The sequence below is a fragment of the Castor canadensis genome, chromosome 6 (assembly GCF_047511655.1).
Source record: "Castor canadensis chromosome 6, mCasCan1.hap1v2, whole genome shotgun sequence".
In the NCBI taxonomy this organism is placed as follows: domain Eukaryota; kingdom Metazoa; phylum Chordata; class Mammalia; order Rodentia; family Castoridae; genus Castor; species Castor canadensis.
Genome location: NC_133391.1, coordinates 155,887,687 through 156,176,044, shown reverse-complemented (window position 1 = coordinate 156,176,044; position 288,358 = coordinate 155,887,687). Strand labels below are relative to the sequence as shown.

The window sequence follows — 288,358 nt, the reverse complement described above, 5'->3', positions numbered from 1 at the left end:
AGGCCATCTTTAATAAAAGAGAATGCATTTGACCTCTAGTGTAAAGTACAATTGTACAAAGAAGGACCATTTATATCCTTAATTAGTGATCTGTAATTACTTGTAAAGCTATTAATACCATATAAGCTGTTACTATTCAAAATTTAAACATCATAAACACATGAATAACAATGAAATTTGCTTCCTTTGTGGGGAATTATCTCAAGAATTGATATATATATAATTTTTGTAATACATTTTAGATATATAAAAATGTCTACAATGTTAGGACAGAAAGAAAATAGGAAAATAAGCCAAATTTATTAGTTTTTTTCATGATTAATGATTATGAAGTTCCTAGGAATACTGCTAAAAAAAAAAAACAGACAAGAGAAAACAAATGTGAAATTAATAGTACTTTATCTCATCTAATCTTAACTTTTGGAGCCTCCACAATGGATTTCTATGTAAGATTTATCTAATTACCTTACCATCTGTGAACAAGAATTGCTCTTTACATTTTTGCCTTCCTTAACACACATCAATATTCACTGGATCCTCAGAGCAAGTGTGCTGAACTAAATTGAAATGGAATTATCACTATATATGACAATTAATCCTCTGATGCCTTGTGTTTTTTCTAAAGACTTAAATGAAGGAAGAGGATAGCATGCCTAATTCTTCCTCTTAAACTGTCACTATTCAATTTGGCAGTTCCTTCCTGATAGAGTAGTAATGTCGCCATTTTGTGAATCAGCAGCCATTTTACCCTCAGGCCTCACTTCTTAAAAAATGGAGCCTCCCCCAGGCAACCACAACCCCAACAGCAGCTCCACCCCTAACAAAAACTCCCCTGCTCTAAGACAGCTCCACCACTAATGGAAACTCCCAGGTGTGCACTAACTTCCTGAAGCTCCTTCTTCCATAAAAGCCACGCCTCGCCCAGAGTCAGGGCTGCACCATCTTTTGCCGGTCAGCCTGACAGTTAAGTCTGTCATTAAACCTTGCTCTTGAACATGAGACTTTTCTCATGAGCTTTCTTTTTGAGCAGCATTTTTCCTAACACATCCCAGATTTTAATAAAGATAGTTTAGAAATCTAGTTAGATGGTATGGATTTAAAAGATGATACTTTATTTTTGATATTCCAATATAAATGAGAATTGATTGTCTAGATTTCATGAGTTCAGATGTGTATTTTAACAAATGTTCATTCTTCTTTTCATGTGGGTGTGTTTAATTTCTGTTATACCTTTCTTTCTTTTATTGGTACTGGGGATTTGAACTCATGAACTTGTATTGGCAAGGTAGGTGCCTTACCACTTTAGCGACACACCCAGCTCTTTTCTGCTTTAGTTATTCTTGGATAGGGTTTCATGTTTTTGCCTAGAGCTGGCCTTAGACCATCATCCTTTTATCTATGCTTCATGTGTAACTGGGATTACAGGCATGTACCTCCATGCCCAGCCTAATTTTTTTTAATGAGACTGACCAACTTCTGATTGCCCAGTGTTAATCTGAAGATGGATGATTCTACTTTCAGTCTAATTCAGCCTTCTCACTAGTCATATTCAACTCCAAAGGATTGATTTCTTTTTATCTTGAATAACCAAAAATAAATTATCTTTGATCATATCAGTTAGACATTAGTGGTGGCCACAAGAGGAAGAAAGGAAGAAATCATTGTAATTCACCTTCCCAGCTCCACTAATCTCTATTTATGATCAAGTATGTAGAGCCTAGCGATTACCATAGGATGCTTTGAAGTTAGCCACTACCCTGAAGTTTAATCCACTCAACCCAAGATTTATCCACATCCTAAACATCAACTTAATCTGGTGCAAGGAGATTTTCACAAGTAAATTTAACAAAACAAAAGACCCAAACCTAAGAGCTAGATACAGCAAAGGAATTAAAGCAGGAACGAGTAAATTACACAATGTCTCCCCTAAGAAGACAATTACCAAATCTCAGTAAATCAACCCAGGGGCCAAAAGGACACAAAGCTAAGAGTTTCTCAATAAATATTCCAACTTAAAACCTAACCTCATTGTTCTCACTCTAGAGACACACTTTCAGTGCATTTCTTTCCTAATAAAATTTACTATTACTTTTACTACATCCTATGCATCTTGCTTGAATTCTTCTCCTGCCAGCCGCAAGAATCAAAGTAATCATTGATGCTATTTTTCTGGTAACATTTTCCTATGAAATTTTCACAAACTTAACATTCTGCCTATTATAATATTGTCTTCTCTAAAAATGTATTAGATAAAGTTGGGCTATTTAAAATGATAACATAGATAACATAATACTGTATTATTTGTCATTTGAAAGGAATTCAGTTCTTAAAATCCTCAAGATTGTCATCAAAAAGTTCTACATTATGAATGGATAATATACAGTTTATATTACCATAATTATGTGTTATCAAATGCCTGTTGATAGAGAACTCTACATATTATTTTTAATGAATATATCTTCACAAATATATGCTTCAAGTGTTACACAAGACCCTTAGAGGGTAGTCAAAACCTTACTTTAAAAAGTGAATTAAATACTCACCAAAGAACAGAAAAGCTTTGACAGTTCATAGGAAGAAAAGAATGTACTCTGAATGCTTTTTGTACTTCAATTTGTGTGTGTAAGAGTAGCATTCTTATTAGTAATCAGTATATAAGTGGTTGATAGGTTTTTGAAGTATGGTTAAATTTTGAGAAGTTTTCCTTTACTTAGACAGCTCTAGATCTAGCAGAAAGAAATCTAAAAATAACCCTGCAGAAGAAACTCTTTGCTTAAATAAATAATTTGTTCTGAAGAGGTAAAGATTAAGAAAATAGCTAAATATTTCTTAACTATTCAGAGCATTTTACTGCTTTTATTTACTGTTTTTATTGCTCCTTCTGTACTGATAAATTATTGTGTTCTTAATCCCCAGTTGTTTGATACATTATTTAGTATTCCACACAGATAAAAACATCTCAATTTAATGAATTATATTTTATTTTTATATGAATATTTTTATACTTGTAAACACTTTTCAGTCTTATGAGGACACTATAGAACTGAAGCCAATTACTAAATAATCTGAGTATGAGTGACATCCCCTGACAGATATGCACTGGTTTAGTTCCTGACCTGCTGGTGAAATTTTTTCCAGAGTATCCTTTGGGTACTCATCAACCATACTTTTTCCAAACTATGTGACTAAAATTAAAGACTTTTCAAGGACCTGTCTGCCTACTTGAACTGATTGCACTTACACTCTTTAAACCACTTTGCTTTTGTGATCTACAAGTAACCCCGAAATATTGAGGATAGTTAGGTTCTTCAAAGGTAAGGTGTCTGCGTGGTATCCATTCAAATGCATTGTTTCACAGGGGATGTATTTTAAGAAAGGGCAGATGGTAGCATTTCCCAGAACATCTGTTACCCATCATTCTTTCACAGAGCAACCCAGATGCTGTTGACAACTTGTATGTAAATCATGCTGACAATTTGTTCAGTGTCTTTCCTGCTGAGACTGAGGTTGTCCTGGTCAGACCATTTATCAGATACAGGAGGTACTGAGTCCCCCAAGAACAACTCTGTGTTTTGACCAGGGAACAATAGCAGCCATTAAATCAAAGGAACAATTTATCTACCTTGAAGTTACCTCCATATTACTTCAAGGATTTCCTAACCTCACATTTCCTAGTCTTACTTGAAGGTGTACATTAGATATTAAATGCTCCACAAAGTAAGAAAATGCTAAATGGCTTCCTGATACTTGTCCTTAAGTTCTTTTATTGTTATTTGTTGGGGGTAATCATTTCTTTGACCTTGCATTTTAAAATTACTTTCATCTCAGCGAAATGACATATAACAGGGAAATTATGCATGCACTGCAGTATAAATGTCAGATTTTTTTAGTTCATAAATGCCTGCTATCAAATATTCACAGTGCCTAAAGTTGATTTACAATCCATTTTAACCTGTAATCTATCTCATTCTAACTTTGTATCTTGTATCAGAGTGCATTTTTTACAATTGCAGAAAGAAAGCAAAAAAGAATAGAAACATTATTTCTTTAATTAACCTACCTATACACGTGACAAACTAAAACCATAGGCATTTATTAGGTGATTATAGCTTTTCTAAACAAACTTAATTAGACCATAACACTGGTTATAAAAAGGGAAAATGCATAATTAAATTTGAAAATATCTTAGTTTATGAAGGCATTACATGTAACTAATCTTCCTATTAAAAATTATGAAGTTAAAACATAAAAAGTAGATTTTAATGCAAATTTTGCACATCAAACATCCACTTAATTTGCAAAGTAAATGATTTTTACTTTGAGATGTTGATCCATTTACATTTCATAGTAACTTAATTTTTTCTCACCTGTAAAACAGGTTTAGTAATCTTGACATCATAGAACTATCTTGTAGTCAGTACTAAAGTACTATGACCAAACACCTAGACTAATGCCTGGCTTTTTTTGTTTTTTCTTAGAATATATTAATCATACAAAACAGTTGCATTATGATGTTTCCATGAATACATACAATATCCTTGAATATTTACTTCTATCCTTCCCCCTCATTCTTCTTCACACCTTTTTAAAACAATTTCAACAGATTTCCTAATTCTATTTTCATACATGGTTATACAGTACTTTTGATCATATGCGCCTCTTCTTCACCCTTTCCTTTTACCCTACCTCCACAACTGGTACCCACCCCAAAACATGACCTGTTTTACGTTCCTGTTATTCATTTTTAGATTCTGCATATGAGAGAGAAAAAGCAATATTTGTCATTCACACTTGCTTACTTTGCTTAACCTGATGATTTCAGAGCTACCATGTGATCCTGTTATATCAGTCCTGGGTATATATTGAAGGAATGTAAGTCTACATACAGTTTATAGCAACAAGTTTATAGCAGCACTATTTACAATAGACAAAATTCATCTTGAGTGTTTATGTTTCACTACTACAGGTTAACTTAGATCACTGAAAAAAAACATAATGGGCTTGAAAATATTGCAGATTTGTAATATGTGCAGATTTTACTTGCAAAAAATGTTATATACAGGTAGATATGTAGAAAACACACAATTGCAAAATAAAAATTAGTGATTAGATTGACCCCTCACTTTATGATAGTGGACCCTGAAAATCAATAATAATTCTTCAATGAAAACGAAATTAAAGGTAGTTTATTGTGCTTTTTTAAAAGACAGTCTATTAAATTATAATTGCTTCCCACTATTAACAATGCTACATATCAGTTGTAACTAAGATTGGACCTCTGAGCCCCATAATTCAGGTATACTTTTCCTGTGTAAAATGTCATATTTGGACCAGCTTCTTAAGAAAAGTTTATAGCAATAGGTCATAAGAGCAAAAGATGGAATCATGTACAGTTTGTACCTTATATTTGAATGTGCAACCTCTGAAAAGAATAATTATAATATATTATCTCTCACTAAAATATGAATAATTATACAATAAAATCAAACTTAATAAACCACTGTTTAATTTTGTTTTTATGTTAGTAAATAATATACTCAATACCAATGTTGATTTTTGAACAAAATCTCCAATATCAAAGTACCATAATCAAGCAACTCTGAAATGTATACTCACATTACAGGTCAATTCATTAAGTTAGTTAGATTAGAGAGATAAGGAGCCAAACAAGTCTGTGTGTTATTTTCATATTATACAAATAACTTCAAAACAATAAAACCTCTGTATTATTGAATGCATATATATATATTTTTTACTAACATACATATTGTGTCAGCATAAATACATAGACTTTTTTCATTATTGGATCAAATCAAATAGATAGGTAAAAGCAAAAATTAAGTGGTAGCACTTGACATGCATGTTTTTAGTAACCAATTTTGTCCAGCTTAATCTACATTGAACAGCTCCTACAACTGGAGAAGAAGTTTATACCATGCAAAATAACTAATCTGAAACTGTTGATCTAAGGTGTATTTTTTCAAGACCTTGCAGCTCTATCTGTTAAAATACAAAACTCACCAGAAACTATTGTTATTGAAGAATTCATGATATGACATGTTGGGAGATGATACATTCTAGTTTCACCAAGACATTTCAGTACTGGCTATTTTCCTGCACAATTAACAGTGTGCACATTCACTATTAAGGCGTGCAGGTTTGCATGATGTATTTTATAACCATACTACTTACTAACCACCCAAGTGCATGATGGTGCTAGAACAAATCTCAGTTTCAATTCATATCCAGGAAACTTTTGAAACATTTTAGCTTCTGTTTAATGAATTATGCATTTAGAATGTTTGGGTCAATTCCCCCACAACAGATTTTAGTGGCTCCATGTTACACAGGTTTAAAAAGAATTACAGTAAAGCCCATTTAGTATTATCTTTTGCACTGTGATTCTAAAACAGAACTGTAGATGTCTCCTCACATACTAGCAAATGGAAAGCTTTACTATATTTAGGACCATAGAAAGCATTATATAAAGGAAGTCTGTTTGCAGTTGTGGCTGACAACTTGACTAGTCTAAAACACACAGAAAGATAATAAATGTGGAAAGTGTTTAAATGCAAGATATTCTTTGCTTCCCAATTTGCCAGAAAGCTTCACTAGCAAAAGTGCAAGATTCCAGGAACTGGGGGAAACAAGTTTGACCTGCAAATTTATTAAAGTATGAATACCAGATCATCTTATTAAAATTTGATCAATTGCACATTCTTTGCCTTAGGTGCATGTCAGGGCAACTAATCTCATTGCATTAGGTACAGAAAATATTTTTTCTTGTTTGTTCAAAAACACATTTTCATTGGTTATAAAAAAATTTAAGATTCCTTGAAAAGTATTTACATCAGTAATTAAATGAACTAGTTATAAAAAATAACAAACTATTTTGGGACTGTGGTTTGAACTCAGGGCTTCATGCTTGTAAAGCAGGCATTCTACCATTTGAACCACACCAGTAACCCAATAAACTCTTCTTAATCATTAACTTTTCTTTCTGGCCCAAGATTAAATCCATGGACATTACATGCTATATAAAATTCAAATACCTCAAACATATATGTATTTCAAACATGTCTCCTATTTGAAATATGACAGACAGGGAGATATATGAAGATAGACAGATAGATACATACATACACACATACATACATAGATACATAGATAGATACATAGATAGACAGATACATAGATACATAAATAGATAGACACAAAAAATTATCTAAATGATAAGGTCAGGGAATAGATAGAAAGTAAATTTAACACCTATTAACTCCAGTCTAGGCATTCAGATTGTAGCATTTATCACAAGCTGAGTTGAAATTGCTCCAGTGTCATTAGCTTCAAAACAGTAAGCAAAATACATAGCATTTCTTTTTGTTCATCACAATGTATTTCCTAAATCATATTAGAAAATAATCAATACATATATATATTAAAGTGAGAAAAAAGTTTGGTTAGTTAGAATCTATGAAAAGATCAGAATTATAGTTTGAGAAGAATGAAAGACTATCTAAGGGTGCTACACAAAATGGTCCCCAGTTAGCAGAGTGGTCATGTGGCTAGGTGTTAGCAGAGTGGTCACATGGCACAACATTCCATCAATGGTGACAGGTTAAATTAATTCAAACATTTAAAAAATAAAATTTTGTGTTTTTTTTTATTTTCATTCTGGTGGTTATTCCTGACCTGAAAGTATTTTCCTTTTCAGTAGTTTAATAGCTTGGGGCTTTAAGTTTTTAATCTATTTTGAGTTGATATTTTATGTATCAATTCAGTCTGTAATTTATCTGTATTCTCACATTTTATAGTTAGCTGAAAGGTAAAATAGAAGAAAAAAACAGGTTGTGATTTCGACATTTCATTTAGAAATTTCCTCTGGTAAAATACAGCTTACAAGTTTTATTTTTCTATCAATGGGAGAATATAATTCAGCCATGATCTGTTCCACTTTATACAAGGACAGTCTTTCCCCCAGTTTCTAATTTTTTCCTCATTCACATCTGAAACCTCAAAATAAGCATGTTTAATATTCATATTTTGGCAATATTCTGAGCAAGAAAATTACTGATATTTTTAAGAGGATAAATGATATGATTAGTTTTCCTTAAATTGATTTTGCCAAAGGAAGTGACATAGAATATAGTATTTCATGCAAGTATTTGCTTACATTTATGGGTATGCAAAATCTATTCTAGAAATCTATTAAATCTACTATTAAAGAAAATTCTGGTGAACTGTGGAATTTTTCTCAGGAATGAAGACCCTTTAAATGAAAGCAAGCACTAGATTCCTTCTGTAAACTTCAAAATACAGTGTTTTAATTCATTCCTGAAGTAACTCAGTGATCTCTATCACATGACCATAAAATGACATTATTGCACATAATTGCATTAAATATAAATTCTCCCTATATGATAAAGAAAATTATGCCAACAGTTGATCCGAGGAAAAACTTGTTAAACATACCAGTACTAACTTTTTGCACTCTCAGAAGAGGGGATTCCATACAATTCAGGCCACTGTTATTCAGCAGGATATAAACACTAGTCAAATTTGTCAGAATTATTTAAAATATTCAATAAATATTTGAGCAGAGGTACGGTGTAATTAAAAGAGATACTACCTTTAAAGTCTTGTATATCTATAATAACAGAGGCCAGCTGGAAGTCTCCCTAAGGTCACACTAGTACTGGTGAGATTGTTATTTCCATGAATTAAAATGCAACTTTTCTCTAATATGTATTCCTTGATGGATTACTAAGGAAACACACTTAATATTATCTTAAACTTTTAATATAGATAAATTATTTGGAATTCCTTTTAAAATGTTCTGTATTCATATTATTTGATGATTTCAATTTGTTTGAAGTTTCATGACATGTTAAAATAGAAACTGTAAGACATAAGCAAAATTATAAACATTTGAACCTATCTATTAGACTTTTCAAAAATAAGAATGTTAAGATATTGTTCTAAGTTATTTGTATGCTGATATATCCAATGGCATTTGCATTATCTTCAATTTACATATTGAAGTATTAAAAGAACTTGCTCTATTGTACTTTAAGTGACAAATTAAACTGCAGTTTTCCACATTAGTTTATGATTATTTGAGTTAGTGTTAGGGTTTGGATATGAAATGTCCCCTACGGGTTCATGTTTTAAAGGCTTCAACGCCAGCTGGTGGACTATTTTGGGAGATGGTGGAAAGTATAAGGTTGGGCCAGTTGGAGGAAGTAGGTTAGTGGAGGTCCTGAGAACATAATTTTTGTCCCATGCCCAATCCTCCCCCACCCTCCCAGTGCGGCTGCCATTACTGCTCTGCTATGCTCTTCTGCTCCTATGTTGTCTCATCATAGTCCTGAAACAAGTGAGCCAGAAGGTCATGAACTACACCTATGAAAGCATGAGCCAAAGTAATTTTTTCCTTCATTAACTTGTTTTTTTTTAGGTATTTGTATTTGTCACAGTGCCATAAAACTAATACAGCTAATTTTTTTTTTTTTTTGAGACAGGGTCTTGCTATGTAGTCCATGCTGCCCTCAAACTCTCCATCTTTCTGTCACACTTTCCCCCATGCTGAAATTATAGGCAACAGCCACCATGCCCAGTAAAACAATTAATCTTAGTAAGCTCATTAAATATCTCAAATAGAAGATGTTAGCAACAAAGTTTAGGAATAGACAATATTTTTTCTTAAGTAAATAAAGGAAAAAATTTCCTCATTCTTTGTCCTGTGCTTTCCATATATGAATATCATGCAAGAATGAAAAGACATAAATGTCATTGTCTGATCTAAAATCCATTTTATGAGTTTCTAGAACAGAAAAATAGAGATGCTTTTTCCTGTGAGTACAGCTGTTCATTGGCCCATCTAATCAGTTTACCCTTTTATGTCAAATTGCACCACCTTTAGTAATATATCTAAAAAACCCTTGAGTGCTTCTATCATGAACTGATGAAAACATTTTGTTACTGTCGTTGAAGGGAGAAACACAGTGGATATGTCAAGAAATCTCCAATCTTATTTATTTATTTATTTATTTATTCATTTATTCACATGTGCATACATTGTTTGGTCATTTCTCCTCTCATCCCCGGCCCCCACCCCCTCCCCCCACCCCATCTTGCTTCCAGGCAGAACCTGTTCTGCCCTTATCTCTAATTTTGTTGAAAAGAAGACATAAGCATAATAAGAAAGACAAAGCATTTTTGCTAGTTAAGGATGGCTATACAGAGAGATTCCTAGCATTGCTTCCATGTACAGATGTGTTATAACCCAAGTTGATTCATTTCTAACTGATCTTTACACTGGTTCCTTATCCTCTCCAATCTTATTTATAAGACAAAGAAGGAATATCTGTTTTTCAAATTTGTCCTCATGAATTACTGTTTGCTGAAGTGTTTTGAGGACTATGCTAGTACAATTTAGAGCAGTTACAAAGTTCCCAAGTTATTCCAGTAAATAGTTAATACACAAAATTTTAAATATAATTAGTTTATGAAGCTCTATTCTACCATAGCAAGAAATATGAGATTTGTGCAAATATTTGTAGAATATATATTTATTAAGTAATCTTAACAGAAGTGTTTTCTTGTCTTTCTGCTCCTATCATTATTGGTACTATTCCAGAAAGCTTTTCACCAACTGTCACCCCTTAAAGTCAAAGGTAGCCAGTTCATAGGAGGCTTCATTTCATCCATCCAATGTGAGCAGTTCAGTTCTATGTTCCTCCTTTCATCTCTGAGCATTTCATGCCTGCAGAGATGGATTTAAAGAAGACCATAAACTTTTTTCTGTATGGATTTTTAAAAATATTTTGGCATATATTGATGTGTTTGAAAATTTGTTGGCTAGTGAAAATTTATTATGCCAAAGATTCTATGGTATTTTATTATTATCATTATTATTTAACTTAGTAGGTTACTAAGAAGAAACATAAGTAAACTGACTACCATTGCTATAGATAACACCTCTGACTGAAGGCACCTAACAGGTTTAAACCTGTTCTCCAAGAATATAATCTCCTCCTGTCTTCAGAGAGAAAATTGTTTTGCCTTTTCTTCTCTGGTTCCTCCATAGACTTTTTCTATCTTCTTTTGTTCTTCAAAGATGTCTTTTGTATCCCAATAATTAGCTGCAGAATTAGCTATTGCTGTGAAAAACAAACTGAAAAGAGATGACTTATAAAACTTACAACCAGTAAGTAACTTTTCTATAGATTTACAGAGCCCCCACATGATAACAGTGTCAGTCTGTGTTTCAGAAAAGCAGAATACAAGAAATTTGTAATTATCCTGGTGCCTGCCTATCTAATATGCCTCCCACAACTCTCTATGTAAGCATTGTGCCTACAAACTCTAGGGGAGATGGTGGCCTTTGATAGAATATCTTCTATCTTCTTTGGTTGCCTAGCTTTCCTAGTTTACAGTTTACCTTCACCCAACAACTTGTCCTTGTATTATTGGTTTATTCAAGTAGCAAATGTAGGCTCACAGTTACAACCATGTGTATAATTAAGTTGCCTCTTCCTAAATTAAAATTTAAAAAGCATGAAGAAATATTCTTTTGTTTCCAAAGGACAGTTTCATGTAGTTTGCCATGTTCTTTCCATGGAATAATGAACAAAATTGATTGTTTCACTTGAGTCTAATGATCAGTTTTTAAATGTTTTAAGATAAGGAATGACCCTAAAATGAGCCTGCCTGGGAATCCCAATGTAACAAAGTGCTAAGAAGACTGACATTATCTCAAAACAAAAATTCTTTCAACATCTCTGCCACCTGTCTTTGTGTCTTGTTATCCAATTTACCCTTATACCATCTGTCTTACCACCTAAGTGACCTGTAATTAAGAACTCTGAAGAAAATCTTTCTACATTTATGATTGGACACAGTCTTTCATGGACTTCAAAATAGAGCATTGTGTCTCTTCTTGTTATTAGCCAAAAAATCCCCTGCATGGGGGCATAGAGAAAGAAGACTGTCATGTGTAGAGTAACCTTACCTGCTTAATGACTGCTAATTATACATTTTGTTTTTCAAAAGCCACAGTTAAATGACAGCCACACAGCTGCTTCACTAAGAAAGAAGAAACCAGTTTTTATCAAGTGATTAATCTGCCAGAGAGTAGATGTTTTGGTTATTATATTTGCCTGCTAGGAAAGTGATTCAACTTTGAGTTTTCTTCACAAGATTGCTTTATACTATCAAGTTACTTTTTACTTTATTTAAAAATGTATATCATTCTCTTATTAGAATATTTTAATATATTATAAATGTTCAGGTTGTATAAACTATGTTTTGAAAGGAAAACAAAAGAGGTTAACTTGAAAAATTTGCTAAAAATGATCAATTATACATGGTGAATAATATTGTAAAATTTCATGAACTTTATTTTAATATCTGTATTCCAAATGCCAGATGTTCCATAATGATAAATCTTGTGAGAGGAAGAACTTTTCTCACTTTATTTTTAATGATTTCAAAATTTATTCAACTCACAGATTTGTTAAAAACACTGCAGATAGCTTCTTGAATTTCCATATTTTTTTGCTTCTTAAGACAACACATTGCCATTTGGAGTACATTTATGGCAAATTATACTGTATCATTTGGAAGTATAAAGTCAAATATCACTAAGTAAAAGGGAGATCAGGGAAAAAAATGCTCTAATTTATTCTAAATTTTTGAGAGAACTCTCACATTATAAAGTATTGCCATTAAATATGTCCTTTTTTGTTTTAATAAGGAAAGAACCCTTGGGGGGGTTAGTATGATTATTGAACCAGGACTTTGTGCAGGCTATGCAAGCAGTCTACCAAGGTCATGCTATTTTTAATAGACTATCACCTGAAGGATGGTAAATACTTCCAAGTACTTAGGTGCTGTTTGGAGCTTCAGCAGTCCCTAGCTGTCTTTGAACACCTGTGTGGATAGGAAACGACCTACATTGAAAGCCTTCTAATTCACTTTTGGATAGCTATCTTTGTTAGAATGAACTTTCCTGGCAGCGAGTCAAAACCTCTCTCAACTCCCACTATAATGCAAAGGTTTTAACAGCTTGGGAGGGAGACAGCTCTCAAAGCAAACCCTCCTTACTATTTCCATCCATCAGCAATGTGAATGCCAATGCTACTCCTAAATTTAACTTTCTTACTTTTCCTACAAGTCCTTAAATGACAAGAAATTTTTAATCCCTTTAACACCTGGTGGTACTTTAAGACATTTATTTTTATTACAAAAATTGACTGTCATATGATATAAAACACCATGAGCCATTACTGCTGAACATCTGAGTAAGTGAGTAGAATTTTCAGGTGACTAAGATATGCAGAGTATGGATAGATAACCTTAATGGATGAACCTAATTATTCATTTTTTTAAACATTAAGATATTAAAATAAAGTTGATAGGCAGATATATAATCTTATACATATTCCAGAGGGTGGTTAATTGTACAAGTCAAGTGATTTTTGACATTTTGTGGTATATGTGTGTGACACATGCATACCTTGCACACATGAATATATGTATATCACACACGCAGACACCTACACATACAGAGAACCATCTCATACACGGTGTATACAGTCTCTTCCCTGAAGAATTTTCTGAGATATGGCACCAAAACATTAACTACTACATTTAAACTGATCCTTTAAGGGCAAAAACAATTAAATTTATTTCAATAGAGTGGAAGCAATACAAAGATACTTGCATCTTCCTTCTTTTATTGTTTATTCTCTCTCATTCGCATTGGGCAAATCAGTGAACAGAAATGAAAAGAGCACATGAGGCTTTAAAGGCAAGCTGATGGTGTTGTATAGAGGCTAACAGTTCATCTTCAACTACAGTACAAATTTTGCTTAAGTCTAAATCCTAGTTTATCCCCACAGCCTAAGTTTCTGAGCCAAAAATCCTGGTACGACTCTTAGATTCCTGAATCTCTTAATTTGAGAGCAGCGTTGGATAAACTGATACAGTATAGGATAGAAAGAAAATGTCACTTATCCTCAGTCAGTTCTAAATGATATTTTACTATAAGTTCATGTTATCATTTTAAATGAAAAATATGGATAGAGATATGCTCTATGTCAGGATTTGTTTTACTTTCATTATTTTTTTCAGAAAACAAATATTTGAAATTAAATATACTGCAACATTGCTTTAAAGCATTTCATTGAGATGTGTATAATGTTTGCTTGCGGATGTGATTTGTCATTGGTGCATTTTACTTTTTTATATTTGTGCTGTTTTCTACTAACTTCTAGATGGCGCAGCTCGAAACCTGTAATGCAGAGCTTTATCAGAGAATAGTGAAAAAGCATTTTACCAGTAATAACGAATATGTTGAATTTTAGTCAAAATGTTAATTAGACTTTGGTTTGCAATTTTTCTGAATTTTAGAAACATACATTTTTCAGCGTCCAAATGAAACAAACAAATTAGACAATTTAGTGACAATTTAGTGAAATAAACTGTTCAAACTAATGGTTTTTGGAATTAAACAGAAATCTGGTGAATTATGTTACACTATTTCAGTCCACCTGCCATTTTCCTTCTCTTGAAGATGGACATCAGTTGCCAAAGGAGATTAAGAAATGCAGGCTGTATATTATGATCATTGTGTATGTATGTGCTCATGTATGTATTATAGATGTCTGCATATATGCACATGTTTATGTTCACTTTAGTTTTCTATACATGCACATGTAAACATGTCTATTGATGTAATTCTTCCAAATGTAAGTACAGTTTGACTATGTTGGAGTAGAGAGGATGACCTTATGGAGAGGGAGAAAACCAGAACATGAGGGTGGACTGAAGTCTCAATAGGACATAAAATATCTATGCCTATTACATATATACACATATTTTATTTTTTAGAATGGTGATCAAATTTATACTCATTTAGAAAATTAATATTTCAATGTATCCTATTATATATCTTTACCGAATTTTTGTTTCTTATATAGTAATACATAAATCAGTTTAAGTAAATCTGAATAAATTTCCTCCCTATTCAAAATAAACATAAAGTAGTTGAAGTGAAGCATAGGCTTCCTGAAACATTATGGTCAACATAATTATTTTAGGAACATAAAGTAATTACAGGTGAGCACCCCTTATCCTGAGCATTTTGCTCAGGACTCAAATTGGTTCAGATTTCAGATTTTATTTGTAAAGCCTTTACCAATAGATAATCACTAATCTGAACATCAGAAACCTGAAATCTGATACTTTTTCAGTGTCATTTCTGTTGTACATATTGAAAATATTTCACCTAATATTTCTAACCTCTTATTTTTAGTTTCTCTTACCCATATATTTATCAAGTCTCAACCTCAGAGCTATCATTAACCAACTGAATTGAAGTAATGCAGTAATTCTGGAAGAATAGAAAAATGGAGAAAAATTCCATGTATTATAAAGGAAATATCAAACTGGGGATATACAGGATTTATGTTAGACAATTGTAAAATTGAGGTGGGTATAACCTTTGGATCAAAACTCAAGCAAGACTTACCAAAAGTTGACCTTAACCCAAATAAGATATTTATAGGCTCTATTAAGAAAAACATAACCACTTAGAAAAGTGAATGTAAATATTGAATACACATTGTTCCTGCATGGAAATAGCTGGAAATGCAAAAATCACTAATGCTTGTTCTTTCATCTACAAATTCTGTGCAATACCATCTAAGGACTAATTATATTTTTATGAAACTTGACATGTAAATTCCATACTGTATTTGTTTAGGAAATTTGAAAAATGCTGAATAGACTGAAGGGATGTGGACTCTAGAAAGTAAAATTTTAGACAACGGATATATAGGAGGTGAATACAATGGAAATATTATGTACTCATGTATGAAAATGGAAAAATAAGACCTGCTGAAGTTAATCTAAGAATAAGGGGGGCAAAGGACAATGATGGAGGGGGTGGATTTAACTAAGACATACTGCAAGCACTTTTGTAAACAATAATTTGATAATAAAAAATTAAAAAAATAAAAGTATTATATGCTTCAAAAAATGTTAATGATGCAAGATTGAATCAAATATTAATAAGAGAATCCAGAATTCAGAGACATTCATGCCTGCATCCATTTACATTCTCATGCAGCATGCACTTACTGTCTCCTTATTAGCAGAATTTTATCATCACTGGGAAAAAAATGGATGATTTCTTTCTTTGTTCTTGTTCAGTTTCTCTCTAGACCACAATATTATTACTGTGACACAGTAGATGTCATATTCCAAAAATTCATACAATGTTCTTAATGATGAACATAAAATTTTAGTTATATTTTATAACCTGTGCATGCATGCTCAATTGTTATGCCAGGTACCTTCTTTGCTCCTCATTTTTCTCACTCATTGAGATTGTTTACTTCAATCCATGTTGCTGCAGAAACACCTAGCTTGATGCACAATTTCTGAAATATTAGTCTGATATTCCCCTGGAATATGATTTTAAGTGGTATCTAAATCCTCATTACTACCCAAAGTAGTAATACTTAGATTAAGAATACATGAAGTACAGGAAAGGTTACATCAAGAATTAACCTAGAAGGTAACACATATGCACAGGAAATCAATGTGAGTCAACTCCCTTTATAGCTATCCTTATCTCAACTAGCAAAAACCCTTGGTCCTTCCTATTATTGCTTATACTCTTTCTTCAACAAAATTAGAGATAAGGGCAAAATAGTTTCTGCTGGGTATCGAGGGGGTGGGGGGAGAGGAAGGAGGCACTGTGGGTAAGGGAGAAGGTGTGAGAAGGGGAGAGAAATGACCCAAACATTGTATGCACATATAAATAAAAAAAAATAAAATAAATAAAGTATATGGCCTAAAAAAAGTAAATAAAAATAAAACAAAAAAAAGAAAACATGAAACATGAAAATATATATTTGAAAATGTATACCAAGATACATACATTGTATACATATCATACATATATACCTGATATAGGCAGATGATTGATAGATAGATAGATATCTTGAGGTTTGTGGTACTCACATAACTACTTTAACTAGTGACAAGCAGCTTCTGGGTTCATTGATAAATTTGCAATCCCACCAAAGTTGCAGGATGCTTTCTGCTCTCCAAAATCCTCATCACAATTTGGTGTTATTTAGCTTTTTAAATGTTCAGCCAATATGGTAAGCATAAAATTTCCTTTTTAAAAAGTGTGTTTCTCTGTTTACTTAACTTTGAATAGCTTTATAAATGATGTGATCCAATCCATTTATAATGTATTTATGTTTCAATTATGATCAATGTTGTACAATTCAAAGAGTTCCCTAATGAAACCATATCATACAGGAAATGTAAGCTACATCAGCCCAAGCATGACAAAATACAAAAATAATAATTCCCACTATTTAATGAATGAAGTGTCATAATTATTAATCATTTGTTTCTTCACCTATGAATTTCCTAATTATGTTTTCTTGTGTTCTTTTTGAGTTCTAAATGTTACTCTGACAATCTAAACCACATGCTTTTGCTAGGAATACAACATTTGTAAAAGTACTAATCACAAAAATTAACTATAATATAATAAAACTATTAAAATGTCCCTTGTGTACTGCATTACAGTTATTCTAGAGCATTCTACAGAAGCTACCAGTATTATATAGAGTGGGATATCTTCTATTAATGAATTTATTCTTTAGAATTACTCATTCAATAAAATCATTAAATTCAAAGCACACAAATCAATATATTTTTCCTCCTCATGGATTATGCTTTTAGTCTTTCTAAAGAACTATATACTTGCCTCAAAATAACACAGTTGTCAGTCATCCCTGATGTTTTCTGTACTTAGCTTCAGGATGTTAATGTATTTTGTTATGTTTTATAACAACGTATGGTCTGTGTCTATGTGAACATATGTGCATTCCAGTATGTTTGTGTGTGAGTAGCTAAAGGCACTTGATCCTAGCCCATCTACACCATGTCCCACACATTCTTCAAATTATTTCGTATGCCACCTTTGGCCTATTCACTTATGTAAATTGTTTCTGAGCTTTCCAGTATGGTCCATTAGTACTTTAATTTCCTGTTGTTCTGATCCTTTGGCACACTTTTCAAAAATATCTATATATTGTATTAGATATTATACAAACACTGCATATATTATATGTGCTAACTTGATTTTTATTTCTTTACATTTATAAAATTAATCAGTGCTGGGCTTTTTAAAATTACAAAGTGCAGAGTTTCTCAAAATGCATTTTTGAATTTTTTCTAGAAATTAAACATATTTTTGTATCATTAGGTTGAGGAATTAGTGAATTTAAAAATATTAAGACACCTAATGCACAAATTGATTTGTTACTCCCTTTTATTAAGATTTTTACATCATTTAGTGACATAAGTTTTTACTATTTTTTGCTTATTTTATATATTAAACTTTAGATAATTTACAGTTTTCATTTCAGGAACGGTTTTCTTGTGTTCACTTTCCATAAGTGCTATTCTACATGAAAATTGTTAAATTTCTTGAGTTGATGTTACATTGGTAATTACATTCAGATTCTGATGGATTTTTAAAAATGTGCTCGATGTAGTATCCAAAAATAAAATTTAAATTTTATTAAAATCTCTTTCTTACAGACAATGCTCTTTTTGTCTTATAACATTTTCTATTGTTTTAAAACATTAACAAGATTCAGCACATCAATAATGGAGACATGGCTTTAAATTTTTTTTTAATTTAAAAGAAATGTATTTTAGTTAATCCACAAATTTTCATTCTTTTATAAAGAATAATAAAAGGTCTAAAAAGTAAAATATTTCTTCTCCTACTTATATGGAATATACTTTTAAAAAATCATACATATGAATTGAAGTCTATCAAACTGTTATTGTGAATTTATGAGTTTACTATCAACTTAATGTTATATTCGTGCTCCAAAGTACATAATATTCTACTAGTGTGGGTGTCAGTGGGACAGCACGAAATAAAACACACTGAGTGCATAAAGACTTCCATTGATCAGCTTCCAACATACACAGCTGTGTCTTGGGATGACATTTTCTCTTAAATGCCTTCTACTTCTACACAACTTTTAAAATACATTTTATGGCTGTTTTCTAAATCCAAAAATTTCCTCTCTTTGGTACCATTCCTATTTCAGGAAAGAGATCAGCAGTTCATGGGAGTTATCCATTTCCCCTCAAATGAAAATTTGTAATATTTTAAATGTATAGGGTAAATTTTGGATACCCTTTAATCACTTTTAACAAAATTGATTCTTAATAGGGAAAATTTAACTACATTCATATTTTGCCTTTACAAAAATTAATACAAATTTAAAAAAAGCTACTGATAAATAATGAAACTCATAAAGTACTAGAAATTAGTAAGATGTGCTGTGACTAAGAAAGCTATATATATAATGTCTTCAAATGACTGTGCCAATATTAAAATAACATTACAGAACAAAGAATAGGCATAACAATTTAAAAAATTATTGGAAGAAATAATTTTCAATATATTTCATATTAACAAGATTTAATACCTGGACCACAGAGAAAAAAATAGAAAACATACAGAAGGTGATAAGTTAGTAAAGACACAATAATAATAGAATTACAGTACACAAAACTACAGATTATAGAAATATTGGATAGACTTTGAAATTGATTCAAAATTAAGAAATTATTCAAGCTCATAAAGAGGTCTAAATATATAAGCATCAAAGAATGAAAAATAATTTTAAATTGTTTAAATGTGATCTCTAAGGTAATTGAATTTAAAGCTTAGAAGCTTTTCTGTTTTCTTTTTTTTTTTTTTTTTGATAGCACTGTGGTTTGAGCTCATGCTTGCTTGCTAGGAAGTTCTTATACTCCTTGAGCCATTTCATCAGCCCATTTTTTTTGGGGGGGGGTTGTTTTATTTTAAACAGCTAGTACATCAAGCTGAAAAGTAAAAAAAAAAAAAAAAAAAACCAGTCTGAAGTTCAGGTGTATATTACAGTGTACATAGAACAAAAATAAAAAAGGTTTATTAAGAGCTAAAGGATAGTCTACCATATCTAATTAAACATTGGAATTGCGAAAATAATTCAAATAGTGTAAGTCTTCAATAAGATTAATCTGTATGTGTGTATACTTTTGCTAAATTGTAAGTTCATAAAAATAATGAAAAGTTGTCCATAGCAATTAGATTCTATCATCAATATGTGGAGTAAGTTACTGAAATGTTAATATAGTATCTAAGGAATTGTGAAGAAGAGAAATTCATCACAAATTGTACTACATTCAGATCGATGCTACCCATGCCAGTTTATTTTTTAATTGGACATATTATTGCTTATAATATGAGGTCTGGGATCCATCAAAATATTTCAAAATCATTGAAAGTTTTTTTCTTTAAAACTTATCCTGTTAAGGAAAATAATAAGAAAGCATAAAATATAAACAATATGGGAATGGCTGGAAATATCAGGAAAAAAAACACAAGCATAAAAAAGACTAGGTAAAATGTAGTCAAAATAAAATAATAGAAGTGATCCTAACATATTGAAAATTATAACCAATTCGAAGGTCTGATGCCAAATACAAGACAGTTATTTTTAAATGTTACATAATAATAATCCATATGCAATATTATTATAATATGTAAGTATATAATACAGTATGTATAGTAAATCTAATAATATATTATTATATAGGATATTATATAAAATTTCCATTACTTAGGTAAATTCTAAATAATGGAAACAATTATATATTAGACAAAAAGAGTTTATGGCACAAATCATTACTAAGCATAAAGAATGTCACTACAAATAATCCAAATAAAAGGATAACTGGGGAAAAATGATGATTTGCACTTAATTATGAATATTCTGTATAGGTTTGAAATAAGCTAGCAATAGTTTAAAAATTAAAAAAAAAAAAAAACCAGCACCCAGTGTGATAGTACACATCTGCGATTCCAGCTCTTTGGAAACTGAGGTAGGAAGATTGTGACTTCTAATGCAACCTGGGCCACATAAAAATTCCACGTAGCCTGGGCTAGCTACACAGCTCTGTCTCAAAGGCAAATAAATAACTACATGAGTAAACAAACAAGCAAACAAGTATGGTCTAATTGTGTTTATCTCAGAAATGCAAGAAAAATTTAATGCTAAAAAATCTAGTCAGAAAAGCTATCACATTAAAAGATCACTACAAAAATATTTTAGGATTATCTCACCATATCTAAAGAACCACTGAAATGCTGATGTCATGATTGGCATTAAAAGATCTTATTAACCAGTAGTAGAGAGATGATTCACTACCTGAATATAGAACATCCATCAAACTTACAATAGAGTTAAAGGTGAACATTTATAGAATCTCTCTGTATAGCTATCTTTGCCTCAAACAAGCAAAAACTCTATGTCTTTCTTATTATCTCTTACGCTTCCTCTTCAACAAAATCAGAGAACAAGTGGGCAGAACCTGCCTGCATGTGGGGAAAGGTGAACATTTATAAGCATTCTACAACAGTGTAGAGAATCCACAACAGTACACAGTTGCCCTCTTTATCACTCTTAGTGACCATTATCCCGGACATCCCGACAGTGCTATTACATGTCACCTGCTTTGTGCCAAAACTTCCTCACAAGCATTGCTCTACCTTCTGCAAACAAGACACTTGAAAAGCAAAGACCTAGCACTAACCATAGCTGACTTGTACACAGACTGCATTCCAGCAGGCTGGGTACAATGTACAGACTGCAAAAAATAATCAAAATATTTTGCATAGCAGAAAAGCATTGTGTTCCTGTGTATAAACCCTACACAATTGACATGTGTACTAAAGACACCACTAAAAACTTACTTATATCTAACATAAGTTTACTGAAGTGGTAACATAGAAAGAAGTGTGTTTACATGTTAAATAATCAGAATAAGTTGAAGGAAATTTTTATGTAATTATCGAGGAGAAGAAATAACGTGTATCCATAGTTCCTGCAGCAAGGAAATGAATTGGAACAAATCATAGGGATAGAAAGTAAAAATTCAGATGAGAATCAAGTTGAGTGGCTTGTTATATCAGGCTACAGAAATAAACTTTGTTATGTCAATGCTGAATTAATGAAACTTGGAAAACTGATTTAACACAACCAAAGCTATATTTTAGGAAGAAATACATTCTAATAGAGGGACAGAATCAAGGAGAGCCTAAAGACAGGGAGACCAGCCAAGCATATCTTCACTATATCATTTTAAGTTAAAATTTAATAGACATTAAAACTTTCCAGTAAAATTACTTTTGCAATCCATAACCATCTAAGTAATGCTGTTTTTAGAATATGCATCATGACAGTGTTTTCCTTTACCATATTTATTATTATGGTAGCTTATAAACTTCTTCATACATCTTCTTAACATGGCAATCACCACTACAAAAATTCTCTCCATATCTTATTAATATTGCAATAACCATTAAAGCTATGAAACATATATCTGAATAATATGGCAATAACCATTAGCTTATTTTAATGCTAATAAAATATATAAACATGTCTCTATAATATATGCTACCAAGTTCATGTGCATTCATTCCTTGCTTACTTTACTAATGTAATGAAAAAAGAGATGAGTCAGACAGTAGAAAGGCAGGGTCTTTGGAGTCAGACAGACCTGTACTTAATTCCTGGGTCTAATTGGGAAGTTTCTCTTGGGAATCTGAGTGACTTGTTTCTCCACCTTAGGATTTAGTTTTTATATCTTTACAAATAGAGATAGTAGTGCCAATCACACACTGTGTTCTAGTGGAGGATAAATGAGATGGTTTATTTGAGATTCCTGGCCCAGTTACTGGCATATCATAGGTCCCAAATAATATGTAGCCATCTACTTTCTCTTCACAACATATAATACAGTAAAAGGAGCTAAAAATATAAGATAGAAAGGGATTTGTTTTTGTTTATTGGTATAGGAGGAATTCTACATGCTGAATAAAGGAAAATACTAAAATGAGAACTGAAAAAATTCACTATTTATGCCCAATATAGTCAAATAACTGAAGTATGCCAATGATTCACTAAAGGTTTTAGCAGTTATTATAAGTCATAACTACTATATGACAGATTACATGAAGTCTCTAAAAATAAAATCAGCAAAATGATATGAATATTGAAAGAAATTATAATTATTCCTGCCTATATTACTCACAATGGTAATATGCAATCAACAAAGTATAAATTTAGCTTTATATAACTTTTGCTTTCTATGGGTAATACAATCTTTATAATTAGGATCACCTGTGTTTAAATCTCACAAAATTATAAGGGCATAGGATACTGTCGCTTTTAAAAGCAGATATTTTGTTTTTAAGTCAATTTAGGATTCTTTTTGTAGTACCTATAATGAATTGCCAAATGTGTGTGTGTCTATGTATTTGTGTTAATATGCACTTGTTTTATTCCAAAGGTAGAAAGAAGGCAGCTAGAGGACAAGAAAACCACTGCCATTGATGAGGTAAGAGCAGCACTAAGTAGAAACAATGACAGTAATGGTAACTTACTAAACACTGATTTGTACTCTATCCAAAGACTCCAGAACAAGGGGACCAATGGGAAATCCAGTGCATTATGTTCACCAAGCTGTTGCAGTCTGAGCAAGTTTATGTTTTCACAGACATTATGTACCAAAAAGTCCTCTGATTCTCTCACTGAATGCACACCAGACATGATTTTAAGTAAGCTACATAGTCTCATGAGATAAGATAGATATGTGTATATTGTGTTAATTGGAAGGGATGTGGAATGCAGGAGATTTGTCAGTGGAGGAGTTCAAAGGAGATGGTTGTAGCAATGTACAAACCTAATTTCTTGTTAGTACCTTGTCCTAAGTTATAAAATAACTTCTTGCCAAGAAAATAGGAGAAGTTTTACTTTTACGTTGGATAAGATGAATTAAACAAAGTTGGTATATGATCCCTTGCCAAGGTTGTCCATAGGAGGAATCCTATTTCTCACTGTTACTGGCCAAACTTGCACTCTTACAAGTAACAGGTGGCCTACAGGAAGTGTAGGATAGGATAGTCAATCATTACAGGATAACAGGTTAGAGGAATTGAACAAAGCATTTTCATCATCTCCATACCTTTTACTTCTCCAGTCATCTTCAAGGAGTAATGTGTGCATGAGTCCATGCTTTTCGTGGATATTTTTATCCCGTATTGGAGACTGTGGGTCTTTCTTTTGGAAGACAAGCTTAGAAGAGGAGGAAAAATTGCATAGAGTTTTTACCCAATTTCTGCAATTTGTCTCAACTGTAATTGTTATGTATTTTCACCTTCTTTTACTATACATTCAAAATCCTTCCTGGAGAACACTTGTAATCCCTCCTCAGGAGGTAAAATGAGTGAGGATTGCAGTTCTAGTCCAGCCTAGGCAAAAAGTTAGAGAAAACTCATCTTGACCAATGGCTGAGCTCAGTGGCACAAAACTATCATACCATCAATGTTGGGAAGCAAAAATAGGAGGACCACAGTGCAGGCTGGCCTGGGCATAAATGGACACCCTTTATCAAAAATAACCAAAGGACTGGCAGCATAATTCACCTAGTAGAGTGCCTGTCTAGCAACTGTGAGGCCCAGTAATGGCAGTAAATAAATAATAAAATAAAACTTGATAAGCCTGGCATGGTGCCACACACCTGTGGTATCAGCCGTGTGGAAGGCTGAACATAGAAGGCTCACTGCCTAAGTCTGGACCTTGGCAAAAACAGAAGACCCTACCTGAAAAAAATAAAAAATAAAGCATAAAAGGGCTGAAGTGTGGTTCAAGTGGTGGAATGCATGCTTAGCAAGCTTGAAGCCCTGAGTTCAAGCCTCAAACCCTAGTGCTCACACACACACACACACACACACACACACACACACAAGGGCATGCACAAATCCCCACCTGCAGCTGTAATATCCTCTGGTGGTGGAATCCAGAGTTTGAAGCCTTAGCAATCTTACCCTTCTCCTCGGCTCATGTCAATTAATCCTTACAGTGACATGTGGAAGCACCGGGAGGCACCCAGGTGGAGGCACCCAGGTCAGTCATCTGGATGCTGCAACTGTTGCCTCTTGTCCTATCTTATAAGTGCAGCTGGGTGCTCTTTTTGGATCTTGCCATGAAATCTATTTTTTCATATGCTAGTTACAGGAATGCAAAGGGCAATAGATTAGTCAGATTTCCCATCACACTTTCCATCACTGTGACAAATACCTCAGAAAGAATATTTAAAAAGAATAAGTTACTTTGGTTCATAGTTTCAAAGGTTTCACTTCATGGTTCGCTAGATCCATTGGTTTTATGTTGTGGAGAGAAAAAGAATGATCTGGTGACAGGAGCATATGTTGGAGGCTGGATACCTCCCAGCTATGGACAAACTGAAGAGACCCAGAGAGAGAAATGGAGAGACAGGCTGGAGACAATGTATGATCTTCAAAGGCATCCTCCCAAGTGACCTACTTCCTCCAAAGGCCCTTCTCCATAATTTCCATCACCTCACAATAATGTCATCAAAATATGAGTCTATTGGTCATTGGCCAGTCATCTGTCAATAGTACCATCAGCTAGAGACCAACCCTTCAATCCGAGTCTGTCACTGTTTATAATCTGCTGCAATTCTTGCTGAATCCTTTGCTGACATTATAGCCAATTTGGACACAAGGTTTCCAGTCTTATAGAGACCCCAATTGCTAATACAGAAAACTCAAAATACCCTGCGAGTCATTTACATTTATGGTTAATAGAACCACTTTTGTTTCTATCATTTATTTCCAGACTCTCATGTAATCTTATTTGTGTTACAGTGGCATGATAAAATCTTTAATTTAGTAATTCTATTCTATTGCATCCTAAAGGATCATATCACTGCTCAGAGCGTGGGGCTTCAACTGAGCCTTTAGAAGGTTGCCTAAGTGCCCAGGAGGCAGGCTGCTTTTCACAGTGCTACATGTCCACTGGCCAATACTTATTACTCCTTAGCTCCTTTGCTGGGAAATGATTCCTCAGGTGCTATAAAATGTGGAGATAGAAGAGTGCAGATCAGGCATTTCTTAAGTTTGCTGCTATCTTAGGCTCTTCTAGAAAGATATGCAAAAGCTATCATAGTTAGAACAAAGCCATAGCTTGTTCAGGTCAAAGGAGAGCAATGTAGTCATCTTGTCAACAAGTGACTCATTGGACTTGGAAGAGACAGTACCATGCCAGGGTCTCAGTATTAGTCTCTGTTGATCTAAAGAAATATAACATTCATTTTTGAAGTGCTTACTCATCTTACATTGCTTATATGACATGCATATACCTCCTAATAAACATTTCACTAAATTAATACTTAAGCATGTTAAATTCATGCTTAGTAAAATGTTTGATGTTAGGTACTCATCTCAACACTGCAAGATGAATAAAGATTCCAAAAATAAAAGTGCTGTCTCCTTGAAATGATCTGTTTTTAAAGTATTAACCATTACTTTGCTCAATATTTTATCTAAACCAAACTAGCTATTACACATATTTTGGAGTAAAGATACTCCAGTGTTTATCTAATGAAGAGCTGTGTTCTACATATGGAATCATGCCAGTATCTTTGTATTGTGCTAGCCAAATATCCTGTTACTTTTGCTTCTAAAACCAACACCTCTAACTTGAAAAGATCAAATAGCATATTCATACGTGTTAACTATGTGGATCTTAACTGGATGCAAATGATGTCATATGATTCACAGTGAAATATGTATATATTTGGGTGTTTTGTTTAATTAAACTAGAATTAATATGATTTTTACTCACATGCTTATTAAAGTTACTGAATTATAAAATAGGTTCAGAAGAGTGCACTTACCTCATTCTCACAACTTTCAGAAAATGAATCCACCCTTGGTAATCAATGGTGCATTAAGGACAACCCTTGCCAGGCTTCCAAGGGCTCACCTGGTAGTTCATCATGGTCAGTTTGTCTCCTCCAAAAAGCAGACCATTACTCTGCTTTAGATAAAATAGAGTAGCTGTGAATGTTTTATGAACTTCAGAAAATTAATAATGCACAATATGTATGATTATTCTCTCAATAATGTCTGTGAGATAATATTTGTTTTACATAGTTTTATACAGTTTTTGTTATATTCTCATCTATGGAAGATTTTCAGTTATATAAATATGCAATTTATCTATTCTGTCATTGATAAACATTTATTAATTTTTAGTTTTGAGCTATTAAGAACAGGCTACTATGAACATTTATGCACAAGCCTACTGGTGAGTATATGTTTGCTTGAGGGGAGGAGGATTATGGCATAGAATTGGAATTGTTGAATTGGTATGCTCAGATTTAGGAGATACTATCTACAGCTGCATATGGGATTTATTAAATTTATTAATCTTTTCAAAAATGAATTTTTGTTCTGAAAGTTTGTCTTCTGAATATCTGATTTTTTTCCTTATTTGATTTAGACTTTTATCTTTAATTTTGTATTTCTACTGTCTTTGGTCTAGATTTACTTTTTTCTTCCTACTTTTATGAGAAAAAATATTAGCTCATTGATTTTAAGTCTTTCTTTCTCCTATTTAAATATATTCATTGGTAGCTATAATCTTTCAGTTAACACTACTTCACTTGAATCCTCAAATACTTTTATTCCATATATTTATAATCATGCAGTTCAAATTATTTTTAAATTTCTTTTATTGTTTGTTATTTGACCTAACAGTCTTTTATGATTTTATTACTTTATTTTCAAGCAAAAATCAAGTAATTAATAAATTTACATTAATTAGAAAACATCACTAAGTGATTTTCCACCTCTAAAATACATAGGATCTCTAATAATAATGTATAATGACCTATCATATAATAAACATTGTTAAATATTTCATTTTTACAAGAAAATAACGTATGTTATATCAATGTTGGTATCAGTGTTTTGTATCTGAAATGCTGCTCAAATTCACTAATTGTGTCATGCAAATATTCTAACTGCTTCATCAATTAGTTAATGATGATTAATATCATCCACAAGCATTATAGATTAGATTATTGTCCACTGAATTATGCCATTAATAATTTTTATACTTTGCAATATTATTATTGTGTGAATTTGAATTTAAAATCCATGTATTTCTTTTATTGACTCATTTATCATTTTTGAGGGGAAATGAAGGCTTATTTTGTTCATATGGAAGAAAAATATAATTTTATATATGATTTATTTACATAAGATGAAATACTATTGTTATGTATTCTAAAGGTTTATTTATAGAAATATAGTCATATCTAGTATGTCATTATTGTGATTTGTACTAACAGAGCAAACTCTGGGCATAGACTGCTCTAGCATTTGAGTTTTTAATCTGGCATGTGTGGGGACTCCCCAGCACCACAAGAAAACCCATTCGTTATGACATAGTTACAGGATTTTTTTTAAAGAAAATAAATTAGAAAACCAAATGTGCTTGAGCTAAATCATCAATAAACAGTTTTTCAAATCTCTAATTGTCATTCCATTGACATACTGGCATATGTCCCAAGCTTAAATAATAATCATTTTGATGACTAGGTTTATACAAGTTACCATCAGAATTCTATGGATATGGCCTGTGGACCTGCTCTACATTGTAAAAGAATGATTACATAGAAATTAAAATATTGCTTAAGAAATATTTATATGTTTAACAAAGACATTAGTGCCAGCATATGGCTTGAAAATAGTTTGGTAATACATCAAATTTGGAAGTTCCTAACATGTAACACCACAGTAAATGACACTTTGCTTGGATAGATTTATGGGAAGATTTAGTGATATCTGTCTACACTGAATTCATTCACACGAAAATAATTTCAAAGTAGGGAACTTATTGAAGTGAAACTTCCAACTTTGAAATTAACTAGCATTTTGCAACTAATATAACAAATGACAGTCATATTTTATAAACACAACAATAGTTTGTGTAGTCTTTTTAGACAATCAAGCAATCTTTTCATAGCAGAGCACAAAAATTTGTTAAGGAAAATAAATAAAGAAAAAAATTTTAAGTAACCTATTTGCCTTATTTCTAGTTTGAATAAAAATTTACAATTCTATTACAGACCAGTGAAAGTTTCTGTGAACAATGTCCTGTGCAGGTAGGAAATTGAAAAGTTTAACTTTGATATGGTTACCTTAGGCAGGAACAATGTCAGAATGTTGTGAAACATCAATCCCCACTATTGTGAAAGTGAAGACTAGTTTTGATATTCATATTTGGGTTTCACCTAAATATTAACCTAAATGTGATTATTGAAAGTAAATAGTAGAGTTGAGAATGATGTGTTATTCCTAGAGAATTTTGATTGTTATTTCTTTTGTTCGTTCTCTCCTTCTTATATTTTCATAGGTGAAAATTAAATACATAATCTGTATTAGGTCAGCTGTGAAGAAAAGAAAAAGATAATTAGTGAACAAAGAAAATGTTTCAATATTATATCAAATAAACTACTCAAATATCTTTGAAAGTGCATATTAGCTTTATTAATACAAAAACTCTTTCTATTTCATTACTTACTATTTAAACTCTGAAAATTTTGACACAGGACTATAATTTCTTCATTCATTTTTGAGAGGCAAGGGCAGCAAGGTTAGGTTAATAAAGTGATTCAAGATACATGTCAACTATATGTCTGATGTGACTTATATTCTCCATCCAGAGAATCTCAAAAGCATTGGGCATAGTGAGGCACCAAAGTCCTAAAGATGGATATAGAAATATTGAGTCAGGCATTTAAAGCAATTGCTTTCAGTCATCTCAGGGATAAGCAGTCATGTATGAGAAGTGTGCATTTGAAATGGAAGAGCTTGGTGTAGATTTAAATCAAATCCTACGTCTGACATTTTACCTCATTTTGTATGAACAGAAAAAAAAAACATAAAGATTGAGAAGCAAATTTAAATACTCCAGATGAGTTTAAGAGATTTAGAAATTCTGTCACATAATTCTCACTTAGGTTCATAGTAGAAAATGAGCTGATGACTGTGTTACCTGCCAGTGTCAAGGGTCCTAGCCTTCACAGGGCAGAGAACTGGCTTGTGACGGATTTATTAGATAGAAAGGAAAGGCTACAGCTAAGATACTGTGGCAGAGCTGGTGGCTCACTGCACAGGTGAAGGCTGTGGTTTTTATGGATGTTTTAACTCTGAGTTCGGTGGGGTTTCTCATTGGCCATGGACTCCAGGCTTTCTCAGGTGAACTGGTTTGGTTTACACCTTTATTGGGGGAAGGGAACAATCTTCAGAGCATTTTGCTCATCAGCCCTTTGACAGATCTGTATCTCTCTTCTTTAGGATGCAGGAATTGCAGGCTTCCATTTCCTAGGATGTAGTATTGATATTGCCCTCCACGGGGGATGGGATACTCACTCATCTGCCTAACAACTATTTCATTTATTTGCATTTATGGTAATAGAAAGTTTGATCACGGAATCGAATAAGGTTAGTGGGCTAAAATAAATTATAGGACAATCATTTATTTAATTACAGAGGGAAATCAAGAAGGAGGATCATGATCGAAAAGGAATGTACTTGTACCACAATGAGGTCTAATAGGCATGAATTACATTGCAGATTGAATGCACAGAAAAGACAAAAAAAGTTGATGTATTAAAAAATAGAAAATCACTGAGCCCTATTGTGTACAACTTACAAGACAGAAACTGCTGCTCATAAACCACTGTGAATTTAGCCTTTGGAAACGGGCTTATTGTCTTTAAATTATACATGTGTCCCTTTCAGTATCTTTGACCAGTAATTCAAAACAAAAAGCACAATGAGACAAAAGAAGTAGAATTAATGATGGAACACTTCAGTTGGCCACTGAACATTTTTGAGGAATTTTGTGCATGAAAAATTTCCCATAACCCTGAAAATATGCCAGAAGGGATAATAGCTCAGTCCCACAAACTGAAAAAGTAAAAGAAGTTGTTTTTTATCATGTGCATTGTCTAAAGTAGGAATGGCAGGTCACATCCAACAAAAACATCCTTTTCTGCAGGGAAGAATGCTTTCATGAACTGGGCATTCACCTTAATGATGAAAATGGTAGGCACAGAACAAATGGCAATGACAAACACTCAAGAGTTTTCTTGTAATTAACACTTAATTGATTTGATCAACAATTTGATCACTTCTTTGGTTACTTGATCAAAATGTGCAAATAAGGAGGAATATTTTATTTTAATCTAAAAGCAGTAAGATCTGTAGCAACCTGTGTAAATGACCACAACACAGTTTACTCTCTCTTAAGCTTTTATATGTGTATACACACACACACACACACACACACACACACACACACACACACACACACACATATGGCTATGATGCACAGACGAAATGCAGGAATTTTCAGGTGTTCAGGGTTCTTGGGTCCACTCTGAGAATGAAAGCACAGGAGGATTCCAGCAGTAGAGTTCATGTAGAGAAGAGAAGAGAAAGGCTGCGTGGGGGATGCAGAGGGTCCCCGAAACTGGGTCAAGTTGGAAATTGGGTTTTTATAGCCTTTTTTATTGCCCAAGGGCAAAGATGTCTCTCTGGTGCAAACAGAAGTTTCCTGTGAAAAAGAAGTGTCTCCTTGGCCAATTATCACCTTTTGGGACCTCTTGCAGTCCATCCTTCAATTATATGTATACATATACATATAAAAGGTTTTATATATATATGTTTACTGTATGTAAATATATATGTAGTAAATAACATACCTGACTTATTACAAAATTAGAGGTCTCTTCATTTTGGGCCTTTGACAAATATTGCCAGGCATGGCAGTACCAGAACTGTCCAAGGCCAGTCTGAGCTTCATAGTCAGATCCTGCCTTAAAAAATCAAGGAGTGGGATGTAGCTCAGTGATTGAGCACTTGCCTAATATGCACAAGGCCCCAGGGATGATTCCCAACACTGTTGTAAAGGAGCCGGTCACCAGTGGTTTATACCTACAATCCTACTACTTGAGAGACTAAAATCAGGAGGATCCTCGTTTAAGGCTAGCCCAAACAAAAATTTTGCAAAACCCAATCTCAACTAAGAGCTGTCATCTTAAACTACCTGGGAGGCTGAGATAGGGAAGATCCAAGTTCCAGGCCTACCCAGGCAAAAAATTCCCAAGACCTCTTGAATGGAAAGTGGAGAGCTGAAAAGAGACATACTGAGAAAGAATCTGCGACATTCATAAGCAGCAGACCTTTATTAGGGAAAGGAGACACGAGAGGGACCCTCGGCCATCAGAGTAACCCTCTGAGAGGGGCTAGAGCACACCTTCCTTACAGGCTTGGATTTTAAACAACCTGTAGTGGGAGGTGGGGGGGAGATGGGCATTAGGTAAAATGGGTTGGGAAGAAGGATGGGGGAGGTGCTGAACATTAGAGGGGAGGTCACTGGGATTGGGCAGGTATGTGTGTTGCTGTCTCCACATTCCAGCTCTTCCAGCACTTGCATTGTTTTAGTGTTTCCTGACATTCCAGCACCTCTTCTCAATAGAAGAAAATTGAGTGTGATGGCACTTGCCCATCTTCCCAACCACACCAGGAAGAATAAAATAGGAGGATCATGTTCCAGGCTGACTTAGGCAAAAGGGAGATCCTATCTCCAAAATAACCAGAGCAAGTAGGACTGGAGACATGGGTCAAGTGATAGAGTGCCTGTCTAGCAACCAGAGAAGCTGTGAGTTCAAACCCCAATATCACCTCCCCAAAAAAGAAAAAAACATACCTAGGCAGTTCCTCTAGATTACCTCATTTACCCTAAATGACTGCTTATGAAAAGTAAGGAACTTTCTTATCCTAAAAGGAAATTTGAAGTATTTACATGAACTTATTCTCTTATTCACATTTAAAAGGCTTTGCTTCTGCTTTCTATCAGTGGATTTGAAGGTCATTGATATACTCTATATTGTCCTTTGTGATTCTTCAAAATGAGTAGTAAAAACGAGTTACCATTACAAATGTGAAGACCTGTAAAAGTAATCTTTCACACTTTCACAGATTCTGGGCCACAGATAAAAGACTTTGTTATTTACAGAACAAAGGCAGCTTACAGTGGCTTCTGCTTGCCCTCTAGTTTTCCTGGGAGAATGTATATCCCTCACACTCAGAGGATTTGCATAATAAAAGCTCTAAACTTGGGGAAAAAAAAAACCATCTTATGAGGGGGTTGCATGCAAACCTGTCCATACTTTGCCCCAGAGGAAAAGATTATCTTCATTACACTCATCAGGAAACATGTCTGCTCTCCCTTGTCCACTATTTCTGTTTTCCAAGGCTCTTTGCTATACAAAAGGTATCACAAGACATGTAAAAATATGAAGAAGAGATCCATACTGAAAACACACAAATGTCAAATTATTAGAGAAGCAACTAAAATAGAAAAAATGAGAAGCAAAGGAGATATTCTGAATAAAAATATGAAATAAAATAGACTAGGAAAGGAAATCCCTTTTTAGCATTGAATGTCCCAATGACTACATATGGTAATAAATACCTTCTGCATAGCTTGTATCTTATTATCATGTACCTTTAACTTAAAAGTGCTCTTGCCCCTTCACCACTGGCCGAACATATGAGGAGATTTCTTCTGCTGTAGTAACCACTTAATTCATGCATTAGTCATATTTTTCCCTAGGCAGAAGTTATTACCACTGAATGAAATATTTTGTGACTACTCATGCAACCTAAAAGTGCAGCTATTATAGTCTAAAAAAAATATCGTTTGCTTTTCAAAGGGCTTTTGTTTTCCTTAAGGAGACAAAAACAGGCTTATAAATAGATAAACATTAAATAAAATAAAGAAAATAAAATGATGGCAGACACAATAAATGCTACAGAAAGTAGTTCTTATCAAGTCACAAATTTCATCACCTTTCAAAACAACTTTACCTTTGCAAAAATCCAAAGCAAGCCTTTGTTTGTTTTATAGTCTCAGATGTTACCTGATTTTATTGGATTGAGCTTACTATAGATTTGTAGTCTCCACCAAAATATATGTTCTATTTAACCTTCATCAGTCTTATTGTAACTTTTCCCCATGGTGTCCAAAATAGATTTCCTACAATTTACAACCACTCTGCTTTTGGTATATTGGAACTGGCACAGTATACCATATCTCAAACAGTAATTCCCATCACCTAACAGTACAGACCTAAAGTGAAACAAATCCATTGTTCCAATCAAGCAAATTCTCAGCCAGCTCATGACTAACTGAAAGTTCCTATTGCTTAGTGCTTCCTCCCTTTTCATGGTCAACATTTCAAAACAATATTCCGTTCAAGATAAAGTTAGTATATTTGCTTATATTCCTTAATAGGTTTTGATGGAGAAGTTATAGCATTTCATTTATTTTAACCTTTGGTCCAAGTATATTTTGGCCTTAAATAGAAATACATCACATTCAATATGTTCAATTGACCACTAACACTACTGCAAATATGCTTATTTATTTTTTCTGTTAGTATTTAATTAATTCTTATTTTGTTCTCCTTTTTGCTGTCTTGAGTCTCATCAAGGGAGTTGAGTGTCTTCTGAACGTATGTTGTGCTCTGATTGTTATCTATGATGCCCTTCCCGTACATAGCCTCCTGTTCCTACCTAACTGTAGTATACCCATTAATCAACCTTTCCCTGTCTCACCCTGTTCACCACACTCCATATCCTCTGATAACCAGTGTTCTAAACTCAACTTCTATGATATCAACTGCTTCCCCCTCATATAGTAAGAGCATGCAGTACTTGTTTTTTTTAATGCCTAGATTATTTCACTTAAAATATTGATTTCAGGTTCCACCCATCTTGTCACAAATGACATGGTTTCATTATTTTTGTAGCTAAATAGTATTCCATTTTGTTTATATGCCACATTTTTTATCAGCTGATTATTATTTGGGTTGTTTCCATTTCTTGGCTATTGAAAGTATTGCTATAACAAACATGGGACTGAAGATGTCTTTTCGACACTGATTTTGTTTCCTTTGTCTATACACTGAGTAATAGGAACATAGGGACATATCATAATTATGTTAAGTTTTTTGAGGCTTTCCATAATGACTCTACTAATTCATAGTCTCACCAATACTCACATCTTTGCCAACACTTGTTATCTTTATTTCCTTGATAATAGCCATTCTTTCTAGAGAAAGGTAATAGGTGATAAATATATTTTTTAACATGTCTTTCTTTCATTTGGTTATGTATATTTCCACATTACTGAAAGCAGTAGAAAACAACTGAGACTTTTAATACAATAGCCAAAGTTTTAATTTTAAACATTCTACTTTTGTTCTTTTTTTTTTTACTGTTTTTGCTTACTTGCCCAAATATTTAAATGAAGACTAAGAATCATTTTTCTGATAATGTAGAATTAATTGTAGCTGAATAAGCTAATTAAGCGTGATGATGTCACGATTACTATACAGTAACCTCGGTGAGAGACCCTACTGATGATAAGATCTTCAGTTGTGTTTTGGAGGATTTTTGTGTGTGTGTTTGTGGTACTAGGATTAAACTCATGCATGTTACACAAGTGTTTTACCACTATGCTTTGCCCTTAGCCCCAAATCCTCAGTTTTGATGGCAGAAACAGGACTTTGAAGATTCTGAATCTTAGGTCTGGTCTACTACAACTTCACTGCAAGTTTTGCTTCTTTAAATTATCCAGCTGGTAAGCGAGTGTTTCTTGTCCTAGATGTGCATAGTGTTTCAAGTGGCCACTGCCAATACACATATCATCAGCCACAAACTTCTCAAAGTGGATCATTTTACTTTTCTCAGAACTTCTTCCTTGAGAAACAAGTCTCGGAAATGGTCAGAAGTTTACTTGAAAGTGCTACTTATTCCCTTGCCTTCTATAAGCAAGCCTCTGTTCTAAGAATCTGATTCAAAGGATTAGGAAAAGTTGTTTCTCTATTTCTTTTTTCTTCAGTGGTATTCAGGAATCATCTTTGACTGGAAACCATAAGGCCCTGGGTTCAAACTCCAGGACAGATAAACTAAAATTTGTCTTAGATGTCAAATTTAGTTCCATCTTTTGTCTCTGAAGTTGGAAATAAGGCTCAAATTCAGAGTTTGTCATGCTCTAACAGAAATGACTGTGTGCTCCTACTGTGAGTTTTGCTATCTCATCTTGAGTCCTTTAAAATTTACTGCTTGAGCATCAACATTCCAAACAGTCACTCAACAGTGTTTTCATTTACTGAGCCAATCTGAGGAATCTGTGATTTGTTCTTCCAACAACCTTCTGTCCTCCAAGGTATTCTTCATTATGCTCTTCTCCAAACAGCGTGTTAAAGACTTCCAAGCCCAAGTTAAGACTCTTTTTCTGGGAATGTTTACCAAATGCTACTTTTTTCTGAGTTTTCATTTTTGATATTTTATTTTGTAATCTAGGATAATATAACATTTAAAAAACATATAAATGTCAACAAACATCAATAACAATAACACTAGCAATATGAATATAGCATTTTACCATTATTCAGAGGATTAATATATTTGAAACTCATGTCAGTTTTGTGAGTACAAAACGAATTATTGCAGAGAATAAAGACACAGAAAACTTGTGTCCTTAAACCCAATAATTCTAAATAATTTAAAATAATTCCAGTCAGAGACTGGACTGCAGATTTTTTTTATTAACACTTAAAAGCATTCTTCTTCCAGTGTGCCACAGATCTTCCCATTCTTATCTGTTCCTTTCCTTTATTTGTCTACAGATCTTAAAATCACCATACATTCATGCCAAAGTGCCTATTTTTCACATATCAAAAAGCTTTTAATTTGCATTTTATAAATAAATAAGCAAAGCTGCCAACTCTACATGCTGATATTCTACTTGGCAACAACCTGTGTTTCAAACTTTCTTTTACAGCTCATAGAGTCTTTAGTTTTGCAAAACTCTACTTCCTTTTTTTTTTTTTTGGAATAATTAAGAATACCTAAAGTAGTTTATTAGCATCAGAATTTCATGCTCATGTAATATAATCGAGTCAGGGTAATTAGTAGGCTGGTTATTTGTGCCTGAAGTTAGAAATTTTCATTTTTCTTTCTTTTTTGACTCTTGAGTCAAAGATTTAAAGCTAAGTAGAAATTTGTATAATTATCCAGTGGAGTTCAAAGGTTCTAAAATAACTATTGAATTTAAAACATGAAACAGGTTTTATATCTTTTTTTTGGAAAATATAAATCATTTCAGGGCCGTGATTAATCCAATCAAGATATTATGTTTTATAGTGTTTTTCTTAATCTACATCTTATTATCAATATCCTTAACTTATATTCTGAGAATAATGTTGTTTTATTCACTATATTGCTGGCATTTAAAAAATAAAATTGCAAAAACAATTTATGCCATGTGTACCCAAACACTTTATTTATGCATTCATTGATCAAATATTCATTTTGTATGTCAGATATTCAGCTAGAAAATTAAATAGAAAGGTAAACAAGACATGTCCTTGTTTTAATTTTATTTAATATTGATTCTGAAGGAAAGAAAAAAGTAGTCAAAGTTAATATAATAAATGCTATCATCCATGTGTGCATGTCTTAATTTAATAATGCAGAAAACGATGACACACTCTGTCTTCGGGTGGACTGGTTGTTGGGAACTTCCACAGACATTGTTGCCTTTCAGCAGAATCCCACAGTGCTGGAGTGAATTTATCAGATATTCCAGGTAGTAGAGAAAATATTATGGGACAAAGGATGAGCCACTCGCACAAATGGATTTGAAGGAGTGTGGATTATTCAAGAAAATATAGTAGGTTAAGTCTTAATGGAAAAGAGAGAAAGCAAAGAATAAAGTCAAAGAATATACCTGCTGAAAAAATTTTAAATGCTGAATTTGAAAGTGTCATTTAAGTGGATGGAGTAAGATGAAACTTGGTTTGAATCCTCCTTCTGCTCCATAATAACTATTTGAGCTTAGACAGATTACCTAATAGTCATAAAACTTCGATTTTGTATTTGAAATACTGGGATAAATATACATACACACATATGTACACAAATATATATATATATATATGTAAATATACATACTATATATATCTTGTGTGAGTTTCTTAGGTTTAACTAAAACAAAGAAAAGTATGTGATGACCAGACTGCTTAATTCTCCTTAAATTTCAGCAGTTGCTGCTGTCACTGCAATTGTTCCTATTTGGGCTTTATTCCTACAGAGTTTATTCTAGCAGCTGTGTGGATGACCAATTGAAAAGGTAAGACCTGGAAGTCCAGAGAATATCTTAATTGGGCCTTATGCCTATTCAGTCTGTCTACAAAGATTGTAGAATAATATTAATACTGAACAATGAAATATCAATATAGTTAGTGTCTTGCACATGCTAAGAGCTCTGCATGAATTGATGAATTGTTTATATGCCTTACTCAAAGCAACCCCAAAAGATAGCTCTCTTTCTCTCTCTCTCTCTTCCTTTTTCCTTTCTTTTGTCTCTCCAACCACCCTTAGAGAAAGATATCTAAATAATACATTTATGGCAACATCTAAGGTTTCACCAAACAAGTAGGTATTCTAAGTTGAATTGAGACATAAACTAACCATCACAGCAGAGCTAATGAAAACAGATTTGGTATGATATATGATAGCATGTAAAATTCCTGAGATGGACTAAACAGTGGAGATGGCATTCAAGCACTTAGATTTCTGACTGCATAATTAAGTTGTGTCACCACGCATGTTTTACCAACCCTTACTAGAAGCAGGAAACAGATGTAGAGAAAAGAAAACCCATGAGAGTCAAGCCTGTATGTTGAAAATGAGAAAGAAGAGGATACACAAACTTGCTTGTTACAATTAAATGACAAAGTAACTAATAGAAGAAAAAATGCTGTACTTTTAATCAGTTTAGTTTTAGCTCTAGAGGACATTAGGCAAAAATCAACATACTACTACTTCCTTAAGTAAAAATCTTTGAGGAGAAACAAAAGCCTCACTGTTTCTTGTTTCCTTGCTTTCTGAATGTCCTACTTGCTGCCTGAAATATCTTTCCACATTTAAGCACTCATAGCACCCAACTCTTCTTTCAAGTTTTAGATGTACTAATATCTTCTTTGAAGCCAGATTCTGTGATTTTCAGTTACTTAGCTATATTTCTCTAGTAAAGCTCACACTGCATGTGGATCATATTACCCAACCTTGTGCACTCAACAGCTAACAAATTTCCTGGTCCCCAGCAATAAACAACTTATTCTATAAATAAAAAATTAGTCTTCTTGTTTTATTAATACAGATAACATGCATATTGTTGCTTAAAAGTAAAAATATTATGACAAATTTATGGATCCTTTGAAATAACCAGATTGAGGATGAAATAATTACATAGATTTTTTTTTCAGTCTGTCCTATTAAGTACAGTTGTCTTTATAAAATACTGCTATTCCGGTCTCAGTCACATCCTTTTCTATTTGACTTTTCTTAATGTTGACTCCAAAATGTATATCATTGTTATACTTTTACGTTGATGTGATTAAATACACTAAAAGAAAAAGCCATCAACACCTGCCAATATTGGTTATCTGTAACCTGAACCAAGTTCAAATTAAAGAACAAAGGAAGAAAGAACAATCGCTATGTATTATATTACTACATAAATTAATCTTTCCTGAAAAGCTCTATTTTTCTGTTTCATAGGCAAACAATTTAGCCTTTTTAATTTTCCTTTTCTTGGCATCTAATCCATATGTTCTTTCTGTTTATTTCTTTAATCAAGGAAAAACAAGTGACTCTCTAAAATCATTTTGATACAATTTTATATATGATAACTGAAAATTTGATAATAATTCCAATCACTAAAATTTAATGCTGGCAACTTTAGAAGTATATACTCTTATTAGCCTATAATGTACATGAACTTATGTTTTATTTTGAAGGGAATCAATTTCACATAAAACCTAATTTATATATTCACTTTCAAGGATCTAAAGTTCCATCTGCGTAAGTGACATTGGATCACATTAGAAGTAGGGCAGATTTCTTTCAAAAGCAAAAGGGTATCTGGCAAAAATGCACTTGTCAGCGTGCACACCTTGCACTCATCCCAGTGCTGAGCGCAAGGTCTGCTCTCTGCTTTAGAGTCCCCTTCCTGTTAGTGCTTTCATCTGTTTATCATCCTGTCTATAAAAGTGTGGATGAACAGAGTTTGAGTAATGAACACACATTGGTATATTTACAGGTTTGAATTCCGTAAAGAAATTTCAATAATTTTGATATGGCAAATTCAAGAAAGAGGAATACTCAATAACTGCCATTAAAAAACAATTTCATGATGAAGAATAAAAATACACTTTTATGTTAATTTACAATGATCATATTTAAAGATCATTTGAAGTAGAAATACTTCTTTTAGGTACCAAGGAGGTTTCATTTAAAATAACGTGCAGCATTCTAATGTTAAAACTTTTGCTGACCTAATTACACATGACCTGCTTTAGGTAAAATGTATTTTTCTTTATTAATCTCTACCTTTACTGATTCCCTATACTTTTTGAGTATTTGTGTTTTCAAATTTAAATAATGAATTAACTCAGTAACATCCATGAAATATAAAATAACTTCTGTTCAAATCAAAACCTCATCTTCTGTTTTATATTTTCATTAAACTAAGTGCATATTTTACAAATTGTAAGTTTGGTCATTTAGTCACTTAATCATAATTATAGTATCTTTCATTAAATTTTCTTATTCTTAAAATATGTGTGGATATTTGGAATACCATTTCATTCTGAATCCATTCTTATTTTTAAAAATTCAGGAGACTTGTATTAGCCTCTAGGGGAATTTTTTCAGAGTGCCCCAGGCAACAACTAAGATGTCCACCCCCTTCCATCTCTCCTAGGTGCAGTTTTAGACAATTTAAGTATTGTACACGATTCTAAGATGCTGCACTCATTTCCTTCTCTTGCCCTTTTGTAACATAATTCAACAAGCCCACTAGATGTCAGACGATCTCTTAACAATTTCAAAAGAACAGTCTTTCCTGAATCTCCACATATGTGGGTGAAACTGGAGAAGAAAGAATTTAGGGTGAGAAGTAAAATTTTCTACTGTACACATTAAAAATTTGAAGTAACCAAGTTTTTGTAAACATCTTAGTTGGAACAGATTTTACCATTAAGTTTGATTATAATACTGTCTATTTTTTTAAATCACTTCAAATAATAGATCAAGAGCACAGCAAGGTAATTTTTTTCCTTTTTCCATTGCTATGGCTCCAACCTACTGCTTCATGTTCATGAGGCAAGCACTTTACCAGAGACCTCACCTCAACCCCCTAGGTAATTGTTGTTTTAAAGTCTCCCATCTAAAAGATGTTGAATCCTCAACACAATAAAATAAACAACTTTGCAAATAATCATTCTTTCATTTATTCTAAAAATATTTTCTGAATGTCTATTCTATGACAGGGCTCATGTACCACTTTTTGTGAAATGAAAATGGTGGCTAGCCTCAAGTATATTACACTTGCTTGTCAAGAGAGAGAAATTACTTTTATAAATGCATGCTGAAATGTGAACACTACCTACTCAGTCAGAAAAGACAAATGCAAGTTTGAATATAAAAACTTAAACTTCCTTTCCTAACATCTGGACAGTTTTCACAAAAAAATAGACTATCAGGTTTTGCTTGTTTTGACTAAGCTATATAGTCTTAAAGGTAAATGTAAGTTTACATTCAAGAAAAATTTGTTGCAAGTCTTTATATTTTATGACAAAAAGGCCTATTTCTTTCACTTATATAAGTAACTTTTTATTATTATTATTATTCATTTATTCACATGTGTATACATTGTTTAGGTCATTTCTCCCTCCTGCCCCCCCTTCCAGGCAGAACTTGTTCTGTGCTTTTCTCCAGTTCCATTAAAGAGTAGAAATAAGCAATAATAAGAAAGACAAAGCATTTTTGCTAGTTGAGATAAGGATAGCTATACAGAGAGATTCCTAGCATTGCTTTCATGTACAAATGTGTTACAACCCATGTTGATTCACCTCTAACTGATCTTTATACTGGTTCCTGATCCCCTTCTCATGTTGACCTCTGTCACTTTAAGGTTTCTGTATTAGTTCCTCTGGAGTGGGGACATCAAATGCTTTCATGTTTTGGGTTTTCTACCTAATCCGTACCTCCCATATGTGTTCCCCCTTTGTCATGTAACCCAAGTCCCACAACATTGCTGTATTTGCTCTAGATCTAAAGACCACATATGAGTAACTTTTTAAAAAATACAAAGATATGTTTTTTACTGAAAATATGTAACTTAGAAGAAATTATGATGGGGACTGAAACTAAGCTGCTCAGTGCTACAGTAGTTGCTTAGCTAGCGTGCATGAGGTCCTGGTTTTGATCCCTAGCATCAAAGGAAAGGGAAAAAAAAAAAAGAAGAAAATCACTATATAAAATGATTCATAAATTTTCTTCATAAAAAGAGGCAATTGTTTTAAATATGCTACATGTAAGAAAACTTATAGAATGTTGGAAATAAAATTTAGTCTCAAAATTGTTTCATTCTTTTCACACATATAATACTTAAATACAACTTTCAGATTTTATTATATTTATTTGAGGGTCTTCTGTTTGCCTACTGCATTCAGTTTGACTCAATTGATTTAATTTCTGGGTGATTTTTCTTTAATTTATTATTATTATTTGAAAATCTTATTCCACTTCCAATTTGCCTTGTGTGGTCTCTTCCTAGATTGTGTAAAATAGACAGATGGCGTTGCTGAGATTTATGGGTCAGCATCATTTCTTCTGGGTGTGAGAGACGTTCCTTCCCTTCTGAAAATAATCAGCTCCCGAGATCACACTTCTGCTAAGATCAAGTGCCACCATTGTCCATTCTTAGCAGAAATGAGAGAACCTGTAATGGCCTAGCTGTTCCCACATTAGTCACCTTGACAACAAATGTTTTCAAGTTTATTGCTACATCTGGCATCCCTTGAGATGCACTCACTCAGCATGGTGCTGTTCCTCCTTTTGTAGCAATGGTCTCTACATGTTCTCTGAGCTAGTTTTGTCCTGGCATTTCTGCCTTCCGAATTTTAGGGTTCTGTTTAGTATTTCTGAATTTTTTGTCCAGGGACATCAGTTTTACTGGGGCTTGAACTCAGAACCTACACATTGAGCCACTCCGCTAGTCCTTTTTGTGTTAGGTATCTTCGAAACAGGGTCTCACAAACTTTTGCCCAGGCTACCTTTAAACCGCCATTCTCCTGATCTCTGCCTCCTGAGAAGCTAGGATTACAGGCGTGAGCCACAAGTGCCAGGCACATTTATTCCATTTGTTTATTTGTTGTTTCTTTCTTTCTTTGTTTCTGAGATTGAGTCTCATTATGTAGCCCAAGCTGACCTGACCTTGTGCTATTTAGCAGAGACGGGCCTCAAACTTGCAATTCTCCTGCCTCAGCCTCCTGAGAGTTGGGACTCCTGGCATGTACCATCAAGCCCAGCTATTCTTATTTTTCAAACCCTTTGTGTTCCATTCAAGGAATGTTCAATGAAAAGATGAGAGTATGTATTTCTCAATTTATTAGTTTATTCTAATTCTTACACAGTCACTAATTTACAACTATCTGTGTCGTAAAATTGCATAAATCTTTGAACACCCTGAGTATTGCAGGTAAAAATAATATATTAATTTGTTTCTTTCCTTTGAGTTTTTCCTCAAGGAAAAGCAACAATATCCCCACAATGTTCTTATGTAAAACTTTATGGTCTTCTTTCTCCTTTTTTCCCTAACTTCTTACATTTAAACTATTTGTTTGGTTTTGATCATTATTCAGAGAATACTTTATTAGTTTCTGTAATCAAATCCATGTAGGTAGGACCTTACATAGTTAAAATAGTGTTACTTATTTATGCACAAATGGGAAAAAATAAGTTAAACATTTCTTCTGTTGGATTTTTAAAATCTGTTTTTATAAACTTGATGAATTTTATTTTTTAATACTTTTTATTAAAACTTCTGAAAATTCCCTTACTTTTGGATTCTTACAACTGTTTGCTTTGACATTCATCATTTCTTAATTCTCAATTAAGTTTGTTACACAGCAGACAAAATTACTTCTAAAATATAAAAATGGTCTTATTTTTCATGAATTTTTAAAACCCCTGGAGAATGGACTATCTTCCTAAACATTATACAAGATTCTATATATTTAGCTAATCTCTGTCCAATTTGTAGAATCCATCAATTTTACAGTTCTTTCTCTGTTTTCCCAGGTTATTTCTAGTATTTGTGACTGTAATGTCTCTGTTGAGACATCTAGTCACCCAGTGTATAAATGAGTATCTGTCCTGAAAAATAGTCTCTAAATACTTCATTAAATGATATTTATGGCAGAATCCAAATGCTGAAAAGGTGGAATTCATGTACCATTGTCTAATATCTCCTTCTTTTTTTTGCTTTCCAAGAATCTTACTTCTGTCTCTCAGTCTTCTTTACCGTCTCAATAAACAAACAGTCCAAAGGAATCATCCTCCTTGAATATTTTATTGATCATTGACTTAGGAAAATTATTACATTGATGTTTCCCTTTTCCAAAGAAATCACAAGTCAACATTCACTTTACAAAATTAGGTTAAGCCACATAATTTTAACAGTTTTTTTGTTAAATCTTAGTTTTGGGCAATTTTGTGTGTTTTAATCTAGCATGTGCAGTATTAAATTCTAAAAAATATGTGATAAAAATTATTTTCTTTACCTTGGTTAACTTGCAGTAATGGTACTTCTCATAGTTTGGTATATCAGAGATGACATTATAGTTTACCCTTTAATGTGTATTTGGTTCAGATATTTTCCTTGGCTGAAATGGTTTGTCATCTTTTACAATAGAATCTACTTTTTTAGAAAGGTTTTAGTTCACAGCAAACTGGAGTGGAAAGTACAAATAACCTTTACATACTGCTTGCCCCATATGTAATGTCCTTCCCCGTGATCAGTATCCATATCAGAGTGGCACATTTGCTACAAATGATGAAGTTTACATGGGCACATCATCACCAACCAAAGTTTATAATCACCATCAGTATTTACCTTTGGCATTGTTCATTCTAGGGATTTTGACAAAGGTACAGTGGCATGTGTTCACCATTACAATATCATACAGGACAGATTCACTGAACTAAGAATCCTCTGTGTTAATCATCCCTTCTCCCACACCTGCATGTGAAAGCTGTGCTCTTTTTATTGTCTGTAAATTCTTTTTATTTTCCAGAATGCCATATAGTTGAAATAATGTATTATACAGAACCTTTTATATTGGCTTCTTTCACTTAGTAATATGTGTTTAAGGTATCCAGGGACCTTTTCACTAGTTGATAATATTCTGAATATATTGAATAATATTCCATTGCCTGTTTTATGCAAAAACCATTTGGTTACTTCCAAGTATTGGCAACTGTAAACAAAATTGCCACAAATATTTTTGTGTGGGCTTTTATATGTATCTACATTTTTGATTTGTTTGGCTAAATAACAGCATTTTTGTAAAAAATTGTCAAACTTTATTCCAAAATCTTGTATTATAACCATGAGACAAATTGAGATTCAACCTTCCCCCAGGGGATATTTTTTCTATAAGGGCATTGACTAGGGGTTAAGTACAAGAGAGAGTTTACTGGAGAATTATGTCAACTTCATGTTGGACCTTGGTTACAAGAAGTTCTTCATGTTTTAGTCTTTATTTTAAAAGACCAAATCTATCAGGCTGTGCCACAACAGCTTCAGATGATCTCTCCCCTCTCCTCAGAGTAGCTGCTCAGGTGTCTCTGCCCTCCTGGCAGTTGCCCACACTTTAGGTGGGGAAGAGAGCCTTTCCCACCCATGATAGACAGGAGAAGTAGAACATTATGCCTGAGGTCACTGGTATGACTAAGCAAAATGTTTGTGATTAACAGACAGGAAACTGCACAAATGACAGACTATATACACGGGCTCCTCTCATTACATCAGGCTGGGATACCTCCTTCCCCTTTGCTGCAGCATAGTCCCCAATAAAACCTCCTTCGGGTGGCTTTATTACCTAGTTATGATTTTTATCTTGAGTAGAATGGGCTGAGCTGGTTGCATAGAGAGCAGATATCACCAGAGACTGTTAACCCCAAGCCCACACAGCAGTTAGTAAGCAGCGAAGATTTCCTTACAGAAGCCTGGAGCAGAGAATAGTGAGCAGAGAACAGTAGAAGGCAAGGGAGTACACAGAACCAAGACGGTAGAAGGCAGAGGGCTTCAGAGAGCTGAGAACTGCTTAAGGTGAAGGGCTGTGAAGAGCAAAAGGAATATGGAAGAGCTGCAAGGAATACCTGGTCCCGGATCCTGGAAGAGTTCTAGAGAGCTGCTGAGAACTACCAGCTTCGGCTGCTTGGGAGCCACCAAGAATGGATGGAGCTATTGGCACTCAGGACATAGGATAACAGCAGGAGCTGTGGGCCACCAAGAGAAGTAGCTCATTTTTCTAATCCCAGCTATTCAGGAGGCAGAGGTTTGAGAGGTGATGTCATTCAAGGCCATCCCAGGCAAGAAGTTAAGGAGACTCCCACCTCAATCAGTAGGTTCGGCATGGTGGCACACACCTGTGATCCTAGCTGCATGGGAAGCCTTATGTAGGAGATAACTAAAGAAAGAAGGAACCAGGAGTGGCTCAAGTGGTAGAGTACCTGCTTATCAAGCACAAGTCCTTGATTTCAAACCCTAGTAGTGCCAAACATAAATAAACAAACAAATAAATACACAGCTGAGAGCCACTGATACTCTCAGCTCAGAGCTGCTAACCCTAAAGGAACTGCACTCTGTCTATTTGTAAATTACTCAGATAGAGTTGAGCGCGGAAGGTATGGCTCAAGTGGGACAGCGCTGACTTTGTAAACATGCAGCCTTGAGTTCCAACCCCAGTGCGTGCACACACATACACACACCACACACACTATCCAATAGGGTTGAGTTCTTGTTTTCTCTGTGAAACCCTAAGCAGTATTTTAAATAAAGTTAAACATTTTGTCCTCCATGCTACCAAAAGTCTTACAAAATTTTTAAACAAGTGTGAAGTAGACCCTAAATAAAGCCAAACCTAGCAATGATAGTCAAGTGTCCTCCCAATGTTAACTCACCTCAGGAAAGATTATGGTATAACCGTAACCTTGGCACATAGATATGGATATTTCTGGTATCTCTCTATATCAGTCACACTAATCTATGCCTGAATACTGAGGAATCAGAATTTCAGGTCCCTTATAACTACTGTTATAGGAGCAATGGTATGAATCTTTTGTGTGAACATCATGCTAAAAAGGGTGCTTCTTCCCCTCATTATTAAATGTTATTTGGCAACTTAACACTAGTAGAGTTCTCTCATGACATGGTTGCTGCTGGTTGTGAATGGGACCAAAGCTGTTGTAGAAATGATCAAGGAGTAGCTGGGGTGGTAGTGCACACTCATAATCCCTGCACTTGAGAGGCTGAGGCAAATAATCATAAATTCCCAGCTAAAATGAGCAATATAACAAGATTATCTAAAACAAAAACAAAAAAAAGAAAAGAAAATTGTGTTCGTGTGCTGCTGTTGGTACATGCCCTTAGGAAATGGAGAACTCAGTGAAAATCCCTGAGGACTGACCTGATACAATTTCTAACTTTCCACATTGGAAAAAAAATCATTAGGTTTAAAAATCTATGCACATGTTTAAGTGCTTGACAAGTCGACGTTGAAATTTAAATATTATGTTTTTCTCATCATTAAACAAAATGAAATTGACAGGAAAGAGGTTCTCTGCCAAGAAGGCACATTTATTTCCTGCTTAAGAAAGGAACATAATTTAGACACCCTAGTCTTTCAAATAGTCAAAGTAAGAGGAAATTATTTAAGTGTTTGACATTTATTATACTGTGACGTAACTTTAGAGTGTCAAAATCCTTATATAATGTTATTTGTAATGTAAATTTTTATTTCATTTATTTACCATTACTTACATAATTATACATATGTAACTGGTTTTAAAAGATTGTCATTAAAAATAGAGAACACAAATTTCGGTGCCAAATCCTATTTTGACAGATTATTGTCTGCATGACCTGAGATAAATTAGTCATCCATCTCTCACTAATGTGCTATGTGAATTGAATGAGCTCAGATCTGTAATTACTTGGACTAGTCCATTCAACTTTTAAAATGTAAGCACAATTCACTCTTGTAATAGGTTATGAAATAAAGCATGCATGATCATCTTAATATATGTGGAGATAACGTTTTACAAATTTCAAAACCAAGTTGTGAGCTAAGTATAAAAAGTAATATCATCAATATTACAAAGGAATTCATTAAAACATCTGTGGTTAACATTACATTTGGTGGATCACAAACTCATAAGTAAGGAAACAAAGCAAGGATGCATGCTGTCACTATGTCCATTCAACATTTTTCCAGACTTCCAAGGTAATGTAAATGGAAAAGAAAAAAATTCACTCAGATCAGAATGAGAGAGAAAAATTATCCTTTTTGGAGAAAATTTTTATTTGCGTATTTGTAAAATACAAGTTCATCAGAAAACAGAACTAAAAATACTAATAAATAAATTCAAAAATGGCACTGAGTCTGGGTCACTGGGTCTGAGGCAAAGTTTTTTGATTCTTGTTCATGTTGAAGAAAGAATTCAAGGATAGATGCAAAAGAGACATAGATGGAACAGTTTTATTAAGGAAAAGCAAAGTGAAAGTATACTCAAGATGAGAGAATGAACAGATGGAGATGAGTGGCTGCCCTATGAGTCTTAAGACTAATTTACTTATGTTATTTAGTTTATTTTTCATGGCAGTGGGGTTTGAACTCAGGGCCTCATTCATGCTAGGTGGGCCCTCTACCACTTAAGCCACTTCACCACCCCTTTACCAGGTTGGGTATTTTTGCCCAGGCTGGCCTCAAACTGTGATATTCCTGATCTGCCTTTCTTCAGTAGCTAGAATTAGTCATGAGTTCTGGTATGGGCTCCCAGAACCCAGCCTAACTTTTAGGCTTTTATTAGAGCTTAGAGATATAGGGACAGTCATTCCTAGAAACTGGGTTATGTAGCATTAACTCCTCCCCACACATGTGGCAGAGCAGGGAAGATTTTGACCTTAGATGGTCAGACTAGGACTGTCATGGCACTTGATTGTATAGAGATTTTGTATAACTGCAGTGCTAATGATATATTAACTAGCCATAAGGTCACCTACTTATCATCAGTGCCACCAGGATGTTCCACTTTCCATAGGTTTCATGGGCTGTGGGGCAACAGGATGTAGATGCTTGTCATGAGCAGTTCCCTTAATGTCAAAACACCATTGTTCTAAGTCATTAGGTTTTCTGAGTCCCTGCCTAACCCCTATGTCATTCTCAACTCAAGAGACCATAAAGACCATAAAGGGCACAGGTCTTAGATCTCTTCTTCTGAAACTACTTCCTGCTTAACAGGGCTATTGGCCCTAAATGTGGGTCCATCTTTTCTTTTTGCTGGCTATTAAGGATGATGGCAAAGACTGAGAGGGTGGAATAGAACAATGTGACTGCGTGATCCAGAGGTACCAGTTGTTGAAGGTTCTCATCATGAGGAAGTAGATGAAAGCCTTGGTATACCATAAATTTCAGGTGAAACTTTTGAAAGCTGGATGAGAAAAACTGAATAAGTAAATTAAAAAGACATAGTCTGAAAATCATGGCAGAATTATTAATAATATTGGTACTAGGGAAGGATATACCTACTTAGCTATATGGAGCTAGTTATTAAGGTAACAACATCATCTGCTCCCTTCAAGTTGTACCAAGTGATGTCTTCAATTTAGTGTGCATTTTGTTGTATCTTAAAGTTATTCACCTCAATGAGGCAAGTGGTGCTGATGCAGAAGCAGTGAGAAAAATTGAGCACAGCATGAACTCTACCATGTAAAACCAAGATGTAATCCTAAACAAATTGATGGTCAAAGATCAATTGGGCAAATGATTCAAGGGCCATAGTGAAGACAGATATATTTTTGTCAATTTCTATTCCTATTTGGCCATGTTGGTCATGTTCCAAGATTCTTCAGGAATCTTTTCTGCAAAATATGGTTTAAGTCAAGACAGGTAAACCCAACTGGCAAGATGTCTTAATTTTATAGCAGTTCATAACATGACCTGGTGAGGCCCCTTCAAGATCAGATGAATCTGGTTCTCAAAGTGATTATCTTTGTAAGTTTTAATAAGCACAATGTCTGATTGTACAGAAGAGATATGTGTTTCAGAGTCTCAGGCTGACAAAATCTTATTACCAAATTGCTGGAGGGCTTTTCGGACCTGTCCCAGATTTACTATGTCTAAGGTTTCATTCTCTGGGTCTGTGAGGAGGGCTGAGATCAATAATAATTTCTTGTAGATCATCTCAAAAGCACTGAGAAGATCAGCTTTGAAATCATCCAGACTCTCAAAAGGGCAATGGTAACACTTTAGTTCAGGATTCTGACAACTCCTGGCATAATTTAGCCAGCTTTCTATTTATTTATTTATTTACCTACTTATTTATTTATTATTGTTGTGCTGGATGAGGGTACATTGGAGTATTTACAAAGGTTCTTACAATATATCAATTATATCGTACTTGAATTCGCCCCCTTTACTGCTCTCTTTCATCCCCTCTCCCCTGATTCTTGGGACAGTTTCAATAGATATCATTTTTGCATTTACATACATATATACTTTATTTCCACCATATTCATCCTCTTATCCCTTTCTCCTCCACCTCCCCCCTCCCCCACTACTTTCCCAGAGGAAAGCAGTCTCCATATTTTTCCAACAGAATTGGTCAGGCCATTGCCACTTTGTTAAATTTTCTGTAGGCCAACACTTTAAAACAGAGCTTTTCAGTATATTTGGAAAGACCTTCATCCTTTCAGGAAAAGTGTCAATAAATACCAGCAAGTATTATGACCTTGATATGCAGACAACTGAGTAAAATCAATTTGCCAGTCTTCACCCAGGAAGGTGCCTCTGACATTCCTGAGAAGAAACCATTTGTCTGGGTGGGCTATAATAGAGGAGAAAGTTTCACAGATTTACCAGCTGTATCATAGGGTACACACCATAGTCATCTGTTTTTAATAAACTGCATCCTTTCACCTAAAAATAGTACATGTATAGGAAAAGGCATCTCTTTCTAAGTGGCAAGAAGCATGAAGCCTTTGGATTGGTTGTGGGAACCAGAGAATCTTTTCCCTCTCTAACCATCCCTCACAGTTGATAGTGAATCCCTACTGCATGGCTCATCCCTGCTTCTGAGGAAAATAAAAGTACAGCAAAGTAAGCTTGGAAGAGATGAGTACCAGCTCCTAAAACAGGGTGCTAGGTAGGAGAGTAGCCTCTTCCAGTTGGAAATGGCACCTCATAGGGGAATTGGCCATGACTGACAGGGGACCTCCCGTGGTCTGTAGTTTGGATCTAATTTCTAGGAAGAAAAAGAAACAAGCAATAGCAGAACAGGGATGGAGAGACTGGATTACCAGAATCTAAGAAGGATAAAGTCTCCTGCTCCCACGTGGGGAACATGAACTCTTGTCTGGCTTGCCAGGTGGTGTCACTGAACAGGGGCATGAAAGTAACTGAATTACACGTCTGGATTTTCAAATCAATACTCATCAGGAAAATGCAAATTAAAACGAAACTAGTAAGAAAAATTACTTCGTGCTTCCTTTAATAACTAAAATTCAATTATGTTAGCATGACATAATAGCAAGTATATAATGTAACTGCATCTCATATAGAGTCCTACTGCAAGCATGAAATGTTACAATCACTTTAGGACACAGATTGTCCATTTTGTACAAAACTAAGCAAAACCTGTGCAATGACCCATCAATTCCAATCCAAAGAACTATGGCCCACTAGTTTCTCCCACAGGAATATTGACAGAAGTTTCATGCATAGTTTGAAAATGGGAAAATGCCAGTCATGTACATTAACAAATACAGGATAAAGTTTTGGCATTCACATAACATATTCAACAATGAAAGGAACAAACATCTGGCACTTGCAGTGACATAGATGAACTGCAAAGTCCTTTGGTGACTAAAAGAAGCCAGTTATAAGACAGTGTCAACAGCATGTTACATTTATATTAAAAGCGAGGCAGGCAGAACTGACTGATGGTGATAGAAACCATAAATGTGCTCCACGTTGGGGGTCACAGAGTATGAGATTGCTGAGATGGAATGTGAGATGCCTGCACGGATGGAAGTTTTCTACAGATAACTGCGGTCAGCATTATGTATGCCACAAATTTCTCAAAACCCGTAAATCCTGTACTCAACGTTCTCCTTATTAAAAAATAGTCTACTCTAAAGCAAAATAATGAATTTAATCTATAAATGCTAAACTATACCAAAATAACTACTGAAGAAGTATTATGTGTACATAATACCTATATAAATATATAGATATAGAACTACATGTATACATGTAATAGTTTCAGATGCATGTATAACAGCATCATAAAAGTTTTTGTGTACATACAAATTTGAATGAATGTTATTTATATTATATATGTGTATATGTATATAGATACACAGTTTTATGTGATTTGTGGGTATGACAAACTGATGATCATTCTTTCAGGATAAAAGGCCTATTAAAAATGTTTAAGATAAAATGAATTACAATACAAATTTAAATACATTTTAAAGCCTTGATATTGTGTTGTATAATCATGATGAAATATTTATTTGAATATTAATACTTTCAATAACAACTTGAAAGGTTTACTTACATATCTAAAAATTACAAGTAGGTCAGACATTTCAAATTATACAACAAAGCATAATTTTAATATGTTAATATTTTGTTTTATATAGATTATTTGAAGGAAAAGATTTGGTTTATTAAACTTAAAATGTTATTTTTTATAAAGCAGGGAGATGTTTTTGCTTTTTATTGCAATAATAGTACAATGAAGGTTTTTTTCGTTCCTTTTATAACCATCTTAAGCCATTCTTTTTTTTTTTTTTTCTTTTTTTCAGTGAGGAAATAGGCTAGATAAGACTCACTCAGGAGGCATGAGTTACAGTACTGCTGGCCAGGAGTTCAATGCTAAGTAACCAATAGTATATACTAAATAAAGCAAGCTTATATAAGGATCAATTGACAGAAATGTTGGAACCTGAGGCTCACAGGAATATAACCATGCATTTCTCCTGGGAGCAGTGGCTCTGCATTTGCTTATTCAATGTTCACAGTGACTTCTAGAACATACTATGAATAATGAAAACTGACTGTGCTTAACACATGCTAATCCTTCTGACTCAAGTTACAATGAAGTTATTGACTAGGAAGATAATATTTGTTACCCCATATTGAAGTGAGCAGGAAATTGAGGTACAAGATAGTTCATTGCTTATGTCTTCTCTTCAACAAAATTAGAGATAAGGGTGGAACAGGTTCTGCCTGGAAGCGAGGGTGGCAGTGGGAGAGAGGGTGGGGGTAAGGGTAGCGGGGAGAAAAGACCCCCCAAAAAAACAGTTCATTGACTTTTCTAAGGCCACATAGCCAGTATGCGATGAAGCCAGGGTTTTTGCTCAGGCAGTCTGAGCAGTCTGGTCCATCTAGCTGCTTTTTTCTCATTTCCAAGTATGTTCCTGAGAACATTTGAGAGAAATTGAAGGCAAAAAGCCATTCTTAATATTTCAATTTACTCCTAAAATCTTGTTAAGTAGATATGTCTTTACTTCTTGCTTATCTTCTTTTATGAAACAAGTATGACTTAGTTTTTCTTTTAATCATGTTATTTTCCTATCATTTCAAGTTGGTTTTTCGCAAATAATCAAGACGTCATGAACCAAGATAAGGTGATAGAGTTTTAAAGTTGAAGATTTGAATCAGTATTTAAGCTTTTAACAAAATGGAAATCTCTCATCATCTGCAGAGTCTACCCTCAACCCACAAGAAAAAGAGTGAGTTGAAAGACTTGGCAATGCCTGCTGAGTCCTCACATGCATGTGGGGATACACCTCATGGGGACATCTTGTTGGTGGAAAAGGAGGAATGGAAGTTCACGTTGGGAGTCAATGCCTTGGTACAAGACGTCACATATTAATGATGAAAAAATAAGATGGAGAAATTATACTCTTTATGCCTTTGTTCTTTTGAAAATTGACCATGAGTATTCTTTGCCAGCTTGTTCACTGAGCACAGTACGCAGCAATGTGCACCCACTGTGTTCCTCCGGTTAGTTCTCACCCAGCTCCCAGCATCATTCATAAGGTGATTGACAATTTTGATTGCCTGCTGAGTATTTTGTAGCGTTCATAACTGAGATGATGAAAATTATTTCACATTGTAGGAAAATATGTTCAAGGCAAATGAAAGAGGTCATACCCTTCCTCCTTCATCAATAAATGAATAAAATAAAAAGTGTTTTTCATATGATACATACAACTTATTTGTGGGCCACAAAACATTGGGATATAATGAGCAAGTTTAAATGAAATGAAAATATATTGTATCACATGAGTGATGGTAAATACTTTTAATTAAAATCTTTGCAAGTTAAACTTTTCAGATAAATAGGTAATGCAAAATATTAGCCCTACACAGATAAATATATATATACATATATATACATATATTCATGTATTTTCCTCTGTCCCGATGCCCAAAGAATCAGATTGTAGCTGATATTTTATAGGCAATCAATATTTTTTAAAATCAAAATATGGATGTGTTACTGTATTAAAATGCATTATGAAGTATATATTTTCCATGCTAGGTTAAAACATAACCTATTTTCCATGGCTGGTTTAAATTGCTTTCAAAACTTTGAAAGCAATGTTGTAATTTTAGCAATCAGGAAACAAGATAAGTCTTTAAACTTCATCCTTCCATTAGACCCGTTATTATCAGAAATCACAAGCAAAGCCCATGAGCATTAAAAAGAACACTTGGTGGCCACACACGATCGCTTAAGCCTATAATGCTGATTACTCTGGTGGCAGAGATGAAGAAGATTGTGGTTCGAGGCCAGCCTAGGCAAAATGTTAGCAAGATTTCATCTCAATAAGTGAGCTGGGCATGGTGGGGTACATCTATAATTCCATCTATGTGGGGTGCACCGAAAGGAGGATTATTGTCTGAGTCCAGCCCACAAGCAAAAGCATGAGACCGTATATGAAATATAACTAAAGTAAACAGGGCTGGGAGCGTGCTTTAAATGGTAAAGTGTCTTCCTAGCAAGTGCAAGGTCCTGAGCTTAAACCACAGGATTTCTGCGATAAAAAGGAAAAAGAAAAGACTCATATGACATGAGGAAGTCAAGACAGCTAATCACAAATGAAAGACCAGTAAGGAACGTATACTGCCTATAGGAGAGGTTCGAAACTAATGTCCGTGGATCTGTGTGTGTTGGTGTCCTTGTGTGTATGCAGCACATTGGAAGCAAAAAGTAAATACCAGGAACACAAAGCCAGAGTAAGAAGCAGATTTGAAAATAGAAATGAGTTAGAGATATTAGATATAACGCTAAAGTGGCTGAAGTAGAAATCACTTACTTTAAAGCTCTTTTATTTATGGAAGAAATTCCCACAGGAAACTGAAAAAGAAAATAATTGCTTCGGGTCTCTGAAAAATTTTTTTATTAATAAATGAAAATATGGGTTAGAGTATGACATATTTTGCTTTGCCTTCTTTTAATTTCTGATAGGTTTTGAGACAAATTTTACTTAAGTCTAAAGAAGTATTCCGTTTTCCTAAATGAGTTTAATTTATTTCAATTATTCTTCTGCCTTACTTAAAAGTTGAAGAAACATAAAGTTATTGTATAGTAAGGCTTGTCATGTAGAAAACGTTAAATACTACATCAAAATCCATCATTACTAGTGTTTTATACTATGAAGCAGAGAGAATTCTGGTATGTACATTTATTGGAAAGACAGTTAGATCTTTAATTGTCAAGTGTGATAAACAAGAAACCTTTAACTGTGAAAGGTACTTTTTTGTTGCTTGAATCTGATTTTCTCCATGTATTTTTTACCCTGAAATTTATAAAACCAATAAATAGTAAAACACATATGCAAAAACACAAATTTCATTCTTCACCATTACTTGGAAACATAGAACACTACAAAAATGTTAGTAACTACTACAAATAGACATCTAAACAAGTTTTAGTGGTGCTCAAGAGTGCTAGAAGCCCGTGGGTACAAAGAGCAAAGTTGGAGACATGGGAAGACATTATTTACAATAGCCCTTGGAGAAGCAGAAGAGAACAGAATTTTAATGTTATAAGCAAGTCATCCTCATTACTTTCAGCATGGAGGATTTCTGAACATTTATCTAGGATTTGGTATTTCACAGAACCAAATACAGGAATGTAACTTTAAAAAGAATGTGACCACAACAGATAGACATGGAGAAACAGTTTAAAAAAAAAGATAAAAAACAAAGAGAAAAATAAATAAAAAATAAATGCTTAAATATCCCTCACAAATTAACAAAATGCATGAAGCCCTCAGCTTCACCAACTATATCCAGCATCAACTGACCAGTTAAGTATTACACTATCAACTCTTCTGACAAAAGTGGATGCTTTTGAACTTGAAGCCCTATGAAGGTAGAATAACAACCCTGAAAACTGTGCATATGTTTCTTACATGACAGAGTAGAATTAAGGCACATAGAATTAAGATTGCAAATTAACTGACTGTAACAGAAAGAAATTATTCTGTATTTTCCACATGAGTTCAATGTGGGCAAAAAAACAAACAAAAAAGGGTCCTTACTAATGAAATAAAGAAGCAGAAAAAAGTGTTTGAAGTGAGACATGGAAAAGACTCAACAGTGGTAGATTTAAAGCTATAGGAAGGGGACCAAGATTAAATAATGAAAGTGGTGTCTACAGGCTGAAAAAGACAAGAGCACAGATTCTGTCCAAGAGATGCCAATCAACTCAGCCTGGTGGGCACCTTGATTTAGCCCTGTGAGACTTGTGACCGACTTCTGAACTACTAAACTATAAGAAAGAAAACTTTGACTCTTTTGTTTGTTTGTTTTTTCTTTGCAGTACTGGAGTTTTTAAGTCAGGACCTTGCACTTTCCAGACAGATGCTCTACTACTTGAGCCAAGCCCCCAGCTCTTTTTGCTTTCATTATTTTTTAAATAGGTTTAAGCTTTTATGCCTTAACTTTTATGCTTTGAGCTGTGATCCTCCTGAGTAGCTGGGATTTACAGGTCTGAGCCACAGAGTCAGGAAAATTTTGTTGTTTTAAGCCATTATATTTGTGAAAAATTTTGACATCAGCAAGAAAAAACTTATAGGAATACCTCTCTTGAAATGTAGGAGGTTAGAAAATATACCAAACTCTATACAAGTCTCTGACTAAAAAAGAAATGAAAGCCAAAATAAAACAACAATGATTATTATATACCCCAAACTCAAACATAAAGCAGAAAATTTTATTACCATGAATTGAAATAAATATCCTTAGCAACAATTCTTAAACTTAAAAAAAAGTCCCCTAGAGTGAACTAACCAAAAATTAAGACAAATAGAAAAATATATAAACAAGTACATAAAGATTTCTTTGGATTCAGGAAAGAAAAAGAAAACAAATACCATAAATAAGAAAAAAATTTACAAAGTTGTAAAGTTAAAATAAATGGGAACAAAACTGATAAGACACATTTATTAAAGACAACAAAACAATAAAAGAAAAATAAAGAAAAAGGAAGGATGAGAGATAAACCATGTCTGAACAAAACATGGGCTGCAAAAGTCCAAAATCCACACAGTAGGAGACTGTGAAGAAGAAAATGAACAGATCACACATGGTTCTCGTGCCAGATATTTGTTAGAAATAATTTTTAAAAACCTAAGTAAACTTATTTTCCATCATTCATCATGGACAAATTGGGTTACCTGAGATGAATTTCAAAGCTATATATATTTTATTTTTTATTTATTTATTTTTTGATGGTGAGCTTACTTACTTTTATTAAAAATCATTTCTTTTTTTTTTTTCATTTTTCTTTTATTATTCATATGTGCATACAAGGCTTGGTTTATTTCTCCCCCCTGCCCCCACCCCCTCCCTTACCACCCACTTCACCCCCTTCTTTTCTCCCCCCTCAATACCCAGCAGAAACTATTTTGCCCTTATTTCTAATTTTGTTGTAGAGAGAGTATAAGCAATAATAGGAAGGAACAAGGGTTTTTGCTGGTTGAGATAAGGATAGCTATACAGGGCATTGACTCACATTGATTTCCTGTGCGTGGGTGTTACCTTCTAGGTTAATTCTTTTTGATCTAACCTTTTCTCTAGTACCTGTTCCCCTTTTCCTATTGGCCTCAGTTGCTTTTTTATTTTAAAAGACAGAAAAAGAATGTTAGAAACTATAAACAAAAATAGGAAATTATTTAAGAATGAACAAAAATGAATTTAACATTAGATTTGTCAGATGGTAACACATAACTAAGCAATGAGTCTTATAATTTTTTAAAGACTCAGAAAATAAGTGCATGCCAAGGTTTTATATTTGACCATATTGTCTATAAAGTATGATGGTTTCAAATGAAACATTCTGAAAAGGCAAAAATTCAGATATTGCCTATCAGTGTTTCTTCAGGAGCACAGAAGTTATTAGCTTCTAAACAAGAGCCCCAAAGCATGAGAGCAGGAGAAGACTGGTGTCCCTGTTCAAAAAGAAGCGAAACTACTGCTTCTCTATTTTTAGTTCCATTCAGGCCATCAGTAAGTGGATGATGTTCACCAAGAGGTGAGCCAGATATTCTTCATTCAGTCTACCATTAAAATGTGTATTTCCTTCAGACACACTTCACAGGCATGGCTTTCGCAGTATTCCTCATCACAGTCAAGCTGACACATAAAATTCACCATTACTGTATATAAACATGATATGTTGTGACAAAATAGGAGAGCTGCCACTAATACATGGGGAAAGTGGGAAAGAAAGGGGAAGTCTATACTTTTGTATACATAATATGTAAGAGTCCAAGGAAACTAATAAGTTAATATGCCAGAAAGTAAATAATGAGGAGAGGAAAACTTCTTAATACAATGTACAGAGATTCACTAAAATAAAATAAGAAATATTTCTAACTAATTAATATTTTAAATGAAAAATAATACATAAAATGTATATTTTTAAGCAGATATTAATTACAAGCATAGTAACACAATGTGCACACACACACACACATACACACTTACATACATTATAATGTCCATAGCCTGGATGTAGTAGGACAGGAAAGTAGGATGCCAACAGATCAAAGAAAATACCTGAAGATGCCATGTGAAACATAAGGTTTACTGAAACTTACTTGCAGAGAGGAAGGAGAGAGAGGGGAGAGAGAGAGAGGGAAAAAGGAAAGAGGAGAGGGCTGGAGGAAGTGGAGAGAGACATGTAGTCCAGTGGGGTGGGCTAGAATATGCAGCTCGCCTGAGGGTCTAGTGGTGCAGGCTGAACCAAGTGCACTTGCTCCTTTTTTACCACACTGCTTACCACAGTGAGAGAGGTTTTTATGGGTTAGGCTACATAAACCATGACATCATTAGCTTGCTAACTTGCTTTGTCTTTGAATAAGCACCATTCCAAGGAATAGCTGACCTGGTATTTGTGCAGGAAGCACCGTCTGTAGAGGTAAAAGCAGCCTGCTTAGCTCCCAGGGTACTCAGGGGAAGCTAACCTTACCTGGATATTCTGGTCCTGGATTTTTCTCATTGTTTCTTACTTTGCAAGAGAAAAGATGTGTTTCAGGAACATGCCAGTTGATGATGCCCTATTTTTCTCGGAGATCACACATACATTGATTATGAATAAAATAATGTGAGCAGGGAAAAAAGGATGATTCACATTATTAAACAAGAGTAGATTTAACTCACCACTCCAAAATAATCTCATGGTCTCCTATCACAAAACTCAATTATTTTATTAAACAATTGTCTGCTATTTGCTTGAATGCTGAAAGAATTGAAAAACTCAGAGTTTAACATCATAAAATTATTTTATTGTAGTCAAAGGATATAGAAAAGTAACAACATAATTCTTAGGCATAAGCTTTTTTTTTTGCCCTCTCAGCTTTGGAAAACTCATTGTATTCTTATCATAAATAATCACCAGCATGCATGTAAAGACCCTGAGTAGCAGGGAGCCTAATTTTCAGTGATTGAGATGGCTCGTGGTGAACTTATTATGTAGGTTCAATCTATGATGTGGATATGCTTCCATTAAATTCTCCCCTAGGTACACAGCCTCCACTGAACCCAGGTACAAACTATGAGTCTAATTTACTTTTCTTGAAAAATGCTTCAGCTAACATATTTTTCTATAAAAAAAATCTTCCCAACTATTATAAGAATATTGTGTATTTTCAGGCCTGGTATGGTGGTACGTGTCTGTAATCCCAGATATTTGGGAAGCCAACACAGGACCATCAAGGTTCAAAGCCAGCCCTTGCAAAGTTAGGTGGAGATGCTAACTAAACAAAACAAAAACCTAAAGCAAAACAAAAGGACTGGGGATGTGGGGATATGGATCAAGCTGCAAAGAGCATTTGTCTAGCAAGCACAAGGCCCTGAGTTCAACTCCCAGTACCAAAAAAAAGTTTAAAAATATATATATACTGTCTTTTTTTTACTTAAGAAATTGGAAGCATTGGCCATTAAGACATTTGCTCTAGGGATAGCATCTCATCAGTTTAGATCAGCTAATATCAGACCACACTACATAATTCTGTATATTAAAAGACCTACTAAAACAAGATAATTAAGGCTAATATCAAAAGAGTAAGGGAAAAAAATAAAAATAATAAAAGAATATAAGTTGCCATCTTGATATCATTTAGGTAAGTTTTATTCAAAAAATAAATGAAGTAAAGAAATATTTATGATGCTAAAAGAATGTATAATGTAGATATAGTAGATATTAATGTCTGTTTACCAAGCGATAGAGTAATTGTTTAAATAATGCAGAAAGCACAGGAAGAGGCAAGGAAAAATAGATAAATATCACTTATAGGGGACTTTAATATTTCTTACACAAGTAAGAAATATTACTAAGTAATATTACTAAGTAAGAAATAAGACTGTAAATGATAATAGGTGAGAGAGATAGATAGATGATAGAGAAATGGATGATAGATGATAAATAGATGATAGAATAAGATTTGAAAAAAATCATAAAAGTCAGGTGTAATTATGAAGGACATGCAGGAATAAAATATTGTTCTTCTAGTTTATTTTAAATTTGACTTATTTCAAAATAAATACTGACAAAACTTTTTACATGCCATTAAAAAGTTATGAATCATCTACTTTTCAAATGTAACAGTTCAGTATCTTATAGGAAATATCTAATGTGACCCAAGCCAAATTTATTTAAAGAATATTATTCTACAAATTAAGAATAAATGACATAGCAAACTATACCTCAGAATAAGAAACAAATTTAAAATCCATAACACTGAGAAGTGCTTGAGTTATGGCAGATGTGTGATAAAAGAAAAAATACATCTTCATCTCTTTCAGATATTTTTCTTTAGTTACCTCCAATATAGGTAGGTATTTATGCTAAATAAATGCTTAGAGTTTTTTTTCATGCCCATGGTTAAATCTCATTTCCTTAAATTTACAGAGCTAATAAGTCACATTCTTCAATCATAGATAAGAATCTCTCTTCCTCACTTTTTCTGTATGGAACTTCAGTGCATACAACTCAGAGTACAGGTAGGTATGGTCAGCATTCTCAAATAAAATTATTCCATTTCCTGTATGCATCCAAATCTCTCAAAGGCAAGTCTATTTTGATTTCCCAAATTTCATATAGGAATAGGAAGTCCAACTTACAAAAAAAAAGCAACTCAACATAGATTTCTCTTAACCCATCCATAAACATGGACAATTGGGCAATTAAGCAACTGGAAACTAAAGAAAAAATGGGTATATATATATATATATATATACATTGGCCCAGTAGGCACAAAGTATATTTCTTAAATGGCAAAAAATGACCACTGATCTAATTCCAAAGTCTTCTCAAGTTTGTGGCTACATTGATGTAGTTATTATTGTACCTCAAAAACCATCATCTCACTAATATCAGATTCCCATCGTAAATTTCTTGATCTTAAATGGAATAAGCTGAGGTTGAGTTAATAACCATAGTTTCATTCCAAAGATGAAATATTATTCCCAATGGGTCATGGTAGAGTTTAGGGATCTTTACCTCCTGTCCATCATCCCCCAATTTGTCCTTGAAATAAGGTCTGCTCATCAATAATCATCTTCTCAAAGACTCTTACAGAAGACTGAATTTTCATGAACAAGATAGTAGTGACAAAAAGTCTAGTCTCTAGAAACACATACCATGTGTTTAAATTCAGTTCTAATATTTATACTTATGATTTGGGGGAAGTTATTTAAACTCTTAATATTTTAATTTCCTTATTGTAAATTAAAAATTTAATATTATTTCCTTGTTTCCTCTTGTTTCTTATATCTGGCACTAGTAGGCAATTATTACTACTAATCAAAAACCACATATCTAGCAAAAAAATTACTCCAGTCTAGTGAAATAAGCTGAATTCACACTACTTTGTTCAAATTCTAATTAAAGTGAACTTTAACTTGGATGGTCTCACTTAACAATGATTTCAACTCACAATGGAGGTAGATCTAAATCTAAGACATGCTTAATACTGTACACAAAATGTGGAATCAAGAGGACTATAAAGTACTATTAGGTAAAAGTGGCACAGCGCTTGTTTTCTTACTTACTTAAGCAAAAGATTGCCTGAAGGAAACTATGACCTTGAGATATGCAGACCACAAATAAGCAGGTAGTCATGTTTGGGTAGCAATAGCCAGAGATCACACTCACATGAATTAACATCTAGTAATTGAATAATCTGGGGAGATCAAAAAGTCTCAAGTCTTAATTAATTAAGTTCAGTGGCCTTATTTTATCGACAATATTAAATGCAAGGAAGAAGTAAATGGAGAAATGTATTTTCCTTCTAAAACTCAAGGTATTCTTACAAATATTCTTTTGAGGACAAAAACCAAACCCAAACTTCAGTTGAAATAGGCCTGTAAGTTCATAAGAGAGTAATTTCTATATTTATCACAAGCTGCTGAGACATGGCGGTTGTTTGTTAACACAGCATTATTTTAGGTAAAATATGATTAAATTATCCACTAAACCTTGACACACAGTAAGAGGAAGCAAGAAACACCAAATATGGACAAAAAGTCCATCATAATCTTAAGAAAATATGAGTACGGCACAGCAGATATTGCCTATATGAAGAAAATAAATGGGAAACCACTCATCACACTCTCTGGCCTAAGAACGAAATTTTCCACATTGTCTTTGCTACAATTATGACTTTTACAGTTCTAAGATATACTCTAGTAAATGCACACTTAATTAGGTTAACTATTTAAATGAAATAAATGTCCTTAGTGGTACATAATAACTTCTAATTCATCAGCCAATGGGAAAAATTCTAAATGTGTTCATATTCCTAATGACTTTGACCTTTCCCAATGTGAGGCAATCTAAAAATATACTAGAATAAATTCATTTGTTTTCTAATTATCCCTAACAGTGGTGTTTATCAATATTCATTCTTAGTGAAAACATAAACTGCATTCATTAGAAATCTTAGAAAGTCAGCTGTGATTGCTATAATTATAGGGACATTAGTTATACACAATGTTCAAATGATATCTTTCTTTAATAAAAGAAGTCATTCTTCATAACAACATGGTTGATAGGAATCTTTTCACTATCATGAGATATAAGAGTGATTGTTTAAAAGCGTTCTTCTCAATAATAATTGTGAATGTAAGGGTTTTAGACTTAGAGTCACTTTGTTGTCACAGCTCCACTATCCAATAGAAGTGTAACTTTGGGAAAATTTTTAAACCTCTTTGAATATCTTTACATGTGAAAGCGAGATAATAATAGTGTTACCTCACAGAGTCATTATGACAGGTAACCCATTTAGCTTATGTAAAATGACGAATAATCCTAGTACATAAAGCCAAATAAATGATAATTACTATCACTATCTTCACTCTCTATATTCCTTTTTTTTTTTTTTGCAATACTTGGCTTGAACTCAGGGCCTTCACCTTGAGCCATTCTACCAGGCCTATTTTTGCGAAGAGTTTTTTGAGATAGGGTCTCACAGACAATTTTCCCAGGCTGGCTTCGAACTGCAATCCTCCTGATCTTTGCCTCCTGAGTAGCTGGGATTACAGGTGTGAGCCATCAGTGCCTGGCTCTATATTCTTAATCATTTGTGCCATCATGAATTAGATAGTCAAAAAACATTGTATATAAGTTTTTCAAAAGTACACATTAAAGATACTGCTAATCTTTGACAATTTGTGAATTTATGTCTCCTACTAAAAGGATACATTATTGTGTTTTAAGTGATTTGGAAAACAAACTTTGCGTTTGTCTTTATTTTTCTTGCTTTTTTCAACAAAATTGAAAAACATACTATGGAATATAGAAAGATACAAAATTAATTATGTTAACTATTCTATGCTATAAATTATATAAATTGACAAAGATTTCAATTTCATATGTAGCAGAGTTAAGACATAAAAAGGTTATCTTTAAAAATTTAAGTCATTCACTTTGCTAGCAAAAACAACTAAAAAACTAGTTTCCACCTTTTCTATTCCTGTCTAAAAAATAACAATTGTAAAAGTGCATTGAATTTTTGCTTCCTTCCATCCAATCATCTGAAAGCTGTCTGCTCAAACTCTCACTTTTAGGAAGATGATGTAAGGAAGTTTCAATATATAGCTGGCATAATCGTGTATAGTTGCTGTCAAAAATTCCTAGGCAGAGACTGTCATCTTAAAAGGTTACTGTGACATTTCTAGAATATGCTTTTTCAAATATGAATGAAACATGTTGCTTTTTTGGTTGAGGGAGGGGAAGGTATGGAACCTGACATTTTCTACACTGCCAAAATTAGAAAACAAAGTATTGCAATGCCAAGATTAATCAATCACTCAACACGTATTTATGTAATACCTACTTAGATGCCCAATACACTGTTGGAACTAGCATTCTTATGAAGTTTAAGCGTTTAAACAAATGCAAACTCAAAATCAAAGAGTTGGTTCCATCTAAATTATATAGACCTGTCAACAGATGTAACAGTCATACATTGTAACTAGCAATGCACCTACACTCATTTGAATGCTCACAGTAATTACAAAGGCAGTCAAATTCTGACTATAATGGTTTTAACTATTTGAGGAAACAGAAACATGAAATTTCGTTATGTATTTAAGTGATAATAATTTCATACAAATGTCTTTGCAATGCTAGAGTTCTATTCTTCTAAAATAAATTGGAAGAACATGCTAAAAGCAGAAACAGTCAGTGGATTTGGCTGACTTTTTTTTTAACAAAGATGTGCTAATGGTAACCAAATCGCTTAGAGAGACTTATTTAAGCTATATTAAGTGGTGAACATAATGGAAATAAAGGTAACTGAAACACAGAGGCACACACTATGAACATCACAAAGAAATAACACTTAAAACCCTTTTGATTGTGGAAGGAGAGAGGAAAAGATCACAGCAAGAGTCTGAGGCCTGCTTCTAAATATTTCACATCGTGTAGGAGGTTTGTTCAGATAAATTTGGGAACAAAGTTTCTGTGCTATCCTTCCTGTGGAGTTGTAAATGTTGTGTTCCAAATTCAGGATAATTCCACAGCTGGAAAATACTTTCACAAGTGGTCTACCAGTTTTCCATTGTGCTCTTGCTAATCTTTATTCCTTTCCTATATAAGTCCTTCAATTTAATAAGGAATATCCATTGTACTCATGTATGCATCCTCTAAAATACTCCCATTAAAAGTAAGAGTAGAAAATAAGATTGTGAAAATGATTTTTATTTTCCTGTTTTGTTTTTCTTACTAATTAGATTTAGGAAAAGTGACTTTTCCCCTCATCTTTTCTCTTCTCCTCTTTTTCTTTGTTAGTCATCAACTCTGAAAATGAAATAGATAGTTTAGCATGGAGGTAAGTAATATAGGCAGCCTTAAAGAATTAATAAAATTTGAGTATATGTCATGACACATTTTTGTAATCCCATCTATTTGGGAGGCAGAAATCAGCAATGTAGGGCAAAAAGTTAGTGACACACCATCTCAATGAACAAGCTGGCATGGTGGCACTTACCTGCAATCCCATCTATGAGGTAGATAAAAGTAGGAGGATGATGACCCAAAGCGCTGGAAAAAAACACAAGACCTTATCTAAAAAATTCTTTATAAAGCAAAGTAGGTGTGACTCAAGGGGCAAGAGTCTGAGTTCAAGCCCAGTATCACAAGAAGGAAAAAACCCAAAAGAATTGATGAGATTTTCAGGAAATCTAGATGCAAATTGCAAAGTTTTATGGATGTTTAAATACAGTGAAATAAATAAATCTAGTTTCGTTGGTATTTGGTGGTCTAATAATGCTAGCTTCTGGAAAGCAAATGGTTACCAGAAAATGAAGAAGGAATTAGCTAAAGCACCTCCTAAAAGTGTGAGTGGTTCACTATCACAGGAAAAGACAAATATTTATAAACATATAATATGTACATTCTATATTCAAAATTAAGTATAATCAGTCATAAATTCAACAAATATTTCCCGGGGACCTAGACAGGTGCCCATAATGAAAAAAACTGACAAAATCCACCTCTTGTGAACTTTCACATTCCATTTGAGTAAGACAAAAAAAAAAAAATCACAGTAAATAAGTACATCTTAAAAAGTTAAAAATCTGGAAATGTTTGGAAAAGAACAAGTGCACCATAAGGAGAATCCACAATTTTAAATATAAGGGACAGTGCAGAACTTCAATTAAAAAAAAAGTATTTTTAGCAACTTAAAACAGGGTAAAGAAACAGTATGGAGGAAGAGGGAATGGCCAGTGTAAACACATGAAGGTAAGAAAGAATAATTGTGAATGCTGAAGTAGCAAAAGAAGGGATGAAAGGGGTACCCAGAGGCTTTCAACTCATTATTAGAATTTTGTTTCTACTCTTAGCAAAATTAGTAATCAAACAATTTAGAAGAACAGAATAAACTCATAGGAAATTCATTGTGAAATTCTTCTGACCTTCATAGAGTTCATAGCAAGATGGATTAAAGAGTCCAGTTAGGAAGATAATTCTAATAATCAGGGAACGAATTGCCTGGGGTCATGGAATGGAAATGGTGAAATGTTGCAGGATTCTCTTTGTTTTAAAAATCAAACAAGCTAAGTGTAGTGGCATGTGCCTGCCATCCCAAGCTACATGGGAAGCTGAGATTCAGAGGATTATGGCTCCAGGCCAGCCTGGGCAAAAGAAAAATTGGGGGAGAACACATCTTAACTGAAAAACACTGGGTGTGGTATCATGCAACTGTCCTCTCAGCAATGGTTGGAAGCTTAAAAGAGGAGGCTGACATCCAGGCTGGTCTGGGTAAAAAGTAAGATTTCCATCTCCAAAAATAATCAGAGCATAAAGGCAGGAGGCTGGCTCAAGCAGTAGAATGCCTGCCTCCCAAGTGCAAAGTCCTGAGTTCAAACCACAATGCTGCCAAAAAGAAAAAAAAGAAAGAAAGAAAAAATAAATATAAACTGCTTGAAAGTACAAATTACAAAACAAAAGAAACAAAGAAAGTAGACCCAATATGTCTCCAAGGACTTGGATTGAACATCTCACTGGAGAAGCAACAATGCAAATTTCAGATGATGAAGGTGGAAAGTGAACAGGTTTTTTGTGTGTTTGGTGGGGAAATAGTTGTCTCTCCTCTGAATTTGTTATATATAAGGTGTTCCTGTTAAGAACTTGTAGTCTTTGGAACTTTCAGAGAAAGTCAGACATAAATCGAGTAAGCACAAACATTAAATTATAATTCTGATAGAAATTAGAAGAAAAAGCTCAATTAATTTTAAGCTAAGATTTAAAGTACTCTGGTTGCATATAGATATTAATCCTTAGAATTAAAATTAATTTAAAATTAAATTTCTAGGTAAGGAGAATTCAGTGTAATCTTTGAGAATAGAACAATATGACATTTGCATTTTTTTTTTTTTTTGCTTTAGAATGAACACTTTTTTTTCCTTATTAGAATAGATGGGATGGTAGGAAATTGCATATTTGAGGAAGGTAGAGAAGTTTGAAGATGGTTAACACTGACAGTTGTCCAAGTGGAAAATAAAAGGGGCTAAACACAAGGAGGGCACTTCCATATATGGCAGTGTTTAACAACTCTACTAGTCATTTCTAATGTCTACTCTGGTGATATTTAAACAATAGGTAACTTCATGTAACAGCTACAGATAATCTCTTTAAAGTGTGACAAACACCTACAAGAGTGGGGTTGAATGATGAAAAACTGGAAGGAGAAACAGTGGCAGAATTCAACATTTTTACTGTGGAAGTTTCTGTAGTAAAAGGAAATTGATAAAGATGAGGAAGACAATAGAATTAAATAAGTAAGTTCTCAATTCTAGCTTAAACAATCATGATTGATTCTGAGGGAACTTAGTAATGAGTAAACATAATATATATCATTATACTAATGGCTGCCATGTATACCAAATACTATGTACTAAAGGAATAGTGGAGGGAAAGACAGGTACCATCCTTGAATTAAAGAAGTAAACAAAATTTTTATTAGTTTCATTTCTTAGTTTCCATCTTGTATACTGTTTGTTCTTTGAGGATATAGTAGCATAATTACCTATGGGAAAGGCCAATAATTTACTCATCTGTTTTGCTTCTTTGGTTCTATCAAAAATTTGAATATTCATGAGCTTTAATTTAATTTTGTTCTTCAAAAACTTGTATTATAAAAACTTATAAGCTATTAATCATAACTAACAAAGAGTTCTGAATGATTTCAGTGTGTCACTTCTATCCTTTTACCAGTTTATCCATATCTTTGAATACAAAGCCAGGCATGGTGGTGCAAGAGTGTAATTCTAGCACTCCAGGGGACTGAGGCAGGAGAGATGAAGTTCAGTGACACTCTGGGATACATAGTGAAACTCTGTCTCAAAAAAAAAAACAAAACCCTAAATTCTGATACCCAAGCATGGTCAAAGAAGCTAGTAAAACTTGGGCTGGGTCTCCTGCAGTGTACCATGTGTTATGAAAAGTGGTTCATTTTCTTGCTGAATACATGTTTAGATGAAACTATTTAATGAGCAGACAAATATGTGTATGTTTATTTGTAAACTGGAAAACATATGGAAGATTTCCTTTAATGTTTTATAGAATTAATCTATTATAGTCATAGTTACATGTGCACACATGTTCGTTTAATGCAGATATAAATTACACATAGAAACTTCAGTAGATATATTGATAAATGAGCAGGGATATGAGGATAATCTTAAATACTAGGTTGTTTTATTTTAGAAGAACCTATTCATGGATAATGTGTAAAACTCTACCAATACATGTCTGTGATCCTTGCAGTTATGTAACAGTATCTACTTGATGCTTGTGTATGTGTGTATATGCATATACATGTGTGTATATATATATATATATATATATATATGAGATAGTCAAAGACAGAGAAGAGAGAGACAGAGAAAGAGAAATCTCAACCTAAAACTCTGAGGTTTATAATTGCATATGATTTTGAATTTCACTGAACGGAGAACTAATGAGAACGTGGTCATAATTTCTAATGACCCATAAATTTACACATCATTTTCTCACTTATCTGAACATCTAAATCATGAAAAAGTAGGACATATATTTAAATTTTATGTTTATAAAATTTAATATCAGGAAAATCTAGGTATTTTGTATAAATTCAAACCTTTTTGATAATTATTTTACAGAATTTTCATTTTCATTAATAGATTGCACACTTATATAGAAGAATTATATATGATTTATTATTACATCTCTCAGAGTTAGAACATTCCTTGATTTTTATAATAAGTGCTTAATAAGCAGTTGATGAAAAAGGCATAAATTAATGAATAAATGAAAGGCCCAAATTGGATCAGTAAAACTAATATGATATTGACAGCAAGTAGCCCCAATCCCCACTTAAAACAATTTCGGACATAGAATAACCTGTATCTTGTACATTCCTTTGTGATAGCATAATTCCAAGGGGAATATTAACAGAATTAAATAGGCTATTATAGGCATACATTCTGAATTTCAGGGTTATCAATAAATCAAAGTTAACCTATGACCTTCATTGTCCACGAATAATAGGATATTTGTTACTGAATAATTCTGTACAAAAATAGGCCCTAAAAGAAGCCTACTTAGCACTATTTTAAAGGAAATTTTTGGGAATTTAGTTTAGATTACACTAAAAATCGCTGTCACAATCCTTGAAGTTTTTTTTTTTTTTTTTTAAAGGATGACAAATAAAAGAGAGTTAATGCTACTTTGGAAATCTTTTTTTTTTTTTTTTTTTGCATTACTGGGGCTTGAACTCAGGGCCTACACCTTGAGCCACCCCACCAGTCCTTTTTGTGTTTGGATTTTTTGAGATAGGGTCTCACAAACTATTTGCCCAGGCTGACTTCAAACTGTGATCCTCTTGATTTCTGCCTTCTGAGTAGCTAAGATTACAGGCTTGAGCCACCAGCATCTGGCTTGGAAATATCTTGATATGAATAATTAAAGAATAATTAAAAATCTTTAAGAATTTAATGACTGATAGATCATTAATATTGATAAAAATAGTGCTACAAAATGTAAAACTAATTTTAATCAAAGTTATGTTTTGAATCATAAATAGTGTGAAATGCTCATATGATAGCCATTCTTTTATATTTTCCATTGTTTAACAACTTAGTATTTAATGGGTAACATTTCCAGGACTTTCAGGATTTTTCCTTCCTTGCAATTCAACATAAATAGAATAGAATTTTTTTGTTAAACTTTGTCTTTTTGACTTTTTTCATAATACATTAATTCATTGTTGGTCTAGAGTAGGTCTTAATAGATAACCTACTGTGTCCTTAACCTTACAATATAACTATTATTTTAATTGGGCCAAACTGTTTCTTTTTTTTTCTTCAGAATCAGACTACTGTACAAATTAAAGTTTCTGTGAGCAGAAGGATGTGTACCCTCTCAGACTGGAATTTAGAAAAAAATATCTTTTAAGAAGATTGATGTGAGACTCTGAGTTCAAACACCAATACTGCACTCCCTAACCACCAAGTGAAATAATTAACTTTCATTAAGATCATGTCCTTACTGCCACCCTGACTTATACCAGTACCACAGCATTTCACATAAATCTTTGGTATCTGACAATTCACTTAGCAGAGAATGTGTCTTCTGCCTCTACCTCCGGTAAAGCATTCCACCTGTGAATGCCGCAGTGGTGTGGCTGACAAGCAGGCACTCAGTGCAGCTGACTTCATGATTCTCAGTAACTGGATGATTAATTGCCAGTGTTTTCATTTTTGTTTTCTTTTGCTTTCTGTTTAATAATTCATTGACAGAAAAAAAACCCAGACTTTGTTACACATAAATGTGTAATGTATTTTGAGGAAGCTGACATAATTATAATGCTGTGTCTTAATGGAGTCCTCAGTAGTATTACTGTCATTATGAGGCATTCTCAAAGTCACCATGGGAGGTAAACACATTTTTTCATTAAAATATTATTTCAGTCACATATGTCTGAACTATTATTGCTTATAAAACATAATAGCAGAAATGTCATACAAAACGAAGTGGACATCTTATTCTTTAGATATTATTTTAGTGAATATGAACAAAATTAGATCCTGTGTTACTGGTATCTTTAGCACAGGACTGGGAATGTTTTAAATTTGACTGATAAATCTTAAGTACTTTGTAGAGGACTAATAATTTTAATATGAAGAGTTTTTCATCTATCACTGCAGAACTCTGGAAAAAAATTTCTCATACCTGTTGTATTAACTTGGTTAGTTTTCAATATTAAGTATAATTGCTTTAACTGTCTTCTTACCTGTACTTAATTCAATTTTGTACCAAGATATTTAGTTCATGTAGAAAGTGTTTCTTCCTAAGGAAAAAAAGAAGCTGGAAACAAAAGTAGTTGTAAAAACTGGTTTATTTTTTTTTAAAAAATAAATACAAAAATATAAATATAAAACATTAGCAGATAGAATTTGATGAAATGAAATTGCACAAACGTTTGTATACCAGGTTGCATATCACACCTACTAACACCACGTGTACATTTTTAGAAATTTAATGTGCAGAACAGGATATACCATAATTTTCTTTTTTTCCTTTGCCTTTTTAAAAACTTCATTTGCAAGAGCAGAACCTGTAGCTAACAGAGCGGCTTGTTTACTTAAGGGAGATCGATCCTGTTCATGTTTGTGAAATTATCTTTTATTTACTAAGATGGACAACACTGAATTTCCATAGCTTTGGCTCTTGGAAGTGATTAAATAAAATGTCATATATATTCCATGAGACATCCCACAGGAAAAGAATTAATGTAATTAATGAACAAATTAAGAAATAAATGGGAAGAATTGTGCTGAGTGGCAGGAAACTGCTCCTGGATATCAAATATTGAGAAGTGGAGACAGTGTCCATGGCGTTTATCTTGGGGAGCAGAGGCTGGAGACCAGGTCAGGTGTCTTTGTCACTGTCGCCCCCGCCGTACATCTCGGCGAGCTTGCTGAAGCGCGGGCCCCAGTCCCGCAGGTAGTCGTAGCTCTGGTCCCCGTCGGTGGTGCCCGAGTCCAGCGAACTCAGGGACTCGGCGATGGAGTCGCTGCCCTCGTAGGCGTAGGTGGCCAGGGAGTCGTAGGGCGGCGCCGTGGGGTCCAGGTCGTGCTCTTTGAGCCTGTCGTGGATGAAGTCCCGCACGTCCGTGTTGTCCGGGGCCGTGGGAGTCCTCCGCGGGATGAACAGCGCTTCTGGGACAATGTCGCGCCGCAGCTTCTGGTCCTCCATGGCCGCGGGGTTGCGCAGCGTGCCGATGTCAAAGGCCTGTGTGTCCTCCTCCCCGCCACCCTCGTCGTTGTAGCTCACGATGTTGTCCCTGATGTCCTCTTTGGATAAGATCAGAGGCTCTTTTTTCCTCTGCCTCTTTAGAGCTGCAAATAGCACTACTATAACTTCAAAAAAAAAAAAAAAAAGAAAAGAAAAAAAGACCGGAAGACATATTAGCAGTCTGTTCCAAACACTGTAAACAAGGAGGGGAAGTGCAATAAATTTAAGTTGTAGACATTGTAAGAACCTTTGTAAGTGCTACAATGTATCCTCACCCAGCACAACAATTTAAAAAAAAAGTTTCAGTTATTTAGCTTTTCCACCACATGTTAGCGTTTAAATTTAATTTTGCGCTGCATTGTGGGGGCAGGGGCCAAGGAAGGATTAAGCCAGAGTGGGTGGTGTTTTTCAAGCAGTGTTTCTGATATATTTATTTATTTGCATTCTGGAGCTTGAACTCAAGGCCTACACCTTAAGCCAGTCCACCTGCCCTTTTTTGTGATGAGGTTTTTGGAGATAAGATCTTGTGAACTGTTTGTCCAGACTGGTTTAGAACTGCAATCCTTCTGATCTCTGCCTCCTGAGTAGCTAGGATTACAGGCATGACTCACTGGTGCCCAGCTCTGGTTTATTTTTAAAGCAATGTGGAATGCTCCTCATGCACAGCAGCTTATATTTAACCAATTTTTTCCAAGAACTGTATAAAGCTACTTCCTAATTGTATAGAAAATATTGATCTTTTACAATAAATAGTGAAATAAGATATTACATGAAAATTAGAAAATTGAATTTGGCTTCAAAGAGAAGGGCTAAAATATGCCCACATTTTCACTTCATTATACACTATACAAAAGCAACGTTTTGCACAAGATATGTAGTATTGATTTCTGTTAAATAGCTTTGCTGATGGATTTCCATAGCTTTTTTATTGTTACTTTATTAAAAGAAGGCCTTTATTCTGGGGAAAAAAATGTACCAAGTTATTTAGATTAGATAGGGTTAGAAATTTATGTTTTCTTTGGAAATATACACCTTGTAAAATAACTTCCTGAAAATTTTCGGATCAGATGACAGCAAGGAGTAAATCCAAATTACAATACTGATTTAATTCCAAAGAACAGGTATAAACTATGGGTACATGCCTAATGAGCAAGTATAGAGGCACAGGTAGAACTACATTATTTCTCAAAAAAGACCTTTCTCCACTTCCATGAGAAAGAATAAATAGAATAGAGGGATCCAAAACGGCAGTTAAGGTAGAGAATCAGATCTTCTAAGCTCTGAGACTCCAGAAACCTCCTTGAGATGCTGGAGCCACACTTGGATAATTCTGATTGCTCCTAGCCAAAATAATAATCATCACATTAGTTGCAGATAAAACTCAAAGACTGACCCTTAAATCAGCCTTTAACTGCATGTAACAGATGTGAAAACCCCACCTGGCACAGCCAGAAGGTGTGTCTGGCCTCCAGCCCTGGGAAAAGCCCCAGCCACTTCTCTCTCTTTCTCTCTGTCTTTTTTTTTCTCTTTTCTTTCTTCTCCCAACAAGCAGAAAACAGATCATCAATCAGAATCAAAACGTGTGACATCCTGGCATCCTGAAACTCTAGCTCATGCAAAGCTTCCCTGCACCTCACCACACTGAAAATAACAGCGCCATTTCTCCGTGACAACTGGCAACAAAGATGCCTGTGTGAAACTGCAGAAGAAACAGGTGAGCATCACACACCATGTGCAGCTCTCTTACCCCCCCCCCCCCCGGGGGAAAAGAATCCAGTGCAGCCCCTGGGCAAACTGAACCACCCCCCCACCCCCAGCAAAACTGAAAGCCATAAACAGCAAACTGTAATCTAACACTGACTAGAGGTGGGGGGGTGGAAGGCTGAACCACCCCTGAGAATGGGGGTAGGGCAAAGAGTGGATCTTTGACTGCTGAACTGTCAGGGTTGTGGCAGGAAACCAAGATCTCAGCACCTAGCTCTCAGTGACTCACCATGAGGCACAAAGGCTGATCGGGCATGAGCTGACAAGCCAACCACCTAGAGGTGCTGCAGGCACTCACTCAGCAGAGATCAGGAGAGGCATAAAGACAGAGGGAGTAGAGTGTCAAACTAACCTCCCATAGCAGGGCAGGAGGGGATCCCAGAGCTGATCTCTGGAACAGAAGGCAGGATTCAGAACTAAATTGTCCCACCTTGCTGGGGTAGGAGATGACCAAAGGGAGCTGCAACTGAAGAACACCACCTGCTGAAAACAACAGCTTGGACCAACCTGCATGAGGTGGCAATCTTACCTCATCTCACAACTCCAACTAATCTTCTGGACAGAAGGCCCAAGTACCACTCACAAGCCAGTCACCTGGTGAGACCACATCAGAGCTTCCTCCTGAACACCAGTACAGGATTGCACACCTAAGTAGTAACTCCAGAACTTTTATTAATAGACTGAACTTTCTGTGGTTCCTGATCCTGGTGTTTTTTATTGTGTTCCTGTTGCTTCTTTCTTTTTCATTTTTTATTCCTGCATTATTAACTCCATCACCACTATTCTCTTATCCCTATTCTCACCCTCTTCATTCTCACTCCTTCTTCCATATTATAATCTATTGTTCTCCCACTCAACTATTCTGCCTCTTACCATTTACTCTTTCCCGTTTTTACCTCCCTTTCCCATCCTCCCAAACCTATCACCATACAACCCCTCCCTCCGACACACTCATCACCTTCTGACTAGCCTACTGTAAAAACTGCACACAACTCCAAACCCTTGCAATCTCTGACACAAGTACTCTCCACTACAACAACAGAAATACACCCAAACACACATAAAGGCCACAAAACTGAGCAGCCCCCATACCTCTTAACCCACCTACCCACCCCTTTCCCCATGCCCCCTTTTTTAGTGCCACCTTATCAATTCACCAAAATCTATAACAAGTCTAATAACCATTACTCCCCCCAACTCCAACTGTTAATAGCTCTTATCATGAAGGGGTTGTCTACAGAATACATTAACAACTGGTCTGGCATTGAACCTATGAACTTGTTAATGCTAAATTACACCCCCCAAACCAGATAAAGCACTTCAACCTAGCTAAAAACCAGGTCAGACACAACACAAAATTAAAACAGGGAAAGAAATCAGGCAATCAAGCCCACCAAGCACGCTACTAAAAATACAGCAGCACAGCACCAAATACAGTGATGGGAAGAAGAAGGGATGGAAACCACTTTCCTCAAAAACATAATTCAATACAGGATTCAATGGGAAATGAAGACAATGGATACCTAGTTCCTGACCTCAACGAAACAATGATAAATGTCACCAAAGGGCCCGGTGACACCCACATAAAAATGCACAAAGAAGAAATGTGGGAAGAAATCTCTGATAAAACTCAGAGAAAATATTAGACATGGTTAACTAGAATGTACAAGATGAGCTCAAAAAATTTCAAGACACCAAAAATAAAGAACATAAGATGATACAAAAAAAAAAGAGGACTTCAACAAACATTGAAATGAAACAAAGAACACTATAAAAAGAGAGACTTATGAATTAAAGAGGACAAAAAATATTATAAAAGAGGAGCTGAACAAAGATATGGTAAACCTCAGAACAAAGAATTAAACAGAAAACCTGGAAATAAAAAGTCCCTATACTCAAATAAAACACAGTGCAGGCAACTCCAGCAGACTAGAACAGGTGGAAGACAGAATCTCAGAGCTCAAAGATAAAACAGAAATTAAAGAAAAAACAAAAGAAATCTTAGTCAAATAACTCAAGAACTGTGAAAAGAATATGTAAGAACTCAACAACTCCATCAAAAGAACAAAGCTAAGAATCATGGGCACTGAAGAAGGAGAAAAGGTCCAAATCAAAGGGATTCATAATATATTCAATAAAATAATAACTGAAAATTTCCCAAATCTCACTAAAGTTTTGCCCATTCAGGTACAGGAAGCCTCTAGGACACCAAACAGACTTGACCAGAATAGAACCTCCCACAGCTTAATATCATTAAAACAACAAGCATAGAGAACAGAAAAAGAATATTGAAGGCTGTAAAAGAGAAAAAACAAATAACATATAAAGGTAAAGCCATCAAAATAACAGCAGATTTCTCAATGGAAACTTTAAAAGCAACAAGGCCATGAAGTGAGGTATTTCAGGCACTGAATAAAAATAATTTCAATCCTAGTATACTCTATCCAGCAAAACTATCATTCAAAATTGACAGACCAATAAAAATCTTCCATGATAAACAGAAAATAAAACAGTATATAGCCATCAAGCCACCATTACAGAAGATTCTCCAAGGAATTCTGCACACCGAAGATGAAAGCAAGCAAAACCACAAGAGGATGGAAAGGATCAAACTGCAGGAGAAGAAAAGAAAAGCAATCAGAGAGTAGCATTGATTCATCTGCACACAATCAAATCCTTAAACAACAAAAACAACTAAATGGCAGGAATCACCACATACCTATCAGTATTAACCCTGAATGTTAATGGACTCAACTTCCCCATCAAAAGACACCATTTGCCAAACTGGATTAAAAAGGAAGACATAACAATCTGTTATTTACAAGATACCCACCTCATTGATAGAAATAAACAATGGTTTAGGGTGAATTCCTGGAAGAAGATTTACCAAGCCACTATCCCCTGTAAACAGGCAGGAGTAGCAATACTTATATCAGAAAAAGTAGACTTCAAACATACATTGGTCAAATGAGATAAAGAAGGACACTTCATATTAATAAAAGGTGTAACATCAAAAAGAAATAACAATTATCAACCTATATGCACCCAATGTCAGTGCACCGAATTTCAGCAAACACACACTAAAGGACTTAAAAGCACATATAAACTCCAACACAGTGGTAGTGGGAGACTGTAATACCCCTCTGTCATGAATAAATAGGTCATCCAAACAAAAAACTGACCAAGAAATCTTCTTAATGAACATCAATGCAAAAATCCTCAATAAAATAATGGCAAACGAAAACCATCAACATATCAGAGAGATCTTTCACCGAGACCAAGTCGGCCTCATCTCAGGGATGCAGGGATGGATCAACATATGCAAATCAATGAATGTAATACAGCACATTAATAGAAGCAAAGACAAACACCACATGATCATCTCAATAAATCCAGAAAAGGCCTTGGATAAGATTCAACACCACTTCATGACAAAAGCTCTAAGAAAACTAGGAACAGAAGGACTGTATAAAGGCTATATATGGCAAACCTATATCCAACATCATACTTAATGGGGAAAAACTGAATCCATTCCCCCTAAAGTCAGACAAGGGTGATCACTCTCCACACTCCTATTCAACATAATCTTGGAATTCCTAGACAGAGCAATAAGGCAAGAAGAAGTAATAAGAGGAATACAAACTGGTAAAGAAACAGTCAAAATATCCTTATTTGCAGATGACATGATCCTATAACTCAAAGACCCAATAAACTATACTCAGAAACTCCTAGACACCATAAACAACTTCAGCAATGTAGTAGGATACAAAATCAACTTACAAAATCAGTGGCCTTTCTATACACCAACAATGACCAAATTGTGAAAGAATATAAGAAAATAATTTCATTTACAATAGCCTCAAAAAAAAAATCAAATACCTAGAAGTAAACTCAACAAAGGACATAAATGACCTCTACAAGGAGAACTACAAACCATTGAAGAAAGAGATCAAGGAAGACTACAGAAGATGGAAAGATCTCCCATGCTCATAGATTTGCAGAATCAACATAGTAAAAATGGCTATACTACTAAAAGCAATCTACATGTTCAATGCAATTCCCTTCAAAATTCCTATGGGATTCATCACAGAGATTGAAAAATCTACTCTAAAGTTTATTTGCAAACACAAAGACCAGGAATATCCAAGGCAATACTCAGCAAAAAGAGTAATGCTGGTGATATCACAATACCCGACTTCAAATTATCTACACAGCCATAGCAATAATGACAGCATGGTACTGGCACAAAAACAGATATGAAGACCAGTGTAACAGAGTAGAGAACCCGGATAGGAATTCGCACAGCTAGGCTCACCTTATTTTTGACAAAGTCACCAAAAACATGTCATGGAGAAAAGACTGCATCTTCCACAAATGTTGATGGGAATAGTGGCTATCTGGCTGTAGAAAACTGAAACTAGATCCATGCCTCTCACCCTGTACTAGTACCAACTCAAAGTGGATTAAGGACCTTAATGTCAGACTCAAAACCTTCCAGTTAGTACACTAAAGAGCAGGGAGGTAACCTGCAAACAATATGTACAGGCAAGGACTTCCTTAGTAGAACTCCAGCAGCCCAGCAACTAAGAGAAAGGATTGACAAATGGAACTACATGAAATTAAAAAGCTTCTGCACAAGAAAAGAAATTGTTTCTAAATCAAAGAGACCACCCACAGAGTGGTAGAAACTATTTTCCAGCTGTGCATCAGGCAAAGGACAGATAACCAGAATGTACAGGGAGCTCAAAAAACTAAACTCCCCAAAAATCAATGAATGAACCAATGAAGAAGTGGGCAACTGAATTAAACAAATTTTTTTTTAAGGAAGAAATCCAAATGGCCAAAAAGCACATGAAAAAATGCTTACCACCCCTGGCCAGAAAGGAAATGCAAATCAAAATCACACTAAGATTCCACCTTCTCCCTGTTAGAATGGCTGTCATCAAGACCACCACCACCAACAAATGCTGGTGAGGATGTGGGAGAAAGGAACCCTCATACACTGCTGGTGGGAATGTAAGCTAGTACAACCACTTTGGAAAACAATATGGAAGCTTCTTAAAAACTTAACATAGATCTGTCATGTGATCCAGCAATTCCACTCTTAGGGAAATACCCGAAGAAATAAGATTCAAGTTATTACAAAGGCACCTGCACACCTATTTACAATAGCCAAGCTATGGTAACAACCAAGATGCCCAATAACTGACGGATGGATCACAAAAATGTGGAATTCACATAATGGAATTTTACTCAGCCACAAAGAAGAATGAAATTTTGTCATTCACAAGTACATGGATGGAAGTACAGAACATCATCTTAACTGAAGTTAGCCAGGCTCAGAAGGCCAAAATCACATGTCCTCCCTCATATGTGGATTGTAGACCCAAAACAAATACAGTCATATTATTGGACTTGGGTCACACACTAAGAGGAGAATGCATACAGGAGGAATAGAGAAAGGAAAGGAAACCTAAAACTTGAAAGTGGTTGATGTGCTCACTGTAGAGGAGCTAATAAAGTAATCTTGGAGAGACCTCTATGGGAAGGTGACTGGGAAGTAGTGAAAAGGTCTGGTAGAAATATGCCAACCTGGGTTTGCAATTCACAAGTGCATGGAAGCAGCACTAGGATTCTCTCTGTATAGTTGTCTTTATTTCAAACTAGCAAAAATGATATGTCTTTCTTATTATCTCTTATGTTTTCTCTTCAACATAATTGGAGAAGAAGAAAGCAGAACAGGTTACGCCTGGAAATGGGGGTGAGGGGGGTGGGGTAGTGTGTGGGAAAGAGGAGGTGGCACAAAGAATGTATACACATCTAAGTAAATGTACAAATGACAAAATAAAAGAAAAGAAAAAAAAGAAGTACATATGAAAAAAATTAATATAATAGTAAACACAATTTATAATAACAGTAATACCCTAAACTGTAAGAGCAAGAGCAAGTTAATATGGAGCTTCTGTGATTGCATTAGAATTTCTCACCTTTACTATCTCCAAACATATCTGTCTCAATCATTCAAGATGACTTGGGGAAACAGGTATGGTTTCAATTAGAAGGGAAAGGAAGGAAGAAAATCTTACTTTCTTAAATATTTTATTTAGAAAAAATGTTTAAGGGACATGGGAAATTATTATAGTATTACACCAAGGTATACTGAGCTGTATTTTCTTTTTTATTAACTTTGAATGCTCATATTACTTGTCTTCAAATTTGTGTAATGGGACTAAGCAGGAGCTTTTCTAACGCTACAAAAAAGGAACATTTTAATCTGCTGATAAGTGTTCTTGGCCCTAAAGTGATTATAAAAATAAACAGGGCACGACAAAACAGAAAACTGTTCATTCAAGTTTTAAGAAAATCTTATTGCATTTTGCCTAAATTTGCTCAATGATGTGTGATGTAAAGGTGTTAAATCTCAGATTGTTTATTATCAGAAAGGGTCTTACTCAGTAAAAAGTGACTCTAATAATGAAGATAATGAAAACGAACTGAGATTGGATCCAAGTCTCAGTTCATTTCCCTGCTCCTTGGAATGTCAGAGACAATGTTTTTCAGTTAGAGTTAGAGGGATGCCCACAACAATACTTTTAAGCTAATGCATCTGGAGAATAAATATCTGTTTTTTAATTCGGAAGCAGTTAAGAAGCAATATACCCTAGGTTATAAAATCAATTATCATTATTTGGGGGCAAGTAAATCAGGTAAATGTCTATTTTAGCATTATTTCAATGAAAATGTGAGATCATGAGGCCTCCGGCCAGCCATGATGGAAAAAAAGATGGAAGTAATCCATAGATCCCGTTGGAAAACTGTATACAGTGGCTAACAGCAAGGTGCTTTGGCTCAACCTCAGTTCAAATTGTGTGGGCTTGGAAATTTTGCAGATATTTCTAATTTTCAGTTTCACAGTAATGAAGTGACGACAACTCTCTCTAATGCAAACATTGTTTTGTCAAAATGGGAAAAATCTGTTTGGGGTAAATAGTTGTTAATTGCTAATTATAGTGTTCTACAAACTGCAAACATTTTATAAAAGCTTGCTACTATTAATATTTCCTACACTATATTTTTATTTTTTATACATATTTCAGCAGAAGGACTTCATCTATATAATTCAAAATATAAACTCCCAAAGGTAATATATAATTTGAATTTGTACTTGACTTAAATGCTGTAAAGTATGTTTATTACCTTCCCTTAATGGGTTTATTTTAGTCATAACAAGTAGAATTATTTTTTATTTTGTTTTGTTTTTTTTCTTGAGATGTGGAGTCACACTTGAGATCATCCATGCTTAGCCTCCCAAGTTTCAAGAATTACAGGCCTGAGCCACTATGCATGGCAGCAAATTATAAAAGTGGACCTTTGGACTGGAGAAGTGGTTCAAGTGGTAGAGCACCTGCTTTGCAAGTGCAAAGCCCTGAGTTCAAACCCCAGTGCCACTATAAATAAATAAATGAATAATAAAAATAACTTTTTACCACTTCTCACATATTCTATTAAATAAAATTAAGTTTATTCTTTGTTACACATGGAAAAGTCGCATTCTGCCTCATTCTTCATAGTAACAGAATATATACTGTATATTTTTAAATTTCATCTAATCACTTCCAGAACAACACAAAATTCTAACCTAGTATTGATCACTTAATCCATTTAATGGTTTGTCTTGTATGAGTAATTTAGCATGCATATATTTAAACAGAACTAGAGTGTGTGTAAGCCATGATGAAATTAGAAAACTTTGATCTTCTATAGAGGTGTAGCCATTTTTATTATTTCAGTTACTAAATTTATATAAAAAATTTCTGTCTTTATAACCACAAAATATTGCAAAATTTATTCTTATAAGGATTATTTTAAAATTTGGAAAGAAGCATAAATTATTTTATTTAACTTCATTCTGTAACTATGAAGAACTGATGATAACTGAGTACAGCCTCGTTGTTGGAAAGTCCTGCTACACTAGGCCAAGTTTTTAAATTGCCTCTTTAGAAAAATTATCAATTTATACCTTGTTTGTTTAATCTTACTGAAGTCTGCCAATGTCTAACTTTCGTTGTTGAGTCCTTAACATAACTGCCAACTCCTCCAGCTGCAACTCTACTCCTGAAAAAATTTTGGCAGACGATCCAAAAAGAAATGTATCTTAGAATCTGCACTACACCACTTGGGACAGCAACAATGGGCTAGCTATAAAATAACTGGAGTACTGCCATTGACATTTCTTCCTTCATTTGTTCACTGGACATGGGCTTCAGAGAATCCCTTACAACTTTCAGCATAGCTAGCAAGAATTGCAACTCTCACCTTTGCAAGCTCTTGCAAAAACCATTCTGTCACCCTTCTCCCTTTCAGTGCTTATCTCTTACCTCCAATGTTACAATCCTCATCCTTCTTGCTTTTACCTTTATTTAATACATGGAAGTGAAAGATACATAGCTTTTTTTTTTTTTTGCATTTTGATTTTTATTTGAATGAGTTCTAGTTCCATAGGTAAAGAAGCCCCTACAACTATTACAGATTATAAAAGTGGACTATACTATTACAAAAATTCCTATATATATATTCATATATATATATATCTCATTATACAGTCTGATCAGATAAGTATTTTAATATAAGTGATATTCCATTGTTAAATTACATCCGCTTTAAAACTTTGACATTAATTTCAGGGAGGTATTTTAATAGCAATCTTTCCTATTTAATAACAGATCATTCTGTTTCCTTTATGGTTTCTTACCCAGGAGAATAATGATGCAGAGGAGAATAGCAATCAAGGCTCCGGTGCTGAGGCCGGCAGGGAGGAGCAGGGCCTCGGCGCTGCAGGACTGCATGTTGCCTTGACTGTCACAGGCGCACACTCGGATGGTCAGTGTGCCCGTGCTGCTCTGGATTGGGTAGTCATTGTCTGATATCACCACAGGCAAGAGATAGGTACTTATTTCATGTCTATTGAAGCCATTTTTTCTGGTTAAAATTCTGGCAGTGTTATCTAAAGTAAAATTTTAAAATTACAAATAGTTTAGAACAGTTAATCTGTCTCATGTGAGTATCCATATTTTGACATATAAATAAACATTGGTTTATGTAAAATCTAAAATTGTTATAAGTTTTCCTATCCAGTATGAACACTGTAATTAAAATCACATAAGATACATTAGATAATTCAAAGACTATCATACTATAGATTGCTTGTTTATTAGATTTTTCAAATAATTACCCAATAAGTTTTCCAAATTGGTGAATTTGTTCAAATGAACCATTTGCAAAGTCTACATAGATGAGAAGAATGTTGGAAAAACATGTATGCAAAGGGAAAAATCATACTTTTATTTACTCATGTGTGAGTGTGTGCCTGTGCACACCACGAAATAACTTAATCCAATATCCAGGAAGAAAACATGATCGAGTACAGAGTACACTGGAAGCATTGTTAGATGTTTAAATTAATAAAGCATCAAGAATTCCAGTACATAACTAACAATGAACATGTTTAATGTTTCCAATCATTGATTTATGCCAATGAGAAGAATGTACAGCTCAAATTATACTTGTAGCAAAAGAATTGATGGAAGACTTGGGCTGACTTTGTAAAATGCCTAGTAAAGTTCCAGAAACAAGAATGGACTTATGATGGCTACCACCCAACTTCCTACTAAACTCCTACTGACTTTTTCCTTAACCCAACAACTAACCCAGTATTCTTAAATGGGAGTCATGATGCAAATAAACAAGCAGAGAAATTTCTTCTAGCCCAAGTAACCAATATTAAAAAACAAAATACTGACATGACAGTTTCTATTTTGTTTACCTAATTAAATTATTCTTGTTTTTCTAAGTCCAAAGGTTTGTTTAAAATGTCAAAACAGGACAGAAAAAAAAAGTTACAATCTTTTGCTGGTATAGTAGTTAAATAAAAAAATCAGTTAAATTATAAGTGAAAAGCTAATTACATTATTTTACATCATGAGCTAGAGGAACATGAGTAAAATTTAAAACTTTTTTTTCAAGAAGTATACTTTTAAGATATTATCATGCATGTGGGTATTTTTAGAATCTTACTTTTTTTAACATTTTACAAATTTCAAAATCTTAATTTTGTAATAGTTTTGATAAATTGAGGAGCCAAATGAAGTTTTACTCTAAAGTAACCACTATATTTCAAATTATTTGATTAAGCATTTAGATTAGGTCATCATACCATCTTTGAACTATCATAGATTCAATAAATTGATTTTAAAAAGGAACAATATCATAGACTTCAAGATATTTTAAGATGAGCATGTAGATAAAAAAGGAAATTTTCTCAAGCGTTAACATTACATTTATGTCTATGTCATTATAATTCCTTTAAAACTTCATGCAATAACAGAAAGTATTTTATATCTTTAATTGTATGCTATCTTGAGATATTCAGGTTTATATAAATATGGGTTTATTCCTGGTTTGAGCAATTTGTGTAGAATCAAGCATTCTTCCTACTATAACAAAATAGTAATATTTGTCAAAAATGAATTAAGGTTTGTCTTGAGTGGTTTCCTCTAGTAACTTTGAAATGCTGCACAGAGACAACAGTATTTCAGGTCTACATCACTTTTTCATATCAAGTGTTCAGTTTCACAGGAACAGAAAGTAAATTAAAATGCAGCTAGAAACAGGTATTGTCAATTCTGTACTCTTGGTTCAATATTACAAACTCTGTACTAACAGACAGCTTCTATCTAAATTTTATGTTTAAGTTGCCAGGTTCAGCAAACCAAAATGTTAGAGGTCATTTATCTCAAATTCAGATTTAATTAGGCATTCTTTATGTTGACTACCATGTTTATGTTAATTTTCCCAACACCAATAAGTTTAGTTATCTACTTTCTATGGAAAACCTGGATATTTCAGAAGTTCAGGTTTAGTAAAAAAAGATATCATCAATGGGTACCTATTTTTGATTGATTTAAGCAAAATTTCTACTAGATAAAAATCTCTAAATAATAGTTGCCAGTGTAAATGATGCCCTGTCTTACACTAATTATTGTCTGGCACTTTGAAACTTACCTAAAGGTGACATAGTAGCCTGGCTCTGCCAACAAGTCATACATTGTGAAGAAAGTATTGCATATAAGCCAACGTGGTTACTAGGTTTATTTAAAAGCACATGCATCTCCAGTCATTCTAAAACAAACAAACCTTTTAACAAGCATAAGCTTAGTTTAATGTAAAATGTTTAACTATAGAAGAGTTCTAATAACATACTTTTGATTACACTAGAATGATTCCAATGATGCATATTTCTCAAAGAACACCAATATTTCATATATTTTCCTTTAAAATATGTTCCTGCCTTTATGAGGACATAAAAAACAATTTCATTGACATAAAATTTATATATTATGAGGGACCAAAACATACCTTGCTTTTGCAAAAATGGCTTTGCACTGAATTATCTCAGTGACTAGCGTGCTTCTTTCTCGTTCTCTTTGCTGTTCTTTTATTGTCTACTTGGTTTAGTGAATCTGCTGCCATTAAATCCCACTGAGGTTTGCATAAGAGTTTCACTTAATTATTCATTTATTAACGTGTTTTACATTTTTGTTATATAAACTGAAATTGTTTCTAATTATTTCAAAATCCAATCTTTTCCTAAGCACCCATTGAGTCTTCTAATACATTTTATTATTTCAAATTCAAGACAGCAAGCATTGTACAAGATATTAAACAACATGTTAATAAACATCTGTTGGGAACAAAATTTTGTTCCTCAGATCAATAAATTGATATATTGCATATATTGCAATGGTTAATTTGGGGGAAACTTCCTGTTAAATGTCATTTTGAACTACAATAAATAAGTTCTAAAAATTACCTTCATTATCCTGTACTGTGAAGTTCGGATTGACAGCAGCTAAGCTGAAGAAAAATTTCTGCCCTCCTAAAGGGTCATCTTTGTCTATTGCACTTATCGTCTGGATCAGCTGCAGGAAAGAGAACATTACACAATCACTAGACATCCAACAGTATAATAACATACACAATAGGTACTTTTCTGACACTTTATTTTTTTTTAGAATTTTTTAAAAAAGACAATTGATTTTGTTCCTTGTGCATGTATCTTTCAGTTAATTCATCTTATTAACGAATACTTTTGATTCTTTCTCCTCTCTCTCTGCTGAATGTCGTCTTTTTATCCAAAATGATAAATGATAATATTACATCCACTGAGGACTTTATAAACTTAAATATAACATTTGATGTAAGTAGGTTATTTCATATAAATTTAAACACTGATATGGAAAAGTTAATCTAATGTGGGAAAACTTTAGGAAATTATTGTGAATATAGCTTTGCCCCTCTCCAAAAGTAAAGTGAAAAGTATTAAGATAATTTATAAATAATATTATTATATATTACTTTAAAAAGATACTTTAAGTATTATCTACTTTATTTGCACTTTTAATACAATTTTATGTATTTTGAAGTCCAACATATGCATCAAATGAGGGAATGGTTATTTTATAAGTTTCAATTCTCGTTTTTAGGTAATAGATAACATAAGAAGCTATCTGGTAACAATGTAGACAATTTAATATTTTATTCATAATCACATCACTGGACATTTTATATGATAGGTATTATACAAATATGTATTATCTATGCAATAATATATATGTATTTGGGATATATATTATTTATTCTTTAGCTTATCTAAAAATAAAAATAAGTTTTTCTTTTTAAAAATGTGCTAATTTTTACATGGGTTTCATTCAGTTGACACATGCTGACTGCTGCCTGTATAATATTCAGACTTGCTTAGCTCATTAAGAATTAACTCAGCTCATCACCGTATGCATATTAGGTGGAAACATTTCTTGCTGAGGTATTGTTGGTCTAACGAGGAGCTTCAAGATTAGACATTATGTAAAATCATTAGAAAAAATGGAGTAATAATTGTAACCACTGTGTATAAAATTACTTTTCTTTCAAAGTGTGTTTTAACAATAAAAATGATAAATTTGAGATGTTAGCCAGTTTATTAAATTTCTAATCATTTATTTTAGTTATACAAGAAATTTAAACCATACAAGATACTTGTTTATTGCCTAGAAATAAGCAAGAAAAAAAATCTAAAACTTCAAGGTATTTTAAGTTTTATGAATATACTTGACTCAATTTTAATTATAGTAAGATTAAATAAAATCAAGAAATACAGAAGGACGTATTAACCTATGACTGAATTAAAGAAAAATAATAGAAAAAATTTAAAATGTCAACTAAACTATTGCCAAACATTTCTCTTATTCTTTGGCAGGACTGCCGTTTGAACTCAGGACTGTGTTTGCTAGACGGAATGTCTACAACTTGAACCACGTCCACAGCCCTTTTGGCTTTTGGTTATTTTGTTTTGAGATAGCGTCTCACATTTATGCTGGGGCAGGCCTAGCCCAGTCCCCCTATTTATACTCTACAGGAGAAAACCCCCATGCCCAGATTTAATCGGTTGAGATGGTTTCTCACAGACTTTTTGTCAAGGTGGCTAAGAACCTAGACCCTCCCAATCTCCAACACTTTGTAGCTAGGATTATAGCCCTGAGTCACCACACCCAGCTATTTCGAAGTATTTCTTGAATGACTCTCCACTCAAGCATCCGCTACAGCATTTTTTAAATTACATTGTGATTTATAAGAGTATATTGAAGAGAAAAAAGATGCCATAAGTGAAATAATATCAAGAAAGCATAGTATAAATTTTTATATTTAAACTAAAAATTTTTATGTAAAGATTAGTATGTTAATACAGGTCCAGGTATAAAAGTGGTAGAAATATAAAAATAGAGGTAATGGTCTTTTAAAACAAAAGTTTCAAGGTCCAAAATGCCAGTTGCTACTGTGACTTCAATCACTCCATTTTTATAAGCCAAAATAATATATTTCTTAGGACAAATGTCCATATCTTTACATACATGTATAAGAAACTAAAACTTTTACATAAAATTCTCAATAAAATGTATTTTTCTTTGCATTCAAAGATTGTTGCACCTTTGAGTTAAAGATCAGCAGTTAATTCATATTTTTCTTTTTTTCTGGCAGTACTGGGGTTTGAACTCAGGGCTTCAAAATTGCTAGACAGGAGCTCTACCCCATGAGCTACTCCACTAGTCTTTTTCTGTGTTGGATATTTTTGAGTTAGGGTCTTGCTTTTTGCCTGAGCTGGCTTCAAACTGCCTTCCTCCTGATCTGTGCCTCCTGAGTAGCTAGGATTATAGGTATGAGCCATTGGTACCAAACATTGATAAACTTTTGCAAATGAAGGTATGCACTTTACAAGAAGAGATTCATTTTTCTTTGACACCTAATTCATTTTTAATGTCTAACTCCTTATTCTCTAAAATATACTTCTAGTTTTCCTTCTATTTTCAGTGATACATTTAAAATCACAGTACTCTTGTTTTGATAAATGTTCCATAAGTAGTTGCAAAGGAAACAAAATTGGGCAACCACCCAACTCTCTGCATAAGTGCTCATTATTTTATTTCTACTGAGAAAAATTCATTTTAATGCACTTAAAAAATTGCTACAACTAAAAGGCCAGGTGTGGTGCTCACACCTGTATCCCAGCTACTCAGGAGGCAGAGATGAGGAGGATGTATGTTTGTAGCCAGACCAGGCAAACAGCTAGCAAGAACCCATCTCATTCACTAGGCTGGATGGTGGCACATTCCTGTGGTCTCTTGACAAAACCTTAGTAGCCATTTGGTTTCATGCATGTCATTCATTGATATTTGCTTTGATAATCTGCATTTCTACAAAAAGGGAAGTATCAACAGTATCCGTCATTAGGAGATCTTTGAAAAATGTTCCTAGAGATTAAAAATGCTATTTCCTTTCCCTGTATATGAAAAATTATTAAAATATATTTTATTGACTGAAAGAGTGAATACAGGTGAGAGAAATGGAAAGAAAGAAAAAGAGCCAGGTCTCTCTTCTCTTTTCCAAGGTCTCCTGTCTCTGTGAGATGAAGAAGGTGAGGAGTTAAGTCATCCAAAGTAGGCACAAGAGAGGACAATTAATGACTTGGGTGGCAAGCTGCATCCTTCCTAAGGGAAGAAAGTCTTCCATTCTTAAACCGACTATCAATTTGTCTACACAACAAACAAGTGGAAATATTCCCCATGTTGTTCTAAGTGCTACTTAAAGAGCACTTAATTTAAAAAAAAAAAAAAAGAACAACTTAATTTGCAGGAGTATTGGGTGGACTGAGACACTCTATAAATAACTAAAACAGACTTCCTAGGAGAACACAAAACCAAGCTAGCAAGTGACTGTAATAAAGGACTCAGTGAAGAAGCTTATCAAATACCACTTTGATTTTGCCTGTTTGGATGTCATAGCATAAAAGTTCACCATGTCACATAACAATCATGTTTATGCAAATGAATTTTTTAGCCAATGAGACCAAAAGGACTTTGAAATGCTCTGATTAAAAACAGCAAAGCACAAACAGCTAATTGGAAGACTTCTTAATCATGTCTTTCCTATCAAGGTGGTCAAGATAGGCTAACTGCTTTTCTGTTTTTCTTTTTACTAAATTCATTGTTTTTCTTCAATATTCCAATAGATTTAAATGTCCTGAAAGTCTGGAGAGATTATTGAGCCAGTTATAGTTAAAAAGAGAAGAGGCATGGGAAATAAACAAACACAATTCTTTATCTTGTATATTTTGAATGCATCTGTAGATCAGTACTTGTGACTTAAATGGTTTGAAAAGATATCTCTTGAAAATCCAATAGAACAATCATAGAGGGAGCAACACAAGCAGTAGTGGCAAAGTAGATAATTTATCTCTTAGAGAAAAGAATTTAACTTATATCATGCTGAGCCTACCAGGAAAAGGACTATTTTGAATTATATTTTTAGGGTAGACGGTTTCATTAAGAAGAAAGTTGGAAGCAGTGAAGTCATTTAAATAATCTGAATTAAACATTTCCATAACATTTTCCACTAAAAAAAAAATCCAGTTGTGACAATTTTACCATTTCAAACAATGAACCGGCTATTGAAATCCTGTTAGAATCTTTAAAAGGAAGAATTGAGTTATTCCACAATATAATTTGCATAGAAATATAACAGTAACATTGATGTTCATAAAAGTATCAAATGATGTCAAAATACAATGCAGTTTCTTGATGGCTTCCCTTCTTTAATAGAACACATTGGATTCACAATTATTATTTATAACATGCAGCTTCCTCTGTGAAGATAGCACTCAAGCCAGCTAAGAGCATTTCCTTCAGCCATGTATGCTGCAGCTCTTTAAACAACAAATGAGTCCACTGAGGAAAAGATTTAAATAATTATAAACAAAGCTGGTGCAGGCAGAATGCTTTAAAGAGCTAAAACTGAGTCATTAAGCTTCTTTATCTGTTGCTCTCATGATGAAAAGCAATGTATAAGACCATGCAGAGCACACAGTGCAGTCCCATTTCAACACACATTTGCATATATTCACAAGTTGAGTGTGTCAGTGCTCCCCAGCATTTGCCTCTGGTTTTTCCCCAGCTCTTAGGTCCCATTTCACTAGCAGTTATCAATATTTATCTAATGGCACAGCAGGGGCATTTGGTATTTGTTCTTGTTTTTAAACATTTTAAAAGTTAAGAGTTATTTCTCATACCACAACTTTTGTGGCAGGAATGATCTTTGCATTAGAAAGTTACAAAGGAAATAAGAAAACTGGAAAATTGCTATTTATAATAGCTTCAATTTAAAAAATATCTGGTCCTTTTAAAAAATATTGTTAGGGGCATATGTTGGGATTATCCCTGTTTATTCATTCCTCTCAAGATTGTGAAAAGAAAATACTTAACACACAGCTAAAATTGTCCCATGTTATCAAGTCTATAGTTGTTTACCTGTCCTGGTCTGGCATTTTCACATACAAAGGTGTCGTAGAACACAGCAAATTGTGGGGCGTTGTCATTAACATCCAAAATTCTCACAAAAACAGCCACACGAGTTGTCTCTTTGGGATTATCTAAAAAGTGGGAAGGAAATTTTTGTTAAGGAAGACATATTTCTGTACCAGATTTAATTTATATAGGCATCTTGTGGTATATTAACTGCTTCACATACAAATACATATATTGCTTTCATTCTCCTAACATAATGAGCAAATGCAATAAAGAAAATTACTGCAGAGTCTAATTAAGTAAACACAAAGTCAGTTATTATTGGGCACAAGAGTACTAGTATTATTTTGGAAAATCTTTTAAAAAATTTAACCCAATGTAATTGAGTTCATATTATATTGTGTCCCTACTCTCCAAATATATAAGATGGGAACAAATCACATTAAATCCCTGACATATATCACCATATTATTTTTTGAAACTATCTTTAGAGGAAACAGTTTAAAATAAATTAGGAATTTATCAAAGGTCGCTAGCTCATAAGTGGTAATAGTTGTACACTTCTTTGATTGTTTTCATCACTAAATTATATTTTAACAGCTATTTTCAAATCTCCTTTTGGAAACTGTACTAGCAAATTTAAAAACTGACTGGAAAATATACAATGAATTATAGATTCAAGTATTTTTTTAATATATTTATTACTGGTACCATTTCAACAGTCCAGGTTTGGTTTTGCATAATAATTTGTTTCCAGGTTAGCTCAAACAAATTTTGTTGTGTTTTCTTTTTGCTAAAATCATGTGCATCACAGTTTTCACATAAACATGCACTTTATAAATTGTTTTGATTTATGAATGAAAATTAAAAATACAGATGCCTTTTTATTTAAATTAGCACTGGGCAACACCTTGCATTTGTCATAATTGCACCATCTCTATTATTGGTTCTCCAAACAGTTGCACTGATATTGGAGAGCGTTTTGACACCTTAAGTTCAAGATAAGTTAGTTCCGACTTCAGAATATTAATAACTTCACTCTGGATATACTTCAGTGATGAGACCTCTGCCAAAGTCAAGCTGAAGAGTCACATGAAAGAAGACAGGAATGCAGAGGGGTATTATAGATAACAATGATGTACTGCGCATTCCAAAAAAAGAAGAAAGCAGCTATGAAAAGTTTCACCATGACGATATGATAAGTAGCTATGAAAAGTTTCACCATGACGATATGATAAGTATCTGGGGATATACACATGTTTGACTTGAATTATTCCATGAACACATGTTCAAAACATCACATGCTACCCCATTAGGACTTGCAATTTTTATGTTTAGCTAACAATAAGACAAATAGACTTAGCGATCATCCTGAATGGTCTAAACCGATATGAATGTGGATATCATTCATTCTTGGGAAATTTATCTTTTAAAGTTTTTTCTAAATATTTTCCAAATGCAAAGGTAAAAATACTGCCACATGCAAATAGGATGTATATGGCTGACAAAAGAATTTTTCTTCCCACCATGTAATTGCATTGTTACTAAATTAAGGAAATCAGTAGGCTTTAAAACAATGTATAAGAACTCATTTCTCAGCAGCCACATTTACAAGGTTGAAGTACAAAGGAAGGCAAACAAAATTCTCAAGTTATTTGAAATATTTTTACCTCTCCTTCAGATTTTCAAGAGGAAATTTTAAAATGCACCTGTCTTCAACACACCTTTTATGTCTTACTTTTGTCTTCCTAACACACATGTATTTTGTTCACAGGTTCTAATTTTGTTTTTGTCAATATGGTGCTGCATATTATCTATCTTGTTACTGGTGGTTAAGAAGTGTTCAAAGAAAAACTGCTTTGATTCCAAAGTCTACCAGTTACTGTGACTTGGCCACTCTATTCCACTTCTCCAATGACTCAGTTTATTCAAAATGTATAAAAGAAAAACTTCCAGCTTCATAAAGTTATTCTGAAAATTAGGTAGGATGAGGCACGAGAAGTTCTTATCAAAGTGTCAATTGGTGATTATTGTTCCATATGTGTTAAATGTGACCATTAACATCATCTTTAATATTGTTATCATGTCCTCTTCACTTTCTTATTAGTTCTTAAGAGCTTATGCTATCTTTTTCCACATAAAGAAAAGTAGTAACCAGTTTTCTCACAATTCACATGGGTCTGAAGATGGGGGCACAAAGAGAGAAAGAGAGAGGAGAAAAAAAAGAGAGAGAGAAATGCTATTCCATTATTTTCCTACCTCCCTTATTCCTAGATCATTTGCTAATACTGGGAGTCATCATATTCAGCTATAAATGGCTTCTTGAGAACCTCATTGCTTGTTATGGAGAAGAGAGGAAAGGTGTGTCTCTTCATATGTTCCAGAATGCGATATTTATCCTAGTGATGTAGTGTGTGAACATAGGCAAAATATTTATTTTCAAAACTAAGTCTGAAATAAAAACCAACTCTTGTTTGAAGCCATTCGCTTTCTCACTATGCCACAGAATTCCAAAGGAAAAGTTTCATATCTTAAAAAACTGAGTTCTCAACCTCTTCCCTAATACTATATATGAAGGCTCTCCAGCCTCTTTCCAAATAACTCTAAGGCTTTCAAATCAAAAGCTAAATCCACAGGGATGAATGTGCTTTGTAAAGCATCAGGCTAGTGTAAGCATTAGTGCTTACACTAATCTTTTCTGCTGGCAGATGCTGCAGCTTAAGTATAAATAAAAATATAAAGCATTCCAAGGAAGAATCACGCTGAATAGCAGCTGGCTTATATTTACCACCTGAGTCTCCCTCAGAGTCCTTCAGGGAAACTGTACTGTAGCAAGAATGTATCTGCAATAAAGGATCTTAACCTGTATGTCCTCAGGTGAGGCCATACCTCTTGCCTCCACAGGCTCTTTTCTATACCTTTAAAAAGAGGAAAGATTAAATGATTCTCTTGAAACTACAGGCTTTCAAAAGACTTAACTTTTTTATAGGCTTAGGGCAAGAATTTTCACTAATATAGAACTTGCTATAGATAATGTGTTCCTTCATCCATTGCTTTACTGTACTCAGAATGTATTGCAATGGTTATGAATTCTCAGATTTAAAAGAACTCTTTGTTTTCTACCACAAATGTGTGCTAAAAGCCAACACTTATTAGTAAGTCACTGGTTGTAACCTTAATTTTAGATTTTTTTATTCTCCGCATGGCATTTTAAAATATGTTTAAAGAAGGGGAGGATTGTGCCATGGTATAATGCACTAAATAATCACCTGCAGTAGACAGTGCTTGCCACACGATGAGACATACTGCTGTGATATGTAGAATGAAACTGTTGCAGGCAGGGCCGGGAAACACATTGGTAAGGAGTACATTTATTCATTATTCTGTCCTGCTCCGGGCTTGGTGTGTGACAGACACACTTTCCTTAAACCCAGTGTTTAAAGTCTAGTAAAAGCAACGCACTGTGTTCTGCTTCCTTTTCACTCTTTTTGCATTTAATACCCAGAACAGCATAATAGGACCCTGACTGCTTGTGGTTTGGCAGGTAGGCATTTCTGGTAGTTGCTGCAAGGACTGATGTCATTCAAGGGCAAAAATAGGTTTAGTTCTTAAGAAGTAATTGGCTTAGCTTTTTACAGAATCATAATTACTTCAACTAGCTTTAGCAGTTAAATTTCTCAAAGTCTCTGAAATAGAAAATACGATTCCAAGTTCACTGGACTCAAATAAGAAACTTGAATTGAGCAGATTACACAAAAATTTCTGACTCTGGAATGTACAGATTGGATCGCATTGGATATAGAGACAGATAAATAATGGTTTTCCTTTTTTGGGAAAACTTTAAAAATTCACTAGTTAGCTTTAAAAGGCACCGGCATTGTATCTCTGTAAGGGAAAACTGGATCTTTTTGTGTTAATCTGTACTTTCAACACCAACTGGAATGAAATAGCTAAATCTACCTTTTGAGTTTGAAGGTTTGAATGGATTGATAATGATTGGCCTCCACTGTTTCCATGTTTCTGAGACACTTGGAGGTTAAGACCTGGTCTAAATCTGGAATGGATACTTCAAATACCATAACCTTGAAACCTGTTTGGGGATTAGTTTAGTATTTCAGTTACAGAATTTACGGGCTTGGTTTTTCACCAGGTGTCAGTCCCAAATGGATGCTTCTTTTCTCTACTCCATGGATCCTTCAGTACAGGATCAGAAACTATGAACAAATTTAATGACTATAGGCATGTGCTCTGACCTATTGCCCAGGGCCTCACATCTTACAGGACCCTAAATTTCATCTAAGATTCTGCTGATGCCATCATAAATTTTGTAATGATTTTGTTTGTTTGTTTATGAGATTTTTGTTATTAGTGTTGTCATTTGTTTTCTTTTCTTAATGTAAAAAATATTATTTTACACAGGTCTCTCTATGCAGTTCAGCCTGGCCTTAAACTTGTAATTCTCTTGACTCAGCCTCCCAAACATAGGAATTACAATCATGTATAACCATACACAGTTTATTAATAATCTTTTTAAGAATGCACTTCATATATCACTTTGACAATGGGCTCCACAAATCATGCAGCCATCCCATGCATGGACAATATTTTTGAAATAAAAAAAAAAAAAAGATGTAGTTCAAGTCAGATGTCTTGAAAAGCCAGATTCAGTCTGCCGGCTTTCCCAAGATGGCATCTTGCCATAGCTCTCTGAGGTATGAGAAATGTGGAGTTGTCCTGTTTGCTGTTGGCCTCCTGCACAAGGGAAAATTACTGTCTCTTGATAGCCCTTCTCTTGGTTAGGATTTGTAGGTGGCATAAACATCATAGAGCTAGTTTTGCTAGCCTGTTGTGGCTGTCTCTTGCTTTAATTTCAGGTAGTCTTTCCCTTCCCCAGGGGGAGCAGAGATGGTGGGCACTGCAAACTGAATTCTTCAAAACAAACCAGTTAACCTTCCTGGCAGAGAGCTCAGACATCTGAAGCAGTTTGCAGACAGACCAGTTTGGAGACTGAGCAGTTGGGAAGATATGCAAAATCACAGAGCATAGATTTCTGGGTCTCCCAGCCCCATTGTCCAGAACATGCTAGTCAGGAAACACCCAGAGGTCAGCACCATGGTCCAACTTTGCCACAAAAGCCCCATTGAATAAGTTGATTTTAAAAACAAAACACTCAGACCCCACTGACTGAGAACTGTAGTTAGAGCACCTGCTTAGACAAGTAACAGGCTTCTAACTGAGCAAAACTGTGATTTAACAGATCACTCCAGATCTCCAAATCATGGTATCAGCTTAGAAGTCCATCACCAGAGGCAGATATAGAGAGGGCAAAGTTTGGACCTGGTCCAAGTGGGAAAAGCAATAGGTGGAACTGCCCTCCTAAGCCACCTGTCACCATTGCATGGAAAGTGCCCCCCACCCCCAGATCCAAGCTCTCCACATCTCAGAAGGAATTCTCAACCACATATCTACGGAGGCCACCAGACCCAAAACAACTCAGAGGGCAAAGCTCTTTAAGATAACTGACTGTCTAAGCTGCACCTTCCTGAGGACCAGGCTAGATGCACAACTCCACCTTTCTTAAGCTGTTTCCATAACAAGCAGGGCAAGAAGGACAGAGAGATGTGCTTCTCACAGAAAAGAAACAGAAGTTTGTTTTTTTTCCTATTTTTGTTATGTTTTGTTTCTTGCTGTTGTTGACCTTACTTTGTTTTTGTTTTGGTTCTTTATTTCTTTTCAGCCATTTTGGCCTTATTTGCCTGTTTCTCTCTTTTTCTTTCATTCTCTATACCCTAGTTTTTAGTATCTAGAGCCCTTTCATGCTGCTATGTCCTACACCTTCTTCCCCTTCTTCCCATCAGACCCCCATCTTTTCCACATGCAACCCCCACAATACTCAATTTCCAATCCTCAGACCCTTCAATCAGTGTTAAGCTCCCAGATCATCTATCTAGAAATCTGAATTTTGCTTCCATACAATCTTTCTCTGGACAGATTAGGGCTTCAATTTTTCCTTATACATTCAAGTTCTTGATTTATTGCTGAATTGTTTGTCCTGCTTCTGCAATAGGTTTTTCACTCATGCAAGGAAGCAAATGGAGTATTAGACCAACAAATGTGAAAAATGCAGAGTAGAGATTTAAATATGAAACACCATGGCAATGTATTACCTACAAACTCCCACCAAAACAACTCAACATCTAAATCCAACGATAATGAATTGGTCAAAATGTCAGAGAAAGAATTCAGAAGTCTACCATTAAAAATGATTAGAGACCTTAAAGAAGACACAAATATACAGATAAATGATGTTAGGAAATTAATCCAAGACCTAGACAAAAAGTCAACATTACAAAGAGAAATTTAGAAAGGAAAGGGAAATTGTGAAAAATAAAAGTGGAAATGTTAGAAATGAACACCTCAATAAATCAAATACAACTACAATGGATAGTATTATATACAGACAAGATCAATCAGAAGAATACAAGAGATGGAGGACAAGACTGAGGAGCTATTGCATACAAACAATCAAGAACTCTGGTACACAATCAAAAGAACAAGCCTAAGAATTCACAGGATAGAAGAAAGAGCTGAAGTACAAACTAAAGGCATAAGAAATATATTCAATGAACTCATAGCAAAAAATGTCCCAAATCTATATAACAATATATACACAAATTTACAGGAGCCATAATCAGAAAAGAACTATACCATGGCACATCTTAATTAAAATGTCAAATCTAGAAAAGAAAGAAAGGATATTGAAAATTTCAAGAGAAAATGGCAGCCCAAATAAAAGATAAATACATAAGAATTACCTCAGACCTCTCAGCACAAACCCTAAAAGCCAGGAAAGTATGAAGCAATATAATTCAAACTCTGAGAGTAACTGTCAACCAAGAATATTTTATCCAGCAAAGTTGTCCTTGATGGAGAAATACAGACCTTCCAGATAAGGACAAGCTAAAGTAGTTCATGTCTACCAAGACTGCATTACAAAGAATGCTCAAAGGAGTAACACCCATGGAAGAAAATAAAAAACAATCACAACTCTAGAGGCTACGAAAGAATAAAATTCAAGGGAAATTGATGAATCGACAAGAGCTGAGAAAACAGCAAGCATGATCAACTCAGAAACCCAGCAAAATCTGATGTTAAGCAAAGCCAAAAAGTAAAGAACAACCAACAGATGACTCAATCTGGAAAAAAAGCAATAGAAACACAGGAATCAGTAAACACCTCTCAATCATAACCTAGATGTAAATGGACTTAACCCTCCAACCAAAAATCACATATTTTCAGAGTGGATCAAAAAGCAAGATACAACAATCTGTTATCCATAAGAAACACACTTCACAACCAATGATACACACAAACTAAAAAGAAAAGGCTGGAGAAAAATTTACCAGGTATGTGGCATGTGTAAATCAAAAGCAAGCAGGAGTAGTTATTTTCATAGCAGACAAAGCATATTTTTTTGCAAAAATCAGTCAAAAGAGATAAAGAAGGTCACTACACATTAATAAAGGGAACAATAGGGCAAGAAGATATAACAGTTCTAAGTGTATATGCACCCATCATCTGAGTCCCCATGCTCAGAATACAATCACTTCTCGGCTTAAAGGAACAGAAAAGACCAGGTACAATAACTGTGGGAGATCTCAACATCCAACAGTTCAAAACACAAAACATTCATACAAAAGGTCAAACAAAGATATCCTAGAACTATATAATACCATGGATGATCACACCTGTAATCCTAGTTACTTAGGAGACAGAGATCAGGAGAATCACAGTTTGAATCCAGCTTAGGCAAATAGTTTGTAAGACACTATCTTGAAAAAACCCATCACAAAAATAGGGTTGGTGGAGTGGCTCAAGGTGTAGGCCCTGAGTTCAAAACCCAGTGTCACATTAAAAAAAAATACCATGGACAAAATGGATTTAACAGACATTTATAGATTATTTCATAGTATGACAGCAGATTACATATTTTTCTCAGCAGCAAATGGAACTTTTTCCCAAATAAACCACATCCTAGGTCATGAAGCAAACCTCAACAAACAGAAAAAATAAAAAATAAAATAATCACTTGTATTTGACCAGACCACAATGGAACAAAACTAGAAATCAATAGAAAGGAAAACCAACATTCAACACACTTTTGAACAATCAATGGGTCATTCAAGAAATTACAAAATGCCTAGATTAAATAAAAGATGAAGACATAAGTCTTCAGAAAACTAGAACGATCTCAGATAAATATCTGATGATACATCTCAGACTCATAAAAAACCAAGAGCATGCCAACCTCCAAAGTAAGAGATAGAAAGAGACTATAAAAATCAGAGCAGAAATCAATGAATTAGAGATCAAAAAAGAAAAATTACAACGAATCAATGAAACAAAAAGCTGGTTCCTTGAAAAAAATAAATAAAATCAACAAACCTCAAGCCAATTTAACTAAAAGAAGAAACATTTTGTTAGTTTAAACTAACAAAATCAGAGATGAGGAAAGGAGTATTACAACAGTCACCAATGAAATTCAAATGATCATACAGGAATACTTTAAATAACTATACTTCTGCAAACTACAAAATGAGAAAGAAACACATAAATTTCTTGACACAAATTACTCACCAAAATTGAACCAAGGTGGTCATTAAAAACACACCGATCTATAATAAGCAATGAGATGGAGACAGTTAAAAAGACCCTCCCAACAAAAAAAAGTCCAGGTTCTGATGGATTCACTGCTGAAATCTACCAGACATTTAAAGAATATCTAACACTACTATTTCTCAAATTCCTCTATAAAGTACAAAAGGAAGGAATACTACCAAACACATTCTACAAAGCTAGTTTTATGCTAATACCAAAGTCAGGTAAAGGCAAATCTAAAAAAGAAAGTTTTAGGTCAATATCCCTGATGAACATAGATTTGAAAATCATAATAAAATATTTGCTAACAGCATCCAATAAAATATTAAAAAGCTCATGCACCATGATCAAGTATGTTTCATTCTAGGGATGCAAGAATGGTACAATATTGGTCAATCAGTAAATATAATACAACACATAAACAGAATCAAGGTCAAAAGCTACATCATCATATAATACATGCAGAAAAAGCCTTCAACAAAATTCAATATCCTTTCCTGACAAAGCTTGGGAAAACGAAATAAAAGGCACATTCCTCATCATTATAAAAGCTGCATATGACAAGCCTATAGCCAACATCATACTAAATAGAGAAAAACAGAAACCATTTCCTCTAGAATCAGGAATGAGGAAAGGGTGTCCACAACTTTCCAGTCTTATTCAACAAAGTGTTGGAATTCCTAGTGAAAGCAGTAAGATAGGAAAAAGAAATACCAGGGATTCAAATAGGGAAGGAATTAATTGTCCCTATTTGCAGACAATATGATCCTATAATTAAAAGACCCAAAACCTCAACCCTAAACTGTTAGAGCTCATAAACACTTTCAGCAAAGTAGCAGGATACAAAATATATACACAGAAATCAGTAGCATTTCTATTCACAAACAATGAACAGGCGGAGAAAGAAATCAGAAAAACAATATCACTCACAATAGCTTCAAAAAACCTATGCAATGAAAATTACAAATAACTAAAGAAAGAAATCAATGAGGACATCAGAGGTGGAAGGAAAAAAAGAAAGAAGGTGGAAGGACATCCCATGGTCGTGGATCGGTAGGTGCAATATTGTGAAAATGGCTATTCTACTGAAAGCAATGTATATGTTCAATGCAATCTGTACCAAAATTCTAATGACATTCTTCATCAAAATGGAAAACTCAATCTTAAAGTTCAAATGGAAGCACAATAGACCACAAATATCCAAAGCAATCCTGAGGCAAAACAACAATGCTGGAGGTAACACAATACTGGACTTTAAACTATCATACAGAGACATAGTAATAAAAACAGCATGATACTGGCATAAAAACAGATAAGAAGACCAATGGAACAGACTAAAAGGCCCAGATACAAACCCATGCAACTACAGCCATCTGATTTTCAACAAAGGTGCCTGAAAGGTGTTGGAGAAAATATGGCCTCTTCAACAAATGGCGCTGGGAAAATTGGATTTCTACCTGTGAAAGACTGAAACTACACTTAGATTCCATCCCAGTCAAAATGGCTCTCATCAAGAACACAAACAACAACAAATGCTGACAAGGATGTGGGGAAAAAGGAACCCTTCAACACTGTTGGTGGGAATATAAATTAATGCAACCACTATGGAAAGTCATATGGAGGTTCCTCAAAAAACTAAGCGTAGAACTAGTGTAAGATCCAGCAATGCTACTTCCAGGAGTGGTATTTACGAGGAGTGTGCTGCAGGATATGATAGAGGCACCTGCACACCCATGTTCATTGCAGTGCTACTTACAATAGCCAAGCTTTGGAAGCATACAGATGCCCCATGACTGACGAATGGATTAAGAAAATGTCGTATATATGCACAGTGGAGTTTTATTCCACTTTAAAGAATACACTTATGTTGTTTGCAGGGAAGTGGATGGAATGGGAGAACTTTATGTTAAGCGAAGTAAACCAAGCTCAAAAAGTTAAAGGGCACAAGTTTTCCCTCGTACGTGGAAGCTAGAACTGTAAGTTAAATGCATATATAATTACATAAATAATCTCATGTAATATGCATATAATTTGTATGGGCAATAGGAATTATTTTAATAACACCTCTGCTAAAATACATTAAACAAAAATATACATAAAATATAAGCATGTAAATGTACATATTATATATATATATATAATTCATCTTACTGATTTCAGCAGCTATAACAGTAAGATTGTGCCACTGAGATAGTTCACGGTCAAGTGGTTTTGATGTATAAAGCGATCCATTTCCAGAATGTATGTTAAAGATCCTGTCAAGGTCAGTATGGCGATCCAAAGAAAATCTGAACATAGAAGGCAAAGAAAAATACATGACAATATTAATGGTGGTTTTCAGGAGAAAATAGTAAAAGGCAAAGACACACACTTTACTAACAAGTACAAGAAAGAGCACAATACTGATCTTGAATGTAGATGGTTCATGGTTTGTCACAAACACCCTCACCCTCTCCAAAGTATGAACAGGCACTGTGTTCTGAATGCAAATAAACGCTAGTCTTCCAAATGTCTGTGTTATTTGAATCATTGCCTATTGCTATATGCAGTGAGCTAACTATGATGTATTTTGTTCCAAAATAGTATGTATATCATGAAGTTAAATTATTTTGCAATTAAGGGTTTTGAGGAACTACTAGTAACTATTGCAAAACATCAAAATCAGGAGCTCAGGGTTTTTCTTAATGAAAAAACTGGGGACAATGTTGGTTTTAAGTAGTGAGGTCATCAGCTTACCAGGCTTTGCAGTTTCAAGTATAATATCCATGCAGCTTCAGTTTCCTAACCACATATGTCATTATAATATCTACAACTTTTACTAGATATCTTTTAAAAAGAATATGCTTCAGGATAAGAACCTTTTGTACATCTGTATCAACAATCCATTTATTTAAAAAAACTGATAATTGATTGCTGGCAATGTGCTGTATATCATTTTGAAGTATAATATCAGGTTTATCAATATGGATGGTGTAGTTGGGATAAATCAAATTATCTCTATCAAACTGCATGTTTTACCATTCACAAATAAAGCAATCACTGTAGCCCTCTGTATCTGGAACAATTTTCAAATTAAGAAACAACTTACTACTGAAAGGCCAACATAAATTTTCCCTCCTCCTTAGAGCTGTCCATGATTACATAAAGTAGAAGTTAACTGTCCCTTAAAACACTTGTACCACTCCTCTTCACTATTATGATGGCGTATTTGAAATTTGTTTTATCACAAATTTAAAACAGAAAATAAAACTTGAAATACCAAGCTCACTACTTACTACGGTACTCTAGTGGGCACTCAATGATTCTCATTCTGGAACTTCTTCCCTATCAGAATTAAAACTTCTTGAGAAAAATATTCCTGTCTGATACAGTGATCCACCACTATTGATGCATGAAAGAAAACCTTACTGAATTATTTGGCATTTTGGCAACTAGAAAGGTCTTTTATTTCTGTAGAAATACAGCATGAAGTTGCAACATGTAAATTAATACACAGTCTCTGTTCTCATGCATCACCAACTTTGCCAAATCCATTTTATGTGTGTTCTTAATTATTTCCTATAATAATGACAAAATTTGGAGGGTTATGTGACATTATCTTGAAGATAAAGAGAGATCATAGCTCTTCATTTTCAAATATGATTTTCTTATACTCTATTGTCAAATTATGTGTGCTAGCTTTCATTTTCATTTTTGAAATCAATTTCAAAATACACTTTAAAGTAAATTATGTGATTATTGCATAAACATTCACAAAATGACATAATTTATAGTACATTCAGTACAATTTGTCCAATACATATATTGCACTAGTAAAAGCTACTTTATTTCTTTGAATATATATAATAATTTTTTGGTATCCATTGAGGATTTTTTCCAGGCCCTCTGTGAATACCAAAGTCCTCACAGTCTTTATATAAAGTGGCATAGCTATTGCATATAACCTATATGTACAACCTCCTGCACACTTTTAGCCATCTCTAGATTGCTTATAATACCTAATATAATATAAATGCTATTTAAATACTTATTAAATTGCACTGTTTAGGGAAAAATAAAATGAAAATTTTCTGTACCTGTTCAGTACACAGTACTTTTTTTTCAAAAAATTTCCACTGCTGTGTGTTGATTGAACTGACAGATGAAGGACCCACAAATATAGAGGACAGACTGTGCATGCAGTCACACATGTGTGATAGTTCTATTTTGCAATATAATGCACATATTATATGTCTACATGTTCTATCAAAACAATAACATTTAAGAATATTCATTTGCATTTTCTATAACAAGATACTATAAAGTTGAAATATACTACGAGGTTTTTATGGCATAAGCTCTGTTGTCTATAAGGAAAAAACCATAAGTTCTATTGCACCCTGGCTGTGTAAATGCACTCTTTCTGATCCTTAGACCTGTATACTCATAAAACACTTTTATTTCATTTTTAAATATCCAAAAATATATTTTTTATATATAAGAACAATCAGTCTATATGAGTATGAAGAATCAATTTCATTTTGTGGAGAGATACCTCAGTATTGTGACTTAGTATGACTTGATTTAAATTTATCTCACCAAAAAATATTATATATCATTTTTGAAAGATGGTTTTGAAATCAGGAACCCAGACCACAGTTTGCATAAGTTCGAATCACTGTCAAGGATAAGCTTGGCAAATGTTTAATGGGGAAAAATAGGCATGTATATAGGTTATTTAAAAGTTTTAAAGGAAAAAATGCAAGGAATGTAGCAATTAGATGTAGATAAATGAATTAGAGAGGAGGCATTTACAGTGAAGTCCTGGTGGCAGAGGGAGCACTGTGTGACTACCACAGGGGTTTTATCTGCTAATACATAACCTGTATTGCTGTGCAAGAATATAAGAAAATATGTTTTTTGGAAAACTATGTGAGTAAAAGTATACATATACACATATATTACTCTTTACATAGTGTGACTTCATTTGAAAATTGGTAGAACTATAGAATTTTTGACTTGAGTCTTGCTGGAGTACATAGCACATGAAATTGAAAGTTCTACAAATTATGCAGCTGCACAAATCCTGAGTTAACTCCAAAATGACACAAACATTTAGATTCGCACTTGAATTGTTCATACAGATGCAAAATCAGCCTGTTGAGAACAAGTAAACAAATTCAAATATCATGGACTAGTAGACTAACGTAAATAATCATTTGATAATGAATATCAAATATAGACATTTGTATTTCTCTAATATATCAGTGCAAATGTCAAGGAAAATTTGAATCTTTCTCATCTCTATGTGTCTATGAAGTCTCATATGTTTTAGGTTGCCATAAGAAAGAAAATTTTAAAATGCGGAAAGAACTCTAATCTTTCTGGATGACCAATATTTTTAAATTGTTAAAAATTCAACAATCACAAAACTGAGTGTCAAGACTGAAATTAAGAAATGGGCAAGTGAACTAAACAAAACTTTCTCAAAAGAAGAAATTCAAATGGCCAAAACACATGAAAAAATGCTCACCATCTCTAGCAATAAAGGAAATGCAAATTAAAACCACACTAAGATTCCACCTCACCCCTGTTAGAATAGCCATCATCAGCAACACCACCAACAACAGGTGTTGGTGAGGATGTGGGGAAAAAGGAACCCTCTTACACTGTTGGTGGGAATGTAAACTAGTACAACCACTCTGGAAAAAAATTTGGAGGCTACTTAAAAAGCTAGACATTGATCTACCATTTGATCCAGCAATACCACTCTTGGGGATATACCCAAAAAACTGCGACACAGGTTACTCCAGAGGCACCTGCACACCCATGTTTATTGCGGCACTATTCACAATAGCCAAGTTATGGAAACAGCCAAGATGGCCCACTACTGACGAATGGATTAAGAAAATGTGGTATCTATACACAATGGAATTTTATGCAGCCATGAAGGAGAACGAAATGTTATCATTCGCTGGTAAATGGATGGAATTGGAGAACATCATTCTGAGTGAGGTTAGCCTGGCCCAAAAGACCAAAAAATTGTATGAGCTCCCTCATATGTGGACATTAGATCAAGGGCAAACACAACAATGGGATTGGACTTTGAGCACATGATAAAAGCGAGAGCACACAAGGGATGGGTGAGGATAGGTAAGACACCTAAAAAATTAGCTAGCATTTGTTGCCCTCAACGCAGAGAAACTAAAGCAGATACCTTAAAAGCAACTGAGGCCAATAGGAAAAGGGGAACAGGTACTACAGAAAAGGTTAGTTCAAGAAGAATTAACCTAGAAGGTAACACCCACGCACAGGAAATCAATGTGAGTCAATGCCCTGTATAGCTATCCTTATCTCAACCAGCAAAAACCCTTGTTCCTTCCTATTATTGCTTATACTCTCTCTACAACAAAATTAGAAATAAGGGCAAAATAGTTTCTGCTGGGTATTGAGGGGGGGTTGAGGGAGGGGGCGGAGTGGGTGGTAAGGGAGGGGGTGGGGGCAAGGGGGAGAAATGAACCAAGCCTTGTATGCACATATGAATAATAAAAGAAAAAAAAACTGTACTTACATGTGACAGGCAAAAAAGAGAAAAAAAAATTAGAAATAAGGGCGAAATAGTTTCTGCTGGGTATTGAGGGGGTAGGGGGGAGAGGGTTGGGGCGGAGTGGATGGTAAGGGAGGGGGTGGGGGCAGGGGGGAGAAATGACCCAAGCCTTGTATGCACATATGAATAATAAAAGAAAAAAAAAAGACTGAAATTAAATGTCTGTTTTTCGATGACTAGAATGTAAATGGAGCTTCTAAAATCACAAAGTAACTGTTCCAGATTTTAATTATATTTTCAATGCTTTTAAATTTCTCTCAACCTCACATATTACATAATAGCTTGGAAACATAAATATAGTGACTTGATTGCTGTTTAAATATACACCTGACAAAGTGTCCTTGATCTGTACCAGGGGTCAGAGCAATAGTACAAACACAGTATAAACCTTGGGTATTCTCCGCTCCAAAACATTCAAAGAACGTTTACCTTAAACAGAATTTCATGATTTCTATATGCATTTCAATTCCCTTTCTTTTCATAGTTACCTAATGGGGCTGGAAGTAGAATCTGGGTCCCTCGCCATTACGGTGCCGATGATTGTGCCCACTTCGATATCTTCATGAACCTCAAACAGGTAGGACGATCTGCTGAAAACGGGAGGCTCATCCACATCTTCTATAGAGATTTTCACAATTGTAGTATCTTTAAATGGTCCTAGGTAATAAAAACGTGGATCCACATGGGTGTTTTCTGCTTCAACCTTCAGAGTATAAAGTCTGCGACTTTCGTAGTCAAGTGGCTGTATGAAGACATAAATAATCAAATTAGGGTGAGAAACACTGGATGACATGCTCCCTCCAGGTTACAGTATGACTTAAACACTAGCTGAGCTCTGTTAAGGTGTTCATTAATTGCAATAATATGAAGTAATACAAATAATACAAGTAAAAAGTAATCTTTACTTATCATTTAGAATTCTAGTTTTAAAATGTAATATGTTATATTTACAAATATAGGAAAATGAACTTTTAAATTCTTGAAAACATTGGATGGAAATTTAAGAGTATCTCATAGGATGGAGACTTCTTACAAAAAATAGCCTGGTGGATTGTATATTTGTGTGTGTACTAGTGTGAGCAAAGGTATTTTACTATGGTAAAATTTTAGAAAAATTTAATTATTTCTGTAAAATTTCAGTGATTTAAAAATTATATTGTAATGTTTTCACTTGGTATCATGGGCTCATGGAACTATTATCAACTTTATGAAGTTTTGAAGACTAATATAAAATTTTTAGTAGTTATATCAAATATTCAAGACAAGGAATGTCTTATGTAAATCATGAAAAACTAGAAAAACATTCACAGCAATTTGGTTATTAGGGTATATTATAAAACTAAAAGAACACTTTAAATGTCGATGTAATATTTAACTGTCACAAGTTAAAACCAAGTCCCTTCACCTCACATTCACTGTAAAAGTTATGTTTATTAACATTCTTGATTCAGATTTCTTCAGTCTTCTTGCTCACTCTCAGAAGCACAAGATTCTGTTTGCATTGCCCCTACTTCCTGGTTATGAGAGAAAAGAATGGCTCTCTCCTCTTTGCTGGTCACTCTCTAAGTGATGATGGTGGTGCCTTGAATGGTGCAAGAGGCTCTCAGGATAGCTATACTATTAAACAGTGCTTCAGAGGATACTTTATGCATGACATTTCATATGACCTGCATTTTAATATGCCTTACTTTTTCTCATAATGACTCTACAATAAAATTGGTTACCTTTAAATTGTATCACTGAACATATGTTAGTAGAAAAGTTTAATTTACATAGCAGAAGGGAAAATGTGAACAATTAAATTATGTTCCAACACATTCTGTCTCTTATTATTAGCAACTCTAATTATTGCTTCATACATCTGGATGGCATGCTACTTCTTACACCTCCAACTGTGATTATATATTGCCATTATTAGCTATCACAATTTTTAAAAGAAAACAATGTTATTATGGTGGGTTTTTATTAACAGGTCTCAGAAATATAATTAAACATACATTAACTTGCCTCTTAATTATTTAAAAATCTCAGGTTTCCTGTTTCAATCAACAGAAACTCAGTCAAATGTCTAAGGAGTTCCTTGGTTTCATCTTCTTATTTATGTATAATATAAGTTACATTTGAACATGATAGTAGTATTTCTTTTCATAGATAATACATGGGTGAATACTACATAGTGAAATCTCTACTCTCTAACACAGAGATGCTTATTTATGCTGAAACTAAGCACCTTTTTCACAGTTATGATGCCTTCCTGTGTGTCCTTCTCAGTCATAATGTCAAACATATCAGTCCCATCTCCATCAATAATTCGGTATTCTACTTCAGCATTTTTTCCAGTGTCAGCATCTGTTGCTTTTACACTTCCAACAGCTGTGCCAATTGGGGAGGATTCAAGAACCCGAAGATGGATTGTATCTGTAAAGAATAAAGAAAAGAATGGATACATATAAAGAGATTTCTCAACAGAATATCCAAAAGTACAATGTGTCAAATATTGTAATCTTAAATTTTACATGCTGATTAATTAAATATATTGATATCTAATATGAATAATAACAAAGGCAAAGAGAAAAAAATAGTGGAACTTTGAAGGCTCTGTTCTGTACATATCAGTATGAATAGTACCAGCCTCTAAGAGTATCAGTAATTCTGTTCTTAAAATGAGCACTTCTTTATTTTATTTGTGTAGATCTGCTTTGCATGGGGATATGTTTCTCTGTGTTTATACAATTTCAACAAACCACAGGATATGCTGTGGATATTTCTATTTAATGTTTTTATTATGTTATATTTAGTTATTTGCTTCTCTTACTTATTTTGGCTTAAAAACAGAACATAACAAAATTCAATGAAATCAGCCATAATGTATAGGAATTCTATTTCTATTTGTTACAACAAAACAAAGGATAGTCTGTGAGAGAAATATAAAGATGCCCCTTACAGTGTCAGAGTGAGAACCAAGTTTTGATAAACTCTCCTTCATTCCAGAGCAAAATAAGAATTTATCTAAGGCCTTGGTGTACCTGGATGCACTTCCAGCAAGAAGAGTCTCTACTGCTAACGAGATTTATGTTTTAGCACCAGTCATAAACTCTAAATTTCTGATGGATTAATCTACTAAAGCACACTTGTGATTATAGCACCTTTTTGATCATAAACCTTAAGCACTAACATACATAAAAGTCCTTTATCTGGTCATGATATTGCCTATGTATTTCTTTTTAAAAATATATACCCTTGAGTTACATCAATCTGGACCTTTCAAAGTTTTATATCCTAAGATTTTCCTACATCACTCTATGTAGTTTTCTTATGCTATTTCCCTCGCATAAAGTTCTTTCCTCATTATCTTCATTTAATTAAAATACAGTTCACCAATTTGAGAAAATGACATTGCTATAAGCTAAGCATTTCACGGGCTGCGCTAGGGCCAAGAGAGGTCTAAGAAGAAACCAACAGCTTCGGTAACTGTGAAGCAATGCATTTTTGTTGTTTAAGCTAACCTGTCTATGAGACTCTTGTGGGAGCTCTGCAAACTAATACAGGTACACACATTAGCTCAGTTTTAGAAGTCATTTCGTATGAGACAGCTTTAAACCTCAGTTTCCATCACACTCCACGGGGTACGAACCTGAGTTTTTCTACATTTTTCACTATCCATCTCTGGTTCTCCAGAGTTGAAAGCAGCTCTCAACTCGTGCTCTGGTTCCTGTCTTACTGATTCACTCTGCCTTTGCTTTCTTTTCTCCTGGAAGCTCCTCTGGCCTGGGTGTACCCATGACTCACTTGCTCTTTCATTCAGGTACTTGATCCACTACAATATTTTGGAAATTCTCTCCAGGAACTAAATGAAAATAACTTGATCAAAAACAGCACTCCCAGTCACTTTCCCTATTACTTACCACAGTAGGTATTTTACTTATTATCTATTATTCATTTGTGTGCACCGTGAGAATGTAGCCAATAAGATTTTTATGGGCTTTTTTCAACATTATTTTCCCATTGAGTTCCACTAGGTATTGCAAACAACTATATAATTATTTGTCCAATGGATAAATTATTTGGATATTGAATGGAGACTTGCTAAATAGTTTATCAACTCCTTTGCCAAATCCAAACAATTCTTAGGTTCAGTCCACATTGCAGTACATATTACCTCATCTGAAAGCATTAATTCTACCAGTAATTACTTACTACTCCCATTTCACTTAAGGTAAAATAAAACATCAATAGGCTTCTCTCCATTAATATTTTGCAGTAACATTTTTCTCTTTTAGGTTTTTCAAACATATTTTTATTATTAATTTAATACATTTTCCCTCCTTATGATGAAAGATTTCTGACCTAACTTTGCCTGGCCACCACTTACTCTTCTTTTTGGTATATAGCTATATTGTCATTCTTCTGCTATTGAACATCAACTCTAATCTGCTTGCTTTAAGCACTTAAAAAATTAAATCTCATAGAATCACTACCACAATAAATTGATTACACTATGTCAAGTGTCACCTTTCCAAATACAAAAATTATATCACTACACTACTGAAACACCTTATTGTTAGTGATAAGTGTTTAATTTTAATTGGTTTGTAAAGTCTTAAAAATATAGTTTCTGCTAAAATCTCCAGTATCACTATCTATTGTCAAAATATAGAGAATTTATTAAATGAAGAAAAGATAATTTATAACTTTATGTACTTATATACGAAGAAATACAAGCTGAAATTAGTGAGTTAAGTATTAACCACAGTAAATTGATGTAATAATCCAAAAGCACAATATTAAAATAGTAAAGATTAAAACAGAAATTAAATGAAGCTGAAATATATATATGGGAAAGAGAATAAAAAGTGCCATTTTTAAGAGGTCACAAATGAATATATACATATATCTGTATATACACATGGCTATGTGTATTTTATATATATATATATATATATATCAAAATATAACAAAAACTGCTGTGGAAAGAGATGAAAAAGCAAGAAGTATTACTGAAAAATTTAATAAGGCAGGAACACAATAGGAGATATAATCAACATTGTGAAAGTTACAGAATGTAATGAACATTTATACGTCAATGAAATCCAATATTTCAAAGGACTTCAAATTAATTAAAAATAAAACAAGTTGTATGAGTGAGGAACTAAAACATGATTTGAAATGATCTGTGTTCCCAAATACTAGTAGCTTAAAATTTTTTCAAGGATCATTCATGGAACAGAAAATTCTAGTGTTTTCCAAAGTCCTCTGGAGAACAGAAGTGAGGACTGCTTCCTAACACAAGATCAGTGTAACCCTGATAAGAGAACTAAACAAGAATTGTTTATGGTTGCTTAGTTAGGGTAAAAATTTCAGTTTGTCCATGTGTGAAATTATACCATTTAGTAAGTTCATTTTTCACTTGTAGTCCATAATCACATATACAGTTTAGTTCATAACAGACATTTTTCTAGTTGGTTTAGTGTTAGCTAATTTTATCCTTAAATTTCTCCAACTCTTCCACTAAAGTTATACTTCTTTTCCAGAAAGCATTTTCTTGTCATGTTTCATTATTTTCTTCTAATCTCAAAAATTCCAAAAGTATTCTTCAGTGTCTTTTTTTCTTCCACAACCTAGATACTTTCAAAGTAGAGTATCTACTCAAGTTACTTTTAGAAGCACTCTCAGTTGGACATACCCAACACTTTTTCATCATCAGATTAAGGTAATGAATCTTTGGGAAGGATTTAACAGTGGTACGCTCTACCACGCATGGTGGTGCATACTTGGACTCCTAGCTACAGAGGATGCAGAGACTGGAGGATTTAGAGTACAAGGCTAGGCCTGGCAAAGTTAGTGGGAAGTCCCTATCTCACAAACAAGATATGAGCAAAAGGGATGGGGCATGGCTTACGTGGTAGCATCCTTGCCTAGCATACCTGAGGTCCTGGGTTTAATTCTCAGTACCACCAAAAAAAAAAAAAAAGTGTTCTCTCCACACGTTTTTACCTATAATTGAGACCTATTTTGGGGAGAATATTTTGAGCTCATGGGAACCACTGTAAGTACATACAAAGATCTTGTTTCTCCTCAAGAGTCTGCATACCAATTTTAGCATCAATCAATGATCTTGCCTGCAATAATTCATACCTTTATTAAAAACAGGGATTTTCTGTTTTTTATACTAAGCTGTACATCTATTATTTGGAATTCTGAGGGCTCAAATTGCAGTACTATCAAAAAAAAAAAAACATTCCAGGTGGAATTCTTCTGTAAGGAAAAGCTGTCCCTTACTCCATATCTATTTTGTTCTATTGTTTATTATAAACAGGTTTATATGACTCTAATCCTGTTTTGTAATAGTAGTTTAGAGGAACAGCATCACCCTAGTATCCTGGAGACTTTGGCTGTATCCACATTGGCACTGTTAGCAAGACTACAATAATACCCAAGTCTTGGTGGAAATGTGAGCCTCCAACGACATGGCAAGGTAGCCAGTGTTATAAGGAACTTCACATAGCTATTTCTCCTTTGCTTCCCTGGCATCAGAGAAACTTGGGACTTTACACTTCACATTTTCTCCCATGGGTTCCATCTGCAGAATATAAAATGACTTGGATGTCCTGTGGAATTGGCTTCTCCCTGACAGAGCAGCACACCTCTCTTGTTGCCTGTCATCTAGCCATTCACTTCATTGCTGTCCTCTGGGGTTAGGGCCAGGGCCAGAATTTGAATGAGGTGCCTATGGTACAAAATTTAAGGAGACACATATTCTGAGCTCCTTGCATGATTCTTAGAGTGAGTGCCTCCTTATAAATTTTGTGTTCTAAGTGCCTTTTTTTTAACCTTACCCTTATCTTGGCCTTTCTAGAGAGCTGGGGAATTGAAACCCTGTGGTCAATGTAAGTAGGAAACTATAAAAACATTTTGATTAGTTCTACGCTGAGTAAGTATTAACTGAAAATATAATTCTATCCTTAGCATGTGAATCTATAGAAATATGGTAAGCCAACATAGCCTATCTTGTGTTATTGCTGCTTTGCACTAGTGTTACATATCCTTTATGCAAACTACTATCATCGGTACAAAATAAAATAAACCGGGACCTATTAGTTATATAATCAACTTTAGTTCTTAAGAAAACTTTAGTCATGAAGGTTTCATTTCCCTATACAAAGTATGAAATAGCTAAGTGAGTCACTAAGTATTCCTTGATACAAGCTGCATGGAGTCAGACTGTTAACACTGGGAAGCTCTACTGCTGGGAGAGAAAATGGGTGAGCCAAGGTTGGTTCAGGAACCATTATTCCCACAGCCTGGCAAGGCTGAGTTCCAGGAAGGGACGGCAATCAGTGTCACAACTCCACACAGGTTTATAATAAAGGTCACATTACACATTACTGTCAGTTTAACTCAAGGACAGTCACTCTATTTATTTGCATGTGCAACAATGCACTTTACATATTTACATACATATGCATGATACATATATATTACAATATATTATATATAGACATTTGGCTTATATATATGTGTAAGGGATACAATTCAACCTATAAAGGGAAATTACATGAGGTTTTATACTGTGAAGTTAAATATTACCATACCTGGTAAACTTCAATGTGTGAAGAATGCAATTGCAGAAACACCATAAAGAATTGTTGTTTGTAAAAGGAAATAAAAGTGTGAATGCAAATACCAAAACCATGTGAGCAAACAAATATATCAACTTAAAAACACTCATTCTAACATAATACAGAAGTGGAAGTTGTGAGCTACAGTTGCGTGCAAAAATATAGTGGAATCTTGGGAACATAATTATTACTCATTTATTTATGTAATTTTTTGGTATTCTGGGATTTGAACTCAAGCCCCATGTTTGCTACTATTTGAGTAACATTCCCAGCCTTTTTTTGCTTTAGGTAGGGTCACACATTTTTGCCTGTGGCTAGCTTCAGACTGTCTGGTAGCATGTCCCACTACACCTGGCTTATTGCTTGAGATGGGGGTCTCACTTACTTTTTGCCAGGCTTACTAAACTGTGAACTTAGGTATATAAGATGAGATGAAAAAGATACATTTCAAAAAGATCATAAAATATACAGTGTATAATATATATTATTCACATATTATCTTATAAACTTTAAACAAGAGAAACTCAACAGTATTTTTCAGAGATATATACATACCGTATATGGACATTGCATCTGATTACTTTCAACAAACATTAGACATATATATGTGTGTGTATGTGTTTATGGAGTAAAAATGTCATAAAAATCTTACATATTTGATATAGGGCCTCATACAATAACAACATTAAAAGTAAAATCACTGAAGTAAAAAAAGTAATGGAAGATGTAAGTAGAAGATTAACATCAGCTAACAAGAGAATCGGTAAGAGAAAAAAAAAGAAGTACACATATGTAAAACTAATAGATAATTTTCAGTGTTCAAAAAAAAATAAAAAAACATGGATTCGGATGTCAGGGTCCTTTCAAACGAAATCTAGAAAGTTATCGAGCAATGTCATGGACATTTGATGCTAAAATTATTTTGACCTTTGTATGCTCACTCTAGCTATCTTATTAATCACACTTGATTCCTAACATGAGTAGTTTTAGATTGGTCCTTTTTAAAGGAACATAGTGAAGAATATATTCTTTGAAAATAAAGAACTGAATCAAGAGATACAGATATATGAGACCACAATAATACTACGTACAAAAGCCAAGGATATTGTACAAAATTAAAAAATAAAAATGCCTGCAATGGCAGGTTTTCCTGACTATAGAAAGTAGCCCGCCTATTTTGGAATAGTAATACCAAGGCTGTAGAACTATAATTTTGGGCCTGCCAAGCAGGATCAAAAGGACACAGGAATGCTCACTAGTAAATTTTGAGCAGCTGAACACATAACATATTAAAATATCTCAACAAATAAAAGCAGCATGTTTTTTCAGAGAATTGCAGCTTAACCCTCGATGAACTTTAGCACAACAGTTTAAAGCTATTTTCCCTGAGAATTTGAACTATGAGGGAGGAAGAATAGAAAGGGTGGCATATGAGCTACATATGTTTACTTACTGCTTTAGTGAAAATATTTTCAAATATTAAATTTGGTGGAACCAGAGATTATCATGTTGAGCAAGATAAGCGAAGCTCAGAAAGACAAAAACCATATTTTCTCTCATATGAAGAATCTAGACCTAAAATAATAATAATAATAATAATAATAATGATATATGTACATATATATATATATTGAAAATAGCATAATCAAACTCACTAAAAACTATTAAAAAGGGGACAGAGGAAAATAAAGGAAGAGTTATATAGAGTGGATGAATTTGATCAAAGTACATTGTGTATATATATTACTTTATAGTGCAAAATTTTTATCTCATGATACTAGAAATTACTAGGTTGTACTTAAAAATACCATGTTATGAAATTTTTAAAGAGAGAGAGAGAAAACAAAAAATATTTCTGTGTCCTATTAATTTTACTGTCACATGGATTCCATTATGAGACTATGAATATTATCGCTGGGAATTTGTTCTTCTCCTTTTTATTTTTAGCTCAGATTTCTCTGAGATGGATTTGTATTCTTAGGCATATGCTCAGATTCTGAAAGTATGATTTCTTTTAATTTGTCATTGTAGCTCTAGCTAAGTATTAGTAATTATTTATCATTTCATTTATTTTCTTGATTAGTAGAGACACTTTACCCATTACAAAATGTATTTCATTTCAAATAGAGTTTGTTATTCATGTTAATTTTAGTAGACTCTGAGGCTTAAAAAGAAAGTGATCATGCCTATTGATATGTTATAATTAAATTTTATAACTTTTTTATACAATTGTATTGAAGATCTATCAATTCTTTTCCCTAGTAACTTTTTAAAAGATATACATATATATGTATACATATATGTGTGCATGTATGCAAATACATATACTGCTTTTCCCCTAAATATTTATTAACTGTGTTTTCAAGGTGTTCTATATTTTTGTGAAAGCCATGATGAAGACTGATATCATCAAAGTAGTACAGATTCAGTTCATCCATCAAATAATCCAAATAGATTCATAAAAAGTAAATCTGTTGTACACACATACACATGCAACTGTTTTCACGACATGACTTTTGTTGTTAATTCAAAACATTTTTATTAGCACATATTAGTTGTAGAGGGGGAAACACTGATTGTTACATATGTGCTTACAATACATATTAATTAGATTAACCCCTTTCATCATTCTCCCATAACTCCCCTGGTCTTAGAACAATTTCAGCAGATTTCATTGCCCAATTTCATACACAAATGACAGGTACTTCAACCACACTTACCCTACTTTACTCTCTCCATTTACCCTCGATCCTTCCACCCCCAGAAAGGACCTGTTTTATCTTCCTGTCCTTCATTTTTATACGAACGTTAATTGATAAATGGGGTTGTGCCATGGTAGTTTTCACGTGTATATATCATATTTTAATCAAGTCAATGTCCTCTGTTACTTAATCTTACTCTATCACCCTGCACCCTTAATATTCAACAGCTGACAATGCATTTCATTCTGCCATCACACACAGATTCGATGAATTTCAATAGTATTTACTCTCTGTCTTTTTTCCTCTCCTGCCTCCCCATAGTCCTCTTGGACAGACCCACCATAACAATCAATTTTCTCTCTCTCATATATGTCTGTGTGTATGTATATATACATGTAAGATCATATATGCATTTTTGTATACATTTATCATTTATGTCTAGCTTCCACATATGAGGGTAAACATGTGGCCTTTGTTCTCCTGAGCTTGGCTTACTTCACGTACCATGAGGATCTCAAGTTCTATCCATTTACCTGTGAACAACATAATTTCTTTCTTCTTTATGGCATCAGTTGTAGGGTATCTGGATTATTTCCGAAAGTTGGCTATTATGAAGAGTGCTGCAATTAACATGGGTGTGGAAGTGGTCTATCATATTCTGGCTTGCATTCCTTCAGGTATATGCCCAACATATAAGCATAGGTTAAGCCTTCCTGAATAAAAACCTGATGGCTCAGCAGTTAAGAGGAAGAATTGAAAAATGGGACAGCAACAAACTAAAAGCTTCTCCACAGCAAAGGAAACAGTCTGAAGAGACTGAAGAGACAGTCCATGAGATGAAAGAAAAGTTTTGCCAGCTATACATCTGACAAGGTATAAATAACCAGAATATAAAGGGAGCTCTTAACACTAACCCCACGAAAAATCAACAACCCATTGAATAAGTGAGCAAATGAACTGAACAGACAATTCTCATAAGAGGTACAAATAGCCCATAAATACAAGAAGAAGTGTTCAATGCTCTCTGCTGTGAAGGAAATGCAAACTCAAACGACTTTGAGATTTCACTTCATTCCAGTCAGAATGGCCATCGTCAATAACACAAACAACAGCAAATGCTGCTGAGGATGTGGAGAAAATGGAACCCTTATCCACTGGTGTTGGGAATGTTAATTAGTGCAACCACAGTAGAGGTTTTTTAAGAAACTAAAAACAGGCTTAACATACAATTCAGCAATACCATTCAAAACATTTTTATTCAGTGTACTATATAAATATTTGATAAACCTTTCTTTGGAATTACATTTGTACTCAAAAACCATTTTTAGGATAAAGTTTACTGGGTCTATTTCAAAATTAAAAAGTGCATTTCTGTATTTTAAATCTATGGAAGAGTGATTCATTCATACTTTGCAATTTATTTCTTGGTCTTGTATGTTGACTACAAGTATCCCAGTTTGTTAGAGAAATGGAAATTGCTTTACATGAGAGCCAGCCTGTTCTTCCTCCAGTGACACTTACCATGTCCAGCAGGCAACAGAGAAGAACCGTGAAGGAGGGAGAGGTTTTTATGCATACACCAAGACAGGCAAAGGAATGTCTGTCACCCATCTCAGGTTTCATCTCTCCTTAAAGACATCTATTTACATGCTCCTTATTTTTTATTTTGTAGCTGATGGAGCTTTAATTATGTGGTAGGCTTTCCTATCAATTCCAATTTATGGTTGTTTTAGATTCATTCCCAGGTGTCAGATTGAATCATCTGCTTCTTTTTAATGTTTAGGGCAGATAAATATTTCTCCCTCGTGCACATGCTCTTCCTTTGGTTATCCACTTAAGCACCTGAACATAACGTGCTGAGACAGGTTACGCAGTTTCAGTATCACATACACAAAACTGTACTGAGCAAATAAGGACTCTGGAAACTAACATCACAAAGAAGGCCTACTAAGAACTGAGCAACAAATATGGACTACTTGAATTAGTTCATTTCCAAATGGTTTTGACAACGTCACACAACACCTGAGTTGTTATTATTAATAACTAGAAATAACTTTGATGTGTGTCTAGGTTTTTAGTATTTGGGACTGTTACTCTGGGTTGATTGTTTCCCCGTGCATTTGATCAATAGGACCTTTGCATTAGAATATTAAAAACACTGCAGATTTGAGTTCTATAATTTGAAATAACTGACAGCTCAATATAAGAAATATTGAGGAAATAAATAAGTTAAGCAAAGTAGGAGATGTATCAGGGTTACTTCTTAAGACAAAAAGATGCCAAAAATCAACTGGAAGGAGAACAAGGGCAAACTGCATTTCTCCAGGTTTTGAGCTGAAAAACAAATAGCTGCTGTGTTGTTCTGTTGATAAAAAAACAATGAGGTTCCAAGAGATGATTTTTCCTTATCCTTTGTTCCCTGCCCTTGTTGCTATTCACATTTGCATAAGAGCTCCCTACTTTTCCACAGTTGAGATTAAAATGCTCTACATATATGAATCAACAAATAATTTAAAATTATTTTATTTTTTTTATTTACTTTGTGTATAATCTTATTGTAACATCTCTGTGCTGCATAATAATCTCAAACAATACTTGCTTTAAGAAAAATGGCACAATTGTGCATGTTTATAAACCATTCTATTGTATAATGCTTAAAAGATGTTTTTTAATGAGCTTAACAGGAAGAAATTAAAAACAAGATAATGCACAAAGGAGGCAACAGCAGAATAGTTAAGGAAATTACGCAATGCTAAATGGGTGTTTAGGAAAAAGCAGAGGAGAGTTGAAAGTCACACAAGAGACTGACAAAGTACTAAGCGTTTGGAATTGAATTCGTTCACCAGAGGAAAGACAGAAACCTAAATTTGTGGGCATTGGAGACATGATCACTAACTTAGTTTTGTGCATTTCAGTTAAATTAGAACAAACAGAGATGCTGCTGCATATCTTAGTTTCCTGTTTATGCCATTCAGGAGGCAACAGGACAAAGCTTTTAGATAAGCCATCATTGATCCCCAGAGTCTATGCTATCTGTCTTGATAGCATTTCTTTGAAATTATTTCCAAGTAAATTGGCACAGTAGATACACAGAATTGCAATGTGCAAAAACATAAAAAGTTATATAAGATTACAGGAGGTTAAGATAAATTTTAAATTAGTCCTTTATAAACATATCACATTGTACTACTATGAAGTCTCTTTAAAATGTGTCTCACCTGAAAATTTTAGTCTACTAAAAACTCTAACTAGAGCCTGATTCTAAACATAGTTGCATAGCCAGTATTCATTTATATTTCTATATCTCTACCTACCCATGGGAACCATCCAAGTTTACTCTGGAAGATAACATAACACAGAGGGATTTGAATCCCATTAGTTTAGTCTTAAGGCTAGTTTCCACTGGAATAACTGGAGGATTTCAAGTAGGTTTTTGTGTAATTTTCCTATATATGAAAAATTGTATTGGAAAAATTGTATTATTCCCTTGCGTGTGGAAAATGGTGTGTTTTACCAGGTTCTATCACCCTAAACATTTAGCTGTGTTTGATCCTGTGAGTACTGCTGAAGCAACCTAGCTAAATTTCTGTCCAGCCCCAATCTTGTTTATCTTTGGGCACAGGATGTCTGGAGACAAGAAGTTACTTTTGAGGTGGGATACACAAACCTGGGTGGATCTAAGGTGGCTGCCAAAGTGACTACCAGATAGCCTCTGACTTCATTATAATCCATGTATGAGAAATGATACATGGAAACTGACAGGAAACAGTTAGACATATCCGTGGCCTCAAGAGGAAAAAAAATCATTGTAATTAAATTTCCCAGCTCTACTAGTTAGACCAAGGGATAGCACAGGATGCTTTAAAGTCAGCCACTTACCTAAAGCTTAATCCTTTTATTCAAGAGTAATCTGCACCTTAAACATCAGCTAGGCCCAGCACTGGGAGTTTGTACAAATATCTCTTCAACAAGACAAAAACCCAGATCTAAGAGTTGTACCCTGACTTCTGAGAGAGCAAAACTAGCAATTTCACACAAGAATTCTCTACCATTTAGAGAAGGAACCTGTAGTTTAAACAGGTAATCTCTCTATTTTCACCAAAGATTCAAGCCCAGAAACTCATCCCAGAGGCCAGTTGGATCTGAGGCTTAGGATTCCTCAATGAATATTCCAACTTTAAAACCTGAGTGCCCTCACTCTAAAGACAATCCACTTTCAGTCTGTTGAAAGTGTATTCCTTTTCTAATAAACTTTACTAGTACTTTTACTATATTTTTTAGTATTGCTTGAATTCGTCTCTTGCTGGATGCAAGAACTGAGGTATTTTTCTGGTAACAACTACTGGAAAGAACAATAAATGAGGGAAAAGAGGCAGCACTGGAAGTCCCATTAAATCTCCACCCACTCCCAGAAAAGATAGACTGCTCCCCTTGCTCATATCTTTACTTTATAATGGCCAATCTCCAAGCATATAGAAGTTGATTTCTCACTGTCTCTTCTTTTTGGTCATTTTACCTATTCTCAGTCAACAATAAAAGTACCCTTCACTGCTCAATTGGTGTTGGGTCTTGTCAACAGGTTCCACAATTCTGAGAGGGGAAATAAGACAGAGTTTGGGGACAAAAACTGATAACAAAATCTTATATGCCTTTGTTCAACTAAATGTTAGTTATGCACCTCAGATTGACGTATGTCACCAGGTACCAGATATTCACAACCCACTACTTTCCACTACTTTTCCATTTCAAAATGTTCAAGCTGAAGTCTCTGGTTTCTCTCTTTATACAAACTCTTCTAGAAAGCTTGTCTTTTTATTGGTACTTTTGTCTTTGATCCCTTAAATCTTCTGTTGACCTGGTTACTAAAATCCTGTGGATTACCCTCTTAAACATACGATAATCTCAAATCCCTCCCCTCAGCATTAGTTCAGACTCTCATCAACTTTTGTCCTTCCTGTCCAAGCAGTGTGCTTCAAGGCTACCAGAACAATTCATGAAAATGAAGAACGATGACTGATATCTTAAAAAAAAAAAAACCAGTAGATAATATTTACAGCATTTTTTTTTCATTCCACCCTCTACATGATGCTAACACTGTCTAAATTATCAGTCTCATCTTTTATGATCCCTGCTTTGAACATGGGGTCTGGCCATGACAGACTGCATACTGTTCCCTGACTATCTCCATAATTCATTCTGTTGTCTTTAACAAACATACTCTTCCCCTCAGTGCCCTGGTATTTCTGTCTGGAAAATTTTGGTTTATTATAGGAGGAGTTTTCAATAATTTTCTCTTTCTGATTCCCATACATCTGAGAGAGTTTTTATCACTTGACAATTATAGAACTAATTTTATTGAATTAATCTCTACTTTATATGTTTGTATATGTCTTTGCATACATGTGTACATATGGGTAAATATGCTTATAATAATACATATATACACAACATGTGTGCAAACAAAAGTAGCAAGAAATATAGTGAGACAATATAAGAAACCACAAAATAAAAAAAGGAAAGTAAACCCGTGTTTGTGTATATGTGTGCCTGTATGACAGAGATGCAGAGAGAGAGAAACTGTGTGTTTCTCTTCAAAATGTAAATTATTTGTTGGTGTGCCCTATATCTTATTTCTTAATTGAAGATTATTACAATTTATTATTTTTTAGCATAGATCTTGGCACATAGCACGACCTTAATCAATATTTAATAAAACCAAATGCTTTAGTAGCATTATTTTTGTTTGTAATTCTTATGAGCCGTAGTCATTGGGACCATGAGGAAAAAAATCTTGCAAATCTTTGAAAGCATTTTGGCCATGATGGTAAAAACCACTCTGTATCTAACCAATACTGGGTATGGAACACTGCTTTTAAATACAAGTATTATACTCATTTTTCTAGAAGATAAAAAGGGAAAAGGAGACATTTTACATTTCATTTCCATCTTTTGCAAGCTGAAGCATCTTCTTTGGGACACAGCTGACAGTTGCTCTAGTTGAAAGGGGTTTGATAACTTAAAATATGCACATCAGCCTGGGACCTACAATCCCCTGGGATCTCCAGCAAGGAGAGGCTGGCTCTATTTACAAAGTGAAAATCAGAACTTATTAACTGAAATCTCTCTTGTGCCAGGCAGAGATTATGGTAGTCTCACAAGTCACTTACTGAACGTATGTGCCTTAAATCCCTATGACAATATATATAATTGCCATGAAAGACCTCATCTACTGAAAACTTGTTTATTTGTCTCTGAAGAGGCATAAGGATTCCAGAAAAGGGGACAGTTATGTATGGTCCTCAAACACCACAAAATCACCAACCCATAGAGGTAAGATTTTCTGTTTTTGTGTCAAAATGCATAGAAATTTAAAAAATTCACTGTGCCCTACCTGAATTGGCCCTATAATCCATATTTAAATAGTGAATCACAGAATTAACTAAAGGCAAGAGGTGCCAAGAAAAAGAGAACTTTTGATGTTCTGATTTCTCTCCTGGTGTTGTGGCAAGAGGCATGGAAGCCAGAGCCAAACTGCCTCTTATTTCCCAGTTAAGAATTATGAACAAGAGATATGAGTTTACAAATATCAGTTTTTTTAATTTATAAAAGGGGGATAATTATAATATCCACCCTATGAAAATGTTACAAAGATTAAATGGGTTTATATTTTGTATTTTTAGTCCATGCCACAATAATGTCTATTATTTTTATGCTGCTGCTCAATTTTATTTTGAACAAAACATACAATCCACATGTATATAAATTAATGGCCTACAGTCAGTAGGCAGTCAAGAACATTCAAATAAAAGGAATGAACGAGCATACATGGGAATGAAATCACACTTAAGCTCTGAGTGACTCTGGAATTGTTTCCCATCACTTTGAGTTGGGAATTATTGTGTATAAATCTTTAGAGATAGTTTGAAGTGAAAAATAAAGTGATGATACTGACGGTACTCAGGAAAAATGAGCCTTGTTAAGTTGCACTCCCACAGATCTATTATCTATAGCTTATCGAAATAAAAACTTCCCTATAAGTGAGACATTCTGCATTAATTTTCACAATTAACATTAACCAAATGGCAAACACTGATTTCTGTTAGTATTCTCAGTAATTTAATGGAAAAATGTAGTAATAAACAGTAAGTTCACTGTTTTGAGTGCATCTGACATAGATCTGGGTGGTCATAAAATAAATACATTAAATTCTCATTAATTTGGTATTGATTAGCTATACACATGATATCCAACAAACAAATGAGAGTCTCTTAATCACACAGTAAGTGATCCTTTGTTTGCAGTCTCCAGGGTTTTCCTCTTTCATAAAATCTCAGCTGAGCTGACAATAACATGAATTTACACGTTACTGATCCCTGACATTTCAACCTAAGTTGTGTAAGAAAATGTCTGTGGTTCAAGTCTAAGTAAACAAGGGAGTATGGTTTATGAGGGCTTGGTTTCCTAGCATCCTGTAACCATTGTTAAGTAGAATGTCAAAGTAAACTACTCTTTTGGTCTTTGTCTCTGTGATACAGAAATAGAAAGCTGTGGTCTTTTTGAACTATGTGTGTCCATTTTTTCTCTCATTCTCAGTTGCTAGGTTTTCGTCCTTTCTTCTTGAATAGTAGTGTTATCAGTTTTTCCTTTGAAAACTGTAGTCAAATCCTAGACACTAATTAGTTGGATGGGAACCTGTCCACCTCCTTAAATGTGTAAGCAAACTCTTTTTCTCTGGAACTTTCTGATGCTGCCTTGACCTCCCTTAAGTGGATTAGAGGGCATTTTCATACAGCCATTCTCTCCTTGGACAAATTTGACCTCTGTAGGCTGGACATCCCTTACTTACTGACTCTGGACTATATGAAAATCAATATGGTTAACATACAAGGAATGTATTATTTAAAAGGCCATTTGGAAACAAATATTTTTATTAGAGTTAGTTTTTCCAGCCCCCACAATGATCAGCTTCCAGTAATTTAATTGTTTTGTAGACCTTTTCCTGAAGCCTTTTAAAAAGAAATGATTTTAGGAAAGAAGAAGGAAATAAGGTGGACAGGCCTAAAATATTCAAGTGGCCATGCCAAGTGGACAGATTTAAGTTGTGATGTATAACATTTTTGTGACATTGATTCAATGAAACTGCAAATGTTTAGTTGAAGTCCTTATGAATGGTAGTATTAGTTGGTACATATGAGGCAAATGCACTAATTTTATTGTGGTCCTCATAGTTAAAGATCTTTCCAGGTTAGATGTGTTTCTATTTCATCTTTGAAATAGAAAGTGAATGGCAGCTTGGCACCAGAGCAAGCACAGCACTAAAATTAGAAATATGAAACCTAATCCTTCAGAATGAAGAGGGGAAGGGAGGAAATCCTGATGTGTTAAGAACCTGTTATATGTTACATGGAACACTGAAGACATTTTATTTTTGTGACCTTATTTCTTAAAATAAATTAGTAGTGTATATGTAGGGGTTGAGGTCCAGAGAAGTTAACTGTCCAATTTTATTCAGTATCAGGTTTTAAAATTATCATACTCAGAAATTTTTACCTAAATTATGGTTTTACTTTACCTGTTCTTATAACATATCTAAATTTTCCAACCCAGACAATACTGATATACTCGTCCAGGCAGTTCTATGCTCTGTGGCATCCACAGATCCCATTCACTAGAGGCCAAGGATACTACTAGTTAACACAACAACATCTGAAGACAATGGCAAATGACACATCGTAGCCAAAATTATCCCTGAGGACCACAGTTACAAATACATAGAAAAAATTAAAGGACCTAGACCCTCTGGGTTTACACTTGTCTCTATCTCCTCGAAATGACAAAGATTTCTGCTCTGCATATCAGAAAATACTGAATTTGGATCAATTTGAATGAAAATTTAAGTTCTGACACTACTTTTGTAAAATTTAATGGTAATAATAAGAATAGAGCAGCACCTGCATGAGTCAGCTCTATTGAATACAATACCAAGGGCCAGCCACTGCGTCAGTGATCAGAGACATTAAATTATTTAGCTTTACATCACTCTATGGAGTGCACACTAGCTCCCAATGTTACTGCTGACAATGACAATTACAGAAGTCAGTTTAACTGGCCACACAGCAAAAACTACTCAGTGGATGACATCACAGACTCATGCCAGTTACTACAGGGTCTGCTCCTGAGCTATTCTCTATGAAAGCCACCAGGTAAACCACTAACCAACCTATGGCTGTGGTCTGTAAATACAGTTAATATGAATGAGATTCTACATCAGGGGAGCATACTTGACATATCATTTATAAGAAAAATAAATGTAAATATCTGAGTAAATTTTATATTGATGACTTATGTTTAGGAAAAATATTGGTTGTAAAGTAAAATACGTAATTAGGCTGGGTACAGTGGCTCATGCCTATAATCCCAGATACTTGGGAGGCAAAGATGGGGAGGATCATGGTTGAGGCCATCCCACACAAAAAAGTTAGTGAGACCCAATCTTAAGGAAAAAGCTGGATATGATGATGCCCGCTTGTCATCCAGGCTACATGAGAAGCTTAAGTAGAAGAATTGCAGTCCTGGCTGGCCAAGACAAAAAAAAACAAACCGAAACAACAACAACAATAAAAATCAAAGAAGCTGGAGACCCTATCTGAAAACTAAAGCAAACAGGACAGGTTGCATGGCTCAAGTGGTAGAACACCTGCCTAGCAAGCATGAGAACCTGAGTTCAAACCTTAATACTGCCTAATTTTAAAAATGTAAGAAAAATATGTATTAAAATAAATGACTTCTGCTTCTCTGAACTTTTTTTTATGTGATTGATAGAAAATTTAAAGTTACACATGTAGCATGCATTTCTGGTTTGCATTACATGTCTATTACGCAGAACTGGTTTGGTCTCTTTATCATATCTATCCTGAAGCGCCTTCTTGGTTTTGTACATTAGGAATGACAATGACAGTACTGGGTTGATATTGTTTAATTGTGAATTTCAATAAGATACTGCATATGAAAAGGTTCACAAGCAGTATGACTAACTCTAAACTTTGGATATTTAATAAAGTGATATTAAAAATTATTTTTCTATGATAGATGACTTAGACTATCAGGTAACACTCCAATTGCCTTGGCTGAGTGCTCCCAGTAGTCAGATCTGATTGCATATATTCATAACATAAAATATAATTTGGGAAAAAATCCATAAATTATGTTTCCATCTGTAATTGTAAGATAATGAGATAAGATACAGGATGTTCTAAAATTTCTCAAAATCTATTATGGGGTTGGATACTGATGTCAACACCTTTCCACCATTACTAGCAATTTGGCCTCACTGTCTTTAACCTTTGTTTCCCATTTGTAGAATGGAATCATAATACCAATAACTGAGTGAGTTATTAAGACTAAATAAAGCCGGTCAGTAAATAACCTGGTGTCATGTCCAGAAAAATGCCACTCAGAGACGAAAATGTATGCTGCAATTGCTTCTTTTTCTTGTTGTTATTATTGTCATTGTGATTATTACTGAAACTACAGTTACTACTATATCAGGTTGTGTGTAATGTGCCTAATAGATGCCAATCATAAATTTCAACTTAATAAAAGGAAAGGAAATATTTATTGAATGAATGAGTCATAACAAGTGAAAACATAATAAAGTAAATTTTAATTGAACATTATTACATTTTAAATGTCCATTTTTTCATTTAATTAGTATCTATGACTTAGCCCATTGAATGTACCATGAAGAAATAAATGAACTTCATTTTAGATTCCTGACAATTTAAAACATAATACTCCTCCAGGTTGGCATTTATTCTTGATAAAGTACTTTTTTCAGGATTTGTTTTGTTGATTGTGGGTTATCCAATTAATGATTTATGTTTTATTTCACTAAACTTCCATGTTTACTCTCCTAGTAATGGGCTCAAGAGAAAAGGTAGTCAGGAATATAGATATAATCTGAAATTTAAACTAAATTTTGTACATGTCTTTAAACCTGTTCCTGGGAACTACAGAGGATTAGTATGTTTTTTTTTTTTCTTCCTTGCCAGATGACAAAGATAACCTGGAGCTGAAGCCTGCCTATCTGAGAGGTGTACAGATGGATACCATCCCCTGTGTGTTCAGCAGGCCCGCTGGGCATGTCAATTAAATACCTAACAAAACATCCGACATAAATGCACAGACGTGATTAATCCACTCAAGAAAATTCTATTTGAATTTTATAGTCCTTCTGCCACCTTAATTTTAAGCATTTTAGTTCAGATAGTACACTACTAATAAGCAAATTTAGATTTTAAAACATAAGAAAGAGTACAATACTTTTTAAAGAATAAACAGTACAGTGAAAGTTTATAATCTATCTGAGTATCAATTCTTAGTGTAAAGATTTAAAACCCTACTGCAATTCATATTTTAATGTTTTATCATTAAGGTATTGAAGTGAAGGAAAAAACCTAACTAAAATTGGGGTTTGAGTTAGATGTTAATGCTTAGCAGTTGATGAAACTTGAGGACATAGACCATACTAGAATCTGCTTTTTATGCCTGATTTCTAACAACTTTTGTACTGCAGGATCTTTTTAAAAATTTTATTAACAAATATTCATTGTACAGGGGGAATTTATTGTGATAATTCTGAATAGTTTTACACTGTTCATTGGTAAGACAGCCCCCACCAGCTCCCTCACCTGCATCCCCGTCCTCACTAATAACAATTGCAAGAAGTTTCATCATTCTATTCCATATATGTATACTAAGTCCATCAACCGCACTCCCTCACCTTCATCTCCTCCATTCTCCTTACCCCCTTCCACAAGTACCCTCCACACACACAATACCTATATTCTATAGTCTTGCAGGATGTTTTTGTTTGTTTGTTTGTTTTGTCAGGACTGGGGTTTGAAGTCAGAGCCTATACCTTGAGCTACTGCATCAGCCCTTTTTTGTGATGGGTTTTTTTTTTTTTTTTGAAATAGGGTCTCATAGAACTATTTGCTTAGGATGGCTTCCAACTGTGATCCTCCTGATCTCTGTGTCCTGAGTAGCTAGGATTACAGGCATGAGCCACCAGCGCCCAGCTTACAGGATCTTTTTAAATAGAAAGACGTTTGGTAGAGTCCACTCTCCTGTCTATATACAACAAGACACGCAATCCGCCACCTTTGTATGAATAGAGAATAAGCACATGCACTGCATAGTCAGATGCTAATGATTCTTAACCTATTTTTAAATTAGTTAGGAAATATAATGTGCTAATTCAAAACAGATCAATACCTAGACCAGGAATACAAAATATTTGTGTGGGTGCCTATCTACACATAGTGATTGGAAATATAAGCTGCATTATTTTGTAAGGTATTCCTATTTAACCCTTTATGGCAGAGTCCTTATAATTTCTCAAATTAGATTTTTATTGAAAAATGTTACCCTCAAGTTAGAGTCCTCATTATTCAATCCTAAGTGGTGTCAAGCACATTCATTTTAAACTATGATTGCATTTTTTGATAAAACATTTTTTTCTTTTGCTAACTGAAATAAAGTGTTCTTAAATAACAGTGCAAAGCATATTTATGAAGAAGTCTGGGGATCATAGCTCCTGCCTCTATGAAATATGACTGAAATATTGATTGATTTATTTTAATTTTTTTAAATTAGGATATATTCTTTGTTCAGTTGGGATTCATAATGACAACTCCAAATGAGCTTATATTTTTCATTGGTTTGATCACCCCGACTGAAATGTTAATTTTATTTTTAATGACAATGAGTCCATCAATCCATCAGTACACACACTTTTTATTCATTTTGTAGCACACTTTCAATTTAAATCATCTCCTTCTCTCTTCCTCTCTCTCTCTGTCCCCTATATCTTTTGTCACGCAGAACTACCCTCACAGGACACTTACTCTGGGGGAAGCGAGGTGGGTTGTCGTTGACGTCGGTCAGCGTGATGTTCACCGTGGTGGTCCCGGACAAGCCTCCCATCTGGCCGCCCATGTCCTTGGCCTGGATGACCACTTGGTACTGTTCCCTGTTTTCTCTGTTCATGTTTGGTAAAGCAGTCCTGATGATACCTTGTAAAAGATGCAAGTGCTTTTGTAATTTTCATTGCAGTGTCAATTACTGTGCAAGCCAACAAGCATTAAGCAGTGATATTTAAAAGATAAAATATATGATTGCTATTTACATTTTTGTCTAACAATTGTAAAAGTGATTCCAAATAAATATTTTAAAGTTTGTTTTGCTTTTCTAATTCTGAGCAATACTGCATCTACAAAATGTTCTAATTTTATATATTAAAAACATCAAAACTTATATTTCCATTAATTTACTCAATTACTTAACTTTGAATTTTTAAATATTTAGCATGGCATCACCACTCTTCTGTGTTTATTTGTTTGTTTGTTTCTTTATTTGAGGTGCAGGAAATGGAGCCAGGAACTCCTGTGTGCCAGGCAAGCGGTATACCACTTGAGCCCTACCCTTAGCCCTTATGTTTTGGATTTTTTTTTTTTTTTTGAGACAGGAACTTGCTCACTCTGGCCTCAAACTCAGGATCCACCTGTGTCCACCTCCTAAAATGCTGGGATTGCAGTATGTATCACCATGCTCAGCTCTTCTGAAAGTATTAATGTTAAGGTTTTATTATTATTCTCTCATCATCTTTCAATTTTCAAACATCATAAAGATGATTAAATTAATAAACACTGATTCATTATTCCTGACCTGTTTCAGGCTCCACAGAGAAATAGGGCTGCCCTTGCAGTATGCTGTAAATGACTCTGGCGCTGTTCCCATATGAGGGGTCATCGGCATCTGTAGCTGTGACTTGCACCACAGAAGTACCTGAAGTATCCAAATTCAGCTTAGTTCTGCACAGTACCAGAAGGAGGAGCAAAAGCACTGGTTTTCATTGAAGACTTGAATGATTTTTAGCTTTAAAATGACCTCTTTAAGAAACTTTACCATATAATTTGGATAAAATTAACACACACACATAGTACTTCAACAGGTAAACTCCAAGTTTAACTACATAGTGCTTACTTAACAAACAGGTGTATTTTTATGTATGAAACAGATAATGCTGCAGTGCTTCACAATATAATAAGTGTGGTCACTGTACACATTTTGAAGTTTGATATTTTGATTCATTTTCACATTATATATTTGTTTTGTGTAAAAGGCACTAATTAACTATAAAATAACTTAGATCTTCTCTCGAGTACAACTTTATGAATAGGTTCAATTCCAAACTTAGAAACAATCCAAGATGATTCCAAGTTCCATGAACTACTAAAATTTATTTAACAAATTCCATGATATTTATAAAGGATTTATAGTAGGTGATCAGCCAAAGTCCTTGGGATTTTGAAAATTAAATATTAAATAGCAATTTCAGAACAGATACTTTTGAGAAATGCAGAGTTTAATATTCAAACTGTTACAAGTAAAAAAAGCACCAGTGTGGTTTCATCAGTCAAAACAAGTTCACACACGTTAGAGAAGTACGTGTTCTCTGTTAAATTCAAATATATAGAGATATATAGCTTAAATGTTATCAGTATTTGCTGAAGTTATTAATTCTTTGTCAAGTTCTAATAAAAATAAAAACTTTAATATATTTTCCTATAAAGGTATCTCATCTATTTACTTTGAAAGAGAAATTTCATTTTCTTGAATATAGTTCTATTTTTTACGCCCTCTATTTCAGACATTCCACAATGTAACTTTGTAATTCTCTGCTGGTATGTGATTACTATGGTTAACTGATTTATTCGAACATTAATTTATAACAGCAGAGTTCTATTCAGAAGATTATAAAGCAAAGATATATTTTGATATTTAGTAAGGAAGAATTAAATGAGCTTATGAACTCTATCTTCTGAAATATTTTGATAATCTTTTGAAAATTGTGATATTTGTTATGTAATACTGGCTTTCCCAAATTGCAGTTTTTGCATAAAAGGCATCAAATATTCTGGGGTTGAAACATTTTTGCAATCTACTTAATATGTAGAAATTTTTTCTGGCCATTTTCCCTAAATAATATACAGTATAATGGCTACTTATATAACATTTTCATTGTATTAGGTATTGTAAGTAACGAAGAGATGGTTGCAAATACATGAAAGGAAGGCATTGGTTAATATGCAAATGCTATTTTATCTTATATAAGAAAATTGTGCCTACAAGGTTTTTGTTATGGGTAAGAAGTCTGGAACCTATCCCTTGTGGACAGCAAAGAATGATCATATCTGTAATACATTTTACACAACTGTGATCCAATTCCATGTGACAAAATATTAGAGGCCTCATACCTCTAAATATTGTAGAGTTTTACAAAACCATAAGAAATCTAAAATGCATTAAAGTCATTTCTACTCATTGTTTCCTAAATGCAAATATTAAATATGCGCTATTGGTAAGGAATGCAGTATGATTTCAAGGAACTAATCCTATTATGAGAACTACCTTGAATTACCTGCATGCTCGCTAACGCTCTCGTAACGCTAACTCACCTACAACAGACATTTCGGGGACACTGGCTGCATAAATTTCTTCTGGGAATGTTGGCTCATTGTCATTTATGTCATGGATTTTGATCACAAATTCCGACTCTGGCTCCACTGGCCTCAGAGTTCTTCTGTTGACAGCTTGAGCACGTAGAGTATAAAAGGCTTTTTCTTCTCTATCAATTCTTCTTGTGGCGTGAATATCACCTGTTCTTTCATCAATAACGAAAAGAGTACCAGCTCCATCTCCAGATAAAATATATTTGAGCGATCCATCTCCTTTATCCTGGTCTGAATGAAGCTAGGAGAAATAAAAATGAGTATATTCATGATAATGTCTAAAGGTACATAATGCTGAACGAATTCAAAGAAACTCCTTCAGACTCAATCACTGAGTGATGGGTTCAGTAATCTCAGTTCTACAAACGAGAGTTCAGTATGTTTGATCACATTTACTTAATGAGAGTTCAGTAAGTTTGATCACATTTACTTATACATGTTAAGCACTAGGAATAGCATTCTACCTGTCATCATGATATTTACTCTAAATGGAAAAAATAACAGAAGTAAACCAAACTCCTTTCTTTTTGCTTGGTGAATAAACATTGCTATGGACACATAAATCCTGATAAATGATAAAAGTATCAGCCATGATGGTATAAACATTATTCTCTCATCTCTTTCTGCCAATTAAAACTTCTTTTTCTCTCATATTTTGCAGGAAATTTGGCTTCTGTAAACTTATTATTAATGATTATATTTCTGTTGGGTAATTGATGAAATCTTATGATCTATAAGATAGGCAAAACTGTATGAGGTGTATCTCCTATTTCAGGAACACCATACACTATTTATTGATTCATATAAAAGACATCAACAACCATACAAAAGTCTGTAGGTCTCAGGAAGAGTGCAAATAGATGTCGGCACAACACATGCCTATATACACTGAAGCAATAAATAAAAGAAATAAAACTCCTACCTTTTCAAACCTATCTTCTTAAAATCTACAAAGGACAAGGCAGTGCAGATCAACCTGTTTATTGTGTCCTTGCCTATGCCTATAACACAGCCATACTAAATTTTTCAGAATCAATATTTCACATTGAAGAGTTTTTTGTACATTCATGTGGACATTCTAGTCCAGTAAGCATGTCAGCCACCCATGTGTCATGGGTAAATCCCATACACATTTTTTTTCAATAGTTACTCATAAAGTTAGTCCTCAGGTTTAGGGATGCTTATATAGACGTGAGTGAATATCGCCTTTGTGAGACTTACATGGACAAGAGACCTTCTAGGATTCAGAAACAACTCAAGGTGTTTGGAATAATGGGTCCCAAGCACCTGGCAATAAATGGATATATTCCCTCCTTTCCATAGGATTTTTGATATGAAAAAAAGAGTTTGGCCATAAAAGGAACAGAGGTTGACATAAAAAACAAGGATTATTAATTTTTTTCTTTAGTTGTACTATGCTACCAGCAAAGATTGCATACGACAAGATCACAGTTTTGTTGTTTAAAATAAAATAATATACTTTCAAACTTTTTATTATTCATTTGATGACGTACACAAAATATGTAGCTTTTCTTAATTTATACAAAGTATGTACAATAAATTAATAGTTACTAACATATTTTATTTTTAATATTCATTTAAAATCCAGACATAAGATGGAGACAATATACTTAAATTTGTAAAAAACTTCCTGGAAAGACATTTATCTAAATATATATGATTTTTGCTCTTTTGATCACTTGCATAACACACATTTCACTGATTAAGTACAGGAATATTAAGTGGATTTTTCCTTTTTAAAGTAGAATTTGGTTTCTTCATATGAAAGTTACTTTTTCCTTAGGAGAACTTATGTTAATGAATTTGAATGTTAAAATATTTTTATGTGAACATAAAATGGTAAAAACAAAGAAATGTTTTTATATAGAGTATATTTCATTTCAAGTTACCACTAGGTTTACAAAAGTAGACTGCTTTTTAAAAATCCTTCATAATTAAAAATGGTTTCTAATTGGTAGTCAACCATTAACTATGTATACAAATATATTTCCTATTTCAGAATAAACAACTCATTATTATGCATACGATGGATAAAGAAAATCCAAAGTGGATGTATAATTTAGACAAAAAGGTAAAGAAATCATGGAGCAAATACCTTTTTACTACATTTTTTCGCTAGTCAGAAACAATAAAGTAAGGACGAGAATTTCAGGAAATATCTGAGCTCTCAGAAGTAACATATGACTGTGTTGTCCTGGGAACACTCTCAAAAAGTCACAAGATTGATGCTTTTTTCGTAACTGAAAATGCACATGGTTGCTGGGAAACTTTCCAATTCCTTGTGTATGAACCAAGTGGCAATTTTCAAATGGTAGATTTAAGCACTGCATATTTCTTTTTCTTTCTGGGAATCAAAATAATTCAAGAAAATATTATTGATAAAAATCAGTAAGACTCCTTGGAATAGCTAACTTACTGTTTTTAATAGACAATTTATTATGTATTCTTTCAATAATTTCAATTGAGAAATATTTGTGTATTCTCATAAGAATTACATACTTCTGAAAGCAAACGAAAATTTTGCTTTAGTTCTATGGAAGATTCTAACAAGGCATACAATGGAAATTCATACTGCTGTCCTAAGTAGCTCACAGGAAGGAGTGAGAATTTATTAAGCATGCAATACCTAAACTACCAGATAAAGAATGAGTAAAGGTTTGAACCAAGAAAATATTTTATGTGTTACAGATTTTACATCTGAAAACACTGGATGAATATAGAACACAGATTTTTTTTGGGGAAAAAAAGATATAAGGGAAGATGGAGATGATTAAAACCAGTTTTCCTACTCTAATCAGTTAGACATGTATAAAAAGCTGCTCACACAGTGAGATTCTAATTTTCATAAAACTGTGTCTTAGAATATAAATCACAGCAGGATTCTTACCTTCACATATACTACAGAGAGTGAAAATTAAATCCTATAATTGGACCACATACTGTGGAAGTTTCTGTTGGATTAGAAAACTGAACATGGTAGCAGGGAATCAAAGGGATGAAGGTTGCAAGTTAGACTGCAGTTTGAAGAATCAGAAAATGGAAGGATGTCTTTTTTTCCTCCCATAGGAATATAATTAAGAGAAGCAAATAACACCTATGAATTTATAATTTTTTGTTTCAAAAAGCTAGACATATGATTATAATAAATGTTTCTTTAACCATTTAGCTCTTGCAATAGTGATAGTTTGTACTTTTTTTAAAAAAGACTTTTTTGTAGAGGAAAACTGAAAACTGACACTATAAAAAGGATAAAAATGACCATATTTTGGGCCTTGACATTAGCTGATGTCTAATGAAACCTTGCTTGCAAAAGTGCATTTGAGAAATGGGTACATAAAGTATTCCAATAGACATTTGCTATGCTATGTGAACTGAATGAATTTCTACATCTGAAACCTGCCGAAAAGCGTCCTCTCATAGTGGGTTGCAAAAGCCCACTTCTAACAGGTATATTGGTGCTAATGCATTTCTAAAAGTCACACAAAGAAACTAATGGATAAAGTTCCTTGTTGTAGGCTCTTCACTAGGCTTCACTGTTCTAAGTTATGATTTATAATTTCAATTATCTCTTTCAGTGCATCTTCTCCACCTTTACCTTGGTATTGTCTCTTCCACTCATTGCTGGTATGTGTGATGCAAGTTTATTTCCCATTCCAACAATTTACTAAGATAGATCAGAATTAGTTTTCTCATTATTCTTTCCTTGTTTTTTTTAGGATATCAGGTATCTATACTTGGATTTTTTTCAAACATTTAATTAAATAAAATCATATGTTACTGTAGCAGAGAAGATCAATAGGTCGTTCATGTACCAAAAACCTGATAGCATCTACTTTCACAGAAATAACTTTTATATGGATTTGTTTTGTGCTATTTTATTACATCAGATATTAAGTTTTCTTTAAACATAGGAAAAATATTAGATTATTGTGGCTTTAGTTCTTCAGTAACACCTGTTTTCCGGAGTGAAACATTTGTGCCACAAATCTTTAAGAAGAATTTTATGTTAATACTGACCTTTTCTTTCCTTGAGGAAAACCATTAAAAATTCACAACCTGCTGTGTTCCTTGTAAATTTGCAGGCAGATAAAGGATATGGAAAGATACATGACAACTAATGAAAATAGAACAACTGGCACTGCACTGCACATGTAAAAGTCATTCTCCTATTTCTTAACTTTTAAATTCAGATATGTTAAAATATAAATCAGTATTACATTTACATATAGAGAGTAATTTTAATATTTAAAACTAAGAATTCCGCAGCAGTTAATGAAATATTTTAAACACAAATTATTTAATGAATGCCTGGTAACTTGAAATGTGGTGGAGTTCAACATTTCTTATAAAATACTTAAGATATTTGTACAAAATAAAGTTTGTAAGATAAAGGAATATCTATTTCTTTTTGAAGTAGGAACTAAGGGAAAATTAATTGCTTATCATAGAAAAGTTAAATTAATATTATATTTCATGTACTATCTTGGTGGACAATTTCAGCTTTTCTGTCTTCTTTAATCAAATACCACAGACTGGAAGGCTTCTAAACAAAAGAAAGTTACACTTTACTGTTATAGAGGCTGGAAATCTCAAGTTTAATGTGCCAGTATGTTCAGTGTCTAGTGAGGGATTGGCTTCTGGTACACAGAAGGTACCTTCGAATTATTTCCTCATATGGTAGAAGAGGTCAGAGGTTACCATCATGTCTCTTTTGTAAGGGAACTGACCTCACTCATGAGGGCTTATATTAATCTGGCTTTTGTGTAATTGTGAGAAAATATCTGACAGAAGCAACACAATGGGAAGAATTATTCATTTTGCTCAACTTCAGAGGTTTTAGTCAATCATGTTTGGGGGATGATTGTAGAGCAGATCTGTTCAATTCATGGCAACCAGGAAGCAGAGTAAAGACAGGAAAAGGCCAGGGTAAAATATGTTCTTTAAAGACACACCCCTAAGCACCTAATTCCTACAATCAGACTCCAGCTTGTAGTTTCCACCACTTCCTAACAATCTGTTCAAATTTGGTGTCCATCAATGAATTTGACCATTCAGTAAATCAGACCCCTCACAATCCAGTGTCTTTGGAAATGTTCTCAAAGACAAAAGAGGTGTGCTTTACTAATCTAGGTGCCTCTCAGTACAGTCAAGTGGACAATCAAGATTAACCATCACAAGTCTACCTTCTGTCAATTAGATACATAAACACATCTCCTTAAACCATAAAATTCTTACTCTGACCCCAAAGGTTAATGTCCATCTTATAATGCAAAGTACACTCAGCCAGTCTCCGTGAGTCACCATAGTCATAACAGTTTTTACACTGTTTAAAAGCTTCCTCAGGGAGAGTAATGGAAGGGGTTATAGATCAAAGTAAAGCACAGCCACAGTGGGCATACATTGAGACACTCCCTTGAACATCAGCTTAAATATTAATAATGAAAACCAGGACTGTAAAATAGGTACAGAGTATATGTGGTGGTAGTGGGGGGGTACTAGTGGTAGGAGGGTGGGTGAAGGAAGGAGATTAAGGTGATAATATATGGCAGATGGACTTCATATACCTATATGAAACAGAAATAAGAAACCTCGTGCAATTGCTTTAAGTGGGGTGGGAAGGGGGCTGAAGGGGAGAGACAATGGGGGCAATGTAACTAATATACAATATAAGTCTAATCAGAATTGTCACTATGACTCTGTCAATGAAAATATTCTAATAAAAAATTTATTTTAAAAAAAAGCCTCTTCTGTTCAAAGTCTCTTCTGAGACTCAGATAATTTATTTGTGAGTCCCTGCAAAAACACAAACTACACACTTTCAATATACAATAGTATATATAAAATATAGTATATATACAATATACTATTGTATATTGAAATGGGATGTACATTTCCATTTCCAAGGGGAGAATGAAGAGAATAGCAAGGAAAGATCAGACCAAAGCAAGACCTAACCCAGCAGGTCAAACACTAAATTCTGTAGCTACATGTTTTTTTCCCTATGGCACATGGTATTGTGATGTGAGCTCCAATGAACCTGGGTAGACCAACCTTATAGCCTTGTCATTTGTACCCCACATGGCCTCTCTTGATCTGAGTGGAGTCAAGACCACTCACTTCTTGCAGCTTTCCTTGACAGATGTTCCAATTTCCTGGTATCTCCACCATCCTGGGGTTTTTAGTCAAACTTTGGCTTGACCTTCACAGCTTTGTCCTTTCAAGAGATTATGCCAGGAAACCTGGCCATGCCACACATTACTTTGTCTTCCAAGACTTATTTTGAAAACTGTGTGGAAGGCTCCAAGACCCCACAACTCTTGCATTTTGCATGCCTGCAAAACCAGCATCACATGGACAATGACAAGGTATTCCCAGTTCTAGCAGTTGTTAAGTTCCCTGGGATCATGGCTGCAGCTGCCTATGAGTATCTGGGCAACTGAGCATGATGAAAAGAATCCTGGTAAACAAATTTCCAAGCAGGCCATTTGCAATAAGTGCAATTAGAACCCCTGGAGGCACTTTCTTCTCAAAGGAACATCTTTTAGATGAGTTTAATATTTCATACCCTCGAGGTTCTGATGGGTGAGATCTGGCCAATTATTTAGATGCCCTCAAGATATTTTTCTTATTGCCCCAAATCAAAGACTGGACTTCCTGTTAATGACCTTAATATCTTCAGTAGTTACACTTTCCTTGACCACAACATTACATGAGCTTTTTCTCTGGGAAAACTACAAGTTTTTGAAAACTTCCTCTCTGATATTTCCTCATAATTCTTACCATAAACTTTAGTAAACACAAGTAGCAATAACTGTACCAAAAGCTTAATGTTGGACTGTCTTGAAATTTTCTCCTCCCAATTAATTAGTCTGTCACCTTTAACACAGTCTTCCACCACGTCTCAGAACATGGACAAAATGTAGATAAATTCTTCACTATTGCTATAATGTGACACAAATGACTTCTAGTCCAGTTCCCCATACAGTCTATGTTCCCATGAGCCTGGTGGTCTTTACTGTCCACATCCATGTAGGCACACTGGTTTTATGAGCTCCCATCAGAATCACCTATTAAACTCTGCAGATAGCATTCAAAGCATTTTCCAGCCTCTTTTTGCAAACTTCTCCAAATGACTCCAGGGAACTAGTTCCAAAGATTTCTTAACCACATGGTCAAGCAGTTATAGCAAAGAATTCATTCTTAATACCAATTTTCTATATCAGTCAGACTTTTGTAGTGCTGTGACAAAATACCTGACAGAAATATCTTGAAGGGAAAAATAGTTCATTTCGCTCAGTTTCAGATGTTTTGGTCCCTGTGGTGGGGAGGGGAGGGTAAGGCAGAGCTGTTCAACTCATGGTAACCAGGAGGCAGAGCAAAGACAGGAAGGGACAAGGGCAAAATATGTCCTTCAAAGATATGTCACCAATGACCTACTTCCTCCAACAAAACCATCTCCCAACAGTCTATTCAAATTTGATATTCATCAATAAATCCAGCCATTTATTAGGTCAGAGCCCTCATGATCTAATCTTCCCTGGAAATTCCCTCAAAATAACCAGAGGTGTGCTTACTAACCTCCTAATCATTTCTCAGTCCAACAAAGCTGACAATAAAGATTAACCATCATAGGACTCCTTCACCTGTGTGACCCAATTCCCTCTCAAAGGCCCATCTCCTAATACCATGACTTGGAGGTCAGCGATTCAAAATATGAATTTTAGAAGGAACTATATAGCAAATATTTACCTCTTAATATCAGTTATTTTAAAAAAAAATTTCCAGTGACTCAATAAATAAGGAAAGAATACATAAAACAACCAAACTATTTATAGACAGAGTAGGTGGAGCTTATGTCTTTTGTTACCAAAAAGCATAAGAGAGAAAAGATAAATGAAAATAGAAAACCTTCTGTGTTCACATCTGGGGAGAACAAGTTTCAAAAATAAATTTTGAAAGTTAGAAAAATGTGTCAATGACTACAGCCGGTAAAGGTGGTTTACTAGTTCAGAGGAACTCACTAATGGCTTCTACTGTGAGCTTCGACACTCAAAACACTTATGCCATGTTAGACACTGATGACTACTGGTATTTGACTCAGTTCAAAAACTGAAAAAGGCAGCAGAGGAAACTAGAATTATATTTATAATGATTAAACTAGTTTTCTGAAAGATGAATTTTGATGAATGAATCAAGAAAACTGTATTATGTACTATTGAGTTTAATAATTTATTTTGTCATGTTCTTTAAACTAAAAATGTCAGAAACTGTTGAATAGAGTTTCTAACATACAGTGATGATTTTATGCTTGATTTCCTTTCAAACAGCTGAGGAATTTTATATTTGTTTAAAAAAATCTGGAACGTGGAAAATATGCCATGCTATTCTGGTGGCATCAACATTAGCATATTGCTCTAATTGCTCCAGCAAGTAACATCTTATCAAGTAGAAAATAAAACAGTGAATCAAATAACTAAATTTGCATCCACTAAGAAGTACTGGTGAAGATGGCCTAGCATCAGAACGTAGCTGAAAGCATGTTAAAAGCAGTTACTCGGGGCTGGTGGAATGGCTCAAGTGGTAGAGTGCCTGCCTAGCAAGCACAACACCCTGAATTCAAACCCCAAAATGCTGCCAAAAAAAAAAAAAAAGACCTAAAAACAGTTACTCATTGTTGGAACTGAGATTAAGAGAAAGAGAAGAATAGCAAATGGAATATATGAAGCTTACAGAGTAACATAAGAAAAATTATCCTCCATGTAGAGTTGCTCCTTCCAGAGCAACTGCTTTAATATTATTGACACAGAAATACACAGATCAATTTTTTAAGTCCTAATGAAAAAAATACTCCCTCAAAAACAGAAATGGAGATGAGCTATAAAACTTATCAGTGAAATAGAATGCAAAAAGTTACAATAATTTAAAAACACACCATACATTCAATTTTGATTGGTAAATAATTTTCTGAACAATTCTCTTCTTGGGTCCGAGGCAAGAATATAGGATTGAAATGATGGATGGACATTGAGGGCTGTATAGATCAGTGCCTGGTTGGGGAGGAGGCAAAGTAGTTTTTGGTTTTATTTTTTTTCATGTGTGCTAGGACTCCTTAAAGACCTGTTCCAAGAAGAAGAGCACTGTTGTGGTGTAGATTAAATAATGAGGACTACTCTTTCTCATTTAGTTTTCTAAGAATAAGTCTGCTAAAAATTAACCTTGTGCTGTGTGCCACCTTTGATGGTGAGTCCAATCTAGGATAGTCCAAGGGTGAGATAGTCCAGAATTTCATGTTTGGAAAGGTTACATTTGAGATGTCCATGAGATACCCAAGAGTGGTTCTATCTGTGGTCTAATAAAAATTTAATAGGTAAAAAAAAAAAAAGATTTACTCAATAGCAACAATATATCAGATAGCTCAGCAGAGAATGCTTAAGATTCCAGAAGGCATGTCTGTTTAGAAATGTTGCTAACTGACATCCTGAAGTGGCTCAACTCATATGTGTTTCTTTATTCTACTGGATAACACCAAGACTAAATAAAATATATTGCTTTCAGTTTTTCATAGACATAGACATACCTCTGCTGCAGAGATCAACAATTAAGCAATACTTTAGAAAACTTTTTAATATCGTGTGTGTAAAATATAAACCATAGCTATGTTATTCCTAACATATTAGGTTATCCTATGTATGGAGAGTACTAGGAAAACATATTAGAGAAAAGTGATAATCTTTTAGAAACTGGCGCCTTACTTTCTCAAGATATGAAAATCATTAAATAATCCAAAGTATTCCCTTGTGGCCTGAAGATCACATTGAATATTTAAACGTGGATTTCCCACAACTTAGAGAAGTCCTCTGAAAATCCTGGATTTAGGATATGTATGCTGACACACATAAAAATATGTATATACACACACACATGCCTGGAAGTTATTAAATAATGTGGTGTTTAAATTTCATGGGCTCTTTTATAAACAAGCTGATAAGAGATCAGAGAGTAATCAGTAAAGTAAGGTTAAAATACGGTCAGTTCTGGTCCATGGCTTTACAAGCATTTGAGAATCCATTCCTTCTTTTCACCAAGAAAGACTTGGTAAGAGAAGACCTGGTAAGAGAAGACGTGAAAGCAAAACGAGGGCTAGCAATAGGTAGTCACTGAAGGAGGTGACTGAAATATTTCTTAAAATGGGTTGCTCTAAGCTCAATTTTATGGAGAATATTTTAGGAATTTAAGAGTTCTGGAGTTATAAAGGGTATATTTGAAGCTCTAGGGTTTCTGAGGCCGACAGAAACCCAAGAAGAGTATAAATCATGAAGGCTATAGAGTGACAGGTACAAGACAAGATGCCCATGAAGGACCAAGCAACTGCATGCTATGGTAAAGTAAGGGAAATTGGAAAAGAAGTTTGGATGCTGATGCTCATTGGTGTTTTTGAGATGGTGACTGAAACAATAAAGCAAAAAAAAAAGGGGGGCAAAAATCCTACTATAGAAAAAAATTAAATATACTTATTTTACCTATGTACAAAATACAAAAATAATGTTACATTCAGTACTAGGCAGTATAAAAATCGTACAAATAATGTCCTTAAACCATTAAATTGAAAAATATATTATAGTTTGATTTTCTGTGTTTCCCACAATCAAAAGAATTAGAACATTATAATAGATAATTCAGGAAAGAAGACTTCTCCTTTGGGTGAAGAAACATTCATAACTTAATGAAACGAAGCCACCTAGCCCCCAAACTTATGAGAAAATTCATGTTTCTCTAATTTCTTTCCTTACCTTATCTTCTCTGCAACTTCTTACTCTCTATAAAGATCCTATTTATGCCTTATCTCTGACACAAAGCAAATTTTCCAACTCTGTTGTAAAGCTGAATTGATCTCTTTCTTTTGTACACCAATCCTGATTTTTATGTGTGTGCTTATATATAATTGTCTATATGTCATATGCAACAATATATGTTATATACATATATATTAACATTTTTAACAATTTTAACAATTATTTTTGTAAGTCTTTCTAAGATCAATATATTTGTTTTCAGTATACCAACCAAGTTCTTTGCTCTTTTGGGCTCCTACTATTCACAGTAGTACATAGGTCACAATTACTCATTTGTACAAGGAAATGGACATCAGAGTCAAATGTCACACAAGATTCTTTTTAAAATGATGAAAAATAGATCCTGTTTTGTTCCAATTCTTTGAAAAGTATGAATAGTTTGAATGAAGTGATACACATATTTAAAACTGCATCATGAAAGGTGATCAGTGATTGTACTGCATTGCAACAAAGCATTAATAAATCTTATTCTACATATTCAAAAATGTTGTAAGATAGGGGCTCTAATTAACTTTGAATGTGTATGAGGGGGACTATGATATACACAGAATTGCAAATTTAGAAATGGAAACATTATAAACATCTGCAATTTATCATTTTAGGAGTAGCAGTAATTATCTCAGTAATAGCATGCCAACATACCTACTGACAACAGGTGGAATATCCAGAAAGACAACTAATATATAAATATATATCAAATTGCCATGTCCAAATCATTACATAAACAAGAACTGAAACCTAAGAAAAACCTACAAAGGTAGTTGGTGGCTGGTGATTAGTAGGTGCTCTTTCCCTGGAGAAATTGCCCATTTCTGGGGACAGGCTTGAAGGTGAGGCACTATGGCTGCCACATGGGTACTACTGGGGAAACAAAAATTTGAGCTCATATGGTACCCATGTAGTACTGATGACATGAGGGAGTTCAAGCACAGTATCAGTCTTCTTCAAAAGACAAGAAACATTTTGAATTATGAGTCTGAGAGCGGCTAAGGAACCATGCTGAAAGCCTCTGAAACAAGAATATAATTGTTCACATTTCTGGAAATGTATGGTTCTCAGTTTGAAAACAAAACAAAACAAAACAAAAAACTAGGTGAAAGCTGAAAGTCTTCCAAGAAATGTCAAATTGAACCTAAGTTTTCATGAGTCATTTCACCTGAGGCATTCAAACATTTTCGTGATTCTGAAGTCTAAAAATAAAGCCTTGGTGCCTTGACAAACACCCACTGTCAGAGACAAGAGAAAGCAAGAAGCAAAAGAAGTACTGCTCTTCATGCAAAGATAAAGTAATAGAATACACAAATGCACAACCAATCTCTTCTTGGAGACCTTTGCCAATTGTTGAAGTATGAGAGAGAGAGAGACAGAGATGCAGGTTAGAATGTGGGTAAAGAATCAGTGTATGTAATTGTAGGGGCTGTAAATCTAAGATCTATGGGGAAAGGCAGCAATCCTAAAATTCCATTAAGAATTGATGTTTCAATTTTGAGTCAGAAATTCACAGGATAGGGCAACAAGTTGAAAATTCATGCAGGGTTTCTATATTATAGTCAAAAGCAAGATTTTTTTTTTTTTTGGAAAAAAATGTTAAGGCCTTCAACTGATTCAATAAGGACAAGCTACATTTTGGAAGTTAATCTTCTGAAGTTTCTTTTGTTCTCTCCAGTGCAGGGAATTAACCAAGGGTCTTTCACACAGCTAGGCAAGAGTCTGTTTATTATAAATGATAATCCCATCTAAAAATATACTTATGCCAGTATTGAGACTAGTGCACCATTTTCAATCAAGTTGACAAATAAAATCAATGTTCACAGGTGATAATCAAGTAATCTAGTAAGCAAAAAGAAGCCTTTGAGTAATAGTACTTGTCCTAAACAAAATACATCATTTCCATTCTACCCACAAATTAATTCTCTAATTTCAGTAAACTGTGCGATTATTTGTTCAAATTAAACATCTAGGAGCCATGGATTTTCCCCTTTATTCTACCCACTAATTGCATGGGCAAATTCTTTCTGAGTTTAAGATATATCTGAAATTCATTCTCATAACCTCCACAGTTTCTGCTCCAACACAAGTCATCATAACCTGCCACCTAAACTCCCAGCTATTATGTTTGCTTCTATTTCCACCATATCAGAGTAACTAGTCAGAGAGATCATTTTATTTATTTATTTTTTAATAAAGTTTTTATTAGGATATATTCACTATACGAAGGGGATTTATAATGACAATTGCACTCAGACTTATAATTGTACATGAGTTTCATTGTCCCTATCATTTGAAACATAAAATAGTGCATGCTAGTACTGTATTTAATAACTGCCAATGACTTCCCATCATATGTAGAACATATCTAAATAGCTCAGCCTAAACTGCAACATCTGTGATTGCATAGCCCCTGACTATCACTTTGCTTTCATGTCACACCATTCTTTCTGAGCTAAATAAACCCATGCTGGCCTTCCTATTTCTTGAATATGAACTTGCTATACTTGCTTTACTATGATTCACACTCACTACATTTACTTTTTGTAAGCTATTTAGTTTGCCTCTTTTGTGCACTCATGTCTTTCCCCTTTGTTCCTGTTCATCTGTTGTCATAATCTTCTCAATTTTTAAGAGATTCTTTATAAATTATAATTTAGTACTTTGCAGTTATATCATTATGAATAAATTCTTCAGGTTTGGAAGTTATCTTTTCCCATTGATAATAGTTTCTTTTGTACTAGAGACATTTAGTTCAAATACAGTCAAATTTATTAATCATTCATTCTATGATTACTCCACTTTTTATTGCATTGTAGGAATATTTTCCTAACTCAATGTCATGCACATGGTATGATAAGTCTCCTCATTCTTAATATTTTAAAAGCTTTATTTGAAATTTAGCTCAGTTACCATCTAAATTTGTGTGTGTGTCAACATGATGTTACACACCTCACAAAAGACTTGTGTCTTTCTCATCAAGATTCATAGGAGGTATTCATTAAGTCATTAATTTTAATTTCTAGTTTATCATTTGAATACATCCTATCTAGCCACAAGTAGGTTTAGAGCTTTCTATTTTGCTCACTTGTCTATTAGTACTGGCATGGTTTGACTATGTCCCCCAAAGGCATGTGATAGAAATTTAATCCCCAATGCAACAGGGTGAGGATGTGAGGCCTTCTGAGAAGTGATTAGGCCACAAAATGATGCTCTAAGAACTGATTAATGCTGTTATCATAGGAGTGGCTTTTGTATCATGGGAATGGACTTTCAGTAAAAGCACAAGTTTAACCCCCTCTTGCTCTCTCACCTTCTTGCATCTACCATGGAATAAAGCAGAAAAACTAGCTCTTGTTAGGTGCCAATACCTTGACATTGGACTTCCAAGCCTTCAGAGATGTGAGAAATATCTTCTATTTGCAAGTTACCCAGACTCTGTATTGTGCTAGAGTATCGCAAAACAAGGTAAGAACCACATTTGCATTTAGAGTGCTCTTTATTTCTGAAATCTTGTAATAATTATTGACACCTATTCAAATTAGCACTCTTCCTCATCTGTCTTTTGCAAATGACTTGAAACTCTTGGTCTTTACTACATGGATTTTTTAAATTAGCATGCAGTAATTGTACGAAGGGATTTCATCGTGCTATTTCCATACGAGCTTATAATATGCTTTAATCAAATTCACCTCCTGTATTATGCTTTCTTATTCTCCTTCCTTTTAAGCAAGCTTAAATAGGTTGCATTAGTCTATTTTCATATGTGTATAAAGTACTTCCCCCCTTCCTTTCACCCTACTCCCTCCCACTGGAGTGGCACCCCCCAAACAGTCATTTTACACTCCTGACATTCATTTTAAGGTCTACATTTCACATAAGTGAAAATATCTGATATTTCCCTTTCTCAGCCTGGATTATTTCACTTAACAAGATGATCTTCAGCTCCATCCATTTTCCTAAAAATGACAAAATTTTCATTCTTACTGATGGTTGAATAACACTCCACTATGTGTATATATCACATTTTCTTTATCCTTTCATCAGGCAATGGACACTAGTTTACCTAGTGTATGAATCACGTTGCTATAAACACGAACATGAAGGTGTCTCGATTATATGCTACCTTATACCTTACTGAACGTATGCTCGGGAGTGGTATAGCAGGATCATATGATAGATCCGTTTTTAGTTTGTTTTTAGAATTTTAGTTTGTTTTTAGAAATCTACATACTGATTTCCACAGTGGCTGCACTAATTTTCATTCCCACAGTGTATTTTTAATTTTTTTGTTTTGACTTCCATATATTGAGCATTTATTTCTTCATGCATTTATTGGCCATTTGTACTTCTCTTCTTTGGGGAAATGTCTGTTCAATTCATTTGCCCGTTTATTAATTGGATTGTTTAGCCTTTGAGTGTTTAATTTTTGGGCTCTTTATATATTCTGGCTATTAATCATTTATATGAATAATACCTCACAAAATTTTTCTCTATTCTGTAGATAGTTTCTTGAGTCTAGTAATTGTTTTCTTTGATGTGCAGATGCATTTTAATTTGACTCAATCCCATTTATTACTTCCTGCTCTTATTTGTGAGCAAATGGAGTCCTATTCAGAAAATCATTGCCCATGCCTACCTAGATCTTCAAGTGTTTTCCCTGGTTTTTCTCAAGTATTTTCTAATTTTCAGGTCTTATGTAAGATCTTTGATCCATTTTGAATTCATTTTTGTGCAGCAGAGAGATAATGATTTAGTTATGGACTTCATCACCACGTGACTTTTCAGATCAGCATGTTTACCTTCTGCTGTAAGACATGAAAGCAATCAATATATTAGAACAACTATGCTTGCTAAAAGTTTGATTGAGATTACAATGAATTTACAGATTTAATTTGAGAAGATATAAGTTTGAATATATGAATATTTCCTGACCCTAAATAGCATATATAATTCAATTTCTTAGGCTATCTCTGTCTTTTCATTTAATTTTACATTTTTGTTTTGATATTTAGCTCATATTTGCTCTCTGACTTAGTGAGACTCCTTGTTAAATCTATAAAAACTTTGTGCTATTGTGATTAAGAAATTTTTATATACTTTTTATATTAGTTATTTCCACTTTTATTAACTTTCCAACACAGTATCTATGTCATCACTATTTCTCCTTTCTTCACAATTACTAATATTCTAAATTATAACTTATCTTTACTATTTTTCTTTACTTTTTATTTCAAACAACATTTTTCCATAATTGAATATGTTTCTTCTCAAACTGTGAAGCTAAATAAGATTCATCTTTCTGAAGACAAATCTCCAGAGCCTCCTGACATGTTCCAAAAGGGACTCTCAGAAATTCAAAGGGTTCACAGGTGTCATCCTGTAGCAGTTGTTCACAGCATCTTGTCACTCTAATTATCAGGATGTTTTGCTCTTTTTATTTGTTTGTTTACTCATTGATTTTGGTATGATATCCAAACACTGAAAGTATGTGTACTTGCTCTATGAATCGATACCCAGTCAATGCCAGGAATCATGTTTCATGTGAATATTATATCTTCATTATCTTCTTAACCTTCAGATTGCTGTTAAGAAGTCTGTACACATTCAGAACTCTGAGGTTTGTATAAAAATCATGGATTTATGGTTCTCTGTAATTTTTCATTTTTTGTTTGTCCAGATTTCTGAAAATTTATAGTGCAGTTCCTTGGTATGTGTGTGTATGTGTATGTATATAAACCTGTATATATGCAACATGCTCTCTCTGCAGGCAATTTGTTTGCTTCAAATGTTTCTTTTTATAAGAATACTTACATTTTCCTACTCTCTTGGAGGATGTGATTTAATTATCCCTAAGTTCTTTAATTTCTAGTACTCCAGAGACTGATGCTCAACTTATTAAAACAGTCTCTACTTTTTCCTTTTTTTTGGCAGCAATGGAGTTTGAACTTAGGGCCTCATGATTGCTAGGCAGGGGCTCTTACCATGGTGGTATAGCCACCCCCACTTTGTTCTTCTTTTTTTAATACAGTTAGATTACCTAAAGTGTCAGTAACTGCATTACTCTTTCATACATTTGTAAAAGGTTCATTGGAGGTTCATTTGCCTTTTCTCCTTCATTACAAGCCTGATCATTCAATAAACGCAAAGACTTCAACTGTCCAAGTACGAGTGACGAGCAGACAAGCAGTTGTTAAGCAGTGGCATGGGATCAGCTGCTTGCCACACTTTCTTAGATTTGGCCACAAAAGACACGTGAGCCTCAATAGATTTAGATAGTTTATTATTCTGTCACAGAACAGGTGTGATAAGCTTCAGGTTAGCACTAGATCCCTTGTGCCCCAAGTGTCTTGGGGCTGATACCACATCAGAGTTCCAGTGAAAAATAGTGGGCCTGTATCACAGCTGACAGACACTGAGCCCAGGAAACCCCCAAGAGAGTTTCTCACATTATTCATCTCTCCCTTGAATGCAAGCAGATCTTCCCCAGGAATGAGAGGAAGAGACATTTACTTCTGTTCTCAGGTATCAATAGGGAATAAGTTATTTTGTATTTATGTTACAATAGATGTGGATTAATCTAAGGAAATTGGTTGTTAATACCTAGAAGTGAAGAAATGTGAGAGATTTATGAAAAACTGTCTTCTAGCAAGGTAAGCATATGTTTATTGAGATGGGAGAACTTCAATATAAACTGTAGAAATGGGAAACATGAAAATGAGGGGCTCTCATACCCACAATCCAGCACAAATATCAGACTTAACATTAGGTAGTCACAATCAGTTTGGAAGCTATAATCACTTGTAGAAAGATATATTGTTGTGCTGTTTTGTTTATGCTAATTACAGTTGGCACTTGAAGAGATAGGAATAGGAAATCAATCAGCCCACCTAGTTACTGCAAAGAAAATAAATAAAAAACAAATTCAAACTAAAGGTTAAAATACTATCTACTTCACATTGATTTCCAGTACACAAGATGATCCCCATCATGTGTACTGCTCTGGTGATTACTGCAGATGGCATGGTAACCCAACAGACATTTAATTCCTAATAAATTTTTCATATCATAACTTTGTTCCTTGTGGTTCTATATTTGCTATTTTCTTCTCTTTTAAGAAGGAAAGGAAATAATCAAGAGTAATTATGCTACCATGTTGAAAGAAGCCTACCCTTTCAAGAAAAGGAAGTGAAATTATACTAAGCCAATTTGAATTACCATCTCTTTGTTTGACAGATAATCATGGCTTGATATACATTTTTAAACAAGGGGCTAGAGGTGGTGCTCAGTGGTAGAGGATGTGCCTAATACGGGCATGGACTGGGATTAGATCTCCATAACCAAAACCAAAATTGAAAAGTAAGCATTATTAAATAAAATGCAACTGTATGTTAATGTTCACATTTTACTGCAGAAACTCCAAATTTTAAGGATATTTAAGGTGTATAAAATGCAGTTATTTTGCATATTCACCAAAGATTTCTTTGTAAGACATAATTAAAGTCAAAGTTATAGGCTAAGTTCCATTTTTCAGGAAAAATATCTTAAACATCCTTCTGTAACTAATGATTATATGGATTTTGTATTGAACCAGACATTAAATAGTAACTACTTGGAACTTTAAAAAATAATTTAGTGACTAGAAAATTCCAAGTAATAGAATTAAAATATCAATTCACTTTAATAAAATATTTAATATGACTATTAAAAATTAGCTCATCAATTAGCCATTCCTGCCATTCTATAATAGAAAAAATTAATTGAGCATAATTTATTCTTCATAATACTATGGTAGCTGTTACATTTTCATTTGATCTACTGAGTCATTCACAAAAATATATACATATATACCACAAATTAAGTGAAATGATTTTAAACCAAGTGGATACATTTTAATCTGAAGGTTACTTTTTCATTACAAACTCTTAACAAGAAAATATATATGAAGGCATTTTTTTCAGTTTTCCTAAACTCATTTCACCTGCTTAAGTTGTATGAAAGCTACACATATGTATAGTGGTGAAAGTGGGGTGAAGGTGAAGTTTATGACTGTTGTTATGTGTACCTATATATTCTGCTACTTTGAACAAAGATAAAAAGAGGATCACTAAAATCCACTTATGATTATTTTCTACATGGTTCTTATTCTTCAACTTAAATTCTTTCTATTTATGTCTGATGTTTCCTACACAAATTTAAGTTGAAATTTTCTGTATGTGGGTGCATTATTTGTAATTTGCTTTTATTGCCAATTCGGAAAAGTATGGTATTTTTCTTTACCCTATTTTACTGTCTGTAACTTAAATAATGTTTTTTCTTTCCCATTTTGTCACTTTACATCCATTTGTTTTTTTAGGAAAACAGAGCCCAATACTAGGTGAACAAAATGGAAAGGACTCCATGTATTTCCCTATAATTTTATGCTTAATTTCATTTATGATTCCCCAGTCCCTTTCACATAAAAATAAAGATAACAAACCATTACAGTTTCATACTTAATTTCATTTTTCATCTAAATTGTTTACTTGTATCCTTTAGTCATTAGTCAAGGGAAAAGAAAATGAGATGAATTCACAGTGCTAATTTCTAGTCAGTTAAAAAAAAAGGGCCTGAGGTTACCAATGAGTATCTCTGTCTAATATGAGAACAAATAAGGACTTCAGCTTCTGCAACTAATGATGTTCCAATAAAACCCTCCCTGCAGAATTTAACAATTACTTAAAAACTGGTATAGTCACTAAACAAAGTAAGATGAATGGAATGGATTAAAAATGCAAGCGATGATGCATATCAGTTCTTTCAAGCAAGAACTAAACTTAATTGTTTAACCCCTGTGAGAAATTATTGCAGCAATATCATATTTTGTTTAAAACTTTTAACCATCCTCAGAGTTCAAGGTTTTTGAAACAAGACACAAAATATAAAATAAAATGCTTTTGGTATCTATTAAACCTTTATGTGACATAAACCTAGGCAAAAGAATAAAAGGGAAATTGAATTTTTTTAAATTCATTGAACAGAGGAAATTGAATATATACCAGCAGTCATTTAAGTATTGAGAATCTGCAGTGCTTTCAGTTAAATAACAGCTGAAAATTATTTATATTTCATGACAAAATTTCTCAGTGGGGGTGTTTAATGCAAAGTTAGTGTATCTATCACTTCAAAATATTTAGTTATACAGAAATTAAACATATGATAGTTCATTTTTACAAGACATGAATTTCTAAATTTTCTAGGGCATTCATAAGCTCAAATATTTCACAATGTATCATTTGAATTTAGCAAGCAATAATACTATGGCAAAGAAATTAAGTAAGGCAATCCTACCTCTGAAGGTGAAAATTGTAAAAATCATAGTTTAGAGTAATATTTTAGATGACACAATTTATTTTATATGACCAAACTTCATGCAGAATATTCAACTGTTTATGCATATACTTGAAGAGATAACAGAACTTATGACCTAATTCAAGGAAATAAAACTAAAGACAGAAAACATTTAAAGTAAAAGAATGGAGAGGTCAGCCAAAAAAAAATTAAAAGGAAAGGAAACCCAGAGGAAAAAGTATATGTGTGTGTGTGTGTGTGTGTGTGTGTGTGTGCGCGTGTGTGTGTATGATTATATCTGTATTCTATCCAGATTATATCTGTTTATTTCAGCTAACACAAAGCATGTACACTATGTTTAGATTGGGTTCTCAGCAGCACAATCTATGTTTATTTTGTGGTTAGAACACAAGATGAGCTTTAATATATACAAGTTATCAAAATTTAAAGTATTCCAGCATCTAGGCTAGCTCAATTTCAGTCAGTATTTTTTGTCATTTTTATTTTTACATTTTCAGTGATGGTTTTAAAAACCATCGCCCTTAAATACCATCATTTTGCTTCATTTCATGTAATGTTGACGAAGTGTTGGTCCTGTTTGAATTATTTAATATAGCTCTTCAGTAGGATAATTCTCATAAAAAAGTGTTGATACCATGTTTTGTTTTATTAGTGCACACAAATAAATATGCTGCTGGGACATAAGTAGAAGAGAAATTATTTCAGCTTGGTTTTGTCAAAATATAAAAATAAATAATATAGGATGTTACAATTTAGTCTTCAAGCAAATCACCCCCCACTATTTTTTATAAAAATGCATCACAGTCAATTTCAGCAATGAATAGACATTGGTTGAAACTTAATACTTGGTTCTGACATTATGTAAACAATGCACATTCATAAAGAATTATCTTTGCTTTTATCAACTGAGTGTGTATTTGTAGTGTGTATTAATTGATCAGTATCAATCAAAACACCTCCTTCAACATTTTACTATTGGACTTATTCACAATGCAATATTCTCTTTATCTTGAAAACTATGTTTATTGAAAGAGGCAAGCTGAAAGGCTCCTGATTAGTTGCAAAATTTCAAGGGAAAGAAAGAAGAACAGAGGTTCCAGATACAGTTAAATTATGGTCAAATATTACCCCAAACAGATGCATCTTTGCATGATAATGAAACAATTGAAAATGATAATTGATGGTTTTAAAGAAAACAGCAACTTGCAAAATTGATGCTTTAAAAGTAAATTCCAAATTTCCCATGAAAGAAATGTTACAGTCTACTTGAAATTTTTTATATGAAAATGGGAAATGACTATCTTGTATTTGAAACAGTTTAACTGATTAAAAATCAAAAAGAATAGCTCACTTTATAGGGAAGATCATAGTTGCTATATATTGTTTGTCACTAGAAAACAAATTGAGTATGTGGTCATACTTTCTGCATTTTAAAGTATGACTTTTAATATTTGCTATTTTTGTGTCACCACTCTTAAATGACTTGTTAGTATTCATTACTTCATCTACATATGAATAGTGAGTGAACAGCTCACTACTTGTATCTTACTTTTTAACTTAACATTTTGGGTGATTTTCTTTATTAATCCGTGATCCTAGATGCCCAAACAAAAGCAGAATTTCTTTACTTTCTGTTGATTAATTTAAAATGGGATAAAGTTGTTTCTTTTGAAAACACTTCTAGTACCGTATGTGTGTGTGTGTGTGTGTGTGTGTGTGTGTGTGTTTGAATATTCTATGTACTTCCTTTGGCTTAAATATTTCTGGAATATTAAAGAGGATGGAAGGAAAAATCTGCTGGGAAGGAAGGAGAACACTGAGAGAGCATGTGGCTTTCATGAAAATATTACTTATGCTGACACTTCCCTTCTGATTATATGCTTGAGCGTCTTCTTCCAACTTATGTAACTAAAACTGAAATGAATTAAATATGAGCTTTAATAAAAAGCTACTGTATTTTTACCTTGAAGTGTGCCCTAAGTTTTAATAATTCTGAGCATTTGGATGAGTCTTGGTAGATTTTTAAAAGTTTGCACTTTCATCCACTAATTTTGATTTCTAAAATTGTATCTTGCATGAATAGATGCAATTATTTCATTTAATAATACGGAAACTGAGAGTATGGGAGAGTAGGGTATGTTTTCAAAGAATTGCGGCTGTTAATCCAAAGTTCTTTTCTGGAGAAATGGTAATCTGTGTATTTTTAGAGTAAAGCAGTTTTATCCTGAAAATTGATTGGTGGTAGATTTGTGAATTCAATTTCTGCCTTTGTCTGATCAGCAAAACAAAATAAATTATTCTTACTCTGATGCTTGACACACATTTACTAATATACTGGTATACTACACTATAGTGAATTAAACTAAATTTCTTGGTTATATAGCTCCAAATTTGAATCCTATCTGTGTAATCTGTTAGATAAATGTCTACATAAGATAACTAACTTTCTTAAGTTGCGATTTGTTTTGTTCATGAGGCAGATGTTATAAACCTTGCACTATAATTCAGTGTAGTGGATTTACATGCAGTATCTAAAATGCCATGCCATAACTACCACCAACCACAAATTTCATAATTGTCAACTAGTATTATTTAAATTACTTTGCATCATAAAATGTTTCATACATTCATATTTTTTATTTTGGTGATACTAAGGTTTGAACTCAGGGCCTCCTGCTTGCTTGGCTTCCTGGGCACTCTACCATTTGAGTTACTCTGCATATATTCATTTTAACTATAATGCTGATATTCAGTCAATATGTATTACACAAAGAAAAATATGAATTGAACAGAATATACGTAGGGTTTGAAAGTAGTAATCTCTGGTAGAGCAACATGAATTTCATGTCTGTATTTACTACTTCAGAAATATATGTTGGTATTAACATAAAAAGCTTTTCATAGTCAAGAAAAATATTTTTAAAATAATTCTACAAGGACATTATGAGGACAAACTTTCATAGGAAGAGGCAAATGACAATACTATAGTATTTCTAACTGTGGTAATGTTAATTTACATTGATCTTAATTTAAGAGTAATTTTCCTGGTGATTAGCTCAAAAAGAGTCAGGATTTCTGAATCTTTTGCCTTCATCTGTGTCTTCTCCATGTACTAATTCTACAAGACTTTTCCCAATTTGTAACAATTCCTTCTCTCACACAGTAAGAAAATGAAATATTTCACCTATGATTTTAAAGAATAAAGTTTCAGCTGCACATTAGAAAAAAAGCCATAAAGAATCAGAGAATTTCACACATTTTAAGATAAATGCAGATTGTTTAGAATGATTAAAAAAATAAAGCAAAATAAAAACCATAGCATGAAAGAGCATACTGAAAGGTCAGTGCATCCCTAGGACATTCTAAGACACTCAATCTTGCACAATAAATGACACTTTTATAAAGAAGGCTGTGAGAGAGAAAAAACAAATACATATAAAGGTAAACCCATCAAAATCACAGCAGATTTCTCAATGGAAAACTTAAAAGTAAAAAGAGCATGGAGTGAGGTCTTCTGGGCACTGAATGAAAATAACTTCAATCCTAGGATACTCAACCCAGCAAAACTGTCATTCAAAATAGATGGAGCGATGAAAGTCTTCCATGATAAGCAGAAACTAAAACAATATATGACCACCAAGCCACCACTACAAAAGATTCTCCAAGGAATTCTGCACTCAGAAAATGAAAGCAAACAAAACCATAAAATGGCAGGCAATACCCAACCAAGGAGAAGAAAAGGCAAAAAAGTAAAGAGTAACATTGATTCAGCTGCACACAAACTCTTAAGCAACAAAGACAACTACATGACAGGGATCACCACATACTTATCAATACTAGCACTGAATGTGAATAGACTAAATTCCCCCATCAAAAGACAATGATTGGCAAACTGGATTAAAAAAGGAAACTCCAACAAACTGCTGCCTACAGAAAACCCACCTCATCAACAGAAATAAGCACTGGCTGAGAGTGAAAGGCTGGAAGAAGATTTACCAAGCCAATGGTCCCCGAAAACAGGCAGCAGTAGCAATACTCATCTCAGACAAAGTAGACTTCAAACTTACATTGATCAAATGAGATAAAGAAGGACACTCCATACTAATAACAGGGAAATACACCAAAAGGAAATAACAATTATTAACCTATATGCACCCAACATCAATGCACTCAATTTCATCAATCATACTCTGAAGCACCTAAAAACATATATAGACTCCAAAATAGTGGTAGTAGGGGACATTGACATCCCCCATCACCAATAGAGAGGTCATCCAAACAAAAAATCAATAAAGAAATCCTAGAAATAAATCACACCATAGATCAAACGTAGCTGATGTCTACAGAATATTTCATTCAACTTCTGTACAATATACATTCTTCTCAAGAGCCCATGGAACCTTCTCCAAAATTGATCATATATTAGGGCACAAAGCAAGCCTCAGTAAATATAAGAAAATAGAAATAATCCCATGCATTCTATCTGACCACAATGCATTAAAACTAGAAATCAACAACAAAAACAGCAGTAAAAAGCATGCAGACAACTGGAAGCCGAACAACACATTGCTCAATGATGAATGGGTCATTGATGAAATAAAAGAGGAGATTAAAAGGTTCCTGGAAGTTAAAGAAAATGAAAACACAACCTACCAGAACTTATGGGACGCAGCAGAGGCAGTCTTAAGAGGAAAGTTTATAGCCATGAGTGTATATATTAAAAGGACAGAAAGATCTCAAATCAGTATCCTAATATTACAGCTCAAACTCCTAGAAAAACAAGAACAAGCAAATCCCAACAAGCAGAAGGAAAGAAATAATTAAAATAAGGGCTGAAATCAATGAAATAGAAACAACAGCAAAAAAAAAAGAATCAATGAAATAAAAGCTGGTTCTTTGAAAAACTAAATAAGATTGACAGACCCCTGCCAAACCTGACTAAAATGAGGAGATAAAAAACCCAAATCAGTAAAATCAGAAATGCAAAATGGGAGATAACAACAAACACCATGGAAATCCAGGAAATCATCAGACTACTTTGGGAGCCTATACTCTAATAAATTTGAAAAATTTGAAGAAATGGGCAGATTTCTAGAAACTTACAACCACCCAAAACTGAACCAAGAGGAAATTAATCACCTGAATAGATCCATAACACAAAAAGAAATTGAAGCAGCAATCAAGAGTCTCCCAAAAAAGAAAAGTCCAGGACCTGATGGATTCACTTCTGAATTCCATCAGACATTTAAAGAAGAACTGATACCAACCCTCCTTAAACTGTTCCATGAAATAGAAAGGGAAGGAACATTGCGTAACTCATTTCATGAAGCCAATATTACTGTCATCCCAAAACCAGACAAAGAAACCTCCAAAAGGGAGAACTATAGGGCAATTTCCTTAATGAATATCCATGCAAAAATCCTTAATAAAATAATGGCAAACCGAATCCAACAACACATCAGAAAGATCATACACCATGAACAAGGAGGCTTCATCCCAGGGATACGAGGGTGGTTCAACATATGCACATCTATAAATGTAATACAACACATCAATAGAAGCAAAGACAAAAACCACTTGATCATCTCAATAGATGCAGAAAAAGCCTTCAACAAGATCCAACACCACTTCATGATAAAAGCTCTAAGAAAACCAGGAATAGAAGGAATGTACCTCAACATTGTAAAGGCTATATATGGCAAACCTACAGCCAACATCATAGTTAATGGTAAAAAACTGAAATCATTCCCCCTAAAATCAGAAATGAGACAAAGGTGCCCACTATCCCCATTCCTATTCAACATAGTACTCGAATTTCTAATCAGAGCAATTAGGCAAGAAGAAGAAATAAAAGGAATACAAATAAGTCAAGAAACTGTCAAAATATACTTATTTGCAGATGATATGATCCTACACCTTAAAGACCCAAAAAATTCTATCCAAAAACTCTTAGACAGCATAAATAACTATAGCAAGGTGGCGGGATACAAAATCAACTTACAAAAATCATTGGCTTTTCTACACACCAACAAAGAGAAGGAATATATGGAAACAATTACATTCACAATAGCCTCAAAAAAAAAATCAAATACCTAGGTGTAAATTTAACAAAGGATGTGAATGAACTCTACAAAGAGAATTACAAACTCCTGAAGAAAGAGATCAAGGAAGACTACAAAAAATGGAAAGCTCTCCTGTGCTCATGGATTGGTAGAATCAACATAGTAAAAATGGCTAAACTATCAAAATCAATCTACATATTTAATGCAATTCCCATAAAACTCCCATTGACATTCATCACAGAGATTGAAAAATCTACCCTAAAGTTTATTTGGAAACACAAGAGACCGTGAATAGCCAAGGCAATACTCAGCCAAAAGAGCAATGCTAGAGTTACCACAATACCTGACTTCAAACTATATTACAAAGCAACAGCAATAAAAACAGCATAGTACTGGCACAAAAACAGACATGAAGAACAGTGGAACAGAATAGAGGGCCCGTATACAAATCCACACAGCTATACCTTCCTCCTTTTTTACAACGGTGCCAAAAATATACAATGGAGAAACACAGCCTCTTCAACAAATGTTTCTGGAAAAAGTGGTTACCGTCTGGAAGAAAATGAAAGTTTAGATTCATGTCTATCACCTTGTACTAATATAATATCAGACCTGAAACTCTGAAGTTCCTACAGGAACGAGCAAGAAACACTATGGAACCAATAGGTATAGGCAAGGACTTCCTTAATAGAATCCCAGCAGCCCAACAACTGAGAGAAAGGATGGACAAATGTGACTTTATGAAATTAAAAAAAGAAATGGTCTCTAAACTGAAGAGACCACCCATAGAGTTGGAGAAAATATTTGCCAACTATACATTAGACAAGGGACTGATAACCAGAATATACAGGGAACTTAAAAACTAAACTCTCCTAAAATCAATGAACCAATTAAGAAATGGGCAACTGCACTGAAAAGAACTTTCTCAAAAGAAGAAATTCAAATGGCCAAAAAACACATAAAAAAATGTTCACATCTCTACACATAAAGGAAATGCAAATCAAAACCACACTAAGATTCCACCTCACTCACCCCTGAGAGAATAGTCATCATCAAAAACACCACCAACAACACGTGTTGGCGAGGATTTGGGGAAAAAGGAACCCTCATACACTGCTGGTGGGAATGCAAGCTGGTGCAACCACTCTGGAAAAAAATTTGGAGGCTTTTTAAAAACCTAAACACAAACCTGCCATATGATCCAGCAATCCCACTCCTTCAGATATACCCAAAGGAATGCAACACAGGTTACTCCAGAGGCACCTGCACACCCATGTTTATTGCAGCACTATTCACAATAGCCAAGTTATGGAAACAACCAAGATGCCCCAATGGATCAAGAAAATGTGGTACTTGTACAGAATGGAATTTACTCAGTCATGAAGAAGAATGAAATTTTATCATTTGCAGGTAAATGGATGGAACTGGAGAACATCATTCTGAGCAAGGTTAGCCAGGCTCAGAAGACCAAAAATCATATGATCTCCTTCATATGTGGAATTTAGATCTAGGGCAAATGCAGCAATGTGGTTGCTTTGGATCACATGACAAGGGGAGAGCACATATGGGAGATACAGGAATAGGTAGGAAACCCAAAACATGAAAGCATTTGATGTCCCCACTCCAGTGGTGCTAATACAGAAACCTTAAAGCGACAGAGGTTAACATGAGAAGGGGATCAGGAACCAGTGTAAAGTTCAGTTAGAGATGACTCAACATCGGTTGTAACACATGTGTACACAAAAGCAATGCTAGAAATGTTTCTGTATAGCTATCCTTAACTCAACTAGCAAAAATGCTTTGTCTTCTTTATTACGCTTATGTCTTTTCTTCAACAAAATTAGAGATAAGGGCAGAACAGGTTCTGCCTAGAAGTGAGGAGGGAGAGAGGGTGGGGGAGGGGGGAGAAATCACCCAAACAACGTATGCACATGTGAATAAATGAACAATAAAAAAAAATAAAGAAGCCACCATGAGGACTGGCAACATGACTCAAGTGCTACAGTATCAGCTTTGCACATTCAAACCCCAGTCCCATTAAAAAAAAAAAAAAAAAGATGATAAAGAGGTCATGAGACAATGACCACAACAATGAATTAGAGACAGGGATATTCATGATATTACATGAGGTCTATTCCCACTTTTCTATTCCCACTGTGGATCACACACAGGAATAAAGAATAAAACAACAAAAAAAAATGTCATAATGTCTTTTGTAATAAAGTACTAAAAGTAACCATCTCAAATCAAACCTCTTTTGTGTAGTAAATATGCTATCATCCTTTCTTAAGAGACTTCATGGTATTGCCCATGTTTTAGTAACCCTTCTGTGTCTATGACCTCTTCACTCAGTGTATATGCCTTCTTCCCCCAGCGTCACTCCCACTCTTACAGTGCGCCACTCCACTGTGTGTTCATCCATCTCTCCTGTTTCTGACTCTTTCCACAGCAATCTCACGCCCTGTACTACAACTCCTTTTCCCCTAGTTCACCCTCTTGAAACTCCACATCATGCTGCCTTCTATAGAGCTGCCTGTTTACTCTGATTTGGTTCTGAAAGTTCATTCTGTGCAACATAGGTGCTTTCAACACTTGAAAGTAGATGTCCAGTTCAATCTTCTAGATTTAGAACTAGATTGTTCAGGAAGGAAGAGGAAAAAAAAGAAGAGAAAATGAAGGGTTATAAAACAATCCTTATTCAGACATGATTATTTTATGTAGAAAATCTTAAATTACATATATATCACAAAAAAATACACACAGAGAAAAAACCTTAGAGTTTCTAAGTAAATTAACCAAAGCTATAGTATGCAGAATCAAATACAAAATAACTTTGATTTATAAATACTAGCACCACATACTTGTAAAGTGGACTCTAAAATATCAAACCTTTTACAATAACATTAGGAACATAAAACACTTCAGAAAACTGTGATGAGATTTGCCTAAAATACACTAAAATCTGCAAAATATTCTTGAGGGAAATCCTAAGCAGGTGGAAAGATATACCATGTTCATAAAAAGGAAGACTCAATGCTAAGATGTGTTATGGATTTAATGTTTGTGTCCATCCCCAAAATTCATAAGCATAAGTCCTGACAAGACTGTATTTATAGATGGCCCCTCTAAGGAGCCAATATGAGTTAAATGAGGTCATAAGAATTGGACCCTTATACTATAGAATTAGTGTCATTATGGCTGTAGGATAGTGTCTCTCTCTTCCCTCTCTTCCTCTGCCCCTTCCGCCTTTCCTCTTCCCCACCCTTCCTCCCTCTCCTCTCCTCTCCTCTCCTCTTTTCTCTCCTTCCCTCTCTGCCCATCTCCTCCCCTCACTCCTCCCCTCCATTCCTCACTCTTTTTCTCCATGCATACATAGCAGAAAAGACATGTTAGGACACAGCAAGAAGGTCACTGTGTGCAAGCCAGTAGGAATGCTCTCACCAGAATCCAACCTAGCTCACCTTGGTCTGGATCTTCTGGTCTCCAAAATAATGAGAAAATGAATTTCTATTGTTTAAGCAACCCAACCTTTGTACTTTGTTATGGGAGTCAGAAGGTACTAGTTCCTTCCAACTTGATTTAAAATTGAAGAATATCCAAATAAATTCCAGGTTAAGTTTTTCTGGTGAAGGTAAAAGTTATATGAAAATGAAAAGGACATAGAATAATATTTTTTTTAAATCTTGGGAAAAAATATCACAGTTAGTGTTTTTATTTGATCTTAAAACTTACTTTGAAGGTACAGTAATCAAAATAATGTTAGTGTGACATAACTCTCTGTATAACTTTCTATATAAACATATATACATATATATGTAACAGAATCAACTACTTATAATTAGATCACAAAGAATACAGTCAATCAATTTCTGACCAAGGCATGACAACACTTCAGTGATGACAAGAAAGTTTTTTCACAAGTTTTATTACGAGAATTGGTTCTTTATATGGAAAACAAATCTATGCATACATTATACTATACAAACAAATTGTTCAAATTTTAGGAAATTTAAAACTGCAAATTTACTAAAAGGAAATAAAGGTGATAAGCCTTCTGATATTAAGTTAACTAAAGATTTGTAGGAAAAGTCCCCTATGATCCCCAAAAAACAGTAGCCATAAAAAGGAAAGAAATACGAAATGGACTTCACCAAACTCTAAATCTCCAAAACAAAGAAAATGAACCTATCAAAAATAAACTGGGAGGAAAATCACTGGGTATAACCATACAATTGACATAGATCTTCTATCTGAAATAAATAAACTCCTCTGACTCAATTATAAAAATCCCCAAACACAGCAAACTATTATTTGGGCAAACCTAATAACTAACACACTCGATAAAAGGATCTACATTGATGGTCACTAGGCTATTGTATTAAGCCATCTTAAAGATGGTGAGTATCTTTAGTCATCAAGGAAAGACAAACCAGCATTGAAATGCCATTATACACATTTTTAGCTTGACTAATACTAATAACATCAACATAATCACTAATAACACCAACATAAGCCAAGACATTGAGAATTTGGAGTCCTCATACATTAGTGATAATAGTGTAAAACTTCACATATACCCAACGTAAAAAAATTAGAATTTTCTCATTAACGTTAACAAATAACTGACCCATGACCAAATATTGGATTTCCTTTCTATAAAGAAAAAAAGATAAAAGCATGTAGATGCAAAAGTAGTCAAAATGCCCACCAATAGGAGTTGAGACAAATTGTGGTAAGCAAATGCAGTGAAGAGGTCTCAGCACTAAGAAGGAATGAATCACAGATAAATGCAATGGCAAAATCACCCAAAACGATGGTGCTGAGAAAAGAGCAGCCGAATCAAAAGAGTAGATATCCCGTAAGTTCATTTCTGTGGAATGTCAAGTGAATGGAATATTAATTTCTTTTGAGAGAAATCAGAAAAGATTTGGTTACTGGGATAGTGAATGATGGGGAAGAGGGTCAGGCAAATTTCTGGACAACAGAATTGTCCTATGTCATCATGTGATAGCAAAGGAATATGCCCGTGTCAAAATAGCTCAAACTATTCTCACTATATTTTTCTGAATTCAAACATAAAATGCAGAAATGTTTCTCAGGAGATTTACTGAGAAATTTTAAGTCAGCCAACAAGCAGCACTCTTTTTTCCAGCAGCTATCTGTACTATATCTTCTTTTGTTTTTGTAAGCAGTATTTATAACACAGAATGTAAATATGGCTCAAATTTCATGGCACTCCATTATTCTTTTTTAATCATGATCAAACCAGAAACATAAGAAATTTAATTATTTTCCCACAGTAATCTAAAAAGCTAGCAACAGAGCAAGCAACTCAAAAGTTCTTATGCTCTACTCTCCAGAAAACATCCAGATAAGTATTTCCTGTAACTGTGTATTTTCCCTTTTAGTTTATACCATAAGCATCTTTGACAGTTTTAAGGGTAAGGTTGATATAAAATTAATTTTAAAATACAGAGCAGAAAGCAGAGGTTAAATGTTAATATATTGAGTATATTAGCTCCATCAAGCAATATTTAGCAGAGTGAGAACAAATTCTCAACTCACAGAATAAAATCATTCAAAATAAAAGTATTTCAGACAAATAACTCAATTAAAAACTAAGCAAACAACTGCACTAAACATTTCTCCAAAGAAGACAATGGCTGATAAGTTCATGAAGACAAAAGGCATTAACAGTCATGAGAAAATGCTAATGAAACCACAAAGAGGGCTTGTTCATATCTATTGTACTTATTGTTAATGAAACAGAAAAAACAGAAAACAAGTCTTGATGAGGATGCTGTGAAATCAAAACCCTATATGTTGCTGGCAGGAATGTAGACTGGTGCAAACACTGTGGTAAAGAATATTATGGTTCTGCAGGATAATTAAATATAGAATTGCCATAACCCAGCAATTCCATATAGTCACGCAAACAGGGACTGAGGACAGGAACTTGACCAGATATTTATAGACCAATATTCGTAGCAGAATTATTTATAACAGCCAAAGGGAGGAAATAACTCAAGTGTTCATCTGCAGATAAATAGATAAAAAATACAATATGTGTATTACAGATAGATTATAAATAGACTACTGTTGAGCCTTAAAAAAGAATGCAATTCTGAGGCTCTACAAGATGCATAAATCCTAAAAACTCTGCTAAATAAAATAAACCAGACACAAAAGGACAGACATTATACAATTTCACTGACATGAACTACCTAGAATAGGCAAATTCATAGTGACAGAAAACAACATAGTGATAACTAGGGGTTGGGATAGAAATAGACATAATTATTGTTTAGTGGGAAGAGAATTTCCATCAGGAATAAAGAAAAAGGTTCTGGAGCTGGAGAGTGGTGATATTCAAACAAAGCAGTGAATTTAATTACTGTCACTACCTTATACACTTAGAAATAATTAAAATAGTACATGGTATTTTGTGTATATTATCACAAAAATAGTTTCAGGAATTTTATCAGCATAATAATTTTAATAAATTTGACAAGTAGTGGCTTTCATATAAATGTACAATGACTGTTAGATGTGGGAAGCTGCATTGAGATGTTTTCAAAATATTTTTTGTCAAAAACATAGGTTTAGCTGGGAATAGTAGTGTACACTTGTAATCCCAGGACTTAGGAAGCTAATACAGGAGATTTATGAGTTTGTTTGAGGTCAGCCTGGACTACATAGCAAGACTCTGCTTCAAAACACCAAAACAATGACAGCAACAGAAAAACATGTTTTCTTCAGAACCATCAATGTAATTTCTTTAAAAATTTGTAAATCGAGATTATTTAAAATTGTTCCATATTTCTTTTTCATCCAGGTAATTTTTAAAAAGAATACTAGCAGAATTGGTGAATTTACTTCAAATGTATGTGTATTTTTCAAGCCTTTATTATTTATTGGACGATCCATTGTTATCAGAGTACATTTCTGTGTGAGCAAGTATGCTCTTTCTATGAGAATTATTATTCATTTATTTTTTATTGTTGTGCTGGGTGGGGGTACATTGTGGCATTTACAAAAGTTTTTACAATATATCAAATGTACACACTGAATTCACCCCATCCACCATTCTCCTTCATCCCTCCCTTTATCTGAAATTGTTTTAATATTCTGCCAAATTGGGAGTCTATTATTCTTATTGATATTAATTTGGAGAAACTTTCACATAGGATTTTAACTCTGATAAAGTATGTCTATCCAAGTTTGTTTTTACTGAAACCAATAACGCTAAAATGTTTATCTGGATTTGTGCAGTGTTGATAGCTGCAATGTGTTGTTGAAGGGTTGGACTTTGCAGCAGCTGTGTGGAATCTTTTCTTATTTTTTTTTCTTTTATGTGTGTATAAAAATCCCTCTTAAGAACTGTCTCAGCTTCAGAGAGCCACTCAGTCCCAGTTCATCATTGGGAGGACACCTGTATCCAGGGTCTGATGGAAATGGACAAGTAAAAGTCTGGCTATTTCATTCCTTGAAGGATAATTTTGACAGAAGGTTTAATTTTTGAGACCCCAAGGAGGGGATGATGCTTAGGGACTGTCTCCCCAATTCTATTATGTACAACTCCCCTTCCACAGGTGTTCATACCAAGAACATGCCCTCACAATATTCCAAAAGGCTGTGTTGTGCAACACAAAATATACAGTATTTGCTTGTTATTTGACCACTGCCAAGATCTTATACTAGTAAAATTATGAAATCAACTCTTAAGATTTAAAAACTATCCTTACGGAATGTAATGAAAACATTACGGTAACAGGTGTTTCACATTTTTAATCTAATTTTCTTTCTTACCACTTAGCTTTTAGCATTTGGAAATAAGCAGTTGTTGTGAACGACTTGAAATCATATTTTGTTTTTAATCAAAGGAAATGATGAGTGACCATACTGATGATCAGGTGGTGTGAGTGTATTATACCCTCTGGATTTGAAGTCCTGCTGTTTTAGGAAGACCTGTTTCTGATGGCATGGTATCCATTAACTCATTCCTTCATTTAGAGGTTGCATATTATTTGAAAGGGAATTTGGTGTCATTAAATTCAAAGTGAGTTCATTTTATTGGGGGATCCATCATAAAAAGCATTTCAGTAGTCATGCATGAACTGTGTATACAAAGTAAATATACTAATAATTGATACACTTCAGTGCATTTGATCAGTTAGACTCATGGTCAGTACTGAAGATTATGGACATACAGTTAGTTTTGAATAAGTTTTGAAGAAATTGGAAAAAACAGGTATCAAGAGTAAGAATACAGCACAGAGAAACAGGTACCTGAGGAGTTATATGACAGGAAAATAAATTAAGTCAGAAGCACAGAAAGCAATATTATTCAGTTTTGAGTCAAGGTCAGTGAAATGATTCAAAAGGAACAGGATAGGTGTTAAGAGCAGCAGCCAGGAGAGAAGCAGAGGGGATTTACTGAGCACTTATATATAATATGCCAAGAAACGTACTTAATGCTACACCAAATTTATTATATTCAGTTCTAGTGTCAGTACTGTTAAAATCATAATTTTATACATTCATGAGCTAGAAAATCCTTCATAAATACTTCTAGCAGCAGGAAGCCAAGTTTGAAGTGTTCTCCAACTTCAGTGGGGTAAAGGTAAATCTCATTCCATACCCAAAACAACCCAATGGCATCAGCCAGGATGGAAAAATGAATGCTAGTTTCTTACAAGAAGACATAAGCTGGCTGCAGTGCATAACCTCAGTGTGTGTTTTACAAATGAAAACACTTAATCCACAAAAGGGGGGCTCAAACTCATGTAAAGTTTACCTGGCTTAAAAATCATTATCTTTTCTAAAACAGTGTTCAGGAAACAGACAGACAACCAACTTGTCTGATTGGTTACGGTAAAGCCAATATTGTGTGGCAAGTAAGTGAACAAGAAATCAAAGGTAACTTGGAGCTTAACAGGACATGAGAAACTCAAGGAGCTGATTTTAGGAAAGTAGTTCACCATTTTTTAGGCATCCAGAATGGTGATGTTGAAACATGCCTTAAACTTTCAGAATGGAGAACAGCATGGAGGTATCTCAAAAAGGTAAAAGTATAACAATCATGTGATCTAACATTCTTACTTCTGGGTATTCAAGGAAATAAAATCAACACACCAAAGAGATCCTGCACGTTCATGTTTATTGCAGAACAACTCAAAAAGCTAAGCTATGAAATGAAAATTGTTTCCCACAACAAATGGAGGAATAAAGAAAATGTGTATACATACACAATGCAACCTTACTCACCCATGAAAAAGAGTGAAATCTTATTATTTGCAGCAAAATAGATGGAATTGAACAACATTATGCTTAATGAAATAAGCCAGACACAGAAAAACAAATACTGCAGGTTCTCTTCCACATGTGGAAGCTACAGAAAGTCGATCTGAATGAAGAATGGTGGTTACTGGAGATGTTTGGTAGATGTGCAGAGGTAGATAAAGGAAAGCAGATTTGATCATTACACATGCTTGTGTTGAAATATCACAGTGAAACCCTCTTGTATGTATGTAAAATTAAAACATAGGAACCAAAATTAAATAAAATATACAATAAAAAATTATGATAGGCAGTGAGAGTTTCCCACTTCACCTTCTTCTGGGAGATTAAGCAGGAAAACAACTCCACTCATTGGAGAAAAAAGGGCTAGTCTATGTTTTTGTACATATCACAACTGTTTAACTATCAGGGAGAAATGAAAAGAAGGGAGTGCATTTGGAGCTGAACATTAAGAAAAACCTGGCAGAGTTCAATTTGATAAAACATACTTGACCTTTGGACAATATTGGCTCAGTTATATGTAGATTTTTTTTCTTTTGGAGAGTTGCAACCATTTGAAAAAACTTGCAGATGGCCACATAGCATATAAACATTGAAAAATAAGATAGGTTAGTAATCTATAAACTATAGCTAGATAATAGTTATCACTTTCAACCATAAAATGTAAACAAATTCATTAAAAAACCAAAGCAAGTATCAAAATGTATGCACACAAACACCGACCGTACTGGAGCGATTCACAGTGGAGAGGATGTAAACAAACGGAAAGACGCAGCATTCAATCTAACTGCACAAAAACAGCTGTATGCACACCACATGCTACAGCAAGGTCACAGCTACCTCCCTTGTGACTGTGTGAGCTACATGCTGAAAGACCTGCTTCAGATGTCTGTGACACTAATCAACTCTGCACAGACAGGTCAGTTGATCTCTCCTGTAATCTATAGCAGAGTAAAAAGTGATTCCTCCCATTTCTTGCATATTTTTCACCTAGAGGAGACATATAACATATAATGTATGTACTGCTATTCTACTTTATGTTGTCAATACAACCTCTCCTCCTCCAGAGCAGGCTGAGAGCACTAAGCATTTGGGAAGTCAAAAGTCATATGTAGACTTTCAATTGCACAGGTTGGCACCCAATCTCCCACATCATTCAAATTTAAACTATAATTAATATTTTAAAGAAAGAAAAAAAATCAACCCCATCTTGTTTAGAAAAAAAGTGAATAGTCTTGCAGGCCCATAAGAGAAACACAGGGGATCAATTCTGACAAAAATAAAAACATATAGTAGGATAAAATAAATCAAAGAGAAAAGTCTATTTATGGGATCTGTGTATGTATGAGACAGACAATGTAGAGAAATTTTTTTTTTGGAGCATCTTAGAGCCACTAACTTCAGCTGACTGGGAAGAAACAAAAGCCAATGTGCATGTACTTTATGTCTCGTTCACATCCCATTCCTGTATCTAGAGAACCCTACACCTTGCCTCTGCTTCACATATTACCTACCTATAAATGATTACACTGGAAAAAGATTCAGTTGACTGAATGATGATAAAAAAAAAAGACCAGCTCATGATTTGTAAAATTAACTACAAAAGAAGGAAAAGAAAGGAGCTGAAAAACAGGGCAACACAGATGTATATAAATAAATAATGTCACCTCAAAATTGTAAAGAAAATGTGTTTCTAAGTATTAAGACTCTAAATATTGAGCCAAGAATTGAGAGAAGATATTTCAATAAAGTAGAAAATAAATACAGTTCAGTAATAAGTGTGAATAGATAAATGAAACAGTGACAAAAGAAGTGTCAGCACTGGGAAAAAGAAAAAAGCTAATAAAATTTGCTGTGCACAGTAAAATGCCAAGAAAAAGCATCAAAGAGAATAGAAAGATAGACTCACAAAGATTTAGAGAAAAAAGAATAATGAAAGTTCCCACCAAGAAAAGTCAGAATAATTGAAGAGAAAAAGCATGCAAACAAAAGCAAATAAATATATTGACTTCATGAAAATAATAAAATAGTATGTTTAAGAGAGTACACTCAAATGGTTAAAATGCAAAATACAGTGAAAATAGGTTTGCAGTTCATACCAAAACCTCATTTTCAGACATGTTGGGAAAGTTAGTTTGAAAAAAGATTATATTAAAAAATTTTAAGTGTTGGATAGGATATAAAGTAATTATTTCATAAAGTAATAAAGAGAATATACAGAACAAAAATCTAAGGTCAAGTAGAGACCTATGTTAGTAAGGAGAACAACCAATCACAATTCTGCTTTTTCTGTTGTTTACATAGCAAAACTTGCTTTTTAGCTTTGTGGCACTCTTGGAGTAAGACATCCACAAATCAAAACCAAAGATGTAGATTCAGATGTAGATTGTCTTATAAGTGAAGCTACAGGAAAAAGGCAAGAAAATACACAAGTAATACATACACAATTATAGAAAAAGAAAAAAATACTGATTCTGGGAAGTCGCACTGGTTGGATCTCATCAATATTCTGACCAAAATTTAAAATATGTAAATAAACCAATGTGTAATTCTAATATCTTGGCCTTCGTGCTCCTTATTCTTTTTTTCTGTAATATCTAATCTACCAGTAATTACACATTCTGTATCTTTCAGTACACACATTTTAACTTCCAATTTGAAGATATGATTTACACATCTTTTCTATTATATTCAATGATCCTACTTGAACTTTATCATGTGAAACAAAATTACTCTATTTTCATATTCTTATCTAGTAATTATAGCATGTTTAATTTCAGAGTAGATTTAAGTGGATTTATTTGTCTCATTGTGGGTTGTTTCTTGCTTCTTTCTTGACTAATAATTTTTATATTGGACATACAATAAGGATTTATTTTGGGATTCTGGGTGTTGTTTGAATTACTTCAAGCAGTCTTTGGGTTTATTCTGGGACTGTTTGTGCTTCAAGTATTTTTTTTTCATGTATAATGGGTGCAGTAGCTCTGGAGTTAAATGTTCCATAACACTGAGTCACAGTATTTGTATGTAATCAATAACCAATAAATCTTACATGTTTTTCCTGCCTGCTGGTGAGCATGGGGCACTGTTTTCTCCAATGCCTGCAGGAGGTTTTCTTTCCAGACTTAGGTGGCTTTCACACATGATGAATAATTGAGGGGAGGGTTATGAAAATTTAAGGAGTTTTCTCTCTGCATGGCTTTATTTTCTCTAGCCCTTGTCCTGTGTTACTGAGATATGTGAACACAGCTACCTCAGTATTCCTAGAATCTCAGCAACTTGGCATCAGGTTTACCATGGCTTCTTCTATTCACTTCTGTCTCAAGGCAGTAAACTAAGAAAAACATATTTTTTACTTATGTTTGTTTCCTGATTTCCATGAGAAAGACTATTGTTGCCGAAAGGGGAGAAAAAAAATGTTTTCATTTGTTGCATGAAGTGGTAAAATATAACAAAAAAATAGATAAGTTAAATATATGCATATGGGGTCTCTGTTTTGCACAAGTCTTTTGCAAACTGATGTCAGGTGTTACAGTGAAGTTAAATAATACCAGTCAATATAAACTTAAGTTTTTGAATATTGCAGTATGTCAACTTGAGTAACTGCATAAACTAAGATCTTTGTTGCTAGGTCTACAGTCAACAGACCTCTACATAAATAATAGTGATCACAGTTAGTGATTTATTGTTCTACTTTTTAAAAAAATCTGTTGGTCACTGAACCCTGTATATCTGCTAGCATGTACAGATATCAAAACGTGTAATAGCTTTGCCATGTTGGCTACCAGTGACAAACTCACATATTACACATACACACACACACACACACACACACACACACACACACAAGCCCCTAGATAATTGGAAGAGAATATTAGATGACAAAGATGAAAGTTAAGCGAACCAAAACCAAACAAAAGAGACCATATGCACTCTAAGTGACCCAATAGTGCAACTCTAAAAGGTGTCAATGACCATGCAGATGTTGGCCCTGACACCACTTGAGACTCTAGATTTAGAGTCAACAGAACAATGAAGAAAACTTACTCTCACACTGGGGAAAGCAGGTGATGTCACAGAGGAAATGGCACCAGCACAAAATGTCCTATAAAGGGAGCTCTCGGAGATATGTCATAACAACAAACGCAGAAAGGAGTAGTACAATTTTCCATAAAAGTGATGCTGATTCTCTATCATGTTGTGTGATGAGAAGACCAACACTATTTAAACTACTCTTGAGATTTTTGTAAATAAATAAAGCATTTGATTATTGATATTTCTAATGTTTTGACATACTCAAAAATATTAATTTACTACATTTTCAATTTCCTATGCACCAGTGACAAATATTGGACCAGCTTTAAAGCTGTGAGGAAAACATCTTCAGGTTGAAGGCTATTAATTACTTAGGTCACTATGCATGGATTCGCTTTGCCCAGATGTTTGAGGGTCTCACATGGCCAAACAAAAACAGGACTTTCTGTACTATGATTCTTAAAAAAGCCCATGCAGAGAAGGTCAGTATGATTTTTTGGGAAATGGTGGTGGCAAAGAAACAGACATTAATTATGTTAGGATTCTAATACCATGTTGGAGCTCTACAACATAGTTTTCTTTTCCCTTCTTTCTTTGTTAAACACAGTTTTAAAAAATGCAAAATCCTTTCTTCAATCATAAGCCAAATTACTGCCTTCTGGATTTAGTCAGCTACCCATAGCTTGCCAACTCCTACACTAAAATAACAAAAAATGAGAATAAGTAGAATAAAAACGTGATTAACATGGGATTATGACAACATTTACTTATATTAAAAAATAGCAAAGAGAAGGAAAAAGGCAAGAAAAGCAGATGATACAAATAGCAAACAAAGAGCAGGCGACAGATTTAATCCTAAGTGTATTAACCTATTAGAATTTAAATACCTCAAACACCTCAATATATTATTCAGGAATAAAAGCAATGATCATTGAAAGAAGAACGCTTTTTGGATAAATTTCTCTGCTATCCAATATTTTCCAAGACAACAGATTGATATTCCCTCCAAAATGTCTCCTGTAGTTTCAGCCTGGTATTTTAGTCTATTGCTTTAATCTTTTTTAACAATTAATATATTTAACCACCAAATAAACTTCATGATGACTGAGTCTTATTTATATTTCTTTAAATTGTTTTTGTTTTTTTCAATTTTTCTTTTTTACTTATAGTATACTCAATATTTAACACTCATTTTAAATGCACAAACATTTTTGGATAACTGATGAATGCATAAATGTGAATAAGCAAACACCTATATTCACAAAGTTGTAAACAGTGCTTAGTTTCTATTTTGTAACCTTTCTAGTAATGGAAAATTCCTATCCAATAAGATTTCCACATGCTTTCACAGTCTGTATTTTTATTATAAGATTTAATTTATGTTGTAAGATATCTTAATTGTTTAGCCATTATTCTGCTATAGGAAGTTGAGGGTTTATAGCATTTCTATAAAGAATAGTTTTTCCTTAGACTTCTAAACTGTTTAAAGTAGAATTATCAAATCAAAAATATAAAAACTTACTATTTGGTTCAAAGTGTATGAAATACTGACTCCTTAACAATTTGAGCCAAATCACAAACATGTACCTGTTTCTTATTAAAGTGCCAATAACATTCTTACTTAATTTTTGCAACTTAATTATTGTAAAATATTGATTTGTGTTAGTTCCAGTGATATTCTGATTTTTGTATGTGATAATTTGCCATCTGCATCCCCTCAACTATGTCAGCTCTCAGTTGAAATTAGATCATCTGGGTGGCTGTCTTGTTGTTTCTAAATTTTCTTCAGATATTGTTGCTTCATAAGTCTATACTACCTTCTTGAATTCATTTTATTATACTTTTACATTTTTATTTCAACTCAGAGTTATGTGCCTTTCAGCATTATGACATAAGTTTAATTAAATTCTGGAAGGTTGAATTTTCTTACATCTTTCTATTTGAAAACTGCCTTTTAAAATATTTTTTAATGTGTGTGGGTACATTGTGGCATTTACAAAATATCAATTCTTTAAAAACATCTAATTAACCCTCTCCATGCCTTCTATGCAAAATATCTTATTCTAGCACTGAGCTGATGACACTTCAGAGTGCCAGAAAGTAAGAAAACCAAAATGATTGACTAGGCTTCCCAATGGCCGAAGTTGGCTCAATTTAAGCAATAAAGTCAAGATGTAGTAAATTATAACCAAAAGTAACACATATATAAAAGAATTACATAAACCAATAGAACTTGAAGGCTAAGAATAGTGGTTCACACTTGTAATCCCAGCTACCAGGGAGTGCAAGATATGAAGAGAGAAAAATGTTAAAAACGGATACACAGGAGATCGATATATTGGATTAACAGACAACAGAATTTAAATAACTGTGATTAATATATACAAAAATGATTGGTAAGATTGACAAAATAGAATGAAAAGAATCACAAGATGTACATGGAATATGCTGAGAATATCAAACATTGTTGAGTAAACTTGAAGTTCCAGAAGAAGAAGAGACAAAATAAGAGCTAGAAGCAATAAATCAGAGATTGTCAGACTGGAATAAAATGCAGGAGTCAAATGTACAATGACTATAAATTCATACTTTATATGTAAGGGTGAAAGCATGTTAAAAAGGAAAAAGACATACCATGTAACCACGAATGAGTAATCTGGAAAACCCAAATTCATTCCAAATAAAGCTGGCCATACCCCTGTAATCTCAGCACTCAGGAGGTTGAGGCAAGATGATGGCTAGTTCAAAACCAGCTTGGTCTATGTAAGAACAGCTTTAAAGGTCTGATCTCAGCTCTGTGTGATGCCAAAAGTAGGAGGATACACAATCTGAGCCCAGCCCTGGACAAAAATGCCAGACCCTGCCTAAAAATTAACTGAAGCAGAAGAGCTGGGAGTGTGGATCACATGAGAGACTATGCCTAACAATCCAGAGGACTGCAGATCAAATTTGACTACTGTCAAGGACAAAAAAGGATTAAACTGATTTTGTAGATAGTATTCCTTAGGAGTTAGAGAACAAATGCCAGTTTCTTAATTGTTTTCTCAGCATACAGAGCACAGTAAGGTGTCAAAGTTATGACCATCAGTAATAAGAAACTTTGAAACAGTGTGACAATGACATGATACCATGTACTGAGAAAGCTACGTCACCCTTTGTGGTTTTCCCCCTCAAGGCCCGAACCTCATGCTATCTATGAGAAAAATATCGGAAAAATTCCAAATTGAGAAACTTTCTATAAAATATCTGATGTATAAACCTCAATAATGTCAAAAAAATCAAAACAAAAGGAATTTGTGACACTCAAAAAGGAGGACTGAATGCAATGTGGTTTTCTGATAAGATTTTAGAAGGCAGGAAGATTATGGGAAAATAAAATAGAATCAAACATTGTACAGGGTTTAAGTAATTAGGGATACATATTGTTTCATTACTTGCAACAAATGCATGGAAGTGATTAAAATGTTAATAACAGGGAAACTGAGTATGTGACATAGAAGACCTTTCTGTATTACCTTTGCAACTTTTATACAAGACTAAACCTTTTATAAAATGAAATGGTTCATGTTTAAAAATCTTTTAGGGAGTCTTTTCTGTGGTGTTATGTGTTTTACAACCAAAATTTAATCAATGCTGCAAATGTACTTTCCTATTACTATAAGGAAAAAAAAAAGAATTTAAATATCCCTATAACCATTAAGGAAAACAAGTCAATAGGTCAAATTTCCCTACAATAAAACTGGAGCACTATAAAGTGTCTTTGGTGAATTCTATCAAACATACAAGAAAGGAATACCATCTCACACAAATTATTTAAAAGAATAAAAATATGTTAATACTACATAGTTCAATTTATGTGACTAGTATAAACTGACATCTAAATCTAATAGGAGCAGTTAAAGTAAAAACATTTTATTGGGTAACATCTTATATAACATGTATCACTTCATAAAATCAAAATCTTAAACAAAAAATGAACAACTGGAATACAAAGTATAATGAAAAACATAATAGCATTAGGAATGTGGACTTTTTTCCAGAATTTAATGTTTAATTCAAATAAGAAAAGCTACTTAAGGTAGTATCTCTGATTTATTTATTAAAAGAGAAACAAACAGTTTGATAGACTCACAAATACATTTGGAACTATGCCATGGTTATTTATGAGTAAAAATCATAAAGCAGTAGGATTTTTTTTTCTTTATTCATATGAGCATACGTTTTGTTTGGATCATTTCTCCCTCTTGCTCAAGCACCAGGATTTAAAGATAATGTCTTATTCTGATCAAAATAGGTTTTACAACAACTTTAAGAAACCTTATAATTAATGGTAAAATATTAAGCATTTTCTTTGAAATCAAGAACAAATAAGAACTATCACTATAATTTGTTCTATTTATTATTTACTGGAGTCTTATCAAGGAAGGAAAGACCAGTTGAATAGATTGTCTCTTGATCACTCCACGCTGCTTCCTGCCACATGCAGTCCTGCTGCACATTTGTTATCTTAGGAATGTGTTTTCTCCAGTTTCTCTCTCCATTTCCTTTTAAATCCACTGCATTAAGAATTATTGAACCACTCTATCACTGAAATAAAAACCATCTAAACCATCTGTTATTTCTGTTTAACTAGACACCAACTCAAAACACTCATCAAGCTTGACTTAGAATCCGTTTTTATAAAAGATAACACTCTCTATACATTGTCTGCATTTCACTTGTGAGTTGCCCCACACTCTTAAGATTATCTGCAGCTAAACAGATATTTATTCTCATTTTCATTTGAGGCATTTTTTCCTCTTCCTACCCTTCTCTGCTATGTGTCCATGTCTTACTGTGTATTTGCTCTTGAAAAGACACCTATATCATTTTGTCTTACTACACTCAGTTTATTAATACCATTTGGTACTATAACACTAAATACTATCAGTGCACTGACAATTCCCATCAGGATCCAGTTTAGACTCAAAAGTCCACTTATTTGTTAAAATTCCACTTTTTATTTATTACTCTTATTTTCTGAGCAATTCAAATCCTATTCAGAATATAAGCTATGCTTATGTCTTCAAAGGTCTTCCTTAAGTTTTTCTCTAGTAATTTCAAAGTTTCATACCTTACATTTAGATCTTTGATTCAATTTGATTTGATTTTTGTATTGGTTGAGAAATCTGAGTTTAATTTCATTCTTCTACATGTAGATATTCAGTTTTCCCTGTTGAAGAGGCTGTGTTTCTTCCAACATATATTTCTGGTACTTTTGTAAAAATTAGCTGGCTGCAGCAATGTGCACTTATTTCTAGATCTTTCCTTCTATTGGTTTACATGTGTGTTCTTGTGCAAGCACCATGCTATTTTTATTACTGTGGCTCTGTAATTAAAATGATTCTGTACAGCAAAAGAAATAATTACCCAAGTCAAGACAAAAACTACAAAATGGGAAAAAAATTTTGCCAGCTATTCATTGCATAAAGGGTATATCCAGAATATATAAAGTGCTCCAAAAATCAAACCACAAAGAATAGTTAAATTAATACACAAACGTATTGAACAATGGTTCCCAAAAGAAGTACAAATGACCAATAAATAAGAAATGTTCAATGCCTTCTTAGCCATAAAAGAAATGAAAATCAAAACTAGACTGAGATTCCATTTCATCCCAGACAGAATAGCAATTATCAAAAAAAAAGTTAGAGTATGGGAAAAGGGGAACCCTTATTCACTGTTAGTGGGGATGTAAACTGTAGCAGCCACTATGGAAATAAATATGGACTGGTTTCCTCAAAATTTAAAGACAGAGCTACTATATGATCCTGTAATACCACTCCTGGAATTATAACCAAAAGAATGTAATCTGCTTACAATAGATACCTCACATCCATGTTTATAGCATCACTATTCATAATAACCAAAATACAGAATCAACCTAGGTGCTCATCACTAATGAATGAATAAAAAAAAGTAGTATATATACACAATGGAGAACTAATTATTTAGCCACAAAGAAGGATGAAATTAGACCATGTGCAGGAAAATGGATAGAACTAGAAATCATCATGCTAAATGAAATAAGCCAGACTGAGACAAATATTGTATTTTGTCTCTCAAATGGGAAAAAAAAAAATTGAATGACATGAGTGTAAAGTAGGTTATTCTTTGGGGTTGAGAAGTAGTGGAGGGGAGGGAGAAAAAGTGAAGGGGAGTTAATGTGATGAAAGTACTTCATACATATATATGATAATAATGAAACTTAGCAAAAGTGTAAATAAAAAGGGCAGGGGAAATAAAGAGTAATAAAGAGGGTGAATTTGATCAAAGTATATTACATGCATTTATGAAAATACCACAATGAAACCTCTTTGTGAAAATAATAAATGTTAATAAAAGAGAAAGACAGAAAAAAAGTTTAGTCCATTTATGTTACCACACCCAAAGCTGAAATCTGATCTTTTTCCTTATTGCTCTACCAATCCAAATTACAAAAAGTACCTATTTTCAATTATTCAGGCCATAATCTTTGGAGTCATCCATAACAATACTCCATAACAGTCCATATATCATAGACCAAAAACTTCTATCATACTGCCTAGTCAGAGTGAAAATATAAAAACATGAATATAATGTCAGTCTTCTGATAATAATTCTGTAATATTTTCTTATTTAACTTAGGAGCCTATTGTTACTGCAATAAACTGTCATAAAGAATAAAATAACATAATAAAAATTAATTTTCTTATAATTGTAGAAGTCAAACATTTAAAATCAGAATGTTAGTAGACAGCTTTTAGGAAAAACTTTTCCTTTAATTTTTAAGCTCTCTGCACAACATGGCTTCTTGCTGCTTTATGAATCTTGAAAGTGTGTCTATCACTTCGGCCTCTGACTCCATTGTCACATCTCTCTTTTCTGAGTTTGACAGTCTTTCTTTACTCTTTTAGCATCTCAAGTGATTACAATGTAATCCAGGATAATCTCCCCACATCAAGAGTTTTAGCACAATCTCTTTTGTCATTTAAAGCATTACATTCACAATTGAGGATTAGGACATGGACACCCTTGAGGCCCTAACTCTGTCTAAGACACCCTACAGGACCTTGGATTTCTCATTACCTCTTGGTCCTCATCTTGTTACCACCTGTACTTGACTTGCTTTGCTCCAGCCACACTCACCTCTTTGTCTTCCTTCACCACTCATCAGTCACTCCCAAATTAAAAGACTGTTTCTTCTTCATGCAAAAAATAAATAATTAATATAACTGCTTTGTTGTAATATTCACTCTCTCCAAGCTTTGCTCAAACACCATCTTCTCATGGAGGAAACTGTGACCACTACCGGGTGCTCTGTCCCATTCACCCTTGATATATAATTTTTTTACCTTGTTCTACCTATTACTTTCTGGTACAATTTGTCATCTTTTTTTACAATAACAAAAGCAATATGCAAATTGTGCTTATTTTAAATTTATTTATTTTCCACTAAACATTTAAGCTTCATGAAAAGAGAATATGTTTTCTATTCAGTCACATGACCTTGTAAGGAAGAGAGCATTTGGAAGATACTGAGTGCTCCACACTTGTTATGGATTTGAGAATGAAACAACTCAAAAGTACAGAATAGCTGACATGAAGACACAATTAGTAAAACACTTAACAAACTTCTTTGTGAAGATAAAGAAATGCAAATTAAAAACATAAGATGAAAATATCTAAAAGCAAATTCTTTGGGTTGACAGTGAATGACAAGACCTCATTTATTCCTAGGTGGAGTATGTATTGCTTAAAAGTTACAAAACAAAATGTAACGTCTGGAAAAGCTAAAGTTAGCTACAGACTGTAAGTCAGCAGTTCTGCTTCAATTATACACATCAAGGTCCTCTTTGTGAGTAATTATTAGGATGTACCTAAAGAAATGTTCATAGAACACTGCTGGTTATAGCCAGAGGTAGCGGAAGAGACAACATTACACATGCATATATGATAGGCTGAATAACTGAATGTAAACAAATTCATATAAAGAGATATTCTATACAAAACCATTCAGAAAATGAGACAAAAGAATATCTCACCTTTGATTACACTCTTAAATTTCAGAAAGAGGAAAAACTCTAGCATTTTATTTAGGAATGGTTAAAAAGAAAGTCACACTATAATGAAACAGACATTATTATTACAAAAGGAAGCTTGTTGTAGACAAGGAAAGAGAAATTGCAGTGTTATGATAGATCACACAAAGGGATTAGGGTCCGGAAATTTTATATTTCCTACACCAGATGTTGGTCACTTGACTTATATTTATTCATTAATTTATCTGTGCCTGTGTGTGTGTGTGTGCATCTTATGCAAAATTCAGCACATATTACATTTTAGAATAAAAATGATAGTTAATGATAAAGTGATAAGGAGACCTAATGGATCAAAAGAAAAAAGACTGTCAAGTCAATAGGAAAACAGGCAAAGGATAGGAACACTTAAAATCCAAAATACTTTTCAACATAGGAAGAGTTGCTCATGCTCACTTATAATAAGAGAAACATATATCACTCATAAACATTTTCATTTATAAAATTGAAAAATTTTGTAAAATACTAATTTCAGAGATTTAATAATGGTATGGATAAATAGTTACTTTCAATTATTGCACTTAATAAGGTTAGTTGAAGCAACCTCAGGGGACAACACTTTGGCAATCACTACGGAAGTATAAAATTGCTCAAGACTTTCCTTGGGCAATTCCTCTTCTAATTGCATGATAAAGACTATCATTTCATGAAAAAACCCCTGTCAAATAATTATATTAGCAAACATTTAAATAAGAAAGAGTTAAATGTCCTCCAAAGGGAAAATGGTAAGACAGATAATGGTAATCATGGTAGAGCCACTGGAAAGAATACACTTGGGCTAATTAAAAAAAAAAAAAAAAGAATGCCATTAGGTATTGAAAAAGAATGAGCTTTCAAATTACATTTTTTTAACTAAATAAAAATGCAGGTTATGTAGTGCTGCAGTGAGTACACTGCAATTCTGTAAAGAAAAGAAAAGACTGTACACACTTTTTCAGTTCTAGAATAGCTATTGAATTATTTTTAAAAAACATGGTTGATTTTAATGAGGAGACCTATGGATTCCCCAAATCCTGTCAGTAATTTTGTTTGAACTGTAAACCCTATTTCACTTTTAAAACTATTTACAAAGTGGATGCGTTATGAATTCCATTTTTAAACTTAATATTTATATTAATTTCTAAACAAATATAGTATTTGCATTAAATTATATGATAGTATTTACAACAGTATTTTGCTTACAAAAGAGTATAAAATATTAGTGGTGAAAACAGCCTTTTGAAAAGTTATTTTCATTGATAATCGATAATTTTTTGCCTCACTATTACATAGGGTGTTGACTGTCAGCTTGTTATTGATGTACCTAATATTTAACATATGCATCCTGAATTTCTGTCCACACCACAATCAAGGACAGACTGCAGGAGGTCCCAAAAGGTGATAAGTGGTCAAGGAGACACCTCTCCTTCCCAGGAAACTTCTGTCTGCACCTGAGAGATATCTCTGCCTTCAGGCAATACTCAAAAAGACTATAAAAACCTAATCCCCAACCTGACCCACAGGACCACCTGTTTCTGGGTCCCCACTATGCAGTCTTTCTCTTCTATTCTCTACGAATAAAATCTTTCCGACCTCTGCTGTTGGAGTCTGTCTGTGCTTTCATTCTCAGAGCGGGCTCAAGAACCCTGAGCACCCGAAATTCCTGCACGTGTCATCTGTGCATCAACAGCATCAAAATATCTTTCTCATCACATATTTCATCTTCCCCATAATACCCCCCATGCTGTTTCTTCTAGTCTAAACTAATGCCATCTGACTTCCGTTTTTCACAGGTCATTGGGTAGCCTTTCTGGGGTCCACATACTGCTGTGTTTGTCCACTTGAGCTTTCAGTATAACTCAACAAGGAGAATACCCAGGCTTTGAAACCTTTTTCTCTCTGGCCCCATAACTCCCATCCTGAGAACACTCCTCTTTCTTGGATATTCTCTACCACTAAGACTAAAACATCACCAAATCTATGTCCTTTATCTTTTCATCGTCTTTTTGTGTGAGTGTACCTCAGATGCTCACCTATGGCAGGTGAAGAATTTAGTCCATAAACAATTCACAATTCTATTTTCACATGCAAAGCTCTGCTTTGCGTGACTCAGTAGAATAAAACAGGTCAAGTGAGATTTAGTGCTAATCCTGTGATGCTGGTGTGTAAATAGTAAAAGATGTCAGAGAAAGTTAAAAAATATAAATAAATAACAAACTCCATGATTCCGGGGCTTTTTTCTGATACATGGAGGTGATACTACACTTTGGAAAATTCAATGGTATAATTTAAGGTAAACATCAACCAAAATTTGAAATATAACTTCAGAAAAGTTAATCTAAAGTACACATTCATTTCATGCATGGCAGTACAATCTTGATCCTGGGTTAGTATTTTTGTATTTAAATTTCTAACTGTAATAGTTTCATACAATTCATAAAAATGAAAACTATCTATTAAAATGTGAAGAATTTGACTCAGGGAGAATTTTTAATTTATATAAAATGCACTTTGCCTATTATGGATTAGCGCTCTAAGGAGAAAAGCACAGTTTCTTCAATAACAGCACTACCCCTATCTCAGCTGTCCTTCTACTTGGAAATTTGCCTTCTCTCTCTGATTTATCTTTTAATTAAAATTGTCAGGAGCCATGGTGCATAGTTACATGTATAGAAACAAAATAACCACAGTAATAATGTTAATGATAAGAATAAAACTTCAGGTTGGGTAGTGTTAGGTGTTAGGTCCCTGGCATTCTTGGGGCAGGCGGAAGATCCCGAGGTTAGCACCGAAAACAGACTCCCTGATTAATGACCACTTGCCCAACTCCCCTGTTTGTTTCTCTGATTGAAAAACACCTCAGGAACTTCCAGTTACTCAAATAGCCTGGCATGTCGACCTGTTCCATCTGGTGATTGCAGATAATCAGAGATCAGAGACTCCCTCCCCCATGGCTTGGCCCTTCCTATAAAGCCTACTACCCATTTTCAGCCAAGCTGCTGCACTCTGAACCCGAGAGTGACAGTTCTGAGGTCTGGCTCCTAATAAATCTTTCTTTTCCACAAGTGGCATAGTCTTTATTTGGCAGTTCCTTACAGGTAGTATTCATTAATACAATGAATGTACAGTCGAATGTGCTGTAATCCTAGTTACGCAAAAGGAGGATCCTAGTCCCATACTGTCCCTGGGCAAAAGTGAGACTGTATCGGAAGAATAGCTAAAACAACATAATGGGTTTAGGACTTGGCTCAAGGGCTAGAGAGCTTACCTAACAAGCTCAAATTCATGAGTTCAAACTCTAGTATCACATAAATAAATGTAGTAACTTTTAGGAAATTTGTTAAAGTATTACCTCCAATTTAGTCTTTCATATGAAACAACTAAAAATTTGAATATTTGAGCATGTAAGAAATTTGTTACATTATCAAGCAATCACAACATGCACCCCTTTCTCATTTTCCTTGCTGAAAAGAACATTGTTCTCCAATACAATGAGGACAAAATTTAACTGAACATGTAATTATATTGTCTCGAAGAAAGAAAATGAGAGGGTTATGATAGATATACATGATGTGAAAATAATCATTCCCCATGCTGCATGAGCATTGTACATGCATCAGTTGTTCATAAATTACATTCAGACACCTTCTTTAGGTCAAGTTTATGTGAGATTTAATGTATTTTTCATTTCTAGAGACCTCTTAAGCTTTTGTTAAAAGCCATTGATTCAATTCATACAGTCTTCATGCTTAAGTGAATATATTTGAACAAAGTTCAGTATTTAAAAAATTACGGATTAAACTGTTTTATATGAATTTCAATATTTTCAAATCATAAGTGTACTTTTCTAAACTTATGTTGATGCCAAATACTTTTTTGAGTCATTTCTATTGCTACCAAACTCTTCCCCATCTATCTACTTGTAGCTATCAAAAGACAGTAAAACCATTGGCAAAAAAAACCCAAAAAAGCAAAGAAACACTTTTTCTCAGGAAATACTTCCAAAATTATTATCTCTTATCTAAAATATGTTCCAAGATACCTCATTAACACAGTAGGTAGTAAGTCCCCAAAAAATATGTCCCAATAAAACTAAGTTCATGTGACCCAAAAAAGGTAGGTGGATTTTAAAAGATGCTCTGTTACTAACTGAAAAAGAGGAAAACATCTGAGTGGAAGACTTAAGGAAATAGTATGACAAGAAACAAACAAAAACAAGACTGTGATGAGAAAGAAAAAGATGGTACTTATAGCACCTCTGTGGGTCCCTATCAAGGGAAGAAAAGTGTGTAGAGTTGTGGACTTTCCACATACCCCTAGAGTGTGCAGAGTGGAGAGTAGTGAATTCTGTAGGAAGTATGTGTTGTTGTTCAGTGAAGGCTGTAACTTGTAATACATGTGCCAGAAAACTTTGATGTTTAAAGACATGCTATGTAACTGACTTAATGGATAAGTATGACAAACCCATGCATATCACTACTGTATGAAAGAGCTTAGAAGAGAACATCTGTAGCTGCTATTGATATTCTATACTTGATGTTATTTATCTATTTAAATTTTCTTTTAACTGAAAACTGAACAAAAAAAGAGAAAACTGATAATTGTATACATTTGTAGTGTATATTTTCTTGTTTTATATGTATCACATAGAATGATTGTTTGGTGAATAAACAAATTCATCACCTCGCATACTTTTTCTTTTGAAATGGAAGTATTCTTTAAATAATTTAGAAATAGAATGCATTATTATTGGTTGTGCCTATTATTCTATGCGGTAGATCACACAAGTTGATTCCTCTTACCTAATTGAAACTTTTTACCTTTTTTGATCAACACCACCCCTTTCCTTATCCATCCTCCCTCCTCCAGACACTGTAAAGCAAAATCTATTCTCTACTTCATTAAGTTCTTCTTTTGAGATTCCATGTATAAATGAGATCCTGCAGTATTTATCTTTTTGTTTCTTGCTTATTTCACATAGCATTATGCTTTTTGGGTTCATTTATATTGCTGCAAACAGAATTTATATCATTGTTTAGGCAGAACAGCACTCCATTCTGCAAACAAACCACATTCATTATCCATGTATTTGAAAACAGATTGTTAGGCTCTTACCATTTCTTAACTACTGTGAATACTGCTGCAAGGAGCACAAGAGTGAAGATATCTTTTTTGACATATTGACTTCAATTCCTTTGGCTATATCTCTGGTACTGGGATTGCTAGACCATATGGTAATTATATTTTTAATTTTCTGAGGAAACTTCACACTGTTCATGATAATGGCTATATTAATTTACATTTCAAAACAACAATGCACAAGTTTCCCCTCCTCCACACCCTTGACAACACCTCTATCTTTTATCTTTGTGATAGCAACCAATCTAACAATTGTGATTTTATTGTTGTTTTAATTTATAATTCTCTTATGATCATTGATGATGAAAATTTTTCATGTATTTTGGGGCCATTTATTTATCTTCTTTTGAGAAATGTCTACTTACATCTTTTGTTCATCCTTTACTTGGGTTTTGTTTTGCTTTGCTACTGACTTGTTTGGGTTCCATGCATAAGAAGACTTTAAGATGTAAGGTTTGTAAATTTTCTCCCAATCTATACTCTCTTACACCCTATTGTTTCCTTTGTTGCATAGAAATCTTTGAATTTGAGGCAATCACCTCAATTAGCATTTTTCAATTTTGCTTTCATTGTTTGTGCTTTGGGGTCATTTCCAAGAATTCTTTGACCAGAACAATGTGAAAGATTTTGACTAGGTTCTCTTGTAGCAATCTTACAGTTTCAAGTTTATATTTAAATGTTTAAAGTATTTGGAGCTGATTTTTGAATATGGAATGAGATAAGGATCCAATCTTATTCTTCTGTATGTGGATACCCAGTGTACCCCAAATTTATTGAAGATACTGTCCTTTCTATATTCTGTATTATTGGCACCTATGTCAAAAATCAATTGACAATAAATTTGTGGACTTATTAATGGGTTCTCTGTCTCCACTTTAATATGCTTTTCATGCCAATACCATGCTATTTTGATTACTTTAACTTTTTGCCAGATTTTGAAGTAGTATGGTATCTACATGGTTTTGTTTTGATTTGTTTTATTTTTTTCCACTCTTTTTGCTCAAGATTGCTTTGGATATTCAAGGTTTTTTTGTAGTTATATATAAATTTTTGGACTTTTTTCTGCTGTAAAAAAAAATGACATTGAAAAAAGAAATAAAAAATCAAAAAGACCAAAAAAAATGACATTGGAATTTTGGCAGGGCTTTCATTGAATCTGTAAATTGCCTTGGATAGTATGGGGTTTTCTTTTCTTTTTTGGGGGGTGAGACTAGTGTTTGAGCTCAGGGCTTTGTGCTTACACAGCAGATGCTCTACCACTTGAGCCACTCCTCCAGTGCATTTTGCACTGGTTATTTTGGAGATGGGGGTCTTATGAACTGTTTGCGTCGGCTGGCCTCAAACATCCTGACCTAAGCTTCCCAACTAGCTAGGTTTACAGAGATGAGTCACCAGTACTTGGCTCTAGTACGGTTACTGTAACAATAATCATTCTTCAAATCCATGAACAGCAGGGTATATTTCTATTTATTTGTGACATCTACAATTATTTTCATCAATGTTTCATAGTTTTCAGAATATTGATCTCTTACTTCCTTGGTTAAATTTGCTTCTAAATAGTTTATTTTGTTGATGTTGTTGGAGGGAGACTGATTTCTTGATTACTTTTTCAGATAAATCATTGGTAATATAAAGAAAATCTACTGATACATGCTGATTTTGTAACTTTCAACTTTACTGAATTTGTTTATCAGATCCAGCAGTTTTCTGAGGAACTCCTTGTGTTTTCTTTCTTTTATATAATATCATAAGCTAAGAAACAATTTCAGTTCTAACTTGCCTATTTAGATGACTTTTATTGCTTTTTCTAACTAGTCTAGCTAGAGTTTCCAGTACTATGTTGAGTAGAAGTTGTCAAAGTCAGTATTCTTGTCTTATTCCTGATCTTCTGGTAAAACATCAAATTTTTCAATGTTTATTATGATGCTAACTGTGGAATCTTCACATATAGTCTTTGTTGAAATACAATCTTTCTATATCTAATTAATTGAGAATTTTTATCATGAAAACATGCTGAACTTTGTCAAATGCTTGTTTAATCTATTCCAATGATCAAATGAATTTTACCTTTTATTCTATTAATATAGTGTACCACGTTTATTGATTTGCATATACTGAACTATCTTTGCATATAAAGGATAAGTTTTATTTCATAGTGGTGAATGATGATCTTAATTTTTGTTGAATCTGTTTTGCTAATATTTCATTGAGGAATTTTGCATGTAGGTTCATAAGGATATTGGCCTGTAATTTTCTTTGATTGTATTATCTTTGTCTTGTTTTGCTATTGGGATAATGCTGGCCTTATGAGATTGGAACTGCCCCTCCCACTTTAATTGTTTAGGAGAACTTGAGAAGGATTGGAAATGGTTCTTAAATGTTTGTAGAAGTGTACTGTGAATCCATTCTCTCCCGGACTTTACTTGATAGGATTTTTTTAAAACTTTCATCACCTTACACATTATTGGTTCTTCACATTTGTTTCTTTATATCTTCTTGATTCAGCCTAAGTAAATTCTACATTTCCCTGTTCAAGCATTTCTTCTAGTTTATCTAATTCACTGTGGTACACATTTTTACAGCAATTTCTTCTGATATATTTCATTTCTGTGTTTTTATTAGTCACAATATCTTCTTTCTGCTTCTCACTTTATTCATTTTAGCCTTCCCTTTTCCTTAGGTTAAAGGATTGTCATTTTGCTTATATTTTCAAAGACATAGCTCTTAGGTTCACTGATATTTTCTATCTCTTCTCCTCTATTTTTTGTTTCATTCAGTGCTACTCTGGTTGCAATTCTTTTCTTCTGACTTGGGGTTTGGTTTGTTGTTTTTCTTTTTAAAAACAACAAACTTGAACTTCAATGCTGTTTATCTGAGACTTTCTTCTTTTTAATGTAGGTATTTATTGCTATAAACTTTCCTTTTTAAACTGCATTTGCTGCAGCCCATAAGTTTTGAGGTGTTGTTTCCATTTTCATTTATCTCAAGATACTTTTTAATTTCTTTGTTGGCCCATAGTTTTGTCAGAAACATACTGCTTAATGTCCATGCATTTGTGAGTTTTCTAAAACTTCTGCTATTATTGATTTCTGATTTCATTCCATTAAGTCAGAATTACACTGACTATAACCACAAACCTCTAAATTTGTTATGCTTGCTTTCTGGTCTAACATATTTTCTATCCGGGACGATGCTCACGGTACTTTAGATTAATGGCAATTCTGCTGCTAACCAATAGAATGCTCTAGATAAGCCTGTTAGGTCCATGTAGTCTAAAGTGTCCTTCCATGTCCACTATCTCTCTAGTGATTTTATGTCTAGGTGATATTTTTGTCTTTCTTACATAAAATGTTTGATATTTTGTATGAAAATGCTAACAGAGTCTACTTTCCATTATTTTACATAGAAAAATTTTAAGTGCTATATATAAAACATGACCTAGAATGTCATGGAAACACAATAAGACTACTATATAGGAATGATGTGCTAAATGTTAGTATGTAAAATGGTTAAACTAATGTCACCTGGCAACTTATAAATTAGTATAACTTCATGAACACAAACTTTTAGATTCACTCTCTTTTTGATAACCTTTGTAATCTTCAAACAAATAAACAGGATTTCTAATTCTGTCAGGGGTATCTGGAACACAACTAAGATCTTTCTGAATACTGCTTTGTTAAAGTATTCTGGTGAGATTTGAGAATATAAGCACATTTCCTTATATAACTGCTGGATAAATTATCAATGTATTGAGAGATACATACATTGTATGTATTAATAATTAAGGGGGTGAACTTGTTCAAAATATACTGTATGGCATTACCACAATGAAACTGCTTCATGTTATTAATGAATGCTAACTCAAAATAAATAAATTGAAAAGCAAAACAATAAGCAGTTTTCTTGGAAACTGTTATCAGGGATCTGCAAGGCATGCCTGTGTTTTAAAATGTTTTTGTCACCTCTTGCTTACTATTACAAAAAGTCATCATAAGGCTGGGTTAAGTGACTCATGTCTATAATCTGTTATTTGGGAGGCAAAGATCAGAAGGACCATAGTTTGAGGCTAGAATGGTCAAAAATGACCAATCTTAACAAACAAGCAAAGTGAGGTGGTACATAATTGTTACCTCAGCTAAGCAGGAGGAGGAGCTCGGGAGAATCATCCGAGGTGATCAGGGCAAAAAGTGAAACCCTATCTGAAAAATAACCTAAAGCAAAAAGGGCTAGAAGGCATGGCTTAAGTGGTAGAGGACTTGCATTAAAAAAAAAAAAAAAGTACCAAAAAAATGAATTTTATATTCTAACACAGGTTTCCTCACTTTTTTTGTGAAAAAAAAAATACACACACACACACATACACACACACACACCAGGGAAACAATGTTTCTTTTCATCAAAACATCAAAATGTCTACTCAACAGGAAGACATTTTTAATTTGTTTTAGTTTTTTACAAATATTGTTTATTGAAAGTGGTATAGACAATGCCCATTTAAAAGCCATGTTCCAGGTCAAAAAACACAAATAAAACCAAAAGGAGCGGTGTTCTGTTGTATACACTTCTGTTTGAATAACTATATTAACTGCTAATGAAGATTAGAATTTCTCTGGTTTCTTCTGACAAGATATTTATATATATATATATATTTAAAAATTTTTAAACGCTTTTTCTTCAGTAAAGCCATCTTTTAGGTTAGTCATTATTCTAACCGTGTCTATCATCTTAACTCCAAACTTGATATTCCTCTTCTTTTGGTACAGATCCCCAGACTTTAAAAGTAGCTTCAAGCTAAGGAAAGGTCATTTTCCTAGAGTTCAGTACTATGAAAAACTTCCATCTTCCACTGCAGTCGTAGTTCAGGAGTGAAGCAATAACAAGCTAGAATGTCACGGCCATTTGGAAAGTATTTTGAACACTTGTGTTAGTCCACCTTATTTATCACCACAAACCTGAAAACGCACAGTCCTGAAAAAAGTGGCCTCTCTGTGCACACACATAGTATTTCAAAAGAGAGGGCAATACTAGGGGAGCTGAGGTTTGATCACCAAAAATCAACACAATGAAAACAAATGATAATGAATAATGAGGACTAGAATTCAAATTACCAGATGTTTTAAAGCAATGGAGTGCCAGTATTCAATTCCAATCTGAACACCACATTACAAAAGAACTATTTTTAAAAATAAAACAGGATTGAGGGAAAAGAAAAAAATTAAAAGATTATCTGAACTGCTGAGTGAGCCCCCACTAGTTCCTGACAAACTTCAATCACATCTTCTTCCTCCATTCCCAGTTCTTTTGGAGTAAGATTATCAGCAATTCTCTGAACTTCAAAGGGAAAGCTGAGTGAATGCATTGGAACTCCATATTGTTGACAGTATGATTCTTTGAGTTTCTTAAGATGCACTGTCATTTTCACTTTTGAAGTGAATCCCACCGATAATCTATCCAATGACTTTGAGTTTCATATATTCTCTTTCTTTCTTATTCCCCAACTCCTCAGTTGAAGGTTATGCCTCCTGGTCAGACATGGAGATGGTGGCTTCATCTGGGAGACTCCACACAGCAGTGGCCTCAGGCAGGCAGAACCTTGCTCCAGGGTTTACAAAACCTTCCTTACAGCACAATCAGGAAGGTATTTTTAGTCATTTAATCTAAAGGAGTCTCTACCATTGTCTATTACATCACCCTGATTTATTTCATTACACTGCTCTTTGTTACTTAAATTACCTACTGCATATGGCACTGTTTTTTTTTTCCCATCTGTTTTGTGACTGCTATCAGTAGGGCTCAACTGTACCCAAACATTCCCACCTCTGTCTTACCAGCAAAGGTCTATATTTTCTGAGCAAATTAATTTTTTGTTTTTTTGCATAGGTCTTTTCAGTCATATGGAACCAAAAGTCACCCAGAGATTATTAATTCCCCCAAATAGTCTTATTTCAGTAACTCAAATGTCCAAGGAAGTATTTTCCACTCTCTGAGCTCTGGCATAATATAATGTTTGTCCAGGAGCTCATTTTAGATCTGTTTCACTCTAGGAAAATTGCAATGATGAAAAATAGGACAGTCTCTTCTCTCTGTCTCAGTTCCAACCATGCTGTTCACAGCTGTAGCCATGTTGAACTTGTGTCCATATAATTAGGACCAAAAGATACACAGTGTGATGTAGTGGGCACAGTTGGTATCTCTGAGCTTTATGAGTATTTGAATTTGAGTTAGTCCTTCAGAGTGCCCTTAAAAACTGGGAGGTCCTTTCTGTAGAAAATCTTAGAGATCATTTGTTATCAGGGATTTCCCATAGAAAAAAACACTTCCAAAAATAAACAGACAAGGAAAAAAATGAAAGCACGTTCTTTGTTTAGTCTTAACATTTAATTAGTAACGTTAATTCATGTAAAACGTATTCTAAAGCTTTTAATTTTCACTTTATTTTCAATTACTGTAGAAATGGAACATAACAATATTTGTTACCTATTCTGTTCCTAGCTTTGTGGGTCTTGGCTGTGTCTGAGAAAAAAAACAACCTCATAACTTCCTATTACCTTTATTCACTATTTTCTCCATCATTCAAAGTCAGGCGGTTTGTGAACATACAAATATTATTTTCACCACTGTATGCTTAATGTCAAGTGGTACCTACAAGGTCCTCTAGATAGGTATTTATTGAAACATTCAATGATTAAGTTCATAGTGGTGTTTGGAGACCACAAGTTTACAGAGAAAGATTACTGCAAGGCTGAGCCAATGATACCCTTAAGAAAGCCTCCTTTTAGTAGTATCTCTTGGACATAGGTCACACACTAAGGGGAGAATACACATGGGAGAAATAAGGAAAGGAAAGGAAACCTAAAACTTAAATGTGGTTGATGTGCTCTCTGTTGAGGAGTGAATAAAGTCATTTTAAATTGGTGGTGGCCACTATGCGAAGGAGACCAGCAAATAGTGAAGAGGTCTGGAACCAATGTGGGTTGTAATACACAAGTTTGGAAGCAACACTAGGAATCTTTCTGTATAGCTATTGTTATCCCAAACTAACAAAAACAGTATGTCTCTCTTATCTCTTAGGCTTTCTCTTCAACAAAATCGGAGAACAAGAGGGTGGAACGGGTTCGGCCTGCAGGGGTGGGGAGGGAGAAGGTAACACAAACAATGTATACACATGTAATTAAATGTAAAAATGATAAAATAAAAGGAGAAAAGAAAACAAAATAAAGAAAAAGAAAGAAAACCTCTTTTTAATAGGTCTTGATAGAAGCCTAAGCTGGGAAAGCATACACTAATGACCACTCTGAAGGAAAGAAACATAATTACATTTGAGAGAAGTTTCAGATGCAAGAACTCAGGAAGAAGTAAAATTATGATTACTCTGTTTAGGAATGGGTTAAAAACTCTGGGAAAGGCTTTCTCAATCTTAGTACTATTGACATTGACAACGGAAAAGCTCATGTGTGTCCATGTGTGCTTCATGGAATGCTCAGAAGAATTCCTGGCCAGTATTTACCAGATGGAAGGAACACAGCCTCCATGCACACCAAATTGTAAAAGAACCAAAAATGTCTCCAGGCACAGAAAAATGTCATCAGTTAGAAAAATACTACTTACAGTCATTAACTACTGTAGGATATGTTTTGCTGATCTGTCATTCAGGGTCTGTAAGCAAATAAAGTACCAAGGTATAGAATTGAGATAGAATGGCAAGAAACAGTTTTCCTGGATGTATTTGGGATTATAATTTATTTGAATGACTTAGAGTAACATCCTTTTTGATCACTGGAAGCTGAGCAGAGAAATGTTTTCAATTCCTATGTTGCCTTCATTTCATGGCATGTACAATTTACCCATTGATCTCTCTCTCATTCTTTCCCATCCTCTATTTATTTCTTCTGTTCTTTTATCAATGGGTTTAAAAATACACTTTACATTAATAATATAAATAGGGTAATTAAAGAGTAGATATATGTCTATATTCACTGACATAATCTACTTTAATTGGATAGATGATAAAATAAGGCCAGGAGACAGTAGTTAATTACTGAAAGAGAAATAGTGGCAAATACAATGTTACAACCATAGGCTTTCTGTAGCCAATTGAAAACTGTCCTCAACTTTGACCTTATAAGTATAATGTTTTTAATATAAGAAATTATATGCAGCCATTATTTCTAGATTTTTTTTGGCTAATTTTTTTTTTCTGCCTCACCATACACGTATTTTCTACTCTAGTGTACCTCCCATTGTTCACTGGATTGTAATTCATTCTGTTGCCTTTTATTCTGAGCTCCCTAAACATTCCCACTACAGGGGGATGTCTGTCCACATCTTCCCATATGCTAGTAACTACAGCATATATTACACCTACATCTGAATCAACGTAGAGGTGTGAAACACGTGGCATCAATATCATTTGACAATCTTATAATAAGTAAAAAGTGGAGAAGAAATGTCTGAAAGAAAAGATGACTATGTAACCAATTCATTACAAATAATGTTAGAATACTCAGGGGATTTTAGGGGCTTTATATTTTATAAAGAAACTATATCTTAGTTTCAACTAATATTTATTAAAATGCATACTTATTAAAATACTGCATGTTTAATTTTGTCTCTTGGCATATACAAATGTGTATATTCATACTGAAAATAAGAATTTAAATTGTATAATAAGGGCAATATAAATAATAAATAATAAATGCAATACTATACTATAGACAAAAATATTCAAGTACATATTTCATAAATCATGACATGAACAAACCCCAGAAGCTCTACAATGGAATTAATACAATAGACACTTGGTCATTGGACACTTTGAGAGTTACAACATACTAAATGTCTTTTGATCTGGTGGCTCAGCATGTACCGTGTGGGAATGAACAGTCCGTAAAACTCACATTCAAAAGGTTTCTTATTTGCTTTTACATACAAGAAGGAGAATAAACTTGGCCTCCATATGAATATATATATATATATATATATATATATATATATATGTATGCGTATATACATATATATATATATATATATATATACTGTATATATAAATATACCGTAAGTAGTTACTAACTTTAATTGTCCAAAATGATTTATAATTCCAGAGCAGTCTACATAGTCAAATAGCCAAATGGAACCAGATGGCTGAGAGAATTCAATTCACTGTGACTAAAGGTAGTTCAATCAGCTAAATAGTTATTGAATTGTAACAGCTATAGACAAACAGATAAGAAGCATAGTGCTTGGTTTGGAGGTATTGATATTCTGTGGGAGAGGTAAAAAACAAAAGGAAAAGAAATAGTATCCTATCAGAAGAAAGTGTATGATGTAATGTTAACTCAACTTACCAACACTTATTACATCCTTGTTAAGGACTAGATAAAGGGAAATAGATGAAAAAAGACAAATAAATTTTATGTCTAGGGAAATCTACACAAAACAATTTATAGTTTCTATGGCCCAGATTTCTATTATTATACTTTTTATTATTATACTATTGCTACAATCATAAAATTTTCCTTGACACACTGTTCTCCTGCATTCAATCAATGAGACTAATGAAAAGTCTGTGCCTTCTTGCTTTCTGCTACGATTGCTCAGATAACTGTTTCTTTTCCTTTTTCTTCTACTCTACATAAAATTTACCATTATGGCATCTTTCCTGTGTTACCAAATATTTACAAAGGAGTGAAATAATTGGAATAAGACATACAAAATTATTTCAAAATCAATGAAAATGTATTCCCTCAAAAATATTTTCATCTTAGAAAATGAAAACTTAGCACACTTTTAATAGAAGAGTTTTTTCTGTCCGCCTCATACTTCATATTCCAATAAGTGAATTATTTTTACCTGCTAGTCTTCTTATATGTTGTTCCTTTATACAGTGCAACCATGTTTTGACTCAAGAAAAGAATACAAGCAGCTGGAATATGTTTGTTTACAAATAAGTTTTACCCTTAGGACATATTTTTAATGATATTTGCTTTCTCATTCTATAGGAGATTAAACATCATATATATATTTTTTTCTCTTCTCACTGAAAATAATGACAATAGCATACATGGTCATATATATTTAATAATTTAAATGACCATACTAACATGCAGTATAAATTCCAAAGCTGTAGTTTTAGTAGCTTCATAGTCCGTAAGTTATTGGGCAGAATTAATTCTAACCAAATGAATTTCTACATTTACTATTTTATGTCCATTCATAGTTTTTCAAATTAGAATATTTATGATATAAATAAAAGCATTTTGAGAATCAAATTTATAAGAATGCCATCCTGAAGACCATCCATATTCCTTAGAAAGCCATATAAAGTAAGAATGTAAATATGTGCCATTTCAGTATGGCCTTACCTTGCCTACGTATTGATAATCAGATCCTGTATATTCCTCCAGCAAGAAAAATTGATTCCACATCCAACCACGTTTCTGACGATGCAGGATTTTGCTATCACTCCTTGGTACTCGTGTACCTAAAATCCTTTGCTGAGGCACCGGAGTCCTTCTGAACATTATCTCTGGAGAATATGAATGTGGCAGGCACACCCAGAGTAGAAACAGTCTCAAAAACTGATATATTGTCATAGTTCACTTCTTGACAAATCCCAATGTGGAAGAAAAGAAAGCAGTCCTGTTTTACTGGATTAGAGTTCACTGTATTTCAACTGGCTTCCAACATTTCATCAATGTTTTGTGCATGTTTCCAAAAGCTTCAAACAAACAAATAAATAAAAATAGTCAGTTGAAACATTATGACTGTTTCTATTCACTTGCAATTCAAAATGACAATGGTATATTAATAATAGAAATCAAATGTTTGCTTTCTCTCTTTTTCACAAATTATGGCTAGTTTGGGAGATTACTTAGTAAAATGTCTACAACTAAGAAAAGATAATTGTGAAGAATTTCTTTCAAACAAACTGTTAAGAAGGGTCATGTTTATGCTTTCTTTTTTCTTTTGGCATTTCAACAGTTTTCAGTAATTATAGTTCCTATATAGAGCAGAGAAAAATGTCATTTTGCATATCAACTTTTCAAGAGTAATTGGACATAAGGTAAAGCCTTTCAAACAAAAGAACAATTTAAATAAACTACAGGAATAACATATTGCTTGTGAAATGCAATGATATTCAAATGGTTAGTAAACAGTGGCACAGTTTCTTCAAATGTAGTCCAATTCAGAGGTAAATGAAAAGGCAAAGCCAGAACAAAATAAATATCAAGAAGGCCTTCTATAGAAAACCAATGGTTTCCAAAAGCAGAAAAAAAAAGTCACTACTACAGTGAATTAAATCATATTCACAGTCTGGTCAACCCCATTGCTTTCATCTTGGTCTTTTGCTCCACGATGCCCCAGATTGATGGCCATAGGTACACAACTCCAACCCAACAGTATTTTCTCAACAAAACCTCCAGCATAATCTCATTAAAATATAAGTTAGATCACATCACTTATCTGCACAGATCACTTCACCAGCTTCTTATCATACTTGAGTGAAATCCCAAGTCTATTGAAGAATACTGTACTAGATGTCATGATTACCTTCACCTCTTTGACCTGTTTCACCTGTTTCACTTCAGTCCCCCAGAGCACCCTCCTAAACTGACCTCTCCAGCCACAGGGCCCATCTCACTTCAAATTGGCCTCACTCTTTATCTACTCCTTCGTTTAAGATGGACTTTCTGCTTGTTCTGTCTGGAACACTTCCTGAAGACAAGTCCCCTGCTTATTCCAGGCCTTGCTTTGAATCTCCCCTGACATTTCATATATATATATCCCAATATACAACATGTTTTATTTATTTGCCATGTATATATTCTGTCACCATGCTACAATTTTTTAGAGGAACGCGATTTTCCTTTTCTTCTTTACTGTTGTACTCACAGTGTCTAGAACAGAATCTTCTCATCCTCAATGCTCAACAAATGCTTTGAATGAATCTGTAATTTGTACATTAATGTAAACATCTGATAATCACTACCTATTCTATGCTGTCATGCTCCCATATTTATGCATGGAAATGCATATTTTAAATAATAAATTCACTTATTTTACTTTTAGAACATTATTTCTATTTTAAAATTTTGTATGGTTTCTTGAAATTTTCTAATAGGTGTGTATTTGTTTTCAAGGAATTATTTATAATTAAAATATATTTAACTATATTTTGTGCTATGTTACTATTAAATCATATATTTACTAATGATTCTTCAGGAATTTTATTATTAAGCAAATGAAAATACAATAAGGCAAACAAAATTGCATGGAGCTCCAGTTACTTACAAGTTTTAGAGATATAATGTCTACTATAGCTATATGTTTATAACTATATGTTATAAAGTGGCTTGGAGACCAAAAGGATTGAGTTCCACTTCTCTTACATGAGATCACATTCTAAGTACTCTTGCATTTACACTTATGCTTTCATCTACAATGTGGTGTCAGCAGTCTGTTTACTTTTTTGTCTTGTTATTAAAAAGATTGAAGGGTTAATGAAAATGTGCTTTAGAAATAACATTAATGATGAAGCAATATTTCCCTTGAGTGTATTGATAGTGAAGAGTTCTGTAGCACATGAAGTCATATAATATGATAGATCTAAACTCTATTAAAATATGTCATCTAATACTCTAATTGGAGTTTAGAAGTTACCTGATGCATAAAATAGTCTTCTATCCCAAAGTGCCGACTTCACTGACACTCAAACCGATAGCATTGTAAGTAATGGAACATTTACCAAAATGGTGTTTGTCTGTATCTACAATAGAATGTGCTAGATGGTTTCCTCCAGAACCCTACCATATTCCTAAGGGCAAGGAGAGTATGTGTAACTGGTTTTCTGCTCTTTCCTACAAGTGTTAATATTTATTGAAGCAACAGTCATTCTCAGCACATCTTTTTCTTTTTTCATTTTAAGATGGCTAGAAATTATACTCTCTATTTGTAATCACTTCAGTTTACCAATAAGCTTATCAATAATGTTAAAAGTCAAAGCACCAATATTTGGTGAAGGAGAAAGTAGACATTATATCTCTAAAACTTGTAACTGGAGCTCCATGCAATTTTGTTTGCCTTATTGTATTTTCATTTGCTTAGTAATAAAATTCCTGAAGAATCATTAGTAAATATATGATTTAATAGTAACATAGCACAAAATATAGTTAAATATATTTTAATTATAAATAAAAACTTTATTTTAAGTATAAAATAAAGACTATTTGACAGAACCATTTCAAACAATGACAATTGCTGCCCAGGCCCAGTGACTCACACCTGTTTTTCAGGTACTCAGGAGATAGAGGTCACGATTCAAGGCCAGTCTGGGGAAAATTTAGCAAGATCCCATCTGAATCAATAAGGCAGGCATAGTGGTGCATTCTTGGATCCCAGCTATGTCAGAGGCATAGGTAGGAGGATCAGGTTCAATGAAACCCTCCCAGGTTGAAAACAATAACTGGCAAAAAAGGGCTTAGGGGTTATGGTTCAAATGGTTGTGGCTTAAGTTGTTGTAGAGTGCCTGACCAGCAAATGGGAGAGTCTGAGTTCAGCCACAGTACTAACAAAAAGCTAAAACTTAAACAGTAGCCTGACTCAAATTATAGAACACCTTTGAGAGTTCCACTAAACCAAGTTGAACTTTGACATGGTCAGTCAATATGTACTATTGCTTGGGGTTTTCTTCACAGCTCTCAGCTGCATTCTTTCTCTTCTTTCAATGTGCTACAGATTTTAAATGATTGTCATTTCATGATAAAAAATGTACAAAATCTACTTTACAATATCTACTAACAAGTTTTCTCAATCTCAATCTTCGTATTTAAAATATATCCTACAGGGTGTGAAGTAAATCAATTCTTCAAAACCCACATCACCAAGACTAAAATCAATTACAAGTTTTGAACAGGTCTACCACTGAGAAGATGACATCCAAAATTCATATTTTATCACAGCATTTAGAAGCAAAAAATTTTTTGAACTTATTTCACATTCTCATTGTTTTTTCAACTCTAATATGTAACTTCTTATGCCTACAAACTGTTCCCCCTATGTATAAATCTGAATACTGTCCAGCTGATGACACCCTGTAAATTTCCCTCACTAGTGAATAGGCATATCTCATTAGGTGTATAGAGGTGGACAAGCAAACATGAGCAGTGCTGCCATTTGAAGCCAAGGTCTTGCACGTGCTAGGAAAGCACTCTACACTGGAGTCACCTTTTTGCTTTAGTGCGTTTTCATAAAGGGACTCACTTTTGCCCAGGGCTGGCCTCAGACCATGTCAGACTATAGTTCTCCTCCCTGAACCTTCCACTTAGCTGGGGTTCAGGCCTGCTTCACCATGTGCAGATCCTTCTTTCCTAAGGTGATATGTGTTTTATTATATATATGCAAATGAGACTGTACATATCATATACATTTTAATTATTGTGCCAGGTGGAGGTACATTGTGGCATTCACAATTTCTTATAATGTATGAAATATATCATATTTGAATTCAATCCCTCTCTCTTTTTTCTTTTCTTTTTTTTTTTTTTTGAGATAGTCTTAACTTTTGCTTTGCCAGGATTGACCTCAAACAAAAATAAATCCTCCTACCTTTGCTTCAACATAGCAGGATTACAATCCATGCCAGACAAATGTTTCTTGAATTAAGTAATTGATATGTTTTTAAAAAGTCTTTATGAATAGGTTTGACTATTTATGATTAAAAAATCCTATACCTAAATTTCAGAATATAAAAATATTTTATAAGAGAGCTATTGTGCTTATTTAAAATTATAAACAGTTTGATCTGAGGTATGGATCATGCAGTAGAACACCTGTTTTGCAAGCACGAAGGACTGAGTTCAAACCCTGGTCCCATTAAATAAATAAGTACATAAAATTATAAGCAGTGTTATAATTAAAAAGAGAACAGTAGATTGAGATCAATGAAAAATATTTTAAAATTAATGAAATTCTAAAATACAATTTTTGGTTAATAAATTTAACCTCATCAATACAAGGATAGACAATATTATAAAAAATTGGTCATGCTAAGGGAAGGTCACTACCAAGAGACAGACAGGAAGTTAAGCAGGTGAATATGAGTGATGTACTTTCTATACAAAAATGAATATAGAATTTTTAAGCCTGTTGAAATCACCATAAGAAGAGGAATAAGCTAGAAAGGAGAAAAATAGAGGGCATGAACCAACTTGAGTTATAATACATATATACCTGGAAAAGTCACAAGGAAACTCCCTATATAACTATTTAACAAACAAAAATGCCTTTTTTTCAAAAACAGAACGGGAAGGTAAAACAGGAAAACAGGTCCTGTCTGGGGAATTGTTACCAGTTGGGGGGTGGGGAGGATAAAAAGAAAGGGTATAGGAGGGTGAATATGGTACAAATACTTTGTACACGTGTATGAAAATGGAGAAATGAGACCTATTGAAACTATTCCAGGAATGGGGATGGGGGGAATAAAGGAGAATGATAGGATAATTCAGTTGTGATATATTGTAAGAACTTATTTAAATGTCACAGTGCAACCCCAGTACAATAATCTAATAATTTTTTAAATAAATTAAATTTAATCATTTGACTGCAGTTACTTATTTTAATCTCAAAAATAATTTATCATATAACATGCAGTTTAAGAATTCTTTAACACTCTGTACTACCATTATTCCTTTAGATCCATGCCTCTCAAATGACAATGTATATTCACAATTTCTGCGTCTCTTGCTTAACTGTTTAAGCGCTTATTCAGCACATCTTGGGAAGGCTTCAGTACTCTTATTTTTAACAAACTCCTATGTAACTCCAGTGCAGCTGGACCTCAAGCTTTGAATAGCAAGAGTGTAGGCCGCCCTCAAACCTAAAGTCACTATCAGACTATATTTATGGCATTTTTTGTATTTATTGCTTCACTACAAATGACTAGAAAGCAAAATCTAAGATGACAGCTGTTAGAAGGTAAGAAAATTATTTCTAAATGTTCCAAGTTTTTTCTGGATTTTTAAAAAACAAAAAACATGGTTCAACTCAAGTCAGCACACATTAAAGCAATTTTTCCTCTGGTCACGATATAAACTAGGTTTTCCTTTATAAGTGCATTTTAAAAGCATTTGTCTCACTGATTTTATTTCAGTTTTGTAATCGAAGAGTTTTCATTATTCTTCTGAAATACTGATCACAAACAATACTCCTTCTAAAGCCTGTGAATTTGATTCTATGAATAGCAACCAAGAAAAGCAGATTACAAATATAATATAAGATTTTGGTGAATATCAATTACTAATTAAATCTCCACACTTCACAGCTGGTCACTATAATCCAGCCTTGGCTAATGAAAAGAATTAGTCATTTTTTCATTCAATTGATTATGTTTATTAGGATCTAATGTACTGACTTAAAAAAATTCACCATTTACAGTAAGAGAATATGTTAAAGGTTAATGAGATCAAACTAAAGCCTGTATGGGTGAGAAGTTTAAATCCTTTTAGAATTTCATGCGATAAATGGAATCTACTGAAATTTAAATATTGAGAAACAAAGGAAATTTTTTCAGGTGTGTTTATATAATCAAAATGAGTCAGTGCGTATTAAATACTTCCTTTTTGTTCAGCTAATGCCATTTCATGCATCTAGTATGAAGAACTTTGTGAGATAAATGAATCAAAGTGTTACACTCAGGACTCAGATAAAATGAGGACAAATCATTGATCACATTTCCCAAGAGTTCATTGCACATTACCTACTGTGCTCTAATGTCTTAGAAAATATATAATTCTACATTGAATATTTATCACTCTATTTCAAGTACTCTGAATATGAATTTCTGTTTAGACAGTAAATTTAAAGCAAGGTCTTATATTTTGCATGCAAAGTTACTAATATAAGGATTCACACAAAGTATTCAATAAATATTTTTAATTGGACTGAATATTGCTATTCCCTCTAAAATAATTCAATGAGAAGAAACTTGATTTCTTTCCCTAAAAAACAAAACAAAAGAAAAGAAACATGTCAAAGGCCATATATCATTTTTGTGCCTATTCCTATTTGTATGTTTAAGATGGCAGAACTCACATAAGACGTTAGTCATATAATCTTTACATCTTTGTTGAGTCAAATCTGCAACACAAATGTTTGGTAGTCTCAGATAAGTTAAAACACATGGCTAGAATCATTACCAATGCAGAGAGAATTCGAAAAGGCTCTGGTCCTTGCTATTCTTCTCAGATTAAATTTACCCTTCAAGCAAAACTGTCTGAAATGAGTTTTATTCTCCAGGAATGTGACTTGCACATAAACTGGTAATACACTTCTCCAGCTATACTCTGTGCTAATGTCTTCACAGGATAATTTGCAAAGCCAGATATAATCCACGTAGATTTGAAGCACAGAGTGTATAAAGCATATAGCAAGGGTAGAGAGAACCATTGGTGAACGAGGCACCTATCTTGGTGTGACCACTATCTCTAAGATTCCTGCTAATAGACTAAAGAACAGCATCCAGGAGTTCTTGCTACTCTCTCCACAACCTTTCAAACTGAGCAGCAACTGTGACAGTCCCAGAGGTAATCTTATCCATGACCAAGTCAGCAGTGCCAATACAGCTGTGACATTACACCTGGTGCTTCCTGAAGTCTCATTTTACTGTAGTTGGGATTTATGTCATTATGTGGAAATTGGTAGCAAGAATGCTCTCAGCATAACGTAAAGATGTTCAGATAAAAGCCATCTGTGTACCCAATTTTCTTTGATCCAGGACTTGAACTGATTCTGTAAAACAATAAGTGAAGGGGAAAAGAGAGAATTGGGGATTTTTATTTATAATTTGCATTTAAAATGGGTTATTTATTATTTAATACATTATTATTAGAACCTCAAGGAAAAGATGACCATGCTGAAAAGAAAGAATCCATCAAAGAATGCATCATTTGACCCTCTATGGATGTACTAATGAATAGTGTGTAAACAAAGACATTATACACCTTAGTGTGAATATATCTTAGTGTATTCTACTGTGTAAATATATTCATGAAAATCAAAGACACAGTCATATGTAGATGTACAAATGTTCCTTAAAACTGCCCTCAAGTTAAAAATATACAGTCATCTACAGGAGGATAAGCACTAATCATAAGACAGATCTTTGTGGCATGTATTTGGTTAATTCAAAGAAGCAGAAACCTAGGTGCTGGTAATCCTAGCTACTCAGAGGCAGAGATCAGGAGGATTGCAGTTTGAAGTCAGCCCCAGAAAACAGTTCATGAAACCCTATCTCAAAAATATAAAAAAGGGCTGACAGAGTGACTCAAGAGATAGAGAGCCTGCCTAGCAAGAATGAGACCTTGAGTTCAAACCCAATACCACCAAAAAAAAAAAAAAGTAAAAAAATGTATCAGCACTCATTTTTTTAACTCTAATTGTGCTTCAGTATTTGCCCAATATTAAACTACCACTTGTAGTCTATCTCATCTCTATATGGAAGTTCACTCCATAGGGGGAAAAAATCTTCCACTAATAGCTGTATCATGGCACTGGAACATTATGTTAGTTGAATTTAAAATTCTTAATGGCAGACTGAGTGTAGTTTGTAATGTATTTTCTATTTATTATAATGTTTGGTTCAATGATGAATTGTACTTTTAACATGGTTTTCAAATGAACAAAAATGCAAGATTTATTTCTTTATTTTTAACATTTATTTTATTTATCCATTTTTATTCTTAAAAGTATCAATGCTTAAGTATAGGCGCTAGACTCCAGGATGTGTTTGTTACATAAACACTTGGCATAATATTAAGTTTATACTATAATGAGAACCTCAAGGAACCAGTTATTAAACAAGTCATTATTTATATTTTTGTTGTTTTGCATCTCAGTGGAATGTGTTTAGCATTTCTGTTCCATAGATGGTGCTGTGGAGAATCATAATTACTTTCTCGGCAATGTTGTGGAGCACTATTTCTGTCCCAGCAAGCTTGCTATATGGAAGCTGTCAAATAGTACGAAAGTGAAATGGTCGTAACCATCTAAGCCACAGCAATAGGAATGTTTGAAAAGAGTCCTAATCAAATCATGAGTCATTTAAAGAATCTTTTTGGCGCAATCATGCCCTAGCTGATATAAAGGAAAGAGTACACAGACTCTTTGTGTGTGTGTGTGTGTGTGTGTGTGTGTCTGCTATATGTACACATGTGTGCATGTTTCCCAGAAAGTACAAGAGTTAAACTCAGTTGTGGCACCATGGTGAAGTGGAATTGTGTTTCACGCACTGGAAAAATGAGTCATGAGTATGGAAATTGTAACAAATAGAGGATGCAGAGCTCAGAGAGGAAGAAGCAGAATGTATATTTTATAATGTAAATAGCTTCATTTTTCTATGATGATTAAGCTCAAATGTAACTTAGATTTATCTGTTATACTGTAGAGTCTAAATCAGATAAACTTTTAGTCACAATCTTTTTCTATGTTAGCCATGATTGTGTTATGATTCTTCTGAAGCCTAGATAGTTTGTCTTCACGAGCTTCTCCTTTGATAAAGAAAAGAAATATATTTCACAACTGCATTCATTGAAAGACATATATCAATAATATATATGAAAGCCTTTCTTTCATTTAAAAGTTCAGTTTTTCTCTTTGACTTCAAAAAATTAAAACATTTAATGGGCTCCTTAAAAGTATTGTGAGGCCTCAGCAGGAAGTCTATCCTTATCTTAGAAGCAAACATGACCATGTAATTTTGAATTCAGCTTCAAAACAAACAGAAGTGACTTTTCTCCTGTGGGTTAATCTGACAGCTACAGAAGGTTTCAAGAGTAATGCTATGTGTTGTGTTTGATCACAAATAGTTAGTGTTATAGCCAGAAATATAACTTGGGTTACGAAGTTCCTCTTGCACTCTCATGAAATGTCCCATAAAAATTATTAATGAATAGATGTTGTTGTGAATGAAAGTTATACTTTAATGATTTTGTTTAGGAGAAATGTCAGTTAACTTCTGATTGGCTGAACCCAAATATGGAACAGTTGGGAGTGAGAGATTTGCGATGTAGTGTGAAGCATGTGAAAAGCACCATGAAGAATCAGGATGCACATAGTAAGGTGTTTGAATACCTAATTTCCACATGTTGCTTTTGATTTGAAATATATCATTGACATCCAAAATTTTAAGGATAAATTTTCTATTCAAGTCCCTTGAGAACAAAAAATCAATAGCTAATGATTTTAAGATTTGTGTGAGTAAAAGGAAAGTTTGAGTCAAGTTTGTAACCTACTAAATAAAAAGTGATTTTCAAAATTTCCTCTAGAAGTATGGATGCATTGAGTGGTTTCTTCCTCCCGACCTCATTAAATTAACACTCTGATCCAGACTCTATCATTACTACTTCCTAGCTCCTTTTCCATGAATTCCATATAAAGCACAACTTGCAGTCTGTCATTTGAAGAGTTTTAGAACCACACAGCTTCCCAGCTTAACAATCTTTGGGTTTAATACAAGTATGCCTAGCTTTTCTTTCTTTTCTCTTTTCTTCTTTTTTTTTTTGTAGCACAAACATCAATAAGGAAATCATTAATTTTAAATAGTTATAAACCACAGAAAATATCAGAACTTATACTTGTGGTTCATTGTATCATTTGGTGTCTGAATCCAGTGTAATACAAAACTAATCACTACAACAAAAACTCCATTTCTCAATGGAAGTGAATTTGTGTGCTTTTATCCACTAAAAGACATTAAGCTTTAGCCCATGCACCAATTACATACTTGACCTATATCCAGTCACAACTACTATGGGACCCAAAGAGATTCCTCATGTCAGTAGGAATATAGAACGCTAAGAACAGTGCCAAAAACACAATAATACATCTAAATTCTGGACCATTAAGACACAATCTATAAAGTGCCCTTCATTCACTTAATTGCAAATTACCATTTCAAGCAGAGCACTGCTCAGTACTTCCTCTCTCGGGTAGTTGGCGCGCCTTTTGTAAATACACTCCTCTATGTTGAAATGTTGACTTGTGAAATTTTGCGTGGCGATACTTATACCTTCACTTTTTACCTATTTACCTTTTTACCTATTTACTTGGAGAAAAGTATCATCGTACTGCTTGTGTGCATCACGTAAAAGACTGAGTTAATCAAAAGAAATATTTCCATTTGAGGTCATTTTAATTTATTCTCCTGCCTTCTACCATAACATAGGAAGAGATGGAAAAAGATATCTGAAGGTAAAGAGGTAGGAGGAAGATATAGAAAAAACTTCAGAGTTTGTTTAAACCAACTTTCCTTACATTATTTTTCCCATAAATTTGCATGGAATGATAATAAATAGTGAAAATGAAAATATAATTACAGCCTAATTTTCCATAATGGGGTCTTCTACATTTTTTTACTAGTTCTCTCAGATTTATTTTGTAAATATGTATATTCAATTTTTCAACTATGATATGTGGATCAGTCTCAAATCTGATCTTGTATTATAGGAGTTTTATCTGATTATGAAAGTCTAAAATACAGAATGTTTTAATTTTTTAATAAAGAGGGATAAGGCAACTACCAATGAGGAAGTACACACCTGTGGTGTATGGAGATGGACAGAGAACACTGTAAAATAAGGAGTTACAGGGCTCTGTGTAGCTAGTGTCTATTTTTGCCATCTTAAGCTTTAGTTGTGATCAATCAATTCATCTTGCACATTTTGTCTTTGGATTCTAACATAAGCAAGCAATGCATGAGTGTATAAATTATATACCTACAAATACATATATTGAGCAGAAAACACTTCCCAATGAGGATATCATTATTCTGACACTGAAGAAATAGTATGTCATTATGGGTTGTGCATGAAATTGATGAACAACAAACTTTGTGAAGACAGATACACCAACCCTCACCAAAATTGTATCAAGTAGAACCTAGCAATATGTAGAGCATTGTATATCAATGGCTTTATCTTAGCATAAACTTAAGTCAGCATTCAAAACCCAATCATTGTAATTGTGTTATCAATGGATTCTAAACACCTACGATCATTTCAATAGATGAAGAAGAAATAAGTGACAAATTCAATGTAACTTTATGGTAAAAATTCTGGACAAACTAGAAATGAAATTAAGGTTTCATAGTCTTATACAGAACACATATAAAATTATACAACTAGCATGGTTAATGAAGAGAAACTATATGTTTCCCACTATATGATGAAGAACAGGGTATAGGTATCATATCTCACCACTACCACCCAGCTTTAAACTCATACTCCTAAAAACCACACAGGTAAGGGAAAAAAGTAATGAAACCTATACATGTTGAACAGGATAACTAGGACAGCAGAGATTCAACACCACTCACTGTTATATAATAATATCTTAAAAATAAAAACCACAATGCATACCACTGCACCAAACTGAATAACCCTGTAAGTCAGAAAATACATTAAGTATTGGCAAGAATGCTGAATAGTTAGAACAACTATAATATATATTGTGAAATAAGACACCTACTTTAGAAAACAAATGTGCAATATTTTAAAAAGTCACACATGAACTAACCATTTGGAATAAAATTCTCAAGCTAGATTTTCGGTTAGGAAACTTTTTTAGTTGTTTACACAAATGGCATGTATCTGAGGTATTCTTAATCATCTAAAACTGTGACTAACCAAAATATTATCAAATAGGTGAATGGATTAAACAAGCCATACCACAATAAATGGAATGAGTTACTCACACATGCAACATGGATGAATCTCAAATGCATTTTGCTAAAAGAAAGAAGCCAGACCCAAAATTATATATAGTGTATAATTCCATTTGCAGGATATTCTTGAAAAAGCAAAACTGCAGAGGTACAGGACAGATCAGAGATTGCCAATGTCTAGCTAGTCACATCAAAATGAGATGAGGGAATTTGGGGTAACATAGAAGTATTCTATACACTGACCATAGTTGTAGTCATAAAACTGTAGGCCTTTGTTAAAACTCATAGGAATTTATGTAGAAAGGATGAATTTCACTGTATGTAAATATTACCTCTGCATAAATGATCAGAAGGCCTATGAAATGATGCTGAAGATCTGCAGTCATCAGGGAAGTAGAGACCTAAACTCTAAGAACCCATCTCCCGTCTGTTAGGGCGGCTATCCTGTAAAGGCACGAATGAAATTTTTCTAAAATGGTATTTATGTTCACTGTATTTCCTTTATCAAATGTTAAATACTTCATTTAAAACTTTTAAGAGTATGTAATTTTATAAATTATACAGGAAAGAAAACCTTCTAAAGATTAATTATAAGTCTAATCATGCAGTATCCTCAAATGAGTCAAAGTTTTATTTTGATTAATGGTTTCCTTACATTACTCTGAGATGTTGGTGTTCTGGCCCCCTCTCTCCCAAAGATGCCTTAAATTGTATGCCATGCTTTGCTGCCTTGTTTCTTGCTATTCTTTTATTCTAATTAGTTATCACTTGTCGAAACAACAGACTAAACCTAACACCTAACAGCATGGCAAATATTTTGTTTAAAAATAAAATTTCCATAACCACATCAGAACTTCATACTCTCTGCTGGGCCTGGACAATTTGAGCTTTAGCAAACACTGAGTCAATGCAATTGTGCAGAAGATACTAGGGCTGTGAAAGTCTCTGCCAGCTTAGGGGAGGGTGTAATTTAGCAAAGTGTTCATTGATGTCAGCGCACAGGCTCATCAGACTTGTGTTGATGTCGATGCCTGCAGCAGAGAGACTTCTACTCCTAATTAGATGACTGAAGGAAGATCACATTTTCCCTTGGAGATAGATGCAAGGGTGGGAGAGTTACTCACAAAGGGATTTAGACTTACAAGTATCTGATGGAACAGAACAAAAATAGGAAAAGGCACACTTTAAGAAAGCCAACTAGAAAAATGAACCTGACAGGGTTGCATTATTTATAAGAAAGTCATGAAAGATAACATCAGGCTTCTATTGTTCCTACTTTATTCACATACAAATTTCTATCATAAATTATGAAGAGGAAATAATATTTTTATGACTTGTAGGCTGAGTTTACTAACAATCCTTTGTAAACCTTAAAGAAATTTAAGTGATAGGAGCTAGAATTCCGTATATGATACTTTACATTCAATTGTCTAATGATGGTCATCAGAGGGACCTTTTAAAGGTACCTCTGAAAAGGCCAAATTAATGATTTCTCAAAAGAAGCTGAATTATGTATCATTCACAGAGCAAGGAAGGTTTTTACATCTGTGATCACACCAATGAAAAATTTGCACATATTGAAGAAAAATCAAAGACTATGTTTTTCATAAGTGTTATATTAATACTTTAAATATTTTTTCCTACCTTGACCTAAATATTAAAGTTTATCTGGTGATAAAAAGGTTTTAACTCACTATTGTTATAAAGATAATCTTATGTTTAATGTTTATTTATTTGAGGTACTGGGGTTTGAACTTAGGGCCTTGCACCCACTAGGGGAGGTACTCAGCTACTTGAGCTAGGCCCCCAGCCCTTTTTTGCTTTAATGATGTTTCAGATAAACTCTGGTAGTTTTGCCCAGGGGAGGCCTCAGGTAGCCATCCTCCTATAGACACCCACACAGCAGGAGATGCACACCACCACACCCAGCTACTGGTTGAGAAAGGGGTCTTAGTAAATTTTTGCCTCATGTAGCCATCACAGATATTCTCCCAAATTCCATCTTGGGAATAGTTGGGATTATAGGCATGAGCCACCAGGCCTGGCCATGATCATTTCATATTTTAAAGCAGCTATTCTATTTTTTCAATACAATTACATCAATCTGGGTATTTTTGTGCTATCAAAACATTTCAATCCTCACAGTTGGACAATGAAATACCTTTGACAAAAAATATGAGTAGGAGAAAAGACCCTAAAGTGTATGCTGGATAATGTTTTATATTTATATACTAGTTTGACCATATTCTTATGACAGAGAACAGATTGCTAACAGAATTACTCAAATTTAAATCAGTGGTAATGAAAAATAATGTAGGACAAAGACAGGTTCTGTTAGCACACTGTGTTGTCTTCCATGATTTCTTGTACTCTGTGAACACAGTTTGTTCTGTCTCTCAGTGTCTTGATTAACTTATGTTAGGAATGTTTAACAAAATATTTCAAAACAGTGCTAGAGGATAGCTCAGTGTTCGTATGCTTATCTAGCGTGAGAAAAGTCCTTGGTTTGATCCTGCAAAAAAAAAGTTCAAAATACAAAGTAGAAGTAAAATTTATAGTCTCAACAGTTGAGGGAAAAAACTATAAATGATTTGTCATATCATTAATTAATTCGATAACAATTTAATACTACAAATGAACTAGTTATTGTGCTGTATAATGAAGACATAGTGGTACAGCAGCACTCTTAAATAATCCTTAAATTCAGCAGTAGAAAATGAGAAATATTTGAAATAAAATATGAACAAGCAGCTATTGTTTTCAAATTATCATTTGTGGCATATATTAATTGTGCAAAGTAACTATTCAGTCATACACCCATACATGCAAACATCATAAATTGAAGATGTCCATCCTTCTCCTAGCCTGGCCCACATCGTTCTTATTCCCTACCCTGGCATCCTACAAAACGAAGGATTTGTCATTTTTTAGTTACTAAATATGACAGCATGTGATACTTTCCTTCTGGGTCTGGACTTCATATTTTGCTTAGTATGAAGTTCTTAAACTCCATTATTTTGCTACAAACAATAGGGTTTCCTTCTTATTCATGGATGAATATAATTCTGTTGTATATGCATACCATAATTTATTTAACCATTCACTTATTGACATTCACCTTGGCCAATTCCATATCTACTTGAGCCAATGCTGTGTGCTACTGCAATAAATACGAACTTGAAGGTATTTTTCGTATGTGCTGACTTCATTTCCTTTGGATATACACCCAGGAGAGGAACAACTGGAGCTTATAGTAGTTGTAATTTTATTCTTGTAAGGTACCACCATAGTGCTTTTCACAGTGGCTTCTGTAGTTTGTACGGGGGGGAGAGATAAGGGTCGAGTTTCAAATTTCTGCATATGGATATCCAGTTTACCATGGAATATTTATTGAAGAGAGAGCCTTTTCTCCAATGTACATTCTTAGTTCGTTTGTCAAGAATTAATTGACTGTGAATGGGTGGATTTATTTCCAGATTCTCTATTCAGTTCAGCTGGTCTACATGTTTGTTTTTATGCAAGCACCATACTATTGTTTTGTTTTACATTGCTCTCTTGGAGGCTTCCAGTTTTGTGGTTGTGCTGAAAAGTGCTTTGGCTATTTGGGACATTGCACGCATATACATGAAATTTACAATTGTTTTTTCTAATTCTATGGAGAATGTTATTGGTATGTGGGTTGGAATTATGTTGAATCTATAGATTATTTAGAATAGTGATGGGCATTTTATATATGTCAATTCTTCTAATTTGTGAATGTGGGCAGTCTTTCCAACTGTTAGTGTCTTCTTCATTTTCTTTCTTCAGTGTTTGTAATCTTAATTGTAGAAGTCTTTCAATTCCTCAGTTAAGTTAATTCCTAGGTACTGGATTTGTGTGTGTGTGTGTCTACTGTGAATGGAATTGTTTTCATGATTGTTTCTCAAAAAATTTGCTATTGGCATATAGAAAAGTACTTTTTATGTTGATTTTTGTATTCTGCTATTTTTCTGGATTTGTTTATCAACTCTAACAGTATTCTGCTAGGACTTTTAGGTTTTTCTATATACAGAATTATACTATATGCAATCATTTCATATTATAATTTGACCCTCTCCTTTACTATTTGTATGTCTTCTGTATCTTTCTCTTAATTATTCTTGCTAAAACTTCTAGTACTATATAGAACAAGAGCAGAAAGAATGGACACCCTTATCTTTTTTTCTTTATTTTATCATTTTTACATTTACTTACATGTGTAGACATTGTTTGGGCCACCTCTCCCTCCCCCATCCCACCCTTTCTGGCAGAACCTGTTCTTCCCTCTTGTTCTCTGATTTTGTTGAAGAGAAAACATGAAAGATAGTAAGAAAGACATAGCATTTTTTTCTAGTTTGAGGTAAAAATAGCTATACAGAGAGATTCCTAACATTGCTTCCATGCACTTGTGTATTGCAACCCACATTGGTTCATCTCTGCCAGACCTCTTCTCTACTTCCTAGTACCCTTCCCATAGTGGCCTCTGCCATTTTAAGATTACTACATTCGCTCCTCAACAGGAAGCACATCAACCACATTCAAGTTTTAGGTTTCTTTCCCTTTCCTTATCCTTCTTGTGCCCGTTCTCTCCTTAGTATGTGACCCATATCCAATAATATTACTGCATTTGTTTTAGGTCTATAATCCACATACGAGGGAGAACTTGTGATTTTTGGCTTTCTGGCTAACTTCTCTTAAGATGATGTTTTCCAGTTCCATCCATTTACTTGTGAATGACAAAATTTTATTCTTCTTTGTGGCTGAGTGAAATTCCACTGTGCATAAATACCACATTTTATTAATCTATTCATCAGTAGTGGGCAATCTTGGCTGTTTCCATAGCTTGATTATTGTGAATAGTGCTGCAATAAACATGGGTGTGCAAGTGCCGTCATAATAACCTGAGTAGCATTCCTTCAGGTATATCACTAAGAGTGGGATTGCTGGATCATGTAGCAGATCTATGTTTAGCTTTTTAAAAAGCCTCCACATTGCTATCCAAAGTGCTTATACTAGCTTATAGTCCCACCTGCATTGTATAAGTGTATCCTTTTTCCCTGCATCCTCACCAACATTTGTTGTTGGTGACATTCCTGATGCTAGTTTTTCTAAAAGGAGTGAGACGGAATCTTAGTGTGTTTTTTATTTGCATTTTCCTTATGGAGGGATGGTGAGCATTTTTTCCATATGTTTTTTTTTGGCCATTTGGACTTCTTCCTTTGAAAAAATTGTTTAGTTCAGTTGTTCATGTCTTTATTGGTTCATTAATCTTGGGGAAGTTTAGTTTTTGAGCTCCCTGTATATTCTGCTTATCAGAAGTTGTCTGATATAGCTAGGAAATATTTTCTCCCACTCTGTTGGTAGCCTCTTCAATTTAGAGATCATTTCTTTTGTTGTACAGAAGCTTTTTAATTTCATGTAGTCCCATTTGTCCATCCTTTCTCTTAGTTGCTGGGCTGGTGGAGTTCTACTGAGAAAGTCCTTGCCTATACCTGTTGCTTCCAGAGTATTCCCTGACATTTCATGTACTAATTGCAAGGTTTTGGGTCTGATATTAAGGTCCTTAATCCACTTTGATTTGATACTAGTACATGGTCACAGGCATGGATCTAGTTCCAGTTTTCTACAGGGAGATGATAATCACTTTTCCCAGCAACATTTGTTGAAGAGGCTGTCTTTTCACCATGGTATGGTTTTGGAGCCTTTGTCAAAAATAAGGTGAGTATAGCTGCATGGATTCATGTCTGAATCCTCTATTCTGTTCCACTGATCTTCATGTCTGTTTTTGTTTCAGTACCATTCTGTTTTTATTGCTATGGCTCTGTAGTATAGTTTGAAGTTGGGTATTGTGATACCTCCAGCATTGCTGTTCATGGTCTTTTGTGTTTCCAAATGAATGTCAGGATAGATTTTTCATTCTCTGGGACACCCCTATCTTACTTGTGATCTTTGTGAAAAAGCAGGTGCTGTACAACAGGAGCCACTCATCCTTTTGCTTTAGTTATTTTTTTTTTGACAATGGTCTTATTTTTCCTAGGTCAATCTGGACCATGATTCTACTATTTATGCCTCCCAAGTGACTAGGATGACAGGCATGAGCAAACCAGGCCCACTTTACTGGTTATGATGGGGTCCCACTAAAATTTGGCCCAGATTGACCTCATACCACAGCACTCCTAATCTCTGTCTCCTGAGCCATGGCTCCTGGCATACATTTATGAAGTTCTTAAAATTTGTGCATTGAAAACTTTCCCATAATACATATTGTGTGGCTATATTCCAAGTAACCTTACATAATTTTTTGGCAGGGTGCGGGTTTGACACTGGGTGTGAGGGCCCTACAGTGTGGACACAATGAAGCTGTGATAACATGGTCCTAAATTTCAAATTGTACATCTTTCAACGTATCTGTTGAATAAATGCCTTAAGAGTCAGTAACTATTGATATTTTAAAGTTTTACTAAGACCTTCAATATGGAGAGAACTTAGAATAAACCACAGAGGAATTCCCTCCTTATTCACTAGAAGAAAACACTATAAGTGCTCAGGATTGGCTTCAGGAAAAGAAACAAAATGCAAATGATTGATGAGGGTCTGGCAATGTAGCAGGGAAGAGGGCCAAAAAAAGAAACAAACAAGTTCTGATAATGTAGCAGGGGTGAGCAGATTGCATAGCAGGGAGATAAAACTTAAAGAATCTAAACATGAAGAAGGTCACATAGCACTGGGGGTAAAGTAGCCATACATTAACTATATATGGGTTAAACCTTGCTTTTTAGCTTCTGTAACCTGCTTGCAAGGGTATATAAGGCAAGACACCTTTCTTCTTTGGGCTCAGCTTTTGGATGTGAATCCACTGAGCCTCTGTCAACACACTAATAAATATTGTTTCCTGAAAAGTCTTGGTGTCCATGTCTCTGTTTGAGATTCCCGTAACAGCTAGAGGGGAACTTGATCTTCATTCCTCATCTGTGCATATAGTCTGTATTCCTAAGGCTTAGCTGAGGGGTGAGAATGAAATGTTATGTATAGACTTCATGGTAGCTAGGAATGGTTGAGTGTTGGAGGGCATCAAAATAACCACATATTATAAGGTGTGTTGAGGAAGTAACTCATTAACTGGAAGAAAAATTGGTAGGGACACAAAGACAGGACACTTCTAGAAAATATTAAGCCTGACATATTACATCAGAGACCATCTGGGCTTATCTACTGAAATGATTACCCTGAAATAATAATTACAGTACAAGTGTGTAAAGGGACAAGCTACTGTGCAGTAGAGAACCATAGGAATTCAAAGACCAGATGCTATCATTGCGAGGCTATGTTAGTTTCCTGCCAATGTTTTGATTTCTACTCTTCCCTCTAAGATCTCTTCTTCCACATACCTTTTCCTGCCTGGCACGAATCATCTTCACAATGTCTGACAGTTTCCTAATTCTCTTGCCAGTCTCCTTTGCCTCAATGGGCAAGTATTCATCAGAATTATTGGTCTTGCTGGTCATGGCCTATCTGATGTCTATACAGTTCTTCCCCTACCTTTCCCAGACTTCAAGTTTAAAATCTGGTAAGTACTGTAATGCAAGGAAAGGCACAAAAGCAAAAAATCAAGGAAGGGACCCCAGTAAAAGCCACTCAGCAGTATATTATAAGGGAGACCTGAGCCCAGAAATGTTTGGTATTATTATATATACACTGGAGACTTTTACCTAGTTGATCCTTGTATGAAGGATCAACTTTCAAGGCAGAAAATAAACTTTCATGTATGGGCAATTATTACACATCAATCATTAAGGAAGGTGCTTTCAGAAAAGCTAAATAAATTCTTAAAATCCTGTGAAGTACTTTCCTAATCACATAGCTAGGGAAAGTAGGCAAAGAATCTTAAAGAAACATGTGTTGGATTATAGAATCTATGTAAAATAGATTCTTAAATATAAATTGAATTTTAAAATCTTAATTCCAATAAACAGTAGTTTGAGAGTCCATTTAAAAATTGTACTGACTAGGATCATCTGTATTTTTGCTTCCATTATGCTAATTGTATTTGATTAAATTTAGAGATAGCTATTTAAATATTAATGTAGGATATTTTTTATATTATAAATATGAGTGTTTGGCCCCTATTTCAAAAACACATGAATAAAACATGAGGTTTCCTTTGAATGTCAATGTTAAACAGCTCTACCAAATGGAATTATGGTCCCTGAATACAGAGATTGTATATTGACTTAATTTATTTCCAGTGAAATCTTCTTAATAACATCAATAAATATTTCCTGGTAATATTCTCTTGCTCACTTTTGTTTTCCCAGCCCTAAATGTAAAGAGGATTTCAAGTACTTTAACTTAGGTGCATTTAGGAGGAAGGGGAAAATATTTGGAACTGTGAGGGAAGTAGCAAAATGTAAATTAAAAGTTTACAATGCTAGAGAAAGAAGGGAAGCAGCACCTTAAATTACTCTTCCCCTAAGACTCTAATTACTACTCCTTGGCAGTCACTGGTGGAAGGGATTGTGAGGCTTAGCAATTATTTTTTAGAAAATACTAAAAGAAGAAGGAAGTAGATAAGAAAAAAAGGCTTCTTCAGGTCTATTATTTTCTGAGAAGCTTTATAGGTCAGACATATTTCTGTATCCTTTAAACAATTTCTCGTCTTAGATTACTCATTGCTTTGGAAAATGGCTGCTTATTACTTTGATTTTTATCTCTATGATCTATAGATAATTGCTCAATAAATTTCTGAAAAAAGTGATATATACAACCATTTTTCCTTCAAAAGATGCACAAAACTAGGTCATATTTAGTGCTAATTCAGGTAATTAATAAATCAAGCAAAACTGAGGAACTAAGAAACATCATTAATGCAATGTAGCTGGTAGGCAACTACACTGGAAATTGAAAACCTTTTTTTTTCTTTATTATAGTGTCTTCAAACAATAGGTTTCTTAGCATAAAACACCATATTATAAAGGAGAGAATAAAACAGCATCACTAGAAGAGTTGTTAAATAATTCCTGTCTCCTATTTTTCATAGGAGGTTGTTATTAACAATTGACTTTTATGACAGTCTCCAAAGATCATTTCCTTTTGGTGTGTACACTGTGTCCTCTTGTCTTCTTTGAATAAACTGAATACAGCAGAGATGAAGGAATATTACTTCCAAGATTGAGTTACAATAGATTGCAATTTACACCTTGCTAACAGACTCATTCCATTGTCCTCTTGGCTTACAAGCTTAGATGAACAAGTGGTCATGTCGGGGAGTTTCTATGACAAAGAACTGACTGTGGCCAAAGGCCAAGAACCAGCAAGGAACTGAGAACCTCAGCCCAAAAGCCTGGAAAGAACTCAATCCGCAAAAACCATCTGTTCAGCAAGCAGCCCTCTAATGGCACCTTGAGTGTGACCTGTGTGCAATGCTAAAGCAGTGAATCAAGTAAAACCATGCCTTTCCAGATCCCTCACCAACAAAAGCCAAGACACTAAATGCTGTTCTAAGCAGCTACATTTTAACAGAATATGTTACAATTACTAGATACCTAACATATAATAATTAAATTAACATTTAAAAGTAGCATGTCATATTTTCTATAAAATTAGCAGTTACCTATGATTACACAAATATATGTAAGAAAGGGACAAAGAGTCCTAGTGGCCTGTGGGAAATAAGAATTAACTTCTTAACCTGTAATGATGACATAATTAGTATAATTCAAAGCAATAGGATATCATGAATAGGAATTTTTTAAGAGATTTTATTTTATTTTATTTTGGTGAAAATACCAATGACATTAATTCAACACTTCAACACATACTCTTGTCTTCCCCCATATTTTGCTAGAGAAATCTTTCAGTTGATGGTAAAGTTGAGTTGAAAATAATTTGTTCTTTTAGTCAGGAAATAATTTTGCTTGTACTATTATGGATTACAATAGTTGATAAACATGGTAGAAATATAAATTATTTAGTTTACTTTTGATCTTTGTTATTGGGAAGAACAAAAAAGCCAGCTACATGAACACATGAACTGAGAAAATACATAGTCTTCAACGTTATTTGCATAATTCTTGTGATGTCACCCAGGCTGGCTCCAAACTCTCAGTCTTCCTGCCTAGGGCTCAGAAGTTCTGGGATTACCAGTGTGTGCCAGCACTCCAATTTATACATGTATTTCTTTGAAAAGGTTTTTAATTATTTATTTATTCTTTATTTATATGTGCATACATTGTTTAGGCCATTTCTCCCTCCTGCCCTCTCCCCTCTCCCCGGCCCCCTCGCTTCCAGACAGAATCTGTTCTGCCCTTTTCTCCAATTTTGTTGAAGAGTAGACATAAAGAATAATAAGAAAGACATAAGAGGTCAATATGGGAAGGTGACTGGGAAGTAGTGAAGAGGTCAGGTGGAGATGAATCAGTTAGGGTTGTAGTACACTTGTGCATGGAAGCAATGCTAGGAATCTCTCTGTATTGCTATCCTTATCCTAACTAGCAAAAATGCTATAAAAAGGTTTTTTAAATTGCTTTTTCACTTGTTTAAATGTACAAGAATATTTTTATTAACTAACATGAGGCATTGATATAAATTTAATTATGAGTACATAACATAGTCTTAATCCATCATAAAATGTGTGTGGACAGAGACTATTATTATATTTTTCATTGTTTCTAAAGATATTTGGATGTCTTTGTCAAGATTGTGCAGTATCTTATTTTAAAAACATGAGGGCACAGGCTCCTGAGGGATGTAGCCCACATGAACTGCAGAGAAGACAGACTACCACTAACTCATTTGTGGTGTTGTTGTCTAGGATAATCGAAAAGCAATTTCACATAGAAAAATGTTAAAGAATGCAATGTAGTGATTTCCATTATAACATTACTGAAGTTATCGGTTTCTTCAAAACTGAAGATAGATAACAGAGGTACAAATCAGCAGAAAAAACTGTGTGAAGTGATTTAGATATCAACACTGGACTGACACATTCTCATGTTTTGTTTGACTAAACTATAGTCAAACAAAATACCTTTAAAACACTCAGGAAAAACAGTGCATTTCATTTGCCATAAAAGTGAAAGTGTATCCTTAGGAGTACTTGGGTGGCTGGTGAAAACATTCTAAGTAAGTATAAAAAAAAATAAGTAAGTATAAATAGAAACAGTGTTGCTTCCTAATAGGGCATTGTGGCAACTGCCTGCAGATTTAAATAAACAAATTTTAGGACACATCATTTATTTGTTATCAAAGAATAAATCCCTCAAGAAGATGCATTACATAGGATAGGCTAAATGATTCACTATTACTTTTTTTTGGGGGGGGACTATTATTTTGGGGGGGTTTTGAACTCAGGGCCCAACACTTGCTAGGCAGGCACTCTACCACTTGAGCCACACCTTTTTCACTATGGCTTTTTTTTTTTTTTAGATAGGGTCTCACTTTTTGGCCAGCCTGGACTGCAGTCTTCTTATTTATACTTCCCTGTGTAACTGGGATGACAAGCGTGTACCACCATATTCAGCTAATGGTTGAGATGGGGGATCATAAACCTTTGCCCCAGTTGGCTTCAAACCACAATCCTACTGATCTCAGCCTCCTTAATAGCTATGATTAGAGGAATGCCTAGCTAACAATTCACAAACTATTAAGTATTATTTGTGGCAAAAACAACTAATTTGAACGAGCATCTAGTGCTATCACGTGACCTACTGAAAATAACTTATAAACTTTGCATCCAAGTTTATTGAACAAAGCATTTCATAAAGAATAGAAAAAAAATGACAAATTCAACTTTGAATATGAGGAATTATCTATTTGGAGGGTGTTATGGTTTGAATATCAAATGTTCCCACAGGCTGTTTTGAACACTGGGCCCCAGCTGGTGGCTACTTGGGGAAGTTCTGGAAGCATTAGTAGGGATGTCATAGTTAGAGGAAGGATATAGATCACTGATGCAGGTTGTTGGGGTTAACTAGCCCCTAGGCCCTTTTTCTGCTTCTCTCTGCTTCTTGTCAACCATGTGTGAAGAACCATCTCTGCCACCTTACTGTTCTGTCTCTGTATGTGAGGTTGAGCTATCATAGACTGAACTTGCAGAAACCATGAGCCAACATCAGTCTTTCCTCCTTAACGCTTCTGTCAGGAATTTTGTGGCAGTGATGGCAAGGCTAACTAACAGAGGAAACTGGTACCAAAGAAGTAGGGTTGATATTGTGACTACAGCTGACTATGTAGCTGCTAAGCCTCGTGGAGATGGACTGAATGCATTTTGCCTTATGTGATGGCCTTGAGCCTTTGGGAGACAGGGGTGAAATGTTGTAGTTTCAGTATGAAGTGTCCCAAACAGGGTCAAGTTTTGAACACTTGGTACTCTGCTGATTGTGCTATTTTCAGAGGTTCTGGAGACTTTAGTAGGTGAGACCTAGTTAGAGAAAGTGGGCCACTGGGTGAACAGTCTTAGGGATATATTTTCCCTGGCCCTTCCTCTCTTTCTCTCTACTTCTCTTCCAAACTTCCTCTCCTTCATATTTCCAGGACCATGATGTTCTGCCCAAGTGCCTGGAGCCAAAGCAGCCATAGAAGGAACCCTCTGAAACTGCAGATCAAAAGTATCTTTCTTTTGCATTGTTTGACAGTGGTGAGAAAGTAACTAAAACAGAGGGATACCCAAATACTAAAACTAATATTTCTAGTGGAACACTAAGGAACAATGTTTAAATATATTTTCATAATAGGTAAAAGGTTATTATATATAGTCAGTGTTATTATATATCTAGAGCATGTATTCTTTTGTATTTATAATATAAACATGGTCAATGCAAAAGTGTCAAAGAGTAATTATTATCTGAGGACTGGACAAACTTTGTGATATCTTAGAGCAAACTGTATCCTTACAATTAATATTTATGCAATAGGAAAATTTTAATATATAGAAGAAAGCCATATTTGGAAAGTTGGATCTATAGTAACACCACATGCAAGATAGTCCCTTTATTACTTCTAAAACTACAGATAAGTAGAAAAAGATCTCATTGCCAAGAAAATAATTCCACAGCTTGTATCTTTTCAATAGTAGACAAACTTCCTCCTGGTATTGAATTTGGACAATAGTAATTCAGAAAAGAAAAAGTAAAAATCCTAGAATTGTATCAGTCATTTCACTATGGCTGCAGATATGTATAGTGAAGTTTCCAATTCTAAATAATAACAGGATAATAACTTAAGTATTTGGCAAAATGACTATCATGACTTTGCAGAAGGCAATGAAATGGGTCAGGGATTAAACTCACCACCCGTTACCTCTGGTACTGACTTTCAAAGTCACCATTGATGAAGTTTAGATTACTTCAGACCTTGTAGAGAAGTAGGCAGAACCATTAGAGTACTGTATCTTTCAACATTCTCTCTGCCAACTACTTTGAACTTTGATATTTGGAGGTGAATCCTGGGGCATAGTACAAGGCCTGTGTGCACCTAGACTCTCATCTGTCATTTTGCCTCCTACTTGTTCTTTGAAAATCCCCAGAGGAGAGGGCACTTTTTTTTTTATGCTGTTTCTTCTGTATTCTTATCCCCTAGAACAGTAGAAGATGGTGATGGGCAGACTCTGGCCTCAGCCATCACTCCATCTTCAACTGCAAGAGTCAAGAGCCTGGAGCTTTCACGTATTCTGGTGTCACTGATGATTGTGACTATTTTCCCCACAGTCTGGCAAACATTCTTAACTATGCCTTCTTCTCACATTGGCCAAATGACCCACAATTTATGATAATACTGACTGTGCCTAGTTTAAACTCGTCTTTTTACCTCTTTCTCTCAGTCAGTACTCTTCTGGTGCAATAATCTCAATTTCTACCAATGAACCAAACTGATTTCTACATCAGGATCTTTGCAATTATTTGTTTCATATGGAAATCTCTTCTGTTCATGTTTCACATATTTCTGTTTATATTTCTCCAGTCTCAACTCAAACATAATCTTCTTGGCACCTTGTGGCTATCCTATTTAAAACTGTCCCTCAAAAACATTTTCATTTACATCACCTCTTTATATTTTATAGATATTTATCACAATGTGATATTATTATTATGTTAATTTTTAAAGTAGACCCTTGGTATCCATGAGTATAAAGTTCCCAGGAGACTACCACTGAGGAAAAGCTGTGAATACTCAGGATGCATAGTGTTCAATACTGTACTAAAGGTGCTTAATTTTTCTCACAGCTCCACCCAATATCCACTAAAGACATGCCACCTATCAACAAATCTAAAATTTTCACATTAAGAGCATTTTTATCTTGCGAGGATTATCAGAACTTTTGCCTTGCTTTTAGGGCACCATTTGCTTTTTGGAAGGCAAACTCCATTTTTACAAAATTAAGAGCAGAGAAACACTTAGAGCATCGCACAATGATTTAAACACAAGTGACAATAACATGGGACTGACTGAGAACTTCTTTGCATCAATGAATCTTCATAATGCAGGCACAGGCATTTGAATACTTTGGTTTTGAAATACGTGTTTTAATTTACTTTAATTTTTCTTACTGTGCTTGGTCAAAACCACATGTAATAAGTGTGAATAAGGTGGGCTTCCTGTAATTTAATTATCATTTGTCACAAAAATACATCTTATTTGTATAAACTACTTACTGTTCTCTGCTGAAAATGCAGTGTACAAAGCAGTGCTGAATATACTGTAGGTTTTCAACAAATGGAGAGAAACACTGGAGAGATGAACAGAAAATTCTTTTAAAAATAGGTAGCATTTTGAAGCCTCTGGTACCTATCAAGGATGCAGCACTTTCTATTAAATAACAAAGTTTGGTGACATAATGCCTCTAACAATATAAAGACAACTCTACACCCTTCATTTGATTTCCAGGTTCCTTTGGACTCTCCCTGCCATAGTTACCCATTCAATTTTTCTTCTGTATATATTAATTCATATATATAATTCAGCAAAATGATCAAAGTTAAGCATACCATATATTTTGGAAATTATACCTAGAGGCACAAGGTAGTCCTTATTATTTTCAATGTTAATAGTTGTGCATTATCCACATCTCTTACCCATTAGATGTTGTGAGCTCTACCATAGTTTATTTTTCTTTTATCCTTTCACTTTGTTAAAGTATTAGCATGCTGTGTGTTTAATTACTCCATATTGTATCACTGAGAATCATACTCTTTTTATGTAATGCTAGCAGTAATTATTTTCTTTGTTTATGCTCTTCAACCAAAAAATGGTAGATATTCCATTATAATGCATGGATACTTCTTTTCAACAAGTTAAAAAGAAAAAAATAGGCTACATGTTTAGTAATTGCTTACAGGAAGTATCTATGTGTAGTAAACAAAATGGGATTCAATACCTTATTTTTTCTCCTGTAAATACCAAGTAGTATTAAATATTCATAAGGTAAGTTGCTAAGTGATGAATAATTTTAGTATTTTCCAAACCTTGTCAGAATCAGAAATTTCTATCCTTAAGTGATAAATGTGTTTTATGTTAACATTATGACATTTAAGACTTCTTAATTTTAGGAAAGAATACTAAATATAGGTTTTTGGGGTAGAGGGGCTCAAAGACCAAAAGAAAAGAAGAAGAATACATAGAAAAGCAAATGGTAGAAGTAAGACATGGATGAAGTTCATGCACAGTACTGAATACAAAGTTGCAAATAATTTGGGAATCTGAGCATAACTGATATTTTCTATATTTTCACAGGTATTCAATCATGATTTCTGTTCCTTGAGGTCTTAAAGATAAGTAAAACTAAAACTTATTTTTCAGAATGCTTTGATAAGTACCCAGAGGCCTTTATGGTTTCCACATGAACAGAAAGATCAAATTCATATTTCTATTAGGCCATTGGACTAAAGTCAAACCATTGTGTACACCAATTTATATAAAATCTATGTTCACTTTGAAGTAAGACCATAAATTATTCGGGTCCTCAGGTTGTATGCACTGATTTTCCTCTAGCAGCTATCCTATGAATACATCTCATTTTCAAGAATATCTAAGCATGATTTAAGAAAAGCTCTCATGTCTCATTATTATGATTCTATTGAATTTAACATCTCATCCTTTTAAAATACATTTCCCTTTAATGAAATATCTTTGCATCAGTTTTTGCTGATAATGAAGAGTCAATCCAATCCTTTGCAAGTGCCTTCAGTTGTATTCAGAATGGTTTTACATATGAGTTTTTCAACAGTAACAGTCCTGACATTTTGAACAAAATAACTGTTTTTTGGTGGTGGTGGTGGTTGTGGGCATCATGTGCATTGTTGGGTGTTTAGCAGTGTCCCTGTCTCTATTCACTAAATTCCAGTATCAGTACCTCCCTCAGATCAACATGGACTGCAATGTCTCCAGACATTGCCAAATATTACCTAAGAAAGGAGGAACAACATTGCCCTTCATTGAGTACCACAAAATTGGAACATCGCCTAGAATATTCAAATTTGTATGAATAAATTAAGTTCTGAAAGAAAACACTAAACAAAATGTGCATGTTTTAAGAAATATGAGAATGAAATTAGACCTGGTTAAAATCCTGAGAAAAAGTGGGTATTTAAGCTTATATTTGCCAATTAATTCACATGCAATTTAAAATAAAGGCCCCACCTGTATAGAATATGCTTTTGTTTTCCCATTTCTCAGCTATTCTCACAAAAGCTTAAAGTTCAAAATGACCTCAGAGTCAATCTAATCCAAATTAGCACTTGTCTAAATGCAAAAATAATGAGTATGCATAATGCTAGTTTATTTTCCCAAAGGTTCTTGCTAACTTAGCTGATTCTAAAGCCCCATACTCCTGACCACAGTCTCACACTAAATTCCCTGAACATTCTATACACTGTCAAGATATACATAGGTTTCTCCCACTTCAGTGAATTAAAATTCAGAAAATGATCATTACATAAAGGTGAGTTTGATTGATTAAAGCTTAGTAAGTTCTATTTGGCAATAATTAGTAAAGAGACTAGGTGGAAAAACTGACAATTGATGTGGAAGAGGTAAAGGCAAAATTCTCAGGTACAATAGAGCTCAAAATGTCACTCTCCCCAAAAGCAATAGTATACAACAGGTATACTTGTTAGAGATTTTTTCACATTAGTTTTCACTGGAATGGGTTAATTCTACATCCTGTTTGAAAGAATGTCTCCATTGTGGTGTTTGGGACAAATTATGACAATAAAATCATGATATTTCTTAATACTCACAACACTTTTGCATACTAAAAAGGAAATAGTTACCACTAATCTCCAACATGGAATTTTAATTTTTTATTTATAATTTCTTTATAAATTTAAGTTGACTATTTGAAATAGAATTGGATTTACAGAATCTAGGCATAGCAATACAAATTCTAAAAGAATACAATTAATACAAAGAATGCAAACATTTTCTAAAAAGTCCTAAGAAAGTGTTACATATTTTTCTGATCTTGTAATAAAAACAGAAAAAATACAAAGTTTAGACATAAATTAATTTTAGATATAACAAAGAATAATTAAACAATTATTTCTATGTCTTAATTTGCTAATTTTGTTAGGAATACAAAGCTGTATGACTTGTCATGATTCTACCAGAGGTAGAATGGATGACACATGCAGTCCACCTCGAGCATCTGAACCTTGGCAATGTGACTTGTTTATGACAGCTGACTAGTAGGCTCAGAAGCAAGAGAACTAGTAAACTTTTATTCTGCTTACTTGTGGTTTGATTTTTTTAAATCATAACATCTATGAAATAGTTGCAAAATATAAGCTTTGATGACATTATTTCCAAACATATATTGATTTCATATCAGTGGCAAAAATGATTTTGGTAATATTAAAAACATATTTGAAGAAAAATAAGCAAAGATTATAATTCAACAGAATCTAACTCAAAAAAATCTAAGGCTGGGGGCATGGTAGAGTGCCTGCCTAGCAAATGCAAGGTCCTGAGTTCAAACTCCCCAGTACTGAAAGAAAAAAAAAAGTTCAAAACAAAACTTTTGGAGTAGAGGTGTGTGTGGCTCAAGTAGTAGAGCTCCTATTTTGCAAGATACGAAGCCTTGAGTTAAAACCCCAGTTCCAACAAAAAAATCCAAAAGGCAATTATAAAAATATAATATCTACAGCTATAGGTATGACTATTTTGAAAGTCTTTAAAGTTTTTAATTAATGTGAAATAAAAGTAAAAGTATAATAATAACAAATGTATAGATTTTAAAATATACATGCTTGGAAAAACTTCATGTTTGATAATGGATTTAATACCTGTAAGGGATAATGACACTCGACAATTTAGTAAGAAAAAGACAATGGGAACCACAATGATAAAACAAGAAATAGGCAATACCCGAAAGAAAGTTAGGAATTGTATTATTATGTACTTATTATTATTTGTTGTCAAATCTATTTCAAATATCTTTCTAACACAGAGTGAATTTCCTGCATTATAATTTCTGATTCCTGAGGAAGAATTCCAAATAATAGCTTTCATAGCATCCTTTGTAGTTAAGAAATGCACTTGTGAATTTGGTATGCTTACATGCTTCGTGAATCAAAATTCTAAATTATACACAAATTGGTAGCTGAAGAAGCTGTTAGCAATAAAATCTCAGAGCAATAGAAGAAATACTGGCTTATTACCAGTTCCAGTAGAGCTATGCCCTCCCCACCAAATCCAGCTGAAATTAAAAGTGATATCACTCCTTGGATTACATTAGTAAAATAATTAATCAGCTTGTAACCAATTGTAACCTAGAATGTAGTGCTTACTGAGTACAAGAATTTGAGAGACTGGGCTGCTGTTCCAAGAGAATTAAATAACAGGAATGAGGAAGGTGAGTTGGTTGTAGATGTCTGGAAGAAAACGAATACTAAGCACAAGTGCCTGAAGACTTTGGCCTAAAGCACAGAGAGATATGAGAATTTTTTTTAAACTCTGAAGAAATAATCTTGTACCATGTGCAACTGTAGACATAAGGCAAGAGGACTAAACTCAAAAGTATGGTTGGTCCTGCTGATTCCAAATTTTAAAGCTATTTGCACATGCAGCCTGATCACAGCCCCACTATGAGAGCTCAGTGGGTGAATTTAGAAAATGTAACATGTTGAAAATCAGAGCCAGAAAATATGATACGATCCACACAGTTCAAAGTATCCCACTCAAATGTCTCTGAGTCTGGAATGTCATCAGAGAGAAGCAGCCCTTACACATCCAAGGATGACACTCATTTTATTCTTTCTTAAATCCACTAACAACCTCATCTGAGAGATTTACCTTACAAGGAAAAAATATCCCCCACTATTTCTAATTATCTCTAGATCTAAATTAGAAACAGATTTCAACATGCCCTAGAGAGATAATTATAAACTCAAACTCTAAAAGAGATTAAGCACAAAAATATTGCTAAATTTCAAGATTTGTATCCATGAAGGTCTAAAACTATGTATATGAATAAATTCTGAAAGAATTAAATCATAGATTATAGAATGTTGTTTTATAACACAGCAAATATGACTTTTGCTCTCTTTCCCAATGTTTGGAATTATTGCTCTAATCTAAGCATTTGAGAGTGTGGCTTGCTTCACTGTTTGGTTAACTTGCTGAAATAAGAGCTTAATGAAGACTCTGAGATACTGGAGAAAAATTAAAGAATGGATAGGTAGAATGGTTTTATCATGTGTGATTCACTAAACTGCTCCATACATCTTTTAAGAGAGGATGTAATATATATATATATATATATATATATATATATATATATATAAAACCATGACTATAATCAAGGGACTGCCTAGGGGGATACATGGGAAGAGGCAGAGGAAAAGAGAATAATGGGAGTATAGAGAGTAAAATACATCCAACTACATTGTGCCTAAGTAGGAAGATGACACAAGGTGACTCCCTGAAATCTGTTGAAAACTGGGGAGGGGGACAGGAAAAAGAGAGCAACATATAGGGTTAATCTCAATGTACAATATATTCATGTGTGAAATATCATGGTGAAACCCCTTTGTACAACTAATATACACTAATAAAAATTTTTAAGTAAGATAAAAGGACTTATACTTCAAAAAAGAGAGATAAGATGTAAGGTGCTTTCATTTTTTGAGATATATGTGGATGGTGGATCAGCAGCATCTTTGAAAAGTGTTAGATGGGCTGATCTCTGTTGCCAGCAGTGATAGGAGATGTTACCTGTGAAAAATGCACCTTATTTCCCTGAGCGTGATGGCATTCCTCAGTTCTGAGACCAAATAGTATCAGTGATCCGTAAAATGCAAAATGTAATTTCTATAATTAATAGTGGTACATCAGGGAGTATTTTTCAGTCTCTGCAATGGAAACCAAGGTACAGCATTCCATGGTCTACATAAATTGCACAATGAAAATCTCTACTGATCAGACAGGGATGTGTGGTTCATCAGCATAACTACAGACCTGAGACACGTCAGGTCTAGACTCCATTGAATGATGAAGTGTTTTAGTACACCTAAGGAGTGACCCTCATAGTACAATAAATGTGTTTCTCAAAGAAACCAGACATTTTCCAGGCTAACTAAACTGGAGGGTGGGAAGTATTTAAATATTTTGAAAAGTTGTAAAAAGCATCAATTTAATGAAAAGTCATAGGGATTGAAATGATCTTATGATCCAATACCCTCAATAAGAAGAAATGTGTATTAAAATGGACTTGTTATCTAATTTCACCTCACGATCAACTCAGTGAAGCCACAAATTGTTCAATACTGACATAGAATGTCTAGGTAAATAAGTGAAACAAACAGGATTGGAAACTGGAAGAATAGCCTCAAGAACTAACCAACATTCATTTTTTCTCTTCTTTCTCAAATAATCTCCTATTTTGGTTTTTACACTTCTCCCAATTTGTCATTTTATATGTTTCAGAAACGCTTCACTCTATTTAGCTCTGCAAACTCCATTAATTTCATGCCCTTTATTCATGATTGATTAAAGATAGGATTTTCCTTATTTCCTGTCAGTTATTCCTCTCTCTCTCTTTCTCTCTCTCTCTCTCTTCCCCCCTTCTTTTCCTTCTACAGTTATTAATCATAAATCTGAAAGTATATAACCTAGATTTCAAATGTTACTTTTACAACTGTGATAGGTTTTATCTGGAAGAAGTCAAAACTGTGAATTGAAGGAAAGAAAGCCAGAAGGAACATAGGACCTTGAATGGCACTGAATCTGTACACTGGGCAAAACCATCTCTGGTCCTTTAGTTATCAGAGGCAGTAGATATTCTTAATGTTGTAACTGAACTCAGTAACAAGAAGGTCATTAAAATTCTCTGTCAAAATCATCTTAACTTCCTAGAAGAAACCATGGATGTGTAACTACAAGTAAAATAGTATTTGCTGATTTGGATCCAAGTACAGAATAGTGCATTATTTTGTATACGAAACTTTTCTTACCACAGTTATATTTTTGTATTAGCCATGATAATATATCTAGTAGAAAATACACTTTGATGCCATTACTGACATCATATGTGTGAGATCTTTCTAAATAAATTTCTAGCAATGATGTTACATAATGGACCAATCAGTGGTATTTGCATTTGTTGAGAATTTGCCTTTCAAAGTTCTATAGCATGGTTTGATATGGGTGCTCTTTTGTTCATTAAAATCACAGTTGTTAGCACTGAGTTCCAAGCTACTTTATGATGGATTTTCAACTTATCAGTAGATTTAATTAAGATGGTAACATAGCTTATTTTAAATTTTTCTCCATAAATAATACTGACAGAAGATAATAAGCTTCTTTTCCCAAGGTATTTATGATCATATAATCAATCTTAATATTAAAAAAAATTTAAGCATAAAAAATAAAAATAATTTTCTCTATATATCAATATACATTCCATATTTTCATACAATTTAACCCATGCAAAATGTAATGGGTTTTGTTGTGACATTTCCATGTATGCATCTAATGTATTTTTATCGTACATAGCCCCTCTATTACCCATTCCTATATCCCCACTCCCCACTATGTTTTCTTCTTTCATATTCCTGATAGTCCTCCTTATACTTTAATGTACTTTTGCTTTCTCCTAAACTCTCCACGTAAGAGAAAACATGCTATTCTTGCCTTTGTGAGACTGGCTTATTTTGCTTAGCATTACAATCTGCAGTTCCATTCATTTTTCTGCAAATGACATAATCTTGTTCTTCTTTATAGCTGAATAAAATTTTGAAGAATTCTTGATGCTTCAAAATACTAACTTCTTGTACTGAATATATGAGGGTTGGGGTGAAAATTATCAACAGTAGATGATTATATCCCTTGCATTTGGTGAGACATATTTGCAATTTAGTATATTCATCTTATTCTCTCTGGATGTAGAAAGAAGTAAAAATGTCAGTTTCTGTGAAATTTTGTGAAAACTGACAATAGGTGCTATATGTTCCTGAGCTCCTATATTCAACGTTCTTCCCTTTTTTTTCTTTTAAGGGGGGGAGATTCTAAAAGTGAGATGAGTCTGTCAACCTGTAACCACTTATTAAGATTACATTCTGCTTTTTTAAGAGTAATGGGTAAGCAGGTATATAAAAAGATAAAAAACTGCACTGAGTTTATAATAATATTTTAAAAGCATATGCTGAGGGTCTGACTCAGTGGTAGAGCACATGCCTAGTACGTGGAAGGCTCTGGGTTCTACCGACAGGACTGCAAATAAAAAGATATCACTATAAAATTATATATAGAAATGTATACTTTTGAATACCTGATGTATGACTCAGTCCAAAGAAGGGCTTAGGAATTTTTGAGAATTCACTAGGGTGCTACACTACTTCATCAACATCAGAAGACCTGTCAACCTAACAGCCTACCTTCTAAAGGGGGTGTTGTTACCCCTTGCAAAAATAAGACGATGAATATAACTACTAATTGACATATCATGATGGGATAGGTTTAGCTGCTCAGAATAAAACCTCTAATTAAACTGCATATTCAAAATATTGACACATAAGAACTCATTTTTTTAATTTCTTGGCTTTATTTTGGAAGGACTGACAGGTATGACTATTTTGTTGCTGATTTAGGTACAGGGTCTCATTATTTTTTTTTCCTTTATTATTGCACTGGGAGAGGGTACATTGTGGCACTTACAAAGGTTCTTACGATGTATCAAATATATCATACTTGAATTCACCCTGTCCACCACTCTCCTTTATCCCCTCTCCGCTGATTCCTAGAACAGTTTCAACAGGTATCATTTTTGCATTTATATAAATGTATATACATTTTTGCACTGTATTCATCCTCCTACCCCTTTCCCCACCATCTTCAATTTTGTAGAAGAAAATAGATGAAAGATAAAAAGAAAAACATGACTTTTTTTTTTGCCAGTTTGAGATAAAGTTAGCTATACAGGGAGTTTCCTTGTATATTTCATGTAGTTTCATATAGTTTAAGCTATCCTGGAACTCACTATGTGACCCAAGCTGGCCTTAACTCATGATCCTGTTTTAGCCTACCAATACTGAGATTGCAGGCATGCACCACCAAGCTTTGTTCTTTATAGTTCAATGTAGTATTTCAGATTCTAAACTTGTTTTAAGGTGCTTTTCAAACCATGAAGCCTTTCTACAGTATGCAGATGATCTTAAATTCTTGGAGTCTATACAGTAGAGGGCCTCCCATCAAAAGGCATTGATCTCCCAACTAAAGGTAAATTATCTGGGTCACATTATAACTCTGGGAAACTAATTCTTGCCCCTAAGAAGATGGGCCTTCTTAAAATTAGAGTCAACTAACAACATTAATATTTAGTTCAACTTATCTGTAAATGGTTAGGTTCCATAGGATTTGGATTCCTGGCTTTGGGGGTAATAACAAAGTGGCTTTATAAGGCAACCCAGGACCTGGTTATAAATACCTGGCATAAAACTAAAAAGCAATAAAAAGCTTCTTAAAGCTTAAAGGTTTACTTTAAAGGATGGTTTTCACTAACTTTCCTTGATTTCTCTTTTAGTAAAGGACTAACTTTATGTTTCCTGGTCCTAATCTTGTGTTGACAGTTTGTCAACTAAACTTTCTGCTAACTAAATTTCCCTTGTCACCTCTCAAATTTAAGATGGTGAAATGACTTTTTGGTTCTTTTTCCAGGTAGCTCCAGCACCCAAACTCACCAGGAAGAAGCTATAGAGAAAACTGGACTGTCACCTTTCTGCACCCCTTTTAAGATCAAAAGGAACCAAAGTCATGTAGTAAGGAAATGAGGCAGGATAGATTGGTGAGGTAACAGGAAAATTATTTTATCTCAGTAAATATTTAAAGGGTCAGACTCAGATATTGGAATGAGAAGTAAACATTGAAAAGCCAGAGCAGATGCCCTCCTGCCAACTTCTTTGACACATTAAGTTACAGGAATAGGGAGACATACAGTAGCTACCTGCTTCTGCTTTTCTCTTTTGAGATGTTCACAAGCTCCTAGGCTCCTTGTATAGGTGGAAAATATCATGTCTGGTAGAGGGAAGTTCTAAAGCATACGTATTATCTCCGTGTTTTGGGTGGGCCAGGATGATCCCTCCCTGTTTCAACAGCGATCTCAGCCACTCACATCTGTTATCTTACACCATTTCACATTCGTAAAGCTCTCCAGGGTAAGACTAAGAGATGGGCCCATCATTTTGAGTCTCTATTCTCATTTCCTGTGGGCAGGAAATGTTTCTTTCTTTTTTACATTTCTCCTCAGTTTAATCTTGTTATACAAAATTTCTTCCCTAATAAACTTAACTATTACTTTTACTACAAAAAAGGGGGATGTTAACCACTTTATGGGGTATTCAGGATATAGAAACATATACTTTTAGAATTACAGAGTCTAATCATCTTTGCTCCCCATTTTATATATCAATGCCAAAAAAGTTTTGTGATTTTACCTATACCATGATTAATTAGTCAAAGAGTAGATTATACTCCCTAATTCACTAGTGCCTCATCTCAGTATTGTTTTATTGTTAATCATTTTCTTTTTGGATTTGGGTTTCCTCGTTATACATAGAACAGAGGATGGTTCATCAACTCTTTATACATGAGCCCATCACAAAGAAATGGGCCATATTTGTAAGCATGACTATAAATAAAATTAGAAATTATTTGGCATGGATATGATGATCATAACTTCTAGATCTCTAGAAACTGCATTTATGAATGTGGCTGAAAACTGATAGGTTTCAACAAAAGTTGAAACAGTTTTAAGAGACAACTACTTTGGAACAACAAATTCTGTAAAGGTGTTACATGTCTCATGACCAGTATTTTTCATGCTCTCAATTGACACAATATTTACTTAACAATTTCAGTATCACTACGAAATCTCATATAGTTATACTACTATTTTGCATTAATTTCATGTGTGCAAACATTAAGTACTTTGTTATACTGCATATTTTTGCTATAGTTCTAAATTTATATTATTTCTTTTGATACTAGTTTCTTAACTGCATTAGGCATAGTGATTTCAAACAATTACTGGTTCCATTTAATTTCTTATTATCTATCTGACTAAATGAGTGGTCTATGAACTAATGCTGGCCACTTTTCAGAATCATGGAGAAGAAAAAAGTCTCCCTGTACAATGAATGATCTAAATCATGCTTGAGCTCACTAATCAAATGTTTATTCAAGTTCATGAAACTCAATATCTACAGGAACAATTCCCTTTCTTTAACTTCACTTCCTGTTCCCTTGCAGAGGCTATTTTATATTGGAATTAAATGACATATTAGAAAGAATCAATTGTCAGTGTTCAACCTTTGTGTCTTGCAGATCACCCTCACTATGTTTCATAAAATAATTCCTTGATTATTTAATTTTGAGTTAATCATAAACTTTAAAGTTCTCTTCATCATACATTTAATGTTCATAATTTTTATTTTAGTAGTGTGCTCTTGGAGACTGTTGAATAACAGTGCTAAAACAGTTAAATTTATAATAGTTTAAACATGAGCTTTTTGGAGATTGGTCAGATCAACCATACACAATAATAATGCATATTTCTGATTCTAGATCTATTATATAAATGCTAGCCATGATGCCTAAACAATACAGTCAGTAGAAACCCATTGCAACCTGAGGGAGCCAAAGATGAAAAACCTAGTCAAAGATAACCCCAGAGATGAAGCCACTGAAGAAAACTACCTTACAGCAGGGCTTCCCAAAATCATGAGGCAAAGCCACCCCACTCTAGTGTGCCTGGAAGATGGGACTTCTGTCCCAGTAAGATTGAAGAAAACAACTTAGAAACAAAAAGATATTCTTCTACTGCTTGAAGATTTTGGACTTGTGTGTGACCTGACACTCCTTTCTTCTTTTCTGCTTCTTCCTGTGGATATCGAATGCCTAACCTATTCCTGTTCTAGACTTGTATTTTGGAAGCATATAACATGGTTTTACAGGTTCAGAGGTGTAGAGAAATTTATCTCAGGATTAATCATAGATTAAATTTCACCTACACAGGATTTTTAGACATAATTTAGATGATACTTTGGACTTAGATTTTATAGTCAGTTCTGGAGCAAGTTAAGATTTGGGGGGCTATTGGAATGGGATAAGGTTTTGTATGAAAGATGGTTATGAGTAGAATGCTATATAGAATTCATTCATATGCTAAAATCCTAACTCCCAAGATGATGTATTATGAGGTGAAATATTTGGGAGGTAGTTGTCACATTTGAAGTTAGTGTACATCTTTATGACTGGTATTACTGTCTTTACAAAACAGACCCTAGAATGCTAGCTCATCCCTTCCATCTTATAAGGACACAAAGAGAAGGCACTGTCTATGAATTAGAACGTGGACCCTCACCAGACACTGAATCTGCTGGCAACTTTATTTGGACTTCTCACTTCCCAGCCACTCTACAATTATGATAAATCAGTTGCTGATATGTATAAGCTAAACAGCCTATGGTTTGTTTATTTGTTTTATAACAGTCAGAACAGACTAAGTCACCATTGAGATTTGTTCATAGAATGAAATGATTAAATGTATGATATAAACTTACATGTTTCAACTTGGATACTTCTCAAAAATACTAAATTCTTATCTTTTTTATCTTCCCTTAGTGACTTCAGATCACAAAGCTCTTATCTTTTCACATGTGTGAATACATTTAATATTTTTGTCATAGTAGAAAAAACTGTAATTTTTGTAATACAGCTGTGTTTAGATTGTTCCCTGTTGTTCTTTTTGTCATACTGATGAAAAAGTAGTAGTTGATTATTTCATCCACTATATTTTGACAAAATCATATATTAAAAATGGTGTGTATCTTTTGAGATCTATATAATTTCCTCTAAGTATCAAGTCTCCAAATAGGATCAGAAAGAATGCAATTAAAAATCTCTTTAGTTTTGTCAAAAATGAACCATTCTTAATTATGAATAAGTTAAGATATATAAGTGTGATGGTTTCCTTTCTTTTTCAAAATCTGGCTATCGGATAAAGAAAGATCTGTAAAAATAAAGATGTACATTAACACTGTATTTGGTTTTAAATCAAATAAGCCCAACTATTTTTCCATGCATGTAGTAAGAACAGTACATATACTTGTTAAAGTTGTACTTTTCTGACCTTTATATATTGCTTAGAATTATGGTAGGCAATCAACTCTGAATATGTGAGCTATATATTACCACAGTTATGGGACAGAGTAGAGTTTTTTCTCCTCTTGTCATTGCCACAGTTTTATAAGTGATACCTCTACAAGTCTGTATTCATATTAGACATAAAGAACGTTGACGGAAGAGGCAAAGGAAAAATATACAAACTCCATAAAGCAGCAATCAATTTAGCTGACTGACTAGTTCTGGATAGTTTCTTTCAGCTTTTGAAGGTTTATGGAAACCTCTTTTTAGTTTCATCTTATCATCAAGGTCTGACTGCCAACATAATATACAAGACACTGGGATCTATCAGCATTTGACTTAATATTTGAGATTGAAACTGGGATATATCTGCCAGCACACAGCAAATATCACTTTAATTCAAAAGGAAGCCTCCATCAGCCGTCTTCACAAGGTCAATGAGAACTGCCAGGTCATGCAAACTCTCAGAGTGCCTATGCACACCCTCACCCTTCCGCTCATTCATAACAGCAATGAATGTCATAGCAGCAGTGAAAAGAAAAGAAGAATCAGAGAAGAAATCTAGTCTCCCTGAAATCTCTGGGATTGGAAGTCAACTAGATACTCAACAGAAATACCATATCCATTCATTTACTTATGCATTTATTCAATTCATATCTATTGACAGGACACAGAGTTAAACTAACCAGTCTTCTCAATCAGCATACAGCCTAAAATTGAATGGAAAGACTTAAGACAGTCAATTCAATGCATAAATAATGCAACAGAAACAAAACAAGTGAAACTGTTGCCAACAGGAAGCTTGAAATAATTGGGAGGATAGCAATAATAAACAAATGGAATAAATAAAATATACATTATGTTGCTGGTGATTAAGTGTTTGGAAAAAAACACAACAGGAAAATGGCATAGGGAATGTTTGTGGATTTCAATTGTAAATAGTAAAGTCAGGGAAAGTCTTGGAGAGATCGTTCCAAGGAAAAAAGAGTAACTGATATGGCCACATGTGCATAAATGTATGGGTGGATATGGGTATATACATATTTGTTTATATAGATAAATATCTATATACATATATGTATCTCAATGTTTCCATACACAGGGACAGTAAAGTACAAATGTTTCACACAAGACAGGGGCATGATGGAATGTTGTATGATCAGATAGACTCGGGATAGCTGGACTGCCTTGAGTTCTGGGAAAGATAGGGGTAGGTTAGAAAGGCAATATACACCCAATTCTTGCTATTTCTTTGGATTTTATACCAAGTGAGATGTTTGTACAGGAGAGTGACATTATTTCACTCACTTGAGTTGAGAGAGATTGAATTACATCAAGTATAAAAACAAAGATAGTCATTTGAAGGCTACACTATTCTTTGAGGATTAAGACTACAGACAATGTGAAACAAACTCAAATTGTCTGGTTATACTGACCTTTTGAGGAAACTTTAACCTGATATGGTGAATGATTGTTGACCATATTATTTAGTCTGTAAAAGTTATGGGAAAGAATAAACATGGTGCACCATTCCACAAAAGAACAAGAAATCCAATCAATAAATGGCCAGATAATCCAAACAGACAGTTACAATTCTCAAAAAAAGAAGTACAGATGGCTAGTAAACACATGGAAAAAAAATGTTGATGATCTTTATCTATCAGGGAAATGCAAATCAAATCTTCATTAAGATTCCACCTCACTCCAATCATAATGGCTATTATTAAGGGCGGAAAAATAACAAATGCTAGCGAGGATGTGGAGTAAGAGAAGCCCTTACATATTTCACTATGAGAATCAGTATGAAGCATCCTCAAAAGAACTAAAAATAGAACTAACATGTTATCTAGCTACACCACTCCAAGGTATATACCCAAAGAAATCAAAGTCATCATACAATAGAGATAACTGCACACTTGTGTTTATTGTGGCACATTCATAATAAATAAGCTATGGAATCAGATTAGGTGCACATTAACAAGTGAAGGGATACAGAAAGCATGATATATATATATAGATAGATAGATAGATAGATAGATAGATAGATAGATATACACAATGAAGTATTATTCAGCCATAAAGAATGAAATCATGTCATTTGTAGGAAAATGAATAAAACTAGAATTCATCATGTTAAAGTAAATTAGCCAGACACAGAAAGACAAGTATTTCAAGTTCTCTCTCATATGTGGAAACTAAAATAAAATAAAAAATGGTTTTTAAAGAATTTATATCACAATTAAAGATAGGCTATTATGGAATAAAAGGGGAAGAAGAGGACCAAGAGGAGAGAAGGGAGAGAGCAGGGCAAGAAATAACAGAAAGGAGGATACAATCAAAGTAAAATACATGCATGTATTCATGAACATGATGAATTCATCTGTACATGTAATAGGAGTTCATAATTACTTCTTATAAGACTCATAAGAGGGCTGTGAGAATTTGCAGGGATGAAGAAGAGTTCTGAAGGACCATAGTTGCCATATTTGTCTCATTTGCTCTGTTGAGGTTAATGGATCTATTTCTAACAGGTTGCAGGATAGGGAATGCCTTAGAATGGATGAGAATTTGCAGAATCAGTGATAGGCGTTAGTTGAATCACTGTAGCTTTTGAGTAGAAAATGGATGACCATTCAAAACCCTGTCAATTTTGACAGTGATAATCATGATGCATTTTAAATGAATACAAATTTTTGAATATAGATAGGTCTAACTCTTCATCAGGTCTCCAGAACTTAATAAATTGAGGACAGAGGGAGCTTAGAAGTTGTTGCAAGTAGTGAAGTGGTTCTCAATATTCATGAAACATCAAACATTGCTCCATGTATCTTAATTATGAAGAAATAAGAATATAGGTAAATAAGAGGGAAAGCAAATTTCTAATATCAGGAGTACATTTTAGCCACATATTTTTTAAATAAAAATTTTACTTAGAATCTTTACATTTTGTAAATACCCAGGGGGGAAAGTGTTAGAAATCATCCAGTTCGATTTTTTCATTTACAAAAGAATATTCTGAGACCAAAAATGTATGTGACTTGCATTCTTAACCTTAGTTGTGGCATTTCTAGGATACATAAAAATGTGAACTAGCTTCAAAGAGTTCTGTGCTGATAATGTCAAGCATATAAAAAAGGGGAAAATGTTATGCCTGTGCCATAAATTAGTATTATTTCACCTTTCTTTTCTGTCCCACAGGAGGAAGATAGAAGATGAGAAATAGAGCTACTGAGTAAGGGTAGCCTATTCCAAGCCCGAAGTTCGGCAGATGCAGGGACATAACTCAGATGCTTTCCTGGTAAGGATATGAGTTTTATTTAACAGTCTAGAACAGCTGGAGAGCACACTACTAACATGCACTTGAGCATGAAAGTATCTGATGATTTCAAATAAATTTTGACATGCAATGAGGAAAAAAAGTAGTAACAATATACAAAAAGGCATATGTGCAGTGACAGGCCAAAACATGTAAATTGCATAACAAATTTTGAAAAAGAACTGCCATTGTAATGTGCACTTGTATAATGGGGTTTTTCTTGCCAATCAGAAACAATTTAAATAATCAGACAAATTCTCTATTTTCAATCTCAACATAGGTGAATGGAAAATGATGCCAGTTAACAATAGAAAAATATGAAAGTTACAAACAGAGATTGTCAACTTTGGCAGGAGTTTTTCAATGGTATTTAAGCATCTTGTGAATAAAAATATTTATGAATTGGAATAACCCTCTGTTCAGAGTATTTCTTACCTTGCAGAAAAGGAAAGCTATCAAAATCAAAGGAAATGGAAAGCAATGCTGAATTCCAAATGCAACTAAAGGGTGAGATGTGCTTTTAAATAACCATATATGTGTTTTTACGGGTTTGTCTCACAGTATGTGCCTTTTGTTTTTGTTCCACGTACCTGTCAACTGTATCAGCGATGAAAATGAAAAATATATCACTCAAAACCAGTTTTTGCATTTTCTGAACTGTATCTTATCTAGTGAAAAATAAAAGCTTTCTCTCTCTCTTCACAAAGAACAGTTTTGTAACATTTCTACACTATCCAAGCACAATGCAAGGTTGAAAGGAGACACAGGACATAGCCAGATTACATGCAAGAAGTATATTTTTGAAGTTTTACTAGATGCTACGAGGTGTTGTAGGGGAAGACCCTACCATCAAGTACTAGTGCCCTGTTGTCAGAAGGAGACAACTTATAAACCAGTAATATGCCATTTCTCTGTATTGCTTCCTCCATAGCATTTATTTCAGGCAAAGTAAATTTTTTTATGCATTCGTATATTTGTTAGGTATTTTATTTATGGATTTTCCCTACTGTATCAATATATAAATTTATGAAAAAAGTTAACAAGTATTACTGTTATACAATCAAACTGTGAGTAAACAACATACACAAAGAAAGGAAAACACAACTCTGAAATGCTTACAGAAAGCTATGATGAAGCGATACAGGCTGGATCTGATGATCATGAGAAGAGTTCTATTTCAGCACATGGAATTGCTTGGCTGTTTCCATGTTAGTCACCATAGAGGTGAAGTCTAAGACATTTCAACATATTGTTTTTCTAATTAACCAGACCTAAAGTACTTTCTCTGTTTTATAAAAATAATAATTTTTCAATTTCAATTTTGAGACTCTTGATTCAGAATGGAAGGTAGAAGTCATTTTCTCCAAATGCCCATGTTTTGATGAATACAAACCAAAAATCAAAAGGTATTAATGCAGGTGTTAAAGTCACTTGACTAATAGAAAAAGCAGAATAGGAACCCATACGCTGATATGTTCACTCTTTCCACTGCTAACTTCGGTACCATGTGGCCTCATCTTCTCACATCAAGCTGAAAGCATTACTTCAAAGAAATAGAACAGCACTATAAAATGCTCACAGAAAGACAACTGAACCATCATTAAAGAAATGGAGTCGCTTTGTAGGGGAAGACCTTAAAGATTAGGATCTTCAATCTAGAAACTCTGACATCTATTAAATCATGAAGAGAGTGGATAGTGTAAAAGCCAAGTTATCCACAAACTTCAGTTATACAAGTTCTAAGGGCACCCTTTGAAGTGTAAAAGAGATAAATTTAGGACAAATAATGGGAAGTGCCATGCTACTTTATTTATTAGGTAGAGTGCTCCTGGAAGTAACACAGGCTGAAAATATAATAGGTTCATAAAAGGTTTAGATAAAAAACATACAATAAATCAATTCTAGACTATTAAAGGGAATTTGGTCCAATATACCATTAATACTGCTTTTATCTTTGTCAAAGTACAGAGCTTCCCTTTCTGTTTAATATACTCCCAGAGACTAAGCTTGAACATTTTTACATTAATATTTTAAAAATAGGTGTCTTAGAAATACATTCTAAATGTAAGGAGTTGGTGTGGTATAAAACTCAATAGGTAGCTGTTGAATTAAGTTTCCATAGCAAAGGTAAAATTTCCAAACGGCCATATTAAAATATGAGATATATCAAACTCTCTAGGAGGGTGCCTTCCTCTCAAGTGTGTGAATTAAATCTCTACATGTAGATATAAGATATCTGTCTGACTGGGAGATATCCACCAATACATATAAATTCATAAACACAAAAATGAAGCAAAGCCTATTTCCTTACTAGATAGGTATTTTAGAATTTAGATTTTGGTACACAGAGAACATTATTTTGAACCATTATCTTAGGTTCCTGATGTCAGGCATGTATAAAGTTTGCTTATATCATGAAATTTGTCACATTTTGAAATGTTCATCTTTGAAGCAGAATAAAATATTTTCTTTGTATATCACTCTCAGTAATTATGATTTGCAATATCTTTACTAAACACTAAAAGAGATAATTTTGGATTTATCTTGTGCTGTAGTCAGGTGCAATGGTGCACAACTGCAATACCAGCACTTGAGATAATCAAGAGTTCAAGGCCAGTCTGGACTACATAACAAGAACCATCCTTTTATTATGGAACTGCTACTGCCTACCACCATGAGGTGAACTGCTTGTAGAATGATCTTATTAGAACTGGTATAAACAGTTAAAAGATTATGAACAATTTTTAGCAAAACAAAAAATATTTGTGCTTATCAAATATATAAAGTCAACACACAAAAGGTAAAAATAATTGCAAACCAAAATCACAAAATCAATAGCTATACAAATTAAAATTAAATTTTCAGAGTAGATTCTTCTGATTTACAGAAATGAAATCCTTTATGACTCAGTTTGGCACTAAAAGCCAAGAGGGAGATTCTCTGGGATTGAGAAATACGGTGAAAGTAAACTATTGATCTACTTTTCTCTACATGAAAAAACTTTCACATGATTCATACAATTCACCATAGCATCATTTGATGCATATTTGGCAAAATGCATCAGATAAATAGCATGTCCCTCTGTTCCTTTTTCAGAAACCTAACAGCATGTGTGAAAGACACATGGATCACTGAAATAACATGAGAATAACTAATTACAAAGCAGTCATCAACCTTAAACATATGGTTATACTTAATATATTCATAATAGCACAAGAAGCCCACAGTTTTCTAAATTTTTATAACCTGAATCAAGTTTTAAAAACATAACTTACATCACAACTTCAATGTGGTTTTTCTAAAAATGAATTCTTATAAAAATATGAAACCCCTTTTATGAATAGAGCCACACAAAGACAAAGTGTTTTGTGTGTGTCTATGTGTAGCTTCTAAATAAAGACAACAGTGAGCCAATGTATGTGATAAAGATGAATGCAGACTTTGGAATCTATGAAGTTTTTTTAATGTGCAGTGGTTTTCAAAATGATTGATAAGCTTTTAAAAATTAATCCATTTTCACAGCAATTTCTAATATACATATATTCTAATATTTATATATGAAAAAGGTCTTCTAACTGTAAGCATAAAAATCTTTTTCCCATCTATCCAGAGATGATTATTATTACTATTTTCCTTTATATTCTTAAAAGTATTCTATGCTCATTAAAAATATGAGCATGTATTATTTGCCTAAATTAGAGCATTTAAAAACACTCCTACATAATAAGAAAGTAACATGAAGTTCACTAAGGAATTTATGGCTGCTTTTCAGTCAGTTGTTTTCCCACATGTTTACACCTATAATGTTTATCTCCATGCTGTATATGGTTCACAATAAATATTGAAAACTCAATGTTACTTATTGATAAAATAAAATAGTGTTTAAAGTGTAGTGTACTTGGTACACTTTCAATGCATAAGTCCAACTTATTTTTAGCTTGATAAATGGAAATTTAATAAGGAGGAAAATAAGGGTAGAAAAGATGATCACATATCTTTTTTTCTTCTCAGGAACACTAAAATGAATGTTCAAATGTGTAGAAGAGATTAAGAATACAGGAGAAGGGAGCATATTATCAGAGTTTTATTCTGTTTCATGTAATAAGTGCTTTGTGATTTGTAGAATTTATCTAAACCTCTCTTTTCTTTTGTCCTCTCATTTGTAAAATAAGGATAATCATATCACCTTCCTTCTTTATCATGATAATGAAAGGAAATAGCAGGTGAAAATTATCATATACACTATCTAGCATGCAGACAGTATTCAATAAATAATAGCTATTACTAGTATAAGTATTATCAATAATGAATTGCTTTCAACCTTTTCAATAATAGAACTAACATCTACATATAATCCATATTAGTAAAAGAATGATGACAGCTTTAATTATATTAACAGTTTGTACTGTACATCATATTCGTATATTATGTTATCTCAATTAATTATAAAAATAAACTCAAGAAGTTGATATCATCCAATTTTTTATTTTATCATGAGGAGAACTTTGACTACACTTATAAAATGGTGACTGAAAAAAAGGAATGGTGTATAGGAGGTGTGGCTCAAGCAGTAGAGTGCCTACTTTGCAAGCATGAAGCCCTGAGTTCAAACTCCAGTTCTACCACAAAAAAGAATAAGAGTAATATGTGTAAGTTCTAGTTCATATGTTGTCAATGAGTAGTTATAATCTTAAGAGCAAATTTTTAAAATAATGAAATAAACAGTACCTGCCCTGAATCACACACACAAGCTTACAGTGAAGTTGGTTTTAAAGGAAGACTATGACACATCAAAGATACTAACTCATCACTGTGACCGTCAGTAGATTTACAAGGTGCGGAAAGTCAGAACACCATCAGAATGCATCCACTAGAGAAATGTATACTTCCATCTGTAGGAGAAGATGCTAACAACCAAACTGTGAAGAATGGAAGAAAACTGCAGACCCCGAATGGTAACTCAAGGCTCATAAGTATTGAGATTACACCTGAGGAAATCACAGGGTAGAGAATGGGCAGAGAAGCAGACCTGTATTAGTCACTCTTATGACTCCCAGATTGGCTCATTGCAGAGAAATATTTGCTTTTGGTTGACAAGGAAAGCTTTAGAGTACTTATGAATATTGCCAGTTTATGCATACAAACTGCTAAATGTAATGGTTGGGGTTTTTTATTCATCTTTTCATGTTTATTGTTTGATTGGCTTTGGTTTTGTTTTGATGTGCTGGTCTAACTTGCCTATGCTGGTCTTGAACACCTGCACTCAAACAATCCTCCTGCATCTGACTCCCCAGTGCTGGAACTACAAGTGTCTGCCACTATGCTTACCTTTTTTTGAGTAGTTTTTGGTTTTTTGAGGTCTTTTTTTAAGACCTTTTTATCTATTTATTTATTTTTTTGGCCCCTAGACCTTTTTTGCTTTATTTATTTGTTGGTCTCTGGAGTTGAACAACCACATATGGCTCACTTACTAAGACAGGGGTCATAATAACTTTTTGTCCAGTCTGTCCTTGAACAACTGTCCTCCTGATCGCCTCCTCCCATGTAGCTGAAATTACATGAACCACTGCACCCAACCCTAGTATTAAAGTTTTTTAACAAATGTAGTTTTCTCAGTATGAACATAGCTGGGTTCCTTAGGAACCAAACAAACCTCCATTTCTATTCACGCCTGGACTCAGAGTATTAAACATTCCTGAATACTCGTCACTCACACAACTTCTACATCTTCTCCAAGACCAAGGTCAACTAAAAACCCCATCTTCCCCATTACTTTAGTTTCCAGACTCATACTGATGATTCCTATTCCTTATTGTTTTACTATTTTAGTGTTTAATTATACACTACTGAGCATGTCTGTGCACTATTTTATTTCTTAAAAACATAGTAAGTCTCTTAGTTTTTACATTCCATTCAAAATGGTGTGTGATGCAAAGCTCTATGCAGAATAGCAGTAAATGGCCAGAAAATATGACTGAGTACCCAAAAATCTAATGAAATGTCCCCAAATGAGGAACGTCTTCTTTAGGAAGCCTACTTTAAAGAATAAACACCTGTCATTTTTGATGTCTTTCAAAAACTATCCCTTTTAAAACTGATTTTACAATAAATTTGCAGGTTCAGACATATGAACATCCTAGTATTCTGGTGACAATTATTAATCTGGTGTGCATGATGAAACTACCCAGAAAACATTTAAAAATATACATAGCCAAACCATACTCCAAAAATTATGACTCAACAGATACAGAATGAGGCCAATTGTGCAAATAAGCTAAGAAATAAATAAATAAATAATGAAGTCATCAGATGGAGAAGAAAAAAAAACTGCATTAGAATTTCTCTTTGAAAAAAATCTTACTTTTTAAACAGGATATTGGAAATATTGCCCAGAATAACAATGACAACAACAAAAACACCTCTTTCTTTGTCTTTCACTAATCATTGAATCTTTTACTTACTCAGTGATAGCATATTTATCCATAAAATGCAATCCATAATATGTTCTACTTAAATGAAACATGAATTTCTTATCCTACATGTTCTAATATGTGGGAGACAGTGAGGTAAGTGTAGACGAAAACAAGGATGATCCTGTGCTTAAGAAAGCAATAGCATTCAAAAGGAATAGTCATGTATGCAAGATAATTCAAGCAGATGATGACTCATGGTAAAATTAACTTCTAAATAAACAGTTATAAATTTTCAAAGCTAGAAAGCTGTTTAGTTGGAGAACTCAAAGAATATCTCAAGGAGAAAACAATATTTCAGGTTATTTGAATTAGGGATGAGTTTAACAGGCAGAGTTTGGGGGCAGAGTGACCAAAATGAACAGTTAAAGAGATTGAAATAATAAAAATAAAGTAAAGGGGAATCTGGAGGAACTGAAAACTAGTCTATCTCTCTGTAGGATGAGGCAAATTACAAGAGTACGGGGCCTACGATGCTCAAGCACATCAGGTGAAGGAATTTGAGTTTCACACAGTGATGCTGAATTTTCAGCAATGACACTGAAAATAGACAGGAGGCATTGATGACCGTAACTCTTCAGCTAAGTGCTTCACAAGTATAGCTTCACTTAAACCCTTCAGCAGAGTTAGAAGGCATTATTTTCCCATTCTCTAGACAATGACACTGAGTGCTAGCTAAAAATGAAAGGCCTTTGCCAAGACTCCCAGGCTCTTTCCTTTGTGCAGAGTTAAGAATCTATGAAGATATACCCACTTCTGGGGTGGGAGCAGCTCACTGCTCTGCAGTAGTGACTCTCAAAGGGGTCCCACAGGGAAATACTGAGCTAATGAATGACAAAGCATTACAGTCTTAGGGTTTAATTTAATCCCATTTGTCAAGGAAGACTTTCCTAGATCCTAACACTGGCATATGCCTTTCTCTTTAACTCTTCTAGTACCCTGTGCTTACACTGTACAATGCAATTAGCAGCCTGTATTATAGTTCCAATTTTTATTATGTCCTGGAAAATATCAGAAGTCATTGAGGTCAGGAAGTGAGAATATGACTTATGTTTATCACATCATATTGCCTAGTATGTTTTGCATAATAAAAATCAGCACACGTTATCAAGTGAATAATTATAAGAAGAAATAAATTAAGAAAACTATATACTTTAGGAAGTCTTAGAAGAGGAAAGAGATACAAGCATAAAGTTCAGCTAGGAGCTCTTTGGATTTGCAGAGCCATGCTTTTTGTTTCCCATTTCAATGTCCAATTGCAGGGGTATCAAGTGTCCATGTCCCTCTCCCCATGATTAAATGTCCAAGTTCCCTCTGCCACATTCCTCTCACACTTCACTCTATTACGAAGTGCTAAACAACTTACAATGTATTTACATTTTAAAGTGATAATCTCATTGAGGAGGAAAAAAAAATCTTTACATCCCTTTCCCAAATTCCTAGTAAATTCTATTATATATATATATATATACATACATATATATATATACACATATATATATATATATATATATATACATACACACACACACACAGAGTGCGAGAGAGAGAGAGACAGAGAGAGAAACAGAGAGAGAACTACAAAATGTTGGTTGAATGTAAAGATGTAATCTGAACCTTGTCTGTGGTGTGCAGCTGGAATAAAAAGAAAAATATCACTTTTACTGGGTACCAGTGGCTCACACCCGTAATCTAGCTCCTTGGGAGGATAAGATGAAGAGGATCATGGTTAGAGGCCAATCTTGACAAAAAGTTCCTGAGTTCTTACCTCAACCAATAGCTGGACATGGTGATGAGCACCTGCCATCCTAGCTATGGCGGGAAGTATAAAATAGGAAGATTGCCTGTCTAGGCTGTCCTGGCCAAAAAGTGAGACCCAAACCCCCAAATAATCAGAGCAAAAAGGGCTGAAAGCATAGCCAGAGCAGTGGAACAAGCACAAACCCCTGAGTTCAAACCAGAGTACCACCAAAGTACCATCCTTTTAAATAAAGATACATTTCAAACAATTTGGTAAATAATTTTATGTGAGGGAGAAAATAGCTACTAGTTATAGTTAATGAATTTTTATCTAAAAAATGGCAAGTAGAAGTAAAATATTAGTCTCAGAGAGAAAATTCACTGTGGAAATCAATGAAGAAAATTATATTGGATCAATAGGAATCCTATATTCAAAAAAAAAAAAAAACAGGAGTAGAAATTTCTGGTTAAAAGAATTTTTTGTGGTTTCTTGGTTTGTGCTCACTTTAAAAAGGGTTTTCATATGTCTCTTTCTGTATTTTTGATTATCCATTTACTATTCATTCTGAAAACAAAACCCTTCACCTTAAGCTGTAGCACTAAATGTATACATGAGGTTATCAAAAGTTTGCACCTGAATTTTGAGCACTTCAAAACTCAAATACACTATTTCTAATTCTGTCTTGTTTTTGGAGTTGAAATAAATATTTTAATGCTCTCTTGAAATAATACCTCGTATTCAACATGGGATAGAAAAAAAAATCTAGCAATCTTTTGAAATGTAAGCAAATCAATAATAATACCTCTTAGAGTAGAAACATTTTTGATGATAGAAAGAGCATGGTTTTACTGGGAAAGAAAATAATCTCTATTTTAGTCAGACTATTGGGTCATGCATGAGAAACGAGTTGCACTGAGCACCTTTTACATCAAAGTCCTTCTCAAAGTAAAGAGAGGATAACTGTCTTACAGCAAGGAAAAGCTCATGACTTTAGCACCTAAGTTTTTCATAATTTAATAAATGTATCTTCAGTTGTCATTGATAAATTCTATTAATTAAACCAAATTATCCCTGTACCACAAAGAAGGGTAGTACAGGAGCTGTTCTATTGTAGTCTGGGTGGCTAACCCACTCCATGTCCAATCTTGAAGATTTACTCAGGTTTTGCTGATGGTGATGATGATATGATACTAGTTTAGGAAGTAAAGGAAATGTGTCTATACAGATGTAACTAAAGATATACCTCTGGATAGATATAAAAAGAAAAAATGTATTGCTCATTTATTATTATAGATTATGTACAAATAAAATTCATTTTGACCAAGTTTCTTCATTTTTACCTTCAGATTTAATAAAGAAAATAATGAGTGAGAACATATAAGCAATCAAAGACTGTTCTAAATTTAAGTAAATAGGTCAATACTTATTTCCAGTTTCTAGAAAGTAATTGTATTTTTAAGTGTAACACTTCCTTGTAAAATTATAAGAGAAACAATATGAGTTCCTCTCATGAAAAAACAATTGCAAAATAAGCTTGCTATCTATTGAGTATGTACATTTTGCTAAGTAAATACAAATTATCTTAATACTTACTGAAAAATGAAGCAAACAGATTTCTCTCTGAACTGCCAGTGAGCATAATGAAAAGCATAATCAATGACCAGGATTTACTGGGCATCAATTCTTTGCATTTAAGTTTTACAAAAATCAGAAATAACTAATATAGTCATGGGTTTCTTTGTGCTGCTCATAGTAGACGCTTGAAGGAATTTTGACGTGAAAAGTTAAGTAGCTAAGGAATCATTTGAGTTTACTTACAATTCTGCCATAAGAATAGCTTTTAATTTAAAATTTGTGTTTTGCAGGCCAGTTCCCACATCACTACTTGCCCTGCAGTTGTTCCACCCTCAGGAGGCCTGGGGATCTGGCTGCAGATCAAAAGGCTGGAGCTGCAGGGGCAGCACCCAGCATCTCTGCTCCCCATCACCTCCCACTGGGGCCAGGCCCTACCTGTGTGATGATCGTTGGAATAACTGCTAAGACATGTGTCATGTACACCTGTACTAATGTAAATAAGTGACTTATGAAAAAATCATCTTGCTTTAACAAAAGTGTGGTTTAAATTATTTTAGATTTTTGTAATACAATATTTGAAACAATTCATATAAATACATAAAAATAAAATGCATTCATATATGATCTGTTTTAATGCCATTTACTAGCCCTTCATGTAAATTCAGATCTGTTTCAAAACTTTCTAGTGTGATGTTGCCTTAGAAAATAATCCAAAACCAAGGAATATTCTCTAACTACCATGACATGACCACAAGGTGGCTCCAAACACTGAAATATGTTATTTCCATCTGGGCAAGTGAATAGGATGTTGCTAGAAGAGTTAGCAAGAATTTACCCTATAAATGGGTCAATACTTCAAAAACGTAAGTTCTTCCCAATCCTCTGGTAAAGTTAGAAAGTATAATTTATGTTGATTTTAAACTGCAGGCTTTAAGACAACACATCAAATGACTGAAAACCTTTAAACATTTTGAAGGATTTTGAACAGAAATAATTCACTCAGTAGTCAACATAATTAATAATTCAATAACACTTATATTATTAGTTTTAAAATTAATTTTACCACTCATATTACACAGTTTTATTCTCACTTTATTTCCAATTAGATAAAAAGAAAATATATGCAAGTTAATGAACTTTGTCTCTAGTATGATTAAAGAATCTTAAAACTAATGAGAAAGCATTTCTAATTCTTTAGCCCTTGGAAGGCCTAGTAATCAAGTGTACTTAGACAATCAACTGCACTAAAATTAAAATGTATGTAATATTAATGTATTATTTTTTAATTAGCCTTCCTAATCAGTCAGCCATAAAGTTAAATAAGTCAATCACATACTGTTGAGAGTTTGTTTTAAAAAAATTGAGCCAGTCACAGTGGCACACACCTGTAATCCTAGCTACTTGGGAGGCAGATATCAAGAGAATGGCAGCTCTAGGCCAGTCATGTCATAAAGTTCACTAGATCCCATCTCAACCAATAAAATCTGGGTTTAGTGGCTCCAGACTGCCTCCCTATAAAGCTCAAGACCCTGAGATCAAACCACAGTACTGTGCCTGTCCCTACCCCTCAAAAATGATACTAGAGCCAGGTATGATGTCATACTCCTGAAATCTGGCACACTTCTAAAATCTCAGCACTCAGGAGACAGGGCCAAAAGAATCCTGAGTTCCAGGCCACCCTGGGCTACAGGATGAGTTTCAGGTCAGCCTGGCTAAGAGTGAGATCCTCTCTCAAAAAAAGGGGAAGGACTGACATGGTGGTACACATGTGGAATCCTAGGTATTGGGGAAGCAGAGATATTAGTATTAAAAGAGGTTGTCTTGTGCAAATACAGGAGAGACCCTATCTAAAAAACAAACTAAAGCAAAAAGGACTGCAGTAAGGTTCCAGTGAAAGAGTACCTGCCTGACAAGAGCTAGGCCCTGAGTTCACTAGCCAGTACCCCCTTAAGTGTACTAAGTGGCCATAAGCATTAAATAAAATTGAAAAAAAGGACTGTCTTCGATTAAATAAATAATATGTGATTAGATAACAAAGAAATGAGAACCGTCCTTACCCTTATATTCAGTAAACTACAGCTGTCTTCCAGGCTTAGTCTCTATCATGACTGACCTAACCTTAATAAACTGATAGATAAGAAAAAGCATTACATATGGCCTTTAAGTATGTGAATTTCTTTGTAAAAATTCAAGAATTCATCCAAAATTATAAATAAAACTGAAAGATAAAAACTGTGACACAATTCTGAATTCTGAAAATGGAGTCTCAAAAATATACTTATGCACCCCCACAAATGTGTATTTTGTGACATCATTGCTTCATACCATTTACGTAATTCATAGAAATCAACTTACGTTCATTTTTAATTACCATGTAGTTTCACAAAAAGGAAGGAAAAGTCAGAAAGAGCAATTTATAAATTGATCTTCATACCACCTTGAAAGTGAAAAGGAGTTATTTAAATAAAACTCATTAAATTTTTCAAGTTTTGCAGCAGGTTCTTTGTCTTCATTAGACATTTTCAGAGATTTCATCTAAGAAATCAGTAGCCCACTGACCTTTCAGCTTGTAATACAGACTGCAAAATTATTCTTGAGATTTATAGGCATCAAAACTTTAATGGGATTATTTCTACAATGCACTGCCTCTGTTCATCATTCTTGCTCTAATTCTCATCACTGTGACCTCAAGAAGGAGAACGTGTAAAAGGAGTCGTGATTGCAGTCTATTCAGAAATGGTTCACGCTTCACCCCGGTGAGTTTATGTGGCTATGGAACTCAACACTCATTAGCGTCACTTCTAATGTGTTCTCTCTTCCCCATGTCCCCGTTTTGGATCTTTTACATCATTTTCAAAATTCATACCCATTAATTTCCTAGTTCTTGCAATGTCCATTTGAAAATGCAATTCATTCAACTCTTTATGCACCTGACATTTTCACAATCATTAGGGAATGGATATATTTATAACTCTAATATGGAGTCATTTCCAGTTATAATAATAGACTCTACAAGACCTTTCCAATTATAATAATTCATAAATGGACTGTGTTCTTGGAAATCTTATGTCCCAAACACTCATTTTCTCAAAAAAGTTTAGAATGAAGAATTTATGATATTGTCAGTAGAACCAATACCAGTATCAGACTTAAAACATCAAGAAAACCTCTTGGTTCAACTAAATATAAACTTATTATCACATGATACAAGCTAAAATACTTAAAAAATTTTAAGTAGTAGCTCAGATCATGTGATATGCTATGGTTAAAATAAAACATCTTACTGTTAAAGGGAAAATCTGAGGTCACGTGAATTTACATAAAAATAACAGTTGACAATAACAATTAGAGTCCATACTAGAGCATGAATGTTTGCTTGGTATTGTTAGGTGTTTTTTTTAGACTTTATAGTAATTGCTTCTTTTAACCATGGCTATTGCCTTATATAAGTTCAATGATTAACACCATTTAATGAAACACAAACTACCCTGATATTAAATATTAAATATATGGCAAATGTCAGAGCTAGAATTTTAACCCAGACAGATTGGTGCCATGGTCTAGTTTTTTTAAGCTATTAAAGTTCCTTATGAAAGTACTTAGACTAAGATCTAACATTTTCTAACAAAGAGAATGCCAGTGTTTCTGGCACACATTTATCACTGCGCAGTCTCCTTACTAAAATTGATCTTTTAACGTTTTATATAGGATAGACTTTTTTTCAGAGTGACCAAGTTTGATAGCCAGGGGCTTATATGGAAAGGCGGTTTTCAAGAGCTGGGGTTGTGGAAGCTCCTATTCATAAGAAATTTTAGTGATAGAACTTTGGAATATACTTGGCCTATATACTTCTCTGTATATTTCTCTGGTGTAGGGATTAGTCTCAACTTTGGGCCTTGTTTTTATTCCACATAATCCCCTATGTTTGGAGGATGAAAATTGACTAAATCTGACATGTAGCAGAGATGCCAACCAAGAGAATGCACCAAGTGAAGCACAATTCCTAATCCACCCTTTGGGCTCCAGTGAAGAAGGCTGCAGCAACAAGAAAATGTATCTGGAAGCAAATAGCTAAATCATTCTGATATTTTCTTGAAAGATGGTATGGCTTTGAATTTGATAATATAGGTGAAGTCAGATTTCCAAATTATGCACTTTAAAGGCACCTAGCACTGTCCTTCTTACAGTTATCAAAACCAGAATATGATAATGTCATGTGATTATTTAGTCAATGTCCCACTGTAGTATAGATTTCAGTTTATTGGTTGGATTTTCCTCTTTCTTCGAGATTTGTATCTCTAGCTACTCAAACAGTACCTTACATATGGTAAGCAATTAAAGAATACTTGCAAAATAAAAGGAGGGTTGAAAAAAATGAATCAATATACTAAAATGTTTCAAAGTATGTGTAATAAATGGTCAAAAACTGAAGAATGGTCACGTGTGGTGGTATACTCCTATAATCCCAGCTGCTTGGGAAGCTGAGTAGGGGGTTCTCAAGTTTGATGGCAGCAAAGGCTACATAGCAAGACCCTGTCTCAACAAAAAAACTGAGTTAGATGGAAGAATAAGTGACTGCCCAATGATGTATAGCTAATTTTACTTCTATCTCATGAAAATGGAAACATATGGAAGAAAACTACTGACATTTATATTATAAGTCATAATCCATTTAATTGTAAACATCTCATTAGAACCTGCCTTCTTAAGAACAAAATTTTTATTAGATACATTTTTGGGGGTGACACAAAGGGAAAGGCTCACAGTCACTTTCCCCAAGATGAATAAAATGAGTGGGAAACTAAGGAAAAATTGAGCAAAAATTTATAGCAAAAAATGCAAAAGAAGAACTATGTCATATACAAAAGAATGAATAGCTATGCTTGACAGCTGCAATAAAAAGACAGTTAAATAAATGATTGTATCTTTTGCCTTACCATAGTACTAAGTCTTTTAGTATTATTGAAAACAGAAAATGTCTATAAAGATTGGGGGGGATGGTTGATATGTAAAGACTTAATTTACTTCAGTGAAGGAGAATTCATACTTTGTTCTTCTTTAACCTACCTAAAAGCAGGTTTGATCTACCTCCCACCTATCAAGAAAACTGAATTTAGGTCTTTGCTCTGAAGTCAACGTGTGGTTGACTTCCCTCTAACTTTACATGTGCATTAGGCTGGTTTCATTAGGCTGGTTTCAGATTTAAATTCTATGATTGTAGACAACTCCAAGAAAAAAAAAATTCTATCAAAGAAAATATCTCTCTTAGAGTTTAAGAATTTTCCATTTCATTGTATGTGTATATGTATATATATATATATATACATATAACGCATAAAATACATAATCAATTCCACATGTTACATGTATATATGATTATACTTTTAATATGTATAATTACATATTTATCTGTGCATATATTTAAAAATGAGAACATTGTCTATTAATAAATTAGTATAAGTTTTACAAATTGATAAAGATTTTGTGGTACTATCTAATTATTTACTGCTAAGAATTAGGACATTTATTGAAATTTTAAAAAATTATTAGCATATATTAATTTACAAAGGGGTTTTGCTGTGATAGTTCAACACATGCATACATTGTATTTCAGTCAAATTCACCCCCTCTGTTACTCTTTCTTATCCCCCCTCCTTCTGAGAGAGCATATTTTAAAAGTGCCATGGGTAGAAGAGAGGAGATTCTTAGAAAACTGTAGTCTTTTATTTTTTAACTGCATTAATACCACTTATTTAGTGTACAACTTTTATAAAAAAAAAACATTTTAAGCAGTAAAAAGAAAGAAAAATAGTGAAAGAGGAAAGAATGCTTCTGAACACAGGACTTTGCTTAGGACTGAATTTTTAATTAATCTCTAAAAGAAAAACAGAATCCTTGGTAGGGGAAGTAGTAGATAAAGAAAACCTTTCCTTAAGTTCCTATTGTTGGAAAAAGGCTTTTGTTTAAATTTAGGAAGCTAGATGCAGACGGAATGCATCTGAATGTTGGAGATTTTCACTCTATAGAGACTATACATATTGAAAAATCACTCTGGTGACTAAATATGGTTCAAGACTAAAGAACAGAAATAAGCCTCAATTTACACTTTAGAAAGAAGTTTTTTTAAAAAAAGAAAACTTTAGACTTGACTGAACCAAGTTAGTCATTGTGTACTTGGTTTGTTATTGGATGAAATAAATAGAAATACAATTGATTTTATCCCAAATGGCTTCTTTTCTTTACGTCATTGCCAAAGCACAGTGTTGATTTTAAAAGTGTTTTAATTCATTTTCTTAATATTATTCCCAATTGGTTTAAACCAATTGAGATATAGTAATATTTAATGTCTGTTTATTCAAGGAATTGGTTTTAATAAAATAATTGTTGAATATAACTCATAGATTGAAGATTTACATGGAAACATGAAACACATTAAATTCCTCAGCTAATTCAAATGTTTTCAACTCTACCAAAATATGAGGCTGTTAACTTATCTTTAGAAGTCAAAATACCTGAAAAAATCATGATGCCTCATTTAAATCAGAAATTTGATTCAAGAATTATAGAAATCACTTATTAATTTGAAAAATACTGGAGGCACAATATGTTCAAAGCTTATTTTACTTGGTTTTATTAGGGATGGAGCTGCATGACAAAGGGTAATCATCATATTTTAAAAGCTTATTTAGAATTATGAACAAAAATTTAGTCAGAATTTTCCAGCTAGCGAGGTAAATGTGTGGATTACCTTTGCTATTTCAGGTAACTACATCAAATTTCAGCTTTGATTCTTGTATTTATACATACTTTACTAGAGTAGCACAAGTTAAAATATTTATTTTATTTGGCTTGTTTATTATTTTAAGTTGTCACATATTCTGCTTCACCTGATTATTACTCATTGACTTCCCAAATTTTCAATTGGAAACCTGAGTCACCATGATAGTTTTATTCTACAACACAGAGAACAGACATCTTTTCTGATATAGTAGTTTTCTTTCTTAGATTACAGACTGGTAGATTTGTTTCTCACAGCAGAGAAGAATCAACATGTATAATAAAACACTGCTTTCTGAAAATATTCAATTTATGTTTAATTTATTCTTGAGATCAGGGCTCCGTCAAATTTCTTCAATATTCTCTCTTACAGTAAATCAACCCAGATTCACAATCAATAACTGATGCATTGTGTGTAATAATTCATGTCTACTGTCTGGATTCTGATTATTTGCAGAAGCCATTTTCATTAGTGAGTGCTGAATTCCCACATTTTCCTTGCTAGTACTGTAAACTACATTGGTGTCAACTGCAACTGCTCAGAAGCCTCATGTTATAATAAGAACTGCTTTCATTCAAAAGGACATGCTGTAGCCAACACAACTGTCAGATACATTACGTATGATGCAAAGGATAATGCAATGAATCCAATATATGATGTGGCAGATATTCAAATATTGGCCATAAAAATCACAAGATTTAAAGAAATATTATTAGAGATAGGATAATATTTAAAAGCACATGGAAATTTTATTCAAGGACTTTGTAAGTGTCATAAATTTGGGAAGAGAGAAAGGAAGGGAGGAGGGAGAGAGAAAGAGAGGAAGTTTGGGAAAGAGTTTGGAAGGCAGGAAGAGGTAAGTGACAGAGTGAGATGAGAGGGAATATTCACTAAATTTATGAGAATCCACAGGGATCTGAAGTGTTTAGTAGACATGTCATTTAATCCTGAATTTCCTGTTGTGAGACAATGTTATATCATATCCTATGGCCTATTGCCTAATCCTGTCTTGAAGCTTGAAATGTCATTTAACTTTAATTTATATTACTGCAGCATATACTGTATGTAGAATCAAGACTGCTTTCTATAAAAATAAAATGAAAATTGAGATCATATGATTTGGTAAAGTGCTTCATAATGTTACATACAAACTCTTAAAGAACATGTATTTCTTGACTGCAAGTGATTGTTTTATGAAGGTATTTAAACCTCCCAAAAGCAGGAATTATTTCTAAGGAATGCTGCATCCTGAAATCATGTAGAATGTGATTTTATTTTACTCATTCATATTCAGCTTGCAGTTTTTCCTTTTTAAAGGTCACTTCCAATATGGTTAATGCTTAGAAAATGTTTCTTAGATATATAGCAGACATGGCATCACATACATTACAACAAAGAAATTGAACAAAATGAGGAAAAAAAGTCAAAAAGTTATTTTTTGTAAGTAATTGCATGGACAATAAATAGTTAAGCAAAAGTTATTTTAAAAAACATGTTTAAAACCTGTCGGATTCTTTTAAGCAATCAATGCTTAATATTTCATTAAGGATAATACATTCTGAGAAATCTACAACTTTAGTGTGACAGATGAGTTTCTTACCTTGTATCTCTTATGTTTAGTTGGATTGAGTGATGACAAGAAAGGTGGGGAGAAGCAAAAAGGCCTGATGCTTCAGGCACCTTCCAGTGAAGAAGATAAGACTGGATTTTGGGGGCTCAAAGGCTTCTACTAAAATGTCAAGTGAGGTGAGGCTGCTCTAGAGTCCGAAAACAAAAAGACAGAGGTGACCCTGAGCCAATATTGTTCTTACAAAACAGGCATTGCTTGTCGATTGAAAATTTTCTTGTTATATGCATGAAAAAAAGTCTGTAATTTTTATTGTTGAACTTATTGAAGTAAAAAAGCAAAAAATATTATAAAAATGCTCTGTGAGCAGGATCCAAATGCATTAAATAAAAAAGGCATATCCTTAAAGACTTTTTTCCTATCTGTATATTTCAGGTTATTATACTTAGGACAAAATAAAATCGTCTAGATGGACTTGCTCCTTTGAGACAGTGTCAGGAAAATAAATATAGGGTCTTCTATGTTAACTTCTCATTTTCCAATTATGAATTCATAATGATATTCCTTAGACTGGATTTTTCCCCAAAATGTCCACAATAGTTCCCAATCAAGCAAGGTTTAAACAATTTAATCATTGCTCAGTATAAATCTATATAAGAAAGAGGGACTCTTTCTTGCAACTTGGTTTTTAACTTCAGTCTAGTTTGGACATGACTATTAAATATAACGTGGTTGGTAAATTGACTCTTCTGAAACCCTATTCCAGTTAAAATTTTGTTTTAATCAAAATTAGGGTTTCCAAAAGATACATCTGAAATTCAGAAATTAAGTATCTGCATTAAATTACTTATTATTGTCATAAACAATGATTGTATTTCTCTGTTTGCACTTTATTTCCACTATTTTACAAGTACTTCTAACGTAACAATGGAATTAGGATCTAATTTACATAGTAGAAATAATATAGTTAAACCTTCTGAAACGCAAGGGTTAGACTAGAGGTGGTTGAATTTACATCCCTGATTTTTATTAATTTCTTACAATTCGTCACTATTACTGATGATAACACTTAGCAAAACTATGATTCACTTTGCTGCTGAATCAGCACCATCAGAGCCAAGCTGACACTGTGCTGCAGCCTAGTGGAGTGATTTGGTATAAAAATGACATATTCCAGGAGGAGCTGGTGCTCTCACTGTGCAAAGTAGGTTAAGAGATACAGGAAATAAGTAATATGCCAAGAAGAACCCTTGATAGTGTGTACTTTGCCTTACTATTTGTTTATATGAGAAATTAAGTAAACATCAACAACTTCACCATGCATTGTGATGAGGATTCACGTATTTTGCAATTAACCTTTTCAGTTTCAAATATTACAATCTTAACAAGAAAAAATTCATACCTCTTTCATAGTACATGAACTGTCTTAATGTGTCAGAAATTGTGTATCTTTCTAGAAATAAAAAATTTTAAAAGAATATCCCAGTGCAGGTAAAAATCTAACAGTGAAATATTAAATTGAATACCTGTATAGAACTATTCTTGTTAATAAAGAGCTAGTTTTTATAACAATGATAGAATATCACCTGGAGCTTGAATCAGGTAGCAGGCAATTTAACCATTAGCCTAACATTAGCCTAAGTATATGCAGGTGGGTTCTCATACCGTTTACATTCTGCTCTCCCATTTCCCTGGTTTTTCCCCTCTAATGTTTCAGTGTGTGGAATTCTATTCCTCGGAGTCAGGGAAGGCACATGCATTCACCAGGGAAGTCAATTTGTTAGCAGCAAGAATTTGAAACCAAGAGGAATCTGATTGAACGAAAGCAGGCACACTGACTCATACTTTAAAAACACAGCCAAAAAAAACCCAAAAACCTGAAAGCAAAAATATTTCTTTATATTTTTATCTTTAGCATGGTTTTGCATTTGATATGTCCCTCAGACACACCAAATATAAGCATAGTCTGTTTATATTTGCTCATTTTCTAATCCCCATTACTCCTCTCCTCCAATAAACCCTATTTCCTTATGCATTGCACATTGAATACATATGTGCCACATTTACTACACAAGGGATGAAGAGTGCAGACTACCTATGCAATTTATCATCTTTCCAATTCTCTAGGACACAACCTCTTACTCATCACTTCAACAAAAAATGAACATGCAGCTCCATCAATGACATAATGTTTTCATGAAAGTTCTACTAATTAAAAATCCTCACCATACTAGACCTAAAAAATGAGACACTCTTGCCAAGTGTTATTCACCACAGAGAACCTCTTGTAGCTATGTTTTAAAGAAAGAGAGGGGGATGGTGTGAAGGGAGGAAGTCTATTAACATGCATTGAAGTATAACAGTTGTTAACATCAGAGGGACAGAATATTTTTAATATAGATCCTTCAAAAGAAAGAAAAAGAAAAATAATGCATCTCCAAAGAGCTGAGAAGTAATGGGTTTTCAGTTTGGATAATAAAAGCTTTTACTGGAATGAAGGACCACAATTATAGAAAATAGATCTGTTTTTTGAAAGCAGAAGATGATAGGTCAGTTCTAAAATGATGTTTGTCTTTGATTGTACCTGAAGACTCCCCCTTTTTAATGATAAAGAGATAGTAGGTTTTTATTGTGGCAAAACAAAAACACTTCCAGACTACTGCTTTTGCCCATACTTACAGTGCTACCAATAGTTACTTGTAGGGGACATGCATTTAGACTTGCAATATGCTGCATTAATTTAACACCACATAAAATATGGATTTTATTGCAGCAGAGACAATAAATGCTGCAACTGCTGACTACAAGCATTTAACCTCTCCCTCCTCCTTTTTTATCTGCCCCCTTCATACTTGTGACTCAAATGTAAAATGTGAAAATGTGAAGATTGGAATTATGCCTATTCTATTTCTGATGAATGTCAATCTACTGTATTTATGTAGATGGTTAGTGTGACCATTGACAGTCCCAAGGAATCTGTCTTCTGCCTGTCATTCCTCTTTATATTGAGCATACAATGAACTATGACTATGAATAAGTGCGGAGTGAATCCATTCATGGGGAATGCAAAGTAATGTTGGGTGATGCGAGAGTTCTCAGCAACAATGTTATCTTCTAAACGGGTATTTAAATAAAGACAAACAAGTATGAGCATGACAAATTACACTCTGTAATATTTTTAGCATTTGTTCAGAGTGAATGAATTCACAAACTAACATCATGACCCACTGTTGAGCATAATATATAATTTATCCAGCTTCTCATTAACTATATAGATATTCAAGGCAGTTGTTTCTGGCAACTAAAATGAAGAGTTCTATGCTTATTTATTAAAGATAACTATTTTGAAATAATTACTAAAATAACTTAAAAACAAACGTAACCCCCCCACACAGGGTAAGAAAATAAAAGACCATAAAGGACTTAAAAGAAAAGAGGTGAAGTCTTCCTACCTTTTTCATCAGGTTCTGGGTAACGGAAGTTGGTTCCTGTCAAAATAATCCTGAAGAAATTGTCACCGTGTCCCCTTTTTGTTTGTTTTCTGCTGTTATTTTCTATCACTGATTCTACTTCAATCTAACTCAAGCTTTCTCCCAGCGTCACTTTTAACTCTGGACGGCAGGGAACCGAAGAAAACGGGGGCGAGCTCTCTCTCTGATTGGCTTTCATTCAGTGCTTCTGATTAAGGGGGGGAGAGGAAAAAAAGCCCTTCCTCTCAGCGCGAGCGAGCGAGGGAGAGATTCTGCCCGCGGGAGCCGCAGCCCGGCCAGGGAAGGTTGGGGACGGGATGCCCGCCGCGCTCCCGGCGATTTGCGAGTGAATGGGGCGGGGGGGGGGCATCCCGGGGGCGCCGCGCTCCCGGCGATTTGCGAGTGAATGGGGCGGGGGGGGCGGGGGGGGCGCCCCTCCCCCGCGCAGAAAGACTCTGTTTCCGGGGAGGGTAACCGGCCCATCTAACCCGCCCGCGTCCGCAGTGCAATCCCAGCAACCGACATGCTGCAATTGCCGCTTGCATTTTTTTTTAATAGATATTCCTTTTCTTTTCCTGGCATATATGTTCCCAAAGCCATCCTTCATCCAAATCATCAAAACATAAGTATTCAAGGAGCGCCAAGTTAAATTGCAACCGCATCTGTGGGTTAACACCACAGTGATTCTTTGGCGGTTTTAAATGCTTATTTTATTTTATTTGTATTTTGTGGACTTTCTCCTCTTGATTCTCAAAATAGCTTTTTTTCTTGCTTATTGTCACAAGGAGAGCATACTAGCCCATTATTTTGGAACGTCCCTGAGCAATCTTCCTTGCTTAATGTCATCAGCTTCTGCATTTCAATATTTTTATAGAAAAAAGTTACATTAATAAATCAAGCATATAATTAGTATTATTAAAATATTTAGATTTTTGACTTAACGCAATCTTTTTTTTGTTTTTAAACTTTTCTCTCATGAATATGTAGTGTCCACAACAGTGTATGGATAGATGTAAACATATTTGAAAGATTCTGATTGTCAACCATCTAATTGCCTACCTCCCAATATTGTGTTAAATTATAATCAACTAAAACCTTACCAAAGGATGTCAGTATAGTTCCACAAGATAGTTATCACCTTTACATTTTTCTGGCAACATGTAGATTCCTTTTTTAAATGTCATCTATATATAAATTAGATACATGCAAATTACATAAATAACATAATTTCTGAGAAATTGTGTTACTTATGAAGAAATTATGAAGGTCATCTTGTCCAACTATGATATTTTTAGCAAATAATTAATGCTCGGAGTGTTAAATGTCTTGCTTAGGGTGACTAAGTTAACTGTGTCAGGGTTAAAAACGGGGAATTCATACTCCTACTTGTGGTCTTGTACTGCTTTCTAGAGTGTCAAGCTACCTACCTCTGGAGTACCTACCTGATCATTCAGTCAGTAGACCCCTTATGGAAAAAGAAGAATACTCTTGGGCAGGGGGAGAGGAGCAAAAGACATTCTAAACTGCTTTTCAGAAAAGTCTCAGGGTACCTTCATAGCATTGGAGCACCAATGTTACCATCTAATTTTATATTTAAAAGTATCAAACACTTCCTCGCAGATAAATGGTATTTATAAAAGGAAGGGACTAATTTTCTCTTAATTTTATAAATGAGGGCATTGAGATATAGAAAACTGTGATGATCCTGCTAAGGTTTTATAATAAAAAAAGTAGAGTTCTTTACATCATTTGCCCACACTTTTTTCAAGAAACCCTTTTTTTCTGGTCAGTTGAAAATAAGTGTTCCATTTCTTCCTCTGTGATATGTGTATTCATGATGACAGGTGCATTTGTGTATTACATATAATACTACTAACGCATTAAAATTGTTTTCCAAGAGAAATTTCTAAATCTCATACTCTTTGGGTAAATTACATACTATTTAATTAAGTTCAGTGGAGGAGGTGCATGCACACAGAAATACAGGTTGTTCTCTCATTAGATTAACTATCTTTGTATATTTGTTCTTAAGATCAGAATAAATGGCTGCAAAATATGCAGAGTTTTTAGACTACATTTAAGATGGTCCAATTAAGAAAATAACCATAGGCTGAGATCTGAAGTAAATTCTATTTTAATAATTAGAATCCATGCTGCAATGTTGTATTTCCAAAATAAGTTTTTTAACACAACAGAAATTTATCACTCTCTTTCATAAATGTCTGATTTGGTATGATTGCTCTGCATTATGTATTCATCAGAAACTCAGGTTCTTTGTATGCTCAACATTTTTAAGGAGTTGAATTCATTTGTATAATCCAAGAGAGATCACTCCACAGCTACCTTCTGAAAGAGGAACAAAATAAAGATGCTTCCGTTCATTGAAAGAAAAAACCCAGGTGTTCACACCCTTTTTCTGATCATTGGCTGGAAGAGACACTGTCACAAATTGTTACTAGGGAAGCTTGGAGAGAAATACTATTTACTCTGGATAAATATTTGCTCAGCTAAATTCATTGATGCTATTAAAGAAGACAGTGATAGAATTGAGTTCAGATAACAGTGCTTATTATAATATTTTACATAATATACTTCTTGAAAGAAAAACAAATTGTGTTCTTGTTTAAAATTAAAATGTTACAATGCTAGTGAATGATAATGTTTTTATGATTAGGTAATATTTAATAAACGGTAAGGAAAACATCTGTGTATCCCAAAGTATGTGTGAGAGAGAGAAAGAGAGAGATCATTTGAACAATGAACGTGTTAAATTTCATGGCAAGTTCTTTAATGCCCCCTGGTAAATGTCCTTCAAACTCCATATCTGAGGATTTAAGCCATCCCACTGGACATAGCCTTTAGTAAACAAAATTAAGTAAAAGAATAAACAGAACATTGGCTAAAAATGAAAAGCTCTGAGAATGGGTTTTGTTTTTTTAAGCAATATCATTTTTCAATTCCTTCTTTATTGTACAAAAGAATTAACTTGAGATTCTGCAAGTTTTTCCCTTTCATTTGCATTTTCCTTGCAAATCCTATACAAACTAGTCTTGTGAACTAGATAAAGCTTCCTTGTTGTCACTGATATTAGGAATAAGTAATGCTTGAAAAGTAAAGTGAATGAATGAAAATATAACAAGAACAGTAAAGTCACTGGGAATGGAATTAATGAGTCAGTGCCTCACAGAAATGTGCTCTGATGGTAGCGAAGCAACATGCTTTAAAAGTAAATGTAAAATTGCACTCAAAATCCCTTACTGTAGTCATAAAACACTAAGGAAACAGAAAACCATTATATCATTATTATAATAACCATATGCTTATGAAGCCTGACCTCTTTATTCCAAATGAAATGAAATGCCAATTTCATTAAAATCAGTTAAATAAAATAAACTTCCATTCCAAATGAAGCAAGCTGTTGCTAAATAATAATTCTAATTCTTTAGGGTGCCACTTGGTACATACTTTTTAAAAAAATAAAGCTTCTCTGCCTCTCTTTTCCTGATTTCTTTGAATGTTATAAAATATAATATCAATTTCCACTTTCAATTAGAGAGTTTAATCAAAACAATTCTCTTTCTGTGGCTATGAGAAGAGTATAGAATATCCACATTACTTTACTCTCCACAAATATGTTGGCAGAAAACATAATTTGTTATAGCTTTTCTGACACCACATTTTTTTTCTAATCCCCTGCTAGTCTGTTTTACAGTATGGTAGAGATTTAGAAGGTTAAAATGTTTCATTTCCATTGTGATTGTTATTGATGTTCAAAGTGAGAGTGAGGGGGATTCATATTAGTTTTTCATATGCCCTCATTATCCTTAACTAGAAACTGAGTTAAGTAAGGTGAAAAGCAAATGCAAGGCATTTATTTGCTGGGGAACATGATCTGTTGTCAAACTTTTTTGGCCACAGAAATGTATGTGTGAGTCTAGGGCTGGCAGTATTCTTGATATGTGTCTATTTGTTCTCTTTCGAGCCACATTGTAAACCACTTTCCACTCAAAATTAAGCTATTTGACTAAAGTAACAACAGTAGTTTCTGTCATGTACAACTGAACAGTTACTGCTACCTCTACTAGTTAGCCATCTCTCAACAATTCTTAGATTCAGAAAGTTCAGAGTGGAGAAAGCGAGAATAGAATCAGGGAAAAAAATGAAGAGTCAAATAGTCAATGATGTTTCAAAAATACAATCATTTTGCAAAACAATCAAGAGTTAATTAAAGAATATGTGATTATAAATTAATTTTTCTTCTCTTTCTCCCTCTGGTTGGATGCCACTGTGCTGTGTACTTTAGGCATAAAAGTCATTACTTGTTTTCTTTCTTAGAGCAAACCTGAATTAGAATGCTTGATCTTTTTCCTGTTATTTTTAATATAAAATGTTGGTTGCATGTGAAAAGATTTACAAGTAAATTGAATCCTATCTTCATAGCAAAACAGAAAAAAGTAGTTTGACCAATTCTCTTGTTGATTGAAAACTAAATTCTCACTCAAACTGACTGCTTTTATCCATACCTGAATAAGGTTAGTGGCCTCTTAAATTTTGAAGTATTGGTGAAAGGAAAACAGTCAGGAATAAATTCAATATTGTCTGGTTATAATTTAAGTTTATCCCTGAGGAAGAGAATGAAAGGAAATATTTTAAATAAAAATGACAAATCATAAGTCTAATGTGTTTGCAATTGTATTTAATGAACATAAATATAGTATTTTGTATTTTATTTTCACTTGTATTTTTAATGTAGAGACTGAGTGGTAAAAGCAGCATTTTAATCAGTATTATAATCCCAAACAGCTATTCTAATAATTCTTAGAAGGTTTTTCATAAAAGACAACATTTTAAAATAATTAATGTTATTTTAAAAATACAAACAAACCACTACAATTATTTTTATTTCTTCTCACTTAAAATAGCATTTCATTCATCCTTCTCCTTTCCTTCCTTTATTATTTAGCAAGAACTATAGGTCATATAATATTCTACCCTCACATAAGATAATAGGTAAGCTATGTGGACACTATAACAAGATATAAGTCTTCTGAGTCAGAAACAATGGGCATAGGAAACAACAGGGCCATCAAATTTGTGTCATTTTCTTTCTTCCCTCACATCCCATAGAGACAATACCTGAAATGGGCTCAAGTGGGTATTGCACAAGCAGTAGATTGAGGATTCGCTCTTTAGTTGAAGGACACCAAGTTTAGGGAATGTCACATTTCTTCCAAATCAACTGTGAGGAAAACTGCTGAATTTTGCTTCAAAGGGAAAATATTTCATTTATTTTATGATATAATAGTTAAATATTCCCTCTATTCTGATGGTGACAATATTTCTATTAACCAAGACTTATCTTTTGCAAATGTCCTTAAAATATGGATCAGAAAAGAAAAAAAATATGGAATCTAGTACAGACACATGAAAGATAACTGGAAAATTATCTCCCAAGTTTATTATTTATAGATTGAATGATTACTATTTAAATAAGCTCCAATCAAATGTAAAAATATAAGGGCTAATGTAGTGAAATTCATATCATTTGCCATAATTCTCCGTAAGTGCAGACAATGTTTGTTTTGGAAGTCTTAGAGTCAAGGTTTCACTTGTTGGTACATGTCTATAATCCCAGCTACTCAGCTACTTGGAAGGCAAAGATCAGGATGATTGAAGTTGAAGGCCAGCCTGGGCAAATAAAGGAAGCAAGAGATCATCTCAACCAATAAGCTGGGTGCAGTGGCCTTCACTTGCGCCTGTCATCCTAGCTATGGGAGGCATAGGTAGGAAGTTCACAGTTCAGGCCAACCCTGAGAGAAAACATTATACTCTACCCAAAAGACAACAACAAAGTAAAAACGGGCTGAAGGCATGGCTCCAGTGGTAGAGCAGCTGTCTCATAAGTGCAGCACTGTGAGTTCAAGTCTCAGTACCACCAAAATTAATTTTAAAAAATAGATAAAAAGAAATTTAGAGCCATAATTTATGCAATTCAACTAGATGGCAGGTTTTGATTACTCAGTAGAAACTATCCCCAACTTTTCTACCCCACTAAAGGTGACATAGATTCTATCCAACTCATTAGCATGTGATTCTCCCTCTCTCTGTAACTGTTTCTAGTATAAAATGGGGATTTTATATTTGAATCTTTGTCTAGTCAAAGAGTGACTCTGGTATTGGCTAACAAAAACCACTATTCTGCCTGGTTTATTTCACTTAGTATAGTCCCTGTTCTTCATTCTATGTTGCCACAAGTGACACAATTTCGTTTTGAAAGAGTGCAGAGTATTCATTTGCACATTTTCTTTGTTTATTCACCTATTGATAAACACATAAATTGCTTTCTACTTTTGACTATCGTGAATAATGCTAAAATGATGATGGACGCTCAGATGTCTCTCCAACACACGAATTTAAGTGTTTTAAACACATATCCAGAAGTGGGGTTGGTAGGTCATATGATAATCTAATCTAATTTCAGGTTTTTTATAAAATTTCCATACTATTTTCCTAAAGGACTCATAGCATGTAATCTCACTTATATGTAGAATCAAAAATATCAATTTGATAGACACAAAGCAGAAAGGTAGTAGGATGAGGAGCATCGAAAAGATGGGGAAAGGGAAGATACTGATTGAAGAATACAAATATTCAGTTAGACCACAGTTTTCAGTGACTACAATTCATAATAAAACTATTTATATTTCACAATCTATAAAAGGTTAGATTTTTCAGTATTCTCACCATAAAAAAATAAATGAAAAGTTGATGAGGTGATAGATATATTAGTCTTATTGAACCTTTCAATAATGTATATATTAAACAAATATCACATATTACTCCATAAATATAAAAAAACCTGTATCTGTGTGGAAAAAGCTGCTGTTTTTCTCAGACCCTGTGATTATATCCACCACCCCAGCCAGGAGGGAGAGGCTGCAGATTCCACAAAACAATGGGGGCCAGAGGTGAGAATATTAGATAAGGGACAGTTTTCAGAATTATCACCTAGTTCAGCCTATCATAATACACTGGGAAGTATATTTAATAAAGCTACTATAATATAATCATGTTCATAACTTTATTTCCTTAATTCACTTTGACCCAGCACAGAGGAACCAAGTAGGTTCATTTCTTTTCCTCATTCTATGTCAGCACAAAGACAATTAAACATACAAGGTATTGCTCCCCAGACTACCCACTTTGCTCTTCAAGCTACTTTATTCTTTATTCTGCTTATGGTTTAAATGGTGAGAAAGAGAGCAAAATAGAGATTTTTTCCTGAAAGTCTTTCAAATCAAAGAGATTCTCTAATCTGTTTTTCACCCTCACTAACTGCCCCCACCATGACACCCTGACACCCTGACCCTGTGTCTTTGACACAGCACTATTACTTATAGCTGAGCTTAGATGGAAATATATCAAATATATGCAAGTTGAGTGGAGTGACACTCTTGTTTTCCAACTCTAGATGGTAAATCTACAATTTTCTCAGTGTGTTCCCTGGGAAACTCACCTATTCATTCATCACCCACCATTCCTTAGAAATTCCTAAAGAATCATTCCTGAGTACATCTCTGAAGAAGACTGGTCATTCTACCTCTCGAACCAATTTATAATCCAGAACATTGGTTCTCAAAATGTAGCTCAAGGACCGATAACATTAGTCTTATTTGACAATTATAAATGAAAATTCTCAGAACTCGTCTTAAACCTACTGAATCAGGAACCAAACATATAGCATGATCCTGAAAGCTAAAATCAGAGAATCATTGTCCCACAATTATTGCTTTAAGGCAATCCAGAAAAAAAAATCCCTGAATTAAAATGCATGGTTTATAAGTGAGAGATATGTTTATGAATCACTTATTATTTTTAACACCTATATATGATATGCAGAATCATTTCAAAGCATTACACTATTTATGAGATTGTGGGGGAGAGCTATAATCACAATCCTGGCTAAATATGGACTTTGGCGTCTAATGAGAGACAGAACTTAAGACATAGAAGGCACAAAAGTAAATGAAGGGGAAGAAAAGGAGTTCTGCCAAGTGTGTGAAGGATGTACACATATTACAAGGTAGTACAAGATAATAAGGCTCTAGTGCATGCTGGTGTTGATTTTCATTTTAGCACTCCGGATGCCAAGGGATGGAAAGCAGGAAGATGCCAAGGCTGTGATGCTCCTCCCCAGTAGCATGTTGATAACACAAAGTCCTTACCGAGTTGCTAAGAGAACAGACCAGGGAAGGGGCTCTTAACTCTTTTCTTATGAACTCCATTGATTATGGCAGCTTGCTTTGCATACAAGTATCTATCCTTTCCTAGCTCCTCTTGTGATAATACTTTTCCATCACAATCTTTAGTGTGTGACCTTATAGAAGAGAAAGAGGAGGAGGACTGAAATCATTTTCAGTGAAAACAGGAGGAGGAAAAAGGAATTTTACAAAATCAGATTCTAAAACTAAAAGAAACTACAAAAAAATTTTCTTCCTGTTGACAGAACTGGCTTGTGGGTGTGTATTCCAAGAAGATTCACAGAACTATCTCTTGGTTTAATGCACTGCTTTCACATTTTTAAATTTCTTAATGTTTTTGAACAAGGGGTTTTGCATCTTCATTTGGCATTGTGATACACAGATTTGCTTATTGACTGTTTGCTAGTTCTGATGCAGTATAAAGGCACACATGGACTGAAAAGGTCCCATCACAGGTGAATGCCTAAACACTAATCAATGTTGACATTTAACAGACAAACACATTGATAAATCTGTTAGTCATAGTAAATGAGGAGTATTAAGTGTACTGACTCCTATTAAATGGATTCTAGGTCTCAGTAACATGTATCTAGGGTAAAACACTGCATAAAGTCCCCATGAAATCAGTAGGTAAAATTTGATTCTTCTATTTATTCTCCAGCTACATATGGAGCAGTAAAAATGTGCTAAGTTTCACTTAGCACTGAGGAAAGTAATGATAATCTATGGATCACTCAATTCTCAAATTCATGAAAGTCATTCTCTAGTAGGGAAAAGAATAATTATTTAATTATGTAAATCATTATCTGTTATAAATGGAGAAAGTGCTCTGAAAGAAGGCACTGGATTCTGTTGTGGCTTATAAGGGTCTTGCTCTAACTAGGGGAAAGATGGAGAAACAGGTGGAGAAGAGGATAAAGAAGATTCCTCAATGAAGTGAGTCTTAGAGTGAAATCAGAACCACTGTGGAATACCCTTTACTCCATAATTTATAGAAGAAATAAACTTATGTGTTGCCTGGCAACACTTATATACCACCTACTTAAGACCTAATTGGCCAAGATCTGTTGTGGCATATATTTTAAACACTACCACAATAGATAGATAACCAATTTATCAGAACATGGTTTGCATATACCCTAAGAATATCTTATTCATGCTGTATGTCATTGTAATAAAATGAAAGAGACTTAAACTGCTATAAAGTGCTGAATGTTACATTTCTCTATCCCCTGTGCAAGTATTTAATCTTTGCCAGCTTTTCAGGCAAATTTTAAGACTAACCAAATGAAATAAAAACAGAAGCAAAACAACTATTTAACCATTTGTTAATTGTTTGGTATCAGATCATATTTTAAGAGAGCCAGAGAAAAAATTATACTAGAAGAGTTCACTTATACACTGAACTCTGCTAAGGTTTATTTAATATTTATATAGAGATCTATTCTTTTGTTTACAACATGATTCCTGCATCAGAATACCCTTTAGCTGAAAAAACACCAAGATTTAGCAAGTATTTATGTTTTTCAAAACACATAATCTGATTCAGCACAGTTAAACTAAAAGACAAAGTAATTTCTCTCTAACTTAGAACAGCCTTATTTTTAGATAGACTCCTGGTTTAAAATTTTCTTTATTGAATTAAAACTGTAACTACTCCACTAAACACAAGACCTAAAGCTAAATGTAGTTTAATATTTTGCCTTTCTTATCCTAACACAGTTAAAGGGGATGAATTAAAAACACAACTAAAAATTGTAGATGATACACGAAAATCACTACCAGTTTATTTACTAGTTGAAAACATTGAATTAAAATTTAGAAACATAATGTATCAAAGCATAAAGAACGATCACTTCTGAAAGTCCTGAACTGGTTTTTCTAAATACTGTGCTAGAACTCGAATTTTTTTTTAAGTTCAACTCTTTACCAGTATTATTTTCATCATCCTAGTAAAGTTTAGAAATAATGTGAATATGAATTAATTTGGATATTTTTTAGCCCCTACATTTTGCACTGGGATTTAGAGGAGAGAGGTGAAAAAAGAGAAGACTTGAATTTAGGAAGAGGAACAATAGTAAGAATGAACTGAAATTGAATAAGGCCCAGAACAAGGAGTCCATCAAGTGTGTTCTCACCACTAAACACTTCTGGTCTTAGCTTGGTATGGACAATTGTCACCGTAACTGCTGCCTTTTTAAGAAACCAGCATAAAGAATAAGGTGGACTGTACTAAAGGAGGAGTTTATGTTTTATTATCATATCATTTGATACTCAGTCCCACATACATGTTAAGTTCTTTTGTCATTGTCTCCATAGTCAGTATAATCTATCATTCAATTAATTTTCTATTATTTTTGTTGAAGAAGAAAATTGCATATGTATAGAAACTATTGATGATATTAATAGTATAAACACATACAGATCAGACAATTTAAATATTTATTTTTTCAGAAGTGGCAATACAGTGGTGTGAACCCAATGTAATAGATGGATTTACTAAAATTCAGCATAATATATAGTCAGAGGTGCATGGCAATGTCATAAAGAAATGTGAATCTTATACATTAATTACTAGAGCTTTGATATTCTTTATTGTGATGATTAGCACTGTTTATGCTTTTTGTTCACCTTGATGCCTTATATTGGAAGGTGCAGGCAAGATTACCAGAACCCATTTTTGAAGCTACTAGAAAGATTTAGATGACTTTTGTGTGAAATCTCTCAAAAATATAATAATGTTGAGCCAAAAGTTAAATCATTATGATTAGGACAGGTTTACGATTATACAAAGGGGAATGCATTCAGATAGTAATTTAATTATGTTAATGAGTGTTAACACTTTTTAATTAGTAGAGAGCAATGTGCAATACTCTTATTAATTGTATGGACTTTTCTTATTTTTTTCCAGTCCCCCGTCTTTATACATTGGAATCTGGGGAAGAAACCAATTCAAAGTTAATAGGCTATTGTGGTGTTGTCGTTTTTAAGAACATTAATTTCATCTGGTTATAAACTATCAGTACAAGATTTTTTTTTCATTTTTCTTTTCTTTATTATTTCTTGTGTAGATGTGGTGATTTTCAGATGGATTCTATGAATAAAAACATGGCATACATTATTTTACTACACATATTTTATGCTATTATTATATTCAAATAAAATCACAAATGTTCTGAGTAACATTTACTGAATTCAGTACTGAATGTAATACTAGTCATAAATATCTGTTTTACTCATTACTCATTGAAGGTATATTTCGTTTTTAAATTTTAAATGTATTTAACTGATTTGTAAAGCATAGAAGTATACATATTTATGAAGCATTTTGTGATAGTTCAATACACATATACATTGTGCAATATTGCAGTGAGGTTAAACATATCTGCTTCTTCAAGCATTTGCTATTCCTTTACAGGAAAAATATTCAAAATTCTTTTGTCTAGCTTTTTAAAATAAACAGTACATTATTATCTGTGGTTGCCCTACTCTGTAATAGCCACCAGAACCAAAACTTTTGCACCTATCTAGTTAAGTACCCACTAATGAACTTTTCTCCATCCTTCCCTCCTCGTTACACTTTCCAACCTGAAGTAATTACAATTTTACTCTCAATGTCTATGAGATGAACTTTTTAGATCCATTTATGTGTGAGTACAATGGACATTGTCTTTCTTTGTCTAGCTTATTTCTTTTGGTGTAATGATCTCCACTTCTGTCCATGTTGTTACAAAGGGCAAGATTTCATACATTTCATGGATGACTTGTGTATCATGGTATTCATGTATCACATTTTCTTTATTGATTCGTCAGCTGATGGACATTTGTTTGCATTTCCTGGCTATGTTAATAGTGTGCAATACATGTGGAAGTTCAAAATTTTTTTGCACACTGATTTCATGTCATTTGGATATATACTTAGAGTGGAATTTTTGGATCACATAGTGGTTCTATTTTTTAACTTTTGGAGGAACTACCCTATTGTTTCCCATAAACAATTCTGTGTTTTCACTCTCACCAAAAATATACAATGTCTCTTCTTTGCCACAGCACTGTTACTTTCTATCTTTCTGATAATATACATTTTTTTTATTAGCATGTAATAGTTGCACATGGGGACACATAGTGACATTTACATATGTGCTTATAATACATCTTAATTATTTTCTCCCCTCAGTCATTCTTCTTCATCCCCCTTTTCCCCTTCTTACAACAGTTTCAACAGGTTTTATTGTTATATTTTCATACACGTATACAAATACATCCACATATTCACGTTCCTTCACCTTCTCCTTATGCCCTCATCCCCTCGCTGGTACCAACCTCCAGACAGGACATATTTTACCATTCTGATCTTCAATTTTCTAAGTGTTGATATTTCAATGGAGTATTACAGACATGTACAGATGATACTTTAATCAGATTAACTCCCTCATTACTTGATAATACTGATTCTGACAGGTGTGAGACATAGCTCATGGTGTCTTGACTTGCATTTCCCTGATGGATTGATGGTGCTGGGCATTTTTCATTCTCCCATTAGTCATTTGTATGTCTTCTTCTGAAAGATATCTACTCAGGTCTACTGCACAATTGTTAATCTGGTTATTTGTTTATACTATTAAGGTTTTTTTTAATTTCCTTATCTGGTTTTGATATTAGCTCCTTGTTGGAAGCATAGTTTTCAAATATTTTCTCATATTCTATATGTTGTCTTCATTCTGCTAAGTGTTTCCTTGACTCTGCAGAATCCTGTTAGTTTGACCAAATTCTATTTGTCTATTTTTCTTCATTTTCTGTGCTTGGGAGTCTTGTGCAAGAAGTCCTTGCCCATTCTAATGTTCTGAAGGGTTTCTTCCAATGCTTTCTTCTAATAATTTCACAGTTTCAGGTGTTATGTTTAATTTTTTAACCCATTTTGGTTGATTTGTATAACTGCAGACAGACAGTGGACTAGTTTCAGTCCTATGTACAAAAATACTCAATTTTCCCAGCACTATCTTTTGAAAAGACTGTCCTCTCTGCAATGCATGTTCTTATCATTTTTGGCAAAAAGTCTTTTGTCTGTAGAAATGTGAGTTTACCTCTAGGCTATTTTTCTTCATCAATCTGTGTATCTATGGCAGTACTTCATTATTTTTTCATTAGTGTAGTTTTGTTGTACATTTTGAAGTCATATTGTGTATGTTTTCCTGCTTTGTTCTTTTTGCTCAAGGTAACTTTGGCTACTCTGGTTCATTTGTAGTGTCATACAAATTTTAAAATAGATTTTTCTAGTTCTGTGGAGAATGTCATTATTGTTATTTTGATAGGGATTACATTGAATCTGTAGATATCACTAATAGTATGGACATTTTACTAACATTAATTATTCTGGTATATGAACACTACATGTATTTTCATTTTTGTGTGTCTCTTTAAATTTCTTTGGTAATATTTTGTAATTTTAATTTTAGAGATATTGAACATTTTTAGTTAAATTTATTTTTAGGTAGTTTATTTAATTTTTTGTAGTAATTGCAAATAGGATAAATGGATGGAACTGGAGTACATAATCTTTTAAAAAATCTTTTATTATACATGAGGGGAATTCATAGTGACAATTCTGATTAGACTTATCTTGCACATTAATCACATTGCCTCCATTGTCTTTCCTTTTCAACCCCCTCCATGGCCCACTTAAAGCAATTGCAGGAGGTTTCTTAGTTCTATTTCATACAGGTACGTGAAGTCCATCTACCAAATACCATCACCTTAATGTTCTTCCTTCACCACCCCCCTCCCACTAGTACTCATCCCTTACACATACACTGTACCTATTTTACAGTCCTGGTTTTCATTATTAATATTTAAGTTTATGTTCTAAGGAGTGTCTCAATGTATGTCCACTGTGGGTGTACTTTACTTTGATCCATTCAACCCCTTCCATTACTCTTCCTTACCCCTTTACCTTCTACTCCCCATTTTTCAGCAGCTTTCAATATACATCCTTAAATCCTCTACCTTCACATCTTATGTTATACACTATTACTGATGCTCAATCATCCTCTTTTGCTTTCCCTCTTTCCTCAAGTTCCATAGAGTATTTCCACTGTTACAAACATGTTCTACATTTGAGTTTGTGTATGGTCATGCTTGTTTTTGTGTATATGTTTATCTTTGGATCTATCTTCCATATATGAGAGAAAACACGAGGCTTTTGTTTTTCTAATCCTGGCTTACTTCACTTAACATGTGGAGAACATCATCTTAAGGGAAGTTATCCAGGCTCAGAAGGACAAAGGCTGCATGTTTTCTCTCATATGTGACATACAGACCCAATACAAATACAAGCAATGTTGTGAAAAACAGGTCACACTAAGGGGAGATCACTAATGGGAGAGGAAGTATAAAAGAAGAAAGTTAAGAAGGCAAATATGGTTGTTGTACTTTCTATACAAGAACAAATACAGAATTTTTAAACCTGTTGGAATCAGCATAACTAAGGAACTAAAGGAGAAAGGAGAAAAATAAAGGGGATGAACCAATTTAGGTTAAAACACATATATATATATATATATATACATGGAAACATCACAATAAAATACCCCATATAGCTATCTTAAGCAAAAAAAGATGTCTTTTTTTCAAAAACAGATAATAGGAAGGTAAAACAGTTCCTTTTTGTGGGAGGAGGAGTGAGGAGGGAGGATATAAGGAAAGGGTGTAATAGGGTGAATGTTGTAGAAATATTATGTAATTATGCATGAAAATGGAAAAAAATGAGACCTGTTGAAACTGTTCCAGAAATGGGGGGATAAAGGAGAATGATGGAGGAGATGAATTCGACTATGCTATACTTTTGTAAATGTCACAAGGTACCCCCAGTACAACAATAATATGATTTTTTAAAAGGTGAAAAAAATTAGAAATAGAACTGAATTTTTTATTTCTTCAGAGAATTCCCTATTGGTAGACTAAAAAGCTACTAGTATTTGTACATTTTATATCCTGCAAATTTGTTAAATTTTTTAATTTGTTCTTGCAGTTTTTGTTAGAGTCTTTGGGGTTTTCTATGCATAAGATCATGTCATCTCCAAACAGTGGCAATTTTGACTTCCTTTTTTCCAATTTTGATGTCCTTTCTTTCTTTCTTTGCCTGATTGGTCTGGCCAAGACTTCCAGCACTATGTTGAATAAAAATGATGATAGTGAGTATCCTTGTCTTGATCATCATCTTGGAGAAAAAGCTTTTACCTTTCCCACATTCAGTACACTGTTACTTGTTGGCTTGTTACAATGGCCTTCATCACGGTGAGGTATGTTAATATAAAACTATTTTGGTTAGAATTTTATCACAAAGGGATTGTGGCATTTATCAAATGTCCTCTGAATCCTAAGATCATTCTATGTTTTTGTACATTCTGCTGAAGTACATTTTATCCTGTTTATTGATTTTTATATGTTGGAATAACTTTGCATACCTGAGATGAATCCTACTTGATTGTGGTGAATAAGCTCTTTAATATAATGTCAGATTTGGTTTGCTAATATTTTGTTAAGAATTTTTCCATCTAAGGTCATCAAGGGTATAGTTCTGTAGCTTTCTTTGTAGTACGCCTTTGTTTTTCATATCAGGGTATTGCTGGTATCATAGGATGAGCTTGAATATTCTTTGAATTATTCCAATTTCTTGGAATAATTTAAAATTGATATTAGTTCTTTTAATGTTTGATAGAACTAAGGAGCAAAGCCATCTAGTCTTGGGTTTTTTTTTTATTCTAGGTTTTTTATTCCTGATTCAATCCCATTACTTGTAAATGCCCTATTCAAGTTTCCTGGTTCTTCATGATTCAAACAGGATAAATTGTATATATCCAGGATTTTATCTCTTTCTTCTTGGTTATCAAGTTTTTTGGCAGATGGTTATTCGAAATAATGTCCATTGATTCTTTGTATTTTACATGTGCTTGGTGTAATATCGCTCATTTCACCTTTGATCTTATTAGAGCCTATCTCAGGGTTTGTTAATTTTATTTACCACTTAAAAGAACCAATTTTTCTTCCTTTCAGTTGGTGTGTCTGTGGGGAGACCACTGCTAAAAGACCTTATTCAACTGTTATCGTGCTCTGCTTCCACTCTGCCCATTTTTGCTGAGTTTCTGTGGGCTTCTTACTCCTTTGAAAAAAAAATTACTTCAGTGTATTCTAGATTCCACACACTGTTCTAGGCCTTGGGGATACAGCAATTAAAAAATACGCAAAGAAATTTGTTCTTAAGAAATTTGCCTTCAATTAAAGAGAAACGGACAACAAGCAAGCACACATATGACATCAATAAGGGTTATAGATCAAAATGAAGCAGCATAAGAGAGGCAGAATAATGGATTCCAAATATATCCACAACCTTACCCTTGAGATCTGTGAATGTAGTAACTTACATATGATTAGCTAAGGATCTTAAGATGGAATGCATGATTCTGTCAGTTTCAATATAATCCCCTGAATCCTAAAAAATAGATGATCTTTCTTAGCTCAGAAAGGGAAGAGGAGAACCAGTTAAATAGCAGCTTGAAAAGTACTCACTGTTGCCAATTTTGAAGATTGTGAATCAAAGGAACATGTTCATTCTGTCAAAGTTGGGAAACCCAAGGGAACAGCTCTCCCTATAACCTGAGAAAGGAAAACAGTTGTGCTGATAGTTTGATTTTATCCCAATGAAACCTGAAACTTTGATGCTAGAGAGCTGTAGACAAAAATTTGTGTTGTTTAAGCCAATAAATTTGAGGCATTTTGTTACGGCAGTGATAGATAATGAATCCAAGAGACTGGAAGGTATCTGTCTTTCTTACAATATGTGTTTATGAAAGAAGTACTTGAGATAATTGAGCAGAGTTGAAGAAAGAGACACCAAAACCAGCATGCACATGGGAAGTACTCTCGAGGCACAGAGAAGAGCAAGTGCAAGTATATTGAGGCAAGAACACAGACAATTGTTTGAAGCATAACGAGAAGAACATAGCAGCTAAAAATCAGAGGTAAAGAGGAGCCAAGCATGCTGGAACCTGAAATGCTATGGCATTTTATTCTTACTGAGATGGGGAACCCTGGGAGGTTTGTGTCAGAGCAAAACATCATCTGATTTAGATTTGAAGAGGATCATTTTGGATACCCAGTAGAGACAAGACTGTAGGAAGGGTAGGAATAAGAGCCATGCCATAAACCAATTACAGAATGAATAATATCAAAATAGGCCGGTGTGCAGGCTCATATCTATAATCCTACCTAGTTAGTAGTCAGAGATCAGGAGGATCATGGTTCTAGGCCTGCCCAGAGAAAAATGTTTACCAGAACTCATCTCAACTAATAAGTTGAGCATGGTGGCATGCACCTGTCACTCAGCTAAGTGGAAGTGTAAACAGTAGGATAGGATCCAGGCTGGCCCATGCACAAAAGTGAGATGGTATAGCAAAAAGTGCTGGCATGTGGCTCAAGTGGTAGAGTACCTGCCTAGCAAATGAAAGACCCTGAATTCATACTCCAGTACTGACCAAAAAAAACCTAAATAAGTAAATAAAATAAAAGAAGCTTGCTAACTGTTTAAGCATAAGATGTCATTTCAATTCAAGTTTCCTTACTGAGAGGTAAAAAAGGAATGGGATTGCAATCACCAATATATTTGCAAATCTTTGCCTTCTGATTTTGAACAATTCTTACTTTCCCTATCTCACGTATGTGGGTGCTGTTTTTTGCTTTCCCTTCAACATCATACATGACTTATATTGTTTACATTATTCAAACAGAAGAATACCTTAGAGGAGGTCATCAGTATTTCCGTGCTTGAATTACCATGTGCGTCTCTCTCAGCTCCTATCTGTGGTGTTTTCTACTTGACCATCTTCCTGACCACCTTGCAAACTCTATATTTTTCACTTGAATAGTTTCTGATCAATCCTTTTCTTAGCTAAAATCTAATTTAAGAATCCAAGGAAAAATGATATTTGAATGTCTATGTGAATTTATTAAGGTGAGAAAGCTCTGTTCTTTGATTTTCTTACAAATAGCAGTCAGTTGTTGAGTTATGAGCTGTGGAAATGAGCAATTTCGTCTTATTAGGTGATAGATTTCAAACATTAAATATAGTTACTTGTTTTTATTAATCAAAATGTTAGCATGAAAATATTATAAATCCTGTATTAACACTGAAAAGGCCTATATTTACATGCATTAATATTAAATTAAAAGTTAATAAATTATAATAAAAGTAAGGGCAGTTTGTATTTAATTAAAGTATGAAAAGGAATTACTATTACTTAAAAAGTAAATGTATTTTTAAAACTGTATATAAAAAATAATTACTTAATGTAACTTAAATGCATACATCTCATTAAATTATAGCAAAATAGTGTTTTTGACACTTAGGTAAACCCCCATTAAATCATTTACAGAGAAAATAAATTGCATGGCAAGTAACTAAATTATTTTGATTATATATTTTGTGCACTATTGCCAAATATCTGAAGTACTAACAACTTAGAAATCTTTTAAAAAATACATATATTCTTCCCTGTCTGGTCATGTAAGTGTTCTGCTAACTAACTGGTGTTCCTACAAGATTCACTGTGTTACTGCTGACCTTTGCTGCTGTCAAGAAATTGCACATAGCTAGGTGAATTCTTTTAGGTATATGGTGTGAAAATCACCACATAGTTAGAAAAATACTTTTCTATTAACATTAAATAGATAATAAATATTAGTACCATCTAAACCATGACCCCACTACTGAATTAATAATACAACAATATATGCTTACTATTTGTTTAAACATAAAAATGTCATTTAGGCTAAATTTATACCTTATTCTTTTTTGATAAGAAGTAGATATTCTACACAATTTAGAATTTTGTATAGTGATAAATATGGAAATATGGAAATGATTTAAAAATCTACTGATACATAATAAATTCTGTTAACCTCATTAAAAAAATTAATGTTATTAATGTGATCACATGATATGATCAATAACCATGCAAGGAAAACCACGTTACATGTGTTAAGCTCATTATTAACCAACAGTTGTTTTTCTTTTAAGACATGGCATCTAAAGATGTTAAAGATAAGTATGTTCAAGTTTGCTTACCAAATATTTAGTCAATAATACAGTTCTGAAAAGATATGTCTTATTTTTTTTCTTACCAACTCAGATCAAGGTATTACAATTTTAATTTATTCCATAATTAGTTATAAGACATTTCAGTAATAGGTTAACTCTCTAGTGTTTGTGTCTGAAGATTTGTCTATGACTTTACCTTGCCAACATTTTTGTAAATCCTGAGACCAGCATTTGAGAAAGCATTCTGATTACTGTTTGATTATCTTTTCCTTTTGTATTTTGTGACTATATAATGTGATCTTTGTAGCACACTTTTTGTTAACTAACTCAGTAAGTGTTATCTTAGTAAGCTTGGAACCTTGAAAGTAAACTTCTCCAAAATCACTGTTTGAGAGTTGAGAAAATTTAGTCAGAAAAAAGTGAATCCTTATTCAATCAATATAAAAATGCTAATTTTCAGTAAAATTGGTCCCAAAGCACATATTAAAGTATTCATTTGTTCTCGTGCATGCTGTCAGATAATCAAACCTATAACATGCAGTTATATGTTGAAGTAGATGATTAAATCCTGAGAACACATACATGTTCATATAATGAACATTTTTTAAACAAGAAACAATATTTTATTATCCATTTTCACTATTAGGAGTAATGGTGATAAGCTCACCATTGTATTTTAAAGGGGTTTTGCAAATGTTTTCTTAAGATATTCCAGGCTAGCTATGACAGTGATTTTCCAAATTTCTGTAGGTTACAAGATAATAATTAATATTCATAATGCACATTTATGTGAAATCCTTTTGGTGACACTTCTCATTATTGTTGTCTTCTTTCTTTTGGCTTTTGAGGCTTGAAATCAGGACGTCATGCTTGTGAGGCAGGCATTCTACTACTTGAACAGAGCAAAACCAGCCATTTTTGCTCAGGTTATTTTTGAGCGGGGTCTCACTTTTTACCTGGGTGGGCCTGAACTGCCATTCTCCTGTTTATTTTCCCACTGTAGCTGGAATGACGGGGTATGCCACTGTGCCCAGCTACTTGTGGAGAAGAAGTCTCATGAATGTCTTCTCCAAAGTTGGCCAACTGCTATCTTCCCCATCTTTATCTCCAGAGTAATTAGGATTTACAGGTGTGAGCCACTGGCACATGGCCAATTAATGTTGTCTTGAAGAAGTTGTAAATTGATTTTTTTTAAAAGTGAAAGACTTGTTATCTTTTTACATTACTATTTATGCACTCTTAGCCCATTCTAAAATATTTAAGATAACAAATATCTACATTTTCAAGATGACTTTCTAAGCTTACAGTACCAGTCTTTGGTTGATGGATGGAATTAAAAGTACAATGGAAAATAAACCAATGACCTCAGCTATTTTGTTTTGATTTACTATGACCTTTCTGGTTGTGAAACCCCTTTCTATGTATATTTAAAAATTATTGTGGCTTTGTAGACTGTAACTTATTTGGCAAAGGTTAAGTCACAAGGGTCAACGTAGAAAAGAAAGAAACTTTTTCATCATAATTTTTTTTCTGAAATAGAATTCTGAAACATTATTATTTTTGTTAGAGTATATGTTTCAATTCCCCAAAGAAATTTTTATCTCCTTATCTACAAAAAGCATAGTAACACACAGAATAATATGTCCATAAAGAAACTAAAATAATACCAAATTATAGCCTTAGCTAATACATGTATTTTTTTTTCCAAAAGCTAACACATACAACAACAACAAAAGTGAATGAAGATTTTAAGAAGACATGGCCTTTATTTTTCATCTGTAAACTGGAAAGCAGCACAAGTCATTTTTATTCTAGTTCCTTAACTTTCATGGCTTCCCAAGAAACCTCCCTCTTGCTACTTCAAATCAGAGTTCTGGAGGTTTCTAATATGGGATATGGCGTGAACATAGAAGCTGTAATGAAGACCTGTGGGAGATTATTAGACCATGCTTTAAAGGCTTCGGCTTGTTTGTTTTTCTTTGTTTATTTGTTTTGCTTACGTTTCAGTTTGAAAAACCCACTCATAGTGAAGAATTAAAAGAACCTTATATGAAACTCTCATTCGGTGTCATATTCTTATAGTAGAATCAGATTTGAACATAGTTATTTACCAGGCATTTTTGGCTATTCAGTGTTATCATAATAAAACTATGTCTCATTGTTCATAGAGTTAATATTAATAGAATTTTAAAAAACAACTTGTTTTCAGTAAAATTCTTACACAGGCATTTGGATAGAGCTCCAGATGCATGCCTTCTGGGAAGAATTTCTTCAAAGATAATTTCTTCCAAATATTATGTTAATTATACAATATTACATTGCAAAAATTCTTCCATAAATTGATCATGATCTGACAATATCATGTAGTTTTTCTCTCATTTACATTTTCTTCACTGGACAGTTATAAATGTAAAACTGCCAAACAATCACTCAATTTCTTAATGACACTTTTAAGAAACTGAAGGAGGATATATAAAATAACACAGAATGTGTACCATGTTGTGTTACATAAAACTATGCTTTGCTACTTGTAATATACAAGCTTCACTATTTGTGAATGTATCGCCAAAACTAGTATTTGAAATTTTAAAAGCTGTAGTACTCTTGTTTTCAAATGCTAAATAATATTTCAACAGTCTTTGGACAAGCTCCATGGGTTTTTAATCCTGATTAAGCAAATTTTGATGTAATGTAAACACTGGCTGTGGATAACTAGAGAAATAGACATGGCTTCCTTTGTAAACATATATTCTAAATGAAGCAGTTATGGTTCTTTCCTTAATTTCCTTATACACTTCATTTGTAGTGTATAAGCACGTGTTTACAATGTGTATATCCATCCCTTATTTCCAGAACTACAACAGTACAGCCATGGATGTTATTTTGTCATATCGTCTCTCTCCATCACCTTAAGATAGTGATAGTGGTATGGTGGTGATGACTGGAACTTACTTTACTTTTGGAAAAACAGGTAAAATATGTTTTATCAAACTTCACGTTAGAGAATGTGTGCAATAATGCTTGTCTAAATATTATTGCTGTCTCATTAAGTAGCTCTGTAACATTTTGCAAGTGACTTAAACTTTCTTTGTTTTCCCATCTATAAAACGGAGAACGTTAACACAGGCTCACACCTGTAATCCCAGCAACTCAAGGCAGAGTTCAGGAGGATCACGGTTGGAAGCCATCCCAGGCAAATCGTTCAGCAAGACCTTATCTCAAAGAACCCACAAAAAAGGGCTGTCAGAGTGGCTCAAGATACAGTCTCTGAGTTCAAACCCCAGTACTGCAAAAAAAAAAAAAAAAAAAAAAAAAAATTGGAATGACCCAGTTTATGTTCCTTATTAGTACAAAACAATGTTGCTTTTATATGCTCTTGCTAATCTAACAGTCACTTTGTTCAATGGAATGAGGTAAATTCGTTCTATTATTTTTGCTTATTTTAAAATATTGCTATTTTCATCTGAAAAAGATTTGAAAATAAATTCTCGTCCTTTGAAGGCACATTCATATATTTTTTAATTTTTGATTTAAGAGATGAATATATGAATTATATCAGTAAGCTTTAATCTACTGAAAATGAGTTATTAATATTTTAGATTTGTTTCATTTTATGACAGATATGCAGAGCTATTTGAAATGTTAAGTACTTCATTTCAATAAAATCAAAGATTAAAACAAATGATATATAACCACAAAGCTTTGTTTCTTGGAGTTCTCAAGGGAAAAATTCTTTAAATATTCATAATTAAATTATTTATTTCAATAAATGGTATATATGTATATATATCCTTGAAAATTAATTTATGCATATATATTTGTATATTAAATTTATGATTCCATAGTAATGTAGCCAAATGCAATTCTTTGAAAGAGTTTATAATGCACATTCTTCCAAGAAAAAAGATAATATCATTGCATGATTATTGTCATAATTGAATTCAGAGAAGCTGCTAATCTAATATTTCAATTCATGCCTTAACTGAGAAAGTTGAGCACAAAGTACACTGCTGTACATTTAAAAAAAAATTGAAAGTAAGTAGGACCACTCAAACCTCTCCAGGGAGAGGGTTACTAGACTGTGTGGGTAGGAAGTAGATGTCTAATGGAATTATTGATGGGAAATGTTTTTTGTCTTCTTTTCCATGAACTGTTCTAATACCTTGTAGTTAATTCCATGTGTTATCAGTAGCTCCCCAATGGACCTTTACTTAATAACACCTTCTGTATTCTCTGTGTATACTCATAATAAATATAGCTCCTCGTTTTCCTTCATCATTAGGTAAACTGTGTATGTCTTTTTGTTTTAACCAGGATCATTTCATGTTTAAAAAAATGTATGCACGTATTTGTCTATACAAGTGGTTAGCAATTTGGGGCGAACTTATACCAGGAGGAAAAATCACATGAGGATATTTTCCATTGGTCACTTCAGCAGCTAAAAAAATCCCCCAGAGCCTAACAGAGCAGGAAAATGTCAACACCCAGGTCATCAACATCTCAGTATTCAGCTTCTTGGCTGTGCACGCTTAGCAATCTATGTTTCTGGAGATCTTTTTCTATGAAAGGTCCATTAACTTTTAGGATGCATAGTAAGATGCATAAAAGAACGGATACTGTAGCCAGAATTACAGACTACAAATATTAGCTTTGTCATCAACTAGGTATGCCACGGTAGAATAATCATTTATCCTTTCTGCATTTCGTTTTTCTTATCTATAAAACTGGGAGAAATAGCATTCTCTACTTCATAGCTGTGTTTTGAGAGTTAAGCTACCTAATTTATACTCAAGAATGAAATAATTAACTGAAATGAAAAAGGAGTATGTGACATTATTTTCGCTGTACACAAAATGTGAAAATTACTGTACTATTGAACTGAGTATTAAAAATCAGCATATCTGTAATGAAATTAAGATAATTATAACTTCCCTTATTTTCTTCTGTGATTAATGTCAGTAACATTTTAAAGTTTTTCTTTCTTTTCCAAATGTAACTTTATCTATTGTCCATCAAACTATAGTCAAAATAACATTATCTTTGCTTTGTGTGTCACCTAGACCATCAAATCATATAGCAATCCTCAAACTGATAAAAATCAGGTTCACCATCACCACCATCATCAGTAGCCTAAGACAAACATTCAAATTTGAGCTTAGTGAAAAAAAAAAAACTGTAAGGAGATAAAATCCAGCCAACATTTTATGTTCATTAACAAATACACTTTTTGTCCCATGGAATTAAAAATAAATAAACAATTTCAAATTGAAACTTGCCCTAACTCTATTAGTAATCCCCTAATACATATATTTCATAAACTAAAAATGTATTGATCAAAATCTGATATCTCATCCTGAAGTTTTCATTTATTTATATTTTGAATCTTTTCAAATCCCTGTGTTTGATTAAAATTCATTAGAATTAAATACTCACTAATCTGCAAAATATAATCTCATTTTCCCATCATGACAAGCATGAACATGTCTATGAAAAATGTTACTTTCATTCTGCACTCATCAAGATAAGGCCTACACAGTTTTCCACAGCTGTTTTCATTTAATAAAGATTGGAAAATGGTCACAGTGAACAGAGAGCTATGGTAAAATATACAAAGATATGATGACAAACTGACAAAATTAAATGAATGTTTTCATTATTATAGGCTGAATTCAGCATAGTGGTTGTATGAATAATTTCAAAATTTCACAGATGCCGTAAAAGTCAGTGTGTAATGCTAGAATTTATGGCATATACAGCTAATCTCTTATGGAAAACGAAGAAAGCACAATCATCTCTCTCTGATCAGAATCTGATTATTACAGTGGAAAATCCACAATTTAAAAGTTGTATATAATAATTTTTTGGGAGGGGGCTGACTTTCTTTTCCCCATAGGAAAATTTTGTGTATTTTCCAGGTAACTTTTCTGTTTATTAAATGACAGGCATTCATCTAGATAGTTGAGGCAAAGTACAAAACTTATAAATTCTATATACTTTCAAATCAAACTGAAAATTTCAGAAATTGTTTCTCACCAGTTTATTCATTTGACATTGAAAATTTTCAGCCACTGTGGTATATCCAATCTGGTAATTTACACAGGTCCCAAGATGTTCAATGCAATCTTCATTTTAATATCATAACATATCATTTAGGATTGATATTCAGAAATGTTAAAATTTGTTTAGAATATTTCAATACACAGAAATAAACAGTCTTACTCCATTTTCAGTACACACAAAACACTGGGAAAAAATAGAGAAAACAGTTATCACTCAATTACTAACGATACATTCATAACACTAAGTATATTCATAACACTAAAATATGACTTTAGGAAAAATAGTAACATAAATGGACTAATTTGTAATCTATAGAACTCATTCAAGTACAATTATTCAAAGGGTGAAATAAGGACAGAAAATTTAGAAAAATGCCAAAGTCATATAGACAAGCATTAAGCCAGACATAGCATATTTATTTGAGTATAGATCTTAAGCTTTTCCAATTACACTATGAACTATTCAAAAATAGCTTTACACTTTGTAATCACCTTAAAGAATTTTGCTTTCACTGAGGCCAATAGGAGAAGCGGACCAGGAACTAGAGAAAAGGTTAGATCAAGAAGAATTAACCTAGAAGGTAACACACATGCACAGGAAATCAATGCCAGTCAACTCCCTGTATAGCTATCCTTATCTCAACTAGTGAAAACCCTTGTTCCTTCCTATTATTGCTTATACTCTCTCTCCCAACAAAATTAAAGATAAGGGCAAAACAGTTTCTGCTGGGTATCTAGGGGATGGGGGAGAGGGAGGGCGTGAGGGGGTTAGGGTAGGGGTGGCAGAAGGAGGGAGAAATGACCCAAACATTGTATGCACATATGAACAAAAAATAAAAGAAAATAAAGTGGGTGTTAGTATAATAAAAAAAAAAAAAGAATTTTTCTCTCAATTTGAGGTGGCATGAGTAATGTACATGACTCAAAAAGTGAGAAACAAACTCGGTATGAAAAGTAATGTTAAATCATGTTTTAAATATCAGTTGAGTGTTAACAGTCATTGAAAAATTCTTCATTTGGAAGATGTAAATTAGAATTAGATCTTAAAGGAATAAATTTGATAGTTTAGGATTCATGATTAGGTCAAGACCACTTATGCTTGCTTAGATTAGTGGAAATTAAAGGACATGTATTGCCTACTTAAAATGCAATTGTACAGGATGGGTGCATGGCTTAAGTGGTACAGTGCCTACCCAAGAGCAAGGCCCTGAGTTCAAACCCCAGTACCACAAAAAATACATAAAATTAATAAAATGCAGCTGTAAGAAATTCCTTTCCTCTAACAATGTGTGTGAGTAGGTGCTGGTGTTTACACAAATCCATATATATGAGCATATGGAAATTTGCTTTTAAATTTGTATACAAAATTCATCTAAATTTGGGGACAAATGATGATAAAAACTATAGCTGCCATTATTATTTGTATCATCTAAATATTTGTTATCTTTTTCAATAAACTCTTAATAGGAGGTTCTGGTTTGATTATGGCACCACAGCTTAGTACTAGTATTAGGAAAATCTTTTTACAGACCAATTTTAATCTTAAAAAAGTGTAAAATCCAGAAATTAAAAAAAAAAAACTAAATTTAATTATCTGAAGGAAGATATAGAAAATCACTGGAAGGAAAGCATTTGAAGGAAAAGAGTACCAGATAAAAATTTGAGTGAATGCAACACTTGAAAAAGTGAAGTTCTTAGGTTAAATTCATTCTTATAATGTTTTAATCTGACTGAAATCTCTGGTAGATGAGGCATAAATTGGCTAAAGCTCAAGCAGAGAGACACTATTTTATTAATTTAGGATGAAACAAGATAGAGTTCTCAGCTGCAGAGGGGCTGGAAGTTGGAGAAGCAAATCCTGTGAAGAAGGAAGCCAGCAATAGGGGTTGATTTTAAAACTACACATAAATCCCTTTAATTTTTTGAGTGAACAGTGGCC

General features: G+C 33.8%; 1 protein-coding gene and 1 pseudogene across 4 annotated transcripts; both read right to left on the bottom strand.

The window, feature by feature from the left end:
* Positions 1–72,432: 72,432 nt before the first annotated feature.
* LOC109680165 (cadherin-10) lies at positions 72,433–261,272 on the bottom strand. 4 transcript variants are annotated; one of them, XM_074077690.1, is made up of 13 exons: positions 260,990–261,270; positions 223,109–223,182; positions 196,090–196,445; positions 132,827–133,121; positions 131,034–131,153; positions 130,214–130,381; positions 109,215–109,402; positions 107,473–107,726; positions 102,550–102,686; positions 91,744–91,865; positions 86,700–86,808; positions 83,583–83,834; positions 72,433–73,191 (listed from the first exon to the last, which is right to left on the bottom strand). In XM_074077690.1, exons 3-13 carry the CDS (start codon positions 196,318–196,320, stop codon positions 72,701–72,703), a joined length of 2,367 nt encoding a protein of 788 aa, XP_073933791.1. In that variant the 5' UTR covers positions 196,321–196,445; positions 223,109–223,182; positions 260,990–261,270; the 3' UTR covers positions 72,433–72,700. The 4 variants fall into 4 exon arrangements, with proteins under 4 accessions (XP_073933791.1, XP_073933792.1, XP_020010701.2 ...); XM_074077691.1 differs by lacking the exon at positions 223,109–223,182 and having other exon boundaries at positions 72,433–73,185; positions 260,990–261,272; XM_020155112.2 differs by lacking the exon at positions 223,109–223,182.
* On the bottom strand, positions 181,112–191,262 carry LOC109680167 (small ubiquitin-related modifier 1-like; annotated as a pseudogene).
* Positions 261,273–288,358: the final 27,086 nt, after the last annotated feature.

Excerpts from the sequence above, each read along its gene's own strand:
- LOC109680165 (XM_074077690.1), bottom strand. The coding sequence starts at position 196,320 with ATGACAATATATCAGTTTTTGAGACTGTTTCTACTCTGGGTGTGCCTG. Across the intron at positions 133,122-196,089 it reads ATTATCAATACGTAGGCAAG|CTTCATTCAGACCAGGATAA; the intron begins GTAAGGCCATAC and ends TATTTCTCCTAG. Across the intron at positions 102,687-107,472 it reads TCTACTTCCAGCCCCATTAG|ATTTTCTTTGGATCGCCATA; the intron begins GTAACTATGAAA and ends TTCTATGTTCAG.